The sequence below is a fragment of the Plectropomus leopardus genome, chromosome 13 (genome assembly GCF_008729295.1).
Source record: "Plectropomus leopardus isolate mb chromosome 13, YSFRI_Pleo_2.0, whole genome shotgun sequence".
Lineage (NCBI taxonomy): Eukaryota > Metazoa > Chordata > Actinopteri > Perciformes > Serranidae > Plectropomus > Plectropomus leopardus.
Genome location: NC_056475.1, coordinates 6,880,831 through 7,123,415, shown reverse-complemented (window position 1 = coordinate 7,123,415; position 242,585 = coordinate 6,880,831). Strand labels below are relative to the sequence as shown.

Here is a 242,585-nt window from a genome sequence, read left to right as displayed (position 1 = left end):
CTGACTTTGTCAGTGAGAAGTGGATGGTGTGACACCTGTGCGAGTGGCCTGCCAAGCTCTAGAGCGCTGTTTGAGACCAACGAACATCCCTCCAGTTGTGATTTGTGCGAGTTATTGCTGCATTTCCAGCAGCTTTATGCACGAAAAGTGGTTGTTTTTTACCACAACATTGTGACTTTTCCGCCAGGATTGTGCGATGAGACAAGGAAGAGGTACTAAGCCACAAAGCCAAAAACATTATCTTTTCCCAAACAGAGCCCAGTTATATTTGTGCCTAAACATAACCATAGGTGTAGATATTTAAGGCATTTTCTCTTCAGATAAAACTGCATTGTGAAGAGAGCAGATAGAGTCGTAAATACTGCAAACAGGGAGGTCTCCACACAGTTCAGTGAAAAGGTGTTCGACATGACGACCGAAGGCTCACTGTGAGGAAATAAATGAATAAATAAGTATGTGGCAGCACAGAAACAATGGATGGAGTGTGCATACAGGTAAGTATTTTTTCTGCAGGTTAATAACCTTTGAGGTGAGAGGTCGGGTGCTCACTGGATAGTCCTGCAGCATTAACCCACTTCCAGAGTTGCTCTAATCTGAGCAGAGTAGAGTAGATTATTGGTCCGTCACTTAAAGCACCTCTACTGCAATTTAAACTCTGTTTCTTCCAGATTGGGAAATGTGTTCACAATATCCGCTGCAGTATTTTTATGTCTAAGCAATTCTCTTAGCCTGAAGTTCCCAACCTTTTTTGATGAGAAATGCCATAAATAATGAGTTTAACATTTTGAGAAATACACTTATTTGCCTTCTTGCTCAGTAAGAAAATCAGTTAATTACAGCAATTTCTTTCAAACCAATGGAAATGCAAATGTCCACAGATGTCACTGTAGACAGTTTAATACCGTTTCTTCACTACTTATGTTGAATTTGAAATGTAATTTTCATGTTGTGAGCCTCACAAATTATATTATATTCACCTATAGACCTAAAAAACTGAAAGAAAACTACCTGACACTATCTGGATGGATACAGTAGATACGACATGAGATTTCCCTTTTTTTCTTCTTTTTAGAAAACTATAATTATAGCAGTAATCTGGGCAAACTGACCCTTTAAATAGCACAGGAGGAGAAAAGTCCATTCACAAAAAACCTTTCAAAATTAATATTAATGTCCCTAATTATGCTGTCTGTGTTGCTGACAAACTGTTTTTATCAGTTAATTTTATCATTTTTTAAACACTGACAAACAAGATTTTCTGCTTTTCCTTTTAAGATTTTTTTTTTTTCTAAATAATTTTAAATTTTGTACAAAAATATTGTGAATGTGTTACTTTCGGGTATTGGAACTACTTTCTTACATTTTTATTTTTTCTTACTATGATTATGATTATGATTGTGATGATGATGATTTTTATTTTAAAAAACAAACAATTAATAGATTTATGAAGAAAGTAATCAGTAGATTAATCCATAATATAATAATTATTAGTTCACAGTTCCACCTCAACCAAGTACAACAATAAAATCCTGTTTTTACATTAATGCATGAGTAATAATATTCTAATGATGTAATATAAAATAGTTTAACAGTTATAGAGATCAATTTTGTTCTGTACTTTATGTACATTTTACCAGTAACATACTTTTACTTGCAGCACTGTATTTTTCCGTGGTATCAGTACCTGTGTTACACACAGTAGTACAGTAGGTGGCGCAACGCTTCTTTAACATGACCGGAGTCTATAGAGTGGAACGAGAACCGTAGAAGAAGAAATACAGTTTCCTCTTCCCGGGTTAGCTAGCTTTTCTAAAGGTAAACAAACACGCGAAAATGACATTGAAATCAATAATTACAATTTCAGTTAGTTCTCATTACTTTCTATACAGCACAAGGTAGTTATTCAGCCCGTTAAAGAAATGATTTAGCCTCGGTTTCAACGGGAAGCAAAGGTAAGTTCACACGAGCTCAGCGGCTGCGGAGGAAAAGCGTTAAGAACACGCGGCGGAACTGCGTCCATATTACTCATAATTTAATACTCCTGTGAATATTATACAATTTCTACGTTTACTAAAACATTGGGTTTTATCTTAAACGAATCATTAGGAGCCGCTTTCTCATTCGGCGTTAATTAAGTCCACTTGACATATCTTATTTTAGGATAATTTTAACATAAATTGGAGTTCGTTAGCCAACGTTAACGGTTAACCGTTAAGGACCAGCTGGTGTTGATGTAGTTAAAATGGGACATTTGATTAAGATATAAAGCTGCTTTACAAAACAGACCAAAGCCGAATTTACCAGTACACCCTGACCATTCTTCAAAATATTCAAAGACTCCCAGTATCATATGTTTAATTTCCGACATGACTGAGGTAGCATTATATGTTGGAATAAGTTGCTGCTTATTCATCCTGGCTATTAACACATAAGCTTCATTTATGCAGGCTTAATTTTTTATTTTTATTAACTTGGCCTTTATTTAAAAGCACATAAAAACGGACACATATAATAAAATATGCGCTACATGGCACATATCAATATTAACCAGCATAATCAGATACCCAGATTTAGTCCATAGAGGTAAAACAGACACAAGCAACCATCACTATTGATATTTTGATGTTTTGATTGTTTATATTATAATTTTCATGTTTTCTGCATGTGTTTTTTATATAAGCCAATATAGGTTTCTGCAACACCCTCACATGTACTTTTTGTATTTTTTATCCTCATTGTCCTTTCTGTTATGCTAAACAAATAACCTAAACTATACTTTGACTGTATAAGCACAGTCACTCCTGTATGAGTTAAGTGCCTCAGTCTCACATTGCTCCAGAGGAATGCAGGCTCAATATTTTTAAACGTATATATATTATGGTGTGTTATTTTTGCAAAACTCTTTGCAAACATGTGTCCATTTTTCACATTTTATTGCACACTGATTTAATTCTATCTGATGAAAAACAACTCTGAAAGTACACAATAAGGAAGTTGATCAGTTAGTAGTATTTATTGCAAATTTTAAATTCAATCTCAAATCATGCAAATAATTATAAAACCTTTATATAATAAAGTGTTTAAAATGGGCTTCTCATGCCATTACTATCAAACCACTGATTACAGTTTTGTGTCCCTGTCTTGTCTCGTTTTACAGGATGGCTCTTTCATGCGTGCGACTGTGCACTCGACACGTGAGCACACAGCTTCAAGTCTGTGGCTATGCAACACTCAATAAAGCATCCAGACCTCGGGAGAAAACCAGCAGCGATCCAGTTTTTCAGTATGTCGGCCGGCACAAAAAGCCCACCCACAAAGTGTTTGTGTGGGGCTTCAGCTTCACCGGTGCTCTGGGTATCCCCAGCTTTGTGGTGCCGGACAGCGGCAGGAAAAATCCTCGCAAATATCAGCTGACTCCTTACAGACTGGAGACAGCAGAACAGGTGAAATTAACTTAATTGAAATAAACATATTGATGCATATTGGAGTTCTGGTTGAAATCTTATATTCTTGTGCAGAGGACAGTTAGTCCTCAAGGTGTGTGACGTATTTTTTAAGACTGAACTCAGTAGCTAGTCTTCTTCTTCTAGATCTCGTCTGCTGCTTGTGGTTACGGCTTCACTCTCATCGCCTCGCCAACCAAAGATGTGATCAAGCTGTGGGGCATGGGCCTTAACAAGGACTCTCAGCTGGGCTTCCAACGCACGCAACACAGCCGCCGTAAGTAAAAAAAAAAGAAAAAGAAATTCAGCTTCCCTCCACTCTTTTTAACTTACTTTTTCACAGAATCATCTCAGAAGTTAATGGCAGTGTTGGATGAAGTACCTGAAAACCACTCTTAAATAAAAGTACAGATATCTCACGAGAACATTACTTTGGTAGAAGGTAATGTCACCTACAGTAATAGAATATTACTTGAGTAAAAGTCTTAAAGTATCTGATATTTACTGTACTTGAGTATAAAAAGTAATTTAATTATAATAAATGTACTTAAGTATTGAAAGTGAAAGTGCAGGTTAATACTGGTAATAAAAAAGCACATCAGAATTTTGAGAATTATTAAGTTTATTTCCTTGAAACGTACACCACCTTAAAAAGGGAACGTAAACTACACTTGAAGAAAAATTAAGACTTTAATTTTTTTTTTACAACTTTAGTTCCTCCCTCCCTTCCTTTCCTATATTGTTAGTACTAAACAAAAATGCCTCGGGGAAATGTAGCGGAGTAAAAGAAGAAGAAATGTCCCGCAAATTATTTTTAAAAATCTGGGTAAAAGAATTTCTAGAAAACTTTATTTATAGTTAACATATTATATACATTTTTTGTTAAATCAAAGCACCTTTTTCAGCTAATTTTTTAAAACTTTGCTGTCCTTTGTCCTTTTTTTTTAGTAATTTCTTGATAATATTTGGGTCATTTCTCTTTCAGTGTTGTATTTCCTTTTTTCCTTTTTTCAAGTAATCATGCCAGTTTTATCAGGTTTCAAAAGGGTTAACTAACATGTTCATTGAACAGTTTCTGGAGCTAATAAGCAGCCAAACACTGTATATTTCAACTCAAGTATCTCTTATTGTCACATGCAAAACAAATAGAAGAATAACAGACAGACAAAGAAAAAGCACCACCTGTACAGAAGCAAAAACATCTATCATAGAAACCCAAAGCATTTCATGCTCTGTCTCTGTAGATAAAAGCTACGACTACGTGTTGGAGCCGTCCCCGGTGGCTCTGCCGCTCGTCGAGCCTCTGCAGACCAAAGTGCTTCAGGTTGCATGTGGCCGGGCTCACTCTCTGATCCTCACTGACCAGGAGGGAGGTAAGAGACTCACTTTTTACTGCAGCGACCCCACAGTTACATATTGTTCAACATCAAGCTAACCTTTGATAAAAATCACGTGAGGCTTAATTTTTATATATTTATATTTTATATACACATAGAGACAAATCAAACATTAAATCAGTGCAGGAAACACAACGTATATTATAGTCATCAGAATTGATAATAATAACTATGCATGTATAGACAGCACTTAGTATGTTCCAATTACAATGAAAACGGACTTAAAAAGAAACAATGAGTTCAAGCAGGCTCAGAAAACAAAGCATATAAAAAAGGAAATGAATCAAATTAAATAAATAAAATTCTTCCCCAGTACCCAAAGATATTTTGACAGTTTTCGGGGCTTTAATCCACCATTAAAGGGTTTAGTACCAAAGTCACAAGCCTTTTACCAGTATATCTAAAAAAAAGGGTGTCCAAGTTTTTAAAAAATCATCAACTTTACTCTTGAATCTGTGTAAGATACTCCTTTGGTATGAGGTCAAAGATCTGTTTATGCCATCCTAAGATTGAAGGTGCTGTGTACGCATACTTAACAACATTCTTCGAACGTGAGGCTTTTTCGAGGTGTTGCAGATGAGTGTTTGTCAGAGCTTGTGGGAAAAGACGAAACACCTGGTAAAGTGTTGATACCGACCACCTGTCACACTGTGCATCTTTCTTACGTCCTCCACCCACCACTCACTGTAAATGAATGATAATCAGGCAGCTGTTGAATCTTTTCGAAAACAGTTATATAGTTGCAAAAGTTAGTGTTGTTTGGTACATTCAGTAAATTAGCATACAGATGCTCTAACAAACACCATTTTAAGTCTCTGAAATTGCAGGATGTAAAATGGGTTTATGACTCTGTTTTGATGCCCTCGATGTAAATGTTTGTGGAGAATTCTAGTAAAAAAAGTTTCCATCATATTATTGATATTTGCCAAATTAAGGAGTTTTCCATTCCTGTGCTTTTACGGTCTTAACGGTCGTTTTTTCTGGCAAGTATTTTGCTGTTCGGCATTTGAATGCCAGAAGTTTGGCCTGACGAAGGAAAATAACAAGTGATGGCTCACCCACAGTGTGGTCTAGAGCAAAATCAATTAGTTGATTCACAAAAAAGTAATAATTGTCAAATGTAATAATTGTCTACTTAATTGATTTCAGTGGCTTTTTTTAGTCCCCCTTCATAGATTGTATATATTTGAATTTTGGACTGTAAACTGGGCATCTGGGAAAATGATGGGCATTTTTTACTGTTTCAATGCATAAAGACAAAAGGAGGTATAAGGTAGATTTATTAGTCATTTTTTAAACAAAGTTTTAAAAAACAAAGTAACGTTTGTCCTTGATCCTGCTACATCTTTGCATCATTCAATTCCTGCAGTGAATTTTTTGAATTTGCATCAGAGTCTTGTGTCCTTATGGCTTACAACAAGGTCCATCTATCCGGTGCAACAGCTTGATCCGGGATGTTAGGGGTTAATCATGTTTCTGTGAAGATGTGCACAGAGCGGTCTCTTGATTTCCCGTTGCTGAGTGAACCTCAATTACATCTCATCCACTTTATTCTCCTGCGACCGGACATTAGCCAGAAGAAGGCTTTGTAGAGGAGAAGCTCTCAGTCCAAGATGGGGCAGCCTCGCCCTGATACCGGCTCTCCTCTCTCTCTTCGTCCGGCGCTTTCAGTTTCATTTCTTTTCTTTGGTGTGACTGGCCGCTTGGCGTATGCCGTTGGTGGAGATCCTCTCACGGTCTGTGGCATTCAGTCCAAACCCCACACAACTTCTCCTGATGTTGATAAGTGCTTCTCTGTTGTAGAAAAGTCTTGCCTCAGCAGAAGGGGCCATAAAGTCGATTTTACACACGCTCGATATCTCTAATAAAGAATAATCATTAGTTGCAGCCCTAGTGTTATCCATTAAGTACTGTGTGATATATGTTCTTCCTCTTTGCCATGGAGCTCAACTGTTGTCGAAAAGCTATTAAAAACACATAAATGAGCCACAATATTCTCAGTATTGTGACATCTCCCTTTGTTTGTTGACATTAAGAAAAGTATGGAACGACTCCAGACTCGTCCTTTAAGGTGTTCGTGTTCTACCTGCCGTATTACCTTTGCTGTTATGCAGCAGTGTTTGATTACCACATTTGCCACTTTAGTTTTGTCTGGTGAAGGATAATCCTAATCTCTACTTTGACTTTCTCTTAAAAAGGAAAAGTCAGCTTTAGTCAGTGTGAAAACAGGACGTGACTCTTGCAAATGAAGCACTGCAGTTGTTTCTTATGTGACTCATTCATCAACTCTTTTCCTTTGGGGCTAAAACTTTCCTCCCACAACGAATGTTAACTGAAGGAGAATAAAACTAATAAAAATGTTATTGTGTTTTTCAATCTTTCAAAGGTTGCTTTGGGGCTTTAACTTTTTAATGCAGCCTTGCAGCTTGCATATGTGAATAAAACCTTTACATCTCACTTAAATTGATAAATGTTACATTGATGTGTTTAAATGGTGCTCGGCATGTTGGCATATTCAGGATTTTGAAAAAATCTGTTCCTCATCCCTCTTTTCTCTGTTTTCTCAATAGTTTTCAGTATGGGCAACAATGCGTACGGCCAGTGTGGAAGGCGGATAGTTGAAGATGAAGTTTACAGGTTTGTCTTGAAGCACTTTGCATGCACACAAACACAGCCTGCAAATATTTCAGGATCATTTTACTGTATTTTTATAGAGTGATGATGTGTTTTCATGTTACTGTGAAACATTTTTAGTCCGCCAAATGCTCCATCTTGAAGTAAAATATTGCATTTTGGCTTTTATTTTGGCAGCTCTAGTTCTCGCCATGATTTCTGTGGATTATGATATCATTCCTGAGATCTGGGAACTCGGCAACGTCACAAAAAAAGTCAGCAACTGACAAGAGAGCCAGATGATCAGAGGGGCTTAAAACCAGGCCTACAGTTTAATAAGATTATCTGAACCACTTTATTTGGAGATGAAACCGATAGACATTCAAAATGTGGGTAATAAACTCTTATTATGCAGGCGTGTGTGCAACTGAAGACAGCCTGCAGAGTCATGGGAGTCCTAAAAAGTACTGTGCATGCTCAGTAGGGCAGTATATCTATTAAATTAGCATTTGATCATCTTAAATACAGATTCTGGCTTGTGTTTGTTTGCTTTTTTGAGACACTTCATGATAGTTTAGCACCAAGTCAGATATGTGGGACCCAGATGTAATTTGAGCTCGACTCATCAGATAGGCATATGTCAGCCAATAATTAACAAAAAACATGCAGGACAGAAATGCTATAAAAAGACATGTGGACATTTGTCTTAAATTCCATTCGAATCTCAATCTAAAGGTAAAAAAATACCTCACTTTAGGGCAAAGGTTCATTCTTGACCTTGGGAACTCCTAAATATTGAACTTATATTTGTAAATTTACTCCATTGGCTGTTTGCATTAGATATATTTTCCATCTGAGAGTTGTGTTCTCGTAAATGCAATGCTCTTAAAGAAAGACTGAGACAGAAGGATGATGTGACCTCTCTCAAAGTTGCTGCTGTTCTCCACTGATGGATCGCTTATTTTTTTGTCCCGTGTCCAAACAGTGGCAGTCACATCATTCACAAGATAGAAGGCTTCAGCAGCAGGGTCACCCAGGTGAGTGCAGCCTTTGAATTTTAGCGATATGTCTCATCCCAAACTCTCCTGTAACAGACCTGCAGGTGCATTCAAACCAGATGGAGGCCAGATTTTTCCCAGAGCTCAGTTTCAGTCATTTTTTGTTCCATTTTCATCATATCAGTCCATTTTTAACAAGCGTGTTTGTTCAATTATCAATGAATTTAATACTGACACATCTAACTGTTTGTGATTTGATTTTAAATCTTGTGCGCTGTGTGCATTTGCTTATAGACACAATTTTTTTTAACACAAATGTGGTTTTATCCCTTAATATTTATTTATATCTTTTGTCTCCAGGTGGCATGTGGACAGGATCACAGCCTTTTCCTCAGTGAGACAGGGAAAGTCTTTGCATGTGGATGGGGCGCAGATGGACAGACAGGTGGGTCAGTGCGCTCACATTAAAAAAAAAAGAGACATTTTGTCAGGGATTGTCAGCCCTCTTAACCTTGAAAGCTGCATAATGAAGTGTTTTTTTCCTACTCTACAGTAGCCTTTTCTGCTACAGTGAGGTTGAACAGAGATGCAGTTAAATAAACACTAACAACAGTAAAATCGAGTAAATAAAGTCGAACAAGGCAGAACAAACATGCAATGAAATTTAACATAATAATAATAATGATAATCGTGATAAGAAATGATGATTATGATAATGATGCTTAATTGTAACTGCACTGTTCTGCAGACGGACTTGTATATATTAGCTAAAATTGTTTCATTAGGGCCTGTACATACGTAAAATTCTATTTTTCTGTTTTTATTTTTTCCCTTTTTTTTTAACATGCAGATGGGGTAATTTAACTACTATATAACTAAAGTACCCCTCTCTTCTGTTGGTGCAGTGCATCTTAAGTGTTTCTCCCTTTGGTTAAGGAGATAAGTAGTTTCTAAACTCTGTCAAATTCCTTGACAGAGTTTAGATTTCGGTCAGACATCTTTTTCCAAAACAAGAGAAAACGTTTCTTTGCACAAATAAGACTACAGGACAGGAGATGATGCTGTACGCTTTGCACGTGTATAGTTTTCAGAAGCACCAGAACAGCCAAAAGTGGATCTGGTTTTACTTGGAATTAAAAATCCTTGAAAAAAAAGGAATATATTGCAACCCAGAGTCCATGTAAATTTGGGCACAATGCATAGTTATGAAGCAATCTGCCTCTGCTCGGTCACATTTCTCAAAACTTGGTGAAATTTCTGCAGAGATTTAAAGCAGCTATATCTTTTAAGTTATGAAACGTGTAAAATGTTAATTCAAACAGTGTCTGGCAGTGAGGGAAAAGATATCAACATATTTCAGACTTTTGTCCCAGATGTCCTCTTCCAAGTCCTCAATATCTTATATATATTATATATTCTGTGAATAATATATAGCAGCAATTTCCATGTGAAACCAAAAACAATCTTGTGTAAAATAATTCTGCTGCTGGTAAACGTAAACATTAGAGGAGACATAAAATAAGACGTGTATGTGCAGTAAATGAAGATGCATGGAAAGTTATTGGAGAGAAATTAATTGCCATTATTTTAAACCTTTTTTTTTAATTTAATAGGTAGCTAGAAGATTTACAAAAAAGATCACAAGGTTACAGAAACATTTTATTTCAAGCCTGTTTTGGTGATAATGAATAAAAGCAAAATGAAGTGCTTAAAGTTAATAGATAAAAGTACAAGCCAGAAGACTAGTGAGCAGGTAAACAAGTGAAAGCACACAAAGATAGATACATTTTTTAAAAAAAAGTATATTAATAAAATAGAAAAATAAATGAATAAATAGTAAGAAGAAGAAAAAGGAAAAAAGAAAGGGGGAGAGAAAATATTATGGTTCCAGTCCATCTTCATAATGTGAAGGATATTTTAAATCAAAATTAAATTTCCATTTTGATTAATTTGATTCAAGGTAGATTCATTTATTTTTTAAATTTGTCCCTAAGCAGGAGTTTAGGATTCTCACAGTCCGGGGAAAGAAGCTGCTCCATAGTCTGGTGGTTCGGTGCCACAAGTCATTTGATCAACATTATGAGTTTAATCTTTAAGGATTCGTTTTTATTTAATCCAGGTCTTGGACATCACAAAATCAGCTCCCTTCCGACGGAGGTGGGCGGGGATCTGGCCGGGGTGGAGGTGCAGCAGATCAGCACGTACGGAGACTGCAGCTTGGCCGTGTCCAGAGAGGGACAGCTGTACGGGTGGGGCAACTCCGAATACCTGCAGCTGGCTTCAGTCACTGAGGCCACACAGGTGAGGAGGGCTAACATGTCGTCCAGCAGGTGGAAGAGCAGATACAAGCTGCCGATGCAGCCGACACACAGACAGGAACAGTACAGCAGAGTGGATTCATGCCCGCTGACATGTTTCGGTGTCTGTGCTGAGCTGCTGTGCGGCTGCTCGTGCAGCACAAAGAGTTGCCTGACGGCTCCGCTGGTTTCCGTTTCCACCTGTCAGTCATGTGTCCGCGCTGTCAGAAGGTTTAATCCAAACTGCTCCGCTCGCAGCAGTCACCCGTCAAACACACAAAATCTGATGTTTGAACATTTTGAACCATGATTTAAAAAACAAAAACAAAAAATTGGTGTGAACATAGAGAAACTAGAGCCAGTTGGCCTGATTTCTTGTAAAAACATGGAAAGAAGGAAAACAATTTGTAAGAAATTGGTAAAAAGTTACAAGACCCAAAATTGGCAACGATTTAGAAAAATAAAGGAAAATAACCTGGAAACAGGTACTTAAATAAAACAAAAATTAATATATATTATATATATACATTTCAATAACTTAATTTTAAATGTAGAATTATAATAATCACAAGATTTGTTTTTTTTCCACTCATTTGATAATTCTTTTAGTATTCTCTCTCTCCTTTTTAAAGGTAATTTTCAGGTCAATCAGTTGTCACCTTTTACAGTTTTTTTTGTAATTTGCGGCACGTTCCATGACAAGTTGCTGATTGCCTTTTGCCCATATTTTTTAAAAGAAACCAAACCAACTTGCTGACGTTTTTGAAAATGATAAATGCTTTTGAAAGGCGTCTGAAAGCTGATGTCGATTTAGGTTTCAGAGGGTTTTAGGGTAGTTTGGATTTTTGTTGTGGGGTAACATGAGGTGCTTTATTTGGATGAAACTGTCACGGAGGGAACAAAGATAAATACCAGATGAATAATTGTATTTGTAAATGCAGGAGAGACCAGCAGCAAATGCATGAACGAGTAATCATCACCACTGAGCTCTTGTTTATCCTCAATCTTTCAGATCAACTCTCCTCGACATCTCCCTCTGACAGGCTGCGGAAAAGTGGTTCAGGCCGCGTGTGGAGGCACACAAGTCGCCGTTCTCAACGGTCAGTTCACAAATAAAACCCCCAAAAACAACTCAAATGAGGACAGTGTTTGAATTACAAGCATCGAGTACAGAGTTACTAAAGACACATTTTCTGACCTGACAGCTTGGTTGGCAGTTTTTAAAGCTTTAAGCTGCAAAACTTTTCAGTTTGGTGTTACAGAATTGACTCCACATGTGGACTCTTGGTGGCCTCGCAGATCACAGTTTTGAGTGTCAGGCTTCTACAGACTTTTTTGGAAATGAGCTGTTTTTAGACTCTATGACAGTAATTGCACAAAGTGTTTGTTATAAACATGCTGTATGTTAAATATACGACTGGAGCTTTTACCTTTTTTTATTGATGTAGTATGAATGGCAGCTAAGTCAACTCTCAGTTGTTTTGAGGGTTAAAGGTTCAAAAAATTCTCAGATTGATTATTTGTGAGTTTTAGGGCTTAGAAGTAAAGACGTTTTATCAACTCTCTTAATTTAGGAAATCACTCATATATTGTCGTGTAATGTGGCCCTCTCTTCATAAAGTTACTAATTGTAGTTTAATTTACATGCAAAATTGAAAGTATTGTATCATGTCCTGTTAGTATAAAAATATATTTTAACTGCTAAAACAGCTTCTGTCCTTTGTTCCACCTGTCAGAGTGTAAACATCACTCTGTGTTTCTGTGTCTTTTTTTAGAGAAAGGAGAAGTGTTTGTGTGGGGCTTCGGCATCCTCGGAAAAGGCCCAAATTTATCCGAATCCTCGACCCCGGAGATGATTCCCTCCACACTGTTTGGGCGCTCAGAGTTTAACCCCTCGGTAGCCATCACCAAGATCAGGTGTGGCCTCAACCATTTTGCTGCAGTCACGGGTAAGTTTGTCTTGGCACTCGTAAAGTGTCTTAAAGGAATAGTTCACCAAAAAATAATATACATTCTATACAGTACTTACCTCCCTGGGCTTTGCCAGTTATTTTTGAATTTGTCGTGCACACGCACACAACGAATCATCTGGAAATGCATTGTTTAGAAATGTTTATATAGTGGTGAAAATAGATGTTTGGATTTCCATGAGTAAAAACAGTTTGGAAAATGATGCACAGGATTTTTGACGTTTTCCAGATGTTTTATAACCTTTTTGCTGTCCTTCGTTTTGACTGCATCAAAGTCAGTCTGCACTGATAAACTTTCATTTTTCACCTTTTCACTTAACGCCATTCGATAAACTTTTTCTGGGACCACAGAATGTCTACAGCAGTGGGCACTATGTACAATTTATATATTTTTTGGGGTGAGCTATCCCTTCAAAAGCGCACAAAAGCTGTCAGATCTCCGTGTCAGATCTGCATCACAGCGAGAAAAACAAGATTTACTGATGCTTCTTTACAAGATTTCTGCTTCAGCTCTTAAATGATCAGCTGTAGCCTCCTGAGCCTTTTTGTTTCCAGCGAGGATAAAAGATGAAAACATAAAACTCATAAACAGCAAAGTCATTCTGTGTCATCCAGTCTGAAAGTGAAGCACAAACGTCCGGGGGAGCAGTTTACTGTTGAGTCAGGTAATTTAGTGTTTATGGCACCGAACAGAAGAGTCTGCTGCTCGTCTTATTTTTATCTTTAACGCAGCAGCCTGAAAGAAGGCAAACAGTGAAAGAAAAAACCTTTAAGCCAGTTTTTATGAGTCTGATTCAAACCTCCAAAACCAGTAACAGCAGTAAAAGTACAACCAGAAGTATTCTGTAACCTTCAACTGCCATTTCCTAAAATCAGACTTTGTCTTTGGAGCGAGACAGTGATGGAAAGTAAGAACATTTAAGCCCAATTTTATGGTACTTAAATGCTTCAAATAACAGAGAATTTTATTATCACTAATTCAGGATTATATTTTCGATTTATCGTTTATTCTGTGAAATGTCAAAAAGTAGCGAATACATGCCAGTTAAGTGTAAGAAAATGTGTTGTTTTGTTCAACCAGTAGTCCAGAGCCCAAAGATATTCAGTTTAATGTGATAATTGACAAATAAAAGCAGCTTTTTAATGAGTTTCTGTTTTGTATTTACTATTTTTGTTTACTTAAGGACAGAAATATTAAATAAAATATCATAACTTGGATTCTGCTAACATTCCCAAATTAACTGATAGATCTTTTAGTACATGGAGGAAAACATTTCTAAAAGTTATTTATCAATGTTTAAATGTGCCACTTATCTAATTATTGTTACAGAAATTAGCTTTGTGTCACATAAGTTATTGTTTACACATAGTCTGACTAGAATATTCTGAATTCTGGTTGTTATTATTTTTATTATATTCTGCATGTGTCAAAAGATCTGACTTGTTCCAAACTGCAGCTGCCCCGCGTTGAGGCTCAGCGGGCGCGCGGCCTCACAGCGTGCTGATGTTTGATGGTTGTGTTGCAGATCGCGGCGAGCTCTTCGTCTGGGGGAAGAATGTGAGAGGTTGTTTGGGCATCGGGAAGAGAGACGACCAGTACTTCCCGTGGCGGGTAAGACAACACTGATTCAATATTAGTCATGCAAACAAAGAGTCAACCACGCAGCTGACGCACTGTAGAGCATGAGGCACACCAGTACGTGAGCTCAGAATAATAATAATAATTCTTGTTTCTTTTAATCAAAATTACCAGCGGAGACTACGTTTGACGTTGCTGTAATGGGTCATAATGCCAGGCGTGCTCGTTCACCCGACTGCAGCGGCAAAATCAGAAATCAACATAACTCTAGTTAGCACCTTCACACTGCTTATTGTTGCAGAGTATGTCACCTGTAGACGACCTTTTTTTCACTTTCAGGGTTAAAAAGAAAATATGCGTTTCAGAAAGTTCACTTTTTCCTCGTTTTTGTGATGGCAGTTAAGGTGTCGGTTAAGTGAACAAAACCAAAGAGCAGGGTCCCCGTGAATCCCGAAAAAGTCTTAAAAGGCACTGAATTAATCAATCTTAAAATAGGACATAATTGGTCTTAAAATGTCTTAAGTTAATTCTTCATAAGTCTTAAAAGTGTTAAGACATAAAAGGTACGATTCTATGAATCTCAAAATGATAGATGACTTAAAATGAAAAAATCACAAAATCCCACTTGCCTTGCTGTCACCCAAAAGTGTTTTAGATTAAAGTAAATATTTGGGCAAATTCTCCCTAATCCAAAGTATTTTGAGTCTGGTCTTTTTTTTTTTTTTTCAAAAATTTTTTCTCAAAATTTTCCACCCAGTTTTGGTTATCGTGAAATCACTCTTAAATGTCACTGAGAAAGTCTTAAAAGCTCTGACATTGCACTTCCTGTAAGCTGTAGGAACCCTGAAAGAGGTAAAAACATTCATCTTAATTTTACTAAAACTTCTCCGTGTGATTCTCCACCAGGTGACGGTGCCCGGTCAGGTGGTGGACGTAGCTTGCGGTGTCGACCACATGGTGGCGCTGGTGAAGTCCCTCCTGTGAGCTCCTGCGCTCCTCAGCAGTGGATGAAAGGCTGGATGTTTGGCTGAGCCTCCCGCTGACCCCCCGGCCGCCTCGGGGAGCCGATCGGGGGCCGCGCTGGAGTCTTGAAGCCAGCTGTTCTCCACAGGCGACGGACCCTCGTGTCCCTTCGCCCTGCGGTGACGTCAAGCCGAGCGCAGGGCGGTCGATTCAGCAGCAAACTGTCACTGACACAGCTCACTTTACCCTGCATGAAGGTCGTATGGGGAAGATATCAAAGGATAGTTTTGTTTTATTGCAACTTGAGCTGAAACAATTAATCGATTTAGCAAAACAGTGAAAAAATGTATATAATTCTACAGTTACAGCTTCTCGACTCACAGGATTTTCCCCTTTTTTCAGTTTTTAATGAATTACAAACTGAATATCTTTTGGTCGGTTGGACAAAACAAGACTTTTGAAGAAAACAGAGAGGCGTTTTTTCACCCTAAAATCTGCAATAGTTGCAGTTGCAGCTCTTATTACCTGGCATTTATTTTCATTGTTTTAGCTGTCATTTCTCATATAGTTTTTTTTTACTTTAAGTGAACCAAAATAATCAAAATAAGATCCAGGTTTCCCACCAAAACAGTCAGCTTTCAGGTTGGTAATACTGTAAATGTTATGCTTTGTTTTCTCTCACATGTTGTTTGTTTACAAGAAAATGACTGTGAGAGAAATGTGGTCAGTGAATGAAGTGGCTCACTGTGGAATCAACCCTCACGGGGTACGATGGGTTCAGGCACTCTGCAGGATAACGAAATGTTTGGAAATATTGCACCTTTTGGAAAACCAGATATGGCAAAACAGTCGTCCACAAAAAAAAAACCAACCAAAAAAAACTCACTTATCTCACTGCCAACTGCAAATAGAGGTGACGGCACTCTGCCAGGGAGAAAACATGTTTTGGCGAATCAATTTTGTTCATCAAAACTCATCAATAGTGCGTGCATGTTGTTTAATGGGATGTGCCGTTCTCCCAATCTGGATGTATTAGAGAATTAACCCACTTTACCCCACCGTGTTAGTTTGATGCCATTAAGTGCACAACACTGAGAGAATGATGGACTCTATATCAAAATTAATATATTTTCACCACATCATTTGCATTTTTATAAATACTAAAATAACATGTTAGAAGGATTGTGATGAGGCACTAATTTTAGAGAAGCAGTTTGATGCTACAAACATTTGAATGTGTTGTGTAGGGTAAGCCCCCTTTAGTGTTTTTACTTTTCAGCAACAAATAACTTTGGTGCACAAATTTACTTATAAAATTTGCAGTAAACTTCTGTCTATAAATCTATAAATGAATTGTGACATAAATCTTTTCAGTCCAAGAGTCCTCTGATCCCTGGCTTACAGAGGCTGCACAAATATTACAGAATACTTCATCAGAACGATCCTGGGTGAAGTAGTCCCACACCTTAGTACGTTAATGCGTGTGTTAATAATGTAGAGATTTTACTGCAGCAGCTAAAGGACAGTTTGATTCTTACAGTATGGCGAGTTTGGCTGAAGTCGGTACATTCACCCTGGTTCTGTTGTTGCTGCGCTGTCCCCGCTGAGCTCCTGCGTTCTGGGAACATTCATCATTGTGACAACTCGAGGCCCCTCAGAGAGTATGGAAATGTGTTTATGACAAAAGTACTGAGTGAGCATAAAACATACAACCTGTGATCAATCTGTGAGTCAGGATGTGAGATCACAGCGTTGGTACCAAACCTGATTTTAATCACAGTTTTGTCCAGCTGTGTGATCACATTCTGAGTGTTTGAGGGCACTTGCTAGACATGTTTTGGCTGATATACAAATGATCATTAAGGTGGTAAAGTCTTTCTTTAAAAGTATATCAATTACAGAACCTATGTTACATTGAATTCATGCAGAAACTTTGTTATTCTCGCGTGCCTCCACAGTGAATGAAGAATCCAAAAACTGAACGTTCTTGATGAATTAAAGTCACAGGGGTCCGTGTTTAATATCAGCAAAACTGTATCAAAACATCTGTTTACAAACAACTCGTGCAGTTTAATTCAAATCTCATTTATCCAGTTGTATGCTCTGTACTTCCCTCCCAAACAGGCAGCCCTTTCCGACGGGGAACTGAACTGAAAGTGAAACGTATGTATGCTTTCTTTAAAGCCAGATTTCACTGACAAAAAACACAACTTGTGTGGCTGTGGTGAGTTTTAAAGGGGATTCTTCAGGGTCATACTAACCGTAAAACTTTAAATATATGCCTGTTTCCAAGCAGATGCCCAGTTCTTTTAGTAGCCCGGTGTGGCTTTACATTTCGACAAATAAAGGCCTGTCTCAGTGGCTCGGTCTGGTTGCCATGAAGTTCACTTTTTAGTCATTTTTTTGGATATATAAAAACCAGGCTGTTGGCGTCCTGCTAGAGCTTAGTTAGCTGCTTAAATCACATAAAAATATAAAAGCCTGTCCCACTTATAAGGCTGTTGAGGTCAATGATTTAAGCAAATAATAGCCTGGGCTATTAATTGAAGTTTTCCGGTAACTCACAGTTGTGTCTGTGTCTGTAGAAAAAATGGCAACTTGTAGGTCAACCCCCCCAAAAATGACCGTATGCTATTTAATTTCTTTTAAAGAAAAGTAACTGCTCGTGCAGATCAGCAGATAAAATCTTCCCGAACACCCACAGGTCTGTTCATGCTCTCAAAACATATTCTTTCCTCATAGATCTGTCCAGTCGCTGCTGATTTACAATGTGAAGCACTAAAGTTTATGCTGATGATGCTGAACCAAAAGGTTTCTAAGATGACGAGTAGCGCTGTGGAGCTCGTGTGTTTTTACAGGTGGTTTCCTGTTTGGCATCGGCAGCATCGTGCATTCACACAAGGAGCAACTTCATCATTGGAGACGTACTTCTGGCCACCTGATGGATGGTAAGTCCAACTTTTACTCTCATTTAGCTCAGTTTTTGGTCTCTACCAAGTCCTGAGTGAAATATTCTTTAGCTGATAAATGCTCTACTATGTTGACCAGCTCACATCTAAGTGTCTCTGTCTGCTTCATGACAGCGGTGAGAATGAACCAAAACAAAATCTGCGGCACTGAACATCTGAACAATGAGCTGAACTTAATATAAAGCTCCTTAAAGGAGTAGGGGGCTTCAGATTTAGGTGATACTTCTCTGCAGGTCCAGCCACAGGGTCCAGATTTCTCCTTAGTCATTAGTTCCCAGTCTATGTATTCAAAACTTGCACATATTCAATATTATTTCACAAAATGTGAATACATCATTTGCAACATAAAAACATATCACAAGAATAAACAGAAATGGTACATCAAAATAAAAGCTCTGTGCCAGGGGGTCTCTATTGCTTCAAAATAAAGTGGGTTTTTTTTTTTTGCATTCACAAATCCTTTGCGATGCACTCAGAATAGACCTGCGGCTCACTTTTAAACTGCAACTCACCAGTTAGGAACCACTACCATAGAGGGCACTGTTGAAAGTGTTAATACTAAAATTTCCAGAGTTGGGGTCAGAGGTCACCTACAGGGTCATTTGGGGAGGACACTTGACAATGAGGTGAGAGGAGTTTTAGTGTTTTTCATGTCTTAATGTAAACATCCAGCTCTCTTACAAATAAAACAATAATCAACATTAAAAACTGTCAAGGGGGAGCTACAGTTACATTATCACAGCCACAACAGGCGGTTTGTTAGTTTAGTCGCTAGCAGTTTTTTTTTTAGGGAAAATAACTGAAAAGTTTGATTTCAACACTGAAAATCCCGTAAGGTGACACCAGTAAACTGTGTTTGCTAAAGGAAGGTGTGTCATTGTCGATTTCCATCTCTGCGTGAAGTGCTGACTCACTGCTGTTTACGTCTGACTGGTAAAGTTTTGATTCGTCGTGTCTGTGTGGGTGGAGATTTCCCACCGGTGACTCTGCAGCTCAACAGAATGTGAATCGATGGAGCAAAGTGGCAAAGTGGTGCATTTTAATCAGCGGTGATGAGATTTTCTTCTGTTTGCAGCCTCTCTTGACTGTTAACTTGTAACTTTAATTGCAGCGAGTGTTTGAACTGGTGAGGAATTTCTGCAAACATTTGATCTAACATAATTTATTCATCTTTTAATTTATTTTTGTCAAAATGAGTCAAGCTCTTCTGTGTGAAAGCAAAACGTTCTGATGTTAGAAATCTTCACTTTTACTGTATTCTTGCACATAGATGTTGTAAAAATGTATATTAATCAATCTCACTCTAATAACCATATTCTCATATAATACCTACCTCTGCATGACATCACATGCACACTACTATACTTAATACCGACCTGAAATGCTTGAATACAAAAAAGATGATTTGTTCCAAAATAAGTCAGAAATTCTATTTAAGAAGATCTTTAAAATGTCTTTCAGACAATAAATGAAAGATCTGATAGCTGTAGACCCTGCCTTACTCAAGTGCATGTAAAATTTCTTCTATATAGTCAAGTCAAAAGTCCTTAATTTAAATATTAAATAAATAAAATTACATAAGTATTATCAGAGAAATGTACTGCATCACAAGTAAAAATACTTATGATGCAGAACGGATCTTTTCTCAGTGTTATAGTACATTATATTCTCTTTTTATCACTAACAAACAACAAATGCATTTCAATGTTGTAATCTGTCAATGTGGAACTAATTTTAGATACTTGTATACTACAAGGTAGATAAAAAAGCATGTTTTTATGTTGTTTTTATTTGCAGCCAGAAGTTTTACAAGAAAGACATCTACAAAAACTTCGAGCCTGTTTTGGACAATAAATCACAACCAAGTCAACCAAAGCACAAACCAAAAGACTAGTTAGCAGGTAAACTAGCAAAAGCACACAAGGATAGATAAAGTTAAAAATGTATATTAATAAAATAATAATGATAAGAATAACAATAAAATGAAGGCAAAAAAAGGAAAAATGGGGGGGCATTGTGTTATGTGAAGGGCATAATTCAATATTAAAACTAATTAAAATCAAAATCAAACTCCTACTTTGATCAATTAGGTCCCAAATAAAAAGCATGTTTGCTTTTTTAAATGTAAAAAGTAAATGTAAGTGTCAAATAAATGTAGTGCGGTAAAAGTTAAATATTTTCCCCTGAATTGTGAAGAGTAAAAATAAAGTAGCATAAAAGAGAAACGGTATTAATCAAGATTAAAGTATGTCAAAATTATATATAAATTCATTCACAGTAACAGGAGTAAGTGTAATTAGTTACTTACGCCCCTGCAGGTGAGCACAAGTCTTTTCTGAGCTTTCAGTGAGCCGCAGAGTCGAGCTGTCGGGGATTATGTAAGGAGAAAGATGATCACGATGAGGGAAAACACTAACAGACCGTGTCCTCTCCTTTAACCCCGCTCTGCAGAGAGGGTTTCTACAGCTGGAACAGCCCTCCTCCTTCTCCTCCTTCATCACCTCCTCCTCCTCCTCCTGTGTGCTGAAGTGAGCTGATGCAGAGAAAAGGTGGCGTGTGGAGGCTACAAGGACCTGACTGTTCTCTGCTTTGTTTACTCAGGTCAAATAATACAGACAACTGATATCCCCGCGGTCCTCCCTGCTGTCGCCCATCAGCTGAGAGGAGGAAGGGAATCACTCGAGATAACGGCAGAAGGACAGGTGTGTGTACTGAGTGTGTTTTTTCATTAAAAATGTCCCTCCCGGGATGATGATCATCCGCAACAAATTTAATAAAAATCTGAATATTACTTTTAGGGCTGTTTGGAAGTTTGAACCAGATAATGCAACAAAAACAAATATCTTTGGTCACCTTAATTACTCGGATTCATCCTCAAGAGAGCATTTATTTAATTTTAAGAACTGAACATTTGTAGTTTCTTTTTCAGTAGGTATATATATATATATATACACACACACGTTGAACTGATGAAGTACTGATGTAACAGACATTGTCAGAGAAAATCTCGGCAACACACTGCTGCTATCAGCACGCCGACATTGTAGATCGATATTTCCCATGAAGAAACACCAGCTGTATTTTTCAGATGCTTATTTTCAAGCATGTGGCTGTCAGAGCTCAGAGAGCTTTTTAAAGTGTCTTTTCGCTCGGAGAAAACAAGCTGCTGTTGAACTGATGAAGTACTGATGTAACAGACATTGTCAGAGAAAATCTCGGCAACATACTGCTGCTGTTTGTACTCGGTGGTTTATTATAAGCACCCGATGACATCCTTCACTCAGAGTTTGTGCAGCGCTTGTTTTTCAGGTTGTGTCCCTGCTACATCTACTATTCTGTTCCCTTATTGTGCATTCAGTGCTCCTCATTAGTGAAGATATTAATACACGGTTCATGTTGTTGCATTTTATTATCTCAAAGATGAGTTTGTGTGTATTTATAGTGTTATTTTCCTGTTTTTTATATGTCAAAATACTCCAAAATTGGACAGACAAATCTGATTTATAGTGATTCTTGAGGCTCTGACGACCACTTTGTGCAGAGATGTCACGAGTTTATTGATTAAAGTACACATTGGGAGCAAATAACAGTGAGAGGACAATCCCTGTTGTTAACTAAAGACAGTAAAAATGACACATTGGTGAAAACTGAACACGCAACAAGCTCCAAAAAAAAAAAAAGCTTGTTTATTTTTTTTTTCACACAAGAAGCTCCAAATGAAAAGCTTTCAACTTTTGTCTTTGAAATGGAATCAGAAGAAATGTCACCTTCTTCCTGTTTTAACACTGATAAATACAGGGTTTCTACTAATCACATCTGATCAGAAGAGAGGTTGTTGTTAGGTGCAAGGTGGCGTGAAAACAAAAGAAAAGAAAGAAAAACATTATCACCAAATGTTTAAGACCAACAGAAATCTCCCCGTCTGGACAGGATCTCTACAGTAAATAGCCCTCCCCCGTTTTCACATCAGTACAGCAGGCCTGTGGGGGTGGGACCTGCGTTAAAGTGCAGACTGGGGCCGGGGAGGGGCAGCTTCAACACCGTGATGGACACCAGGGCTCCTTCCCTGTGTGAACCATAGCTTATGTTTATGTCATTATTTTTATATTACATTGTCAAAGTGGCTCAGTAATTTATTACTACTGTAGATGCAAACATTTTCATCATTGCATTTTTTTAGCAGGACTTATTGCGGCTTCACACTGTGAGCAACGTGACCGTCAAGTCATCGAAACCGACCAGAAAATGCAACCATTTCATATTTACAGTAAAGCTTGTTGGAGGAGTGTTTAGAGTATGTAACTCTCCATAACACTACAAAAAGTTGATTTGACTTGTCTGTTCAGATTTAACAAAAGAGACATATGCATTAATTATACCCCTTTTCCACCAAAATTAGTTTTTTAAACATGGGAAAACCCACTAAATAGGCTATAGACTATTTTCTTATTGCCAGTAGACAAGAGCTGTGTACACGGCTCTGCAGCAGAACAGTATGTTTTCTGTGAATGTGTGTATGTGTTTTTTGTTTATTTTTACTGGTGTGTCACATTCGACATCAAAAACAGGCCAGAAAACAGGTTAGCAAACAGTAGAAAGCAGCATGGAGGTCAGTGAAAATGTGGTGGTTACTTCTTTTTTTTTTGTATCTCTTGCTTAGTTTGTGCACTAATGTAAATGGAAGCCTATTATATTTTCAAATATGATGATGTTTTTAATATGGTGTCTAGATATGATGCTAAATTCTGAAATTTATCCTAGACGACATTTTGTATTGGACATGAATTGTTACTAAATGTCTGCTTTTTATTTAAAAAATATTAACTTTTTTAAATTGTTGTAATAGTAGTTGTTTTGCTGTGTAATGAAAAAATGTCGCTGTATCTATGACTGGCAACAGGTGTTATCACAATGACAAAGTTAACATGCTAATGTGCAGCAGTTTATGTTTACTGTGTTCACTTTAGTGGTATACTAAATTATTACTAAACACAAAGCTGAGCTGAGACTGATCAGAATCTCATTAGTTTCTAAAGTATTTTTTTTTAATAACCACAGTAATGGACAAGTTCAAATTTTGGCCTGACTCTGAAGCGCAACTCTGAAACCATTAATTTACACTACATAAATTGTCCTGCCAGCCAAATAATCTATTAATATAAATGTTGTATAAGTACATAAAATCTGCCCCTTTCAAACGACCATCGACCAGGTTGCTCACAGTGTGACTGCATGTAACTTTTTAAAACACAAAAACGATCATTTCCTCATCGAGATCATGGATTCACTTCATGTTCCACCAAATCAAGCATCTAAATTTAACAACGGACTGTCAGATCATTGCTCTAAATGAAAGATGTTCAACAGCTACTCGAAGCAAAACAAAAAACAAAACCTTATTACTCAACCAAGTGCTGCGTCACACCGCCAGCTGTCTCAAAGAATTGTCTCCTACAATTGCACACAAGTATAGTATTTTGACAAAGGCATCAGTTTAGGCATTCAAACATCTTGGCACTGAGAAATGACCTGTGGAAATGAATGGAGAGCTTATAATATATATTTCGTTTTTGAGAGTACATTCGTCATCCTTCCGCAAGAGGAATTATGTAACTAATACAGTATGGTGCTCGTGGGGGTCAGGGAGTGGGAAGAAGCAGCTTTAGAGAGGAAAAGAAACATATTCAGTCTGGTAAACTAAAGCAACAACTACCAGAGCAGGCAGTGGAGGGCCTCGAGTGTCGGGGGAAGGAAGGGGGCAAAGAAAATGATCGAGTAACACAGGCATCCCTAACACACCGTCACACTCCCCCCCTCCCCGGTACGCCACCCACGCTTCGTGGTTAGATCCCTTCCTTTCAGAGCCGATCCACAGTAGTTCGCTAAAATAAGCTCTTGGCACTTTTTGGACATGATAAACGTTTGAACGAAATGACTTTGAAAACGGTCATCGGTTTCTTCACTGTGCCGTGCTCTTGGTCCGCAGAGCTCCGATCACACTTTGGATGTTTTCTTCGGGAACCTGGAAGATACGAACGAGGTTTTCTGACAATCTGACAGCAGCGTATGACTCTAGGCCTCTTGAGTGAAAGTAGGCAAAGGCAGCGAAGACTTTTTTTCAGTTACTTGCAGGTTGGTGAAAACATAGACAACAATTTTATCTTGTTTTTGTCTCATTTCGAATCTTTGGTCTGAAATCGGCTCAACAAGCAAACTTGCAATCGATTATCTGATGGGACGTTGTGGAAACTTAAATATGCATTGGCTTGTTGTTAGAAAAATATGGGGCACCACTGTAACTTTTATAACTTGATTACTTCATGATTTAGCTCAATAGTTTTTCTAAATCGGTGCAGTAGAGAATCAGAATCTGCTGCCTTTGCATACTTCCACTCTCGTAAAGCTCAGCATGAAATCAAATGTCTCCAATTAAGTGATTATTCATTTTGTCTGCAAAACACTTGACGTGACATCCTTTAAATGTCCTGTTTGATCCGTCCAACAGTCCAAAATCCCAAAACATTAAATCTATCGTAACATAACAACAAAATCAGCTAATTCTAATATTTAAGAGTCTGAAACCTTCAAATATATGGTGTTTTGGCTTGAAAAATGATTCACATTTGGGATCAAAATAAGTATTTCCTGTTAATCAGCTATCAGATGAAATAACCTTCTCTTGTAGGTCTACAGCACATACACAACGTTTTGACTACAAAGCTTTGTGGTACATAGTGAGGTTCCCGTCTTACCAGGGCGTGGTCAAACTTGAAGGTACTAATGTAGTAAGCTGGAATGTCAGCCGTTGCCAAGGGTTCTGATATTTGAGCCACGATGCCGCACTCATCTGCAGAAAAAAAAAATCACACTGTGCATCATCATTTAAATGCGTGTTGAAGAAGCACAGCAGCGGTTCCCAATCTGAGCTCCACTTTATTAACACCACTCGTCTGATTTTCAGTGTTATTTAACACTATTAACTGAAAAACAGGGCGTTGTCATCATCTTTCTTGTGTTGGCTGCTTGTTTGGATCACGAAGACAGGCAGCACCAACAACACCAGGCGAACAGATTTCTCGACAGATGTTTTAAGATCATCTCTGATCCTGACAGCTGAAGAAATTGTTTTAATTTGTTGTTGACTGCTGCTGAGAGATGCAGTCATTGTAGGGTGTGAAATTCTCTGAAAAACAGGCGGTTTGAGAGGCTGCGCTTATATATAATTTGAGCACATCTTTGTGAGCGTTCACTGTAATACTGGTACTAATAATTTAACTATCATATTGGGTAGACACGCCAAACTGGCCTTTTAGCAATTAAAACTCACCAAATCCTAAAGGTTGTCCCCCGATGCGAACCATTTTCCAAAGCTCACCAGAAGCACTGGTGAAGAGGACGTTGTTTGGAAACCTTGAAGAAAACAAAGTGCAAAAAACATTCAGATGAGAGTTCAATATAAATGTTAAATTTGAATGTAATAGTATGTAGCGTAAATATCACAGTTTGGTTTATGGGGCAGAATATATCTTGAGCTTGTTCAACAAGTTGTGATGTTAACACAGTGAATGGATAACCATGGCATTTTATTGATTAATACACAGACGGGGTGTTATTATATAACCTACTAGAATCACCTTCAGCCACGAAAATGCAATCAGTTCGTTCTTGAGTCCAAGTGGACGTTTGTGCCACATTTGCATCATAATTGCATGTATTGACAGTAATCAAACAACTGCTTGGCCAATTTAGACATCATTGTGGTGGTTTTGGGGGTTATTGAGAACACTGAATCCATTTCTGGTAGTTTCCAAATTCAGAATGGATTATTTAAACCAGAAGTCTACATATTTAAACTGCAGTTAGGCTTATTTTTTATTAATTTAAATTCAACTAAGATGTTTAAGAGGTGCTGGATTTACTGAATTAGACAGTTAACTTTACTCTATCTGCTTTATGTTTTGAAATAACTTCAAATAAGTTTTAAACTGTACCATGTTTATAAAGACATGAATAGAATAATTGTATTTTTTAGACCATTACTGTCAAACTGACAATGCATTTGTGTAAATGCTGCAAACTATGCAAATTGCCCAGCATATGCAAGTTAGCATCCCAACTTTTCTTGATGTTGGGGACCCATATTTTACCTTCGGACTCTAAAACTTTGGGGTACTCAACATTTCGGGGTTCACAATAGGGGCTCTGTAGACTGGCAAAAAGACTATACTTAACAGAGCAGATCTATTTGCTTCCGTAAATGAAAGAATAATTTAGGTTGGACTTTAATTCTAAACTTTTAACATGTTAAATTATCTATTTTACATACATTTCTGAGCGCCTCACTTTCCTTTAAAGCATTTCTTTGTTTTGCTCTAGTTAACAATTGTCAGACACCTGGCACAGTGAGCGGATCCTGTGTGCAGCTGCAGCAGGAGAAGCTAACTATTAACCATTCAGGTGGACATCAGCAGGTGAGCTATGTTACCGCTGTTCAGCCGGCCGTACTGAATGAGAGAGCCATTGTAAAGTGGCGTAAAATGGGTGACCTATTCCTTTAAGGCAGCACATTAGGTCTTACATAAACGTGGGGACGAGGCTGACCTACATGCTGCAGGAGCAAAATATAAACTTTAAGAAACATAATAAAAGTTGGGTCCAATTATTATTTTACCTCCGCATGGCTTAAAGACATTGCCGACCCATATAAAGGACACCTCATTTATGAATGGACGATCTATGATCAGACGTAATAGAGGAGCCACCACATGGGATCTGCAGCTGCTCAGGTTTCTTTATGGCCTTTCTGCTTAATTAGAGAGTATTCTGTGAGAACGAGGGGGACGCAGCGGAGAATAAATGAGTCAGACTGAAACCCACTGTGACTTAAGTACATTGTATATGCTCAACTGCTCTGCTATTGCTTAGCAACAAACTAATCGCCCCCTCAAACAACAATCATAAATTCCTTCCCCCTGCGTAGACATAACGTCCCAGTGTGACTGACTAAAAGAAAACAACATCTTGGGCTTAATTTCGCAGCAGGAATAAAAATAATTGTTTGTTTTTTCCACCTTTGAGTTGTCTGTTCGTCCATGACCAGTGAGATGTAGCCCTCGATCAGGGAGAAGGAGAAGAAGCGGATGTGGTTGGAGTCCTCGCCAGATGCTCCGGCCTCCTTCGGCCTGGACACAGAGGGACACATCACTTAACGTGGTCGAACCGGTGACGCAGAAATCACATTCAGGTGATCTCACACCTTTAATGACCTCACACTTACAGTCATGTCCAGTTAGCTTTCACACATTTTCATTTGTGTGACTTTAAAACCAGCTGAGGCGTCGACAGGTAATGATGGAAATGTCTTTTATCCTGTTGTAACACTGAAAATGATCAGTTTGTGTGTAAGGTTTATGTATTTTGCATCATGGCAGGGAGAATTAATTTGTGTGTGATGGAGTTACAAAATCAGCAAGTTCTGTTTTGTTAACATGTTTAAGAATATGCAAATGTGACTGATTAATGTGATTAACAAATATTGGTAATTGTGATAAATGGAGCTCTGTTGAAAGCTTTAAGTAAAGTCAGAGAGAAACATTTATTCTGAATGCTCCAAATGGCATTTTGTGAATCCTGCCAACTAATCATTCTTTGTTTACACACTTTATTTATCTAAGGGAATCAGTTTCCTAAATTTTACTAAGAAGCCACAACTGTTCAGTTAAGCCGGATTTACCAGATTTACTTGCATTGCCAACTCTTAAAAAGCGATAGTTAATTTCACTTGTCACAAAATCTTTTTGCTTTCTTACCCTCCGGAGTAAAACATGACGTCCATGAGCAGGGTGGCTACAGAGGGCAGTGTGTCCGGGTCCAGGCTGGTCACACAGAACATGTTGCTGGGACTAGATAAGGGGTGAATGATGGGACGGGGCACTGGGGAAAAAAAAACAAAAAACAACAACAACAGTTTGATTATTTTTAATATTTATTTTTAATTATTAATTATTGAAGAGGGATCAGAGACAGAATATAGCCAAGAAGCAATTTAATAAAACATCTATATGGCAATAATGACCCTTAAATCTCATCACATTTTTGGAAACGTCTATGTCCAAGATAAAGAATGACCATTTAGGCTAAACCTCTAAACGAATATGTACAAGAAGTCTTAAAGTTGAGATAGTTTTGTCAAACTGCTTCCAGGGAAACATCATTCTCATATTGATATTTGTAAAATACGTTTAGTAAAATCTCTCAGCATGCATTATGATGTTTAAAAGACATAAACAAACTGCAGATATGTGTCGAGCAAAATGAGTCCAACAAACCTTTAACAACATTGTTTAATATGCATTTTTAATATGTTTTTTATCTGTGCAGCCTGTTTGTGTTGCTGTTAACTGCGGCCACTTTCTGCATGTCATCATTCTTAAACAGCTCGCTTCTGTAGAAAAATATTCATATTAATGTTTGTTTTTTTACTCTTACCAAGTTTAGGCTTTACGAAGCCATTGGTGACTCCCAGATCGTGAACAGCAACAGTCTCTCCGTTGACCACCCGAAGCAAAGTGAATTCGGAAGACAGCGTGTGCATGACCATCGGCAGGTCTCGCTCTCGAACCTGGGGACAAAAAAAAAAGAATGAGGTGAGCTAAAGAAGCGACTCACGTCTAAGGTAGATAACACACTGAAAAATCCTCATACTACTTCAGAAGATCCAAACTATCCCTTTAGGGTTAATCTTTGCGGGACAATAAACATCGATTGCTAAATTAATGGAAATTAAGTCATTAGTTTTTCAGACATCTTGTCTTAGAGAAAGACGTTGGTCAATGGAAAAGTTTGAAATATAATTTTATGTAGGGCATGTAGATACATTAATAGATTTTCAGTGATTTTTTTCCATCAAAAAACATAAAACATCAAAATTGTGTTTGCATGGCTTTGTATGCCATCAAATAACAGGAAAAAAATCCACTTTTTTGGCTGGGGTGGATCTTAGTTTTATTTTATTTTTATTTTATTGATGTTTTTAACATGGACATTTGAACAAAATAGTTTTAACACATAATCAAAAGACAGAAACAAACAAACACAACAAAGGAAGTGTCTTCACAGTAAAAATTACAGTTAATCTACCAATTCATTACAGCAGGTGCCGGTATCACATTAGTCAGACATTCCCGACATTAGTAGCAAACATTTATATTAGTTTAAGAGTTACTGTAAATTGCTTCGGCACAATATATACTATAAAGATGTTTTTCATTTGCTGTCATGAAAACCAGTTTCTAAACTAGAGGAAATAATGGAGCTGTATATTTTAATAGAACAATAAGCTCTTTTTTTGATACAAAGATGAACTTTGGTGAAAGAAAGAGTGCTTGCTTTCTTTACTGTGGGTGACAGCTATTACATCAGTTGAATTTTGTGTGTGTGTGTGTGTGTGAGAGAGAATCTGGTGTGTAGCTGGTTACCTCAGTCGGGATACTCATAGCTCGGTCTAAATGAGTGTATTGAACATTTGGGTCGGGTTTTACTGCTTTATTGCAACACAAAAGATCCTAACAGTGAAAGAAACACACACACACACACACACACACACACACACACACACACACACACACACACACACACACACACACACACACACACACACACACACACACACACACACACACACACACACACACACAGCCTAAGCTGGTCTGTCTTTTGGTCTGCTCAGAGATCCAGTAATGCAATCCGACACAGCGTGAGACAAGGACAGAGAGAGATGATGTTTGTTGGGTGTGGGCGACAGGGTGAACACAGCATGGTTTCTTTTTTTTTGCCTCTTTTGATCTGATATACCAATAATTAGGATTGTGGGCAGGAGCAGCCAGTATGGAGACAGGAAACAGGCCCGAGTATGATACCTGGAATTCCAGCAAGAGGCTGAGCCGCTGATCCACATTATGTAACAGATTTTCAACATCGACGCAGGTTTTTTTTTCTTTCATTTTCATAAACATGCCAGAGCTGTTCAGCAGACCTTGTTTTTCCACTAAAGAAGGCAATAAAAAAACATTCCCTGTGGCCAGAAAGGCTTTGGTATGAGAGAGGATTTCTTCCTAAATCAAAAGGAAGTGGGCCTATGAGAGGTACAACATATCCTAGGTTATTGCTTTTTCATGTCGTGCACTGGGGATGCAGACAATTGTGTTGCCAGTGGTTGCATAATAGACAAATAATGCATCTCTTGAAGCATCAAATCCTCATCAATAATGATCTTTTAAACATGTATGATCAGCTTAAGTATTGCATCTAAAGGCAAGTGGAAGTTCAGATCAAATGCATCCAAGTTTTTTTTGTTGTCAACTTTTTAATTTTTTAACATTGAGAACAAATAACAAACACATAAATACACAACAATAGCCCCCCAGCCCTGCCGGCACCCCAATAACGTTATAATAGGCCTTAGAGAATCTACTGAAGAAGAAAATAAAGAAATTATAAGAGAAAAAAAGAAATGCATCCAAGTTTATACTGTTAATGTTAAGGTTGTAATGTCTGAGCTATTTGTTATTTAACTTTTTTTTTCGGAATAACTGATCATTTGTCTCTTGTTAAGTACCAAATACATGTCAAAAAATTAGTGTATGAGTATTGTAACATCAAAATCCCAGTCTTTTGTGGACTTTATCTGCCACGATTCTTTCATTTGTCTATTTTGTATATTTCTATTTATATTGAAGCTGCTACATCTGACAGTTGCCGCCAAACTAAATTTTGTTGTGAAGTAATATACAATGACAACAAAAGATCTATGACAACGTTTCTGTTGACAGAATCCCATCAGTTGTTGACACAAGGCATTTTATTGTGAAACATTTGCAGGACCGTGTTGTTGACAATGCAGGAGCTTGCACGACTATAAAAATCAGCAGAATATGTTCTTATGAATGTGGAAATACAGTACTCATAGCAGCAGGCAGCTCTGCAAAAGCATCTCAGCAAAAACGCTGCCAGCGTGAACACCCTGAATGTAAAACACGCTGCAGTTCGGCGAGGTTGCCGTCATGTGTTGCTCATGCATGCAGTGTATTCCAATCCAGGCGAAACCTCTCGTTTACAGGGACTTTAAATTAAATCTGGGCTAAAAATCTGTCACCAAATAACTGAAGGGTAGAATTTGTCACTATTGAAAAGAGTTTCTGCTATTTTTGTTTGATAGTAATTTAGGCTGTTATTTTTTTCCACTAAGCCTTTGAGCAATTTAAATTCTATAATTGCTGCTCTATATAACAGTTTTCATTGTTAGTGGCAGGGTCTGCAGTTCCTGTGTAGGAATACCTTCACATGCACAAAGGATTCATAGGAAATACCTCGATTTACCAGTGTTACTGTTAAAATAGTACAACAGAAGTATCTTGAATGTTATTATGCACACTCACCAGAATAAAGTCCGTCTGATACGTCGACAGCATGAAAACAGAGATGTTGTGGTCGGCCAGCGGTGCAATAACCGATTTTGCGATTTTGGTGACTCCGATGGGTTGCGAGTTGGAGGCGTTGCCACCCCCTGACACCACATTGAGGGCCAACCATGTGGCGTCAGCAACACTGATGTGCTCCGACTGGGGCAACTCTGGGAAAAGAAAATAGTCAAAAATGGTCAAAAAAAAAAAAAAAAAAAAAAACAGAGAAGAGATTTAAACTGATTTAAGGCTCAATAAAAGTGGCTATGAGGCTTCACACCAGAACCCACAGTGTCAAAAGACTTATTTCTCTTTATAATATATACAGTATATAACAGTAATATATAATACAGTAATATATAATCACTGTTATAATATAACAGTGATTTAACCTGCAGCAACTTCATGAAACTCTTAAAACTTTTTATAGCTCTTTTCTGATAAACACAAGTGATAATATTTAGTAGTAAGTAGTAATATTTTTTTAACTCCAGTTTGGAATAAATAGAAAAGAAACTGGGAAGTTTGGGTGAGCAAAGAGCATGACTAATGATTGTTCCTAATTTTTTATGTGTTCAGGTTCCTGTTTTTCCATCTTTTATAAACATACTTTTTTGTTTTTTATACTGAGTGCTGTTTTATAATCTGAAGTTATACAATATTATTCTCAGACTCCACCCTCCACTCTTCTGTCAGTCACAGGCTGTGTAGCTGCTTTTCTGCCATCTTCCTGAATTCCTGTCTAGACAGTGGTACCGTTCCCTGTTTGGATTTTACATTTTGAAGTCATTTAAAAGAGCTCATTCAGAAAGAGTCAAGGAAATTTGAGATTTGAGTTAAACCTGCTCTTCATCTATATTATTAAGATAATGAGGCAAAAGCAGCACACTGTTCCTCTTACAAAGCATGAGCAATCAAACACACAATCTCTCAGTGCAACATGGTCAGAAATACTTTGTCTGGTATGACCAGTAGCTCATGGTGGCTAATTTTAGCTTATCTTAGACATTACTGAGTCCGTTTGCTGACTCGATGACTCTTCTTGTCTTCTTGAGCTTCTTTTGTCATGTTTGAAATTATGATCATAATACTGATTAAAGCTGTAACGATCTGAAGATTCATCAATGACTTTCTTGAAAGAAAATGTAGTGTTTGTCATTTTCCTCCTCCAAAATCCCCAAATATTAGGATTGAGGATTGACTGCTTTTTTAAAAATTAAATCATATATAAATAATATTTTTGGACTGTCGTAAAAAATAAGCAATTTAAGGACATTGTTCTCCTATTATTTTGATGTTTCACTAACAAAACTATTGGTAGATTAATCATTCATTAAAATAATAATTATTTATAATAGAGTATTTATAATACTGCCTTTTAAATTGCTTGTTGTCTCTTCCCCATGTTTTTGAAAGATATCAAACCAATTTGCTCAGTTTTAAAGGGGTTAAAAAATATCCTTTAATATGCAATAGATTAAGCAGGTTATTCAATAATATAAATATTATGACAAACATTTAATGTATGTGTGCTACAATAAGTTACCGTCAGCGGACTCAACTGTGTACTAACTCTCATACATCATTAGCGCTCAGGCTGAATCATCTCTTATTAAAATCCATAAAATACATACTCTGTCGACATAAAAGGTCAGCATCTTGCCAGTGTTCTCTAGAGGCTTTAAAAATGTTAAAAATCACAACTAAATCATCGCCTGGCTTTAGTTTCACAGTTAAGCTCAACAGAGAACAGGCACCTACACACTCGGAGACAGTCACCAGTCGAAAATACCTGCGCCAGTTATGCAACAAATAGCCTGTAGTCTCCAGGGTAACCAAGGAGGGTCACCCAGGGAAAGGGTGTGTAATGACATGAATTCACTCAATCAGCCAACCACAAAACACGGCGACTGGCAGCTTGGCCTCACATCCATAATGACAAAGTGTGCTCAAACACTGGCAGCCGAAGCTACGCGGTGCCGGTGAGAATCAGAGATTACACAATGTGATCTTTTCCTGCTGCCCGATCTATGGTTGCCACAGCGACTTTAAAGATCCACAAAGAAGAGGCCCACCTTTAAAGCCTTCCTCGTCGACGATTATGGTGTAGTCCTCCGGAGTCTCTGTCAAACTGAAAAACTTGCATCTGAATGGGAGAGGTGGAAAAAGAAAAGACGGATCAGACAATGGATATAGTGCGTGAAAAAATTTAAGAGGAAAAAGAAGCTGGATTAAGCTTCACTACATCAAGTCTGTCGAACGATTACCGTCTCCTTTAGCTCTGCTGCTCCCTGAAGCATTCATAACACACACATCAAACAGTCTGGAGAATTAAGGAGACAGTTTCATATGAAAGTATGCATTAGTGACATGTGCAGGGAGCTACACACGACTGCAGCTGTGCCTGTAAATGTCTTCTTTATCACTTTATATTGAATATGAGGCTCATAACTGAGCTATCAGTGCAGCACAGGGCTGCATATAAAACTCCCCAATACCAACTGCTGTGAGAGGAATCTCAATGATGGAGAGATGTTTTTGAATTCGCAAACGTAAGGCTAAAAACATGACCTAACAACTATAAAATAATATTTTTAGCCATGTAGCTGCATGACTTTGAGGACGGCGGTGTTGTTCTGTCAGGCAGTCTTTAGCTTTGGTCCAGACTGAAATATCTCAACATATGTTTGATGGATTTCTGTGAAATTTGGTACTGATGCTTGTGTTGCCCAGAGGATGAATAATAATGACTTTGGTGATGCCCTCACGTTTTATCTGGATACACCATCAGATCAAAGAATAAGAGGCTGATCAATATTGTTTTTCAGGGCCGATACCGATACTGATACCAATTATTAGCACTTAATGAGACCAATAACCGATATTTGGAACCAATATATATTTACAATAAAAATGAAAATATTTCTGTCGAAATTTAGAATTTGGATATATAACAAACTCCAACACTAAAATTTGTTTAAATTCCATTTAGCAAATGTTTTTATTAAAACTGAAACTTCCAATATCATATACAGCAAGTTCCCAGAAACTTGTTTTCATAAAGTTCAGTGAAAATTTAAAGAATAAAATTAATTAGTAAAGATAGCCCTCTGAGGTTTTACAAAGTAAAAGTTCCTCCCGTGCTAACATTTTCTTTGCATGTATTGCAGACTGCACTCCCTGGTGTTGGTTGGGTGTAATACGCACATTTTTTCATTAATTAATTTTATTAGCGATCATTAAAGATACAGATAATTTGCAAAATGCCAAAGAGCCAAAGATCGGCCCCGATATTCAGCCAGGCAGATAATCTGTTGACCCCTCCTGCAAGCATCTAATGTCTTGTCTGATTTGTAATTTTGTTTACTTTATCAGTTTTTTGTCATTTAAATCAAAATGTTGCTTTTTTTAATTTATTTGCCAACACATGCAAAAACTTCTGCACTCCTGTATGTGTCATCTTATTAAATGTCAATTTGTCAAAATCACCTTTCTCTGGAATATTTTTTTATTATGTTTCTGTCTAAAATCAATATTCAATGCACCAAAAGAAAAAAAGGTTCTGAGATAATGGAGGATATTGTTAAAATCAGCTCGTAATCATCCAGCAGACTTTTTCTTAACCATAAAATGAAAGTGGCACACTGGAAAAACACCATGCACAACACTTCTGTGATAATCACATCTTTACAGGCCAGCTACTGAAAGCTCACACGTCATATTTGGCTGAAAGGTGTGAAAAACAACAGGGGAATAACAGAAAAAACTCAACAATGCTTTCTGTGGGAACGCCAACATTTCCTCTTGGAATAAAATGAGCAGTCGAGTGTCACTTATTTGACTTGCAGTGTGTTTTTGCAGAGCCAGGACATTAGGATGATGAACACTGGAGTGTTTGTCTTGTGACTGAGTTGATAACACTCCTTTAATCATGATCATGACAATATGAACACTATTTAATGACTCGCTTTATTCTGTCATGACAGCTTTCCATGTAAATCAACAAGTGAAACAAAAAATCACTGCAGAGATCGAGCACATGGCCAAGTCTGCATAGTTAGCCTGCACATTCTGTGTGCATATAAGGAACTTCACAGGGAGTCTTTAAATTAGTTTAAACTGCAAAGCACTGCAAACCACCTGCTGCAGAGAAAAAGCACAACTAATGTGTTTGCAAAAACTAAAACACAAAATGTACTGCACCAGTTCATCTATTATTTTGTAAGTTGTTGATGTAAGTTAATGTGTTGAATATCTCTCAAGTGTTGTCATAATTAGGACATATCAATAAAATTTTTTGAAATAAAGTCATTTTAAATTGATTTTTGTGTACTTTTACTTTTGTATTATTACTTATTTAAAAAAATAAAATGTAATTAAATAATACTACATTTATTATTATTAAAGTTAAATAATGAAAATATAAATAAAGAAGAACTGCAACTTCAAAAAAGTTATTTTTCTTTTACTGATGCTTTTTTTTTAAATCATTTTTTAAAGTGATTTTTGTATACGTTTAATATTATTACTTACTTAAATAAAATAAAACATAAATAATATTAAATGTATCATTATTAAAATGTAATGATAAAAACATAATTAATAAAAAAAACTATGATTTCAAAAGAAGTTATTTTGCGTCTACTTATTTATTTCTTTATTTTTACGTCTAAGCTATTGTGCTTTGCTAAATTTTCAGGTAAATTATCTGCAGTCTTTTGCGTCTACCTGTATGTATCACTGGCATGCAAAAGGCACATTTCCACTTCATGGCTCTACTCTACTCTACTGTACTCTACTCGCTTTGGTATCGGGTACTTTTCTGGGGGACATTTTCCATTAGAAGATAGTACCGCCTCAGTGTAGCTGGTCGTTATAGCGACGCGGTGCGACACTGTCGTGATGTCAGTGTCGCGGCGACACACGTCACATTTCATGACGTGTATGGCAGCGCGCGGTAAATAACAGGGTCACTGCCAAAAAGATTTTACTAATACCACTGTAAGCAGTTAACAAATGTAAAGGATGGAAAACCAAAAAAGGCGAGTAGAAAAGAGTAGAGCCGGCACCATGTAGTGAAACGCCACAAAGGTGACCCAAATCAAACGCACCCACGTTTTTGCGTGCCCAGGTGCATGCCGGATGTAGCCACCGCGCCAATGCTAACAGGCTCGCGGTACATCCTCCTCTACATTTAACGTTTCTCGGTAACTTTCGGACTTTCTGCTCGACCTAATTTAAAAACTTTGAGGACCGCAGTGGGACAGAGAGGCTCAGTGGACTGGTTATACTGGGAAACAGAGAAGCTGGACCCAGGACACACTTTAGAAGACTTTCGCGGGGCTAAAGACTGACAGAGCCTGCAGACAGGTGAGTACAACAAACTGTGTTTCAGGAGGAGGGCGGCGCCATAGGTGTGTACGTTTTTGCTGTAATTTGTGTGTTTGTGAGTGCAGCTGCTGTGGAGTTACAGTTTGTGTTTTCTGCTTTGGTGATGTTTTCTTCTGCTGTTGATAGAAGAGGCGGGATGTTGAATTTCTGCTGCTGAGTCATGCTTTTGCACCCGCCATCGTGTCCGGTTGTGTATTGTCGGTTATTTTTGTTTAATTGCAGGAGTTTTGCCTCCTTCGTGGTTGTGTAGTTGATAGTTTTCTGCACAGGTTGCAGAGGCTATGGTTGGTTTAGTCACAAGGCCTCTGGTGTAATGAGTCTATGTTATGCTTATGCACTTCGTTATGTTGCCATATTTGATAGGTATATCATATAACCTCAGCGTTAAATTGTGACATTATTTGCTCAATTTTTGATGTTTTACAGATGGTTGATATACTAAAAAGCATTTTTGGGTGCAGTGAATTAGGGCTGCACGATATGAAAAAAAACCAACGCATTTTCGTGGGTATTGAGTCGCAGTTTTAATGGGCATGTTTTTGTTTTTTTTTACTGAAAAAAATATTTTAAAAAAGATAAAGACCTTTTTTCTGGGGTCTGTACCAAACGAGCATTTTTCCTAATTACTGGAATATGATTTGCAGGCTGGAGCATCTCACTAGCATTACAATGCTTCATTTTTAATGGTATGTTGTGACACATCTTACCTTTTATCAAAAAAAAGCAGCAACTGCGATTTGGATAGTGCACTTAACCCTACTGCAATTTTGGATATATTTGGTGCAGCACTCGGTAAAACTGAGATTTCTAATAATGTCAAAAAATGTGATAAGTCACATCCAAATATGACATCCAATACCAGATATGAAAAAGCATTCTTCTACGCTGCATACTACCAATAGGTTAAGTCCATATTCACATATACAGGACACAAATAGGCTGTGCAAGTGACAAACATATTGTGCAGTAAATGTGGATACAGTCCAGAACCAGTTCTTTGAATAAAAATCAACTGTAACTGGACCTCACATGCACGTCAAACTATTTTTCAAACTATCTTTGGCATTCTCGTTGCTTCTCATCAAAGTATTCACAATTGATATCAGAGTTCTGTGATGATAAGCCTGTAACAGTAGAGTGAGACTGTTTGCTCATGTAACGTGCAGCCAGTGACAAGTTGGCTGAAAGGCAAAACCACACTTATCATGTGTTCACTTCCTCACTGACATCGACACAGTGAGTTCTGCCTCTCCTGCTCCAGACTCTAAAAAATGTGGTTGCAACGAATGTCAATTAAACGCCCAATATGTTTGAGGCTTCTGCAGCGGCCCAGGCTCGAGTCCGACCTGTGGCCCTTTGCTGCGTGTCATTCTCCCCTCTCTCTCCCACCAGTCCTGTCTCTCTCTAACTGGCCTATGAATAACGGGAAAATGCCTTAAAAAACAGAATAAAAAAGAGAACCTGATAGAAACTGTTCAGATTAATGCATCAACAGATTATTGCAAATAAGCCAGTGGCAGCTGTCAGCCAATACGTAACAAAAAACTGCAGTACAGAAATGCTTAAGATATGTTTGGGGTATTATTATTATCAGTACTTTTTAAATTATTAGTATTTAGTACCGGCAGATAATATGCACAACACACATGCCAGCATGATGACATGACAATATACTCTCCCAAAATAGAAAAAATGTTGGATAATTTAAAAAAATGCAATGTAAATAACGTGAAAAACATAACATTTATTGGATTCAGTGATTCAAATAATTAAGTTGATAGTACTGGTTCACTTAGAAACTGAAATACACACATGGTAGCTTGAACGTAGTTTGATTCTGTCCCACTTTTCACTGAAGCAAATTTCTCCTATTTCATGTTGTTTGTTGCCGCTTTGCAATGATTTTTAGCAGTTGTTTTTTCCATAAGAAATTAACTTCTTACAATATTTCTCATGAGACTTAGTTTCAGATTTGAATGAATTAATTTGATAATAACCAAATCTAATGGACCTTATGTGATGCCTGTGATGTGTTTATGCAGCCTTAAAAAATGGACAATGTCTGATAAAATGGTTGTTGGAATTTTCTGACTATCAATAATAGGATCAGTCTTGAAAATCTAGTTCGGGTCACGCTGTACATTATTATGTTAATAAATGTGTCATGTAGTGTCATAAAGTTATGTCAGTACTTTTTAAAGTGATGGTGTGCAGTTTTTTATGTTGTATGCAGTCCAGTGTGCCTGAAATAAATAAAGACCTAAAGAATTAATCTTTAGGGAAAAAGAGCAGAGGCGCTCTTTTACACAATAAATGCCCTGAGTAATTTTTGAGCATGGCTATTGTTAAGGCCAGAATTCACTGTATGAATTGATTGTGGGACAAAGATTGTTGGACTCTATGTTAAGACATGAACGGCTTTGGACATTTGGACACAGCTGTATGACTGAGTTGGCTGTTTGAGGGTTAAAACACAGAGAACAGACCATACAGCAGTTTATTCATCAGGTTTGGGTTTGATTACCTTGTATGATGGACTTTGGCTGATGTGAGGCATTCATGTTTGTTTGGTTTTTGGGCACTTCCGTATTATTGAACAACAAGGTGATTTATCAGAGCTTTCAGAGAGGTTTCCAAGGCTTAAGTACGACTTAGATGTTGGTATTAACACTATTCACACGCCTGAAACTGAAAAATATGGCGACTAAGATATCACATGCATGAACCATCTCTGCAGACCTATTTTCTGTGGGAGACCCTGCAAGTGTGAATAAAAAATACCATATTAAAGAGCTATTGTGCTTATGTTTGTTTACCCCAAACCTGGGAGGGGAGGGCAATGAGCAACTTAAACTAGAAAAGGCCCAAAAATTTGGAAAAGTACAAGAAAAATAAGACTCAACCCCACCACCACCAAAAAAGTAGAGCAAAGTAAAAATTAAAGTTAAAAAAAATAAAAAAAATTTTCTTCGTTCTGCAACATTATTTTAAATATATTTTTTGAGAATATCTCATATTCCCCCTCACCTAATTTTCAGATCATTTCCTGGCCCCCTTTGACTATTTTTTTGGTCTGTGGGACATTTTTTGTCAAGTTGCTTATGTTTTTCCTGGTTTATTTATTTATTTTAAAAGAAACCAGACCAATTTTCTCATGATTCAGAGGTCTAAATAACTAGGAAAGGCGTTTGAATGCAGCACAAGTAAACTGATATTGATCTAGGCGTTAAAGGGTTAAGCTAATGTAACAACATGTAGCTCTGTAGCTTCTCTAAATGGACTTGTGCAATAGTTGTGGCAGCTGTGGCTTTTTTTTCCACCAGCAAAACAAATTGGTTCACACTTCAAAAGGTGGTGGGCAAAGCTGGGAAATCACAGAGAGCTTATGTGTTGATTAAACAGCTATTTTCTATACAGGAAATGCTGCAAACTACTTTCAAAAGCAACTGGATGGTGTAGTTTGATTGGAATAAAAAAAGGACTCTGACTTTATATGCAAATCCTGATGTGTGTATAATCAAAGGGCCAGCATATCCAATCAGGAGGAACTGACAGTGATGAGATTATGTTTTTGAGTTTAGAAATTTAACAGTTAATTGATTAATTACTTAGTTGGGATTTTGATAGTCAATTAGTTTTCTTTTTTAAGCAAAACCACAAAACATTCTCTAACTCCAGATTGTCCAATGTGTGGATTTGCTGCTGTTCACTTGTTTCTAAACATCGTTACCTAATTATATTTAGGTTTTTGGACTTTTGGTTGGACAAAAAAGACATTTGAAGACTTGGAATAAATTTGTGATGTACATTTTCCTCTGTTTTTGGATACTTGATGTTGACAGATCAATTGATAATGAAAATATTGGTTAGTGGTGTCAAAAATAACTATTTATACTAGAGGAGTGAGAAAATATCGATACACTTGAAAAAAAGAATCGTGCAAGCACCTTTATTTTATTCTATTTTTACTACAAAAAAAATTCTGCTATGATGATTGAGGTTACCGGGACTGTGATAATATAATTATAAATACTGAAGCCACTGATGGCATAAAAAAAAAACCCAAAAACAAACCTCCGGACATTTACCCCAGAGCAGTGTTTGTTTCTGTGCAACCAAAAGTCATTTGAGTTGTTTAATAACATAGTTTGCTAGTAGCATGCTAAATTTTTCTTACGATGATACATGACGTTGGTAACAACTGTACTAATTTTCAACCAAACCATGATTTCTTTTCCTAAATGTAACTGCTAACTGTAGCTGCCTAAACGTAAGGCAGTAAACCTAAAAATGAAGTGTTAAACCTATAAGTTTATTTTGAAAAAGACAGTATGCATGTAACCAGCAGAAACTGCAATTCCAGTGAACACGGAGGTGTATTTTGAAAAGATGTAATGAATTTAACAGCCGTAAATTGACACGCTGTCCCTAAACATCCAAAACTGACTCATGGTACTTGGTGCGTCATATTTTAACATGTAGATCCACTGACAAAGTGAAAGTATTTTACGAGTTGGGATGAGATTCTGTTTGTCATATTCTTGCCAATACATGTCTCTAATTGATGCATGCTAATTCTGAATATTTGAAACAGTTTCAATAGTCATTTACTGCAGTATTGTTACACCACTACTAGCTGCACTGTCTCGCTCTTTCTTATTCTTACTGAAGTCATTCTGGTCTTCTCTTTGTATAACCCAGAAAAGAAAAGTTATCATTACTACCTTGTTTTATTTATCTTTTAAAGGTAACATTTTATGTCCATAATGTCATTTTTTCCACGTGGTAGCACACATCAATATTTTTCAATGTACTGTGTTGAAGTTAAAAAATTCCAGTATCAATGCAACACTAGTTGCAGGCCTGTTACATTAAAATCCACTGAGTAATTAAAGTTACATCAGGTAATAAGTAATCTGCACGGACTGTGTTTGATCAGAAACTTCTATGAACAGAGGGAGCTGTGATTAGTTTAGCTCACTGCCACAGTGCTGACCAAATTTGCCTTTTGTACAGTAAGGGACGCCAGTGTGTCTGTAAAGTGAACTAATTTGCAAAGGCTATCATTAATATTAATATATGGTGGTAATAAAAGCTGCACAACAGAGTTTATGACAAGTGTGCAGGCCTGTTTTCATGTCACTGCAAGGGCTATTTCATCAAAGTTTCCTCAGGCCACTTCACAGGACAGGAAATACAGTAAATGCCCTCTGCTGCTTGGTGAAGTTTGGTTGAAAACATGTTATAAATGCCCGGAGAGAAGGAAAAACAGCCTGCACACACACATGCACACACAGACACACACACACCCCCGCTGGCGTCGACCCAGCTACAGATGGCACAAAGCTACAAAATGACACTACAGAACAAGGATAGGCCTGGAAACTGGTGGCAGAGACCAAACACACAAAATAACACGTAAAACTGCGTTGTGGAGCATTAACACAACTACAGGGCACACATTAACACCGCTGCCTTTTCACACGAGCATACAAGTGCACGCAGCCGCCGGCATTAGTTTGCTATAATGTTAACAACAGCTACAGTAAACACGTACAGCACCGTGGAGCATGTCAAAAACACAAATCACACTGTAATCTTCACGTTAGCTGTCGCGCTGAAGAAGTTACGTACCTTGTTTTGGAGGCCAAGAAAGCGAGTTTTATTAATCCGTGAGTGCAAATCTGGATCCCCTCTTTTTCTATACTCGCCACTTTCAAGCTGTGCTCTAAAATATGAAGCTCCATCTTTTACGTCTTCTCATTTGAAGGAGCGACTAAAATGTTAAAAAAAAACCCTAAAATACTTTCAAATAAGATGCATAAATAAATAAATACACACACACGGCAGGCTACAGGCGTATTAAATAGAGAAAGAAAGAGCGAGGCAGGGTGGAATAAAGAAAGCAAAGAGGTAAAAAACGGACCTGCTGTCAAAACCTGCAACGGGACCGAGCACACTTCCGGTCACAGCTTTTCAGAATAAAAGACTATAACACAAGCTAAGAGCACTGAAGGAAAGAGCTGTAGTTAAACCAATAGTATAATATTTTGGGTTTAATTGTTTCCTGGTAGAGAGTTAGACACCACTGTAATTTCTGTAAGCTAAATGTTAGGGATGCACAATATTGGATTTTTTGGCCAATATATAATAACTAGGGCAGGGCAATAAATAAAGATATTATATTGTGTTAAGATATTAGACAATACATCATTTGAAATAGTGGATATTTTTTTATTGTGATATGGAATCAATGGTGTGCCCCCCCCCTCCTGATTTTAAAGGTTGTATTACAGTAAAGTGATGTACATTTCTGTACTTATTAATCAGTTCTACTTGTTTTTATACTTACCTTTACCCACTTAGTCATTATACTTCATAACTAATGGTTATTGATCAAAAATGGAATTGTGTCAATATTTTTTCAAAGTACCAATTGCCATTCCTACAATATTGTCACATCAAAAAGGGAATTTGGTAAAATAAAAAATTGTAATGTTCGATTTAGTCTCCCAGTTCTAGCATTAATTAATTTCTTTTGAGGAGATTTAAAAATATCGAGATATATAGTGTATCAAGATATAACCTGAAAATATTGCCATATCATTTTCAGCTCACATTGCCCAGCCCTAGAACAACTCATCTGTCCAATAACCAATACCAGTATTGATAGATTCACTTTTTTTCTTCCACCTAATTTGAGTGATCATCAAGTCTTTTCTGTGGTAAAATCAACGTTATATTATGCATACTCTTATCGTGATGGCCCACCAGCAATGGAGACATAAATATAATGCTTTGCAGTAGGGATTGACAGATTATCGGCCTGGCTGATTATTGGGGCAGATATTTGGCATTTTGCTGATTATCTGTTTCGGCATTTTATTTTAATGAACAAAGAAAGTATCAGCATGGAAGAAACCATTACTTTTTAAATCCTAAGGGAGGTATTATTGTTTGTTCATTTTTTTATTAACATTTTCAGTTGACTTTATATGTGTTGGAGTTTTTTATATTCCAAATTCTAAATACTGACAGAAAGATTTAGATTTTTGTTGTAAATGCATATCGGTTCCAAATATTGGTTATCAGTCTCATTAACTACTAATAAACGATATCAGTATCAGCTCTTAAGAAAACTTTAAAAATCAGTCAACCACTATTTTTCAGTGTATATAATTTTCATTCACTGGGTAAAAAAGAAAAGTACTTCAACCTAGGGTTGATGTTTTGTACATATTCACTTTGTCAATAATAATAATATTTTTACATTATTTGTGATATCGACAAAAATCAGTTTGTATCTTTGACAACTCATGTCAAGAAGATTTTTTCAATGAATATTTAGTATTTTTTTTTACATTTAATAGACTAGTTGATTATTTAAAAAATAAAATAAGAACACATACATTAATAATAGATATTGTCAGTCTCAAATAACAGGTAAGGGACTAGGACTCATGACTTCAGTATTTTTAAAATCTTAGCTAAGGCCCTAAATTATGTTCATTAGGTCCCCTCACGGGAATGTGCTTAATAATTGTTTTATACCGCTTTAATTACGGTGCTTTTATTTTGACGCTAAAGCGAGAAAGCGGAAGTGCGTCCCTCACCGTCTTCCCGGAACTTGTCGGACCTGTTAAATGGAGAGCAGAGGACCGCTGGTCCCCATGTTTGCTCTCCGACTGGAATAGTTAGCAGCTGGTCGGACTGAAACAAACAACTTGCCATTCAAACGAAGGGGGCGGGTCGGCAGTGACGCGGGGCATCATGGGAAATGTTGTTCTGTAGCATGTCACAGGTAGATTTACACAGGTGAATAGAAAGAAAATTAGATTAGATAAAATAAGGTATGACTTTACATTGTTTAAGCAGCACCAGAGAACCTGGCTGAAACAAAAGAGAAAAAGACAAAGAGATTTAAGAAATTTGAGAAATTATGTTATTTAAATTATGTTATTTAGCCGACAAACAAACATATAAACAAACAAACAAAAAGCGTAACCTATATAAAAATATATCATGTTATGTATGCTAAATGTACTACACACACACACACACACACACACACACACACACACACATATTATATAGCCTAGTGGCATAAAAAAACATACTATGATCTAATATATCCTATGATATTGAGTACAAAAACTCAAAAACTGTAATAAGTAGTATAATTCAATATTGTGATAAATGGCAACAAATTTATTTCTACTTCTGGGTTTGTGTCTCTTCATAGCATAACGTATGATAATAATTGCAAATAAAGCTACAAGAGCAGCTATTGTGTTAATGTCACAATATAGCAAATAGAGATTTAAACAAACATAATAACTATTATTACAATGTAACTATGTTTTACTGTGTGCACCAAAGCTCTATTCATAGGGTAAATATTGTCGGGGGGAACAAAATCTGCGTCTGAGGGTCGTAGTTTTTACATCAGTGATGATTGATTGATAAGCACTTGTAAATTGGTTTGTTTTCGCCCAAAATGTAAATTTTCACTCCCTATATATACTGACACATTTTGGCAAAATATTTTTATCCCGCCATGACAGTTCTGGTGCAAAATGATGTATTGACTTTAATAGTATCTTTTCATGCCTGACTGAAGTGTGAAGTGACGTGTAATTGTTGGTTTGGTGTTACAATAATAAGTTTTCCATCAACAACTGATGGGAAAATTAATGGATACAAACTTTAGTGTGTAACACTTAAATTACATTGTACTTTTCAACCTTTAAATACATTTCACATTTATAAAACAGAAAGAAAGCTGACATTGCTTGTACCTACCCAGCAATGAAGCAGCGAACATACACTCTAATATAGTGATACTCAACTTACGGCCCACGGGCCAAATCTGGCCCCTGGCAGGGTGCAGGGTGGCTCTAATTTTCTAATTCACAATAGAAATTAAGTGATTCACACTGGGAATTGTTTTTGGACTCTTAGTATATACAGGGTGCCAGAGTGCATAAAACAGCATCAAAATAGAGCTTGTTTATCAAAAATAGTGTCAGTGGAGGATCTCCCGACTGGGGTTTTAGCTCAGCTTATTATTTTCTAAAATTCTAGAAATTTCCTATAATCTGAGAAACGTCTAAAAGAACCATAGAAATGTCCAAAAATCATAGAAACATGAGGCTGCTGCAACTGGCCCCTGGCCCTATGCCATTTTGCATTCATAAAGCATTCGTGCTGTAATACCAGAACAGGTAGTAATATGCAGATAGTAATAAAAATGGCAATTTGTTTAGTTTATTTATGATTACAATCACATTTGCTTATGGTTATTCAAAACGGGAGTTTCCTGTCGTTGCGAAGCAAAAAAATATTTATATTTAGTATCAATGTAATGGGGCAATGGGGCAGGGGGTGCATTTTGAGTATATTTGAATATTGCGTTGTACTACGTTGGAAAGCTGTTCACAGTGTTAACAGCTTTACCTTCATGTTGTTTGAAGTCCTTGGACGAAGGTGAGTGTAAAATATGAAACCAACAATGTTCTTCAATTTTATGAGGAAATCAATACAAACGTCATTGTCAGGCTATTTGCCAGGTGGTCTCTCTTGTGTTTCAGAGGACATCTGCATTAAATGAAACCTTTCTCAACGTAACCACGTCAAACGCTGGACAACGTTTGAGCGATGGCGTCGGGGCAGAAGCATGTTTTTAAATTCACAATAATTGGCGTCCTGTTGCGTCTCCGGTGTTTTAGTCCATGTGTGAGCGGCCGTCTCCTGCTGTGAGGCTGCACACGGCTTGTAGCAGCACGGTGAGATAAAGGCTGGGTGTGTGGAAAAATAGCCTTTGACACATTTCCACCCGCATCCTCCAACACTTTCTTTACATGAATGGTACTTCCTGTTCTTCTTTCATCCATGGCAGTTGTCTGCATTCAAAGTCAAGGAGCTCCTCGTTACGTGTTTGCTCGCTAACAGCACACACACATTTTGTTTCAGTTGCTCCTGCACTGCATTGTTTGACACTTCTTTGGTCCTCCTGTAGAGAAACTAAATGCAAATATCACACTGAGGCTGAATTACCAACTGGGCAAAAGTGGACAATTGCTCCATACCAGCGGATCATTTTATTGATTGCAAAATTGTGTGGTTATTTGGGTGGCTGCGGCTCAGAAATAGAATTTTTTATCCTCTAAGCAGAAGGTCGTCAGTTCGATACCCTGCTTCTCCAGTTAACACATGAAAGAAATATCTGAGCACTGTCATTGATGAGGAGCTGACCTTTGAGCATCATGTCAATGCTGTGTGCCGCTTTGTTTTGGTGAAAACACTCAGGTTTGGTGCCACAAACAATGGTAGAAATGCTGTGAGGGGTCGCCAAAAGACAGTTGATGTTTGTTTTTTTGGCATTTAACAGCGGTCTGCAGCTTGGCAGGTGTCTCATCTATGTCGCACTCCATCCACTTTCCTCTACACCTCACTAATGAGTCTGTTCATGTATTATGTCACTTTAGAAATGTTGTTATGCTACATGTGAAACTTGCAAATATGACATATGTGGTTAACTCTTTTGAGCAAATTGGCTTGACTTCTTTCAAAAACATTGGAAGATGGCAATTACCAATGAAAGGAAAACTTTGTAAAAACTACCAGAAAGTTACCTCAAAATTAGGTTTTAAAAAAAGACAAAAGAAAGTTTTTAAAAAATAGCAAAAAAGACTTGAAAAGTGTGCTTCAAAAATTAAAGTAATTCTGTAACATAACTTTAAATTTGTAATTATGATAATTATAAATAAATATTTCCCCAAACTTTTTTCTCTTTTTCCACAAGACATTATTTCCTAGAAATTTCCCCCTTGCTTTAAAAAAACACTTTCTACATATACTTATTTCTTGCAATTTGTGTAAAATATATGTATATATATTTTTTTACCAAGTTGCCCATTGACTTTTCCCCCCATATTTTTAAAATAAATTGCACCAATTTGCTCAGGGTTCGAAGGTTTAAATGTACAGTGCAAACATTTTTTGTTTTTCTGGCGACTGGACTCTAATATTGTTATAGAATTTGGGTTGAGGGCTTCAGGGTTCCAACGAGTTACTTCCTGTCCTCCGTTTATTGAGTGTTTTTGCCCAGAGGAAGAAGAAGTGGTACACCAACCTCAAATCCCTGCCTCTAAATCTCAAGCCTCCAAGCGAGCAATCTTGGAGTGCTTTTTAATCCTGATTTGAATTTCGACTTCCACACCACGAATATCACCAAAATTCTGTCTTCTTAGAAGTATTGCAGCATTTTCTCTCACAGATGGACACTCAAAATGTATTTTCGGTCCATTTTTATCACATAAACAGGCACAACTGCTCCCTCCCTCCTCTGTCCTCACCATACCTTTGCCCCGCGGGCTGCACCTCTGCATTTCATTTGAAAATCTTAAACCACTTCCCCGACGAGTTGTCTAATAAATCACGGGAGCAGCACCGCGGTGTTAATTGTTGCTGAGGGCCTCTGCCACTTTAGTATTTCCAGCCAACACTCTAATTGCAAGAACAATTAGCTATAACAGCCCACAACAAAGTATTAATTAAGCAAACAAAGACAGCTCTGCTACCACAACAGAGAGTGTCAACGTGTTTGAACTGGGTAAAAAAAGTATTTCCCCTGTGACAGACCACTATTGTACTGCTAATCTTCAGATGGGAGAGTAAATAGATCCCAGTACAAGTAAACACACAAATAATATTATAAAGACATTAAGTACTGTGTAGTAATGAGGCATTTAAAGCCCATTAAGGGATATAATAATAATTATTACAACATATAACCGGGTTGGTCTGGAGAGAAACACTGACATGATTTCCTTTCGTCGTATATACTGTTGGATGATAGTTAAACAGTGACATTTACATGCTTTTCATGACAGACACATCATACATTTTTATCACCTATTATTATTTATGAGCTCATTGCTGTTGTTTGGATATTTCTGTGAGGGCAAAAAAAACATTTTCCTATGTGAGAGACTGAAAATATTAAAGAAATAATATAGATTATAAATAATTCCTAAATAATACAGTGCCAGACCTAGCACATTCAGGGTCTTTACCCTTTCGTAAAAAAAAAAAAAATATCTTTAAGGATGCACTGATTTTAAAATTCTTTGCTGTTTCTGATTTTTTTGTTTTTGTTGCTGTTCTGACAAAATGTATATGGAAACCAGATCTGGTGAATGTAGCTCCACTTACTTTTCATGTATAATGGATACTATATTGATTACTTGGGAGTGGATCTTTTATTGTGTTGCGCCTGTAAGTAAATAATTATACCTGAACTGGACACAAGAGCTCTATCAAACTATTAATACACTCACTTAGATGGTGGTGCTTTTGGTGTTACATGTTGGTCATTAAGTTGCTTTTATCTATCAAGTTATGGATGTTTTTCAACACCACAGGAACCTTAAAGTTCTCTCAGCCGCTGGTATTAGCAAGTGCCTTCAGCTGTACAATTACAGCTGAAGGAAAAAGTGTTTATACCTTTTCCAAATGGCCACAATTGAAGGCAGGTTGAAAAGCCTGCCGTCCTAGAACGAGGAGGGGGTCTCGGTGTTCGGAACATGCAGTCTTTTCCTCCACAGCTGCTCCATTCAGCTTCCTTTTTTTAGCCTTGGCAAATTGATCGCGAAGCTCGTTCCATTTTGTGTCGGCCACCTCCTGGCTGCTTCCCACTGCTCTTCCGATGTGGTTCCTCTTGAAAACTTGGGTGTTTTTGTGAAATCAACGTGCTGAATTGTACAAATGGGCCCATTTCAGGGATAACAGCACACACTCTCCCCTAGAAGGCATCCTTAGTGTTTCACTCATGGGGGTGTAAACAAGAGAAGTGACGGCAGTAGTTGTTTGAAGAGTGAAAATTGAGAACTTAAGAGAGCAACTGTAATTTGGCATGGCAGGTCAAGTTTTGGAAGCTGGATGTGGAAGTTTTCAGCTGAAGCGATTTGCATTGATCTTTACTTGTTTTTTTAGCATTTTAAAAAAGCAGAAACACGAGAGTGCTAGTATGAGGAATGTATTACAGTATATTCATGTGCAACTATTAGTGTGTCTGGTGAACAAGCTTACTATAGTAGCAACCTAAACTGAGACCAATGTGTATTTCACTACTACTACTACTACTACGACTACTGCTACTACTACCAGGGCTGGGCAATTAATTGAAAATTATTCGAAACTGACATTCAGAACCTCGAACCGACGTAATCTTGCCCATGTTGGTTATTTCTGTTATTTAAAAATTCTGTTAATCCTTTCCCCACTTCGGTTGCCAACTCTCGCGCATCTGGCGTGTGTCTTATGCTTTTGGGCTCTGTCTCGTGTTCTTACAACACAGAGGAAAATCTCACAGCAAAATACCACAACAGTAGGGGTGTTGAACAATTACGTATTGCAGCGAACGACTTTGACTCTAGAATACAGCTGAGTATTTGACAATCTAGTCATATGTGCTTCCATAGTGTTTCATTATAGTGGTTCAAACAGCTGATGGTCCAACAGTAGCTCAGTGAGACAGACAAACAAAGAGGAACTTTCCTCCCAGCACCAAAGTGTCTGAATGAACAAACAGCCAAATATTCAGCAGTGGAAAGTGACTCCTTTAGACTGTTTTGTTTTAGTTTCAGGTTTAGTCAGACTTTGGATGGAATTGTTAAGAAACACCGGAGGGCATCGCTCTGTGTCTCCTCCAGCCACTCACGCTGAGCTCTTATTATTATTATCAGCGGCAGATGTAATGATTTGGGAGCCTGGGGACCAAAGTCACATTGCCTTATTTTCAACCTTTCTCTAACTGGGAATGCTGTTGGCAGCTATAGAAGAAGTAGGCTCAAAATTTTCTTTTCTCAAGCAAAATGTTTCATAGCACACAGCAGGAGGAGTCCTGCAGTCATAATATATTAATATAGAAAATTTTAAAGTATTTTTAAAAAATTTGACCCAAAAGCTTAGTTAGCTACCTAGTCGCAGATGATAAATCCACGACAGACTGTTTTAGAGACATTTAGCTGCATTTTTGCTTTTGTTATCCTGTGTCTAAAAGTAAGGACCCTGATACTTATGACTGATAAATCTGCCACTGGTGTATAATTGTGAGCTACATGTGCTTTGCAATAAGACAGATGTATCAATGGATATGGGGCAGTCTTGTCAAACACTTAATCGAATAAATAGAAACACAAAATAAACAGAAATGTTTTGCAATCAAATGTTAGGCAAAAAACAAGCACTAAAGTTCATTTAAGCACAAGTAGTATGAAATATCAGCCTCACACTTCACCTCTTACAGAAATGTCTCTCTCCAGGTAATCTAATATCACAAACTGCTGTCCCACTCCTCATAAACATCCTCCTGCACCAAGACACAAGTGGGACAGCTGACGCCAACGAACATCTGTGAGGGTTCAGTTCTTGGACCTTAAGGGGGACACTGGAGTTGGGCCACTTTCTCATGCCGTCTTATGTGTTCTTGTGTCCTCCATAAGACATTTGATATTGTCTCTAACTGCCAAGACACGGATTCACAACAAATGACGAGTCCCAGAGTGGAGGATGAATAAAAATCCTGCCAGTTTGATCACCAGCTGAGGTTTCATCTTAGGAGACGTGACAGTCAAGAAGAAAATAAGCCCCAACATTCAGTATTTGAAATAATGCATCACGTCTCTGTAGTCTGCAGTGGACAGACACTTGACGTTTGACACACAGACACTGTCTCAAAGTACAAAGAAAAGTCCCGGAGAGCGTGGCACATTAATGCCAAGACGACTTGGGAAGAGATTTCTCCACAAGGTCACAAGTATCAGCTTGGCCTCTGTGGAACTGTCAATCACCCGCTGTTTAACTTTCCAAAATAAAAAGATAAATTCATAGGCTGACTGCAAGAAAAGTTCTGCTACAGTAAAAATCAGCGCCAAGGATATTGTTGCGTTGTTTTGTTCTGCATTATGTGGCAGTGCATTGAACATTTCTGCAAACCACATGAACAAAACAAACCCAATGATCTGAAAAAATGTTGACATTGCGTGTTTTTGCAAAGCAAATGTATATGATTATTGAAACTCTTTATATTTTAACCGCATAGTGGTTAATGTGTGGTTAGGTTTAGACTCTGCTGTAGTTTTTTTTTGGAACTTTTTACAAAAAGGTTTCGGCTTAGAAGACTAAAACAGGGTGGCACAGACACAGCTGGAGAAGCTGTTTTTGTGGCACTATCCACAGTGGAAAAACAGGAATTTCTAAAAAACTTCCCACATTTGGTGGCTAAAAAACTGCTGGAAACACAGTGATGACTCTCTTAAAACACACATTGATATGATGCGTACAAAACATACAAATCTAATGTATGCATGGTTTGCAGATACTTATATTGGCAAAATTTTCCTCTCAGGAGTGGGCTCATGAAACCTATGTAAGATAAATATATAATATTTCCAAATAGATAAGATATTTAAAGCTCAAATAGTCCAGTCCTGGGCTGTGCAGCTAGGACCTGGACAAGCTGGAGAGTCAGGAAACCCTTGCGACTCAATGAAACTGAGCCTGAACCTGAGTAACAAAAACATATTTGCTATATTTGTGGAAACACTTCCAAAGCCCATGAGTGGCTTGTCACCACAGCACAATGCAAAGGACTACAGTGAAATTGCAGAGCTGTTCTGTCAAATAAAAAGACTCATGCTGGGACCAACTGAAAAATGTATGATTACACGAGTTTGATTCTGGCTGTAATGCTTAATCTCTGCCATCACTGTGTGGACGAGGCCAAGTGGTAGATGCCGTTGCTGCTGAGCAAAGAGGAGGCAAAGAGCTGACTTAGGCCTTTATAGTTCAAACTTGTAATGTAACACTTGGGGGAAAGTTGATATAGAGCTTTAGGAGTACGTGCAGTACCGTGCATATGCATGTGGTATTTAGAGCCCTGTTAATGTACATATCACTTAATGTTTCAGCTGGTAAAAGTGGATTAATTCATGTTCTGCTGTGAAGCCTCATCTATCTATCATATAATTTATATCAATAATCAATCATCATCATCAATAATCTGTGTTTGTAAAGTAGCTGAATTTATCAAATAAATGTAGTGGATTGAGAAGTACTAGTAGTAGTAATATTTGTGTATGACATGCAGTGGAGTAGAATTATGAAGTGAGATAAAGTACTAATAGTACTGAGTTAATACTTGAGTAAATGTACTTAGTTACCTTCCACCATATTTTTTGCAAAATTCATTACCAGTGTTTTTAAAATTATTTCCTTGTGGAGTCCTGTCTTTGCACATAGCAACATTATAGAAATACTGTGGTTACGGTAAATAAACTATGGTCGAAGTATGGTTAAATTTGCTCATCTGACACACTTGAATACAGGGTGTCGCAGGTCCTTAACACGTCTTCAGGGTCTTGGATTTTATTTTATAACATTAGGCTGTTTAAGTTTTATAATCTAGTTCCATTTTATCATTTATAACTTATTTTTGTCAAAATGAGTCAAACTCTTCTGTATAAGTCCACAAACCACAGAACCTAATAGTGTCTTTTCATTTCATACATTGCACCTACATGTACTCATTGTGAATAAGAAAACATGATTTGTCAAACATCTGTCTTAAGTGTAGGTAAAAAATAGTCTTTAAAAGGTCTTAAAAGCTAAATTTAAGTGTCTGATAGCTGTAGATGCCCTGGATTAATCTTTGGGAAAGGATTTAGTTTAAAAAAAAAGAAGAAGAAAAAAATGTTGCAGAACATGAACTCAGCACCTTCACACTCTTACTTTTTGCCTCCAATGCAATGAATGAAACCTGCTGAGTCAGCTAATATGAACGTAATTCATCGGGATACTGGACTTCTGGAACTATTCGGGGATGACTTTGATCTGTATTGGTTTTTAGTTGCTCTCTTTTGACACCTCCACTGCTTCTTACCAAAATTAATGAGGACAGAGCCAAACTATTACAGGAATAGAACAGGAAGTAAGGGGAGGAAAAGTCAGCATGAGTTCATTCGACTTCACAAATTTAGCATTTGGCAAAAAATGGATCTACTTTACTGGTGTATTCCATTCATTACAGTGTAACATCCTGTCTGTAGCTTATTATATCATATGCTTGTAAGGTACTCAGAGCCTGAGGACCTGATCACTCATGAGGTGTTTTTAGCAGCACACAGCAGCCTTTTCAACGTGAGTGGAGCTTTTTGCAGACTGTTTTTGGGTTGCTTTGTGCTTATCTGCTCCAGCTTCCTTCCATTTTGGAAGTCGGCCTTGAATGCTGCAACTTGAACAAAGTTAAACTCTGAGCGGAAAAGAGTCTCATGATGCTGTCAGTTTTCCCCCCAGTATTGTGTGAAGCATTAATAGAGAGAGAAAGTGAAAATCTTTGCTCTTTAACTCCAACATGCTGATGGTAACGGCAGTGTTTTTGAAGAGTATTTTCTTGTAGTTGCTCTGAAAATATCTTGAAGTGTGACGTCACATTATTCATAAAACTATAAACCCAAAGACCAAAGTGGAAATCCTGCCAGTGGACGCTCATTCCCAGACTTGGATCTGCCTCTGAGGAGCAGAATTAACACAGGAGGAGGTGGAGTGGAGCATAAAAGCACGCTGAGATGACAGCCAAAGGCAGCTGAGCGAGGGACCGTTTTTTAAATTCTGGCAGCAGTATGATGATTGCTTTACTGAGAAGTCTTAAAAGCAGATCGCAGACGCTGCAAATGACAGCTGTCTGTGTGAGGAGTTGACAGTGTGGGAAAATCTGTGTGGCTCAGGAGTGGTGCAGTTGATTCAGAGTCGGTGTACTCTGAGTTATATATTTTATGTCCCTTACCTGCAGTACAGCATAAGTATACATAAGGTGGCAGAGTGCATCAAAAAGCATAAAAAGAGAGCTTGTTTATCAAAAAAAGTGCCAGTGGAGGATCCTCCGCCCCCCGACAGAGCTCCTAGCTAAGCTAAAATCTTAGAACCAACCTAAAGTCCTAAAAATGTCAGAATCCAAGAAATGTCCTAAAATCCAATCAATGTGCTAAAATCATAGAAAGGTCCTAAAATCCAAGAAATGTCCTAAAATCCTATCAATGTGCTAAAATCATAGAAACGTCCTAAAATCCGAGAAATGTCCTAAAATTCCAGAAATGTGCAAAAAACATAGAAACATCCAAAAAAATCCTAAAAATGTCCTAAAATGCTAGACACATCATAAATCCTAGCAGTGTGCTAAAATCCTAGATATGTCCTAAAATCCTAGAATTGTCTAGTAATCATAGAAATGTGCAAAAATCCTAGAAATGTCCTGAAATCCTAAAAACATCTTAAAGTCCTTGAAATTTCTTAAATTGCTAAGTTCATCCTAAATTCCTACAAATGTCCAAACATCATACAATCCTAGATACATCCTAAAATCCTACAAACATGTGCAGGGCTGCTGCGACTGGCCCCTGTCCTTCTGTCATTTTGCAAAAGTGGTCCCCAAGCAAGGCAAATTGAGTCTCCGTGCTGTAGAAAATAAGGCATTACCCAACACAGAGGCGAAACATTTTCTGGAATCTGCATGAAAAGTGAACCATGTTTGGTCAGAAACTCTCTCTCACATTCGTTCCCGTCGGCCTCAGGCTCTAATCGATGCTTCCAGCAGACTGATTTCCTGCAGCTTCCAGACTCTGAGTCACCAGAGTTTCTGAGCACACTCAGCACTTTTCTAGATGCGGTTGTCCATAAAGGTGTACAAAACGACTTCACACATCAGTGGCCCCAAATGGCAGCAAGCGGTGGGGGGGGGGGGGGGATTCTGATTACTGCAGCTCACAAAAAAATACTGTAGTGTGGCACAGTGAACGGCACAGCTGCACACTATCAATCTACTCGGCTGTTATTAGGTGCTTTATACCAAAGGAGACCACAGTGACGAGAGGTGAAACTTGGATTACAAACTTTCATATTGAGCGCCCTACCAGTGACCATGCAACCGCCAAAATACAATGAAGAAAAGAGATTTGGGAGGTTCAGACAAAGCACATAAAGGGGGTAACACAGGTATAATCAGACCTGGTTTTAACTGCTGGACACATTTGGTCATGTGGATATACTTTGCTGCTGCCATTTTAGCTGTGGCCAAATAGTCACTGATTATAGCTCTGTGGAAGCTTTTTTCAATAAAAGCTGTCTACTTATGTTTGTTGAAATTACAATAATAGATCAAAAATTGACCTCAGCTTTGCGTCATGATCGTACCAGACAGATTATTGGACATTTGCATAAAGGAAAACACGTCACCCAGCATGTTATTCAGAGAAAAACTGTAACAGATCGCTAAAAAATAGCCGGGTTTGGTGGCTAAAAAGCAGCTTGTAATGCAGCGATAACTTGATGAACAACCAGTTCTGCTGTTTGTTTTTAGCAGTGGTTTGCAGCTTAGCAGGCATCTCGCAAAGGCGTCACAGCATCTACCACCCTCTCATCCTTCCAATGACAAAGTCAGCTCATATACTATCTCAATTCAGAAATGCTGATGTAATACAAATGAAATGTAAGTAATTATGGTTTTCAGAAACAATGCCATTATTTCCCTCTGGGGACTGGACTGACTTTGCTCTCAGCTCACCTGTAATATAAACTCATCACGCTGAGTTTATGCTGCCATCATGTTATTTCCTTTCAAAATTTATCACATTAACCACACATAAACATACTACAGTCCAAATTTAATGATGTAAGTAAAGCTTAAGTAAACATTTCTACCTGATGGAGATCACAAATACAGTTTCTAAAAGCAGCTTCGTACTAAACTGACTGTTTCCTGATTTAGACGAAATGAACCTCAGATGGATTTCTATTAAAGTATACAATGCATGTTTAAAAACGTCACTTGTCTTCAAACATTCATATCAATCAAACACTCGATTTTTCTTCTTCCGTCTGTCACCATGTCTGTGTGAGGTGTGATAGTGAGACCTATTGAATTTTCTCTCTTTTCAGTCATGTGTCTGTCAGTTTAATGGCAGTTTAATGACACTTTTAATAACCTATTGTCCTCGACTGGAGCATCTGTGCTACTGTATTTTGAGGGAGATTTTGGCTTGAATGCTCGATTCAAAGTGTTAGTCCATTCCACTAAATTTAACAACTGACCTTTGTGACTTCAATTGCAGTAGTTTCCAAAGTTTCTTGGTATTATTATGTGATCGCTGCCCAGTTGCCAGAAAATTGCTGGCATGGTATATTTCTGCAAACCACAAATGTGGTCTGTTTGTTCCATACCTATCATATAAACATTTTTTAGTGATATTCAGTATAAGCTGCCTTTGTCATCAGGAGAAGGAGGCATAGTGGATGGTGTGTCACCAAAGCAAGATACAGTAGTTGCCAAGCCGCAGTCATCTGCAGACCACTGTTCGATACCAACAACCCTTCATAGCATTTCCACCTGTGTTTGTGGCTTCATATTTTTCATTTGCCAGCGGTGTTTGTGACTCCAAACTTGGTTGTTTTTAATTACTGTTCGAGTACAACAAACAACAAAATTGCTGCAGATGGTGCCAAAAAGTTTTTTTTTTTTAATTTTTTTTTTTGTTCCAAAGAAATTTCTGCGTTTTCTGCCGAGATGGTGCCTTGAAAAGCTTTTTATTTTAACATACATATTTTAACACTACACTTCTAGGCAGAATAGTGCCACAAAAATGGTTGATTTTTACAGAGACACTGCTGTATTTACAGCCGGGATTGTGACACAGTTTGCCTAAACCTAACCACATGTTAACCACAGCATTGTTGACATGTAAAGAAATTTAAAGTTTCAACATATACACCAGATAACAAAACACAAATATAACATATTCACGGTTTACAGAAAGGTACATTGTTAACATTGTAGTGATTACGTGGCTGACCAGAACGCGTGTTCTGAGAAGATAAACCGTAAAGATAATTAAACATATAAAGGTTGTGTTACATTGAACACCTGTAGATTTTGAACAGCTGCTAATTAGCAGGAAGAGGAATTTGTTTGGTCGCTTAATGCCATTTATCCATAATGAATGTGATTCTACCTGGGTGTCTGAATCATCAGATATTTCCCAGAAATAATGTGATCAGGTGCTGAGAGTCAGACTTGGCCTTTGCTGAAGGATTATAGGAGCCATGTGTTTCAGTCTTTGATTTAATTACACTGATCTGTGGGTTTGAGCTTTTTTCATTGCTAAGTTATTAAAAAATGAGCAGGTTTTAGTGCTGAGTGACGTCTGAATGGATTCTGAATCCATGTTTAGAAGTTTGTGTTTTGCTGCTCTCTGTCATTTAAGAGGCAGCAGAGTCTCACACACAGGCATGTAAAGTGGAGGACAGGGGTAAGCCATAATCTCTTCCCCGTGACCCAGATGAAATCCTGAGAACAACCCGGGTGTTGGCAGGTCTCAGCCCACGTCTTAGAAGTACCTCCCTCCACCAGTACACACAACTGTGATCTGTGCAAACACCCTTCTCCATGGATGAATGGACTTTGTACACCCTCAAGAACACAACATACCAAAGCCTGTTACCTAAACTGAAAGGTTGTGTAAGTGTTCGCTGCAACTTTTAATCAGCCGTCACTGTATTCAAACTGTGTAAATATCAAAATTTTCATAACGTCCACAAAAAGAATGAGTGAACTACTTTATAATATTATTATATTTTATTTTGTAGTCTAAAGGAAGATTTAGGTTATTTGTAATTATTACATTTCAATATTATATATTCAGAATTACAGTAGCAGTTAGAATAGCATTTATAATATGCTGCAAGTGCTCAAAGTTGGGCTCAGTCTTCTAACTGCACAAACTTGCAGTTAATTGCTTGTTTCAGCCTCCTCTTGTTTTTTGAGGCGATGCTTCTTTGTGAGATTGTGTCATTAACCCTTTGAAACCTGAGCAAATTGGCTTAATTTTTTAAAAATACATGAGAAAAAAGCACTGAGAGATTAAAGAAGCAAATAACCAAAGATTTGCAAGAAATTAGCGAAAAGTTCAAGAAAATGACAAAAAGGACAAAAAGTTAAATAATAAGAATAATTAACTATTTTATCTATTTATCTGTCTTTGTTTTTTTTTTTTACCTCTTTTTATTTGATTGTATGTTTGTTGTTTTTTTTTAACCTTTTTTTCTACATTTCAAGTGATGTTCTTGTAACTTGGAATTTCTTCTCATGTTTTTGAAATAAATAATTTGCTCAGCTTTCAAAGGATTAAATACATTTTAGGTCGTTCTTAGGAATAAATCTGTTTGTATGAGAGGTTCTTGCATGAGGCCCATTGTTCTGCTGCATTTTAATAAAACCGTGGCTGGTGATGCCTACACTGCTCAGCTATTGTTCAATATGGATGTCAAGACCCTTTAAACACTTAACACCTTTAATATCTGCCAGGATTCTCCCCTTTCAGTGTATTTAAAAATGCAATGCGCTATGTAGTCAGTGATTTCTGTGGTTGCCATGGTCACCCCCGGCATACTGAAAACAGAAATCATGAGGTCAGATACTAACACTGTCATTAACTCACACTCAACAACGCCTGATAATGTTTCCCACGGAAATATCACACTCAACCTTTTAAGGGTATTATCAAGAAAATTACCTTATTAACCTCAGCTTCACTGTGACGCCTGTTGCATGTGTCTTGCGACGAGCTGTACTGCTCTCTTTCTGCATTTCACCTGCAGAGGCAGAGTCCTCAGAGTTCAGCTGCAGGATTCAATGAGCCACCAGAGCCACTCGTTCATCATTTCATGAATTCTCCATTTGTTAGATAGATGGCTGAAAGCTGAAATTTTCTCATTTCTGTTTTGCTCAAAGACATAAATCACAAGTTCAAAATATCCCCCAAATCCCTCTATTGACAGCAAAGTAAATGGGTTTCTTCCGCAGTTCTGTATACATCCCTAAAAAATATCCTTCAATTGTTGGCTGTCAGACAAAGTGCCAAGAATAATTGTGCATTTTTGCGTTCGTCAGTCAAGTTGGTTGCATTGTTTTCTTCACAGATGTCTCATCATTCAATAATTGTAGAGATATTGTGAATGTGTGTTTTATGATGAGATGGGCCTTGGATTTTTGCTAGGTGATTAAATGAATGAGGGGATGGACAGTCATCCTTCTTTCTAATGATGAAACATAGGAAGAACAACAAAAAGGACGAAAACTTTCTCTGCTGAAACTGTCTTTGTGGCATGTAGTGTACAGTGGGTTTATCAGTGAGTTTGTAGTTGGTGGTATTGTTGCTGAAAACAGCTGCCATGTTGCTGGAAAAAGGGCTTGTAATTGCACAGTATATGTAAAAAGAAACAAAAATCAACCCAGTTGCCAGGAAACATGTTGGTGGTGTACGTTTCTGCAAACCACAGATACGTTACATTTGTTCATTACTTTACAACACATACAATACAAATTAAATGTTTTAACAATGCTGGGTGGATAATTGATCTGCTGATCTGTTTAGAGCTAACTTCATTTTTCTAACCTTAAGTCTGTATGTCCCTTTTGCTCTGTCTCCTCTTTAAATTCTGAGTTGTTTGTGTGTCTGTGAACACAGTGCAGGTGGAGCTCTCCATATATTGTTTCCTCAGCAGTATTTGTGACTTGGGGGTTGAATAATTGATTAATCAACTGTACTGAGCTGATCAGAACAGAGTGATAGAAGAGAGCAACTTTCAATGCACCTGGTGTTCTGCTGCTCCGTCTGTGCCCAGCGTACACTCTGCACTGTGAGAGTGTAGAGCCAAATCTATTTGGCCGCCAGAAGTAAATGACTGTGTGGAGCGCCCTTCTTTTTTCATTTTTGAGAAAGACAGTTTTCACAGATGACTCCTGCATGAACAGTAGCCCATACATGACTATATTGTGTTTCGTAGTCCAAAAGCACCTGGGATCTATAACGGCTTATCCAGCATAGGGTCTGCTATTCTTGTTAAGACAATGTGACACCTAGTGGCAAAATAGGAATAGCAGTGCATTTACTTGAATAATTGGAATTAAAGAGTAACTAAACCACTCACTTTTGGCTTGAGTGCCTCCTCCCTGGAATGTGAAAAAAGTCTATAAATATAAAATATGAAAGTCCTCGCTGCACACACGAAGTAGTCGGTAAGAGGGCAGTAATGGGGCAGCGACAGGGAGGTCATTTGGTCACAAAAGGCTTCTGCTGCCACGATCAGCCAATAGCAAAATTCAATTGCAATAACCAGGTTTCAACTTTTAGAGGGCGGTCAGTATGCATATTTATACACAGTATGTGGAATTTTAACACTGTGCAGTAAAATGTCAAGAGCCCAACCTGACTTGATCAACAACACTACTAAATACCCATCTATATTGTTTTTCAACTGAAAAAAAGTCTTTTGGGCATTAACTTACTATTTAAAGACAATTCTGAAGTTATCACACTACAGTCATCCAGTGGGCCGGATTGGACATTCTAGTGGGTTGGGTCTGGCCCGCAGACCATGTGTTTGACATCCCTGTGTGAGAGGATTTTAGTGCCTGAATGTCACTGACAGAGAGTGTAGACTCTTTCACTATTGTACTGAAGTGGGCTGCATTAGGGGATGAGGGCATAAAGAAATAGGCAGTCACACAGCTAATTGATTTTCCTTTGTTACCTTCCTGAGAATCCGAACTGTGCAGCCTTCTGGGTTTCTGCAAGAGTAATCTGGCAAAAAAGGCACAAAAGGGAAATCTGTACCTTCTTGAATTGTCTTGTCCCATACGGGAAGACCCCTTGCCTGTCTTTTCAACAGACCTGTACAATGCAGCTGGGCTCTGAATAGGAATAGCTCTCAGTGTAAGACAGACTAGAAGGTAGAGCACTGTAATATATATAGAGAGTTTCCAGATTCAATGTGCCTGAATTTGTGCTTATACTGCAACATTAAAAGCTTTAGCAGCTTTAGCCATCTGGTTAAAAACTTTTTTTTTTTTTGCAAGATTTATTTTGTATAGTAATGACGAAAAATAAGGTTTGTTCAGCATCTTCAAGTTGCAAAGTTGTTTAAAGAGAAACTCTGTTGCAAATAAAGATCATTGTTCTTATCACAGGGAGCACTTGTCCCGTGCAATGTCTCAATAGCAAAGTTGTTAAGTCTGAGAAAATAACCACTGATGAAGTCAGTAGCTATTGGTATACCAACATAAACCCAGTCGCCAAAAAAAGTATTGGCACGGTATGTTCCTGCAAACCACAGATATGTTACAATTGCATGTTATTATGTAGCAGATATGTTGAAAATTTACAATCCAGCAACGCTGTGGTTAACCAGAAAATCATCTTGCCCTGTATGTGTCAGCAAAAAGAAATGTGTTTTTGTTTTTTTCTTTGCAGAATTTTTCTTAACTTCACTTATTGTCAGATTTATGAGGATGTTTTCTTAAATTTCCTATGCTTTGTCTGTTTGGATGTATTTTCTTAAGTTTAAAATTATTGCAACATACTGTATATAAACTATTTTTTGCAATAATCCAGTAGTTAGTTATTCCCCTAAAAGCATATGAGCAATAATACAGAAATAGAATCAAGGAAAGGCACAATAACCCGTCCAGTTGGCGTGGGACTAAAATATAATTGGTGACAATGCATTTATAGTCATACATTCAGCAAACCAGAAAAATGCAAACAAGTGCCTGAGTGTTAAAAAGGAAACAAAACAACAAAGGAGAGATTTTAATTCACATCAAGTCACGCTTCCAGATATTCAATACAGCAGCCAAACAGGCAATGCGATAGTGTTCAAAGGTACAAAATGTTGTCCAGAAGAAAGACTGACTTATAGCATAATCTTAGAGCATCCACAGTCATGTATTTTTTTTTATACAGAAAACAGTATCAAACATTAGGCAAAATCATCTCATGACAAAACCAAGAACATACGCATGCAGTTGTGTTTTTTTCCATAATATTGAGCTTGCATACAAAGGCAGACAGATTACAAAATCAAAATCACATGTTGGTTGTATTCATTACATATTCATCAGAGAGAGAGAGAGAGGGGATCACTGCTGTGTCAAGGATTATATTGAGATGCCAAAGAGGTTTCGCAGCCGGTTTGTGCATCACAAATCAATGTGGCTGAAGAGGCTGTTAACACTTTGAAAAAAAAAAAGGAGAAGTAAGGGCTGATGCGATGCATTAAACATTTAATTCCCCAGATTTGAAGGTGTGATACAATTTGTCAAAATCAAATTTTCTTCAGATTGAACAGAATGCAGTGTGAAAGCAATGTGATAACTCTCATAACACTATGTCAAAAATGAGGATTTGAAAGGGTCAAATAATATAACGAATGGACATTAGGGCAGTTCGTGATTATAAATAAAGATGTGATTATAAAAACAGTCACATTGAAAGGATCGACATGCTCCTAGAAACAAACATGCCCGGCCTATCACTTACAGTGACGTGAGGTAATGACAAAAAGCTGTTAGCTGAATTGCAAGCCTGACAGGAATCCTTAACGTTACGAGAGGACTATTTGTATGCCTTATTCTGTGTTGTGTTCTGTATTCATTGCACGGTGGGAGTTTACAAGAAAGGTGGGTGTTGGGGGGGGCATGCAGAAAAGGTCATACTGCTTTATCAACTCATAAAATCACAAATACATGGCATGCATCCCAGCCCACTGGTCCATGAGGGCAACTAAAGTTGGGAGTTTTCAGTCCTGGTAAGTTTCCAGGGCTGCACAGGGTCTCGGGGTATCTAACTGTAACATAAAATATTAAAATAAAGAGAAAAAACTTAAATAATTCAACAGGCTAGAGGGAGTAAAAGTAAAATTTGTTATCTGACTTGAGTGACAGAGCTCATGGGTTCAACCATCTCTATTCCCAGATATGTGTGCTCCAAATACAGAGCTTGAGATTTGACGTATGAACAAGATCAACAACACACGAAGCTGCACATTCTCTACTGTGGAATAGAAGGGGTTAAACATATACATTCTGTTTGATACATTTATAGTGGAGCTTCTTACATAAAAAAAACCCTCAACAGATACATAGTAACAATATACATACACGGCTAGTATATTAAAAAATCTGCCATTCTCATCCTGGTCCATCTCAGCAAAGCTTGCATTGCACAACTGAATAATCGCAGTGACTTTCGGAAGGGGCGTGTTTGCCCTCTCAGCAGCAAACTTGAACTTCAGCAACGATAGGCTGTTGTAAACAATACATGCTTTTGATATAATTTTTTTTTTTTATATTTGACGTAAACTTTCTGTTTTGAAAATTCGGCCCTTTTGATAAGCAGCAGGTGAGTCACTTGATAATTGGGGGTACATCTGACATACTGAAAGTACAGAAGTAATGTGCTTTGTCAATAAAAGACAATCATTTAAGTTGGAATATTCCCCTAACAAAGTGGCTCGGACCGAGCCACAAAACATATTGTAGCCATGGCAACAGGGAGCGTTCGTGCTCTTGCAAAGTACAGGGAAACACTCAAACTAGCTCAAAGTGTTTTCTGTATTTTGTTTTTTAAAGGATGCATTAACACTTTGAAACATGGATCAGTTTTCTCGTGCTGCGTTCACACGGCTTTCACACACCTTTCACACACTATTTATTTCCCAAGGATGTGGGAAAAGGGAAAGGCAGTTAGAGCGAGAAAGATGGTAAATCTTGCAGCACATGCTGAGGTGCTGAAATTTATTGAATGCTATCATGAAGGAGAGGTGGCTGAGAAAAAGCCACAGAGGTGAAGGTCAGAGACCCCAAAAATAAAAATAAAGGATGAATGATAATATCAGTGCAATGTCAGTATCAGCAGAAATTGGCTTTAAAATGAAATATCAGAATTGGCCAACATGCTGCTTTCTGCAGATATCACAAACCAATCCTTTTTTTATTGACAAAGTGAACATGTGCGAAACATCAGTCCTAAGTTAAATTATTTTTCATATTTTACACAATGAATGAATATTACATAGATTTAAAAGCTTTGTATTTCATGTCTTCATCTGCTGGTGGGCCATCACAATAAGAATATGCATAATATTAATATGCATAATATGTTAATTCCACTACAGAAGAAACTTGATGATTGATATTTGTATTATTGACCAATTAAATTATGTACTGGTATATTTGATATCGACCAAAACCTTCAATATCCTGCATCCCCAATAAAAATAAAGGGATGTGATGAGGCTAGGGTGAAAAGCTGCTAGGCAATGGAAACACTGATGTTTTACTTTTTGGTGATGAAAGGAGACATGGCGACATGGAGTTATTTTCCTAAAAAGACTTAAACTGTGCCAATATGACAACATTTTAGATTTGAAAGTCTCTGCTTAGGTAATTGACATTGCTAAAAACAAACAAAGATAACATCATTTGCTGTTGGCTATCTAGTATGTAGTTTCCAGAAAATATCAAATTATAAAACATGTTTTCTGATTTAAAATGTGACGTTACAAACATAGGAAGATAGCAAGTAGGCGACTCACCCATCTTTTAAGTGTTTACAATCTCCAGTCTGATCTCGAGTGCACAGCTGATAGCTATGTGGTTTGTTTATATTAAGTGACAGAGGTGTATATTGAATGGATTCAGTGTGGACAGAGAGCTCAGAGGTTACGTGATGCTGCTCGATAGTCAAAAGCCCGTTTCCTGTTAGGACACAGTGTCATTATGCACAACTCAGTAGTGGCTGCTGAATCATGTGGGGCACCTAGTGAATTTGATAAACTGGTCTGATCCAGTGTGTAGCTTAACATTAAAACTGTTTGAAAGTATTTTACCGAACCCTAGTAAATACATTTTTTTCTGTTACATCACTTTATGATAGCAATTCCATTGACCCTAGCGCAAGGGGTTTCTGTGTGCTGGTGGCAGCGGCAGCACTTAGTCTAACCAGCAACAGAAAATTGCTGGGTTGGCTCTTTAATGAACTGAGACATTTTTCTTTATTTTAAGGTAAAACTCACTTTTAAGAATTGCCAAGACCAATTAACGGACATTGTAAAAACAAAATAAAAACATAATGGAAATTTCAAGATAAATGAAACGTATAGTGTGCACAAGATGTTTGTCAGATTTTATAATAAATTTCTCCACAATCTGTAATATGAGATTTTTGAACCAAGTGGCAAGAAAGAATATCAGTAGCATCAATGGACATTAAATGAACCCCCAATTATGGAATGACTCAGGTACATTTTCAGCCACATTACAGTTGAAAATGCTGCAAGTTTTTTTTTTTTTGTCGAAAGTACTTTTTCTGTAAACAATAAGCAGCACACACACACACACACACACACACACACACACAAACACACACCATAGAGCTGCCCAATCATGTGGTGTTGTTGTGGTTCGACAAGTGATTTCCAGACCAGGCGGGTCGGCCACTGAACCTCATCCTGCTGTTGATTACAGCTGCTCTCTATCAAGTGGGCTCTCTACGTTCCACACAGGCTGTGTGATGTGATCGCAGTGTGCAGTGAAACTTTCCACCTCTGTGCTGAAATTATCCACAGATCATCTGAATCATCAGGTGCATATGAGACCTTCTTTTGTATTCATAACCCTCTCCAGCTCCGGAATAATCATACAGTCAATGCTGCTATAACACCATTATGCTCTTACTGCACTTGTTGGCACCGAGTGAGAGAAATTCCTCCTTGCCTTTGCAGTCTGAACTCCTGTTCTTTAAAGCATTCACTGCAAAAATCACTGTTGACCACAGGCGGACAGCCAGCTGATTAAAACCGGCACTGTGGCCTTGTACCCATGATTCACCTGCAGTTATACTTGAATTTCTAAATGCATATCTGATTTAGCTACCTGCTGCTTTAGAGCTTTAGATAAGAAGTCTGGATGAGATGACTGAATGGACAAACGCTTGTGAAGCCTTGACATCAGAAAACCACAAAACTAGGCAGCTCTATAGATGAGAGGTTGTATAAAATCAGTGAGTAATCCATGCAGGTGGTGCTGTGACGCCCAGCATTGTCTTGTATCATTTAGTCTACACAGAGACACACAGGGAGTCAGTGTTTGTAACGTCATGAATACTAGCTGTAAGCTGGCTTGAGGAGGCAAAGTTGCCAGAAGTAATTTTTACCTTCATACATTTATGCAAACCACAGATACATTACATTTGTACATTATGTATAATGTCAACGTTTCTAAAGTGATTTAGTATATGGGCTGACTTTGTCATTGGGAGGTAGAGGAGGATGGTGGATGGGAGTGTTGGGCACCACACTCTGTACTTTTAAGACTACTGACCAAATTACATTGGTAGCTACTACAGTTGGGTCGATATCTGGTCTTGCCAGTCCGGTCCGCTGCAGGAGTTTAAACCAGTATGACTGTTTGCAATGACCTTTTGGCAATTTTAAAAAGAGCTTAAGTCATTAGTTATAATAAGCAATATGACAACACGATAAGTCTAATAATAAGGCAGCGCATGCCCTGTTTGTTTACTTTTTGGGGTGATAATAAGAGACATGGCAGAGTTGGTCTCTTAAAAGGGCTAAAATTGCGCCAATACGACAACATTTTGGAGTGGAAACCAACAAAAGAACTCTCCTTGCTGGCTGCAAGCATGTGAACTGTTGTGAGATGATCTTCTGTCGGACACTGTGTCACCATTTAATCTTGTCACTTGCTTTGATTGCAGGGAAGCTGAAAGTTTCTGCTAAGGGAAATTACCATTGTTAAAAGCAATTTTGGCCAATGTTAGTTGTTGTTAGCTATCTTGTAATTTCCAGTAAATATCACAATATTTGAAAGGTAACATTACAGATGTAGAAAGATATTCCACCCGGAATAGTGCCACCAAAAGACATTGCTGCATTTTCAGTGGCATATTCGCCGCCATTTAGCATTTGGCATTTTAAGCCAAAATATAAACTTTTCCTAACCATAACCAAAGCTGACCACACAGTAACAACAGCTTTGCTGAAACGTAAAGTTTCAACATATCCGCTACATATTAACAGGCAAATGTAACGCATCTGTCGTTTACGTAAACATATAATTCAGACTCATATTCTTGTAACTGGGTTGCTTGAGGAGGCACAGTTGATTTCTGTATCACACTGGCCTAACAGTTTGTTTACTGGATAGATATTTGGTAACTTATCATCCTGTAGTTTATAGATAAGTGTCAGTCCTGAAATAAATCCCCCAAGCTGAACGTATGGCTCTCAACTGCAAACGTTCGTCTCCTTACCAGCGTTAACAACCAGATTTAGTGTTGTTTTGTGTTGTAGGTATGGTTATGGTACTTTCTGCTCTCCAAGAAACAGAATGGAGCTTACTGGGAAGATGACTGAAGGCCTCAGTATACTTCAAACAAGGTACTTATTGGTGCAACAGTGTCTCAATCTGACACAGCAATACCCACTGTAGGCCACCATCAGACAGACCACAGAGGAGGCCACTGCATTGTGGCAGTGGGTTGTCGACACAGAGGGCACCATCAGAAAAGTGTGATTTTTTTTACTTTTGTGTGCAAATGTTATAATTCAACGAAGCACAAAGCGTGCAAGGGCACATTCCCAAAATGGGAAAGCCGTATTTCTACTGTTTGTCTCACGATTGTTGTTACATTCTTCCTTGTAATGTTAAAAGCCGCTGTGTAGTGTTCCTGGTTTAATGAGCCTACAAATTCAAAGTGAAACTCCTAAATGTTACCATTTCACCAACATCTGAAACAACCCACACCAATGCAGCCTTGTGTCTTCCAGATAATAATATACACCCATGTTGTTTATTCTTCTATGCTATTCCCTAAAACAAATGTAATATAATTGAGTAAATGTTCTTCTGTTGGCCTAATATTCAATTCAGTTTTGAAGACCACATTTACATTGTTGGGGATCCTGTATTTGCAATTAGAGTAGCACAGATTGTTATGGCATGGATCCAGAGGTAGTAAATTTGTCAGCTAGACATTCATTCTGTGAAGCTGTTTGTGCCAAATTCTTACCATACCTACTGTATGTTATATAACTTAAAAAATAGTAACATCAGATGGTTTTTGCTTCTTTTTTTGATGTCAGGAGGGAAAATTAATTATTCTCGACTTTTGTTGTATTATGGTTTCAGAATGGTGAAGACAGTTAGAGAATAGTTAGATAGAAAATAAGCTGTCGGCATTAGATCTATAATTATTTCCTGAATGATGTAAACATTTTTACATATTCTATTATCTGAGATTGCCTGCAGTTTTTGCTTAAACCTCATAAAGTTTAAATGCAGGCGCTTGCCCAGGCTCGTCCGTGTGTGTGACTTGTTAATGCGGAAGTGTTGTATGTTTTTAGTAAAAATGCACGTCGTGACTGCATGATGTGAAGTACCAAGGAAATAAGGACCAACCAAAAGGAGACTTTTTGGTTTATACTGCACGAGTTATGTAAGAGTTTTGTAAACAGTTTGTTTTAAATATTTTTTGCTGTTGTGAAATGCGGCTCCTTTTTTACCTAAAATTATTAGGAATTTTCTTTGTTTTTGGATTCTTCGTTCACTGTTGGGGTGTGATGATCATTTTTAAGGGAGTAGTATTCCTTTAAGTTGTGTTTTTTGGAGCACAGTTTAGTTCAGAACACTATTGTATGTTCTAGTTTGTTTGAAGCATACTGAGACCATAACTTGTAGTGTATTTGAAGGAGGTAATCCCACCTGGTTGAAAGAGTCAATCTAAATGATAAATCCTTCAGATTTCTAAAACAAACTGCTTGCAGTTGACCCATGGTGTCAGAGACACTTATGTGGAGGGTGAACAACGACGGTACCTTTCTATAACCAGCAGCATTGCAATCATATTAAAGTGCAACATCTTCACTTATCCAAATGAGAACTATTCCACCAAACATTTTTGCAGACTCCAGCAGTACAAAATGTTGCTACATCCTTTGTGAGATCCTCCACTCTTTTACCACCAACATGACCGTATGCAGGCTTTGTTTGTGCTGTTTCCGGGACTGGTGAATCATTGGTAAATTACTGAGCTGCTGAAAAAGATCTCATCATATAGAAAGCATATGCTCCTTTTATCTACCCTGATCAAACAAGAAATAAGAATTATGACGCTTAAAATTCAACACTACAATCCTCATGATTCATTTTGTTGATTGAACTTCCAATTAAAGAAAAATAACTGAGCCGCCATGCAACCCCCTATTGTACATGTGAACACAAACATAAGGATATTTTTAACTGAGCCCTGTTGAGAGGAAATATATTCCCAAAGAGGTGTCACAGGTTACTGTGGCCAACATGAGGAAAATCCAGAGAAGAAGAGCTGGGAGGAGGCGTTAGGAAAATGAAGGCAGGAATCCTATCTGGTGCAGCCAAGGGAGGGACGGGAGCCGACAGATTGGACGACAGGATGAGGGTCTTCAGTCATTTAATGATCCGGGTAATTCATTGGTCAACGTGTGCCAGCGCTCTATTTTCTTGTCCTTGTTTTTAAGGCAGTCAAACCAGTGTTTGAGCCTCTCTCCATTTGCATTGATACCCAGAGATACACCACCTGAAAGAGGACAAAAGGAGAGTATCAGTCATTTACCTGACAACAGTCTCCACTCAAGGTTCATTTAGCAGCTGTTCTGATGTGTCTGCCGTGTTGCCTAGGGCAACCAATGTGATTTAAAATGATCATTAGTTGACACAATGACATATTGTGGAGTCCAGTTCTTGTTAATATTTTCAGATTTCGAATGGTTGAGGCCAGATCACCTAAGGATCTTTTGCTTTGAAGGAGCTTATCTTCTGCAATAATACAAAATCCAATGGAGAAATCCCAGTGGCTTTTTGTTGAGGGAACCAGGGTGATGTTAACTTCCGGGTCAGCAAAAGAACATCATTGCTGCACCACTCAATTGTGGCAAAACAATCTGCTGCTGATTTTTAATTGCTTTTCCAAAATGTTAATTAACTTGATTCTGAGGTTTTGAATTACTGCAACATGCTTAAAATGACATGAGTACATGATGGCAGACCAGCCAGTTGCCAGCACGGCTCAGTGCTTGTTTGTTTCCTAGCCTCCAGCCTTAGAGAGGGGCCGGGCAGATGGCAGACTCAGCTGGACAGAAGGCCAGCGGTGCTGCTGCTGCTGCTGATGCTGATGAATAACAGTCTAGCTATTTTAGTTCATCCCACGTTGTCGTCATGTCTGATGAAAGCAGAGCTGGCACGGTTCACCTGTGCTTACCTATGAAATCGTTGGATTTTCCGATGTCATAGTCCCACACTGTCACCTCCAAGGTCTTTTTGGTGAGGTCTGCATATTTAATGTCGTAACAGAACTCCTGCAGAAAATAGCAGAAAATAAGACTCTCCAGTATGATCACATGCAATTAAATATCACATCACAAAGTATAAAACCTAAAATGTGGGATTAAAGGCTCTGTACATGTGGAAAAATGATAACTAAACACTCTTATGCATGGTGATGGGTTTGCATAATATAATTACAAATTACTTGGTCAAATTGATTCACAGAATTGTGAGCACTTCATTGAGTTTTAATTTTCTTTGTTTGTGCCCAAACCAATATGTTGACGCAGTGTTGTGTTTTCTCACTTTAGGAGGGATTTACTACAGAATAAACATTAGTCAGAAACAAACTGACTCAATGTAGTACAAGTGCAAGAGGTATCTGGATTGGATCACAGAGGAATTAAATTTAAAACAGATATCAGGGCACTTTACCAGAACGACAGTGTAATCAATAAAGTAAATGAAACAACCATTTTCTAATATCAATTTGCAGCGTACGAAGCAAGGGAATTCATTCTGCATTTCAATCTGTAGTTCAATCAGGGTTGCTGCTCCACCTTAATGAAATCAATGCCTTGATACGGAGGAAGACCCCATTGCTCGCCTCTGACAGAAAGGCCAAGAGGTGATGGAGGGATATGGCTGCAAAAAATGTCAGAGGAAATGTCAAGCCGCTGGCCTGTGGGAGTGTTTGGCCAGGGCCGTCGTATACAGGCTGGTACTTCAGAGCTGAGCTGCCCTGTGCCATGACGCACCGAGAGGCCTTGAAAACATGTTTGGCTTCCCTCTGAAAAACATTGGTGCATCCTCAGGGAGTTCAGCAATGCATTTTTGATTTCAACAGTGTTTACAATCAGTGATTTTGGTTGCAAAAGAGATGCTCATTTGTGAGACTTAGCTGATGAAAATAAGGGCTAATGAGAGCAGCATTACAGCACAGTTCTGAAATTACAACCAAATTATCTTAAGGTCACCATTTCAGACCTGCTGTAATTGATTTTTCTGGCCACTTGGGGGTCTGGGGACATACCGGCAGACAAATTATCACCTTCTAATGATGATTTGATAATTGGAAACAGTTGCCTTTTAAAAAGCAAGCAGATGCGCAGCAATTTTAAATTTCAGTTGAATTTGTTTTTCTGGCTGCAAATATAAGTGTGATATCCAATATCCTTTTAGCCTTGTTTTAGTCTCCTCCACTAATTTTGGAGGATAATATCTGTCTCTTTAGCTGCAAATGCTTCACTATGTTCACCAAGTAGTCTTCATCTGTGTCTGTCTGCTGTTTGGTGCTGAGCACATAGAGCTTAGTGGCTTTTTAGAGCTTTTCCTCTGCTGCTACCTGAAACAGGGCTGCTTGAGAGTGGTGGAAATGAACCAAAACAAATAACAAAAAAAACATGAGCTCAAATCTGCTAAAACAATGGAGGGGGACTGGCCGCACAATTGGTGATAATCCTGGATGGATGAGTGGCACCTTTACATTGCATGAAGTCATTTTTTCTCTTTGTTAAAGCTGGGGAAGGCAGTTTAGATTTGGCTTCATTAGGCTACAGTCCTGTAATAATCGTTGAGCTTATTATTATGATTCATGTGGACTGAGAGAAAACTAGACTCTAGACTCCTCTTTGCTCTATTTTCAGACTTAAGAAAATTGATCCTTTTCCTGATCCATTTTCCCAGCCAGTTGTGTTTTTTCTTTATAATATTAAATATTCATAAATAAATAAGACACAATCAAAGTAACAGTCATTATTCAGTTAGAGTTTAACAAACCAAAAACACCCCTCAACTGTCATCACTTTTGGTTTCAAATTCCTTCAAAGCAATGATGGTGATGACAGCAGTGGATGACTGGAAGACATCATCTTAAGTTTCAGTCCGACTCTGTTTAAACGTGTTTTCAAGGCTGTTGCATCTCCTGATCTCAATCTGTGGTGGGCTACATCAAACATATATTTGTAAAAGGTTAGTGGAAGTATCAGTGCTGTCAGCTGAGCTATATGTCTCTGGCTGACTTCTGTGACATATTCTACCCACATCCACAGACAGTTCATCTGCTCTCTCAAAAAGTCATCTTGTGATGAATTTGGAAAAATGTGCGTCTTTTTCGATCTGACAGCCGTGGTGTCTCAGAGTGGCTTTTGTAGGTCCCGGGGTTATGGAGGTTGCTCAACACATAAAAGCAGCAGATAAACACTCAAGTTGGGTAAAAAGAAAAATAGGGAAAAACATAAATAAAGAAAACAAAATGTAAGGTTTTAGCACAATATCATGGATTATACCTCGTTAAACTCTGGATTGAGTGTCTTCTTTTTCACAGCAGTCTTGTGCTTTGACTTTTTGTTCTCGTCAGGCTTCAGGTACCTGTAGGAGAGCAGAGGGAGGCAAGACTTAATACCTCAGAGCTTTTTAGTGCGGCTTATTCTTGTGGATGGCACAGCAGAGAGACAAAATACTACTAATCCCTGCAGATTCAGTCATTAATGATGCCGATATATTATTTGAAACCCTCATCAACTATGTAAATCCTCATATACAATGTAAAAGCATCATTCAGCTGGTATTGTGTTCTGTCCTCCAGAGGGTGCTGTGGCACTGCTTCACATCCAAACACACAGCTGCATTACATTACACACACATTACATTGCATTATCTGACTTTAATAGACTCCACCTGTGCTTTTATTAAACTTATTCTTTTTTCATTGAGTGATACATAGATGCTGCTGTGTCATCACCTCTCAAGATTGATGTCCAATCCATGGTTGGTTTAACAACAAGATTTCATTTTACTGTCCTTTTGATGAGATTACAGAGGTGAAGACACATCGTCTCATAACAATAACACATCTCCAAAGCCAGTCGATACTCCCTCTGCAGCGTACCATTATGTAGTTTCTTTAAACCATAAATCTCAAGTCTTGTCAATATGAGGTTTTATGGGTTTGTTTTGCTGGGATTTTATAATATTTGCAGTTTTTAAAAGCTGTTTTGCTAGTGTTGTTCTGCTTTGGGAATGGTATAAAAAGACCGTCTTCAAGATCAATTTTTTTTGTAATTTTTGCGTATTTGGTATATCCAAATGGCAGAACTGCAAGGCCAAAATGCCCGTATGAAGCTTTATTTGAAAGAAAACACCTTCTAGTTTCTGAAAATGTGCATGTTTGACATGTGGCTAAACACAATCTAAACTGCATCATTTTTTGTTACAAGTGTATAATAAATCCTATTTGAATAATAATAACTAGGACATGCTTTATGTCAGACTATGCAGACTCCCTTCTCTAACCTCTACATCTAGTTAGCCACACGTTTGAAATTTCAGACCCTTGGATCTTACTTCATGTGAGCTGTGGTGTTTTTAGTTTGTAGTGTCACCGAGTGCCATTCTTTTTTACTCACTTCTGTGATGCTGAAAACATACTGAAGCCTTTTGATAACTATAAAAGGTATCACTATCTACTGATGCTCCACGGGAAATCAAAGTCCCTCTCACAAGTAGGTGCTTTAAACTGTGACGCATTGATTTAAATGAGCCCAACTACCCTTGCAGTGCACCTTTTGAAAGGAAATCTTATTGGCTATGATAGTGAGTGATTGCAGTGTTGAAAAGCCGAAAAGAGCGCAGTTTACCACAGCTGAAAGATACATAACAGAATCTACTGGCCTTCCAGTCTATTTTTTGTATTTGTGGGGTCGTCCCGGGGGTGAAAAACATACCCATCAACGTGGTGCAGGAGACCTAGAAAATATTTTTTATGTCAGTGTAACTGCGGTTGTAGTGTGACAAACTCTTGCATATACTGTAGTTTGCAATGGACTTCACTTGAAGAAGTTCACAACTTTGATTCATTTTGATAAAAAAACATTTTGATTCTTTGATAGGTGGACCCTTACAGACTAAAGGAATATCGAGGAATGGACACATATTCAGACTTACTGACCTCTACAAAGTTAGGGAGTCTTCGATTTATTTTGTCTCCCTTATTTACTATGCTGGAAAATCTGAATGAAGTATACTTTGTCACTCATGGTTTCTGTGAAATTTACTGAACATTTAAATTGTGGAGAATTTATAGACAAAGAGTTGGATGTCCATATTGACAAATGTTTAAACATTTGTATCCGCACTTCAGAGCTACTTAAAACATGCTCAGGCTGATTACCAGCGCTCCAGTGGGTTTTATAAGCATGCTGCCATCATTTGCTGGTTTATTAGTTTACACCACCTAAAATGAGCAATAAACTTGTAATTACAGTTTTATTTAGTTTTTATTTAAACTTTTTACGAGACTTTTCAGTTTGATTTGTGCTCATTTTGAAGGCTGCCAATCTGTTGAGTTGTATCGTGTTATTTATATGTAGTTTGCAGTGATCCATTTAAATGGGAGAGACGAAGCCCAGTCGCCAGAAGAAAATTTTGGCGGTATGCATTTCATTACATTTGACAGTTTTATTTGTATCACATGAACATGTCTAAAGTGATGTAGTATATGAGCTGACTTTTTCATGTGGAGGTGGAGGGGACGGTGGATGCCAAGCTGCAGACCACTGTTCAAGACCAACTAACAACAAAACCGACTGGAATTTAGTGAATCATAGCTGTGTCTCCAGCAGCCAAACTTGAGTGATTTGTTAAGACATGTCACTGTTTTTCCAGTGAGGATAGTACCATTAAAAGTGGTTGTTCTTAATTGAAACATCACTGATTTTCCTGCTGGGATAATGCCACAGAAGCAGTTGTTTTTTACCGAGACGTCGCTACATTTTCAACTGGAATCATGGCAGGTCACAGCGGCGTTTTCTACTGGCATAGCACCACAGAAAATGCTTGTTTCTCACAGAGACTTCACTTCAGTACCTGCTGGGAGAGTGCCATAAAAGTGTTTTTTTTTTACCTGGACATTGCTGCATTTCCTGCTGGCATTGTGCCACGAACGTTGGTTGTTTCTTACACAGACGTTGCTATGTCTCCTCCTGGGATGGTGCAACCAAAAACAGTTGTTTTTTATTGCTAGAGTCCCCCAAACTAGCTATTTTAAGGCAAAAAATGATCTCTTCCTAACCAACTGCCTTGTATAAATGTTAAGTTCAACATCTCCGTACGTTGACTTACAAATATAATGTATCAGTGCTTTGCCAACATTTTCCCAGGTGATTAGGGTTGTTGAGGTGTTGCTAGTGTTCTGAAAAGATGTAACATTGCGGTTACTTATAAGTTTCAGATTACATTCACAGCAGTCTATGAGTCAGTGGTGAAAAGAGATCATTAGTGCTATAGCACTGGGTGCAGGCATATAAATGTGTGTGTGTTTGGGTAAAGGCTGGACCCTTGCTCCTGTTCTGCCTTCATAAATGATGCAAAAGGCCGGTGGTGACCCTGCGTAGTGGATGTTGTGTATTACCTCTCTGTCTGTTCGGTAGAGAGCAGTTTTGGGGCAATAATGCTGATTCTGATGGAGGTGTATTTCAATCCTGTGAGCAATTACAGTAGCTCGTCACATTCCTCTTTTCCTTTTATGTGCTCACTGGACCCACACAGACTTCAATTTCCCAAGGTAACACAAAGACTTAAAGGGTGGGTAAGTGGGTTATTGCTCACATACTTACCCCAGGGGTGGGGCCTGAAATTGTTGTTGATGAGGATATTGCAGGGAACCTAATTTTTGTCATGTAATGGGACCACTAAGCCCCAGGCAATACAAGCTAAGAGGGAGAGTTAGGATGCAAACAATGCTATTGTTAGATGTTATTTCACTGTTTAAATTGCTGCAATTTTGCACTATAGTTTCAATTAGTATGCTTTTGATCAGCAGCTGTGCAATGAAACAGAATACTTAATCTTAAAAAATGTCTTTACCTTTAAAACAAACTACTTTTCACTCATTGACAGAAAAGCCATTATGGAGGTTTAAGTGCAGGGATTCTTAAACTAAGACCCGTGGGCCAAATGGCCCCCGAAAGGGTGTCGGGTGGCCCCCTAACCATTTTCTAATTCACATTTAAAAGATTCACCCTGGCACTGGGAATTGTTTTTGTGCCTTTAGTATACATAAGGTACCAGAGTGCATAAAACAGCATCAAAATAGAACTTGTTTCAAAAAACAAAACTAAATGTACCAATGGAGAATTCCCCACGCCCCTCGACGAAGGTCCTAGCTAAGCCCCAAATGTCATTAAAGTCCTAGAATTGTCCTGAAATCCTAGAAACATTTTAAAATGCTAGAAATGTCCAAAATTCCTAGAAACATCCTAAAATCCTACAAATGCCCCAAATCCTATAAATGTCTTAGATAATCTTAGAAATGTCCCAGTATCCTAGAAAATGTCCTAAAATCCTAGAAATGTCTTAAAATTCTAGAAATGTCCTCAAATCTTCGAAACATTCTAAAATCCTAGAATTGCCCTGAAATCCTGGAAAGGTCCCAAAACTGTAGATATGTCCTGAAGTCCTAGAAACGTCTAAAATCCAAGAAATCTGAGAAATATCCTCAAATGTTTGAAATGCCCCCTAAATCGTAGAAGCTATCGGGCCCAAAGTTGGATTGGGCCGACCTAAACAATGCCTGTGTGAAAACACCTTTAGTGTGTCATTTCTCATGCTGTTTACCAATTCCGTGTCGACTAATTTGCACTTTCCACATTCATGCTGCACATGCATTTTAGGAATGTTATCGTCACAATAGCACAAGCCATTTACTATTTGGTCCACAGCTGTAACTTGATGCATCAGATAGATGAACGAGGAGAGAAATCATGCAGCCACGTCTATCTGACAGAGTATACATTTCCTTTATTCCCTCTCACACGAGTCCCTCAGTAAATCTATTATCTGCCTGCGTGTCCTTCAGGCTCCAGGGAGATTTTCTCAACCCAAACTGTTGGAAAATTGTTGCCAGCCCCTCTCCTCCGATACGAGTCGCGCTTTTGTTCCTGAGGTGTGCACAGCAGAGTCGGAAATTAATTGCACTTTCATTGCTCAACCAGATGAAAGACTTGGGAAATGTTCAGGTGTGATAAATAGGACTCTCCTTCAAATTGCAGCCCCGCGGATGGCCTCTTGTGCTGTGTGTCTTTCATGCAGCTGATAATCACAGGTAGTCTGCCTCTTTTTCTGCTAAAACATCACCACTTTCGGCTAATCCATTTCAGCACTTCTGCACGGCATTGTACATAAACTAAAAATAGCATGGTAATGACGAGCATCCGCTGTGTTGCTGAGAAGTGTTTGTCAAGAGGAACGCATGTAATCCTTCTACAGGTGTCTTCACGTCAAGTCGGCCGATGTCTGTGTTTCTATAAATGTACAAGTTCTTGTTTCATGGTATATTAATTAGGATCTTTGGTAGCCTTAAGGGTAGTGATTACAATTTTTCTGACACTTGCACATATATCCTGACTGATAAAGTCAATTTTCTATTAAATTTGGTATCAATATTCATGAAGCTTAGAGGCCGGTTCTTAATGGTGTTGGTGACCCCCTGACTTTTCCCTCCAGTGCTAACAAAAGGTCAGCTTTTGTCCTTTACCTACACCTTGGTTAATGACACTAAATCCATTAAATTGCTTGTTGATACCGCAATGTTACATAACTTGGAGAATACAGTCGGCCAAATCTAGGAAAGCAAGATCCAAGTTGTTAATGATTCTTAATGATCCTTTATACCTTCCTTCACGCCGCAGAGACACCAGCGTCCTGACATTACTGTCTGTCAGAGGCTGTAGCAGACTGAGTGAAGTAAGAATAATTGCACTGTATGAAACTAGAAGACCTAAGGTATCCTTTGGTACCAACCATGTCATGCAAGCTTGCTGGGAACACTCCAAATTTAGGCTAAATTTTGGCAAAAGAAAAAACTGGCATGACCATTTTCACAGGGCACCTTGACCTCTCACCTCAAGATATCTTAATAAAAATGGGTTCCCTTGAGTCTCCCCTTTACAGAAAAATCTATTTTATGCCAATACCATGCAAAAAACATTCAGTTTTTCTCATTGAAGTACAAATGTGTTATTTCCCCCTAATGTATTTGAATATTTCTGCATACGGTTGTCCCTAAAGACTATTAGAATTGCATAAACTGGCTATGACTGGAAAGCGGAGCCTCTTGTGGATTCAGTGATCCCGGTTTTATTCATGTATGATGATGGTAGCTGAGCTCACACAGTAACCATTTGACAGTTTTTGGACCATTTAAAAAAAACAAAACAAAAACCTTTGTCATGTGGAGATTTGTGTAGGATTTGCACTTTTGGGGGGATTGGATGCTGAGAAACCACCTTATTGTCGATAAACCTATGAACTCGAAACACTGTCTGAATGCCCGAGGTGGTTATGAAGTTTCATGAGACTGTGATCATCCGAGAGCTCACAATAGACCATTTTATATAGTGAGGTGGCTTTTTTGTTTGTTTGTTTGTTTGTTTGATCCCAAATCACAGCATGGATTTTTTTATAGTGTTCCTTAAGGTTTTGGTGTTATATTGTTGTATTTTGGAGGATTTTTTTTCAGTCGTCAAAAATGCCCAAATTTTGCACCAAATCAGTGTAACAAATTTTATCAGCCCAAAAATTGCTGCAAAGACTTATGAGACACAACTGAGCATTGAATCACCGCCCCTATACACTCTAAACTTTTAAAGTTTAAATAGACACCTAACCAAAAAACAGTGTTAATAAGATATTTTTGACTAAAATACTTGACACATAGTGCTGAGCAGGTTCCCAGCTTTCAGATGACGTATACCACTTCTATGTTCCATATACTGTTGGCCTGCTATCTCCCCCTAAAGATCCCGTTTCCCCTAAAACAGGACAAAAACAGGGCTATGGTAGGGATGGTTGAGTAGCAGAGGTTCAGTGTTGTATGAAAAAAATTCTCCAGTTTCTATTTTGAGTGCATTTGCATACTGACGTTTTGACGTAGGGGTCGGAGAAGCCGTTGGCGTCCATGGCAGCGAGGTGAGCACAGCGTATGATGCCCACTACCAGGCAAGACTTCTGGGTATTGTACTTGAGGGAAATCATGATGCGTCCTCGTTCCTCCAGGGACTTGTCTTCTGTCTTGTTCACCTGCAGTGGTAAAAAAAAAAAACAAGATTTAGAAATAATAACCAGCTTTTGTTACAAAGTGGACCGCAGGCAGGTATAAATGCGACCGAGTGGCTGCCAGCCAGGTTCCCCCTCATGCCCTTCATCATTTGCAACTGATTCGTCTTATTTCTGGCATCATCATCAATTGAATTGGAATTGATTTAATTAATTTTCAAAATTGAAATATTTATTTATTTTTCGTCCTGTTTAGTAGTTTTGAAAGTAAGTCGATATTATAAAAAGTCTGCAGCATCTTCTTGATGGTTGTGTGTCCGGAAAATCAGCCAAACACTGATTGGCTGATTGATGTCACCTCCGCTGTAGAAGGTGAGCTAATAGCCTCATCAAAATTGATTTGCTGTGCTATTTAGAGACAAGATAAACATCTGAACAGACACATGACCTGTGTGCCTGTTTTCATTCCAAACACCACACAAGGCCAAAAATAACCAAACCTTCACAACCGGCCAAATGAATTCAAGCATTTATGTCTGATTCAATGAACTGACATTTCATTTAGTATTTATTTAGACTCGAAAATCATCAAGGGCGAGCCGTCATTTACAATGATGTCGAGCGGATAAAAATAATGAAATGCAAGATTAACAAAATAATAACAGATAAACTAGAAATACAATAAATCAATAATGTTAACCTCAAAATCAGCTAAAATCAAAGGAGATGCGGCCGAGGCTCACAATTTATAACAGTATATTTCTTGTACAATTTTTTTGTATTTTTTTTATTTTATAGCACTAAAAATAGATGACTGTAAAATGATAAAAAAATAGATGATTGTAAAATCGTATGTTATACATACATTTTGTAAAAAAAAGAAATAACTAAAATAGTACCGTGTTACCGTTATACCATTGCAACCCTTCTCCAAAGCAGATTGCGCCCACTCTAGACACATGTAAGACCAGCAGATGTGCACGTGTTTCAGAAGCATCCCACAAACTAACAAAAATACACACCTTGTCTATTTTTGACGTTGCACAGAGCAGATCAATTTCTTCTCCTAACAGGCAGTGTATTTGAAATATTGATAGCCTAGGAAGTTATTATGAGGATGAATGTATTTTTAAAAATCAAACCAGCCACAAACTTTGATCCGAGTCATACACAGTTAGACTTAAGCTGCAGTACACCAAAACAGAAAATAACAACAATAAGCATAATCAAAATAGACCAAAAAGAAAAAAATTAACAATGCAGTCTCCCTAATTATTTATGGTAGGAGCACAAATATCATGGAAAAATGTCCATATCAACAAACTCTTCAATTCAACAAAACTGAGCAGGCAAAATGGTCTGCTTCTGAAATGCTGCCTGCGCCCTGTGGAAATTTCCCTCCCAGCTCCCTTACAAGAAAGATGGCTGCAAAGACAACAAAAAATGGGCACAAATTCATTTCTTGTAATCCCTATTTTCAGCAAATCATAGCATATCTGGTATGGCATTAAAATGCGGATGCGCCGGTTCAAAATATGACCAAATTTTTCTGTGAATCACCGTTTTGGGCTATGATGAAAGCCAAAATATGGCCAGCAACAGATTATTTTTTTGCTGTCCAGCCGATTTCTGGAACACTTGTGGCCCCAACCAGCTGGTTATGAGGAGTGAGGAGTCAGCAGTCAATTATCGTAATAAACAGTGAATAAAAAAGGTTTTGCAACAACTGTTTATCACTGCAACCACAAGAGGTCCTTGAACATGCAGTCATAAATATGCACACAAAATATGAGGCTGATTGGTCCAGTAGTTTGCAAAACTAGCTGCAAACAGACAGGTACCCACACACACGCACACAGACATGCAAACACATGACCAAATGCCAGAGACCAATCATCTGATCACCCAGTCAGTCAACCGTCATTTCTACTCTCAATAGTGAGCACTCTGGGTTTTTTTGTTCACATTTTTTCAGTGCTCCACAGGATTCACAGCCCCCTGGAGAGAAAAATATATACTTGAGTGCATGATTTCTTACAGAACTGCAACCCAGGCCCCTAAAGAGCTGTTTAAGCTTTGTTTTTTTCCACTTTTATGCCCAGTGATTTAGAAATGCAATTTACCAGCTACAATCCCGCAGCTGCTGATTGCGTGAATATGCACCGGGCTTTCTCCTTACATCAGCATTTATTTTAACCACATATAGAGTATAAGACCATTTGTATCAGTAGAGCAAATGCATAGAGGCTTAACAGCTTCAGGCTTATCAAGAGCTACTTGAAAGTGCAGGGACCAGTGGAAATGTAGGCACTGTGGGACCGTGAGCTCTTTCAATTTGGTTTGTGCCATTTCAAACTGATATTCATTGGCAAGTTTTTTCATTCTCATTCTGCGTCTCTGTCTCCTTTATGACAAATTACATTTGAGCTATGCTATGACGTTTGAACTATAGAGACTTAGAAAAAGTAATTACTTTTTACTGTTTTTCTTGACATTATTATATATTATTACATTACTTTTTAATCACGGCTGTGGCTCAGAGGTAGAGTGGGTCGCCCTCTAATAGGTCAGCGGTCTGATCCCCAGCTCCTCCCAACAACATGTCTAAGTATCCTCGGGCAAGAAACTGGACCCCAAATTGCTCCTAATGCTGCGTCATTGTAGTCTGAGTGTGCGTGAATGATTATCGAGCAGCAGATGGCACCTTACATGGTAGCCTTGGCCACCGGTGTGTGAATGTGTGTGTGAATGGGTGAATGTGACATGTAGTGTGGAAGCGCTTTGAGTGGTCAAACAGACTAGAAAAGCGCTATACAAGTGCAGTCCATGTACCATTTTTGGAGCCAGAAGTGACCAAATGTAGATAAGAAGGTGGAGGAGTGGGCTGTGGGCCTGACTCATAGACTGTGGTGACGCCTGGCAGACAGCCTGTGTTTATGGGGATTGACTTGCTTTTGGAGTCAGCCTCAAGTGGCTATTAGAGGAGCTGCAGTTTTTGGCATTTTCGCATTGCTTCATTTTTTGCGGAGGGTGCTGCTTGTTTAAAACCCAATTTTCTACTGTTTGCTACCCCCCTGTTGGCATAAAGCAATAATGTCGCTGTGAGCACACCACTGTAACCCAAGGACTCCCTAAAAAAAGTCTCTAAAGTGGCTATAATCAATATTTTAATTATAGTATTGATGAATCTACAGAAAATTCTCAGCTGAATCTGCAGCTCGTCTCTCCTTTACTGAGCTTTATAGTGACTTTCAGCTGATCGTCTATCTGTCCAGACACAGATTTACTACTATTATTATTATTATTCACTCTCACAGCTTTAGTGGTGTGGGTGGCCACCTAAAAAGTCAGTTATTGCTGGTATTAAAAAGGTTTTGTAGCAGCTTTTACATCCTTGTTACAGCGTTAACAACCCAGATGAAACAATATATTTCTTTTTTACTATTTGCACAATATATGTCGAAAGTCTGAATTGACATGAATTTGACAATTATGTCCTACTGAAGCTGCTGAAGTTCCAAGCAGTGGTCTTTTGTTACAGCCGTCGTGGGCTCACTCACTCACTGCTACACACTGACCTCCGCCTCAACACTCAGAAACAGTGTGAGAATAATAAAATGAGAGGAATAACAGGCTGAAAGTCTCTGCAGACACAGACTTCTGTCTCCGCCACAGTCTTTGTGCTGTGTGGAGGAGACGGCGCTCAACAGTCTGTCCAGCAGTGTCCACAGCAGGATACTAATCAGATATCTCCAGGGATCTGACTCTCTCTGCACGAAACACAGATGACTTTTACAAGACGTCTCACTAGACTTGAGGACTCGGCATCCATTTCATGCGACATACCGACATGTCTCGGTTTGTTGCCAAATCCATTTAGTTTTAAATCTTCTCCTACTGTTTATGTGAGTTTAGGACATCCTGCTGGTTGTCTCTGGCCCTCTGTCTCCTCTAACAAGACGTACTTTGGGAGGGCTGTGACAAACCAAGAGGCTGACAGGAATGCGAAATTATGAAGACAGAAAGCGAGGGAGGACGAACAAACCTCAGGCTGCCTGGACGGTATCACTGTCGGCATACCTGACAAGTGCAGACATCTTTACAGCACTCAGTGTCTTCTTTCCTCTTTAACTAACCTTTTTATTTTAGCATCCGTGGCCATTCGAATTTCATTCCTGTTTATTTTATTTAATTGACTGTTGCTGTTCTGCTTGTATTTATGTCTTGCCACTAAACTAAACTTTAAACCTTCATTTATTCCACCCAGCCTTCCTACTCTAATAAATTACTTTAAGCTGGCATAGAAAGACCTGATGCTGCCTTTATGTGCTCCTCTGAAATATTGTACTTCTTAGTTGTACAGTTTTCATCACAGGAAAAAAAGCAAACATTGAAGTTAGAATGAAAAAGGTTGCTTTTTCGTAGCTGATATTTGACCAAAAGCAAGCATCACAGAGCTCCTTTGTGTTTCAGCAGCAGAATGAGGCACATAGAATATGCATCAGGAATTGCAGTTGACATTTTATTTGTTCATTAGCTTAAATAATATTAGAATTAGCTAATATTTGCTTAGCTAGCGAGCTTTGTGTTCCCGTTGTCTCGGTAAGGGCGTAAGATGTGGCAGAAGTAATTGCAATGAAAATCAGCTGTTGACAATGTTTCCATGCTGTCCGCCATCTCTGCTGCCACGAAACGTCACACAAAAGTCACATTTTGGTGTCAAGGGTATCAATGAAGTTTCTCAGTGTCCCACTCATAATTATGACTTTGGAGGATGTTCATGTGCTCACAATATGGAAATTTGGTAAATACTGTGTTTCTGAAAAGCACATGAAGGCAGCATTATACCCAGAAATAGAAACATTTAAAGCTAGCGTTGAAATGGCATGTGCTTGGCCAAGGTCTCCTGTCACGGACTAGATTTTCTAAAGCTTGAAAACAGAGGAGGTGCAGAAGTCTAGTGTTCTCTTGGTTAATTTTGAAGTACAGTATGGTCAAAGTTCATTATGGGATTTTTAAAACCGCCTATCCCAGCTTTAAAACTGACACTCAATTGATAACCATGTGAGGTCTATAATCACAAATTAAACATACAAATTGTGTGTCAATGGCCTCTGCTCTTTATAGACTCCGTCTGCTCTCCTTCCTTGCTTCTATGAGCCTCTTCTTCCTCTTTCCATCAATCTGCTCAAACATAAAATCTACTTACATAAACAAACATACTGCTGTGCGGTAGTGTTTGCTTAACATTTTCCAGCTAATTGTACCATAGCCTGGGGGAAAACTCGATTAAGATTGGCTAGAGGATGTCCATTAATTGAATTTAACGCACAGTATAACCGGACACCTCCGACGTGACTGTCTGAACATCGCTCTAAATGAATGTAGCTGCAGAGCTAAATAATGGAGTGAGATATACATCGCTCTCTCTCTGTCTCTCTGCCTGCTTCTTTGTATGCTGAACTCCACAGGCTGGCAACAAAGCAGCACAGAGGTAGCAACCCAACACAATAATATTGCAAGAGTATTGACTGGGTTCTAGGTATTATTCAGTCCCTTAGGGGTTACCAGGGAAACAGTGATATTACCAGGAAAAAGATCAGGTGATCTGAGGATAAAGGGGAGTTTTCCTTTGAGTGGTCACTGCTGCTGAGCCAGTAATCAATTCCAATTTCTTAACATACAGTTAGAAGTGAAAACCCCTTAATTAACTGCCACAATTGTCTCCCTCTTTGACTATCTCCTGACATGCTTAGAGTAGCACAGGTCTCCTGACACAATCAGAGGAGCGCAGGTCTTTTTTCTGTGCCACATGTCATTAGCAAACCTCTTTGAAACATTGTGTGGGTAGTCCAGGATATGAGTTGGTAAATGTGTGCAACAGGAAGCTGGGCCAAAACGTATCTCCTGCCAATGTCCTGGTAGGATCCTTCAGATCAACACCTCTCAGAGAACAGTGGGGCGCTGACTATTGTGCTGATGCAAGAGAAGAGACTGTGGCTTACAGGGCACTGGCATTCAGTCTGCACACTCACAAACATATTCCACGCAGAGAGTGTAGAGAAAGCAGCGCTGATAACAGAGGAGATAAAATCAGATAAGAGAATCTGGTGTGTAGAGGCTTAACAATTTTTGGCTCCCTGAAAGAATATTCCTCTGGTTATTTGTCTTTTTATTCAAGTAAAACAAGACTGAAAGTCTAAGTTTAAACCTCCTGGTAGCTGCAGTGTTTATTACAGCCCAAAATACAAATGCAGAACAAGGCAGACCAAATACAGTTTGGGGAATTTTTATTGAATTTTGCTTTTAAAGCCTCTAAAAACTTTTTTCCCCCCTGTATTAACCATTTATATCGACAACAAAAAAAGAAAAATATCAAGTTAAAATGAGGTAAGAAACCTCTTAAATTATTATCTATTAACAGTTTAACAGTAAAAAACATGCATCAGCTATCTATCAAAACAAACACAAAATATAGAAATCTCTCGTGAGAAAACCAAAGCGTTTCAAATAGGGCCGTCATTGTTAACACGTCAGTTGATTAAGGTTTGTAATTTAAACCACAAAACTGCTGTTTCATTTCACAATGCCAGATGAGTTCATCACCTTAAACTCAGTGAAGTGGGCTGATTCACAGTCCTGCAACCAGGCAAGCATCTACAGACAGACAACCGCTAACAAAGTTAACATTAAAAAATTTGGCTTTTCTCATTTCTGTATTTTGCTCCTCTACATCTCCTTGTCCTTCCTGTGACTTGGAAATTGATCTCAATGCGCCATTATGACAGATGTCTTCACTCCTGAAATGTGTCGTAAGGAGGGAGGAGCTAGGAGGCAGAAGAGTTATGAACGAGGATGCACAGGTGTGTCTTTTGTCATTTTGGCACCCTTGATGTAAAAAAAAAAAAAGGCATGACACACAGCCAAAGATGCAACAGCTACTGTACAACTGCTACTGCCTCTATACATGGCCAAATTAAACACTCAAAAAACAAAACATAAAAAACCCAACAGTTATTGCAGAGCTTCAGTTTACTGGTACGAGCCATAGAATCAAAAGCACTACTACAAAGGGACTGAACCTACGTTTTAAGAGAATATTTTGACCTGATGGGAATGTTAGACAGGAACTTAGAGGTCATGTTTATAAGGCGTCATCCTCTGGGGACCATGAATGTCTGTACGTTCACAGTTCACCCATAGACCCCACCAGTAATGAGCCGTAACATTTGTCTGCCCTCTCCAACAACTCAGCACACTAGCATCATTACTGCTGGTGCCGAGCTTCCAGCACAGACAAATAAACAACAGTGTTTTACATGCATTGTAATAACACAAACACCGTTCCAAAAACAGGGATTAAACTTGCTTTCTTTTTAAAATGGCAACAGGGTGAGCTACAAATGTGTGACCATCTCTTACAGCTAAGCCTTTCGTTGTCCAGCTGAACTGAGGGACTAGAGAAATGCATTGCCCAGAGACACTGATCCAAGATTCATTGCCAGATTAGGCTGCTGGCTGTGACACTGTTCAGGCCCTCTTGCTGTCTACTAGTGCCAGTGCTGTGGGCAGATCCAGAGTTGGATCTGGCAGACATATCCATTAGATAGAAATGGGTGAATGGTCACAATGTTTGCAAGGACACAGCTGCCCAGCATCCTTGAGATTACCAAAATGTACAAACAGCTCTTGTGTATTGCAAAGACCTTTATTTGAGCATGTTTCGACTTTATTCTTTTTTTTTATAACTATCTGTGGTGACAATGAAGGGGCTTTCCTGAATGTGTCTGAGCTGGATTCAGTGTAAATTTGAATAGTTGTGTTCCCTCAGGCAGCTGTTCTCTGCTCATTCATGGTTGCTTTAACTTGTACAAACTTTTGCAGCATTATATTTTTCCAGTGTTTGCAGTGATTTTGGATTTAGTGCTGGGTGGTATAGAGAAATCAAATGTCACAAACCCATTCTCATACCAAGGTTGCCAAATACTGACGCTTTGCACCAGGAACCCTTTTGCTTATCTATGTGATGCACAGCTGAAACTCATTATAACACGTGGTTGATGTTGTGAAACAGTGGTGGTTAGGCTTAGACAACGTATTTACTTGGTTAGAATAAGCAAAATATTAATTTTTTGGGCTAAAATAAGTATGTTTTCTTTTCTAGGGTAGGCTGTGGCTCAGGAGATAGTACAGGTCGTCCAAAACTGCAAGATTGGCAGTTTGATTCCTGGCTCCTCCAGTCCACATCAAGTATCTTTGGACAAGATCCAGAACCTTAAATTGCTTCTGATGGCTTTGCCAGGTGAGTAGGTGGCACCTTAATGTTAACCTCAGCCAACAGTGTGTAAATGTGTGCGTGAATAGGTGAATGTGGTGGGGTGAATATAATTTAGTTTGAAAGCGCTTTAAGTGGAAGACTAATTCACGTACTTTATATTAGGTCAATGTGTCATTAATATGTTATTATGTCAGTGTTACAGTCACTGTACACAAATTGTGCTACGTTAAAACAATATCAGCTACGTTTACTTATAAAAGATTTCAGGTCAACTGTTTGAATGGGATGTCCTCTACTATGATCTAGTGTTTACATGTGCCGAAGCATGTAAACGGAGCAGCTGCGTAACATGCGCAAAACTGATGAATACAGTAACTTGACAGGGCTGCCAACTCTCCATCAACCTCTTCTTCCTCCCACTCCCTACACAGACTTTCTCGCCCTTAATTTTACGTCACTTGATCTCGGCTTCCAGTACTGCCATGTATGGGTTTACACTGGAGTTAATTGAAAGCCCGCTGCGTCTCATAAAGATGCTAAAGGGCGAATGGGCTGATTTCACAATATATTTGACCAAATATCTCTATCAGTATTGTGATGGTGTTGGAGTATTGACCATGGTGCTTTCGTAAAATATTTAGACAATGGAATTTTTTTAGAAATAACCACCAGAAATGTGGATATAACCACTAAGTGGGTAAAGGCAAATAAAAGAATGGCTACAAAAATATAAGTTTAGAAAATTACGTCACTTTACTGTAATGCATCCTAAATAACCAGGAAAAAGACAACACTAAGGATATTACGATTTCCAAATCTAAGACTGTATCAAGTATCAATATAATGCAGAGTCCTAATTAGAGTAATATATTTAATATTCAGTATTCAGTACTTGGTTCAGCATGTATGTATATTTTGTGTCATTCCTGTTTTTTGGCTCATTCCACAAGGGATTACAAGACATTTTTTTAAATTATTTTATAACTGTTTTCTGGTCTTGCATGTACAAAACAAAATGTGGAAAAGGAACAGAAAAGAAACACAACAAACACAAAAGAAACAACCAAACATCCCAAATGAATTGCTCACACAAGAAACTACTAAACATTTACAAATTTTCTCAAGAGCCCTCTTTCTTTTCTTCCAGGCTTTCCCCACATAATTTGCTAATTTGTATGTTTCAGAAAAGACATTTCACACTTTGTGAATCTTCCAAATTTACAAAATCAATATCTATTTTTTTTTTTTTATCCCACTAAACAAAGCGTCACCCAGTTCATATCGACTTTGGTATAAATATGATAAAAAGGTTTTTCAACTTTCAGGCTACATTTCTACACCTTTTTCTGCATTTCATTTTCTATATCTCAACGTGTGACCGATCCACTCCACAAGTTTACATGCTGACTGACATGTTTAGCAGCTGGATCGTCAAAGCACTTCACTGTCAGCCAGAAACGCACCAATAAGACAGGCGCTGCTAGCTGCTGGATGTGATGATTAAATGCTCGGTGCTCTGTTCTCCCCAGCACAGCAAACAGCATCCTGTATAGAAACAGAACTTCTTATCCACCAAGAGCAAGCAGAGCAGAAAGCTTCCTGCCTTGAGCTCTTGTCTCTCTGTAACCGGCAGCGGTCATAGCTTCTCTTTGCCTTAAAGCATTTCTGTGGGAAAATGTCCAAACTGTGCTTTATACTTTCTGTTGCTAGGGTGAGACATACAGTATGACAGTGTGGTCCAAAATAGCAAAGGAACCTAACTGAGACAGAACAGACAAAAAAGAAATGTCAGTTACGGAGTTTAACACAACCATCTGCTCTAAAAGCCACTGCCTGTTGTGGGAGTCTGAGCTCCCAGATCTACTAAAACCTCCTTCATGGTTACGCTTACTGAAAGGAAGTGCTATATAAGAATGAAAGAATACGTATAGAGTGAATCCATCCATTCACAGATGTTAATAGATGTTAGAAAGCTATGGTTTCAGGCAGGTCTATGTTAAATTTCCTTTTCATTTTCACATTTAGTCATAGCCGGAAACCTCGTGTTGGGATGTGCTTTTTGTGGTGGAGGCTATGAATACATTTGTGAGTCAGACATCAGCACTGACAGCATCTATTGTCAGTTATTTGTCTTTTTTTTTTTTTTTTGCTGTCATCACCTTACATATATTCTGATTCATACCACAAAGATGTAGAGAGGTGATGTTGCAAATTTTAAAAACTAGTCGTGATTTATACTCAAATCTATTTACCCCCTTGCTTTTGTTTACCTTCAGAAACCAGTGAAGTTGCAGTTTAAGTTTACTTCTACATCTGTTGAGATCATATTTGGCCATGACAGTAGACAGTGCTTACGATATGGATGTTACACGTTCTAACACACGGATGCTTCACACACATCTTCAACCTGGCAGCACAGGAGATCTAAACAGGAAGGAAATTCCTCCAAGGCCGTCCTGAGATATTGTGTTCACGAGAATGAGCAGATGTAAGGGCACAGTGACCTTGACCTCTGATCTTTGACAACCCAAATCGAATCTGTTCTTTATTGGGACCAAGTGGTCATTTGTGCCAGATTTGAAGAAATTTCCTTCAGGCATTCTTGAGATATCACGTTTGCAAGCAGATCGACAGACAACCTAAAAACATGAAGCCTCTGGTCACAGCTATCGCCGGCGCAGAGGCATAAAAATCAAGATTTTTAATGCTAACACTGCATCTGCTGGTGCCATTACTCTGTAATCATTGTATGACAAATTACAACCACCCTACATATTTAAAATAGGGTTTTTTTTAAAGCGTAGCATGTACCTACATTAAATAAACCTTGACACAACCATGACGTAGAATGGTGAACACACCGTGGCTCTTTGAAAGCCGTTATACGCAAGCATATTTTGTATTTTTGGATGCTATTTCCAACTCCCACATAGACAACAAAACATATGAGAGGAGCAACAGGAAATTATCTCTCCAAACACAAGGATTACTCCAAATATGGACGATCCAATATTACACTTTTCTTCAGTTTTTTTTGTAGCCGTAAACTGTGTAGGCAATTTTGAAAAGGATATTCAATCACAGTTCAATGATACTCCACCGGACTCCCATGCTCTCATAACACATAATCCACTCCTGCACCCCACTCGTGGGCTCCAAACCCAATGCCCTCATCTGTCATGTAGTTAAAACTAAATCCTTATGGATACTTTTATTTGTACTGATGTTCTTCATGCAATCTCCTGCATGTACTCATTGCGATGTACAGCATCGTGGGGTAGATTTAAGCTTTTATCGGTGTTTGCAGAAAAGCACATAATGTATTCTAGTCTCAGTATAGTATGACTGGGTATTTCAATTAGTTTCCAATTACATGCTATTTCTGTTAAAATGATTTAATACAAAATGAGTGAGTCATGCTAACAGTCTAGCATGTTTTCTTTATTTACTCTCTGTAATAAGGGCTTAGACATATAGCTGTGATTTTCTTCCCCCTGAATATTGCTTAGGAAAACTGAGCCATATATTACCATTACCATTAGGGGTAAAAGGCAAAATATCTGTAACTCTGTTATAAATGTCATTTTAAAAGTAGTATCATTATAATAATCATTTGATAATCGTTTTAGCTTTGGCTTTTTCCTGTACTACTGGCCACATTTCTGGATTATTTCATTAACAGGAAGATAGAAAATACATTATTTACTAATTCATTTACAATCACATGGGACCATAGCTGCTGGAGAGGACAACTCGGCTATGTTAGAGGCTTGCTGCTTTATTGCAACCATCAGTGAAGAAAACAATATAGGCCCATAGGTCATATAAACCACCCTGCAGCTATGTCAATTTCAATCCAAGGTTTGACGTAATATGCTGTGATGAAATCTTGTTTTCATGAGAAATTATACAGTAATGCATTCTTACTTAGCAAATGCACAGAGCTATTCATCATGGCCACCCACATGCTTAAGTGCCTGCTCTGTTGTTCCCTTCCAGTGATTTCCTGATTGGTTTCTTGTTTAACCTTACTATAAATCTATACACACAGTACACACTTTAATGGTTTACCCATCATCTACTGTGTAACACGGTATTATTCATTACTATGCAACTACACAACTATACAACTACACAACAAAAACAACAGCCAGAGAAACAGTGTAGTTTACACTGATGTATAGTATATATTAATATTATATTATATTATATTATATTATATATATATATTATATATATATAGCCCTAATAGTACATGAGCATAGTATGGTGCAGTATAGTGTAACAGAAGTATAGTATAGTATAGTATAAATTAAGTATAGTATAAAAGAGTATTTTATAATAACGTGTATTATGTACTGGGATTCAGTACAGTATAGTCTAGTGCACTATGGAGTATATAGTATAATATGATACAGCAAAGAAAGTGAAAAACAGTATATATATTAGAGTAAATAATAGTACAAACAGTATGATATAGCACTGTATACTACTACAAATTGGAGTTTAGTATCATATAGTATACAGTGGAGTAGTAAGTGTAGTATACAGTCGATTATACACCGTACTTTATTATACACTATAGTGTAGTATGTTATACTCTTAAGTATATTATATGCTGAAGTATAGCAAAGTGGAGTATATAGTGTAGTATGTTATAGACCTGAGTGAAGTGTAGTGTAGTGTAGTGTTGTGTGTAATGCTATAGTCCAGTAATGTATACTGGACTATACATAGTATACACAGGAACAGGTAGCATAATAGACTGTATGCTGGAGTATAGTATACATTGGAGTATAGTACAGTATTGTACATACTAGAGTAAACTATAGCATAGCATAATATAGTATGGTACAGTAGAGTATACGCTAGAGTAAGTATAGTATACACTGGAGTGTAGTGTAGTGTAGTATAGTATATACATAGTAAATACTGTGCGGCTTGTTGTACTTACAGGTAACTGCTTCTCCAGACAGTTGTTGAAGTTTTTGATTTGGTTGGGCTTCAGCTTCTTGAGAGGGATTCGCGTTTCCCCGATGAACTCGTTGTGGCGGAATTTGTCCTCATCACACACTGAAATCCTGCGAGGGGAAGAAGAACAGAGCGAGTAGAGGAAAATGAGAATGAAGTGAAGCTCAGGTTGTTGCTGAAAGAAGGCTTAAGACAATAAGATACAGTCATTTTCCACCTGGAGCTCATCATCCTCCGTCACAGGGACTCAATTCTGACCAAAAATCTTCTCTTCACTCTAAAGCTGCTCCCGCTGACTCTCTGGGCCTTTTAGCGCTGAAGCAAAACCTTACAGTTCTGCAGTGGAGAGGTTCATAAGACTTTTGTCAGGCTCGATCAGCATGACAGACGATGACGCAGTAATTATGCATTAGGAAGCGTTCAGCCATGTATGTATCAAAAGACTCAAGTGAGAGGATGAAGATGTAGCAAGATGTTTCCGATGATAGGAAAATGACACTGTTCCTGCTCGTGTCAAAAGCATTCACAAACAAATCACGACTTCCACTTGAACTTATCTTTCTGTGCTCATCTTATTTACTCAATTAGTGCAGCTTGAATTGGATTGTGCCGCAGTGCATGGTACATTCAGTCTGTTTGTATAATATGCCCATTTTCTGTTTTTCCACCATGCACATAAACACAATACTTTTTTAATGCATAATAACATCCCTCTGAAAACACTAGTGTACATTTGCTAGTGTATTCCTCAATTAATAAAACATGAAATTCACCATCATGCACAGTATAACTGCTTTGAAAAGATATTGACTGATGGTGAACTGAAAGGCAGCTCTCTATTCAAACCACCAAGGACAAAGGCACACGTATACTCTGAGCTTCATTTTTACTTTCCAGACTGGAGATCTATATTCCTCTCTACCATTTCATTACATTTATAATGAATGTCAATTATTGGTGTGGGACAATGCTGCTCCCGGCGGATGTACAGTACGTCTTCAATAAATGCAGAAAGCAAGTCTATGTAAGCACTCACAGCCCTGACATGACATGACTCGCACTCATGACTGCATCAGGCCCATGTAGTGGGATACTGTTTGTTTCAAGTGTTTTTCCTTTGCATAATCAGCCACCATGTGGAAGGAAAACATGCAGCCTTTGTGCACCCAGCGGTATGAGTAATACGTGTCAGCACTGTAGCTTGTAGGAATCACAATGAAACACGATGGATAAAAAAAATAACTTATCTGCTACATGGACAGGTGGTGATGAATTCAAATTTCAATTTACAAAAAGAAATGAACAGTGTTGTGTGGGAATGTGTAGGCGTTTCACAGTATTGTTGGAAAATGGTTCATCAAGGCGCTGTTATGTGAATAGGTTTTTTTTTGGCTTGTGTACAGACGAGTGTCGATCAGATCACATCTGTGAGAAGTTGCTGATGTTACTGACATTCATTGTTGTTGTGGTGCTCAGTGCACTAACAACACAGTCATATTTTTCCTGCAGCACAAAATAACCATTATATAATTGCAGAGCATTGATAAGGTTGTCAGTTATTAACAGTAATTTAACAATTACTCACCAGCTGCGTGACACAGTACACATGCTTTTTAAAAAAATAAGTTATGAGGTTTGAAGATATAATAAATTATTAAAAAATATTGGTACCGAATTTTAATTACACAATAATCACAACATTTTATGATTCAGTGCACACTTGTGCATTCCTCAGCCATTAATCCAATAAAGTCTTTTATTCATAAATGGATAAACATCCAATTGAATGGCAGTTATAGTAAGAATGCTACTGGAGTCTCCATGCTGAAAAGTTCATTACATCCCATGATGCAGTAGTGTTGAATGCTTCTAAGAGGCTCAGGGGAAATGATGCTTCGGTCGCTATTTCCCATAATAATAGACACTGAATAGTTTAGCTCTACTGTATTTTGCTGTTTTGCATAATCACAGAGAAATGTTGCAAGAGGGGATATTAGCATTTTGTAGTGTCAATACATAATCAATGTAGATGTCAGGATATATACTGGCATCGAATATTTCTGCATGTGTCATTTATATGTTATTATATAGCAGATATTCTAAAAATGGAGGTAATTTTTAGGTGCAACAACCATTTGGCTTTGTTGAAAAAAGATGGTTTTATGGCTTGTAACATCTGGTTTTGGTGGTACAATCACAACTGTAAATGCCACCAGTGTCTTGCTAAAACCACTCTTTTTGGTGGCTAAAACACCCACTTTTAGTGGTTCAATCGCTAATATCTTACAATAGACACCTGCTTTTGGGAGAACAATTGCTGCTGGAAACGCTGCAAAGACACCCCACGGAAAAAACACCAAGTTTTGATGGAACAATCATGACTGGAACTGCCACCATTGCTCACTAAACAACTGCTTTTGGTAGTAAAGTCAGAGTTATAAACGCCACCGATGTCTCGTTATACACACTCACCTTTGGTGGCACAAGTGCAAGTGGAAATGATGCTCTCACCAAAAAACATCCAATTTTGGTGGCTATCAACAACAGTTTTTGTTGGAACAATCACGGCTGGAAATGCCAAAGTCTTGCTATAAACACCTGCTTGTGGTGGCACAATTATGGTTGGAAATGCTACCAATGTCTCGCAAAAAACACTTGCTTCTGATGGCACAATCATAAAATCCCACCAATGTTTTACTCTAAACACCCGCTTTTGGTGCTGTTGGAAACTCGATATACCAAAGTTGCTTAAAATTAGAAAGATTGATAAAATCAAACTTGTCATTTTTAAGGTACAAAAGTTGCAGCACCTTCACAAAATTAAATACATATAATTACATTTTAAGTAAACTTCACAATTAGATATAAAGTTAACAGAAATTAAGACTTCTAGTTATAGTTGCTTACAATTTTCATGCTGTCAATCTCCTTAATCTTTTTAAAAGTAAAATCAACTTGTCAGATTTTACAGTGTATGACAGACCAAAATACTGTACTGTAGTTCCTGAAATAATTACACATATGATTATATAACCTACTTCTACTACAGTGTTAACACTTTGGTAAAAATAAAGGAGCAAAGAACAGTGAAGTAACACTTCCATTGCGTAACAGTGTCATGTTTATCATGGGAAACTACGTTTCTGTTCCAGGTTTTAGTCTATTTTCAGGTGTTATAGTGAAATACAAATAACCAACAAAAACAGGAAGTTATCTCACCCAAACAAAAGTGCTGTTTGGAGAGTACACAAACAACGGATTTCCTGTCTGTCTAACTGATCAGGGACTATCACACGTTCAGGTTCGCTCTGGCACAGACAGGCATCATAAATTGTAGTGAAAAAGAATACACAGGATAAACAACGACACCAGTCATTTCTGGGTAAAATGGTTGTTGTCACAAGCGGGCTGTAATGCAGTGATTTACCTCAGGAGCCACGAAGAAGAGACATTGTCAAACTTCACTGCTCCCTGAAAATTATTCTCTAAAGCCTTTCAGAACAAAACAGCAGCAGCTGACACTAAAATATAACAACACACGGAGAGGCATTTCTCCTCTTTTTTCTTCCCTTTCTTTATTTTTCTTCCAGTTATTTCATTTTTCTTAATTTTTTTCCTCTTTTTGATTCACATCCTCTTATTTGCTTCCTTTTTTCTTTCATGTAATTTTGTTCATGTCTTTTCATCTTTCATTCTCCGACATTTGTCGAATTTCTGTCTTCCCTCCCTCCCTTCCTTTACTTCCCCCCATTACTTTCATTTTTGTCCTTCCATTCTCCTCTTACTTCCTTTCCTCCCCCTTAATTACATTTCTTTCTTTCTTTTTCTTTCTTTCTTTCTTTCTTTCTTTCTTTCTTTCTTTCTTTCTTTCTTTCTTTCTGTCTTTCTTTCTTTCTTTCTTTCCGTTCTTCCTTCCATTGCCTTCATTGCTTTCATTGCCTTCCCTCCATCCGCCCTTTTCTCCCCTTAAATTCCTCTTATTTCCTTTTGTCCTTTCCTCCCTTCTGTTCTCTCATTGACTTTCTTCCTTCCATCGTTTCCTCCCCTTTTGCTCTTTTCAATAGTTCAATATTCACGCTGCCTGTTCAAGGTGGGAGTATCACGCCATCGTGGTACTTTGCCGTTTTGTATATAAAGTCCAATCGTGGAAAGGGGGGACAAAGTGGTCTTGTTTCTTAGCAGGGACAGCAGGGAGTGACAGCACTGTAACAAGATCTGTGTTCAAGGCAAAGTTTTGAAGACGTGTTTATGTGTGCACTGCACCATGCGGGATCAAAAAAGCAGCTGTAGCAATTAGCGGCTAATTCAAAGAAAAAGAACAGCTGACGTAAATGTCTGCTTATAGTAAACATAATAAGGTTCAAGATTTCCTCACCATCCGAGCAGCGGACAAGATCAGCTGCCATTTAACAGAGGAGGTAAAATGATTGTGATTGACATGTTATTCCTTTGTTAAAGTTTAGAAAGTGCTACTGGTGCACATATTAGATGTCACATTACTCGCCAGCAGCACTAAGAAAAGAATCAGCCATCACAAGCTCTTTCCTTCTCCTCCATCAGTCTTCTCATTATCTAGTCTTTGTTCTGGGAGCAAAATGGGTATAATAAAGTTAAGGGTACCTGAGTGTTTTGCGGACCATATCCTCATCGGTGATGCCGTAGTAGGTCAACGTCTCGCTCCAGACAGGGTTGAGTGTGTTGTGCAGGGTCTTGGTTCTAAGTTTATTGGCCTGAAAGACAAACAGAGAAGTTGTGGTCATTTAACAGGATTGAACGTCGTCATTGATTAACTGCGGGTTCTCCTCCTTCAGCTCAAGAGAGCTCATCTCTCAGGTGGCAACTTTTATTGAAACGCTGCCAGAATTATATAAACACCCCTGAAAATGTACAAAGCCTCTCCGCCCTGGTGGACATTCGTCAATGCATTGACGTCTGGTGGCACACACGCAAACACAAACTCGCTGCTGCATATTGAACAGTGTCTGGAATGAAAAACAAACAGCACACTGCATTTACATGAAGTGACAGGCGTAATCAAAGCAATGCAGGGAGTGAATGATGTTGAATACACTGAAGTTCAAAGATAGTTACAATGGCTCATTTAATGCTCAGCCTGTTTCTCTTTCTGTCAGCGCCTTTTTTGGAAAACAATGTTCCAGTCATGGAGACAATAACTGTAATATATTAAACCATTGATGAATCAAATAGAAAGCTGAGAAAACTGATTTTAACTTAATTATTCAACATATTCTGCAAGTCTTTTAATGATTAGACAATTTCTGATTTATAGTCTAATTTGTGTGATGCCATGCCCATTTTTGCATTTGTAGCATCTGGTGGTTGGTTGATTTAAATGAAACTTTCAATATTTCATGGACATATGACCTATGTTGTTATATGTCAGACTATTAAAACTGCTTTGTAATGAGTCTAAGAAAACAACCCAGATTATGTACTGACTGTCATTTCTATGATTCAGGGTGAGATGTGATTAAAAACTGAGCCTAAAACCAAACAGACAATATCATGCTCAACCAGTTTTAAACAAATAACACAGACTATATTTGTGAGACACAGGAGTCAAACACAGTTTTGGGTCGGCAGCCTTAGAGTGGTTTAGTTAAAGATTTTTAAGGAGGACCTGTTGAGATTAAATTTGGGTCATTGAACTGTCTGACACTGCAGTGTGAGCACCCGCAGCTCAATGATTGACTGTGTTTCAGCCCCACTACCTCTCTGCTCATCTCCTCCAGGTACGAGGGGGCTTTTAAAAAAGTCTGCAGAGATCCAGGGGTCTATGCAAAAATACTGGAATAATTTGCTTGAGAGCAAAGACTGTGTAGCCTCAGCGTGCTGAAATGACTTGTGACGGTTGCTCATTTGTAGCCCTGAACTCCATCTGTGAGCAGGTGGTGGTGTTGAACTATTTCCTCTTTAATGCTGATCACATGTGTAGAAAAGAAAACTGCTGCAGGTTCACTTATCTATGTAGCTTTCATCACCCCAGTAAAACCAGCAGCTGCTTTTTTCACACTGACACTGGGCCTCATGCAAGTACCGATATACAAACAAATTTTCACTTGTTTTTGCTCGTATCCATGATAGGTTCTTATTTTGTTAGTACCCATTGATTTGGGGGATTCACCAATGTTTTCTTATTTTTGTTCCTCCCTTAGATAAGAGACATTCTTACGAGTGGTTAAGAGCACTTGTAACAGGATAAGAGTAAAACATGTTGCTTTCACAGTCCACAAATTGTTGTCTAGTGCAAAGAAAAATACTTTTTACATTTAAGGCACATTTTAAAATTGCATGAATGTCATATAATCAAATTTGGATGATGTTTTGGATTAATCATCAAGACTGGATTATTACATTTCTAGGCTAAAGAAATATACTATACTTTTTATTCGATCCCAATTACTGTAAATTCAGTTACTGTGCGTCCCTGTGCTGACCAGTGCTGGAATGTAGCTAAATGCATTTACTGAAGTACTTTACTTCAGTACAAATCTGAGGCACTTTTAGGTTACTTGAGTATTTTAATCTCATACCACTTTTCACTTCTACTCCACTATACATCAGAGGGAAATATTGTAGTTTTTATTCCACTAATATTATCACACAACTTCTTTCAGAATAAGACATTTTTAACACAAACCATGCGAAAGTCTACAAACGCAGCTGAACCAATTAGTCAATAAATTAGAAAATTATTTGGCAACTATTTTGATGATCGTGAAGGTCATTTTTCATGCAAAAAAAAAGTCATGGTTCCAGCTTCTCATACTGTATGCATGAGGATTTGATGCTTTTCCGTTTAATTTTTTTGATCATTTCGATTTTATTAAATGTATTCAAACATTTTTGCATGTGCACTTTTACCTTAATACTTCAATACATTTCTCTGAAATCACATTTTCTGTAACGTTATTTCGCAGTTGGCCGATGTCAGTTTCACTGCTGTAGAAGTTCTTCTTATTACAAACTTTTTTGGTGTGATGCCTCTCGTATTGGCCATATCTAAGTGTTAAAAAACATGGCCTTATATAGTGTTTGGGGGTGTTGTCAATGTTAATAGGTGACTGATGGTCAGGTGGGATTCATCGTTGAGCACACGTGGTCAGATCTGAACCATTCAGGGCGTCCTACTTATTGGGCCATAACTTCCGGTCAGCCAGCTTCATGATTTATTGACATCCCTGCCCATTACATCATAATTCAATTGATCACTTCTTCAGCTTCTTGCCGTCCTGCCAACAATCCACTTAGTAAATACCAAACAGGGCGGTTCCCCCCTTCAGTCAGAACACCTTGACCTTCATAGTGAACAGAGACATTGTTTTAGACACTGATGAAGGCTTTGAATGGACAGGTACAATATCACATATTAGATTTGATTGGAAATTGCATTACAAACAGCATTTTTATCTCATAGGTTTGGGTATATTTTATAAAATTATGATAGCAATAGAAATACTCTTAAAGTGATACTAATAGAGTACTTCATTGGGTACCAATCATTTGAATACCTTACTTGTGAATGCTTTGGTGGCATCCTTGATTTGACTTTGTGATTTGATTTTGGAAATTTATGTTGAACATGTAAGAAAGAAAAAAGAGAAATGATCATGCAAACAAGCAGACAGACAGAAAAAAAGTAGTATTTACGAACAATAAAAACCATAAAGCAAAAGAAACTTGATGAACTTGATGAAAACATGATTTTGTTTACATATTCCAATAGGAGTTGGCAGAAAAACACAGTCCCAGGGACAGTCCACAGTTACCCAAATAAATTGATCAATGCACTACTGTAAATGTTTTTTCAGAGATGTTTTGCTCTAAAAAGATTGAAAACTTTGAAGAACTTGTTATTTATTAAAAAGTAAGTACTGAGGGAAAAAAAATACTTAATGGAACCCACACAAGATTCAGATTTAATCATTAAAAAAGTTAAAAGATGTAAAAATATGGTATTAGCATTTTTATACAAAATGTGATAATCAGCCCTAAAAACATCATTTTGAAAGCTTTTGTGTGTGTGTGTGTGTGTGTGTGTGTGTGTGTGTGTGTGTGTGTGTGTGCGTGCGTGCGTGCGTGCGTGCGTGCGTGCGTGTGCGTGCCCTTCCTGTGGGAATCAGCCACTGATTGAGGGAGGGACAATCAGCGAGAGCCACATTACGTGGATCCCTGCCATCAGACTTGCAAATAATCACACACAGCTAATTGATTAAACTCCCCAGAATCACATGTCCTCACCCATGACTCACAACACAGACAGTGTCATCATATCGTCCTCACCCTGTCATCAGCGGCGTGCTCGGAGGATTTCCCCACACAATATCACACTAATACAGCCGTGTCGCTTGTCACAGTCATTTTCATCACCTCGCTAGATTGCAATTGATGCAACTCTGACAAAGTGAGTCAGTGGAAATGCTTTGCAACAGTCTGATGTCAGCTTTGGTATTTATGGATGCAACTCTTGATAATAAAGTGACTCAGTGGCTTTTTGTCTGATACACCCGTAAAAGATTTTTATACATACCAGAGGAATAAAACATCCATCTGGAAAGCAGTTGTGGAAAGTAGCCAAGTACATCTACTCAAGAACTGTACTGAGCAGTAGTGTTACAAGTAATAGTCCTGCATAAAAAATGTTACTTGAAAATATACTTAAAGTAGTACCCAATGCAGAAAGATATTTAAAAAACAAAACATACAAAAACTTTAAAATTCTAAAAAAAAATATACATATATATATGAAAAAACATATAAAAAAGATACCCCAAAACTCAAAATGTTAAAAATCACACAAAAAAACCCTCAAAATTATAAAAATTAGAACCCCCCCAAAACTCAAAATTAATAAAAAAAAAAAGAAAAAGAAAAAAAACCCGGAAAAACCAAGATCATTAAAAAACAAGAAAACAAAAATAAGTGGAAAAAAGGTTAAATGTATATCAAAACAAATAATTTTTTGCCAAACAACTCATTGATTGATCAAGTCATTGTTGCAGCTGTACTTGTATGAAGCTACAACTCATACAGTCTGTGGTGTGGTGAAGATAAGCACAGTGTATTTGTACACTTTTGGCTTTTTAGCTTTTTAGGCACAAGATGTGGGTGTTTTTTTGTACGCAACTTGTTAGGCATCAAACGAGGGTGTTTTTTGCAAGCAGCTTTTTATAATCATATATGACTTGTCTTGTAAGCCACTTTTTAGGCACCACACCTGCAGACGTGATGACCACTCTCTGCTTCTAAGGAGTTAAACCCAGTACAGAAACAGTCTGACATGTTGCTTGATGTCTTTTCAGTCTATTATTAGAATGATGAGGGGCGGCTGTAGATGAATTTAATTCTTTGACATTGTTTAAATGAGCTACGATGGGTTTAGGTCAATTTTATTTGCACAAACAAGACAACAGACATACAACAACAAAAGAAGAATAAGTTGCGTGGGTGAGATTTAAGAAACCCTGAGAGGCTAATAAGGAATCTCACCTCAATATGCATAGTAAGCAAATACCAAAGTCATGTCATCAAGAAAAGTCAACACAGAGGGGGTTGAACTTGTGGTCAACAAAGTTCCTTGAAGTCTGAGTTTTCAGGAGTACATACTGTATATTTTGTGCAGTTTCCTCGGGGCTGTAAATAGACCCACATGAGGAGAAGACTAATCGTATATTTTATGATTCAGGGGAGCACCACAGTGAGGGTATGTCAGTGCAAGGCTCCGTCAATGTAAACAACATTAACTGGCTGACCTAATGTACCCACTGACTAATGATGTGCCTCACTTGTGAAGGCCGCTTCTCTTATCATCACGCTATGAGCCAAGCTTTTGAAGACACATAACTTATGATCTGTTGTGTAAGGGCCATTAAAAGGTCTCACGGGTCTCCACATGTTAGCCCCCAAACACTGCTGTCCCACCACAAAAGCATGTTGCGTGTGTAAGACGAAAGTGTGTCTTCAACATAGAAAATGCCGCACTTTTTTATCTGTATTGAGACAGTGACTGCTTTAATTTGCTTGCGTCTGACAGGAGGCCTTGAGGTTGATATAATCCTTTCATTAAAGTCCTCAAATCTAATACAGATCCTGTGAATGAGTACACTCCACAAAAGCAGCTTATTGAAAGCTAAAGCTGTGATTATCCATCTACCTCTCCCACATCTCCCTTTCTTCTAATTCAGACTCATCTCATTTGTTCATATATGATCTGAACTTTCTGACTTTAGACTCTGTTATGTGTGTAGTGGCACCTGAAAGATACTGCATGTGAAAGGGGGATGAATAGCCATGCAACTGTTTGCTTCATTCATTTCTGTCAGTGTATAATATACTGTGGATTATTTTTTAAACTTTACCAGACAGGCTACTCATATTCTGAGAAAATTCACTGCGAACGCAGGACAAATTTAAAAGCAAAGTTCAATTAAGTGCATTAACTTGGTTGCGATAACAAATTACAAATCCATCCAGATAAAGACATTACAACAATGTCTTTATCTGTCACACAAATGAGGAAATATAAACTAATATCTTTTACTCAAACTTTCCTGCTTCCGTTTCAAAATAGAAGTCCCCCTACAATGTCTCTGTTTTTTGTGAAACATTTGCAGGAGCGTGCTACTGACAGTGCAGGAGCCTGCACGACTTTGTAAATGAGTGGAATATGTGCTTTTAAATGTGGAAATGCAGGACTCAGCAGCAGGCATCCCTGCAGAAGCGTCACAACCGTGAGCGTGAAACACGCCACAGTTCAGCAAGGTTGCCGTCACGTGCTGCTCATGCATGCGATTTATTCCAGGCGTAATGGAAACGCGAATCTTATGGTTTCTAACTTTTTGTGAGTTTCATAATTCATCCTGATCTGTGCCTTTACCATTGCAAGATCCCTGCCAAGCGTGAGATAACTATAGACCACTGTTTGAGAGCAAAATACAACAAAACAAACAACAAAAGTGATTTTTTTTTGTTTTTGTTTTAGCGACTGGTCATTAGTTTACAAGTATCTTTTATAGCAACAAACAAACAACAACCCATCACTGTTTTTCTACCATAGACAGTGCCATGAAAAGCAGTTGTTTTTACCGACACCTTGCTCGGTTTTCTCCGTTTTGATGGATGGTTTCACCAGGCTAAAATTTCACAGCAATACGTTCAGTAGTTGTTCAGGTGTTTAACTTGAGACCAAAGTGTTGGAACACTGACTCAAAGTTAAATGTTGTACCAGCCCAGAAAAGTTTTTAGTCCCTGGCAAATATGATAAGGAATAAACACCACAGCAACAAACCATTTAAAAATGTTGTGAATGATATAGAGGAGCCTGTCATGGGAAAATGATTTCTGTCGCAGCAGATTTCATGATACGGCTGAGAAACTCTGCTGCTGTTATTGTTGCAAACCTGATGATTTCAAACTCTCCGGATCAGCAGAGATACAGCGGCTCTGACAAACTGACTCCTCACTGTCATATAAGTGACAGATACATTATTACTTCTCTACAAGACTGAGGTTATTCTGAACTCTGAACTCCAATAAACTAAATGCATCTGTTAGATTTCTGCAGGCAGATGGAAACAGTCATAATGTCACCCTTTGTTGTTAGCAGTGCCACTTTGTTTGCTCAGCCTGACAATGTGCTGTGACTTTTATTGTGCAGTGTATGTACTAAAAACAGGGTCAGTAACGTTCTCAATCTCTTAAAATGTGACTGGAATAAATTACTGACTGCTGCGTGTGTGCAGACGCTGGGCTTTGTGCTTTTTTTGTAACACAACTTGTGATCTTGAAATTTAAAAATTGACTAATTAGGGAGAATGCACAGATAGAGTTGTGATTATCAGCACGAGGATATGTAATTAGCCATTCAGAAAGTGAGAAAGGCCCCGGGCCTGACGACGGCGATGAGACAGTAGCGTAATAATTGTCACACAACACATGGAAAAGGCCCATAAAACAAATCAACAGTCTGCCTGCTGTTGGTCTGCATTTGGACCGCTCCACCCCTTTAATCACCGGAGTTACGGGAGAAATCTGCCAACTGTAGATATCATCTGTGATAATATCCGTCCAACAGATTTAGTCCAGAGATTTCTCAACAACCGGTGACCAGATTGCCGTGTATATTCATCGCACCCTGAAGATGATTCAAATGATTTCTTGCCGTAAAGTGTATTTAAAGACTACAGTTTACACAGCCAACAAAAACCTAAAAGCCCTGATTATGACAGTCTGGCTTTAGAAAACATTTGTTTGCTCTCCATTCTGCAGAGACACACATGAAGAAAGGAAGAATTAGTTGCATATACTCAGTTGCTGTGGTTTGAGGCTAAACACACTTTAAACCTTTACGAGTAAATGACATATAATTACATCAGCACTGAATCATGACTTCATTTGTTCCAAATGGATATTTTAGTTAATTGCTCACAATAATGACTGCTATTCACAGTGTTAAGTGTGGTTTTTAACCCAGGTTTTAATTATAATTTATTCATCATTTTAGATTAGTGAATGAGATGTCATCATTCTGTGATAAAACATCAGAAACATCTGTCCGCAAAAAAGAAAACAACCCAACTGCCAGAAAAGAAACGTTGGCATTGTATTTTTCTGCAAACATACAGTATGTTGCATTTGTATGCTATGGTGTAGCAGAAACACTAACTTTACATTTTCTTATATACTTCAACAACACTAATTAATATTTGGTTTGGTGAAGGCACAAACCCCACAAAATTATTGTTGGAGTTTGGAGTTTAAAAAAAGCACTTTTGGTGGCACAGTTGCAGCTGGAGAAGCTGTGGATGTCTCAGTGATTAGTCCTGTGTGAATCGTTATGGCAGCAATTTTTTGGCCTTTTTTCTTTTAATGCTCTTTTTGTTTTCTCCAGATTATTCCCTCTAGTGATGTGGTGTCGGCATATTTGGAAAAGAAATTTTTCAACAAGGAAAAGTAACGAGAAAACACCCTCAAGGTGTGACAATATGTCAGAGAGTTGGCAAAAACTTTGGTCCGCGGGTTGCCAAGTTGACATCACGTGTGGAAAAATGGCAGACGAAAGTACATTTTCAGTTGATGCTCAGAAACTTTTTAGTAATTCATATATTGCATGTCAATTTTTTTGCTCACGTGTAATTTGTATCATGTAATTGGGTGGTAACCTCAGTTGCTGTCCACATAGTGACCTACATAAGTTAGAAAGGTTTTTTATTGGCATTTGTCAAGTAAAGCAGTATTTTAGTATTTTAGGGGATGTTATTGCTGCAGCAACAAGTCTTGGACATGTAATTTTGTACTATAAAGCTCCAAAATTTTATCAGTGTTATTTAAATGCTCTGAGCAATAAAATACAACACAATCTTCGTAGCTTTCCCGTTGTATCCACATAAAATCAGTGAAGTTAGAAGAATGATTTTCTCACTCAGGGAATGAGACCATCCAAGGAGCTTACAAATGCAGCTTTTTTTCCTTTTTCTTGTCATGGTGGAAAATTAAGGAGGCTGTGTTAGCAATCATAAACTAAAGTTTTGACAGCTTTTTTGGGGCGCAGAAGGTGAAGTGTAAAGCATAGAGACACATTTGCAGAAAGGGCGAGCTCAAATCCATCAGAGGAGTGAAATATCTAAAAGATTAGATGTAACAATGAGTGGCCGACTCGACTCTATAAGTTTAACCCACATTTACAAAAAGAAAAGAAGCAGGTTATCTGTATGCCTTGCTCGTGGTGCTGTTTAAAATGCACTCTCTAAGCTGATTTAAATATAGCTACTTTAAAAACTTTCTGAACAGCACACAAGTTATTTAGGGACAAAGTTTTTGCTCTTGAGGAAAGCCTGCTTTCTGCTCTGCAGTCAGCTGAGATCGTTTGTCACCCACACAGTGCGACAGGTGTATCGTTTTCCAATGATTGGTTTTAAGTGAAGGCTATTCCATTCTTTGTGTCCTGCGTTGCTGTATTTATATGTCATGGATTATTTGACTGGTGGATGAAATAAAAGTCCATGAGAGCATGTGGCGTCAAGGGATTTGTCTCCTGTCTCAGCAGGAGGCTTCACAAAGGCCTTTGAATATTCCTGTCGGTAAAACAAGGAGCCGTCACCTCCTCTCTGCTCTGATATTTCTCTCAGCTTGCTCTCAAAATAATCATTAGGCTCGGTCTAAGAGCCTCATTAAGGCCCGCTAAAGAGGTCATAAGTTCTGCCTGCTCTCTAATCAGAAGTGAAGTTTCACGCTCTGCTGCAAAGCCAGATCACAGTTTCATCTCCCACGAGACCACAATCAAACACACTGAAATGTCTGCAATTATTCCGGGTTTAAACTGTCGATGACTGACTGGGATTAGGTACTGTATTATGTTTTCAGGGGAACACAAGGAGGTTAACTGGTGCAGGTGAAACATTTGGTATACAGTAGCTATGAATAAAAGAGAGTCAGTGCAAAAACTTTATCGCACATTCACTCGCATGCAGAGGCAGCAAGAAACTTCTTTTTTTCAATAGCTTCGAAAAGAAGTCCATATCATTCAGATTTGGCAAATGAATCATGTTTCATGCCTCAGACAAATATTTCGAAGGTCGAGTAACAAAGGAGCAAAGTGTGTCTGGTTATTATGTCGTCCAGCGAGCTGTTGGTCACTATGATGGGTTGTCGGTCAACAGAGTGTGAATTTAACACTCAACAAGTGTTGAATGCTCCTGACAGCAAGGTCAGCTGCACTGTCTGTCAAATTTATAGTGATATAACCTCAGCTTTATATCGTGTTTGGAATTACAAAACTGCTCTATTATTTAAGTTAGTTCGCAAGTTTTAAAAAAAAATGTTGAATAGAGAAAACTGAGAAATTTTCAGCCTTTCTTTTTACAAATGTATATGATTATATCTGCCAGGAGAGAAGACTCATACAGCCAGGGGGATAGTGCTATTTGTGTAAGTACCGTAGGGTGCTGATGACATGAATGCAAGCGTTGGTTATGTTGTGGCTTGTTTTAAATATTATGTAACTGCTGTTCCTATGGTGGCAATTTTACATTATAGACTGTATGAATAATAGACGTAACTACGTGATTTCACTCACTGGTTTCTGAAGTGCCATTCTGAAGGCATAAATTTATTGGTATATCTGCCATCACCATTTTTTGGCATTTTTGGAGCCAGAAGTGAAAAAACTGTTTTTTGTACCAGGCTGTTTCTGCCGCAAAGTTGGACATTTAAAAATTTGTGTCTATGATATTGACTGGCTTCTTGTATTTTGGAACAGACTTTGCCAAAAAATGCAAATAAAGGAGTAAACAAACTGCTTTTAAACACAGGTTTTTAAACACATTTCTGTCATTCCAGCTGCAATTATGAAGTATTTTTATAAAAAATGGACATGGGCAGTGGGTGAATGAAACAAAGGGCTTCGTCAGTCTCTAGCTATGGCATTTTCTATTCTCAATGCCCAGGTGCAATTTCCGATTGAAAAAGCAACCCATCAAAGAGAAAGTGAATGTGGACGGACAGACAGAGTTTTCTTCATTTTATAGCGGGATGAATGACCACACAATCGTGTCGCTGTTAATCCATGCATGAGTTGACATTGTGAATTAATCATCATGAATCAATCAATACACCTAAAATGTCAGTAATGGAATATTGATCATTCCATTGATTACCTTAAAACTTTCCATTGGCTCTCTCTTGCATGGAAATCGCTTTAGCGATGAATGGATCTTCAAACAAATGGTAAAAATGTTTTGTTTTTAAAAAAATATGTGACCTTTGAGGTGCTGGTAGCCCATTACTCCCCTTGGGAATACCCATTGTTGGAAGGCCCGAAATTCTGAAGCAACGTTAAAAAAATATCCCATTGGATAGACAACCCATTTCTCTGACAGCCTGTTATTCCAATAACAAACACTCATTGCTCTGAAGTCCGATTTATCCCAAAATGTACACCCCCTGCTGTTAGACAATCCAATAGCCAAAAAAAAAGTTTGCATTATGTTTCTGTAAACCACATATGCATGATATTTCTCAAAAAATGCTGTGGGGAAGCTGTGGTTATGTTTAGGCACAAAAAATACTTGATTATAGTTGGGAAAGATCACGTTTTGACATGAAACGCCAACATTTAGTAGCACTTAAGTTGCTGGAAAAGCAGGGACTGTTCAGTAACAAAAACAGCCAGGTTCAATGGCTCAGACGCTACTGGGAAAGGCTGTAAAGAGTCAATAAAAACACTCACGGCTCAAACGTTGCTGAGAAGTACTGTGAAGGGATGATTAAAACACTTGGGATCAGTGGCTCAAACACTGCTAGGAAACTGAAACTAACTGCAAGGAGTGTGTATTTTTGGATGAAAAGGACTTTGGAGCAATAGGTGTTTCATTTTAGAATAAGAGTTGTCAGAGAATTGTGCTTACAGTTCAATGGGACATTTTTCACACTAATGGGACTTTGGACTTGGGCTGTTGCAACAGTGACATGGCACCACACTGGGGACAGAGCCAGGGTAGCTGTAGCTAGGTGGAATACCTCCAGTCTTTATGCTAAACTAGTCTGAACATGAAAAAGGCAAACTTGAGCTACAGTAAACCCTGGAAATGAGGCAACTACCTTCACTTTAATTGGGAATAACAGTCCAAAAACTGTCACAATGGTTAAATAAAAAAATGTAATCATGGAGAGTAAAAAAAATCCAGTCGAATCCAGTTTTTACTCACCTTGCTGGCTCCGGGCAGTAGGTGCAACTTGACATAGGGGTCAGAAAGCCCATTGTGGTCCATCGGCTTGAGCCCCTGTGAATTAAACATAGACAAGTCAAGTCATAGACAAGCTAGGAGGCTTTGATAGTGTGACCTACGCACTACAGGTTGTCCTGCCTCATATGATGGGAACAAAGTAAAATGTCAGGCCACTTAGTTTTGTTGCCTAAACCCAAAGTAGTCTTGGTTGTAAAACAGTCTTGTTGTCTTGTAACTGTCCTGTAGCAATGAAAGTTTGTTGAAAGACGTTGTTGCAGGCATTGATTAGAAATTGACATAGAAACTGACATGTCCACAACTGACTCTAGGGAGGCACCTATAGAGCGTAAAAGGTCCAAGCATAGAGCCTCTGACCAAGCTGCTGCATGTGACAAGTTGGATTGCGATACGACACTAATTTTGTCTAACAAAGTGTGAAAACCATGTGACAGCTATTAAAAATATCAGGAGCATACAGGTTTAAACTACTGTCTACTTTTCCTGAGCACCTTAATTCTTTTAACTTTACGCTCTACTTAGTCGTTTCTATGGATCATTAGATCCAATCTTTGTCTCTAACATGTATGAGACATTGAGTGCAGCGTCACTTCAGTTGGAAAGACCCTTGTCACCCTGAGAAACACTGAAGAGAATAGGGGAACTGACTAAAAGTAAGAGGTTTTACATTCCTTTGAAGAGCAAATCAATGAGACTCACACGGAAGGGAAAGGTCACTCATACATTGACCAAATAAAACAACGCCATGCGGGTGCCTGCTGAGAAAGAGAAAAGACCTGAAGGGTTTTTCAGAGTGACATGTAGAGAGAATTTAATGACGAAACTGAAACCTCAAGCAAAATATCTGGAGCTTTTATAAAGTAGTGTTTGTTTTCTTTTCTTTGACCTCGTGTGGTGTTGAGATTATTCAGGTCGCCGGCTCAATTGGAGGTAAAAGCTTAAATTGGAGCAGAGTTCATGAAAACACAGCTGAGGATCGTTTTGTCCATTATCATATCATCGCTGTCAGGTAACAGCATAAATGTCAACTTTAATTACTGTTGCTTTTAGCTTTATGAAAATTAGCCTTTTGACACTCTACCTGTACGTGTGAAGATTTCTCATAAACCTGAGTGAAACAATAATTCATGCGATCCTCTTTAACATCACTGAAACTGTAGTTTTAAGGCTCTAACAAGATACTTGTGATATGTGTTTACAGACATCAATATGACTGAAATGTCTCAAATGAGTATAAACCACAAATTAAAACAGTTAAGGTGTCTTAACTGTCTTAAGAAAGGACAGAAGACAAGTATTTTTGGTAAAAACAAGAATAACTAGAAGGGCATTCAGAGGGCTCAAACCTTTGCCAACACTAAATGTCCTCGCAATGTTAATGAAAGTGAAAAATAATTTGTGTATCCACTACGTGATTGGGATCTGCTCCAAAATGTAATAGCTTCTTCTTTGGCCCATGCTACACCCTTCCACCAAGTTTTAGAAAACTCAGGCCAGAAGTTTTTCCATAATCCTGGTGACAAATAAACAGAACCTTCTTGGCAGTAATAAAGAAACCACAATGTGTCCAAAATGACTAATTCAAAGGAAACTGGTTGTTGAGTCATTAAAGGGGTACTCCAGCTATTTTGTTCTGTAAATTTGGGGACTCAAAAGTGAAAGCAACAGAGGCCTTTTGGTCCCTGTTTGGGTCAAGCTCCAAAAACACCGGATCCCACATTTTCCATAATGCACCTAAGTGAAAATATATGTTACGTCCTGCCTGTATGGAAAAAAAGACTGATTTTCATAGGCCATCGGTATTAAAAACTGGGGAACTCAAATAAATAAAAAAAGAAGTCCTTAGTGAAGCAGCAGAGGCCAAGATACCCTGACTTTTAGACTCTTTTTAAGGAGGAAGTTTGTTTAAAAAAGCTTGAGCCTACAATTCCCACAATGCAACTCAGCAGTGTCTCATTCATATCTGAAACTAAAGATTATTTTCTTTGAATGTATTGATTATATTTGTGATTAATTATTTGTGAAGTCTATAAAATGTTGTAAAATGACAAACAGTGCTCGCCACAAAAGCCCAAATCTTCAAATATTTTGTTTTGTGCAACTCCCAAATCAAAAAAAAAAAATAAATAAAAATCAATTCATAGTGAAAATATCAATAATTTGTCTTTGGCAAAATGAACAGATTTTCAATAATCAAAAATGTTGACAATTATTTTTCTGTGGATCGACTAAGCGATTAATCAGCTGATTGTTTCAGTCCTTGTTTCATCGTTCATGCCCTTTAAAACTGTAACTTCTATCCACCCAGTTTGTAACACAAGCTTTCTTTTTTCACTACTGGTCTTTATTTAGTCAACAGAAACAGAACATACTGTATCACACAACAACAGACACTATACAGAACATATAGCGGAGCCGGAAGGAAAAGAAGTGTGAGTGTGTATGTGGGAGTGTGTGCTACAAGGTGTGGAGTGTAGATAGGTAGATGAGGTATATAGCGCATGTAAGGGGGAAGGGGAAGTGAAGAACTGGAGAGAGTGGCCAGTAATTTTAGATGCAGTTTAACTATTTTCTCTAATGCACATTTTTCCGTAGTAGTCTACTTAACCAAACTATGATGAAGAAATTTAGCACACTTTATGCATGACACTGGACTACAGCTGTCTTTAAAATGCCAAATTTCTTGCTATTTTTACTTTTTGTAAATCTTGCTATGTAGAGCATTTTATATTTGTTTAAACATGGATGTCCAAATCAACAAATGGTATGTTATCTGTGCTCGAAATGCTTTATTAAAATTTTACGTTATGTAGCAGAATGCAGTGTTGCGCTCTGCTCCCTTTGGTTGAGATTGTTCAGGATTTAGGAAAAATCACAGCCATGAAGGTGTTGCATTTTAAAACAGTGTCTATAAATGGTTGTAGAATTAACATTTGGTTTGAAATTATCACCAATCTTCTACAAAAATAAAAAGCAGTGGTTGTCAATCATTCTCTCTGTATTATTTTAGTAATTGGACAGAGAAGGTGACAGATGTGTCCTTGGCTGTATGCAAGCTGATTTTCATGGCTGTTCTGTATGGACCCTCTGGTCCATTGAGGCTAACATCAGAGAGAAATTGTTATCTGTGCCTCTTCTACAATTGATTTCTCGCGGTGTGATTGATGAACACTGGTGCAAAGTGTTGAGTCTTGATTCTTGGGGAAACCACAGCAGACCCAGGAATGTGGTATGCACTTTACAATTTGTTGCTGAACCGTCTAAAAATGTTGACTTTGCTTTTATTAATAATCCTTCTGAGTAGCCATTAGTGACCAAAAGGCATGTCAGGCAATATTTGCCTCCACTGACAGCACTGAAATCTAATTTGTCCACTGTGGTTTCAGATGTTTACGGCAATAGAATAAATATACGCTTATAAATCATACATATACATATAATAGAAATAGTATATTGTAAAATGATAAGTAGAAGTCCCTCTGTCTTTGGAAAAAAGGCAGTTCACTTGTTTCTGCAGTATACTCTATCCCACAGAAAGGAAAACAAACAGTAAAATTAACATCCTTAATAATAAACCTCTGTGCTTTAACATGTACATACAGTAGAATACACTGTACTCTGTAAATACACCGTGTATAATCTGCAACCCCCAGGTTGTCAAACACCGACGCTCTGTCATGCCCCTCAGCGTCTCATAGCAACGCACAGGGCTCCCTTAAAATATCCATGTGACACAAACACATTGTGTTTGGTTGCAGTTAGTTTAAGCAAAAAAAAAAACTTTTAACCCAAAAGATATTTTGAGTTAAAATAAGGACAGTTGTTACATAACAATAATATAGCATGACGAAAACACGTTACATGAGTGATGTCAGTGTGCAGTGACACAAGGTTACCATTAAACAATGTCAACGTTTGGTTTCACACAGGATGTAAGTGCGTGAGTGACGTGACGTTAAACCAACATTGACCTTTGATTTTGCAGGGGAAAAAACTGGGGTCTCCTTGGTGAAGGTCTTGTTTGTTTGATCCATTCACCTCCCCTCCCTCCCACCATACGTGCACTTTCTCACTCTTTATAGAGTTACAATCATTTGCTCAGCATCAAGTATTGACACAGACAGGTTTACATCAATGAATTCTCATACTAAGTTGTCAAATAGCGACGCATACTTGTTTGCGTGGGACACAAACAGCAGTGTCCTGGGTGAAAGTTTGTGTTTGTTTGACCAAGCCACCCTATATGAACTTTTTTAATCAAATCAAATATTGCTGTGGATGGGTTTATTTAAATTAGTTGGAAGCCCGCTGTGTCTCATAAAGATGCTAAAGGGTATCTTATGCTTCGTTATCACACACTGAGGGGTGTGACAAAGCATTGTTATTTGTCGATTTGGGAATAAGAATGAGCTGTTTGAAAGCCCAATGTGTCTCATAAAGACGCTAAAAGGATGCCTTTAGGTCAGATTTGGGCAGCTGTGGCTCAGAGGTAGAGCAGATCCTTCTCTTATCAAAAGATTGGTGGTTTGATCTCCAGGCTCCTCCAGTCCGTATGTCAAAGTATAGTTGGGCAAAATACTGAACCCCAAATTGCTCCTGATGCTGTGCCATTGGAGTTTGAGCGCACGTTAATGGTTACTGAGTAGCAGATTGTACCTTGTACGTTTGCCTCGGCCACCAGTGAGTGAATGTGTGTGTGGTGGGTGAATGTATCAAGTAGTGCAAAAGCGTTTTTAGAGGTCGAACAACTAGAAAAGTGCTATAAAAGTGCAGTCCATTTACCATTTACCATAACACACGCTGTGGGGCATGACTAAAATTAGGTTTTTAATGACCAAACTACCCATTTTATGTACATTACTTTACCTATTAAAGTGCCCATTTCATTCAACTATTCATCACCCACTTCTGTGTTCATAATGATCTTAACTATCTTTGTTCGGCTTCGTTCTCCTTGTCTTTAGGTGTATTTCTATTTTTGTGTATGTATATTGAGAGCCACAGTTCCTTGTATGTGGACACATACTTAGTCAATAAAGAGGATTCTGATATATTAGTACGCAGAATAAAGAATAATAAACCCTCTTGGTTTTATGATCTTGTCGAACAAAGATTTAATTTCTCATCTGCCAAACCATAAAAAGTCCACATCACTTGAAACAGCCAAAAATTGTTTATCATCAGCCCAGTGCCATTATTTTAATTGGTCCCTGTCTTTATGGTTCTTCCTTTTAATGGATCAAAAAGGGAAAAAGAAAACAAATATGACGTCTATTCACCCACAATTATCAGGCTTAACAGAGGAGCTGGGCTCAAAGCCCAGCACTCAGCAGGAATTACTGGCAGCAAAATGACACACTCAACTGTGTCTAATAAGGCAACACTACTGCTTCAGATCCTGTCTGCACAAAATAGGACCATGGTGACACTAATTTCTCTAGCTGACTCTGATAAACATGTCCACGTTATAACAGCACGTAGACAGTGTCAGATATACTTAGATCCCTGACATCTCAAGAAAGGATACTGAACGTCCAGACAGAAGAGACTACAGTATGAAAACAGGCAGTGAAATCGAGAGGAAATACTAACGACACGAGTGGGTCTTTCTCTGCGTCTTTTTGATTACATTTATGTTTGTCAGTCACGATTTCATACAATAAGATATTGCTTCAACAGGATTACAGTGGTTGTTAGAAAGGACAACTTCAGTCCTTCTAGGATTTTGTTTTGTGATTCTGGCTGATATTCTGTAAAGCATAATTTATTTATTTTTTTTGCTTTTACTTGTACCTAACTGTCATCCCTGCAACAGAGTTAAGAGCTACTTTTATTATTTATAGGCAAAGCAACAAATACACAGTTCATACTGTACAGCCTGCATTAAATTAATATATGATTTAGCCTTGGATAACACACACATACAGCAACAGGTTTGTGAATTAATGCTGCTCCACTGTATGTGCTGATGTACAGCAGCATCAGGACCTGTTACAAAGAAGCAGGCTTACTAATGATCTGAATTTGTAAATTTAGAGGTTACTGAATGCATGAGGAGAAAGTTGAATCCAGAAACACAAACTAATAATCTTAGATAATTAAAACAATAAATCATTTTCTTTCTTTGAAAAATTGAATTCTTGTTATGTAACAGCGAATAAGGTGTAGGTTTTGTTTCTGAAAAAAAAAGTTAATCCCATTTTCTGCACTTGTGTACATTCATGTTATTCCAGTTATGATTAAACTGATTTTACTGTTTCCCACCCATTATGATGCCAGAATAGAAACAACAATCACAAAAACAGAAATACTGTATATCTGCATCCTAAAATCATGTTCAGCTTCACTGGTAGAAGCCTGACATTTTATGATCAGTGATAATAAATTGATTAGATTAAATAGATTTCTCTAAACTCCAAAAATTTGCAAAGGGTGTGGGGGTATTTTTTAAGCCCTGAGTAGTGTCTGCAGGTTACGTCTGTATCTACATACAGCAAACCTTCCATTGATAAGGTAGGAGATACTGTCTGTAGCCTGAGAGGCAAAACCCAGGGCAATAAGGGCTGCAGACCAATTTCTGCACCGCTCATGGCTGCTCATTATATTTAATTGCTGTCAGTGGAGGTAATTAGGCGACCCACGTGAGTTTATCAAGATTTTCATCAACTCTCTTCTCTTATCTAGATTTTGGCCGCTGGACAGTCAGAGTTTGCCAGTTAGATTTTAAAACTGAAGCTGTAAAGATTGGAACAGGAATTAGATTATGCCAAAGTGCAGGATATGTGGGGAAGAGAGACTCGGAGTAGAAACATAGCCCCGGCTCCACGGTGGAGGTTACAAACACCTGTCCTCAAAGGGGCAACATAAAGCTAATCACAGTGTTTCCATGATCACAGCAGTAAACACACACGGCATTTTCTTTTGTGCACTGTTGATCTTACTGCACAGAAGAGAGAGAGAAGATGATGGGATGTGTATGAATGAAAAGGTGCTGAAGTGTCCGAAATATGCCGCCAGTTGCAAAGCGATCTTGCGTAGCTTGAAGTTTCTGCATTCTCGTACTTGCATGGACCACGTTTCTGCTCTTACTTTCTGTGGTAATAGTAGTCAATACACTTAATATATATCATCATTTGTCTAACATTGCCATAATGAATGAGAAAAACTATGAAATAACAACATTTTGACACTTGTATCAGGTGGGAGGTGGACTATAACATATAAAACTAACAAATAAAATTAGTATTTAGGTGAATGTATCTGTATTGTAGTACAATGTGTGACTGTATTTAATAACTTCAGTCAATCATTTGTCACATCATATAAGGCACAACTTCAGTGAAATGCAAATCCACCAGACCTTTTAACTTTTCTTTGTTATTTAGTCCTCTTTTTTACTCTCTTTTTACATTGTTAGCTGCTGCTTTATATTTGTCCATGTTTCTGGATGGTTCAGTTAATCTATTATTTCTTGTTGTGGATAGATTTAACCGTGGGTTTTGGTACATTTGCTTCTGTTGTTTTACAAATTTAATCCACCACAGACTGATAGTGTCCTTGAACATGCTCCAGACTCTGATTAGCTCCATCTCTTGTGTCACTGGATGGATACGTTGCAGTTTGTTTGCATATCTCATCTGTGATGAAAAATGCATATCAGTGATCCACTGTGTTTATTTCCTTTGTGGCTCAGGTTGAGCAGGAACAGGACAGCAACTCACATTTCCACTACTTTGTCAATTCGGCATATTGAAAAGAGTGTCTCTGGTCAGGATTAAGCCAACAAAACATATTACAGTTGCTGATATACATTGGAAACACCACCTTAAATTTAGCCCAAATTTTGCGGAGAGCTGACAGAGAAACGACCGTCAACATCTGCGCCTACGCACGTCCCTATCTTTCTTTTAGGATCATTAAATGTGCATTCAAATATTGCTCAAGGCCTTTATTTGTCTGCATTTTGAAATCGGTGGTTGAATGATGACCTCACAGTCAGATATGAAAGCCATGTGTGTCCAAATTTGTTTTGTTGGCCAAGTCGTGAATTGCCGGAGGGTAGAATTGTGCTTCTGGAAATTTATAAATTATTTTGAAAGTATAAAAGGTTGGCATTCTGTCTGTTTTTAAGTCGAAACATTTTTTTTTGTGCTGCACAGTACAGACACAATGAAAAGGACTAAGCGTGCCCCTAAACACAAAATTGGCGTCTATTTAAACAAATTCAGATTCATTCGTTTAGATTAGGCTTACTGAGAAGATAATGAGTACAGCCGTATTGCTAATGACATATTTTCAAAGATGCATGCAGTGACACATGTCTGCTGCCATTGTGAGGACTGCAAGATTCAACAGAAAAAGCCAGAAAGAGCTGAGAGGCAGAGGGGTCTGAAAATAATGCGATACAACACAGTCAACATTCACTTTTCAACTCCAATCTCTGTGCCAGCCGTGACCCTTTCTCCTCAATCTTGTTTCTTATTTTCTCCTCCCTTACCAAAGGAGCAGCCTGGGTGAACTAAAATGTTTGGCGATACAGTATACATATAACATGTTTGATATACAACACAATCGCTTTGAGCTCTTTTTTCCCCATTGTGCAAAAATAAATCAGCTCAAAGCTAAACATCCAACCCAGTCGCCAGAAAACTGTCGGCATTGTACGTCTCCACAGACCACGCATACCTTACATTTAAACGTTATTGTGTTGCGGTTGTGTCTTCAACAGAATTACTGCTTCAAAAGGCTTTTTACTATATATGAAAAACTGCATTCATTCAAATTTCTTGCAGAGAACACAAGATTACGTTATGCAACAAACATGCACATTCAATTTTTATTTTTACAGAATAAAACTTGAACGTGTCAAAATGTGTCTGTAATGCAACCTCTGTGAGCTCTGTTATTTTATTTCATTTTATTTTATTTATCTCCAAATACACTTCTCTGACGTCCACTTAACTTAGACTGTGTGTTTTTTAGACAGTGATGACTCACTTTTTTTCGGAGCATAATTTCGAACATACCCCTTGGAATGGCACCCTAGGCAGCCGCCTGTATCACCCATGGCAAGCGTCGTCTCTGTTTACATTTTAACAACGCTGAGGTTAACGTGTGGTTGGGTTAAGGCACAAAAATCACGTGGTTATGTTTAGGAGAAGATCCTGTTTTGTTATTTGTTGGTCTCAAACAGAGGTGTAACGCCATACACCATCTCCCCCAACTCACAATGACAAAGTCAGCTCATATTTTTTGTCACTTTAAAATTTCATGTTTGTATAAAACGTGCAAAAGTAATGTATTTGTTGTTTGCAGAAATGTACACACCAATGTTTTCCCCTGTCGACTGGGCGGTAACATCTCCTACGATTGCAACGTTACCTGCAACTTCTTGTTTATTGATTTTCGTTGTCTGCTATTATTTGCTCCTCCGTAATTTCTTGCTGATATTTGGTCGTACTTTTTGCCTGTTTTCCACACACAGTTACTGAGACGGCACTATGAGAGCTGATTGGAGGGGTTAATGTGCTGTCTTCATTTACCACTATTGTTGCCTTCAGCAAACACCTGAGCTATCATTTAAGCGGAGGCACATTATGAGGGGTTGGATTGGAGTGAACAGACAGCTGCGTCATGCTGCTGATTGCGAGAGCACACTGTGAATGCTCGGTTGATCATAATTACCGAGGGTTGGAGAAAAATGACCACTGCGAAAGGCAGATGGGTAACATGCATCAGTGTATCCACACACCTCCCATCTCACACATACTCATTCATAACAGTTCCTTTGAATAACAGCCTTTAAATGCTGTGAAATGAAGTTGAGCTCTCTTTGTTTGGGGAATGATGAGCTTCCTTGACATCTTTCAGAGGAAGTGTGGGGTGAAGTGGGGGTTTGGCGTGTGTAGTGGTGTCCGGTTTGGAACTGGAGTTGATTTGAAAACATCATAATGACCAGAGAGAGTATGTGCGCAGAGGCTACATTTAAATACTGCAAAGAGCATGTCTGCAGCTTTATTAACTTTAAATTAAGAAAGACAACATCTAACATATATCACAGAAGTTTAGATTAAATTTAAATCATATGAGCTACTGTAGAACATGGTTTCCGTTTCAGTATTTGGAGACATATTTACCTGCTTTACAGTTCATAATTTGCATCCATGTATGTACAGTCCTATACTGAAATTGCAACTCATTACTGAGGAGCTCCAGCTATAGGTGGAAATTACACTGATTTGAATCATTATGTTAAGTTTAGTACAAAGTTCCCGGACTTAGTAACTGCATCCTTTTTTGCATCAACAAAGCTGCACATGAGTACACTCATCAGCAACCGCTTATCCAACGTGTTCTCATCCCAACTCGTCACATAGTGCCACTTTGTCAGTGACCTTCCGCGTCTGCTTATGATGTTTTAGGTATCCTTCTTCATCAGCTGTTTATGCTCCAAGATTACTGTGATGTCAGCAAAAGCACGTGGTAGGATGATGCAGCACATTGTTATGTTTGCACAACATAAGAAAAGGGCAACCAACACAGACCGTCATGATGGTTAAGTTTAGGCAAAAGAGGCACACGATATAGTGTAGATTAGACAAATAACCTCACATCCACACGGTAACTTGAACATGCACTCTCACATGAAAGTCAGGTGTTTGTGGGACACAGCCTTAGAGTGTCATAGTTTGACATATTGGGCCCCCAACCAAGCATCAGTATTTGTCGGGTCAAGCAATTCTTGATGCTTAGAGCAATTAGCGTGGTACAAGAAGCGATCAGTCTGCATAGGCTGGGAGGGGAGGTGGATGGGTCAAATAAAACACTTTGAGGGTTACTTTGATAAGTACAGTGTGATCATAATTGATAGAAATGATGCCCAAAACTATGAAAATAAGACTCATATTCTAGGAAAGATTATTTTTTGAAACACAGTTATTGCATCATGATATTTTGTGCAGAATTTGCAAGTCCCTAGTGAGAGCACAGATGCAAAAACTGATTCCATCATTGACAGAAATAAGTCTGCACTACAATCAACGTGAGGATTAAAGCCTAATTAAGATTCATGTACCCCACATTTGTCAGACACAAACAACATAGCTTCCATATTTACAGGTCCGTGTTTTAGGTTTACGGTGCCTGTTATGTGCATTAATCTTTTATAAAGCCTCAGAACGTAGAGTTTATTTTAAGCTAATACTGTTCATGTGTGTTTTCAAAGCTGCATGTCCCTCATGGGTGCTTATTTTCCACTGCGCTATCGGCCTCTTGGTAAGCCAGGGCATATGTCTTCATTACCATATCTGACTGGCCTGCTAACAGGGAGGTGGGGGAGGCATCAATCACCAGGAGCAGCAGATAAGAGGATGGATGAGACGGAGCATTGATCTCATCCACAGGGAGCTGACACACAGTGGTGTTGAAGAAGGGGTTAATGCTTCACAAGCCACCTGGGATCAGTGGAGGTGCTCAGGGTCAAGGCGACTCGAGGCGATCGCGGAGTGATGGAAGTAGGCAATATGGAGAGCCAGCAGATGGGTCCCATTCATCACCAATGAATGTCAACGTTGATGATCGAGAGGCTTAAGGAGGAGAGGGGTGGAGGTGGGGGTTGTGTTGCAGGGTCACGCTGGGAAACGTTAGTTTTGATGTCAGTCATGCCATTGATAACGTGTCATTGATTTTGTGGAAAAACACAGCAGACAGGCTGATTTGTGGTTTTTGTCGCTGGGGAGCTCAACTGAAGTAGCATTTAAAGAGCTGTCGGGAGGTAACTTTCTCGTCACTGTTCATCACTGCTGATTGTTTTGTTTTTAATCTCATTTAGAAACAGCTAAACATAGAAGACATAGCAAGGGCAAACTCTGTTTTAATGCAGTTTTCCCTGGGTGCAAGTCTTCTTTTGCATCTTTGTCTGGCAATTTCCTGACGCCAAACAAAGGCGTTTGTGCTGAGGTCGGATAACATTAGGGCTGAGTATCAGCAGTCAATCCCTTTAAGGTATCGACTGAAATAACCCAGTACCAAGTAGTATCACAACTTCTCCAGTCAAATGATTCGTGCATTAGATACTTTTCTGACCCAGATCTAGAAAAAAGTGACTATTTGTATGGTTTTCCTTGCAGCTAATCACCTCAAGCTTCGACGTATGCGATGTGTGATTGTCCCACTCCCACGCTATGGATTTGACAGAGTTGGTAGTTTAGTGTGCTGAGATGCCAACAAAATGTTCAGTAAAGAATATTATACTGGACGACCTGATGTGGTGTCTGGTGGTATTTTAGGCAATGCTTCTATTCACATGATGGGTATTGAATGAAGTCAAAGTGCTCTGTTTATAAGGAAAAAATAAAGTTCTGCCTTGTGTTATCTGACTGTGTTAAAGCTGAGGAGGCAGCACAGGCTGAACAGAACAACTTTGGTGCTCATTTTGACAATATTTGCATTACAATCTGCTCAGACCACCTTTTTTCCAAATGCATACGCAGGGCAGTTTTCTTAGCTTTAGTTGGCAAGGTGTAAGCCAGTCCAATTCCCAGAAAAAAATGTTAGCACGTTATGGTTCTGCTAACCATAGATACATAAAATTTGCAAATTTTAACAACGCCATGGTTAATGTGTTGAGGCATAAAAACAACTTGGTCATGGTTAGAAAAAAAAACGTTTTGCTTTAAAATAACTAACTTTAGGGCAAAATCCTGGCAAAAAAACTCTAAAAATACAATGGCCTTTTTTGGCACCATCCTACGTTTGGTGTCTAAGAAGCTGTTGCAAACACAGCAATGACTTTCTACTTTTTTACACTTTTTTAAAAAAAATCTACTGCAGATTGAGATGTGCATCAAAAGACAATTTTAAATGTGCTAGAAATATTCAATTGATAACAATGTGATTAACACAGCTCTAGCTCTAGGCTCTTGTCGGTTTCTGGGTAAGACGGGCAACTTATAAATTGAGCAGTGGAAAAAGGGGATTTTGGGTCAGGGAATGCAGCAGTTCATCAAAAAATAGAAATTAAGGGGCGCCCAGTGGCTCAGTCGGTAGAGCAGCCACCCCATGCGCAGAGGCTGTGTCCTCACTGCAGCGGCCGCGGGTTCGAGTCTGGCTCCTGTCCTTTGTTGCATGTCATCCCATCTCTCTCTCCCCCTTTCATGCTATATCTGTCCTATCAAATAAAGGCATTGATATATATATATATATATTAGTGCTGGGCATAGATTAATTTTTTTAATCTAGATTAATCTCACTGCAATCCTGTAGTTAATCTAGATTAATCTAGATTAAAATTATAGATTTGAATTTTGCCAAAGACATTCAAAATAATATCTATCTATCTAAATGATGAAAATGCATCACAAACTGCTTGAGAAAGCTGTTCTACTATAATATTTGGTAAAGAAAAATAATGTTCCATAAGATTTACTTTGGTGTTTAACTTTTCTTTATTTTGTTAAACACAGACATTTAGGAACAGGTTCTGTCTCCATGTGGAAAAAGCTTTTTCCTGCTAACTGGAATGAACAGCAGAGGGCGCAGCCTCTGATAACATGACCCTAACTGAACTGTGGGCCTACATTAGAGGTCATGAAGAAGACCATTAACAGTCAGTCGCTTTGTGACACGGCTTGAGCCTAATCACTCCAGTCACTCAGGCAGACCAGCTTCCGCCTTCTTCACGCCCCCTCCGCGTAATTCGACCAGGTATACATCCGCGCTTAAACAACAAAGTGAAATTGGTGCCTTGCTCACTGTATAGACCCAACTTAGTGAATAGTTTATCGCGCGATAAGAATCCCGCGTTAACGCAGCACGTTAACGCCGTTAACGCAGCACGTTAACGCCGTTAACGGCCCAGCACTAATATATATATATAAAGTAAAATCAAGTAACTGAGCAACACTGATCCGTGATGTGGAACAGCAGTTTGTATATAAGGACGAGTTTACCTTTCATTAATCGGTAAATTGGTTGACCTTTTAGGCCGAGTGTAGTGAATCACTACATAGCTTTACACACTGTTGTCCCTATTCATTATCAAAGTGTTCACTTTAAATAAGTCGACTTGTCTTGGAGATTTACAGTGGACACGACTGTACATGCAGATAACAGTGGGACCAACAGAAAAACAGTGGAAGCATTAAACTGATGGAATCACGTTACACTGACAATGAGAGGGAGCTCAGAGGAGGTTAGCCAAGGGTTGGTGATGGTTTACTTCAGGGTTCACTGGGTCTGGATGTGGTTAGATAAGAGTATTGATTAGTAGGGACTGGTTGGGATTTGAGCTTATCTCAGCGGCTTACCTTCTTGTATCTGGGGACAGGAAGCTGTTTTTTCCAGCACACATAAAGCAGCAACACACAGAGACGATGCAAGCATGCAAAAGAGTAAAGGTGGAGGAGACAAAGAAAGATAACATTGATCATGTGAAATTAACGTAGAAGCAATTAAAATTAACATGCAAAGAAAAGAAGACAAAAGAAGTAGAAGCAGTTTATAAACTTTGTGAACTAGTAGTTTGTTGAACTGTAGAAACAATCTAAGTGTAAGAGCTAAAAAATGCAGTGTTTGTATGCTAATTACCTGTTTCTTGGCAGTGTGAGTGTTTGTAGCATCTTTAAAGGAACAGTTTACCCTTATGTTTTTCAAAAATACATACTTTGTGTGTCATTGTTGAAGATTTCTGCCTTCTCTCTGTTATAATAGAACAAGATGACACTCTGCTTGTGGTGCTCAAAGATAATCCACAGACCTTGTTGTGAGCAGTAAATAACTCACACCAGAACAATCTGGATTGATAAATAGTACTACGGTTAAGAAAAAAAAATGTGTATTTTTTATTTTGGATGAACCGTCCCTATTAGTGTTGTCATCATAGTTAGGTTGCCAGGTTTTGTACTATGATGCCCGAAACAAAAAACACACTTTACTGATAAAGAACAGATTAAAAACTGAATATAAAAATCATAGCAGTTGTTCATCTAGAAATAGTAAGACTATTTTGTCCTTTTAAAAAGCAAATGTCTGTTTTTGTTTTTCTGTTGGTGTTCAGATATAAAAAAAACAAGATACAACATGTTCATTAGTATTAGTATTAGAAGTGCAAGTCGGCACCCCAGCTGGCCACCAATGTCATTAGACATTGATAATTTAGGTTGTGACGTCAGATGACCAAAATTCATGGTCAGGACAAAGTCCAGTGCCAACACCAATTTGATGTAGTATACAGAGATGAAGATGGATGACAGTGGTACTTTCTTGGATTTTAGATACTGAAAACTCAAATTAAAACCAAATAATGTATGGAGAAAGAAATGTCTGCAAAATGTCATCATGTTAATGTACACACAGTTCTGTTCAGCATTTAAAATCTATTTTTTCACGTAGACTTCAATGTCTTTCTGACATCATTTTTACATCTTGTGCCACCTGGGATCTTTTTAAACCTTGTACAGAGCCAGGCTAGCTGTTTGCACCTGTTTTCAGTCTTTGTGCTAAGCTAGGCTAACTACCTCCTGACTCCAGCTCTGCAAAAGTCAATTTTTTCATCTGTCGTTTGTAAAGAAAAAGAGCATATCTCCAAAATGTTGAACTATTTCTATAAGCAGATGAAGCGCAAACTTAACAAAACATTTTTTAAACAAAAGCAAACAAACAAATGCCTTAGTCCAAGAATTGAAAGCAGCAGTGTTAACTGTTACGGCATGAATCACAATTGATTTTCATTGTGACCATGACATCGCAGCGCCTCGCTTCATCTTGACTGAATGGTCTTGCAGGAATGTGTATTTGACATTATATCAATATTTAGAGCTGAAATGTGACAAGTTAAACAATAGAAATAAATGATATCGCAGGCTTTTTTTTAAGATGTCCTTTATATACTGTGATGCAGGGATTACAAATGAAGACAAGTTGTTTTATGAAGCCCTTTTTATGTAAAACCAGCGACAGAAAACAGATACAAACAAGGATAATGAATACAAAAGAGCAAAAACATCTCCAAGAAACAGAGCCTGTGTGTGTGTGTGTGTGTGTGTGTGTGTGTGTGTGTGTGTGTGTGTATTTTTGCGCTCCCACACACGAGTGGGTGGGCGTACTGGGCAATGAAAGGGCAGTCTGCTGAAGAAGGAAGAGAATGAAAGACTGCAGTGGAGTGTTAAGGTAGGTTGTGATGTAGGCGGTGCTGAATAAACAGGTCTTGGATCTGCAATTGAATAGTGAGACAGTGTCTGATTCACTGATAAGGGCAGGAAACCTGTTTTTCTATGGAGGGAGGCGCTGTCCTCAGAGAAAGTCTTCACTCAGCTATTTACTTTAACAGAGTGGGATGGCGGGGAGGGATGAGACGAGGTATGACTACACTCGTAGAGAGAACGAAATCAGCAATATATCACAACATGAGGTCAACTAAAGCCTTGAAAAGGTCTAGTATGTGAATGTAATATACCCCTGACAGAACATCAACAAGTGTGTGCTGCCTGCTGATCACGCTAGATACAAAAACACAGATATTTAAAAAATTTTTTCATCTCTGTCAAGTATAAACAAATATACTATTGAAAGTTGTTACCTGGCATTGCCTCCCTAGATATCCAGCACAATCCCTCTTCTAATTTTTTCTAGTAGTGTTGTGAAAAACACTGATTTATTGGTACATATTGATTCTGAATATTTGAATATTGTGCCAATACTTATTTTCTGCATTATCAATACTATCAATATTACTTTGTCACCCTCTCTTCTCTCCAACAGCAAGTTGACACTCACGCCACTGCAGTGCCCACATCGCCCCGCCTCACTCACTCACAGTTGCTTTCTTCCAATTTCGTGACAACACTAATTTCTAGTTGTTCCAAATGGCTGCACACGAAGTTGGAGTGAAAAGCGAGCGATCATAGAGAAAGGAGAGAAGCTATATTATTTAAATACGGGGGATGAAAGCTCATATTGTCACACAGACTCTCCTGGAAGAAAGTCATCGTGTTGCACTTGGCTGTTCACATGAAAAGTGACAGACATAGAAATCAGTGACCTTCTTCAGGACACTGTAAATGTCCCTCCAGTTTGGCTGAAGGAGTCATTAACCCCGAAAAATTTCCGTGCTACCAAGGTAGTTCATTTTGTTTGGCCAGCCTGAGAGCTATTGAAAGTACATCACTGTTTAGTCAAAAACTAATACATATGCAGAATCTGTCTGCAGTTGTACAAGATTTAGGAGTTTGAATCACTCTGGTTTCTGTTTTTAGCACTCACGATCACATTTGCAGTGTAACAAAGTACATTTAATCAAAAACTGTACTTAAGTACAAATTGGGGTACTTGTACGTTAGATGAGTATTTCCATTTCATGGTACTTAATACTTCCACTCAAGTACATTTTAGAGGCAAATGTACTTTTTATTTCACTACATTTATTTGATAGTTTTAGTCACTTTGCAGATACAAATTATACAAAATATAATCAACTAAGGAATCATGATTATTTTTGATATTTTAAATTATTAAGATTAGCTCCATTCTTACCAGCATTAAAGTGATAAATAATTGTAATCCAGTTTTAAACATTATTCTGAAACGGGCCATTCTTTATAATGAGTATGTTTACTTTTTGATGCTAATACATTTGTACTTCTTACTTGTGGATGATTTTGAGTGCAGGACTATAACTTTTGCATGATAATTTTTACAGTGAAAGATCGAAATACTTTCTCGATCACTGCACATTTGAAAGGGCTCTGGTTACTTGCAGGTAAATACTCCATATGGAGAGCAAAATAGGCAGAATGCTTTGGCTGAAATGCAGTCTTGAAACACATCACCCGAAGACGATTTAGCTTTTTGTAAACTTTTTATCTGCATTCATATGCAGAAGTCTGTATTTTTTTAGATATAGCATTTGATATTTATAGATTTATTTAGTGTATTGATAAATACATTCGATGATTTGTTATTTTACAGATATTGTTAATCAAACTGTAAACAATGAGCAGTGCACAAAAGAGGAAGTCTTGAAATATCAGCCACGTCCCCCAGAGGCTGTATAGTTGTTACATGATAGCCAGTGGGTTTCAAGACTGTTTAAACACAAGCCTTATGTGGCGTTGACACTATGAGCGACACAGCAACAGGATACAACTCATTTTCAAAGGAAGCAGCCGACATTGTGCTACAAACCGACGCCTGACACTTGTCGCTGCTGGTGGGTATAATACTCGACAAATCAGAGATTTTTTCAGCACTCCAGCGGTGAGGCGTTAACCAATCATTTGTTTTGGTTGTAGCTGTGGTGCTGTGTTATACAGCTTAGTGAACTGATGCTATGCTGACTTTATGTCCGTTGTGGTGCACGTGGGGATGCAATTAGACATGTGACGTTAACATGGAACTCAGATACTGATCATTTGCAAACACATATTTTGACCAATGCAAACTTTTCACGTTATTGAGCAAAGGTGCTTTTTTGGAAGCAGCCGACACACTCAAGCCTGTGACAGGCGTTTAAGCAACACTTAAGGTGTGACTCAGCAAAAATTTACCCGGTCACGCTGTTGTGTTGTTGCTTATACAAGCTGTACTGCATGTGCAAAACTTTCATTCTGCAATCTGACCAGCAGTTGTTGAGATATTTTGTCGTGCACCAAACTTATAAATAAACAAGCTGACAGACTGGCTGGTATCACCACCCTCGGGTCCTGCCGCTACAAGGGCAACATGAGCAAAAAAGTGATCCATGTTTAAAATTTGAACGTGTGGTTTATGTTTTATGTCTGAGTGCATCAGAATCAAAATATATTCTATAGAGAAGCAGCGGGCAGCGAGGACAGAAGAACCTGCTGCACCTGAACACAAGGAGATGTAAAACAGAGCTCAGATCAGCTGTGACCTGCTTCTAGCCAAGATAACAAATTGAAAAAGTCAGGTGTGAGGGAAACCACTTAGGAGCGGTGTTTGTGGACGCCATCAAAGTGTTGTAAGCCTTCCAGGCTGCGGTGTCCGAGGTGCAGGAGATTGAAGGCTGATACAAAGCACTTGACAGGTCGTTTCTTATTTTCAATGAAGCTGGAGGGGGACCGTTGAGATTCAGAGTGAGTGAGCTACAACACTTGGCAGTTGTTTCTAACAGAGAGGTGTAGGATTGTAAATTGGCCTGTAATTTATCCGCTCATGAAGCAGACAATGGCATGGGAGCGAGGACTGCATCTCTCCATACAGACGTGCCTCCTACAGCGAGGAGTTCTTTGGATAATTTCACGGTTGTGTGGTGATGTGTTGAGGCATAACAAGCTGTAAGGATGCCTGCAGTAGAACCAAAGCACAATGACAAGTCACTATCTCATTTTACCTGATTTTCGATGCACTGTAATGCTGCTTCATGAGGAAGCGGAGAGTTCTTTATTCAGCTGGGTCGAGAGCCGCTAGAGAAAGTGGCGGGGTGTTACTTTGTGAAATCTGAAATGGTACCAAATAGGAATGCAGGGTTTATTTCATGTTCAGGCGAGCTAAAAGGTGAATAGCTGATGTTTGTTTGTAGCAGCAGGTGAAGCTGTCCTTCAAACAGAATTAATGGACTAGAAGCTTTACACCATTCATGCTTTTATTGTCAGAGTGTGTGTGTGTGTGAACTCTTGTAACGTCATTCGCATAGCTTGTAGTGGGTTATAAGTGTATGTCTGAAGAATACAGCCTTCTATCAAGTGTATTTACATTCACAGCGCTAGCTGTATAGGACTGCATAGCTTTGAAAAAAGCCTTCACTATTTTGTTCACTTTTCTAGGACATAAAGTTAACAACATTGGGTTTTATTCATACATCAGTTTATTTATGTTTTTAAAAGGGCTCTGCTGCCTAGTCAGTTGTGGTATGTTCAGTGCAAGAAATGTACTTAATAAGCATATAAAAGTCAGTGCACTGAAACAAATTTGAAAAGGACAAACATCTTATTTTACGAAACCAAAACCAGTGATAAGTCTGGCAAGACAAACTCCTCACTTGAAAATAAAGCATACAGACAGAAGTTTTCCTCAGGATGGTGTTTAAAGCATGAAGAGAATAATAGCAAAGAAAAAGCAGATGAACAGCCTTTCATTGTTGTACAAAAGAGGAGTCCTACTAGAGCGCTACCGACTCAGTGGGGATGATAAAAGTTTCCCCATTGTGAGACTACAGGTTGCTGTTCTGTCAAAGTAAAGGTAGTTTACATATATATGTAAAAAAAGTTACTCTCTGCTAAAGGTTGTGATAACTTTTTAGAATAGTTTTTCTGCACCATTTTTTTTTTGTTATTTATCCTTTAGTCTCAGTTTTCTTCTTATTTCTGTACATTTATGAAATGAATTCATTATACCTGCATGTATTGCCCATGTAGAAATCTACATTATGTTATATCTGCACATTTCATGTGCAACATTGACATTGCTTCGTTTCTAGTAGGGATTGTGCCACCAGAGTCTGGTATTTTAACCCAAACAGGATCTTTTCTTCACCCTAATTTAGCGTTTTTGGATTTTTTTTAATTACAATATGGCTGAAATGCAAAGAATGTAACAAAGTTTAAAACTATCCACTACATAATAATGTCAAAATGTAATGTAGCCATGGTTTGCAGAAATGTACAATGACAACATTTTTTTCTGGCAGTTGGTTTAGTATTGCTATCGTTTACCTTATAATTGTAAAATACAATATAGTTGCAGCCATGATAACTTTTGTCTGTGAGTTTCAAACTGTAGCAATAATCATTTTCTCAATATGTGCTTTCAGGATGCCATTGGTAACCCGTTTGGTGAACTGGTTAATTAAATGGGTGCGATTCCGACAAACCTCAAACCTCCAGCATTTTTTAAAGGTAAGCAATGACTTTTACCTTTAACATTTACATTTAACATTTAACATGTGGAAAAGCCTTTGCACCGTGTTTTGAAATACCAGTTATGATCAAGGTTGCTCCAGCTTAACTCTGCACATGCCATATATAAATAATTTTAACAAAAAATAAACACTCTCCTGTGGCAGAGCCTGCAGAGGATATGCGTCTTGATGTACATTGACATATTAATGATGGCGAGGACCCATTGTCATAACAGAATCTCAGTTTTTGGCTCAATTAATTATTGACTTTGTAGTTCTTGAGCCTTGCCCTCCCATTTACTCCTCTTTTTGTAGGATGAATGAGCTCTGTGAGATCTGGGCACAAATCAATGTGTTCATGTTGATTTGACTCGAGTATTGTATCTGTGTACAGCTAAGAAACCACAATATGAATCATCAGGTCCAGTGTGTCTCATCTCAACATCCTGCTTCAACTGGAAATGAAGTGTGACACAAAGAGCCGTTTACCTTGTAGCTTTAAAACTAGTGACATTATTGAGTCTCGAGCTGGTGTGATATCAGGGAAAACTCTATTGATGTCTGAGATGTTGGATCCAGGCCTGTGAGTCATTTGTACAATTCAATGAAGTCTCACCAGGAGCAGCTACTATGTGAAGGTAAAACACCCCAAAGGCTGAGATTTAAACCAAAACTCCTTTATATGAGTTTAATTCCAGACTGCTCCAGTCGGCAGAGACCATGTAGAGGAAGGGCTGCTAGCTCTGAGCTATCTCTGTCCCTCTGAATGTCTACATGCATGTGCGCCCTTTTAAATCAATTAAAGCCTATTTGAAGGGGCTTAATTGACTTATTTTCCATCATGTGAGCCATTACAATGGATGTGGCCTGATTCACTTACTGCAGCCAGCAGTAAGATGCTGGAGCTGTAGATGGAGCGATGTCAGTGAGGTTATTGTTATTTTTCAACCTGGACCCTATTTTCCCCTGTTTTTACTATAGGTCCACAATGCAGTCCCCTCTTTATACCAGCCCTTCACTTTTACACAGAACCAAACGAAGGCGGCATTATGCTGCTCCAGTGTGTGATTATACACTGCATCCTGACATCCCACAATCAAAAGAGGCACGTGACTTACATTTGCGTGACTTTAAACACACGAGCATATAAGAGATGCGTCGGCAACACTTTATAAACAATAACAGAGGTATAACATGTCAGTCACAATCATTTACCTTCTCTGTTATATGGCGACTAATCTCATCCTCTACTCGGAGGGTGAGGAGCTTTTGAGTCTCATTGTTTTGCCAATATGTTTTAGGTGGTGTAGCTTCTCATCCTCGGTTGTCAAAAACCAACACATACTCGTTTTGCACGGGACACAAACAGCAGTGTCCTGTGTGAAAGCTTACATATGTTTGACCAAGCCACCCTATATGAACTTTCTCACTTTTTATTCTGCATCAGTGATCACTGTGCCTGCTGTTCTGCTGCTCTGTGTGTGCCCAGAGTACTCTCTGCGCTCCGACACTGTTGTGCAATGCTGAGCTAAACAGTAAGGAAATTCCAGCAGCACTCCTAATGAATGGTCCAGCTCCAAAAAAAGAAAATCAGTTTGTGGCAGCAGATGTTTTGAAAGTGGCGGGCTGCCACGAATAAAGGAATGTGTGGGGAAACCCTGATGAAGCTTGCTACACTGAATGTGAGAAAATATTGAATAGGCTGATGTTGTCAGCTCAATGTAACAGATTATAGTGTGTTATCTTTGTAAATGCTTAAATATTTTGAAAACTGATGAAGAGAAATATAAAGTCTGACGTTTACTGGCTGCTTCAACCATATTCCACTCACTGTGAGTCATTAAAAGTCAGGAAAAATAAGCAGGAGCCAACTGTGGCAAACTGAGAGCTTCTGTATGCTGCACGTGATAGAATATTCCTTTATCATCTGTCAGCAGCTTTTTTTTAGACGGCAGCAAAGAGGCTAAATGTCTCTGAGGGTTTCATAATAATATACTTGTCTAAACAGACATGTGATGAGTAAATAGCCACTTACTGGTAACTATTTTCTTAATGGTTTTATATTTGATTGATAGATGCCAAGATTGTCATCAGTGCTCAAAGCTCCACCATTTGTGCCCACACCCCGAGCTTAATTGAAACACTATTTGATGTCACTGTAATGTCTTTGGATCAAACGAGCGCCATTTTTCCTCCTCCAGCAGTGATTTGTTTGGTGGGATGGATGTCAGTGTGGAAACTGACAAAGGAAATTACCCCTTTGAGAAAACATATGGTTTCATGCTATAGTGTAAAAATGTCCTACAGGATAATAATATTGATAATAATAATAATAATAATAATAATAATAATAATAATAATAATAATAATAATAAAAAATAAGGCTAAAGGATAAGGTGTCTGAGTTTGTTCTATGGTGTAAAGAAGAAAGGCAGTCATTTTACCCTGTAAGTGTAGCCCTCATTAAAAAATCAAAAGGTAATTATCAAATACTTCTGGCTCTCAAACTGTTGACATGTCAAGGTGAAAGCTTTAATTAAATGTTAACAGGAGAGTCTATGGGCTTTTTGTCCTACTACTTTCATCCTCATCGCATGGTTCAGAGCCACCCACAAATTAATTTAAAAGTAGATTACCAAGTGTGGTTAGTAAGAAACCTGCAGACTTCTTACTTTGTTATCCAAATTGCTCCACTATACTCTCAGAAATATCAGTATCCATAAGACCTTTACAAAAATATTACACAAACACTGAGCATAATGACTTAATTTTTTTTAGTGGTACAAAGAACACAAGTCAAACAGTGCCTTGCTATTGTGCCTTTGTTATTTTGGTGCGTGGAAATAAGAATGAGAGAGGTACAGTGAATTACTCATTCCATCCTTTTGAATTATATAAAGCACTAAAAAAGACGAACACAAAGTGACTGAAAATTATATATAATTCACTTTGTAATAATAGAGCAGAAAGAAAAATGAGAAAAGTGGAAATACAGAGCTGATGATTGGCAGCTTAATTGAAGGGCTATAATGCAGGTAGCATTTTGTCTGTTGTGCTGGGTGGGTGAATGAAGGGGCAGTGAAGGACAGTGGACACATTAAAATGTATAAGATGTGGGAAGGCCTTTCGCTGCAGAATTATAATATGATCTCAACTTACATACATCCAGCACATACCGGTCTATAGGCTCTCATTACACTGGAGAAAGTTACAAACTGCCCAACTTTTGAAGTCCTTCAGACAAACAAAAGAGATGTTCGATAAGTTTTTAGAGGAAAGGACTTAAGACAGATTTCTGAGGGACTTTACAAGTGATAGTAAGGACAATAAGAAGTGACTTATGTTGTCTGAGAAGTTCTGTCACAGGAACAAGGCTGTTAATCAGTGGATTTTTATTGTCAGTGGTCCCAGAAATTCCCCTTACATTGGACTATTGTGCAAAAAGTGGTAAACATCCAATGCCAGCATTCAGTGTCAATACAAAAAGTAATGTGCTCTTTATGTAGCAAGGCAGAGGAGAAGTGAATGGGAGTCTGGATGTTAGATGAGTGTGTGGTATGCTATGTTTCTAATGCTACAAACATGATGTCTTTCTAACCTAAGTAATTTTTACCTGATTTTAAACATCTGCATCTGTTTACATGTCAAATGACTCCAAGTCTTGGAGTCATTTGGTTGGTTGAAGACTGCAAGGTTGAATTAAAAAATAAAACAAAATCCAGGGACTAAAGGCTTGAAATCGAGTGGTAATGTTGTATTGTAGGTAATGTAGGCACCAGGTGCCAAGGAAGAAGCATACATGGAATAAAAATAACATTATCTTTAGTTCTGCTGCATTGATGTTGATAGTTTCTTGTCCATTGTGGGTCTGTTGTACAAGTTGGTCATGGTTTGCTGTGCCACTGCATGCTATAGATAGATGTTAGAAACCTAAGCGAGGAAACTGTTGCAAAGACAGATGGGCAAATTCACCAAAAGATCGCATGGCTTTTGCAGCTTTTGTGGCTTTTGTGGCTTTTTTGGCAGCTAAACCTGCACCAGTAAGACAAAAAGGATACTGTGTAATTATCAAAGTACCTGCGAAGAGGGATTTGCAACCCTAACTCTACTCCTAAGCAAATCGCATCTCGGTGCTCTTTTACTATATTTAAATGAGGTAATATGCATATATGTTTGCACCCTTTATATGCAAATGAGTGTCTCTGCAAAAACAGTCTAGTTCACAAAGATCAGTGCTTACAAACACATGCATTTACATTGAAATTGTAAGTGTTTTAGAGAGCCATGAAAGTGAATGAAGTGCACTGACAGACTGGGATAATATGGTTTCTCTCTGTCACGTGAATTAATTTTTTTTTCCAGAATTTTTGAGGAATGCATCTGACCCTCATTGGTCAGGACCTGTAGCTTGCAGTCTTAAGATTTCATTTTATTGCTCTCTCTGCCATTGTTCGGCCTACTGTGTTCTTGGGCCAAAGCCAACATCTATACTTTGCTACACGAATAATTGCAATCAGACACAAAAACCCGGCAAATTTATCTTATTGGCAAAACTTTAAAGCCATGTTTGCATGTTTTTATCATTAGCACAATATATTTGGCAAAGTGTCCACAGTATCATTAAATAAAACAACACAACACAAAACGCAAAAACATAACACAAAACAAAAGCAAAAAAAATCAAAGGGCATTAGACCCAGTTTTAATGTTGGGTCTTTCCTAACAAGAGACACGAGAGGGTCAGAGTGACTAAGTGTTATTGATCAGAGTTGTATAGGAATAATCCCCTGTGCATCCCCCACATTTGACATATTATTCTTTTTATGAAAATTCAATTCAGTGGCCTTTTGCATTCCCTTTTAACCTCTTTCATTTGCTCACATTTTGTTGTCTGGTGACCTTTTGTCCATTTCTGCAACACACAACGTTTACTTTTCTGTGATATATCACTGCTTCATAAATATAAAACTCTGTCCCCACTGCAGGCTGTCACTCTAACCAACTCAGCAGGCAAAAATATCAGAATTTAGTGTTTAACCTTCTCCCATTCTCCTATAAGCCAAGATCTATAAGATCTCATCAGAGGAAGCTTAGCTGGAGTACGCTGGTACAGTAGCTATCGAAGCGACTGCAGCTTTGGCACCAAACAAACAAAAAAAAAATAAATCTGTGGTTAGAAAGAGAAATAAGGGATTTAAGCAAACAAATTAAATTGTGGAAATGGGTACATACAGTATCTGAGAGAGAAAAATCATTTTCTCTGGTTGGCTAGGCAGCAGCCGAAGTCCAGAAGCAGAGCAGTATAGAAAATAACCACAATAAATCAAGATGGCCTGATGCCCACTCTGCTGTCCAACACTCCTGCCAAGACCGGCTCCTCTGATGCCCACTTTCCTCCGTACCAGATATTCAGCAGACAGATAGGAAGAGTTATAGCTGCTGACAGCAGCCATGGCTGTCAGAACCAACACTTCATCACATGGGAGAGGACGACACCCCCGGCTTATATTTATCATGTATTGGATCAAAACTGTCTTCTTTTTTTATTAAAAAATAGATAGGGTTTGGTTATTGCAGTCCTCCTCCAATGTGGTGGATATTTATGCATGTTTTGGATAATTCATCAGTGCTAATGTGGTTGCACATAGGAAGCCTGTGAGCAGTATTAATTTAGCTGTAATATTAATCCACTATTGCCCCACACAGCTCCTCAACTTTGCTTCTCTCACAAACAGAAATAAGTAAAAAACACATGAATAAAAAACTGAAAAAAAAATATGTTCTGGATATTATTTACCTCTTGCACTGTAATAGCTAATAACTTTAAAAAATGTGTTTGCATGGCACTTTTGCTATATAAGACATAATGAGTATTAGTATTCATAATTTAGCATTCTATTTAGGTGTGTATGTGAGCCCTAATGTGTTCAACATCAAATGAACAAAAATAACTTATGTGGTACGTAATTATGATACATTTCAAACAAATTGTGTGAAAACATTGTGTAGGTACACTGAGTATTTATGAGAATTACCACAAAATGAGGGGGAAAACAATGCACTCGCTACCATGCTGAAGAGTTTCTGTGTTGCTCTTTGCATGTGAAATGAACTAAAAATTCCAGACTCAAAGGGCATTTTTCAACCTGGGCCCTATTTTCACATGTTTGTTTGTGTCAAAGTAACTAATGGAAATAACATTCTTGGAAATTTTTCCAGTGCAGCGGCCAGGCTGCAATTTAACCACTTAGGGTGTTCACACCGTCAATCTATGTCCTCTAAAAGTGCCTGATTTTGCTGCTCTCCGACTCATAATGTTATTAAAAGTGTCTGACCTAGAATTAGACCTTTTGGTTTGAGAATGAGATCCTTTGTGTTTAACCAGAAACAGTCCCAAAACCGCTTTTGCCAAACTCACCAGACTCCATTTAAATAGACAGTAATTTTATCCCTGTAAAACGCACTTCATTCAAAGTTGACAAAAACAAAATAAAACTCACAGAAACCATACTTCATCTTTGCACTTTTCCAACAATAACCAACTCTGGTTTGGTTGAAATAAACTATTAATTCAGCGAGTTAGACATGAAAATATGCTGGCTATTTGTGCTATAAAATCAGTGTTTATTTATACAGAGTCTGGTAGGTTTGGTTATGGAGATTTCGGAGCACTTTCTTTTTAAAAACCTTATAACACATCTTTAAAACATAGGCCAGTTGTGCAGAGAAATGTTAGCACTGGTACACTGTCTCGAAACTAAAATGTGCTTGTCTTTTACATCATAGCATTAATGGCTGTAGAATATTAATATCATGAGTTTATTTGTATCTTTAATAAATGGTAGTGTCTCTTGTGTGTTTAAAAACTATGCTTTTCCAGGCTGGGGGAGCGCTGCCTTCACCATACCCCTTACCTTTAACTTTAACTAGACACAGAGTGTCCTTATGAAATGTATAAATAAATTCTAAACAATGTTGGTATCTCCCCCTCATATTTCAGCCAATCACATGTCCTAAAACCTTTGCTGAGCTTTACAGTAGGTAACTAAAACTCTCCCTTTGTTCAGTTTTACAAGGCGACACATAATAGCTTCATAACCTGCAAAGTAACTGGGCAAAGTTGAAAGCTTGGATTATTATTTTCAGACTGAAGACAGTGTTAACGTTAGCAGCTATATTTAAATCCTCTGCAGGAAGGCTTGAGTTTCACTGACAGCAGCTCAATACGAAGAGAAAGAAAGACAAAGGAGATCTGATTGGAATTAATTAGTGAGTGAGGAAAACACTTTCTGTTCAAAGGACAAACTCAACCAGCCCAAAGAACTGAGAGAATGGCAAGATTACTGCACGTTGTTGTACAAATGGAAATTATTTAAGACATCAAGCTCTGAATTCATCAGAAAAATAGTAAAACATGAAGGAAGAAAACAGCGGCACTGACAAATTAACACCTCAAACACAAGCTGATTTCAAAACAGATGGTCTTCTCACTGCAGTGTGATAAAATATACCTAAAAACAGACAACATTAAATATAAAGGTCTGCTCTGATAATTGCCTGTTTTTAATAACAGCATCTCTTCAGTTGAGGTAGCTCTGCTCAGTGTTGAAGTCACTACTTGACATTTTACATTTAGATCAGTATTCATTCTTGTTTTAGCTCTGTTTTGGTCTCCACCAATTCCATTAATACCAGACATTATTCACAATCACATCATTGTCAGCCCAGTCACCACAGGAAAAAATTTGGCACTGTAATGTTTCTGGAAATTCAGAATATGTTACATTTGCACATTTCTTATGTATCATATCAATGTTTCTAAGGTGACGTAGTATATGACCTGACTTTTTCATCAATAGGAAGAGGGGATGGTAGATGGTTTGTCACCTAACAAACGACAAAACCGGTTCCAACTTATCCGCTACATTATAAAGTGCAAACATAACATGTCTATGACTGAAAGGGATGTACACTACTGACAATTTTTCTGGCAATTGTGTCACACTGATGATATAAAAACTTCTGTTAAATGTTGCTTTAGGCTGAGAAACACAACTGGTTGGATGCACATTCTTGGTGTGCTTTTTTAGCAATATGCTTCATAAATAATGAATTCTTTCCAAGATGAAAATAGATGTAAATATCTCTTTCACAGAGAACTGTGGGACGTGTTAAGTCGCTTTTCCACAGCCTTTTTGCCAGTGCGTGTAGGCTGCTGCAAAAATATTCATGTCTGGTAGTCATCATATTGATTCTCAAAACATATTGAACAACTGTCATTTGGTTTACATAAATCTGGCTTTTATCACCAAGATTGAGACAGAGGTTTGTACTATAATGAGTTTAGCTGAGCTTAGAACCAACAGGCCTGAGCAGAGGCGCGTCAAGTGACACAGATATACTTAAATTGCAAGTTGACTGGGTTCACTAATGTTCAAGGAAAAATATAAATGTAGAGGCTGCAAAATAACGTCATGATTGGCATCGTCACGGCGGCTCACCTTGGCTTTGTTAATGGTGCAGTGTAGTGCATTGTTCTCCTGGTCGTACTGCAAACTGAAGTCCAAGGTCCCCAATGTAGCTGTAACGACAGAGAAAGAGAACAGAGGGAGAGAGAGGAAAATTAGTGGCACATCGACAGGCTCCTTGGGGAGAGAGAGGAACTAAAACGCATCTGCCTGCTTTTATCGCTTGAAAGAAAAGTCTTGATGGGAAATCTTGGCAGTGACATGTTATAATAGCCATAATAATCAGCATAGAAATAATCACACAAGAAACGGGCATTTACAAAATTGGCAAATTAAGTTTGAGTTTTGTGAATGCTTTTCTGTCTCAATTTGTTTGTATGGGCTTAATTAAAAGGAATGCCTCACCCTCCACTAAATGATAATTTGTGTATATTGTATTGCTAAATTAAATTCATAAGGAAAACTTATTTTTTTTCTTGCATGCCTCGGGTAAATGAAAAATCCCAAACCTGAGAAAATTCTTGATGTACTGAACTCACTGGTAACAACATTCAGCATCAAATCAACTGTTTACAAACTCTCACATAACTCCAGTCATGTGCTCAGTACTTCTCACACAAACAACTTTCGTTTCTATGCTTTCTTCAAAGCAAGAGTACATCGACCAAAACAGCAATTTTACTCCGCTGAATATGGGAGTTGTTACCGCTGCCTCAACAGCCCATTCTCACTTCAAATTCGCCGCTCTGTCAGTGTTTTCGGCATATGAGCGTGATGCCAAAAGCCATCATCTCTGTCCAACTGGAACGTGTCAGATGAGAACACACTCTGACAGAACTGGTGGCATTGTTATCATACACTATCAGACAGCCGGGCTGCACCTGACGCGTCCACTTACAATGCGCACGGGCAGCGTTACTTGAGAACACACTCAGACAGAAACCACCAAACAGTAACCATGTAATATAAGTGTGTTTAAGTGTAAGGCGAGTAGAGGGTTGCATGGATCCACCAAAACACTGACTTTCGTACAGGAGTCATTCCTGTGTGGATGTGTTTTTTTTCTCTACACCTTACCATGTGCCTCTTTTTCCCAAACTAATAGACTTTGTAGCCCAATCCTAACCATCGTGACGGTCCGCGCTGTTGTATAAACAGAAGGACCATGCTGCTTTATCGCACCATGTGCATTTGTTGACATCACAGTAACAGCGTCTCGGAGCGTAAACAGCTGATGCAGGAGGATACCTAAAACGTCATAAGTAGACATGGAAGGTTCCTGATCGAACAGCATTATGTGACGAGTTGTAATGTGAATGTGTTTGCCTCAATCAGTAGTTTGCGTTATTGTGTGAGTTTAGTGTTTTAAAGGGTTAATTCAGATTCACTAAAGTCACGACTGGATGAATGAGACTTGGATTATTCTGCAGTGAGAGTTGTGTGAAAGTTTGTGAGCAGGTGTTTTGATATAGTTTTGCTACTGTTAAAAAGGGTTGACTTTAATTCATGAAGAATTTACTTCTCCATTCACCAGAGGCATGAGAGAGAAACTGTCTCTTCTTTCTCAGATCATTTTGGGGCTGAAGTATTCCTGTAGCAAAGTGCAAGTGTACCTGCAATAATCAAGAAGATATCCCATGTGATGCCTTGGCCCCAAAAATACTTTTTCCCATAAACTTACATTGTGAAAGAGGCATTTGTAAATCAGTGGATAATAATTTTTAGTGTGCTCCATTAAAACTCCATTAAAATGCATCGCTCCAGTATTAATCCATACAGTCTAATGGAAATTCAACAATTTTGGCTTTTTGCAACTTTTCACAGTTGCTCATATAACTTGAGAATTAATTGCTCGCTTTCAACAATACTATACACAAGATAAAAAGAAAAGGGTAAAAGGAAAAGAGTGAGACATTATGTAAAAAAGAAATCCATCTTGCAGCATTATGCTGCCAAGTGCATTAAAAGAATGGCTTCATATTCTTTGTGAGTGGGCAGCACAAGTGCAAATGTTAATTAGTAAAAATTGGAAAAATTAATGGACATAATTCAATTGTTACATTTTTAAAGGGCTTAAGCCACTTCATCAGTAGTCAATCTTAGCTATCACACAAACTGATTAGATTCAGTATTTTATTTTGTTTTTAGTTGTTATTTTTTTTTGTTTTGTTTAAGTTTATGTGCCATAAAATATTAGCATTCACAAAGACCAGTGATAATGAAACAAGGCAGAAAAAAAGCAGACATAGATAAAATTTCTATTCTTTTTTTATGTTTTTTCCAACAGTTGTTCTTTCTCAGATTAGAAAGTCTAATTCACCAATTAGAGGTCTAATGGTCTCCTTGGCAGCCTTTCTCTGTTTGACGTGTGCCACTCTGCATTGTTAAACTCCCGGGCTGAATGTGAGGCCCACTTAACCCCTGCTGGTAATTAACCGGCTTTTCTTTAAGCTCAGAGGCTACTACATCTTATCGAAGCACTACAGTGTTAAGTAGTGAACTGAAACAATTTATGGCATGATCTCATCCTTTGTCCTTTTGAAATGCCAAGTGACGAGGGACTCTCATTTCCTGGATCACTGAAATGTTGTCAGGGTGAAAATTTCATCCACCACGTTATAAAAAAGATGTGTGTGGGCTTCGAAAGGCTGTGCAGGTTCTGAAGTATTGTGTTGTCGGTATTAACACCCACTTTTTCCTTCATTTACACTTTGATATTTACATGAGCAGTGAAAACAACATTAGTTTTATGAATTTGTAATTGTACTTATGGCTGATGGAATTACAGCCTCCTCCGTGCTTTGATTTTAATGTGGGACGATGCAGTAGTAGTAGTTTTTTTTTTGTCAGACAGTCCATCATTTCAGTCGAGAAATATCTCAACAACTATTGGACTGTCGTGAAATATCGTACAGACATTCATAGTGCCTCAGAGGATGAATTGTAATGACGCTGGTGATCAGTAGCGCTATCAGCAGGTTGACATTCGAGGTTCAGAGTGGAATATTTTAGCAGCTGTTGGGAGGTTTGCCATTTAGTTTGGTGCTGACATTCATTCTGAATGTCCATTCAGACATTTTTAAAGCGGTGTGCCTTGCATTACATCGTAGGAGATACAAACGCCACTCATCACTAGGTGGGTTTCCATTAACCCTAAAATTGCGCAAATTTATATTACAAATATCAAACACGCTTAATGGAAACACGGCAATCTAGAAAAAAAGGCCTGTTTATCACAAAAAAAGTTTTCAGTTGCTTAAAAAAAGCCGTATTTTGCAAAACTACAATGGGAACGCTTTTTTCACTTTAAAAGATCACATGATGCTTTGAGTATGTACTTGTCGGTAGGAACTGTCTCCCTCGGCCATGATGCAGCAGGTGCTACAAGACGTGTTATTGCATTGCAATAACAAAGTTGAATGGATCATCCAGAGGTTTTGAATACACAATTCCTTTGTGAAATTGTGGACTATCGCCTCCCAGAAATCCCTCCTTGTGGCCACTCCCATGTATTAGTGGCTTGCCTTTCAATTATCGCTCCCATAAAACATCCACATCGCCTTCGATTGGAAATAATGACGGCTAGTGTGGTGGCTGCAATAGAAATAAACCTACTAAAGTTTTGAACATCCATTGCCATGTTTCTTCGATGTTATCGTGAGAGGAGAAGTCGCTTAATGTTACTCAGTGGAAACGCACGTTTTATCGATATTTCGGAATTTTGCACAAATCTGTAATGGAAACCCGCCTACTGTACATTACTGCACATGATTCTCACCAGCATCAAGAAGAGAAGTAAGCATTAATATTTTTCAAAGCTGTATCACAATATTAGCCTGACATTTACAAGACCAAATCACAAATGCAAGTCAGTCTCAATTCTCTCAGTTACTTCTCGATTTCCAAGGGGCATTATCAACAGGTGAAGCTCAAAATGCCTTGTTGACAACCGAGAACCAATAAGAGCAGTGGTACCTGATGTAGCTTTGAGAGATGGAAACATTTACTATAGAATGCAGAGATAAACTAGGAAAGGGTAGCATCAATATCAATATGTAATCAATATGTCTGTGAACCAGAGTTGCTGTTTTTGCCATCAGAATTTGAAGACGTTTTTTTATACCCTTTACCTGAATACTGTATTTGAAACAACAGGAAAGGCCCAAACTGTTTATTATCAGCTACACAAACTGAACTCTCTTGAAAAATCTGTCCAGAGGAGTGAAGGACCAGATGCATTTGCCAAATTACATAAAACATGGACTTGCAGATTTTTTCTGGTTCCCGGACAATCAGTAGATGACATATCAGTTTAAACAGAGATCTTCACCAGACCAGGACTGGCAAAGCAAGCAGCAGCCTTCAGGGCTAAAAATGAAGCCAATGTAAAAATGCCAAAAGCTGCAGTTCATTGAATGGCCACTTGGGGCTGGCTTCAAGAGTGAGTTAACTCCCATAGACGACCATGATTAAAAACCTAATATACCAGCAGAAATAAACATCCTTACAGCCCGGAACAAGAACAGTTTTGGTCTCTAAAGCTTAATTCAACGTTCATGACATTATTTATCATCATTTATATTTGATCTGAACTGCCTAGTTTTACAGTTTGATCTGATTTTGGTCTTGATCAGCTGTGTACTCTTTGGTGGTAGCGGCATGATTTGCGGGCAATATGAAAATGTAGAAGTACAGCCTTTAGTTCCAGCAACAGCTGTGAGAGCCAGTGAAACAAAGCCAAATGACGTTATTTGGTGGTATTTCGCTGCGGGGAGAAGGGATATCTGGGCATGAAGGGAAGTTTACCACAGTTCATCTACACATACTACTCACATAGTTTTGAAACAAAGCTAGCTGGTGATGTATCCCTTTAACTATGTTACTTTACTTCTTCTGGCCCTGCGATGGTCTGGTCCAGGGTGTATCCCGCCTTCTGCCTGATGACAGCTGGGATTGGCTCCAGCCCCCCCGCGACCCTTACGAGGACAAGCGGTTACAGAAAATGACTGACTGACTTTACTTCTTCCTTTGCTCTTGCCATAAATAATATGACCACTAGAGGGCTTTGTCATATAAACATAAGTTGTTTTGAGACACTTGCTTAAACTGATAATGCTGTTGTTCTTGGGAGGACAGTTAGTCTCCAATATAACCACATAAATGTTTTAAATGTTGAGGTAAAACTGTGTGAGAAGAAAGCTCAGCTGTGTTACAGGTGTCTGAAGCAGTGGCTGCACCAGTGGGACCAGCAGCGTAGAAGAGGTTAGCACAGGGCCAGACAGGAGCTCTGATCCAGAAGAGAGGTTGGCTTTGGCGTCTCGCTCGTGAAAAGTTTGACAGCTGTGAGGAGTGAATTGCTTTTGGAAAGGAGCTTTGGTCTCTGAGTTGCAGTTTCCAAATTGCTTGTTCAGGTGCATGTGGTAGGTAATGTTCCCTTTAATGATTTTTAAGTTAAGAAAAGAGCTGAATGAATGAAATCTTTCTGTGTAACTGTTATATTGCAGGAGAGGGAGTTTCAGAGTTTGTAGTACATGTTTAGAGGAATAAAGAAAGTCATTTCATTACTATTTAATGAACCCAAAGTCTTCGCCCCCAAACTGATGACTTACAGGATAGTCGATTTAACCATCAGCTTGCATGTGGGGCCTAAAACTTGAATCTCCATCAATATAAGTACCCCTTAAATAGACTTGGTATCAATAATTGGTTAGCTTCCAAAAGCATTAAATTCCACTAGTGTGGAATAAAGTCTATGACCGTGATTAGAGCAGTCCCGAGTCTAAACAGCAGTGAATCAATGCTCCTCCGGAGAAAGCTGAGCTCATCTACAGTGAGTGGACCTCATTGCCACCTCCACCCCCAACTCACACTAAGACCAACAAGACATTTAGTGTGCTGCCCAGTCTGATGATGTCGTGATTTATGATTAATGGCTATTGTTTTACAGAGTTTAACACACTCTGTAGGCTGCAGTCACGGTTCGCTGCTACTTTGTGCAAAACTGCCCAGATCTAAGTGCTCTGAACAACCAGGTTTTATGCAGAATGTCCTGGAAATATTTGTGCTTGATTAGTATCCTGGTGTTATGGCAGACTTTTTTTCCCATCACTTCATGTCTAATTTCATGAAATATCCAAAGCACATTCATACTCCTCGGAGGATTTCTCTAGCTCTTTGCAGATCTAACATGGGGATTAATGCCAATTTTTGAGCATATTCATGCTCTCAAGAGAATACATTTGAGGAAGATCCACAGTTTTGTTTTAGGCTGATAAACAGACTGATTGTTGTGTTGTTTTCACTTTGTTATTAAGTCAGACTCTGTGTTCATGTTAGTTCTGTTGGGGCTGCACAGTAAGGGCCAGGATTGATTCTGGCTCTGGCACGGGGCATTGGTGTCCCTGTTCTCGACCCACAAAGCTCTAATTTGTCAATTGTTTCACTAATTGGGGAAATAGCAGTCAATGAGCACAACATGAGGCAGTGTTGAATTACTGACAGAAACTAGAGATGTGCAGCAACTTAGAACCTGCAAACAGGCTGTGTTTGTCTTTAAGAAGAGAAAAATGATGAATATACATATTAGTTTGCCCAACAAGGTTTTGAAAAAACATTTGTAATTTCGTTATTTAGTTTTTTAGAAATCCAGTACTGTTTAGATAACATGTTGTCATGCTAATGCAAGTATTTATGTCACTAATGCAATACTCATTCACCAAATTACTATTTAATTTACTGTAACATTGCCTGCGTTTATCTCTGTATTCAGGGCAACAGTAGGATTCTATAAAGGCGGTTTGTGGAGGAGCTGCTTGTAACAGCATTTTGCTCTGCAGATGCATGAGCCATCTGGACAGCTGTGGGGTACAGCCCAGTTAGATGCAACAGTGCTGTGAACTACAGGAGGATGATAAAGTGGAGTCAGTACTCCTACAGTGGAGACATATTTCAATCTTGCTGTGCATCCTAATTTCTGTGACCTTCAGAAAACAAGATGATTAAATTTTAAGTGGCTACTAAGCAGCATTGAAAGCAATAAATATCCAATATTCTGCAAAGGATTGTACATTACATTATTCCTGGCAAAAAAAAATAAATAGAAGAAGGTAATAATTGTTTGTACCCAGAAGGCTGTACTTTCTGCAGAAGCTACTGATTTACATTGAAAACTTTATTTTCTGCCATTTGTTTCTTTTCCATAAGAGACACTTGGGAGCATCAACAGAATAATTCAGAGTGCAGTATAGTGACCATAAGTACATACTTGCTAGAAGAAAATATTGTTTTTGCAAACCATGATTATGTTACCTTATAATATTATTGATATTATATATGTTACCGTGTCATATAAATGGTTTTAAATTAATAGTATTCTGATTTTTGGCGTGTCACCTAGGTGGGATATATCATCCAGTTATGCATCATTGTTGTTTTCAGCGCTTTTTTAGGGCACCAAATATGAGTGTTTTCTAAGTGACCTGTTGCTGTTTTTCCAGCAGGGATTTTGGCACGAAAGCAGTTGTTTTTCACCATGACATTGCTGTTTTTCCAGCAGGGATCGTTTCCCCAAAACAGGGTATTTTAAACCAAGACATGATCTTTTCTAACCATAACCAAGAGATATTTGTGCCTAAACATAACCTTTTGTATGACACTTGTTTTAGTAAGTATATTAAATCAATAAAATGTTGAAACACTGAGGTGAAGCTCCAGAGAGATTAATTAGGTGATTGTTTCCAGGGGAAAGAAGGATGATAAGTGAGATGAGAAAGTGTTAAAATGTTTACAGCGTCATCATTTATAGTACAAAACACTTTCCCGCTGTGTGTAATGATTCATGTGGCGAGGGAACTCTGCCTGTTGTCACAGTTATTGCCGGAAGCGTTGTCCTGAAGCCGACATATCAACTGTCTTTTTGTTTTTTTTTTTTTAATGATGGCTTTAGAGTGACATGGAAAATCTAAAGGGAGGACATTTGCTGTGCAGGACATTGATTTAAAAGTCAACTCAACACTTTTAAATAAACAGAAAACAAGTAATCTTGCTGAAGCCTGAAAGGCATAAAATCGACATTCTTCACACATGCATTGACTTTTGTTACCACTTTGTCACAAGTAAACAACTGTAAGTTCTATTTTTTTCCTCATCGTTTCACGTTTTAAATCCTTAAATATACCTAGTGTTGGCCAACAAATGTCTCCATTTAGGCTGTTTATAATGCTATAATGAGCAGCACAGTTGGTTCAGTCCTTTGGAAAGCTCTCTTTCCTCCATCTCTACGTCTCAGCCCATGAACTTACAGTTGGTAGCAGTGTCCATTGCTCAGAGAGCTTGTGTGGGCTAATGTCAAGGGACATTAACCAGAGCAAAGTCTTTGCGCGCATCAGACAATATAGAGGCGGATAGTCCTGATGATTTTGTGCATCAAGCAGTGGTGGAAGAAGAACTCAGATCCCTTACTTATGAAAAAGTACTAATACCATCTTTTGAAAATACTCTGTTACAAGTAAAAGTCCTACCTTGAAAATGTTACTTAAGTTAAAGAAAATAAGTATAATTAGCAAAATCTATTTAAAGAAACTTAAAAAATGGAAATTATAAGTACCCAATACCCTAAATACCTCAAATACACTGAAAAAGAATAAAAACACCCCAAACCTCACAATTATAAAAAAGACCCCCCCCCCCCCCCCCCCCCCCCCCAAAAAAAAAAAGAATATAAAAAGAAGTGGGGAAATAAATCTAACTCATGAAAAATGGGGGGAAAAAAAAAACCAAACTTCATATAAAAAAAAGAAAAAAAAAAAACCTCAAAAAGAACTAAAAAAATAACACCCCTAAAACTCAAAATTGTTTACAAAAAATTGAAAAAGAATTAAATGTTTATCAGTATAGTTGACTATTAATTCTCTGTGAATCGACTGATTTATTCCACAACTAATTTTTGCAGCACGGCTTGTATAAACTGTTTGGTAATTTAATTTGTAACAAAATCAGATTTTATAAACCCTTCAATTGTTTTTTAATGCAAGATGTAATGTAGCATGAAAATAATAAAATGCTAAATAAAAAAGTGAAGTACAAATACCTCTACTTGAGTTACATTCCACCACTGGCATGATGTGACATTTTACAGATCGCTCTTCAAGAGAACACCAAGAGGGTTTAGAAAAACTGGTAAAATGATGGAAACAGCCTCTGGCCTCCGCTGCCGCCATGAATTAGGAGGCAGAAAAAAGGTCTTAATTTGGGCATTCACACATTTTGTGCTTGATGTGACGGCACGCCAGAGCAGCTTGTTGCACATGTCAGAGAGCTTTTTATAGTAATGGTGCGCTTTTTCAGTCATAATAGTGTTCAAAGAGCTGATGAAAGAGACACAGCTGACGGGGACAGGGTTTTTTTTTTTTTTTTTTGGAGTGATGACTGCTGTCAAAGTGGCCACCACAATGCTCAGTTAAGAGGAGCACCACACTCGCTCCATCACTTCCCTCCAGGCAAAACTGCCGAGGCAATTCCCACTGAGTGAGGCTGACCGGGCACTCACCTCCCAGCTGAGAGCCAAGTTCATGATATGCAGCAATGCTGGATACACACACTAACGTTCTCTTCGGCAGAAACGCACACATTCAAAGGTATTTAATGATCCAAGGCAACTTTGCACATTTTAATGGCAGCTGGGCAAAATTGTAGTTTTCTTTCAGGCTTTGAATATCGATCAGCAGGCAGAAACGAGAGCCAGCTGTAACACAGGCATGAACACTCTGAAAGAATAATCAGCACACCCTGTGATCTCCAACGCAAATTGTTTTTGGGGGGCTTGTTCGGGTGAAATGGGTATGCAATAAGGATGCCATTAGCTCTGAATAGCTCAAAGTCAAATTGCATTAATTGAGTGCAAAGGAAAGGCATCTTGCAAAACTTGCTTAAACACGTTGTGATTTCCTCACACTGCTGTGCAGGGAATTAGTGGAAATGGATAAATCAAATTTGGGATCACTGATTCCATGTGCAAAATTCAGCCTGTTCTTTTTTTCATGTACATTGGGGAAACACTTTCTCAATACTTTCGCTTTAATTCTCTTTAACTAATTGTAGTTTTCCCATTTAATCTAACAGAGTATATAAGAGCTTGTAGTATGAATTTAAAATATTGCTTGTCATACTTGCATTTTCTAGCATTCAGCTTATCTTAAAGCTGCAGTAATCTTTCTTTTTTGTGGGGAAACTAAGACAGAGAAAGCCCAAAAAAAGCTTTCAGACAAACAAACCAAAATCACAATCTTTTCCTAAAGTTAAAAAAGTATGGTTTTGTTCTCTAAACCTAACCAATCTGCGACCGTTAATTTTTTTATGTTACCAGCAAGTAATTTTAACACATTTCGTGCCCCCCCCACCACGTAATGCATTGTTAGGAGGTTGTGTTTAATTCACTTATTTCTGTGAGACTGTGTTGCATTATCAAGATCCCTCGCTTAAATTTAGATGACAAATTTCTAAAACGAGACCAGCATGTGTAAACTGCTGAAATTTTACCATTATCAAAGTGTGGGAGAGTCTCACCGTACAAACTATATTACTGCAGTCTAAGGGACAAATTGTGTCAAGGGACAAAAGTGTTAATTTATCTGCTTAGGCAGTGCTTGAATGAACAATTAGATTGCATGCTCTGCTCCAGCATCCCATTATGTGCCTCTCATTAGAGTGGAAAATCCTCATGGGGGATGACAGGTTCTGTAAAAGACATTATTTGTTTGTGCTCTTAACCACAGAGCTGATTTAATGTCTGATGAGCGAAAAAGTGGGATTCTGCCCTCAGCTGTCACGAGACTTGAAAGTGTCAAACACTCGGATATCTGCGCACCTTACAATGTAATCAGTTTTTGACATCGGAGGTTACTTTGTGAAACATGATAGAAACGTCCCCACTTTGCCACCACAGCTTCCACCTACAGGGGAAATGATTAGATTTTGGAGCTCATGACTGCACACATTTGTATGCTAATGAGAAATAAAACTTAGCAAACGCTGTAACATTTTAATGCTTTTTAGATAGGGTTCACATTAATTTAGAGCTTCCCGTGTGTTCTGTGAGACAAGTATTTTGACATGGGAACATTTACTTTTTAGTAGTTTAATGATATAATCAGAGCACCCGGTTATGTTCAATATATCTCAATTATGGCAGCACACAAGGTACCTCTTGTTTAATATTGTAACAGGATGGTACTGTATAATCCACAAAACCCCCTCCAGACACACTGAAGGAGATCCTGAGTCAACAGACATAAAAGTATATTCTAAGTACCTTAATCTATATTAAATGCATGTCTCACCCTGTTAAGATGTGGCCTAGTTATAATTTCTTATGCACATTGAGATTATATTTGCCTACAAAGCTCTTTAAGAAAAATAGAGTAAATTTGCTAATTTTAAATTAAAAGATGAAACATGTTTCTCTGATCTTTTCATGTCAGGTCAATCTATTTTTAAAGATTTGTTGTTTTTACTTGCAGGCAACAAAGCAAAAAAACCAAAAAAAAGAACCCTTGGAAAATCCTATTTAACAGCTTACCTGCCAAGTCGATCTAAATTTTCACCTTTTATTTGTGTCAACAGGACGAAAATACAGCAAACTGTTTACCTACAGCATGTGAGCACACACACACACAAAAAAACTGTAGTGTATTGGACGCTGTCAATTTAAATAAAATAAACAGCTACATTCAATATGTCATCGCTAACAGGGTGTCAGAGGTGTTTTGGTTTTATATTTTTTATTCTCAACAGAAAGATATATCAGACACCCAAATATATACTGATACTATAGGCTTATGTTATGGCCATTAGTTTTTATCTCAATGTGTTTGGTACAGCAGATGGCTCAATCTATTGATATCCACGAGCCACTGCTTTGGAAAAGAAGCCAGTCAGAGGCTAAAATAAGAGCTGTAGGAAATTCAGAACACGTCATCCATGCAACAAGGACCAAAACACGGTGCCATGTTTGCTGAATTGATCCAAAATTGACCCAGAATCCAACAGGGAATTCACTTAAGCATCACGTTTAGCTGCCACTCAGTGTTAGAAGAATCTAAAGCTTGATGACAGGATGTTTCTTACCAAAATGCACATTATGAGTTGTTGCCAACTTCTTTACTTACATCCACAGGATTTTACATTTGACTTTTTTGCCTAAGAATCAGATATTTTTGTACAGTATGTTATTGTATTTTTGTGCTGGATGCTTGAATTGGAAGAATTTCATGACTCTCTGTGAGTCACCTAACATTGTTCATGCAGAAAATGAACAGGAGAGAGAATCGATAGGGAACATTTCCTCTTTGAAAGCTGAAAAGTCAGCACTTTTCAAACAAACATGACCAGAATAGTATGACAGAGGTTTAAGAAAGGCTGATCCTTTTTTTAAAAGAGATATTTCACCCATGTTACAATATTTAATAATATGAAATATGAGTTACATACAAAGAGACCAGGGAGGACTCTGTCACTAAATATTTTTCAAGGTACATGAAAAGGCCCAGAAAAACCAAACAAACATAAAAAAAAACTAGTGGCAAAGTAGCAAAGCTACTTTTTTCTTTTTTTTTCTATTTTTTCGACTCTATGGCCCCTTCTGCTGAAGTATAACTTTTCTACGATAGAGAAGCACTTATCATCATCATCAGGAAAAGTCATGCAGGGTTTGGACTGAATGCAGTCGGCCGGGAGAGGATCCCCACAAACGGCATACAGCAAGTGGCCAGTCAAACCAGAGGGGAGAAACGAAACCAAAGTGCCGGATGAAGAGAGAGAGGAGAGCTGGCATCAGGGCGAGGCTGACCCGACTTGGACCAAGAGCTGTTCCTATACCAAGCCTTGTTCTGGCGAATGTCCGATCGCAGGAGAATAAAATGGATCAGATGCGCTTGAGGCTCACTCAGCAACGGGAAATGAGGGACTGCTCTGCGCACATCTTCACAGAGACATGGTTAACCCCTAACATCCCGGATCAAGCTGTCTCACTGGATGGGCGGACCTTGGTCAGAGCTGACAGGACGCAAAACTCTGATGTAGATTCAAAGAAGCACTGCAGGAACTGTATGATGCCATCAGCAGAAACATCACCAAGCAACTGGATGGAATTTTTATAATAGCTGGTGAACTCCAAAGATGTAATTTTATTAACTCTATCTTGTACCTTGTACCTAGTAGAATTATTTCTCTCACCGACAGGTTCCACTGCTGATTCAACATGCTGCATTGTCAGAAAACAGCCAACAAGGGCCAACCAGTGGCAAAGTGCAGGACAAGTGGCAAAAACTAGGGTGACAGATGCTCACAGATGGCCCAACATTGACCAATGGCTGACAGTCGGCTTAGTATTTCAGGGCTCAGATAAATCATGCGCTGAATGTGTTATGGTATCCATTTCAAATACTGAACTGCAGTTTCAGGAGGCATTTCTACTGTCACTACACACACCCACTGCATCATAAATTCCCCAAACAACCTGAAAGTCTGCTGCTATCACTTCATATCCATTGCCAAATCTCTCATCATCTCCTCTTTTTACATTCTCACTGTGTACAAACCGTTAAAGCTCACAACCAAACTTAACTCAACTGGTCGTCACTATCACAAGCAAAAATAACATTCACATTATCTCCCAAAGTGTTTCAATGCAGTCTCTATTTGTGCCCAAATGCCAAAATCTTGGAAGATGTAGAAGACAATTTTCAAGAAACATACAAAGCATAGATGACATGATGTCATATCAAGACATTTCTAGTATAATTAGGAGGTTTTTAAAACAGTGTACGTCTATGAACCTGCAGCTACAGATTAGTGGAGCTGGTAGAGGCAGAGGTCAAACTGTTAATTACTGCAGCCAGTCAAGTGTGACATATTTTGTCTGCTTTGTTCACTCTCCAGGTCCTCCTCACTAGATACACGCCCATAAGATATTCTGTGTGTGTGCCCATGCTCATATGAATGTGCATCGCAATCTGAATGCACTGAAGTGTGCTACCGTGACAGTACACAGTAGGTGATAATAACATGCAGAAAGGTAAAGGGTGACAGAAGGCAACAGTCTCTGACAAGTCTGAAGTCTGTGCATCTTTTTCCTGTCAGATCACTGAACCGCGCTTGTTTAAGCTCAGAACACAAGCTGTGCTCACAACCTGTGACACACCAATGATGTTGCAGCCATATAATGAAGTCTCATCAGTGGTTGTATTTCATTGGATGTGGAGGTCTTACTCACTTGAAAAAAAACGCTGTGGGTCATGTGATCAAAGACGTTTAACAGTTATGTTTACGTTTTATTCACAAGCGACCTCTTGTAGCTGAATGTTTTTATGACTGAAAATTTCATACGGAGAAAGCTAAAATGAATAATTGGTCATACAATATGACTGACTTTGAATCTCGAGACTGCTGTCAAAGCCAAAGACAAACCAAGCAAGTCCCCTCACTAATTTTAGGACTAGGAAAGTCAGGGAAATCACCAAAGTCAGAGGGATTCAGCCTCTGGGTACCATGAAAACTTTGTGGTTGGACAGCAATCTGATCTCCAGAATATATGTTGGCACTATACTGTATGTTTATGCATACCATGTATATGTTACATTTGCACATTATTTTGTTATTTCTTTATGTTTAATTAACGCTGTGGTTAATGGAGGGTTAGATTTGAGTGATGCTTTGCAGATCTACCAGAAAATTTTAAGCATCAATCAATTTTCTGAATTCTGGTGAATTTTCAACACACCACTTTGTGCATTTTCTGCATCAATTTATGGTGCAAATGTCTTGAGTCCTTTGCTATTTTCCTATTTTTATTGAATGGACAAATGTTCCACATGTTGAGGGGACATGTCCCCTGCATCCCACCCGAAATCTACATCTATGCTGCATTTTTGCAGCCTGGCAGGTGTCAACTCAACTGTGATGCACCGTCCACCACATGATCCAACAAAGTCAGCTCCCATACTGCGTTACTTAAGAAAGTACACTCCACATTAAATGTAGTGTGTTAAGAAGTGTAATAGAGTTAAAAAGGTACCTTATTATTAAGATGAATTTCCAGTTAATATTCCCCTCCATCCCTCACAGTGCTGCATTGCCGAGGGAAATTTGTGTGGCAAAACACTCCTGTGTTATTTGATCATTTATGTTAAAAACAAAGTCATTTAGGATGTAAAATCTTGGTCTACATTGTTTACTGTAGTTAATATGATTTTACCTTGTGGTTTTGTGCTGTTAAAGACAGTAAAATATGAGTTTTGATGATGTTTTCATACGACTTTTTGGGTGTGTTTTGTTAGTTAGTTAAGCCGTCAGATGTCATGAGATGAATGTAGAGCTGGGGAGATTTTCCACTTTATTTATAAGTAAAATCTCTTATTTAGGAGGTGAGGTGCAGAAAGTGAGACCAGAAGACAATTTATGTGTCAATTTTGTCTTCTGCAGACCAAATTAAATGCTGGAAACCAGACCTTGTGTTTGTTACAGAAGTATCTTTGACAAAAGTGTATGGAGCTCGTCCTTTGTCTCTCTGCATGCACATTGTGCAAACTCCAGCATTAAGAACCTGAAATACAAGCTGAACTAGTGTAGATAATTTCCAGGACGCTCCCAAGGGGCACATCTGTATTATAGCTGAGACAGTGGGAGCACAGGTCATTGTAATACATGGGAGGTCTGTCTTCAAGGCCAAATGCTCCTCTGAATCCCTGCACATTGGGTGCAGGATGGAAAATAACTCAGCAGAATACATGTTTAGCAGTACTGACTGGTTTCCTTACATGTGCTGTCTCTGTTTTTATCACGTCACAAAGCTGCATCGCTCTGTGAAGACTTGTTCAATCGCCGTCTTTCTTCTTGATCGAATTGCTTTTCTGTTGTTTTGATAAAGCCGGAGCTGGCACCATCAATACTCCACATGGATTTTATCTGCAGGCTAATTTAGAATAAAGGTCAGCTGATGATGCGTTTGGATGAAGGCTAATATAAATTATTAGGAGAGGGGCTCCGTCCTGAAAATCGAGTTAGAATAAATCAGACAAGTGCAAAATAATCTCACTTTGATTGGAAACAGAATCCTTGTTCACCCCTGGATCCTTCAGTTTAATGACTCCGCTGATTTTACACAGAGATTGAACACTCGAAAAGAAAGCAAGTGAAAAACAGGAGACTTTTATTTTAATTGTCCTGTAATTATACTGTATTTTCTACATGTTATGTCTTACGTTTTCAGAAATGACCAGCTCCATTAGAGAAGATCTGTCCTCCCATTGACCTTGGCTGCCAGTAAAATTAAGTACTCAATTCAGGTTGAGGCGTTTACACAGAAATCTTACAGTCCTCTTTATTTGTAAAATAGATATCTGGCCACAGTCTGTCCCTCCGGCCCTGTAAATGAACTTAACAAGAGTCCAAATCTCTGTGTGGGAGGAGCGGACCGCTGTGAGTGTCTGAAAAGATGAGTGAGATCAGTGCAGCTCCAGAGGGCACAGGGAAGATAGCTGAGGAATTTGCACCAACCAAAGGCTCAAATAAGCTCAACAGAGAGTTACTGATGGATGTGCTGCTGGTCAAACAGCAGTTATTCCCTAATAGATGGCAGTAGTGTCATTTTACTAAAATATGTGCATACTGAAGAGAGATAAATTCTCTCTGTGCACTCAATGTGTCAATACAGCTCAAACAGTGAAGCCCGCCAACAGCATCAGTGAGTGCTGTTAATTACTTTGTTGAAGGTGTCTGATGTTGTTGAAGAATCCTGATAAGTTTTAGTTGTTTGGAGATAATATGTGGAGTTTTTAATTAGCTTTTTGATGTTTTTGTTTTGGCAAGATGGAAAGATTGGCAAGAGCTTGGCAGAAATAACAAGACAGTATACTCTGTATGTTTAGTTATAAGACATTTCTGTTGTAAATTGGATATTTTGAGACGCTGTCTTTTCTTGGTGGATGGAGCTGTACATCAGTCTCAATGCTGGATCAGGGATTGCAGAGTATACAGGGATCTGATACCATATAATTTATCGATGAACGTTCACCCTTTTCAACCTGGATTGACATCAGTTTTCCTATGCTTCCTAAAGCCTTTGACAAGCTATATAAGCCTTTGAAACCTGAACAATTCGATTTTTTTTTTTGCAAACATTGGGAAAAAAAGCAATGTGCAACTTGGAAAGAAATGCCCTTCAAATTATAAGAAATTACCAAAAGGCAACAAGAAAATGTTAAAACAAAAAAAAAAAAAAAAAAAAACTTTTCCAGAAAAGTATATAAAGTATACAAATTTGCTTTTTTTCCTCCAATTTTCAGCTCAGCTTTAAGACAGAATAGGCTAAATCAAAATGTAAAATCAAGAATTAATCAATCAAAGACAATATCGCGTCACCCATAAGTGTCTGTATGATTTTATTTTGGATGTTTTTTATTATTTCCTGTTCTGACAGTAGAGCCGACTTGAGCGGGGAGTCTGCACCAGAAGTGCCTTCATAGTGGAGGCTTGCAGGCAGACCTCTCTCCTTTTTTTTCAGGTCATTTTCTTTTCTTTTTTTTAACTTCTCTTTTCTCCACTTATTTTCCGGTAGTTTTCTTTGTACTTTTTAATTTCTTATTGATCTTTGGGCCATGTCTTATCAATTGCTCATTGCCTTCTTCCCATGTTTTTGACAGAAATCAAACCAATTTGCTCGGGTTTCGGAGGGTTAACCTCCAAGTGTTCTCAATGCTTTATACAACAACAAAGTTCGCAACTTAATATCTTTAAATATATCTCTGGAACACTGTGGTGTAGAAACGTACTTTAAATTGCCTCCACTTGATTTACATTGTAGCTTTCAAATGTGTTTTCAGGTGCGATCGTTTTTTCTTTCAGAGGTTTTGTGATCCAGTATGGAACAGCAGCATTTAGAGACTTCATAGAACTACTAAATCCAAGATGTATGTTTTCTATTACTTTTTTATACATGTTAAAGGAAGCTGTGGTTGTCGTCAGCCATTAACTGAAGCCTGTTGAGCACAAGATGCATCCTATGATGTCGAGTTTGTCAGTGAATCAGATCTCGACACGGAAAAGGGTTAGCAGTATACAGCTGTTGATTTTAGCGCAGTGGTATCGGACTGGTAGTCTTATTGATTGATACACAAGTTCAGGTATTGGAAATAGTATCAGCAAGGAAAATATGGTATTGGAACATCTCCACTGTATATTGTGAACTTTTGCACGTTGTTGTCGATTGTTTTTATTGAGTGTAATTCCATATAACCTGACACACCAGATGGTTTGCTACACAGGACCATCTGAGAAGCAGCCATTGGAAACTGCACTATCCAAACATACTTGGCAGGTGATTGGATGAACCATCTGTCTGTCGATGTCTGTCGTGGGTCAGTCAAGAAAAGAGCAAAAACATCTTTTCCACCAAGAAAAACCTTGTGATGTTATTTTCTCTTTAAATGGAGAAATGCTCTTCACGTCAGTAACTGATGCTATAGCGGCATCTACGCTAACCTTTTAGGAGACGCTATTGTTGTTTTGAGCGAACTGTCGCCTTTCAGTGTCATTGGATACACCGAAACCTCGCCTGTAACTGCCAGTAGCTCCTCACAGGGAGCTGATTGGTCTACTCCTTTTTTCGGATGTAAACACATTACCTAAAACCTTACAAAATGGATTTTATGTCATCTCTAGATTCTTTGATTCTCAAAAGATCTCATAATATCACCAGAATCCAGCTGCCATGCAAGGTAAAGTCCACTTGGACTGGGGACGATTGAGCGTAGGACACTGTAATCAATCATGCAATCTCTCTGTCTTCTTCATATTTTTTTTTTAAAAAAGGCATGTAGATCAGTGGTTCCCAACCAGTGGGTCGTGGTCCAAAAGTGGGTCCATTCTGAAAGGACATGTTAAGTTTGTAAAAAACAAACTTAATTTAGAGTTTCTGACACGGGGCTTTTATTTAAGTGTTTTTTCCCCCTGCTGTTAAGCTATTATGTTTTTTTTTCTGTTCTTGGTATTATTTGACCTTTAAAAATGCTGTTTCTTTGCATATATTTGATATCAAAATGACTTATTGACTTTGTTACACTGAAAAACTATTGAAGCAGTTATGTTTGGGACAAAAGTCCCCTGGTTGTGACAACACTTTAAAAATAGTAGAATGCTGTCTTTATATCAACATAACCAATGCTCATCAGAAGATACCAAGTATTTGTACTTTAACTTAGTATTTTACATGATTATTTTAACATATAATAGTAAAATTGAAGAACAATTACACTGAATGACAGGTTTTCAGGTTTTAGCATTATTTCAGCCATATTTTCACAATTTATCTTCCAAAAAGTTATCAATAATACTTTTATCAGTACTAGCAATAATGCAGATATGGTAGAGTGAAATTAAAACATTATTTTTGTATATTAAGAATTTTATTTTTAATTAACAACTTTTATTCTACATCCCTTCAGAAATTTGGTGCATTTAAAACTTACAAATGTATCGGTGGTTTGCAGGAAACATGCAGTACTAAAATTAGCTGGTAAATACACTGTTTGTTGTAGTTCCTTTTTGTTTCTTTTTTTAGCGTTTCACTCTTTCATCCAACAAAATGTAACTTCATCCATTCTTCTCAAGGATTAAGCTGTCATGTTATCTATTGGCTTACAGGAACAAAAGGTGACTTTGAAGACACTGGCCTGTATAACACCTCTATGATACTGTTGTCACACACAGCGCTAATCCACTTAATAGGGCGAGTAGAAAGTCCAGCATCCCTTTGGAGTTAAAAGTTCTATTTTAAGCTGCAACAGATAAAATGCTGTTCAGCTATTGGGTAAACTCTGACTGCATTTTTATTCATAAATTTAAAGGGGGGAACAAAGATGAAGGGAGGCGGTGATCAAGAGTTGCGCCTGGCAGCCTCCCCTGGGAGAAGTTATCTTTTCCACCCCGCTGTACATTCACTGTTGCAGCCCAGTGGATTAGACAGGGAGAGGAGTGCTTTTTGCCTCTTCTCCCCGCTGCGATATGAAATTCTGTCGACCGAGCTGACAACAGAATGAAGGGTAGAAAATGCTCCTCGATAAGAAACGACACCCTGCTCACACACATACAACTGTCACCTTTTTGTATATGAAGAAAATATGTTTGCGGAGCTCATTATAGCTCTGTATATTTTTTACAGCTTGTAATGACACGCAGATGAATCAGCCAGTTATATTGTAGGTAGAAATAAAGCCACAAGATGTTATATAGTCCATGCCGCATAAAACACAGACAATTTTTTATACATCAGCTGGTAAAATATGCCATCATATCAACATTATGATGAGCCGCTGGGCCTGTGCACTTTCCATCCTCTATTAAAGATGCATGCAATCACAACGCAGCAAGCATTTGGCAGACGGTAATATGCAACAGGAGGCCAAGTTCAACATTCTTTCCAACAGGGTATAAAATGTTCAGAAATTGATATTATAGCAAAGTGGAAACACTCAGTGAAACAGCTTCAGATGCCATCGAAAGACGTTTAGCTCCTGACTTCACGCAGCGATGCAGCAGGAAACGACGACGGATGACTTATGGACATCGTCCCCACTCCCATTTAAGCTGTGATGTGTTTCAGTACAGGCTGCGGGCTATTTTATGAGCAGCTATCGCATGTCAAAACGTTTGATGAGAAAAATAAGACCAAATTAACATGGAAAAACAGGCCAAAGGGCACAGAATCATATTCTACTTTTAAAATAATGCTGTCTAGGTTTGGCTAGTCATAGTGAAAATAATGAGAGATTGCTTTCCAGGGCTGAAGCTCATGTTTCACTTTGCTGTTCTGCTGCGTAGAATATATAAACATCAAAAAAAATCCCCAAATGTATACAGTAGGACACATTCTCATGATTTTATTTTTTGTTTTTTGTTTTTTTACAATGGATTAAGCAAGATTTGAACTTCAGCATTAACCCTTTGTGCTTTTAGACACCTTTTACAAGTATTTAAACCTTTGAACCTTAGGCAAACTAGTTTTTGTTATTTTTTTCCTTTGACAGTGTGGAAAAAAAGGCAACTTGGCAAAAACTGTACCCCAAATAGCAAGATTTAGTAGATTTACAAAGTTATTTTTTTTTTTAAAAAAAGCTAGGGGAAAATTTCCAGAAAACTATATTAATGATTATTATTATTTTTGTTATGAAATATTTTAAATGATAAAACAGAATGATAATACTTTTTAAGCACTTTTTTCCAGGAAATTTCCTTATTTTTGTTTTTTTGCTTTTCTTCTCTGTCTGTCTGTCGAGCGTTTACACTTAACCTCCATAGCTGAGAGTTATTCTGTTTTTAGGCTACGTCGTAGCTAACACTCCCCTCCTCAAGAATCTAACTACATTTTGCAGCTCCAACGTCTACAGAGACACTTGGAGACCACACAAACTGTGTTGGGTTGCTATGTGGAAAGTTCAGGGGGGTTAACAACATAAGGAAACATCTTTTTAAAACCATAAATATTTACAGCAAATTTAAACAAAATCAGGTCCTGAATCTTTGGCTTTAAAAGTGGTGTCAGAGATATACTACAATCCAAAACAGACAAGAGGGCAGCTTCATTTATCTGCTTCCTTTTGAGCATTAGAAAATCAGCTCTGTTTCTGTACAAATGCTCTTTTGTAGTTGTAGCTCGTTGACAAATATGTCAGTGTGAAATTTAACTTTTGATCCAGCCAGATTTGACATTTGGCATTTGAGGGTGGATGACGCAACACCAGGCCAATACCAAGCTGCAAACCATTGCACAAGGCCAACAATCAACAATGCTGGTTGTTTTTAGGTAACCCGTTGCTGCATTTCCAGCTCTGAGACCCTCTTAATACCATGTCCATTCAAAGTGGTATTATAAACCATTAGAAGGCATGGCCAGCTGTTTGCAGGCCATGAATCTTTCTAACTGCACTTACTGTGTATTTCCTGAGAAATGGACCATTGGAGTAATTGACGCTTGGATACGGGGCTGTCAGACAAATTAGCTTTTAGTCCAATGGGACTACTGAGGGCTTTAAAATAGTAAGACATCAAAACAATGGCATAGCACCTGCAAACTAAGCAAGGCCTTTGCCAAAGTCAACATGACAAGACAAGGTAAGCCACAGTCACTGTTTATGGGAAAGGGCGTATATATTCATTGGTATGTAAGATGCGAAATCTTGAGTGAGTTTCAGTTTTTCTGGTTGATTTCACAACCTTGAGTTAAGCTCTGATTGAGGAATATTGAGGCCGACATGGAGTTTGATTTCTTTAAAGCTCTTTCTGGTGATTCTAAGACAAGATTAGAGAGAAAACTTTCTCTGATTGGCCTTGAATTATGCCTTGGGTTGTCTTAAATGATACCACGACCATCATGCTATCTTAAAAAGTGATTAAAAGTAAACACGGGAACAATCAGTTTTCCCCCTCAAACACTCTTCTTTGTGATTGGTTAGGGCTGCAACTTTGACAGTCAAAGCTCACCAGAGTTGAACTCCGCACAATTCGAAGATGAGACTTTTGGCTTTGCCACCAGCAGTGAATCCTTAATTCTTCCCTTCGATTGCATTACATGGATACGAACAGGAGGTGAATATTCACTAATGTTTATTTTATGCATGTGTAGCCGTGTCCTAAATCACCTGCCCAACCCATGCAAAATAAGTAATCCACCCACTGATATGTCGGGTCTGATGGAACCACATTAATTGGGGTCTGCAAATAAAAAGCAAAGCTAGCAGTTCCTTCCATAAGAAAGATGTATATGTTGCATCAATTTATATAATGCAGACTGCCAGTGGTTCTTCCACTGAGCAGTGAAGACAGGTGGTGTGATGCAGCGCTGCTTGATTGATGCCGCGCTTAATCTTTGTGTTTGATCAGTGCTGAGCATCAACTGTGAAGCACCGGCCTGGATCCGTAGTGTGTCAGCACAGCCGAAGGCTTGCACCGATACAGGAGAACAAAAGCAACATCAAGTAACAGCAAAGGCTTAAAATAGACTATTAGAATAATGTATCGAAAATCATGAAACGATGAGTTTCTTGGTTTACGATTTCTTCTACTTTCTTATATTTTGTCCTCCAGCTGAAGACATAAAATGTTCTCCTCACACGTGTTTTGAAAAGCAGATGCTGAAGCAGGGATAACCAATTTTCTTTGCTTGGGGGCCAATTTTGCAAAATGACAAGAAGCCAGGGTCTTAGCAGCCCCATACATGTTTCTAGGATTTTAGGTAATTATTTGGATTTTAGGACATTTAGGGTTGTAGGACTTTTTTGGGGGGATTTTAGGATATTTCCAGGATTTTGGGATGTTTCTAGGATTTTTGGACATAGGATTTAAGGATATTTCTAAGACTGGGATGTTTCAAGGATTTGAGGACATTTCTTAGATTTAAAGACATTTCTGGGATTTAAGGACATTTCTAGAATTTTAGGACATTTGTGGACATTTCTGGGATTTAAAGATGTTTTCATGATTTTAGTATGTTTCTAGGATTTTGGGACAATTCTAGGTTTTTTTTGTCATTTTTTGGATTTTCGGACATTTCTAGGATTTTAAGACATTTCCAGGATTTTAGGAAATTTCTAGGATTTGGGGAAATTTCTAGGATTTTAGGACTTTAAGGGCTTAGCCAGGGTCTCTGTTGTGGGGTGTGGGGGATCCTCCACTGGCACTTTGTCTTTTATAAATAAGCTCTGTTTTAATGCTGTTTTATGCACTCTGGCACCTTATGTATGCAAAAAGCACACAAAGAAAACAAGTGTGAATCTATGTAATTTTATGTGAATTAGAAAATGGCTGGGGAGCCAAATCTGGCAACTGATAGGGTGCCAGATTTGGCCTTTGGGACGCAAGTTGAGTGTCACTGTGTTAAAGTTTCCATGAATGGCCTTTATAGGTTGAATCTTAACTGTATGGTAACTCCTGGCAACAGAGAACAGAGAGAGTCAAGTAACATCCAGCATAAAAATCTATTTTCAGAGGAACTTGTTCTCTCGATGTACGCTGTATGACGCTGGATATATCCACTTATAGTGTGTGAGGCTTCGTAAGCCTCTGCTTGTGTGTGTGCAGCTGTCTGTCTTTTCTCTGTCAGGCACCTGTCACATGCAGTGATTTTACCTAGCAGTGTATCAGCCTGTTTGACAGTAATCCCATCATTCTATCATCATGTTTCTTTTTTCTGCGTCTTGTTGTCTTATCTCACTATCACTGTCCGTGTTATCGTCCATAAGGCGGTCTCGTCCCTGCAGCTAGCTCAATTTCAGTTTCTTCATGTGTTAATGTCTCTGGTGCTGAGCCTGGATGTTCCTCCTGCGCTGCCCCATTGCACAAAATGATCCTTGATATACTGTATCTGTGAAGGGTTGATGGGACTGTTGATCAAAACCGATGACTCAACGCTCACTTGAACAGGTGGTGATTTCAGGTTCAACACCATTTACTTTTATAGCTGTTCGTCACAAACATGTCTTCAAGGACTTCACTAAGGCCACATCCGTCTAATCAACCATCAATCACAGAAGAAAATGAACGCAAACAGAATAGTGTGTTAGAGAGAAGCAACAAGTTTAACTAATCCACCTGCTTACCCTCGCTTACCTTCAGCAATCTGTTTGGGAAGATAAATTCTCACTGTCTTTGAAATGTAAGTCATTTTTTAACAGGATGCACAGCCATGAGAAACAGGGGTGCACATCCTTCAGATGGCTGAAGTTGGTTAAAATTTGCAATGCCACAAGATTTTTTTTTTTTCTGTCATGTTGCACCCTACCTCTGTTGCTGTCACTCACAACACCTTGTAGTCTTAATATAGTCTCTACAGGATTTTGCAGGCTTTCTTTCACAGCAGCTTTCCTAGAAAATGATAAAAATGGCTTTTTATTTCTCCTTTATTTGAAATGAATTTTTTGGAAGTGAATATTGCAAAAATAGTTGTTTGAATATGTTCCTTAATGCAACTTCAGGCTAGTGTTTGACCACACAACATTCTCATATGATTAAAATGTACATCTCTACTTTCCTTTTCTTTGGAGGTTTTTGCTTTTTCCTAACATTATGATGTGGTGGACTGATTTTTACCACAGAGCAAACACATGCAGAAATCGATCAGTCCATCATCACCTCCTGCTGAGCTGAATCAGACAGCTCATGACTCATTTCCTCTCCTGATCAATTCAGTTACAAACGATTGCCTCTGCTTTTTTCTCTGTGAAGGTTAATGTTTCATAAAATTGTAAATATTTCTTCTAATGTATAGCACAACATGGTGTCCTTGTACTGCACAGAAGCCGAGAGGTCGGGGTGAATGGTTGGCGCACTGAGGCTATGACAGTGGAAATGGTGGCTTCTGTCCTGCATCACGTTTGTGGTTGATTTACACCACAATAACACGGTTAAGGTAAGGGAAACATCATGCTTTTGGTTCTATAATGGTAAAAACATTTTGTCACATACTGTTCTTGCTTTTCCTTTCACATACTGAATCTTCAGCTTTGTATTAATTTAAGACAATATTGCAAATTCCATTTAAGTCACAACGTAGGAGGTGTGTTAAGGATGGAAATCTTTTTAACATAATAAAACCAATACAGAAATGTAAATTATGACATAAAGGCTCCAGTAGCAACAGTAATAATGCCATACATGCAAACTTTTTTTTTATCATATATATAGATCTCCTGCAATATATGAGGATATAAGTTTGTAACATAGGATATATGAAATATAGTATATAGCAAAATTTGTATAAATATATTAAAAATATCTATATGATCAATTTGCAACCATAAACGTTAATGATGCTTATCTGCTGGAGATATGTAAGTTAAAGAAAACAATATTTAGCCTGATTGGAAAATTTTATTTTTTTACTTTAGCACACATCTATCTTTGCCATTTACATATATTTATCAACATATATTGGCAGGCGTTGCGATGTATATATGTACCTGTGTCATATATTTGTGTAATTCATATCTGACATCAATGCAAAAATAGTTTGCATTTGTTATACATATACACAGTATTTTGATAGCTCATCACAGCATTAATGCTGTGTACACACTACAAGCAACAAAGCAACGGTGTGACCAGTTACATCATCGCTGAGTTGCTGCTGTTGAAGTGTTGTTCAAGCGCTTGTTAACGTAGTTACGTTGTCACAGACTTGTGTGTGCCTGACATGAAGCACCTCGACTGCACGTCATGTAAAGTTTGTTTTTGGTCAAAAAACTTTGTTCAATGTCTGAGCCCGATTTTAAACATCATATTTCACCGCTCGGTTGCATCCCTGTGCGCCGCAGTGTAATCAAAAGCTTAGCTAAAATAACACAGCACTACAGCTAGAAACAAAAAGATATTGATGCTTCAGGCCAGCTCAACATTAACTCGTAATGTGTCGTGCCCGTCAGCAGTGTAGCTCCATGCCACCAGCTTCCATTGAAAATTATTTTTAGCCTTTTTCTGTTATCGAGTTTTATCAATATATGTTCAACATCTATATGCACACCTTATTTTTGTTATAAATCAAAATTATGCATAAATGTATATGCCATACATGGCAGTAAATGTGTAATATAAGCATAGTTATTTGTATGAGCTAGATTTATATATGTTGATATATGACATTGGTCCAATGTCTAATAGGTTTTAAATATAGTTTGTAGGTATATATGTTTTTACTTTCTATTAAGTACAGATATTCAATATGTGGACATTCAGTTTCTGTGTATATATGCTCTTACTCCATCTTATGCACATATATTTAATATATGACAATTTAATTCATGTTGATCTATTAAATTTCTGTATGGGCAGGGACAGAGAGGAGTTTGGGACCTGATGGGACCTTTAATGGTTTATTTTAAAAGAATTGCATGCTCTTGTGACAGTAGAATCTAAAAAAGTATGTCAGCCTGTTGCAGCAGTTCAATTCTGTTTTACAAATAAAATGTGGAGTAAAGTGAACTGACACGGGTTTACCCTCGGTGACATTTTTTAGTGTTATAAGACAGGATGATTGCAGAATTTTCCTCTGTATCCACATCTTGTTTTGAATCACTGACTTATCAATTTTGTGTGTGAGTGTGTGGCTGCGTGTGCGTGCAGACACATATGTGTTTATCTGGTGTGCATGCATTAAGTCTGTAAAATGTGATTAGGGTATCTGCCTGCACTCTGGGTCTTTCCAAACCACTGAGAAACAGACAGTCTAATCTTGTTGGTTGCTAGGAACTGGGCAAGCTGGGGAATGGATGAGGCAGACAATTTTGTATCCCCATCAAATAGCTTACCACATTGGGCTAGACTTGATCTAATATCAAGGGGGGAAATAAATGGGTGGTTGTGGAAGGGGGATATGCATTTGGCTGGAAACAATCATATTAGAAAATGTACCGCGGCTGCATGTGGTCACTGTGTGGCCGCATGATTTGAGGCTGGCAGGGTTCAAGAGATGCGTGGAAATGAACAAAAGTATGGTTCTTTGTCCCTGACGGCAGCTTTCAGAGTGACAATTACGCTCATTCATTTCCATGGATATTTTCAGTGATTTCCATAAATATTTGTATGGATGGTTTTGTTGCATAAAGGTCTGCATGCAACAGACAGCAGCTCAGGAGTCTATGTACTGTTGCTATTATGTGAAATGACAAAAGATGCAATTCAGAGCTGGCACAAAGGAAATGTTTGGTGACAGTATGTTTAGTGCTCTGAGCAAGCGAATTATATTTTCTGTTTTTAATTGTTACGATTTTTTAAAATCTATACATGTAAAAACAAGCTATACATAGATAGAGAAACAATACAAATCGGCCTCACAGCAAACCTATATTCCTCATTTTAGAACAGGTGTTTACATTGAAGGCATACAAGCAATTGTCGATCTGGATTATGATGTAGTGTCGTACAAAAGCAATGCTGTCGGGAAACGTTATCTAATATCATTCCAAAAAGTCTTCATACTGAAGTGACAACATAAGTCAGCTGACCCATGACTGTCCCTGTGAAGTATTAAAAATGGTCTATCGTGAGACAGCTCACACCTGTAGGAGAGGATACATAGATTTTTTAAATAAATACAGAATCTTGAAAGATCATTTGGCCATGCTGGGCCACCGTAAGTCTCTAGTGCACCTGCTCCATGGGACACAAAATGTGGAAGTGGTGCCAATCATCTGTAAGGTAATTTTATATGCAGGAGCTGAACCATTTTTGCTTCATGTGTCACTGAACAACTTTCATCGGAATGAATGGCGCCCCACATTCAAACCTGTATCCTCTTCTCTTAATACATCCGTCCTAAAGGGCGCCTCGGTGAGTCAGCATTTGACACAGAGGGCCATTGACCAAACATTGTTATTTGACAAGTTGAGATTGAGTCCGGATTGGTTCCAACAAGATAATAAACTTGCGCACAAGTTAAAGAAATATCACTTTTTGGGACTTAAGGGACTCCATAAATAAACAAGCTGGGCTGTTGTTTTTCTGCTGTGAGCAATTTCATTATCCAGAATTTGAGAATAAAATGCATCAAAATCTGTTTGTTTTTGCTGCTGAATTTGGATAACATTGATAAAAAATGCAGTATTGTAACATTATTGTATCAAAGTTGGTTGCATCCTTTGAGAATTTAATTTAAAAACTGTGCAATCCTTTTTATGTCTGATCTGCACAGAATTTTTACATATTTTTTGGGTAGCTGCACGCTGGGTGCTGACTAAAAATCAGCACATTATTTTCCAAATCTAATGGGAGCCCTTATCTGCACTCACAGGATACTGAATGTTCTTCTTGGGTTTGATTATAGAGTCCTGGTAGAGGTTGTGGTCTAAAAGCATGCTGGCCTGACTGCAACCCTGTCCCCTTTTGAAATACGCTTTTATTCAAGTAATGTGCTGCCAAAGATATTCTGAGGGAAACGTAATTGCTGCCTGGAATATGCTCAGCATTAACATCTTTTGCAATGAAGACTTGTCTCTTATATATGCAGCCCGGGGAAGCCCGAGCCGATTTTCCGGCCATCAATCAGGTTTTCGACAGAGAATGCACTCTTACATTTTCAGGGCTACATGTCATTCAAGCTGCCTCTCTTTTCTCAGTCAATCACCACCTGCTCTTTACTCTCTCAGACATCTCGGGGGTTTCTAGGAAAGTGTTGCAGGGTTTTCCTCCTACCTGGTTGACTGGTTCCTTAGAGAAAGCCTGTTGTTCATCACACCTCATGCGTTCTTTCAGGCTCAGTGCTCCCCATCCACCAGTTCTCTCTCCACATCAGCTCTCACTGGTCCGTCATCATGCCTTAAATATTCCCCCGCTATGCAGACAGTTCTCTGCTGTGCCTCTCCTTCCACTCCACTGATACATCAGCCGTACAGTACATCTCTCAGCTTCGATTTCCAAGTGGATTTCCTCCCACCACAAACATATGAGGAACAAACTGAGCTGCTCTCAGTGACACTTATGGGTAAGAATCACTCTCAGGCCGCTGCACTGATCATCTCCTGGCTTAGTCACTGTACCACAGATACTCAGGGGCCAGTCGCAGCCTCATACATGTTTCTAGAATTTTAGGTTTTTTTCTAGGATTTTAGGACATTTATCACACTTCTGGAAGTTTCCTAGATTTTAGGATGTTTCGAGGATTTTATTACTAGGATTTTTTTTAGGGTGTTTCTGAGACACTAAGACATTTCTTGGATTTTATGACCTTTCTAGAATTTTGGGACATTTAAAGAGTGTTTCTGGGATATCAAGATGTTTCTGGGATTAAAGGACATGTATCACATTTTAGGGCATTTGTAGGATTTTAGGACATATCTAGGATTTTAGGATATGTCTAGGATTTTTGAAAGTTTCGAGGATTTTAAGGGTTTTTTTTTTGGATTTCAGGAATTTTCTCATATGTTAGGACGTTTCTAGGATTTTAGGACATTTCTGGGATTTTGGGACATTTCTATGATTTTAGGAAATTGCCAGCGTTTAAGGACATTTGTCAGATTTTAGCACATTTTTGGGGTTTTTATTATGTTTCTGCAATTTCAGGACATTTCCTGGGTTGTTTTTGGACATGGGGGGCTTAGCTAGGACTTCAGTTGCATTTTTTTGTCTACTAAACAAGCTCTATTTGATGCTGTTTTATGCACTCTGGCACCTTATCTATACTTAAAGTGCAAAAACAAGTCTCAGTGTGAATCACTTTATTTTTATCATGAATTTGAAAATGATTGAGGGGCCACCCAGCACACTATCAGGGGCCAGATCTGGCCTACGGACCATAAGTTGATGTCAGTGCATCATTGCACTATACAGTATTCCCTCCATGTTGGCCTCTCTGTCTCCTCTCACAGGTCAACTCATCTAGTCACTCCACTTGCTCTGAATCGTGACAGAGCCACACATCTGTAAACAGAACTCGACAGGGGATCCAGCAGGATAAGACTTGTTATAGAGACAGTCTTCCAATGACCAAAGAAAGTGATGTACTTCACATGCAGATCATGGTTTTATATATAGAGTAATTCAGCTAAGTATTGAAGAGAAAGGATGACGACCAATGTTGACGTCAGCACTGCTAATTAGCAAATATACAGCACGTATCACAAAGGACAATAAATGTGTGAAAATGAGAGGGATGTACAAGCAGAAATGTTCTGCATGATTGAAGCTCACAGCTACGAGATCTTCCTGATCTCCTCTTTTTTTATTCTCTAAGTGTTATCCGTCCCCTGGCTACAGCAGAGAAACATCTATTCTGGTGACGCACATCGTCATGCACAAATATAAACACAGCATTTAAGGACAATATAGAGACAAGGTAAGCGGGGGTGATTCGGTAGGCTTTGACAGGATTGGACACGTCATTGTGTAGTATTGGAATAAAAAAAGGGCTGTGTGATGTACCTAAAAGCAGTAAAACAAACAAACACAACAAGCTAAACCCCAGTGGGTTCTGAAAGGCTTAAGCTGACCATGTGGTTTGGTTTGTACTTAAAGGATGACAATTTCAGGACAAATTGCAGAAAAGTAGAGGTTATAATTTGCAGTCATCAAGTCAAGATGAAGATCACCTGCAGGCAGGTTACTGCATCAATGTGTTTTAACAGCTAGCAGCTAGCAGGCGTCAACAACACAACAACAACACTGTTGTTATAATTAGTAAAGCTGTCTTAACCAGCTGTGAGCGTCAGACGTGCCTTCTCTCACCAATCAGTGACAGACGCCCCTTCTCCGTTTTGGATGTCATCTGTTCTTGCCCTCACAAAGGACGAGGGAAGACTGCTTGTTAGGCCCCAGGTTTGTAGCATTTTGACTTGACATGAACTTGACAGTTTATTGCTGAGCAACACTTGGACGTGCAGAGGTTGTTTGGACAATATCTGTGTTTTATGTTTAAATGACCACACTCAGTTCAGAAAAGTACAGAGACCCTCATGTCCAAAAAGGTGATATTTTTTTGTCTTGTGAGTGAAAAATAAAAGATATCACCTTAAGGGGCCATTCCTATGTTCTTAGGCTCAGATTTTAGGACCCTATCAGGGGCCAGATTTGGCCCATGGGATGTAAGATGAGTATCAGTGTGTTAAAGTTTCCACAAATCACCTGTTTAGGTTGAATCTTAACTGTATGGTAACCCCTGGCAACAGAGAATAGACACACATAAATGCCACTAGAAAGGGCTAGATTCATGTTTATATTTTCATTATTCTCTGACTACTACAGCAGCGTAGATGAATGATGCATGCTGACAACATTTTGTTCTTGCGTATTGATGTCCATGGATGTGGGTCTTAGCGTGTGATTCAGTAAGTGTTGTAATCGTACAGTCTGTATACATCAAACATGACGCTGTAAGTAGCTCTTAAGATCCATGTTGCTCAGTGTAGCTTGCATTAAATTTTTAAAGGCTTGAATGTATTGGATCGGTGGCGATCAGTTCTTTGCTAGGCTGCCACATCTCAAACAGGCCTGTTGTAAGAGATTGGTTCATTGCAAAAGAATGAAATGATGTAGACATTTCAAACGCAGTTTGAATGGTAAAAATCTGCTCAGCTGCTGTGGAGATATCAATGTCTCAAGTCAAGAAAACTGCCTTGCCCACAAATTTGTAGGTGTTGAGTATAGCATCAGAAGGCTGTAAGGTGTAGGTGGGTAATTTCAACATATTAACCCCTGCCAACATAGATTGAACATTGGAAAAACATAGCTGAAAACATAAAACCCTGCAAAAGGTCTCCTTGATGAGTCATATTGAGAGGATATTAATCTTGGGAATGAAGAACCCCGGAAACAGAGAGATACGCCTCTGCTTTACATGCTCTATAGAAAATAAACCTTGATTAGCTGACTTCTCTCCATTATATATGGCCATGTGCATTTGAAGTCAGCAGAGACCCATATAGATTTATTGTAAATTATCTTGTACGTGCAAGATAAATAACGTGCACAGGATAATTAACTTCTTCGTACAAAAAATAATTCGTGAACACAAGATAGAAAATCCCCGTTTGGGACTTCAGGGGCTCTGTAGAAAAGTGCTTCACATGACACCAAATTACTAAATGTAAGGTCATGTGTGTATGTGCGGTAGATGTGTGTTCTTTGACTAGCAGCGGTGTAATTCACAGAGGCTCACCTCATAAAGTCGAGATTTATGAATAAATAAAGATATAGTGTATCAGCCCCGCAGCTGCAACGACAAATGGCAAACGCTGCGTTCACATCTCTGCTGCCCACGGCCGATCCGCCCACTGTCCACCAGATTAAAGATGTGCAGAGGCGATAGGATTTGGTCACACGGAGAATTAGAGGGGCCGTTCGTTTCTCCCAGATGCAGGAATAAAATTGCCTCCAGATCGATAACCTGCTGTCAGACATGACTTGAGTGATCTTGCTCTTATCCCCGAGTTGAATACCAAAACATGTCATGGTACACTGAGCCGGCCCAAAGATGCCTCCTCTCAAGAATGGAGGGAATTTTAAGGAGGGGGCGATATGTCTGAGGGAACTGTGTCATCCTTGTGTGACCTTGTGTTTCTCTTCCGAACGGTCGCTTGATCCGTGAAGAGTAATGTGTTGGAACACCAGCCAATGAAACGTTTTTCCTTGCTGTTAAAACTGGGGAATGCATGTTTCTGGTAATAGAATAAAAAAAGATATTACCCTATGTTAATACAATTACAGAAAATATATTTTAAGTCTAAATTAAATCAGAATTTGTCGTTACTTTTTGTTTTGTCAAAATATATTTGTTATTTGAAGATGCGTCAGGAAAATTCTGTTGGCCTCAGGTCAACTTCAGGTCTCACATGGCGAAAGACATTTTTGTTAGAGCTGCATACCGCATCAGTAAACCTGATAGTGGAATACAGTATCCAGATCTAATAATACATCCATGATTAGCATCAGTCAACTCTTAATGGCCGTGTCAGAAAACAGATCAACAGCAGGCGGGAGATCCTAGCTGCATTCAGATATTGTCTTATCTGTCATAGATCTTTACAACAATTCACAGAAAGAACAACACGGGTTAGCCTGATTGCACGATCCGAATTTTCATCTAACGTTGCCATTTTCAGTGTGCAAGTTATTATTTTGGAGGTTGTTGTTTCCCTTAATGGAGGGGATTTTAAAAATGGTAACCGTCCATCGGCAGGTTTATAGCAGCAGTTTACATCCGGTGAGTCAGATTAAAGCAGACCATCATTGCAGTATTTAATCTATTTAGTTGCAGCAGTTAACCAGCTAATTAGCCCTTTAACCTGCTAACTAACATTAGCAGTGCGGTTTTTATTGGATTTGGTAGCTTGTTGAACAAGCCACATGTCCATCCCAATGAGAAAGAGACATTAGCTACAAAGCTAATGGGGGTTGCAGTTCAAAGTCTGTGTCTCTTTTTTGTGAGTCGGGGCGCTGTCTGATTGTTCAGTGTCTCCGTCAGCCGATACAAAGTGAAAGCTTTTGATTGGCTTTGTGCAAAGACTTTCTCTTAAGGTTCGAGTTATTGTTATTCATGAGCACAGAAAGAAATCCTGCACCAAAAAAACCTTCAAAGAAATCATGATGCTCTGCCATAATGTGATCTGACCTGACACAGATGCTTCTTTGTGTTGCTGTGAAGAAACATTAAGGGGTTGGATGTAAAGTCAAATCCAACTTGGATCCAATTGTCAGGTTGTGGCATCAGTCTGTTATTTTTATTATTTTTATTATTCCTTCTGTTCGGTCTGGTTTTAATTGTGTAGGCGGCTTTTTTTGAGGCGTGCAATGGGCTGGTGATAATCAGCATAATTAAGATCCAGAATATATTTTAATAATAACTAAAATATGTGTTTTTCATTGTTGATGCTTTTTCTTTTGAAACATGCAGTTTTACAGATTTGTTAACAACCTCGAGGCTGTTGGTTGTTTTTAAGAACGTCTGCATGGTGGGTGGAATAAAGGTAAGTAGAAAAAGCAGACAATAAAGGAGAACACTGATGCCAAAAAATGTGCTTACAGTATATCAGCCATGCACAGGAAAATGAGAAATGTACAGTGGAGATTTTATGGATATAGATTTAATAAAAATCCGACCCTGGAAAAAACCTTAAGTCATTCCAATCATATCCCAGCTGTATTAGTTTTATTGTTGTTTATGTAATTCTTCAGTGATATGCAATCATACCTACAGATGGTGTATGATGCAATAATGTATACACACAGACGCAGTGGATCAGTGGGGCTGCTCACTGTGGTGAAAGGCCAACTAGATAATCATCTGAACATGTTGCACATCTTCATGATTTAATAGTACACAAACTGGGAATCACTACAAGGTTAAACTACTAAGCATGATACCAATGAGGCACTTCCCACAGCTGGTGCTGTCGTGTGGTGATCTAACACAACTCATTTACAGTTGGGGCCGGATGTATACAACTCTCGACTAAAACCTTTTGTAAACAGAGGTTTCGTTCAGACTGCAGGCAATTTGGGAAATTTGTTTCTCATACCAGATCTTGAAGACAGACAGTCTATACTATTATTTCAACACATTCTCTTCCCAAATTGTCAAATTGTCTTCTTCTGTATGCCAACAAAGTGTTTTGGGCTGGCAGCAAGTCCCCGGGAACTATGCCGGCTTCAAGCCAGTTTTATAGTGACCAAAAGTGGGATTAAACCATCGTTTGATGACATAAGTCCCTAAAAGACATTTTTCTCATAGACTTTCATGGCGAAAGAGACATCTGTAAATTGGTGGGTAAAATTTTTTTAGGTGTCAAAAACCTATATCTGAATTTGGTCCTTTTGGCCCGGTAACATTTCAAAAGCCTCAAAAAGCCGCAGGATCGATTCATTTTATCCTCGTTCAAGTTAAGAACCGGAAGTTAACCGTTCAGCCGCCTGAAATTACTCACCCAGTTGCACTCGGCCACGCTTGGTTGCTGTTATTTGCTAGTGCACTTGCTCTTTGGGCCCCAAAATGCAGAAGTTCAGGGTAATTTCTTTCATGGAAAATAAAACTTATTTGGTTTCACGCATCACTGTGCAACTTGCATTGGAATTAACCTGACCTCACCTCGAATACTGTATCCAGGTACGTCCATGGCTGGCAGCCTTTAGGACAGAAATATGCAAACAATCGTCAGATTTTAAAGACGTGCAAACACATGGTTGTATTATATTGCTATAAGTCTTTGTGGAAGTACGTGCACAAGCTCGATGTCCCCTCCCACAGTTAGTCATAAATTTAGGAACATTGTTCATCATGTGTCATTTATGAGTCAGCTTTACCTCTCATTAGCCCTGTCAATGAAAAGAACGGCAAATATACAGACTGTGTTGCATCGACGAGGTTCTCCACCAGCACAAGAGCAGCTGTAATTACACATGGCTGTGCTTATTTATAGCCACATACCATTAATTCATCACATGTACCTTTATACCATCGTCCACTGTGATATCCTCTTTATTAAATAGAGACGGAAAGATGATCAGTGATTCATTATAATGCTCATATTGAAACAGACTTCAAAGATGATGTAAATATAAAGTTACATCTGTAATTGCAATTTATTGTTGCGATTACAGATTGTGTGTAGACAGCAAAAGCAATAACACAATCAGTAAAATTGGCAACAACCTAACACATCTCTCATCAAATATTGAATTCCCCTCCTGTCCTATCATATCACCTGTCTCGTAAACATGTATGCTTGAGGTGTGCACGTTCTCATACCTTCTTTTTTCATGAGAAGCAGTTTATGTTAAATGGCATATGCATGACGTTTGAGCATACACATCAGTTATGCATTTATGCATCTGGACTTGTCTCACTACATTTTTTTACTCTGCAAGCCAAACAGCAGTTTCCTTCAGCTAGAGATGCTTCTGTGCTGCTATAGTGCATCATTCTCATACATTTTTATCAAGCCAGAGGTTGGTTACTGAGATGTGAAAGCCGAAGCAATGAAATTATGTTTTTTTTATTAATACAGTGACATGTTCACCAATATTCCACTATTTGCAGGTCATGCAAACAGCATAGTCCATTTTGGCATTTTCCAATTAAGACATGTAGGTTATGCCAATATTATTTTCGGAGCATTGTTTGGACATGTGCATTTAAAATATGCATCTCTTATGTATTTTTTTAAAATCACAGTTTGCATTACACTGCCTCTTGCATCTTTATGGTTAGCTCTTTGCATTGCACACAAACCAACTCCCCAACAGTTTGTGAAGCTTGAGGAGAAGATAATGCCAAAAAGAAAAGGCCACATTTCTGGTAGGAAGAAGAAACATATTCCCTTTTAAATAATATGAAAGACTTGGAACAATGAAACTCTTCTTTACAGGAGGGCAGTTGAGTCATTTAAAGGGCATGTCTGTAGCACCCACATAATGGGGTTGTTATACGTTATTTGGCTATGCACGACTGCAAGTGAGTGGGAATATAAGCAATATATTGATTTTCATTAGCCATGTAAACAGCCAATATCTTGTGCATCACTGATTGTTTTCTCTGTAATGAGACATGTCTATTCGAGGATATAAATTCAGGATTTTCTGCTGCACACATTTTTAGTTTGTCATTTTAAGGCCCTGGAACAGAAAAGTGTTGATGTCCTCATTTTCATCCTCCCCCTGATTGGGTCAGTTGTTTTTCATAGACTGTAAAAATAAAACACCTAGCCATAATGACATCACTGATTAGTGTGTCGACTCCTGTTTTGAAGCCTTGAGTTTGACATTTTGGCCGTTGCCAGAAGTGACCATATTTAGTGTAGAACTATGCAGGAGCAGGGCGGTGGATCTGAGGTGACGCCTCACAGATAGCTTGTTACTCAAAGTGGCCACACTCTTAATTATGCAGAGTTTGCCTTAATAGCATTTAAATGGGTGAGTTACATACAAATCCCTCCCAGAAAGTTTAACATATAGATATTGACTATAGAGTTTAAAATGGATGCCTTTCACCCTATATTGCAAACCAAATTTACCTACGGGTACAAATAAAGGCACCTCAACCTGACCCTGAATAGAGGCTAAAGCTGTTTTTTGTACCAGGCTGTAAACATGTTTATTTCTGTTGTAAGGTTGGGCATTTTAACATTGGGATCTATGGGAGTTGACTCACTTTTGGAGTCAGCCTGAAAATAGCCTTGAAGGAACAGCAGTTTCTGGCTCCTTTTTCAGCCCTGGAGGTTGCAGCTTGGTTGTTTTTCCTACTGGAGAAACAGTCGTATATAAGCATAACACCAGAACTGTTTCACTACTAAACATTGAGGATGTAGGCAGTGTGCCAGAGGAATCAGATTCCTAAAGAGGCCAAAACCAATAATGCGAATGCGCGAATTGAAATCGCAAATATAAAATATGCCTAATAAACAATTTGAAAAAACTCCTATTTATTGCAAAAAAAGTTTTTATGCTTGCATGAAGTGTTATTTCAGATGATTCACAAAAGCCATATTTCACAAAAACTGCAATGGAAACACTTTTTTGGCTTTAATAGGTCACATGATGCTATGGCTGTGCACTTGTTGGTAGGAACTGGCTCTCTCGGGCATCATGCAGCAGACGCTACAAGAGGCGTTAATGCATCGCATAACTTCAAAAGTTGGTCAGAAATCATCCGAATGTTTTAAATCCACCATTCCTGTGTGAAATTGTGGACTATCACCTCCCAGAAATCCTTCATATGTGGGCTTGCTTTTTCATTATTATTATAATGATATGTTGTAGCGACACAGCTAGTACTGTTTAGCAAGATTTAGCCAAAATTTTTTTGGATACTAAAAGATAAAATGCTTCATCTTCTTCCATCTATTTTCTGCTTCTTCTTTTGTTTTGTGGCTCACCAGCTGTGGTTTGTTGTCTTCCTGAGCCTCTGCACAAAGTAATTCAGAAAATAACAAGTAATCAGGGCTGTAGCTGCTTCTGTAGTCAACTTTGGACCCTGTTGTGAGCGAGACGCACAGAGTAACTGAATTGAAGCAGCTGATCAGTCAGGTTTGATCAGTATGAGAAAAATGACGGGAGCTTGGAGACGAGGTCAAAACCACAGTTAGGCCTTGATCGACTGTAAAACGGCAGGCTGTAAATAAATAATGTGACATAATAGCCATGTATGATGAAACATATGACCAAACACCACCACATCCTGTGTACGTACACTGACAGGCCGACCGCAACCCTCCATCGCTTCTCGGAGCTTTGAAAAGAAGCCATCAAACTGGATGAATCTGTCTCTCAAGGCCGCTGTTACAAAATGTGAAATTGCTCTTTCAGAAAGGCCCTCGTGTTGAAAAAGCAATAGCCCCACTCAGGTGTGATCCTTGGGCAAAATTAAAGTGCACAAGTGTCCTTCAGATTGATTATTTGATTGGTCCTTGCGCATCTAACTTTGACTTAGATAATTGGACAAATCTTTGAAAACGTCTGCTCACTGTGGACTTTGAAAGAAGTGGCATGCACTGCATGACTTTGAGCACAAAAAATGTCAGCCATGAAATATAGATAAATAATAGCAGTTATTCTTTGCAAATGAAAGTCACACTTGATAAGACTTGCAAAATTGAGACACACTTGTGATTATCCCCCGCTTTTAAATACTCACATTGTGGCTCCACTGAGCTGCTGCTGTTATTATGTGGCTAAATAAGCTTATCTTGTTGATCAGCGAAACATTTCCGAGGCTTACTGCAGGATTATTCCAAGATTAAATTTCCATTTCTTGCATCAATTATTCAGGTAAAACCTCCCCTGAAACAAAACCGATGTTATTCTACTATACTAGAAAATAAAAGGTTAATGAAGGGTTTCGTTTTCAGTCTGACACCCACGGCTTTAACAAAAAGAATCGGCTGCGTCATTGGCTTCTGACTGAACAGTGAAATGAACCCGCTGAAAATCAAGGCTAAACACCTTGATTTTTCTGCCCTGCCTCCTCTTTCAAGCATTGAACACCTGAAAACAGCAAGCTGTGTTTATTCCTGAAGACCACTGAAAATGTGAAGCAGTCCCTTCTTGTCTCGCAGTTTCCTATTACAAATCAAAACGCAGAAGTGCCCTCACCTCTGATCGTTTGATTGACCCTTGACCCCCTTTTTTTCTGAGGCGATGATTGGACTTTCGCTTTGCCAGTGCAATCTGAAAAAGGGAATTTGTTCCCCCTCCCCGGTTTGCATGCTCCTTTTTTGCAGCCACGGCAATTCCCCGAAGAAATGCCATTCCCTTTGCCCTCCCATCAAGCACACCACCACTGCCTCGATATCTACCAACATGGCTTTCATCTGCTCAGTAAACTGAAATCATGAGGCGAGAAGGATCAAAATCAAAGCATTTGGGGTTTTTTTTTTTTTTTCAAAATCTAAATCACCCCAGGAACACGTGGGAAGAGTTGCTAAATTAATGCAGCGTTCAGGTTGTATTAACTGCTGTGAATTGTGGGAACATAACACCAAAAGAAGCCTAATATGAAAAGGGCCTGGGTTTTTAATGTGACAACAACTGCAGGTAATCTGCTGTTTCTGACTGCGACTGGGATAATTTCCGAGGCTGCAGATGGATACAAAAGATTGAGTCTCATGAATCAAAGGACTTGGTTTTCTATTAAACTTGAAAAAGTATGTTTTATCAAAGGAGGGTTAACAGGGCTAAGTTCTGTCTGTCCTGCTTTGTTCTCTGGAACACTTTGAGCTTTTAAGAACCACATCAGTGGTTTTGCTAATCTGTTTTCCCATTTTTAAGCAGCAATTGGTTTCCATTAATCCCCATGTGTCATGAAAATTAATTAGTTGACAACAAAAACAATAATGTAGCTTGGACACACATGTATTGTTCAATTTGATGGATTACACATCTGTTAAAAGAGTCCAGATGGCAACAAGAACATGTTCAAAGACTGTCAGAATAAATTATAAGTTTCTATAATGTGTAGCTGAAGAGATAATATCTGTAATGTCCTGCAATGTGTTCTCATCCCGACTTGTCAAATATGGATGCTTTCAAACGGGGTATGATATCGATGCTGACACTCTTTGGCGTTACTCTGAGACATGTCCTTGTTCAGACAGCCCACAGGAAACGTAGCAATGTCTCACATTTGTTGTTTTAAATCTGTAAATGGCCATGGGTCGCTAAAAAACACTCATGTTTGGGGGCTGGGGAAAAAAAGGTCGATAGTTCTTTTCTTATGTGGCCAAAATTCATTTTGCTGCTTCTCCTGTCCACGGTCGCCAGAAACAGTCATTTTGCCCCACAGCACTCATGATACTCAAGTGTTTTTTTTGTTGCCCTAGCTAAGGTAACAAAACTACTTGATTAGGTTGAGAAAAAAAACAACATGTTTTAGGTTAAAATAAGTACGTAACAGGACAATGGTCTCCTGGGCAAAGTGTTTCTTTGACCTATCCACCACCCCTCCTGATCGCCCCACACTGACTTTCTTAGTCTTTATTTTATGTCACTTTCTCTGTGCGTCAAATATAGCCACGGATGGGTTTACATTGGAGTTAGTTGAAAGCCTGATGCATCTTATATAGACGCCAAAGGGTGCCTTTGGCGTTGCTATAAAATGTTGAGGAGTTTGACCAAGTGTCTATATTTGACAACCTGGGAATTAAAAACCAAATGTGCCCTCTCCGAGTGATAAATGTGTGACATTACCACTCTACATTGTAACATAAGGCTGGCAGATCTCACTTTGCTTTATATTCAGCTCAGGAGCTGCTACACTGATCAAACACTAAAGAGTTAATGGAACAGCTGTCTGGACTGAATCATGTGGCGCACAACGAACTCCTGCTCAGGTCACAGTTTGAGACACTTGATTGTACCAAAATTTGATGGTTTCTGCCCGCTCCGAAACAGCAGCGTATCATCACTGACGGCTTGAAACAGCTTCCTCTGGAGAAATCATGAAGTTAATTAGTTATCTAAATTCATAACCCAGAGAAATGGGTGTTCCTTTTTACCTGGAACGATCCATTATGCAGCCAGGATGCTGCTGAAGTAAGGAGAAAAAAGACCACAGAAACAAATGTTGGTTACAGTGGAATGAAACGTGATGATGTAGATCTATTTTTATCTTTTTTTTAGTAGTTTTTTTTATAATAGTGGGATACAGACATCATAATTGTGAAATCCTCACTGACAATTATGGAAACTTAATTTCAAAGTCTCAAATGCAAATAATTACTAAAGCTAACTTCTTATAATGATTTCAAACTTGTTTTTTTCTCAGTTCATTGCGTTTGATTAAATTCAGGCTCAGCTTCCCCCATCACACATCCAGCCACGAGGGACGTGAGCGAGGCACGGTGCCACATGGTTAGTGAAGAGAAGAGTGTTTACTGTGAACAGCTTTGGAGGAGGTGGCCGCCCTCTAGTCCACACCCAGGAAACACAAACTACTGGCATCCAGATGTGTGTATCTCAGGAACGTCAGTTGTGAACATTTGAAATAATCATTGCAAGATTGATGCAAAAATTCTCTTTGATCAAATGCAGTTTATTCTTATTCAAGTAGATGCTGCTGTCTGCATTCACCATCATGTGTGTTTGTGGCAAAGGACACCTACTGATGATCTGAGTATTTAAAAAAACTCATAAGCTACCACAGAATACATAAATGACCAAGTATAGAGTTTATTTTAAACCGAAACCTTGAAAACCTGTTGCTATACCAACCACCAGGCTGGAATTATGTTGATTATATTCATTGTTTTTTTAAGTATAGGTTGAAGGAAAAGAGAAAAAGGCGTGTGAATGTGCACTGTATGCGAGTGTGTGCAGTGATGTAAAAAAGACGCTGACTGCATCAGCGTCTTGCGATGAAATGGAAGGGGACAAAGCATTTGTGAGTCTTGGGAGTGTGGAGAGGAGGAGACAGACGGATTGCATTATGTTAGCCAGCAGGAGTCTATGGTCAGATACTGTGTTGTCGAAGCCAGCAGGAAAACGCCTGCTGAGTGCTTCTGCAGGGCTGTACCAGATTTTCACCACAGATACACCGACTGGATTCTGTTTTCTTACGTGTGCGTTTTCTCTCGTCTAAAGTTTCTCACATATGTGTTACAATAACTTGGTGTTATGCTCGTTTTTTTCAGTGCTTGTTTGTTTCCGCATGCTTGCTGCACATGCAAAGAAATGTGAATGAACTTTAAAGATTCAATGCTAAATGCGAACTTAACAACGTTTAGTAAAAATAACCATGTTTCACAATCTAGCTGTTAGTTTGGTTTACAGGGACAGTTCACCTAAAAATCAAAAAGATGTATTTTTCCTCTTACCTGTTGAGATATTTATCAGTCTTGATTGTGATTACTAGATTATTAAGTAGCAGTACATGTAAGATAAACAATATGTTTCTTCGATTTTGGGTTTAACTGTCCCTTTAAGGAGGTAAAAACAGCAGTTTGGTTCATCAGACCGGCTGCTGAGTGTTGGCTGAACATTAGCCCTAAAAATCTGGTGGCTGGTGGTGACAACACTGTGAGGGCAAAAAAGGGTGTGGTTGAAAGATCGGGGACATGACTCATGATTACTGACGCTTTTCACCTTACTTGTAATAAATGAAGCTATGGGATGCCCTTTATTGGCAGCAAACAGGCGTCAGAAAGGCTGCAAGTGGACAGTGTGGAAGAAAAGCAAAAATAATGGATCTTCTTTTTCTGACAGCCTGGGTGTGGGAGCCAATTACAGTGAGCCCCAGGATTAATTGGAAATGACCAGTTGGGCTAAATGTAAAAAGTGTTACAGCTCATGAAAAATGAGCACGAGAAACAAAATGTATGCAGGGGCTCATTAGGGTGTTGGGCATTTCAATTCCAATTAATAGCACAATTCATCTTCCAGAAAGTGAGAAATCAGGAAGGGATTTGAGAAACAAAAGATTATTCTTTCACTGTGAACAACAGAGTGGATGAGAGACAGCCATGAAGAGAGAAATAAGTAACCTCTGATTGCTTTTATCCTCTGGACCCATTTTGTAAATGTGTGTGAGCGGGCAAGCAGTGTGCTGTTTGACTGATGCCGCTGTTCACTAAGCCCACACTGGGAAGATGGAGCTGTCAGTGTGCCACACCTTATTGAATCTGCACTAAACAGGCACCATCCGCCTCAAGATACAATCTCTGACAACATGTAGAGGGCAAACAGTGGATACACCAGCTGACCCAGTCCTCACATCCTGCACTATAGCTGAGCCACATCGGTTACTACTGTTTTCATGTTGCAGTTCTTTACACTGTTACTCACTGTTTTAAATGTGTAGCATCAGGACAGTAAAAGTTACAAATGGGAGGATGGTAAGAAGATTCATCTTCCTTGTGGGTCTATTTTGATACTCAAATGCTGTCAAATGACTGCGCTAGTGGTCCTTTTTTGTCTGTACTCATCATAAAAAGTTTGATTGCCAGTAAATCTTTCCAATGTAAGTGATGGGGGACAAAATTTAATGTCTTATTTTTGTGCAAGAATGTATATATATCTATAAAAGGCCTTAGCAGTTTGAGTTAAAGGCGCTATACACTGTGTGATTTTGCGCTGTCCCAGACAAAAGATGACCATCTTAAAAGAATGAAAGAACCATGGTCGTGGATCTAAAAAGGTGGCCCTACGTTGCACAGTGAGAGAGGTTCAAGGACAGCCCTCGTCGCAGTCCTGCAGTCAAAGACAGCGTGGGATGAAATTCTGAGTGTCAGAACTTTGGGATGAGCATCTCACTGTGTGACTGCTGTTACAACATACGTCTACTAACCACCGATCAGTGTGACACTCGTAAATGCTATTAGATCCTAATAAACACTTATTTTGAGTTCTCGTTGCAAAATTGGCCAAGTTGGCCTCTTTTTCCCAACCATGACCCCATCCATATTCTTTTTTACACATAAATGCCACTATAAGCGACGGCTAGATGCATGTTCGTTTTCATTCTTCTTTTACAACTACAATGGCGTAGGTGGATGACACACGCTGATGTCGTTTTAAAGTACAACTGCTTTTCTTGGCTGATTTCCTGTGATGTCGTCTATCGACAGGAAGCTCAGCGATTTTTCTGTAAAATGCAACTGCTTTTGGTGGGACTATCCCAACAAAAAATCTCTCTCTCCAGTGGAAAAACAGTGAGGGGTTGCTAAAAAACACTTTTGTCTAGCGACTACAAAAACATTGATTTTGTTGTTTGTTTGTAGCAGACAGTGGTCTGCAGCTTGGCAGGAGTCTCGCCTATGTGTCAATCAGAATTCAGGCCTTGTCTGATACCACATCTTGTTATATATATTATACAGGTAGTACATTCATTTCTTGCATACGGACTCCTAATAAAGTGCAGTCAGCATTAGTGTACAGTATTCTCAATGATTTAGACTGTTTCAAATGATGTGTTGTTATGAACTTTGATGCTTTGTATTGATTATTAATGGGTGGAGTTGGGACTAAAGTAGTCTGATACTTTAAATTTGTAAGTGCTCACAATACTTTTACTACTACTTCCCCAATACTACTCATGTGTTTTCAGTGGACTTTTGATTCTGGCTGGTGGCATCCTGGTAGTCAAAGTCAGCTCTACTGGTACATTTTCTGGTGTGTAAACACATGCCCACACACACACACACAGATACACACACACCCTTCGCTGTGCTCCCCAGAGTGAGAGGAGACAAGTGATGTGGATGAGGAAGTCATTCTAAATCAGGGAGAGCAGCGAGGAGGAAGCAGACGAGGATGAGAGCAGAGGTAGTGCTTCTAGAGAGGAAGCAGAGAGTGATCGCTCACAAGCCTACAGGCGCACTGTCGTGACCTGATAAGAAACGTAAACAGACCCTGAAAATCCAATCAACTCTTGAACCGTTAATCTCCCCCTGATGTACAGAGTGTAGCATTAGTTGGTGAACATGTTGTTTCATACATGTACCTGCTGGTCAGTTTGACTTTGCTATCTTTAGAAACACTCTGGATTTTGACAAGAACTCTAACAAAGGTTCAGTGGGTTTGAACAATGCTTGACCCTGTGTTTGCGATGAAGGAGCCACATGTGGGTGCAGCAGCGTGGAAAAGGATATAACTGTTCCAAAAGTGAACTTATCAGCACACACTGGTTTTCTGAGAGCCACTGTGGAAAGCAACACCTCTACTGTAAGCTGAAGGGTGCTTAGGAAGAATTAAATGTCTATCTTTCCTCAGATAATACACCAAAATACACTCCAAGCATTAGACGAAGTTCTTCAGTCAGCCCTATGTGGAGCCATTGTTCGGTTTCAGCTCATTTTAAGGTTCCAAAACATGATTTTTATTTTCAGGTGATGAAACACTAAAAACAAGAATTTCTGCCACACAATTGCATGCCTCCACACACCAGTTACACTCACACATCCATGTCTGCGACAACATGGATATCATCTGGATAGTGAAACAAGTCATTTTGCTGGAGTTATGATGTTAAGAAAAGGTATTCAGATGTCTCTTTCTCAATTAAGGTCTCTGGGAAGAAAGTCTTTGTGGCCCCATGGGCCCCCATATTTATATTGTTTTATTCTATGTTTATTGATATTGGTTTATTCTTCATCTTTCTCATTATAGAAGAAGAGTTTTTATTTTTGTTTTTATTGAATATTAATGCTCGTATCGTCACTTGACAGCCTTGTTTTGTGTCTCGCATGAGCTGCTTCCACCTGGAACGAAATGTGCTGTATAGGTAAAGTTTTGCTTGTTTGCCTGGCATCACGTCACAGATCTGCAAGTTGTAGTTGTAGCTCCTGGGGGCCTGGGTGGTACACATACTTATTTCATGAGTAAAAGCTTGGACTTGCTGGTGATTCTGGATTAATAGTTAAAGGATCAATAGTCAATAGGCTTCATCCTCTGGGGACCATGAATTTCTGTTCAAAATTTCATGGAAATCTATCCGATAGTTGTTGAGATATTTCAGTCTAGACAAAACCTGTGCACTAACCAGCGACGCAGCAGAATGACAGTGGCATTCATGGAATAAAGATGTATTTTGATGTTTGACATGTGAGGGGTGTTGGCTTTAAACTTTACCATTATCCTTGTGGTGCGTCTTTGAAGGTTAAATGTGGCTCCAGACATTTTCTGACACTGGAAGCAGCCTGTGGTCAGACTACCACAAGGGGAGTCCAGGTTGTGTTTTTGAACTCGGAGGGCATCTTCATGCCTGAGGGGATGTAAACCTGACATCCTGGCTTTGTGTCCAGCCCAGGACCTTAGTACATGCCCTCCTCGTCTTACTCTTTTGTCTCTGTCTCATAATGTCCCCTGTCCCTCCACACTGTGAACTACAACAACAAAAAAAGCCAAAATGCCACAGACAGAAAAAAAATCTCAAACTCACTGAGGCCCAACCGAGAGCAGATTGGGTATAGATTGTAGAATGTGTAGTTTCTGCTTGAGAATCCACCCACCCAGGACATATCGACCATCAACTGTGCAACAGTGATGATGGGAAAAAACAGCCTTTGAGAGAGCGATGTCATTGATAAAAAGCCCTGAAACAAACACAGCACATAAGCAGCAAAACAAGAAAGACAGTGCACACGGCGTAAGACATTCATAGACACATGAACCCCGTGAAAGCATTTAGAGTTTGGGCTTCATCATGGAGTGCATTCAAGCACGACGAGTCAGCTGCACACTGTGAAACGTTCATTCAGTCTTTTCATGTTCCTGATCGAAGACACTGCCTTGATGCTAGAAGATAACATTTGTTCTGAGTTACACCTCGTTCATTACATCTTCAGTCGAGTCAGCACCACTGTAATTTAGTTTTATAAGTTGTATCTAATGGTTTAATTAATGATAAGTCATTTACTACTGACCTGTGGATCACTTATAAGGCATTAATTGGAGCAACGTTTGGGGGAGATATTGGAGATTGTAACACAAACCATTAATTCTACTGTTATAATTGTTAATATGACAATAATAAATGGCAATCTCACTTTCATAATGTGGTAGACCTGATGAATATATTAAATGCATTCTCTTCACCATAAAACAAATGCAAATTATTATTATTATTATTATTATTATCATTATCATTATTATTATTGTCATCCAGTCTTTAATTACAATATCAAAAAGACTGTTGAAAGGAAACTCTCTGAGTCTTAATCCTCTCATGGTGGAAAAGGATAAAGACTTTTCACAACCTGCTATCCCAAAACTTTTTCATGATTTAGTGTTGAAATTTCCACAAACCACAATATGTTTAATTTGCACATTAGCTTATAATAAAGAAAAGGTCATGTTTTGGCTTAAAATAGCTGGTTTTGGGGGCACAGTCCCTGTAAGAAACATGGTGATGTGTGTGAAATCCATTTATATTAATAAAACTACGTTTGTTTGTTATATTGTCATAATAAGGAGAGAATTATTGTTACCCTTTGGGTTTCTTAAACTCTCCTGCACAATTCTTGGTATAATTGTTATTGTTTTTTTCAAATTTAATTTAATTTAATTTAATTAAAACCTACAATAAAACCAACAATGCCCACATTTTCTTCTGGTAACTGGGCTGGGTGCAACATTAGCCATTAATGAAACCACTTTGTTAAAGGTGCCGATTTTAACAGAAAATTTTGCAAAAACAAACAAACAAAAAGATTCTGAAGCCCCATTAATACTAAAGTTATTAATTCAAATGTGGTCGGTTGCCAGAGCTTGCGTCTTGGCCAGTCTCTTATGGGACACAGACTCTCCGTCTGTGCCGGATGTCCAGGTGGCCGGGAAACACACAATATGAGATTTGATTCTAACTCCAGTTTGGTCAGAATAATTGGTTTTCTACAGCGTGGAGAGTCTGCACTGGTCTGTACGGAATAAGGCAGGTCAACATGGACAGTCAGCACATGATATCTCGTCCAGTGTGGGAGTCTATGATTCAAATCTGTCGCCTCCAGATTTCGTCTCAGAGCAGATGGAACTGCCACAACCATTCAGACCACATTTTGAGTCTTTTTCTTCATAAGTCCAATATGAACAAATCATACAGAAGTTCTGTAGTTAAAGCTGGTCAACAATGGAGACAATCATAGTGGCGGGACACCAAGGCAGGGGGTGCAAGTGAATAAGAATTACGCTGAAAACGACTGAACGTTTTAAGAAATGTTTTCTGAATTTAATCAGTAATAAAATGTGCAATATTAAGAAAAAGAGAAATGTCTGTCAAGAAAAGTCAACATGGACCATCATTAATATGCGTCCTATTGGAATAAAATTACTTACCTTTCCTGGCAGTCAATCTAACATTTATCAAACAAAGAGGAGCAGTGCTGTACTGCTGCAGAACGAGCTCACTTTGATTTTAAATGTCATACAGCCTGTAGGTGGCTTCACTCAGCTGGTAACCCTACTTGTACCTGAGCTCCCATAGTGAGGTGACTCTGTTATCAGGTTTGCTTGACCCTTGAATAGACTGGCTGACTGGAATACCAGAGGACTTAATGCGCAGATTTTACATTATCCTTCACTTTCTGGGTCAAAGAAGCCATGAAGGCCCCGAGGGCAGGTCAGCGAACATATATTGTGTAAAAAATTTAAACATCTATCTTTCTGTCAGTTTGTGGAGACGTAATTGTGACTGTCACTCTTCGTTACCTCGTTACTTCTGTGTGGCGACACACTTTACATCAGCAATTATGCTCATTAATTATTAATTAATCTAAAAATAGGGCCTTGTTTGGTATAAAATGTCTTAAATCAAGCTTTCAAAAGTCTTAAAATGCTAAGTAATGGAAAATAGGACTTTATTAAAAGTTTTTTGTGACTTGAAAATATCAAAATAATTAATAACTTTTTTTAATTATTTGTTTTTTATGATGTTTTCAATGTGTTCTACTTTAGAGGGTTAAAAAAATCTGCTTTTAAAGTATCTATTATATCTATCTATATCTATGTTATTCTGAATGGGATCAAAAAGTCTTAAAAAGTCTCAAATCTGACTTGCGTTAATAGGAACCCTGACTTAGTTACAAGTACTGATACAGCACTGTTGCAAGTAAAATTCTGAATTTAATGTATGAAACTGAAAAAAGTAAAATCAAGAATATACTATTACAATACAGTATAAGTATTAAAAGTAAAACAATGCAGAAAAATCTTTGAACAAAACAAAAAACCCTTAAAATTATTTAACATAAATTACAAAATGACTTCAATGTTGTTAAAAAAAGAAAAATCCTAATATTCCGTCAATTGGCTATTTGGTTAATCAACTAATCGTTTTAGCTTTTTATGTACAAACTGTGGGGCTGTTTAATTTAAACAAAATATATTTCATAAACTTCTCTTTGTGTTTTTATGCAAAGATATTTGCAAATTAACTAAAGCTGTCAAATAAATGTAGTGAAGTGAAAAGTACCACATGGAGCGCTCGCTAAAGTGGCTTAAAAGAAAATACTCAAGTACTTAAATACAGTACCTGAGTAAATGAACTTGGAAACATTCCACCACTGCAATTATGCTTAACATTTTCTCTAAACTAATTCAATCGAGTGATACTTGGCTGCTCTATCATGAATGAAAGCAAAACTAAAAGCCTGCACAGGACCCTGAAACCGCAGTCAAACAGCAGCGTGGCACCATTGTGCTACTTTTGGACCTTATTTGGTGTTTAGTGTAAAAGCATCTCTGGAGGGATCAACGGGCAGCTTACCAAGGTGTTGCCGACTCATTAGAGCCAGCAGGATCCGATCAAACTGCACTCAGATCTGCACAAATGGAGCTTTTCAGAGAAAACACAATCTCTGCAGCGGGAGAACAGGGGCGGGAGGGTTGACCTTGATGAGGAATGGTAAAATGGTGTTTTACAACAAAGCTACGCTGCAAAGCACACTGAATCTTTGAACTGACTATTAGAGTGCCATTTCACCATAACATGTTTTACAGGCAGGAAAAGGTTTCTGAATATGCTGGAGAACAACAAATTACAGTTAACACATCTGCTGAAACAAAACCACACATCAGTGCTGCTTGTTTTTTTCTCTTATTTCATCTTTCAGTTGACTGTCAAAGGCCTTGCTCCGTAGGGTTTCAGCCCTGTGTCCTATACACAATAAATAATTTCACTGTAAAATAACAGTAAACAGCAGGCAGCAAAGACGCCAGCAATGTACCATGATTTCACAGTATTCATACTGTCAAATTACTTCACAACCTATTACCGTAAAACAGAAATACAGTATATTTCTGTATTTCTACAATATGCAGTAAAATTCTGGCAGCACAGGCGCCAGCTGGCTGGCTTAGATTGACCTAAGATGTCTAAGCCATATAATTTAAAAATATATGAATAAATAATTATTTCTTTTTAATTAAAATACAGATATAATAATAATAATACATCTTATTCATAAAGCGCTTTTTAAAAGGAACTCAAAGACGCTGTACAGAAAGTAAAAAGCAATATAAACAAAATTACACACGCACACGTAAAATAAACAGTAAGCCCGTCTGTCCATCCATGCCCCTCTTGTGTAATCGTAACTATGTGCTTTTGTTGACATCATAGTAGCAGCATCATGGAGCGTCAATAGCGGACGCAGAAGGATACCGAAAGCGAAATTTGTGGAAGTCCACTGCAAAGCAGCAATATGTGACGACTTGGGATGAAAAAGTGTTGGACAGGCCAACCAGTGGCTTGAGAGTACTAAAGGGCATTGGAACTAACACCAAACAAAGGCAAGGACCACAGACACACACTTCAGTTCTGAGAGGCTCTCGGTTTTGCATCTGTTAGCAAAGGAAGACCCATTTGGTTATTGCAGAGTTGATTCAGTACTTTATTCTCGGTGAGAACTGATGGATGATTCAAACACCCAAGCAGCACTATTTATCACACTTCATGTTCTTGATATTGACTGCTTCCCCTGCGTCAGAGCACACCAGATCAAGCCAAAGTCTGATCCGCTTTGAAAGCAATCTCAGCTGGTCTGTATGAGCCGCGTGCACTTGTTTTGTGTTGTTCCTCCGTCATGGAGTCCACTGCACATTGTCACCAACTGGTCTTCATATTCTTCACACCACAAAGAGAGCTGCGCCTCAGTGTAATGAGGGTGGGACTTTGAGTGAGCTAGATGGGTACATTAGGAGATTAAAGAACTTCATTTCTCTGCTCAATTATACAATTAAATGTCTGCTGAAAGCTCGGAGGTCTGCATCTAATATCTGTGGGTTTTGATTCATTTTGATGGCATTTCAGAGGGTGGAGAACACTCTAGTGCTTGATATGTATTGATTCCTGCTAATGAGGCTGTTTTGCGGTATTCTGCCCTTTCCTCTATGTGTACATTTATTTTATCAATGGCTGGGCATGAAAAGAAATCCTTTGGCAGTTTCAGTTTAAAACATGTCACACAATTCTCTAATTCTGGTTTCTTGAATGAAGAGGTTTACATAAGAGAAAATGGGAGTTTGTGCAACAATGTTGGTATAGTACTCAGGCTGTTTGCCCTCCTGTTTGACACATTTTGTATACATATACTGAATGTATTTTTATCTTTCCGTCAGTTTCCCCGCCTACAGAATATGAGGCAGCATTCCCATTTCCACATTGGCTCTCTTTTCTGTAAATACTCATTCAGGGGAGTCAGACTCAGATATTTAAAGACTGCTATAAGAATTTGAGACCAGAGCAAACTGGCTTGATGTCTTTCAAACACATACAGGTAAAAGGCAATGAACATAATTACCAAATATTCAAATATTTTTAAAATAAATAAAATACAACAAACTACCTGAAAATAGACAAAAAAGAAAAAGAAAAAAAGCAAGAAAATGACCCGAAAAGGGTGCTTAAAAGTAATAACAATTTAGTAAAATAACTTTAAATATATAATTATGGTAATTCTAAATATAGTGTTTTCCACTAGCTTCTTAAAAGATAAAAAAGTAGATATGGAAAACTGTTTTTAATTTTTTTTTTGCAGTTTGAGGAACAGTTCTTGCAGGGTTGCCCATTGCCTTTTTCCCCATGTGTTCAAAGGAAAGCAGACTCATTTTCACCGATTTCAAAGGTTTAAATACTTGTGAGGGTGTCTGCACACAGCACGAGAAAACTGATGTCGACCCAGGTTTCAAAGGGATAAGAAGTGACATTTCTTTTACTTTTAGTCGCACAGACTTCCGAGAGCAGTCAGCCCATCATACCTAAAAAAAAACTGGTCACCACTGACCACTGAGGGTTTTTAGGCTCATTTGATCAATACCTTCTACAAGGTAAAACTGCTCGCCAAAGACAGGGTGAAATGCTCTGTGCTTTCTTAGTTCTGTTTGAGCAGGAAATTACTGTAGGTTTAAGACATTTAACAAACAATTCAAGAGAAACTTGCAGAGACATCATGAGTCAGAGCACACAGAAAGATAAGAACCTGCAGGGAGTCAAACCTTTGAAACTCGCAGCGTCAGTTCCTAAAAATGCTGTGATGACGCTGTCTCCCGTATTGTTGTTGTTTGGAGCATTGTGTGGGATTTCTGGTTCTGCTGCTTTCTTCAGTAAGATACACGTTTCTACCTGGTGGGATGAGAACAAATGCTGATGGAGTGGAGACGAGCGAGGGGCTGTGGGCTCTTTGTTCCAGTCTGTGCGTTCAAATTTAGTTTTAAACCAGCCATGTGGCCAGAAGAAAATGTTGGAATGATGTTTCTGCAAACTGGAATATGTTACATTTGTACTTTTCATATGTATCATATCAACATTGTTTAAGTGATGTAATAAATGAGCTAACTTTGTCACCTTGGAGAGATGCATGCCAAGCTGCCAACCACTGCAGACCACCGTTCAAGACCAACAAACAACAAAACCAGCTGTTTTTTAGGTACCAAGACATAGTTCCAACAACCCAAAAATCATATGTCCCTTTAAGGCCAAAAGAAATATCCCATTGGACTGAAGCCCATTTCTTCAACAGCCTCTTAGCCCAAAAAAATAAATGTTCATTTCTCCAAAGTCCTGTTTCTTTAAGAAAACACTTTCCCAGTGGTGTTTGAGACACTGATCTCTGGGTTTTTACCGACCCTTCACGGCATCTCCAAGCAGCATCTGAGCCTGAGTGTTTTTACTGACCCTCAGCAGCGTTTCTCAGCAGCACTTGAGCCAAAGAGACTGATGTTTTTACCGACCCTTTGTGGTGTTTCTCAGCAGCGTTTGAGCCACCATTCCTGGTGTTTTTACCAATCCTTGAGCGTTTCCCAGTGGCTTTTGAAGCACCTAACGTGTCTCAATGACGCCTCCCTGCTTTTTCATGGACTTTTGTGCCACCAAACATTTTTAAGCCAAAACATGACCTTTTCCAACAACAGCCAAGTGTTTTTTGTGCATAAACTAACCAGCACCTTCACCACAACTTTGTAAACAAATGTAACACGTCCCTGGTTTACATAGATGTACAGTAGGAGTATTTTTTCTGGAGACTGGGTGGTCTAACTGCAGGGAGTGTGTATTTTCTGAGAAATGTGACCATAGAAATGGGCTTTTGATCCAGTAGGACAAAATCCTGAACTATACCTTTAAAACAGAGCTGGAAAGTGGCATTTACTCAAGTGCAATTTTGAGATAGTGCTGTACTTGAGTGGATGGTCCTCTGAGAAGCTCGACTGTCTGATGTAACCCGCTTTGTTCTTTCGCTGCACTCCAAGACTTGGCCGATCCTGTATTGACAGTGCTTGGAATCACCAACTCACTTGTCTGGAGAACAATAGTGACATTGTAGCCGTATTTTCTCAGTGGTTCTCAGCACAAATAGAAAAACATCTCTGTGAAGCTGCACCTGGTTTCATGTTTGGTAGGGAGACCCTGCGGTGGCCTTTTACTGTAAAACGCTGTAAAGTCCTTTGAAATGATGGAAGCTATCAAAACGGTGTTCCTCAGGCACCTCATGTCCTGGATTGAGATCAAATACAGGGAATAATGATGATTGTCATGGCATTATCGCAAATGTTTTCACGAAGCACTTCCACACCAAACACTACGTTCCTTCAAACGTTCCCTTGTGTTTACACTCTAGGCTGGGGATTTGCATTTTAAAGCATTATTGATGTGTGTTTTTATGATGCACACTCAAGTTGACTGCTCCTGCTAATGCGCTGGAGAATAGTACAAGGGCTTACAGCACCGCGCTTCATTATCACGTTAAACCGCAGGGTGCATAAAGGAAGGCAACGCTGTTGCAGACACCTCAAAGTATCTATGGGAATCAAAGGGAGCAGTAAGTGTCGGTACAGAGCTTCTAGCCATCCTCACACTGAAACAGTTCAAGACAGAATATAAATCAAGATGAGTGATGGTCTGAATATGAAGCAGCACAGAGAACAGCTGGAACTAATAGAGTCCCATAGTCAAATATTTAATCTCAACAAGCTGAGAAGAATGCACTTAGTGGGATTTGAATGGATTTTACAAGAATGGATAGATAGTCCTGCTTTTTTTGGGACCACTCAACGCTAAGTGAATTTATCATTCAAGCCTAAAGAACGGAGTGTGTTGCAACTGGTCTTAGTGATTTCCCAGCATGCACATAAGGATTAAAAGGCAATTAAGTCAACATTTGCAGAGGACATTTGTGTCTGATTTTCAACTGCTTTTGGTCAACAATCTGTGAGCTAAAAGCTGCTGTAAATGGTTACATAACCTTTTTATTTTTTTTTATTTACTGATTTTTTTGATTGACATGGAAACATAAAGCACTGAACAAGTGACCAAAAATAGAGACCGTCATGAAAACAAACAGCACATGGTTATTTGTGCTGTTTGCAACCAACTGTCACTCAAAGTGGCCACGCCCCTAATTATGCATAATTTAAAGCCTCTAAAAATTGTAAATTGCTGAGTTATGTTAAAATCCATGCCCCATTTAGCTTTCATGAAAAAGTTAGCTACAGAGATCACAAACATTTTTTGTAGTAAACATTTCTGCTGTAAAATTTGGCATTTTATCATGGGGGTCCATGGGAGTTGATGTGCCCTTCATGCCAATCTCAAGTGGCCATTTGAGGAGATGCAGTTTTTTCACATCGGCTTCATTTTTCAGTCACGGAGGTTGCTGCTTGGTGCAAATAGTCATCCACACATGCACATGCCCAAGAATGGGAGAGATGCAGGTGTGAATGGATGTGACCGGCATGTTTCACCTAAACTGAGGCCTCAGAGCGTCCGGATCTAAAAGAAGTGAGCAGAAGTTAACAATCTTAGTGGACAAATGTAAAACTTATTTTTCCTTGTGATGGACAAACAGTTTGAGGACTGTTAAAACAAGATGTCTTTTTCTTATCTTGGTAAGAGTGTAAGAGTCTCAATCACTTCTAAAAATGTTCTCTTACTGAAGAGAAGAGCAAAAATGAGAGAACATTGGTGAATCCCAGAAATCAAGAAAAACAGAACAAATCTCAGATCTGAACAAAAATAAGAGGAAATTTGTTCATAAATCGCTTTCTGCACAAGGTCCAAGAACTCACTCAAAAGAAAAGCTGCATTCTGTATTTTCATTAAAATCAAAATACTGGACACTAGTTGTGAGACGTCATCATAATATAAGCATATATTTTTGTGAAGTTCTTCCACCAACCTTTTTCCTGTGATGTGAGGTACAGTTACAACTCCTCCTCATTTCCCTCCTCACCCAAAGTGGAGGTTTTAAAGTAACACCATGAAGAACGCCCCTGCATTTATTGATAAAAGTGGACTTTCATGGAAGAATGTCTCTTTTTTTTTTGCCCTTGTGAGTTTTCTCTGACCCGTAGCTTCCTAAAAAGATGACTCAAGCTCTGCTACTTTGTGGGGTTGCCAGCAGCGGACGAGTCATGGATCTTTATATAAGCCTCTCTGTGATGATATTTTGATGAATTTTATTGGAGACACAGCATGCATACTAAATATGGTATTAATGCTCAACATGACAATTAAATGTCACGCAATACGGTGAGAAGTGCTTGATTTGTAATGCTGTAGTATTAGCTTCACCTCATCTGCCAAATGAGGCAGGGATGTTGCTTATTGAATGTGGAGCAGCTGCCTGGGGCTTTTATTGTTGAATTTAACCCTTCCAAATCTGTCATCTGTCAAAATACACTATTATTCCAAATACCGAAATGTAAAATACATTCTCAATTTAAATCCTATTTATTTTACTTACTTGAAAATGCTGTGTAATTTTGCATGTAGCTGGATTAAGAGGTGGTTGATCCTAAACTTAAGTTCAGATAAAGGTCTCGTGACTGCTGTGGAAGTTGTTATAGACATTTCTATTACATAAAGAATATTTCCTTATCTTTTTAGTGACCCCCTTGTATCACTCCTGCAGCACCACCAAGAGAGCAGAATTTGCACTTACAAAAAAGAACTATCAAAAGCTGATGAGCATAAATCTAATTAGCACATTCATGCTCCCCATAGGATGAACACCATTTTCAACATTTCATGACCCACCCTCCGTCCTCAAGCCAAGATACTAACAGCACATAAAATATTTATATAATCTGGGGCGCCTGGTGGCTCAGTTGGTAGAGCAGGAGTTTAATCTTTTTAAAATTACCTCAACTTGTTTTAGTCAATTTCAAATTCAATTCAGTCAACTTCAAATTTTAAGTCAGCCCAGATACTAACTTTTTAAAGTTAAAACAGTTTCTTTCAGTTTCTTTTTACAGTTTTGTCTCATTTAGCCACTAGTCAGCAAATGTCTTTTTTAAGAGACGTAAAAGCTTCAGAATTTACAAGTGAGGTATTTACTGATGTACTGTATGTTGCAGAACAAATGTTGAAGTATCTTGAGCTTGTGTTAACCACAGACTTTATTTCAGGCATCAAATCAAAAACTCATTAAAAAAGCCCCATTGACTTCAAAACAAGTGAACTGGGAGAGCTAAAATGCTGACTCATTTCAGCATTTTAGCACTCAATCCTGCAGTACTCTATGATGTGATTAAAAGAGCACCTTGAGTGCCAAATAAATCATGTTTCATCTAAGTCTTATTTATTTGCTACATTGATTTCATTGCACCTTGTCACATTTTGTTTTTGTTGATACATCAACTTTTCCACCTCAGCCAAGCAAAAAAGCCTTTTCTGCAATATTTTGACTTATTGGCATAACCACTCAAATTTTTTAATGCCAAAATTTAAAATGCACATCAAAACAAGTAGGTTGGAAACAGACTTACTGCACAAATTTCCACTGGCATCATTTGCAAATCTCTGAGACTTCAGGGCAATCCAAACCAAAACATACAAATCCTATTAGGTACACAAAATCCACCACTTTGGGGCATAGCAGCAGCATTAAAAATTCAGTTATTGAATTTTCCTAGATGCAGACCCTGACATACAGTTATATACAGCACATTCATGCTCCCTTAGGGATAAACCCTTATAATTTCAATGACCGCACTGTCTTTCCACTTTGACTTCCTCCTATTCTTAAAGAAAATGTATCAAATTACCATGAAAATAAGTTTAATTTCTCTATAACATTAGTTGAGTGCGTGATTAGAGATTAGATACATAATCTTTAATCCTGCAGTTGTCTGGACACCATCTGGCAAGACAAGCAACCCCCTACTCCAAGGAAATCAAATCCACTTTAGCAGACAATGAAAGAAACACAATACACCTACACAAGGAAATCCTCCTGCCTGGTTGGTATTAGTCCAGGTGAGCTCAGCAAGGATTTCAAGCCCAGCACTCCTCTCAGAGGCCTGACATCGTGGTCTGCGGTCTTTCTACAGCAGAGCTGTATTGTACCATTCATTGAGTTTTCCCTCCTGTGGGAGCAGCAAGTGAAAGACTGAAATACTAAGATGTGGCTTCCAAGAGTCCAAAGACGCAGAGCTGAGACCTCTTATTGATCTAGCTGAGGTAGGATGCCAAAGTCTTGAAAGAACTTGAGTTCAGCTTCTTCTCAGGGGGTAATAAAAGAAACTCAGAGGAAAGAAACAGAAAGAGCGAGGGCCCCGATCAGACAGAACACTTTCTGCAGGATACAAAACACAAGGCGCGGCCAAAGACTGTAAAAAAATAAATAAATGTAGCCACCTAAACGTCACCCATCGGTTTGTGGACTCCTGTTTTGAAGCGTTGAGTTTGTCATTTTTGGCAGAAGTGACCATATTTGGATGAGAGGGTACTGGAGAGGAGCAAGGGGTGGATCTGACTCAGATTGTGGTGACGCCTCGCAGACAGCCTGTCACTTAAATGGGCCAAAATTATGCATAACTTTTAACACTAATAAAATTTAAACGGGTGAGTTATAAAATAAATTCACGTCCCGTACAGTTGTCATGAATGCTGAAATTAGCTATAGAGACCAAAACCGTTTGGCACTTTAGTTTGAGAGTCCCTGGGGATTGACTTGCCAGCTTCAAGTGGCCAAAAAGCAAACTGCAGTTGTACCTCCAGTAGCCCTGGAGGTTGCTGCTTGGGCGCTCCTGCAAAAAAGCGAAGTGCATGGAGTGGAAGATTGTGAGGTGCTTAGCAAAAACAGCGGGCCTAAGAAAAAAGAAGCGTTACAAAATTCTCCTCTGATTAAAGCTGAGCTCTCCCTTTGGGCTTTTGAGAAAATATAAAAAAAAAGAGCATTATTTATTTATATTTTATAGATATATCTGCAAGCACACACACAACTTAAATTTCAGATATTATTGAAGACAAAATCCTAAGCAGTAACAACGATCTCAGATTAGGTCGCCAACTACAAATCCCACTGTATTTCTTTTTCTAAATACAGAAGAAAATCAATTATATAAAGTGTTTTTCGGCACTGCTTTCCAATCAGGATGCTTTCCAGGATGCACAGCGTCTGTTTTCACATTAAGTGCTCCAGTTGAAAGCAGTGGACATGAGCTAGGCAGTATTCCCCACTCCATTAGTAGCACAATTTGTTTTAATGTTTTCACTGGATAAAACATGTCATGTGTGTTCCAAAACTGACATGTACAGAGTCTGCAGTTCTGTTTATATTAGAGTAACTGTTTGCATGCAGATGGAGTCGTTATACATTTTCTGCTAATTTAAAGACCTTCATAGCTACATGGACTCAAAAGGCAAAATTTGATTTAATACCATATACCATATAGCAGTACGGTTAACACTGGCTAAATGTGGTCACAGTGATGCCGCTACAGCAGGGCCTTACGCCACAGTTCCTCTAGTGACCACTAGGTGTTTTCCTTCAAAAATCAGTGTGTAGTATTAAGTCAAATACAAAAAAGAATAATTTTTCCATGATTATCATATCGCATCGTTGTTTCGTATCGTGTCGTACTATATAGCATTGTACTGTACTGCATCGTATTGCATTGCATCGCACCGTACCGTATCGTATTGCATTGCATCGTATCATATCACACTGAATCGCATCGCATCCTATCGTATCACATTGTATCATTTTGTACTATATCATATCCTGTCATAGCACTCCGTATAGTATCATATCATATCGTACTGTATTGTATCATATCGTGACATATTGTGTCGTGAAACTTGGATCATGTCATATCGTATCAGTACTATGAACCAAGTTCCTGCACATAAAACAATGAATTGTGATGAAGCCATAGATGTTTCTCTATGAATCTACATGTAGTTATTCTCATTGAGTCCACTGGGCAACTTTGCTCTTAACAGCAAATGACAATCATAAGTAACAATTTGAAAGTTTTGAACTTCAGTGCCCAGTTATCCTTTAAAGTTGCCTCCCATTAAACTGCACACTGATGCTTTACACCATTGTATAGCAAAAAGACCTGAGGCTGAAAATCTAAAACTGGTGAACTGAGCTCTCGGTGGACTGAGTGCCCACTCACTGTAGTGCTGGTTAAGTTAGTTAAGTTTTGATTCATCACTTGGCGTGGGCAGAGAAGTGATCAGACACAAGGATTTAATTTAGGCAAATGGAGTGACTTCTCAGTAAGGGGGATGGCACACTCCTCTTGCACTCACTCTGTGGTTTTAACTGATGAAAAAAAAAAAACAGGTTGAATTTGCATTTCAAAAAACCTATGCTTTTAAAAGCCCCTGTATCACCAGCAATATTTAAACACACTCCCTCAATGCGTGCGCGCAAAGTGTGACAAACTGGAGCCAAACAAAATTTCTCCCCACTGATGACAGCCCCAGACGCCAAATGGATCTGTGTAATAGCTGGCATTATCATTACATAATGTGCTTAGTGGGATGAAGGGAGGGCGGAGGCAGAGCTTGTATCTGATGAAGCAGTGCTGCTGCTAACTTAAAACACTCCACAGCTCCTGTTGAGAGACAGCAACAGTAATAATAACCCATAATGTGAACAGGCTGACAATCTGGGCCGCTTTGTTAGTGCTGGGTTATTCACAGGAAAACATGGGACACTACAGTGAGTCATTACTACTGCATGACAGCTTGCAGATAGACTCTTAATAGGATTCTACTGTGCTGGGCAAAGAAGCACTGAAATCACTCTTTACATTGAACTGAGCATTATGAGACTCGGGGGACGTTTTCAAGTGGATTGATGCCGCCCTCTGTTTTGCAAAGGTCTGGAAATGGCTTTTGGTCTGGTTGAGGCAACAGATGGCTTGACGCACACTTCCTCCTCCTCTGCCCTTAAAGGAATACACTGCGTTTTCAGGAGATTATCCCATTGATCAGATACCAAAAGCAATGACACATCATCCCTAAACTGCCAAGGAGCAGCTACTTTTGAGGATTGTTTCTGAACTAAAACAGCATTTGTATTCTCTTCGGAAAGTGCTAGTGCTTTTTACCTCATTAGATATGCTTAAAAGTTAGCATGGAGAATTGGTGCCTATGCAGCCCAGTTTCTGGAAGAAAATGTTGGCTTTGTATGTGTCTGCAAACCACAAGTACATAACATTTGCATGTTGATATGATATATACCAATGGTTTTTGATGGTTGAATCTAACTAATTACATTTACTCAAGTATTGTACTGAAGTACAAATTTAAAGTACTTATACTTTACTTGAGTATTTTCTTTTCATGTCCCTTTATACTTACTCCGCTATATTTCATAGGGAAATATTGTACTTTTTATTTCACTACAACATTTATGTTTTTGGTTTTTTATTTATTATAATTAAAGTTTTTGGGGGTGTTTTTTTAAAAATATTTTTGTCATTTTAATATAATTTTTGATATTTTATGTTTTTTTTCTTATTTCCATCATTTAAAATTTAGGATATTTTCTTTTCTATTTTTTTCTGATAATTTGAGTTTGGGGGTGTTTTTTTCTATTCAAAAAAATATATTTTTAGGGTTTTTCCTTTATCTTTGTTTTTTTTATGTTTGTTGTGTTTTTTTTTAATCTAATAATTTTAATGTTTGGGCGTGGTTTGTTTGTTGTTTTTCTGCAGTGGGTACTTTTACTTTTGATCCTTTAAGTATATTTTCCTGATTATGCTTACATACTTTTACTGAAGTAACATTTTCAGTGCAGGACTTTTACTTCTAAATGTATTTTCACTATGTGGTAGTAGTACTTTTTAAGTAAAAGATCTGAATACTTCATCCACCACTGAACGTTTCTAAAGTGTTGTAGTATATGAGCAGACTTTGTCAGGACGAGATGATGGATGGCTTATCACCTGGGCGAGATGCCAAACATGCTCCTTTCCTGACTACAACTAAATGTTGTTTGTGCCTAAACTTAACAACACCTTGACAACAGCATAGTCGAAATACAATAATAATGTACAAATGTAACATATCCATTGTTTGCAGACATGTGCAATGCTTTTTTGGCGATAAATTACACACATAAATTATTTTTACTTAACTTATCTTCTGATTTGTTTCTACAAGCTCTGCACTCATATTACTCAGAGAGGAAAATCATGGGAGAAATCCTCACATTCTGTCTGTAAATTGGGATGGTGCATGGGGACATATTTGAATTTTTCTTCATTTGCACCTGCCATCGTGACTGCCATTTCTTTTTCTGACGTCATCAGCTTTTTGTTGACAGGTGCTCTCACTGGACTACAGAATGAAAGGTTACTCAGTTTTAGCCTCATTAGACAGATTCCCAGTTTGTTTTACAATCAATTTTAGAAATTATTTTTAATTAACTAAAAGGACCACATGGCAGAACCCCAGAGTAACTTTTAATGAACTTTTAAAGAGCAACTAATTCACACTAAATCCTGTATGTAGGAGAGCACAGCTGCACTGACCTCAATGGTTTAAAGGGTTCAAGTCTGCAGCACAGCTGACCTCATTCATCACCAATGATGAGGTGTTAGATGTAGTTTGCTGCGTTTGAGAACACAACCAGCTGTGATGTGGCATTACACTTAAGTGGATTACAAAATGCTGTACTGCCACTGCTTTAGTAAGACATGCTTCTCTCAACAAAGCAGGGATGCACCCGTGCAACTTTTACCCTCTCAATATCAATTTGTTATTTCAGCTCAAAGAATCTGATTTTAGCAAAGTCTGATCCCATAGCAGAGCTTTTTTTTTCCCTCAAATTTTATTGTGTAGTGTGTAAAACTCATTAGGAAATCATGTCTCTGCAGTCCATTCTCATTCTCAGATTGTCAAATACAGCTGCCTTGTCAGGGGCCCTTGGCTACTGTTGCCAACCCACAAGGCACTTCAAAGTAACAGCACAAGAAGCTCCAGATTTTCAACAAATTCTGAAGTAATCCTGTCCACGGCAATAACATGAAAGGTGAAGAAACAGTAGGAGTAAGGGTAAAATAGATAGAAAAAGTATGACAAGAAGGGAAGAGGGCTGGTGGATGTGTCAAACACACATAGGACTTTCACCCAGAGGATCAGTGTTTGTGTCACATGTGAAACCAAAAGTAGACTTGAGTTTTTTCAACCACATAATGTAGTTTCTGGCATGTCAGGTGACATACTCATCAAATGGCATACTTGTTAAGTCACTGTAACAAACATAGTTATTTTAACCCAAACCATCAGTTTTTATAAACTAAACCAAGTCATTTAGTTGCCTATACCTAAAGTAGTTTTAGTTTGGTGTCAAAAACATTTCTTGTGAAGATGGAGGTTTATTTTGAAAGACACTGTAGCCTGTAAGAAGCGTACATTTACCAAGACACTAACATGTCCAGAACTGACCCTAGAGGGGCACCAAAAGTGTCATAGTTTGAAGCATAGGGCCACTGACCAAGTTTTGATCACTATGGAAAGGCTGTCTTCTAGAAACAACAGATGAACACGGACAAAATATTGTAGGAAACCATCAGGTAACTTGTGCCAAACAAATAGTTTTTGTATATTTCTGCGTAATGAGTGATTAGGTTTAGGCACAAAACCCACTTGGTTATGGTTAGAAAACATCATGTTTTTGCTTAAAATTATTGCTTTTGGGAAACAGTTCTGCAAGGAAAGGCAGCAATGTCTTGATAAAAAAACAACCGCCTTTCATTGTACTATCCCTAGTGGAAAGAAATCTTAAAGTAGCTACAAAACACCTTATGTTTGGGGCCTAAAACTTTGTTGGAAAAACAATGATGAATCACTAAAACTCAAGTGCTTTTCTTGTTCTTGTTGGTCTTATACAGTGGCCTACAGTTTGGCAGGTGTGCCCTCTAGGTTTCACGCCTGCCAACATCCCCTTCACCTTCTGAAGCCAAAACTAGTTCATATTCCATGTCAATTTAGAAAGGTTGATATGATATGTATGAAATGTGCAAATATTATGTATTTGCTGTTTGTTGAAACATATAATTCCAACATTTTCTTCTTTGGACTGTGCTAGGATGATTAAACAAAAATCATATTGCAGCTGACAGAAATGGTAAGAGGTGGGGTGTAAAGATCTTGCAGGCACCTGGAGATTGGGTCGCTGCACCACCCGCAATCGCACTTCCCTGTGGCTATGAAAGGAGACAGAGGCCCACACTCCAGCACAGCTTACAAAAGGACGTCTGATTCTGCAGAAAAACTCATTTCCTCCTGTCTCGATCTGTAGTTATTGCCCTCTTTACTTTTTTATCTAATATATATTCATATAAAAGTGCTAAACAAACTAAGCTAATCATATACTTGTAATATATATGGCAAATAAATCTGATAAATGACCCATATCAGGAAAGTTTGAGTCTGAAGAAGCTGCTTATGTTGAATAGTATGTCTCTCATGTCTTGTGTCAACATTTCTTTAGCCCCTTTTGCACTGCCGTTGAAGGCGGGAATTTCACGCTGTTGTGCCACCCTGTCGTTCTGTATACAAGGTAGGGTTGCAGAATGGGGGGACAGAGTGTGGAGAACTTTTTTTAATTTGCCGTCCATGTTAACCAGTTAGAGCGGCCACAGTCAGTGTGAGCAGCACTGCTCTGGGGCTGCTGAGCTGCAGCACATATAGATCTAGATCCTGACAGTTTTTACTGCATGACACGCGTTTTTCAGAAAAAATTCACAGTGAAAATGGTGTTTTGATAATTATATTCTACCATCTTTTACCACAGTTTCAGTATCTTCATGTATTACAGAAATTAAGCAATATGAATACATTGGTTTTACTCAACCTTTCCTGTTTCCATTTTTTTAAAAAGCCCTCTCACAACATTTCTGTGGACAGAATCCCTTCAGTTGTTTACACAAGGCATTTCATTGCAAAATATTTGCAGGACTGTGTTGTTGACAATTTGGGAGCTTGCTTCACAAATGAGTGTAGTATGTGCTTTTCATTGTAGAAATACAGTACTCGTCGCAGTAGGCAGCTCTGCAGCAGCATAACAGCAACACTGCTGTCAGTGTAGACACCACAAGCGTGGAAGCCGCGGCAGTTTGCCGAGGTTACTTCACGTATGATATAAGTCACACTTGAGGCCAATGCTGTTGTGTTACATGTCAAGCACATAACACCACTTTTGGTTCCACAATGCCAGCATGCTGTCTGAAAACACACTGGTGTTGCATGAAGCTGCCATCATTTGGTTCTTTGCAAAGGAAGCATAAAGAAGGGACTTTTTATGGGCTCCATAATGCGGTCATTGTGTAATAAGGGCTTTTGTCTAGGTCAAATCCCAAAGATGTCATGAAACACCTTTTCATGAGAATTTTTTTTCAAATTTGACAAATAAATCCCCATTATCCTCAAAAACAACAGAATTTAAAATCTATTTTCTTTTCCGTCAGATGATTTTCTTTTGTTTTAGACACTTTTCTCCCTCTGTGACTGCATCTCTCCTCACCAGTTGACAACTACAAGCAAACACTGTAGCTCAAGTCTTGTGCTGAGGAGACAGCAGTACTGCCAGAGCGAGACATCTCAGGGGAAACCTGTGTGTGCATACATTACTCCACCCCCCCACCCCCCTCAACCAACCTGCACTCGTCCTGTCAACACACATAGCTCTGAAGCTTATCTCTCAGAAACACAAGAGCTTGGCTCTGTCATGTGGGTCGCACCGGTCATTTCTCCTGGCCGCAGCGGGGATGCAGCCCTCTACGCCCACTACAAACAACCGTTAATTGATGTGGCAGAGATCCGAATGTCTAATTGGTTTTGATTTCTCCCTCTTCGCAGGGGAGCTGGGACACTTGGTGGGTGATGCACTTTTCTGTTTCAATTAAAATCAAGGTTGAGTCACAATGAATCAGAAAAATGCTACTGTTATGCAGATTAGCCAGCAGGTTCTTAGTGAGGATGGAGATATCCCTGTGTGATTTGGTACATAAGGGACGACACTGCCACACTGCTCCAACCCCCGCCCACCCGCCCCGCACGCCACCGGCACAGTCCCGCAGGACCGTGAAGAGCCAATTTGGGGCAGCGCTGCCTCTTTTAAAATCACAAACAACATGAAGAAGAAAGTTCCCTTCTCTCACATTTCATGAAGCAACAGGGTGAAAGTTAGTTTTTGAAAGACAATCAGACAAATTCAAACTGAAGCAGCTTTTTCATTCGCATCAGAGCGCCGCTTGAAGCACTGCCGGGAGGGAGAAATTAGTTTAAGTCAGAGTGTGACTCACATATATGAGATGAGATTGAGATGTGTTAAAACTTTACTAACCCTCCAAAACAAGATATGGTTGGAATCATACACAAGCTAAGCTGATAAGACAGGCGAAAGTGTTTATAAAGTCAATTTCATTGGTGTTTTTCTTATAAGCTTATTGCCAGGAGAAGCTGTTATATTTGCAGAACTGAAACGATGTGTTCCCGGTTTTAATAGTGAGCTTTCATCAAATAGCCTTGGTCTCAGCTGTCCTTCAGCAGTCTTTTAATACTGCCTGAAACTTAAAGGAGAAATCTTTTCACAGGGTTGCGCAACATCAACTTGTGAGTTTTGTTGCATATTCCAGGACTTCTCATTACATTTTTGATTATATTTATTAATGCTCGTTCATTTGTTTACTTTACGTAGTCTTGATGTCAGACAAAACGTATTTAATGCTCACTGAAACGAGGCCTGAACGACCTATTTAATATTCTGCAACCCCACTGTCCAGGCAGATCTGAGGAAATATACTCCAGCAAATATACTCCAGCAGATCATTTTTTAAGAAATTTAACAGCCCATTTTAGAGCATTTTAAAATCAGATTTAAGGTCTTGGATCAGGGCTGCACCTGCAATAGCTGTGGCTGGAGTTATTTCGAGTTGTCTGTCCATCAGTAGAGGCAATATTTCAAGAATGCATTGAGCAAACTTCTTCAAATTTGGCACAAACATCCACTTGAACTCAACAATGAAATGACTAGAATTTGGTGGCAAGAAGTTAAGATCACTATATCAATATAACAGAAGTGGGGTACTGAAATATTAAATTTAGCTTTTTAGAAGTAGACATAGAATAACAATGGAAGCTCTCTTTTCAGTCCAAGCTTTTCCTCCTGAATCTGAAGCACATACAGACACGTGTGTTAAGCTGCAGTTTGTTTCGGTCTGTTGAGGATACAATTCCTCACTGAATGTTGAGCTCTGGTGAAAAATAATGAGTCCTGAAAAGTGAATTTGACTGACACCAAAAGCTGACAATGAGCCAGGCACATCACCTGTCATGTTAAAATGTTTTGCGACTATGAAATGTACAGTTGGTCTTGCTTACTGAGTGTATGGTGCTGTGCCTTACAGCAGACTGGTGTTGCTGCAGTAGTATTTTGTTTATACGCCTTATGTGTCTCCTCTCAGAATCCCTTGGCAGCGGCAGCAGCAGCAGCCTGGGATTATTTGGGACGTTGCATCAGACCCAAACAGCCACTTGTTATTCGTTTTTTATTTATTCATTTTAAATGCCTGCCTTCATTAGACACATCAACACTGTAGGTGAGGCTTATGATAAGCATGCAGATGACTCAGACTTTGGATAACACATCCAATATTTTTATTTACAGTTAATTGCTACCATAGTTACTCTGATGCTCCTTCCTCTTTTGGCCTTGATTTTTTTCTTCTTTCTGGGAAGTGAAGTTGACATCGTAATTATCTTGCATCACTGATGACTCTTCAGGTGATTGTAAAATCATTAAGATGATGCTCCGGCAGATGTTTGTGTCTAATTGCCTTATTAGCAGTGAGGGTGGAGAGGAGCTGTGGTTTTGACGTTTGTATAAGCCTGCAGTGTAACTGATCTTTAACTGTCACTTTAAAAACAAGTAACTGTGCATCAGCATCATAGTTACAGTAACTGGATGCACAAAACAGCTTCCCAACAAACAATGCAGAAAGAACTGGATACAGAGTTGGAGTCGGGGCCCAGATTGACACATGGAGCCAAAAAAACGTTGACTTTCGGACCAACTTACTTTGACTTTGAATTATTTGGATCTTCCACACTGCCCATAAAGGAGGGACACTGTGTCTCCAAACCACTCAGTCTTGGACTCGCTCACATGAATAACAAGAGGAAAATAACTATAGATTTGGCCATTTAGTACATTTTACAACTTTTAGGACATAATGATTTAAATAAAGGGTAGTAAGTGTTATAAATAGAAAGTTCATGTACCTCCAAAAAAAAAAAAAAGAGCAGACATACAGTCGTCTCTTTTTCAATTTGTTTCTATAGAAAAGGGTATTTTGCCATCACATATGGCCCAAAAATACCAGATCAGTCACCAGAACAAAAGACTGGCATTGAAGGTTTCTCTAAACCATGAATAACAAACAACAAAACCAGTTGTATTTTAGCAAGTTATCGCTTTTTTCCAGCAGGTTTGTAGCAACCGATGTTTCTTTTTAGCTACCCGCAGTGATGGACTTAGTATTCAGATCCTTTACTTAAGTATAAATACTAATACTATCTTGTGAAAATACTCTGTTACAAGTAAAGGTCCTCCATTGAAATTGTTACTCAAATAAAAATCTTTAGAAAAAAAAAATTACAGCAGAACCTTAAAATTATAAGAAAAAAACAAAACAAAAAACAGGAAAAATATATCAAAATTATTTAAATTTTCTAATCTAAATCTAGAACTACTCACAATTATTAGGTAATTATTATTAAAAGCTCCGTTCGGATTGATCCCAGCACCTGTTGCATATGTTAAACCACATTTTCACATAGCTGTATCATGTAAGACACGTAATGCAGATGACTGGATAGCTGCTGTTATCAAGAAGTGTAAATGAAACCAAGAGCCAGTAGAGACACTTCTTTTCAGATGTTTTAAGACTGTAAATATATCTGTCTTTTCAAGTTGCATACATAAAGTTCAAAACCTGAGGACGTTTCACTGTAGCTCGCCACCACCACCACGTCTAAATGCAAAAGTTTTTTTGACCTTTTCTGAATCAAAGGTTCCTGAATGCATTCCCTAATTTCTCTCCAAGAACTTTGCCTTTGCATGTCTTTGTTGTCTCTGCACAATAAACTGTACAAATGAGGATAATTGTGCACACTTTTAGTAAGTCTCTCATAGTGTTGTGCTTGGTTGTACAACAAAAAGTAAACATATGAATCAAAAGCAGAACGTGAGAGAAAACTACCTACTTTCACACCTCCACACACCTGGCCGCTCACTGTGCAGAGCAGGAGAGGTTGTCTGATTGTCTGATTTGGAAAGTTGGTACAATGGAGGTTTCAGACGCTGTTAGAGGATCTGACAAACACTTTGAAGAACATTGAGCCCTTTACCCCAAATAAACAGAGCTCAAGTAGCCTCTTTTAGGGTCTTGGTCTCATGATAACAGCAGGCTGTTGTAAATGGACAGCTCTTATAGCACTTTCTTACCTTAACAGATAAAGCACTTTACTTTATTTGCCTCTCATTCACACACACACTGGCCGAACCGTTGAGAACAATTTGCCGACAGTTTGGCATGTAGACTGAGGAGCCAGGGATCGAACTGCCAGCCCTGCAGATATTGGAAAACCTGCTCTCTCTCCTCAATCACAGGCTGAATTATCCTCTAAATGTTTTCCTGGCTGCACTTTAGAGCAACAGGTAGGATGCAGCTCATGGTTGCGTGTGCTCTGTCACCTTGTGGTGTCCCACCAAGATTTGCATGCCAATGCAAGGGGCACATAATCAGAGAGAATGGGCCCCTGGGCACAGATATTAAAAGGCTTTGTGGTTATTTTGCCCCTTTTTGGAGTTATTTTGTGTTTGCAGTTCTGTAGTATCTCTTTGTAGTCGTAATGCATCATTTGCAGTTTTGTTTCTCTTTGCATTCATTTTGTGTCTCTTTGGAGTTATTTTAAATGTCTTGTTTTGTCATTTAGTGTCTTTTATGGTTGTTTTGCATTTCTTTGTGGTAGTATTACATCTCTCTGGTTTTTTGCAGTTATTTGGGGTCTCCTTGAGGTAATTTAGTGCCTTTTTTGGTCACTTTGTGTGTCTTTGTGGTTATATTGCCCTTTTTGTAGTTTGTGTCTATTCACAGTTCCTTTGCATCTCTTTGTTGTCATTTTGAATCTTTTCCTGGTCAGTACATGCTTATTTGAAAGTCAGGGGACGTCCCTTATACTTTGGGCCCCTGGGCCTGTACCCGGCTGTTTATTAATCCGTACATGTAGCTCTGCAAAATATGTTGTATATTATATGTTAATATTTTTTTATCTGGCTTACAGATACACATATTGTATCTTAACAGTAAGTAACCTGGGGGTATGACATATGGATTTTGATCGTGTAAATGGGGCCATAGAAAAATCTCACCACATAACAAATAGTTCAACAGTTTGAAAGGCTACAAAAATAGCTTCTGTTTGTGGATTTCGAGTGAGCGGTGTGCTATTAGACTGAGAGGGACCAAAAGTATCACTTTGCAGCTGATAATATAAATTCCCACACACTTCACATTGCACCAACACAGACATCTCTAAACGGCAAACAAAAAAGGCTGCAGAGGTCAAGTCTCTCACTAATCGAGGACTGCTCTCACAAATTAGGAGAATGCATCTCTATGTCTCTTTTCCCCCACTGAGTGAATTTCTGGTCGCCTGGCAGAGGTTAGAGAGCAACATCTGCCAGGCCCGACCCGCCTCTCCTCCCTACCATCCCCCCTCCTGTCCAGTTCTGGATTAGAGATGGCCTAAGCCCCCCTGCATGCTGCTCTGCATGGATTAACTCTAAGGGAAGCTGCACTGCTGTCACACATTAACCTGCAATCACAAGTCTCTTGTGTAGAGGACACCCATGACAAAGCTCTGGAAAGAGTCTGATACAAATGCACCGTGAAGCAATTTTACGCACCGTGAGAGCAACATGTTATTCAAGGCAAGCTGTAGCCGGGCAAAGTTCAGAGGCAGTCAAATGCTAAAACAGAGACTCTTTCACTGTTTCATTGATTTATCAGTGAGATCACAAGCTTTGTAAAGAATGATGCAGGCAGGAGCAGCTTTCATTTTGGCACTACATTTAATACAGCACTGCTGCGGAGTGTCATCTCATCTCTCTGTGAAGATGTTTGCTGGAAGCAAAAATGCTTTTGCAGGATGTAGAAATCTTGTTCTATCTATTTGACTTGTTACAGCTCCAATAGCTGTGCTGCATGTTATTATTCATCCACTCAAACCTGTTAGATTAAAGGAATGACATTCAGCAATGGCTTTCTCAAAGGAGCCTCCCCTCTGTGATGGAGACAGATATGGACACACGCACACGTACGTGTGCGCGCACACATTCACATACACATACACACACAGACACACACACACACACACACACACCTCTATGCTTTTGAAATTAACACAAAAAAGGACCGTGCAACTAATATGCTCACACAATCAACTTGCCTGTCTTGCCACCAGCCAACACATGAGCTTACAGATGCAGTCAGACTCTGCTGAGCGCAAAACTGCGACTAATGTGAAGCTTCACCAAGAAGCCATGAATCATTCAGCCCGGTGAGACTGATCGACAGTACAGACCGAGCACCCTGTAGACAATATGAAAAAATGCACACACTGTTCGACACACACATGAAATCATTTGCTCCAATAAAATAGCACATATCATCCTTTCAGCTGGAGGAGAGCAGAGGAGGAGAGAGGGGAGCTTTATTCTTTGCAGCAGCAACAGTTGGCTGTCTAGTCGACTGAGAGGGAAAGAGTTAGCTGCGGCACAGAGACACACACACAGGGACACACAACACGCATGCAGCAGGTGATTGGAGATAGAAGGAGATGAACGAGGGAGTCGAGAGAAGAAAAGGTGACAGATAAAGCCACAAAGCCACACGGCTGGAGGGATGCCTGGCAACCGGTGGCAAAAAAATGGAGATGCAGTAATAAGAGAAAGGGAGAGGGAGAACTAAAAGGGATAGACGCACACATGAGGACATGTTGGTGGTAAACAGCAGGATGGAGACAACAAGAGGGGGTACTCACTGGAGTCATCTGAGTCGTATCCCTCCACATCGGGCTCCTCGTCCCTCTTGGTGGCCTGTATGGAGGCGGAGGCTCCGGCACAAGCCCGGTCCGGTTTATCCTCATTGGCGCGGTCACTTTCGGCAGCGGTGGTGGCGGAGGTGGTGGAGAGGGCAGAGGCCACCACTTGGTGGGCCGCAACAGGGGGGAGGCCCCGCGGGTAACGGGGGAAGTAATCAGAGATCTGCTTGATGGGCTGGATGGGGCCAGGGCAGACGTCAATGGCCATGTGCTCCTGGATGCTGATGGTGGGTTTCTCGCCTTTGCGTTGTGTCATGCATGCGGTCCAGCCCGGAGCCTACTCCCAAAACCAAAAAACTGAGAAAAGAAAAAAAAAAGAAGATAAACAGACCCACCCCCCTCGTCCTCCTCCTCCTCCTCCTCTTGTTTCTCAGAAAGAGGTGGGTGTTGTCCTGGGTGGGTGCTGCTGGGTGGACAGGTCCAGGTGATCTGTGGATCTCACCACACTGGTCTACATGGAGATCTGGAGGCTGTTGCTGCTGCGTCTTCCAGTGCTGTCCTCAGACCCAGACCATGCTGTCTGACAGCCTCACACACACTACTACCTACCCTCCCGCTCTCTCCTCTTCCTATACCCCCACACTCTGCCCACGTCGCGCTGCCTATCTGAGAGAGAGAGAGAGAGCAGGGAGAGTGGTGTGTGTGTGTGTGTGTGTGTGTGTGTGTGTGTGTGAGGGAGAGAGAGGGAAGGGATTAGAGAAGAAGGAGGGGAGGGATCAGCTGATGTCACTGCCTAGCAACCGAGCGGTAAACAGGAACCGTCGGCCGAGGTGCTTAATTATGATATTAACCCCATCCATCTGTCAGTGGGAGGGAAGATCCAGCACCATGCCAGACGCATGTCGTGTGTGCATGTGTGTTTCCTTAAGTGCGTGGGTGTGTGTGTACCTCTGGTGTTATGTTAACCTGCACAATGAGCCATGAATTGATGCTTTGTGATTCACATGCAGGATGTTTTTGTAATTGAGTACTTATCAATTACAGACATGCAAATTGACAGTTTGACTTTTGCTCAGCGTTATTCAAGGTTTGAAGAGTTTCCATGCATTTTTTTTTTAAATCTGCATATCAGTCATATTGTAAAAGTTAGAGCTTTGACACTTGATGAACCTGCATAGTTTTCGTCCAAGCCCAACCCAAGCTCAAACTACAGTAGCAGTTTTGTTCCTGTGCTGTACATTGTGAACTTTTTTCTTTCAATATTTTAAAACATTTATTAGTTTTGTCTCCGTGGTAACAGACATTTATGACATGACATGCAGTCATAGATGGCCACTCTGAGTACCACAGCACGCTCTCACACAAACTCAACCATGTTGTTGGTATGGTTTGATTCAGAGCGGCTGAGCACCAAGCACAGTGAAAAGTAAAACTTTCGTTAATTCATACAAAGAACTATTATTCTGGCATCCAGAAATTGGTGAGAACTAGACCAAATTCAAACCCTGTGGAAATGTTCACAAATTATGGACTGACTTGGACGAACTTGTCAGACCAGGTCAGGTCCAATCGGGCTGGGGTAGAGAACCAAAGCCAGTATTTCCAACAGAATAATAATTTATGTATGGCGGTAGCTGATATGTCTGTGTGTGTGTGTGTGTGTGTGTGTGTGTGTGTGTGTGTCCCTAAATTCAGACAGTTTTGTGGGTCCATAAACACAGTCCTGGAGAAATTGCATGTGTCATAAATCCTTTTTTTGCCTCAGCAGCAGTTTGAGGAGTTTGACTCGTGGGTGGATAATTGATCCGACCATTCGGTCAGACCCATGTTTCATATCTATAGATTAGGCACATGAGAGCAAAATTTTAGATCCAGTGCAATAAACAATTAAGTTTCACTTTCACTGCGCCTGCACAGACTATAGTTAGCGTTCTGAGAGTGTGGTAAAATGAATAACTGAATCTTATACATATATATTTTCCAATAGTGCTCCTAATGATGGTCCAGCTGCAAAAATATAAATTCAATACGCAGTGGCAGATGTTTTCATCATTGCAAGCTGCCACAAAGAAACTAATATGTGGGAAACCCTGAAAGCTCTAGTAAAAGTCATTCTAGACGAGGACAGTTAAGCCAGTATCTGCCCTCAGGCCCCGAAATGGCTAATGGCGCCCCTGACTGCTCCCTCCTTTCTGCAATCACACCCTGATTTTTCTTTTTTAACTTGGATTTTACACACATTAACAAGCAGTGAAACCAGGTATGGCTGTTAGGAAGTACAAAAGGTTGTCACCTAACTGAAACATGTGCGGTTTGATCCCTGGCTACCCCAGTCCGCACGTCTATCCTTGTATCCTTGGGCAAGATACTGAACCCCAAACTGCTCCTGATTGATGTTCCGTATGTGTGTGAATGTTTAAACTGAGTAGCAAGTGGCACCTTATACAGCAGCCTCAGCCACCAGTGTGTGAATGTTTATGTGAATGGGTGGACGTGGCATGTTGTTTAACAGTGCTTTGAATTGTTGGAAGACTAGAAAGGCGATTTAAGTGTCCATTTACCATCCATTTAATCATCCTTGCATTCATGCACACTTGTCTGTTTAAATGCACAGAAATATCCACTTCACTGTGCACCGATTGCATCCTGATGTTATCACACGATTCTTAATTGCTTACCATCTGCTGCAATTTAGTGGGTATCTGTGGAAATTTGTTGTACACTTTCACACTTGTTTAATGCACATATTACCACATTTCACCACTGGTTGGTACTGAAACTGCTATAATTAACTGTGACATGATCTAGTCTTATTAAAACTACATGACAGGTGAGACCTTTATGTATAATTACACCTGTCTTCTCGCTGTACATCAGTGTCACCTGATCCATTAAATATCCAATAGAAATTTGTACATGCAAAGAAGAATAACAAGGATTTCTGGTTGGCAAAGTCCTTTTGTTTTTTGAAATCCTCTGCTGCCAAAGACGCACATGCAGCTTCAAATCCAAAATCCTAAGTCATTTGTTTCTATTCACAAAATGCCAAACTTGATTCCCCCTCTAACATACAAGCAAGTGCTCAACACTTTCCCTGTGACTCACATTGCATAACAAAAAGACTCACAGTCTCTCAGGAGAGGCTCTCCCTTCAGATTTACCAGGAACTCTAACCTCACAGAGCAAACATGTCAGCAGAGAACAGATGATGCAGCACCCTCTTGTGTTAGCTGCCAGCAACAGATTACAGCTTTGAGAAACTGAAATTCAAAAGGCTGCACCCGAGCTAACAGGTGGTTTTATTAGTTTCATATGCTAATTTGACACAAGATGAAGAGATCTGATGAGCTTATGCTGGAGGTGCTCCCTTTCTATTCAAATGATTTCTACCTACATATTTTCTTCCATATATTCCAAACAAACAGGATTGCACAAATCACATCCTCACCTGTAATCAACCAGCAAAGGATGCTCAACATGACTGCTGTGGAAAATATTCAACTCCCAGAAAATGACTCTTTTGGTGAATTTTGAACAGGAGGCTTTAATTAAATCCTCCTCTACTACAAGGCATGGATTCCCCTCAGGATACATGCTTAGGATTTCCTGCTCATTATTACAAGCTGAAGCAGTCATTGGCTGTTTCCAAAATAATTCATTCATTTACTAATCTCTACTCACTATACTGGGGCTTCTGTGCAGAGGACTATACAGTGAGCTCACTGTGAAAAAAATGAAAAAAAAAATGAAAAAAACACTTTCAGGCACTACCCAGGTCATTATCTCTGCACTGTTAATTATCATAATTACTTTGGTACAATTAAAACATGGCATATCAACAGCAACTGGAGGACCGTATAACAAAGAAAATATAATAAATGCAACAAATACCAGAATGCATATTTGTGATAAATACTTGATAATATAGAGCATATTTTCCCAGAATTAATAAATAATATTACAAAGTGGTTTCTGGCCATTTTTGTTGTGTTGCGCCGCACATAAAAAAAAAAGTTATATATTGTCAGACGGACAATTAGTAGTAGTAGTAGTATTAGTAGCAATCAGTCCTACAAATGTTGTTTTAAAGGCTCGAGTTTGTCGTTTGTTTGGCATCTTGTTTTATTGGAGCCAGGAGTGACCATATTTGGAAATGTGTCCCAAAGATGACACTGATGGTAGTTCTCATCACCCTGTTTGTTCAAGTGATTGTTTTTATGATAAGTTTGGTTTTTAATGAGTTATTAAATTCTACAAAAAGGGTATTTTTTTTTACCATGATTGACAGCTGTGACAGCAAATTTTGACAAATCAAGAATTTCCTGTTAAATTCAGAGACTTTTTGTACTGTTTGTGCTTTGGACATAGTTAGAGGAAATGCATTCTTTGTTTGTGTATCAAACAAGAGACATATTCATTCCTCTTTCCTAAAATTTCATTATGTAAAAAGGGTTTTTTGGTAAGTCTGAAGATAAATGACTTGCGTGTGAGTGTGTATAATCACATATACACAATAGTGGCTTTAGAGAGATACAGTGAAACCATGGCTGTCTGCGAACAATGCATTCAGAGAAAGCAGTGTGGGACTCTGGGGTATTTAAAGTAGCCCTCTCTCAATGCCCAGCCACTCAGAGGCAATTATCTCGAATAAGCGGAGAGAAGTCAACAGTAAACGTAAATGGAGCACCAGGTATCCCTTTATATGAAAACACAAAGACTAAGGGATCCCCAGGCATCGCTGCTTAGAAATAGCATCAGCCCTGTGACGATTTAGGTGCAGAACGAAGACACAAAGCTCCTGAAATTACATTTTAATTCTTCTTTGGCAGACTTGATAGTTTATTCATTTACAATTTTGACTTTTCAACAAAGCTTTAATGATTTATCACCAAAGGACTCCCAACGCTGCTAGATATCGCAAACAAATGTGAGATAACGACTCCTTTTCCCCCTGGCATCATACTGTAAGTATCCTGTTGTCTCTTCAGTATGCAGTATAAACCCTCAGGCTGTTTTGAATACTCTGTTTCTGATGTTTTTTGCCCCGTCTTTACTTTCGGGACAAGCTGATGTCATCTTGTGCTCCAGGCATGTTGCTGCAAGTGTTTACATTACATACACGGCTACATGTAGCTACATGCTAACATCAGGGAAATGTGTAGTCTTGTTGATGTTAATTTCATCCCAATTTCAGGTCGTATTCCTGCTGGCGTAAAGACATTGTCCCATTAATTATGATAGCTATTGTTCAAATTATATTAATTTGTATTTTTGAGGGTGCTTTTTCTATTTTTTTCATAATGTTGAGTTTTTGGGGGTGTTTTTTGTTTCATCATTTTTGGGGAGGGGGTTCTGTTTTCTTTGTAATCATTTTAAAGTTACTTTGTACTGGGTACTTTCAATACTTTAAGTACCTTTTCCTGATTATATTTTACTTAAGTAACATTTTCAATGCAGGAGTTTTACTTGTAACAGAGTATTGTAGCAGTGTGGTATAGTACCTCTACTTCAGTACCGAAAGTGAATACTTTTTCCGCCACTGCAAACATGCAATACATGCAGGGCAGTATGAGGCAGTGGCAGTATAGGGCAGTATATTTACTTGAGTAAGGGTCATTAATTCGTCATAATTTTGATTTTGAACTCAGAGTCGGCTTTTAAATTTTACACCCTGACTTATTTACTGCGTGTTCATGAGTGTTGAATCTCCACCACAGTGTCTTGACAAAAGTCACTCTTGTGTTTCATTTCTATCTGCTTCTGCAACAGATTTATGTGACTCTGAACCCAAAGATGAGCTGTTTTTAAAACGGCTCTGTAAAGCCTCCAGTCTCCTTTAAAAGCAGGGCACTTCCCGCAGTGACTCATTGACAGTTTCATCATGGAGCGACCAGCCCGATCTTTCCCAAAAGGAAATTAATGTGCTCGGGGTCCCAGTGGCTCCAATATAAAGCACCTCAAATATGAATACATTGCACACTAAATGTGGCTCCCAGGGCACATGACTTCCCCTCCGATGTTGACTCTATGTTTCTGGAAGACAAACAGCCTAGTGACCATGTTTTCTGGGGGTAATGATGCACACCGATACAATTTCATTTTGGATATTGATGGCATGTCATCACCTCATTGTAGTTGTTGAATGACAGCAATGTCTTTGTTAGAAATAATGAGGTGTTCACAGTTTTGCACAGAGAGTTTTGTTCATTTTACTGAAGCGACTGAATAGGTTGCGCTCAGTTATGCATTTATATTCACACGATGATGGCCTTATTACCAATGCTGCGAGACAGCGGTTTGTGTCTGGATGATGTTACAAACTGAATTCTCCACAATAATTCTGATTACGTGACAGGATTACTGTCTGCTGACGGCTGTTTCTGAACTTCTGAGAATCTTGTTGAAAATTATTGAAATTGCAGTTTATTGTATTTGCAAAACACACGCTACTAACTTTTCAGGCTTTTTACAAAAAAGAAGACATGCCATGTCCCGACAAAATAATTATTTTCACCAGATCATCCCCAGGATCATGTCTCAGGCCATGGACAGATTATGGGACAATAGGCAAAGACATGCGAAAAGCCTAATCTCCTCCACCAGCACTTAGCTGTAAGACACGGACTGTTAAGCCTCCATTTGTTGTCATTTTGCATCTTTTTGTAGTCGTTATGCACCTCTCTGTAGTTTTGTGTCTTTTTTATAGCTTTTTGTGTCTGTAGTAATTTTGCGCCTTCTCGTAGTCATTTTGAATCTCTTTTGTGGTCATTTAGTGTCGTAATGACCATTTTATGTCGCTTTGTGGTTATTTTTAATCTCGTAGGAGCTTTGCATCTCTTTATCGTCATTTTATGTAACATTATGGTTGTTTTGCCCCTTTTCGTAGTTCTTGAAAGTTTCTGTGTCTGCAACTATTTTGCCTTTCTTTGTAATAATTTTTAGTCTGTGTTTATTGTGTCTTTTTTGGTCATTTTGTATCAAAATAACAATTTTTCTTGTGTCTTTTATGTTGTTAGTTGCTTTGTGTCTCTGCAGCTGCTTTACAACGCTTCTTGCTGTTTTGTGTCTCTTCATAGTTGTTTTATGTTTCTTTGTTGTCATTTTGAGTTTAATTGTAGTTATTTTAAATCTCTTTGTAGTTGCTTTGCATCTCTTCAGTACTTTTGTATCTATTTGTGGTTATTTTGCCCCTTTTCATAGTCACTGTGAGTCTTTTTGCTGCTGTTTTACATCTCTTTTTTTTTTTCTTTTTGTGTCTCTTTGAAAACATTTTATGTTCCTTTGTGGTCATTTTGAGTCTCCTCTCAGTCAGCAAATGTTAATTTGAGTGACATTGTGCAGGTAAAAATCAGGGGGCCCCTGACACTTTGGGCCTCTGAGCCTGTGCCAAGTCTGCCGGTTCATTTATCCATCCATGGGTACGGCTGATGAACTGCTCTGTAAACTTGGGTGCTGTATGTAAAATACCAGGCACCAGCCCATCAGTTGATAATTTAGGCTTTAGCCTGTTGATGCGCTTTGAAAAACATCTTTCAGATCAGAGTTTGCTGGTGGAGTCAGTCATGCCACCTTTAGATAACTGCATGAACTTAATCTGCAAGGAAAATGACTTTACACCCTAAAAGCTGCTGTGGTGTGGCAGATATGAAGGAAAATCACACACTGTACCTTCTTAGCATTGTGACTTTAATCGTATCAAAATAGTATTTTTGATGTGCATGTGGAGATGTGTATGTATGTGTCTCTCTGCCAAGTTAAACCACCAAAAATGTACTGAATACCTGCATCCTGACTAAAAGATAATCTAAAAGGGACTTCCAAAATTATGTTGCATTTCCCATCAATTGTTCATTTTAGTGCAAGCAGGTACAAGATGTACCATGAATTTACGGAAAGGCAAAATCCTGTTGTGCCTGCAAAAATATCACCATGTTAGCAGTTAAGGGTCACAGCACGTGTTCTGCGATTGTTGGTCTGTGCTCACTGCACTGTTGAAAGCATTTACTCCTGCATATCGATGTGACAGAACCAAACTGCTTCAGTTGTGTTTAGTCTTGCACATTCTGCTGCTCTATCCCTTCCTTCAGACACATTTTCACTTCCACAGGCACTTTACCAAGTGGCCAAGTCACCTGACTCTCACATCCAGCTACTCAGTCTTGCCCTGTAGTGACCCCTTTCCTGCCATTCCCATCACCTGACATCCCTGCCCACCTGCTACCCATTTCACTGTTCGACCTCACCTCACAGTGTATTTTTTTTTATTTGTTTATTTTATTTAGAAGGGGCCAAGTACAGTTTAAAATATAAATGTCACCATTTGATGCCCCATCTCACATTATAGCTTTAAGCTAATCTGTAGCTCCGTGGCAAAGAGACAGTGCAACAAAAAACATACTATGCAGAGGTCACATGACTTGAACTCAGATCAGACTCGAGCCACATATTCAGTGACTAAAGACTCAAATTGAGAAAATCAAAAAAGACTTGAGACTTAACTTGGACTTTACCAATGACTTGGGACTGCTTTTTGACTTCAGCCTTTTGACTTGAAAATCCATAAACCCAAAGATTAAGTTCACATAGAAAATCTAAACAACACCGTCTGCTACACCGTGATACAACAAAAAGAACACACAAGACTCTTAATACAAACCACACGCAGCAGCACATCACAAGTTAATGCTTGTGAAATAAAGGCCATGAAAAGTCAAGTCAAAGTCAAAAGGACCATAAAGCAGAACTTAAGGTCAGTGATATCATCCTCACTCATTTCCTGCCAGATCGTCTAGCATCCACCATTTGTATCAGTCATAATAACAATGTACTCGCCAACTTAATTGCTGAGATGTGGTACGTGGCGGCATTGCTAAAAAGAAGTAAGCGGGGAAACACAAGCAGCCAGGCAATCAGACAGATGTTAGTTATTTGGCAGAGAAAACCGAGCACTAAAATGATTACCGTGACTTCCTGGTTCAACTTTGACCTTTGTACTTGCAGCACGCACACATTTTTTTTGTGCAAAGAGGGATCAGTTCAAACATTTTCAGTTTTACCACAAAATAAAAAGCATTAGATCATCCGGTTAAACCGCCGGCTTTTTCACAACACGTCTGATGATCTGAGTTTTTCCTGCCTCGTCTGACTTCATCTTTTCAGATCTCACCAATTACTTCAATGAGTACAATATGATCAAAACTGATAAAAAAAAGATGGTAATAAAGTGGAATTATGCTTTAAGTGATCACTTGTACATCAGTACTATTTGAAAGATTAGCACTTCTTTTTTTTTCTTTTCAATTAAAAGTAGCCGAACTGGTGTAAGGGAATAAGGGATTATAATTTGATGAATAAGCAGTATAAAAAATAAATTAGCACTAGAGTATATTGTGGTTTCATCTAGGACACGCTCTCTGCACTATGAAAAAATAACATAAAATAAATAAACTGCTGCCAAATTTAAACCTTAAAATTAAAGTAAAATATTGTAGATCAGCTGGAAAAAAATACATTTATAAACAAACAAAAAAGACAGAAACACTGTAATTTTTTAAAATAGATTTTTCCTATATTTTTATTAGGACAAAAGCAAGAAAAGGTTTTTCTTTTTAGTTTCTGTTTATGTAGTGATTTTGGTCAGATTCAGTAAACAGTTCCCCACACAAGCAGACCTCCCTCTTCTGCAAGGCTATTATTTTTCATTATGAGTTTCATTTTCAATATATTCAGCCCATATTGCACTCTGATGTCAGTGACAGACTATCTGTTGGTGAATGAGCTGCTCCTCCTTATTACCGGCTGCGTCTTTGATCATTAGCTTCTGGAAAAAAAAGAAAGAATCTGCAGAGTGAAAGTAAATTTGTGTTGAACTGTCTTAACTCAAACTTCCTCCTAGCTGCCGTTTCCCTCCTCTAAATTACAGTTAGCTATCTATTGGACACTAACAAGCAACTTTGTACACAACTGGGTCCTAAAGCAGTCTTTGTTTACACCGCTATTCAGAGCAGCAGCGTAAATGGAAAAAAAAGGATAAACAATCTCTGAAATTGCATGCCATGTCTGGAAAAATCTGATTAATGGTCTCCTAACAAGTGCTCCAAGGAGGCTCCACCACTCCCATCGCCCAGGAATTCAGCGTAAATGAGGGAGTCGAGGGGAGGCGTGACCTTTTCAAATATGCTTGTTCATAATGGCCCTTACTGACGCCTGAAATTCTGCACTCAATTTCAGCTGCACACAGAACTTCTGGCACACTGAACTAACTTTTCTCACACATCGCCAGGCTCGTGCATTTAGCTCTGCGATACTGCTCGGAGGAGGACGGCTCTAATGACTTAAACAAGTTGGCAGGAACCAGCTGCACCCATGGGTGTTATGGCTAAATCTGCCAAGATTGTCGGGAGTGTTAAATGAAGGCCCCAAAACTTTAGTATTTTGGGTTTCCTCTCGTTGCTTGTCCTAACATGAGCCTAAAAACTGATTTTTTTATTCTCCCTGAGTCCTGTACAGTAAAACAGCTCAACATTATGTCAAACACTGAAGGACAGAGTTTGAAAAGTGGAGACACTGGTGCTCAGACTCCTTTGTTCCTTTATAAATGGCTTTCAGGGACAAACTGTGTCCTTCCTGAGCTGTTAGAGACTGAGTGCGTCAATCTGGAGACAACAGGTGCAGTCTTCTGCTTATGTCTAACCATGAAAGTAAAGTAAAGTAAATAAAACTGACTTGACTTGACTTGACTTAAAGTTCTCTTTAACCAAGATGTTTAACTGTCTGAATAGCTTTTACTGGACTTAAAGGCGAACAACACCCTAAATTAAAAAGCCCAATATGTTATTCTCAAGGTCAAACCCTTAGAAACTGTTTGATGCATTTTATGTGCTTTTCATTCTTCATTTTTTGATAATTTTGGCTGTGTTCATGCATATGGCATACATTTGGCAAGATTGTGTATTTTTGTTTAATCTTGGAATTTCCAGGTAAAATACAATGTGCAGATAAATCTGTCGCATTCATACCGTTAAATGCAAAAAACTGCACCATTGAAACCCATTCAAACTGCATTTTTTGATCCCAAAGCCATCAAAGCATGAATGCATTGTATTATTTCTGGGTGTCATTTTGGGTTTTTGCCTTGAAATTTGTTATTTTCTACCAACCTGCTTTATTCTACTTTGCATGTAGTATATTGAAAGTAGTTTATTTTTGGTGGGTTTTTTTTCATCTAAAACCAAAGTGACATGACAAAAACCTGGCATTTGAACAGTTGAAATTCTGAAAATTAATTAATATTTGATATTTATGATTAGGACTGATATTAATGTGTTATATGTTTTTTTATAGCCTGATTTTGAAAAGCGCATTTTGTGTGCAGAGCGTTACAAGAGTGAGTATTTTTACACTACACAAAAAAATAATGTATGAAAATCAGTGTTGTTGTTAATCACCCACATATCCTAGACTGTGATTATAACAATAATGATCTACTTAGCATTTTTGTATTATTGTTTTATCTAATAACAAAATGCTGACATTTAAAGGATTAAAATTCAGGTCATTTTCTTCAAGGTTTTATAAATTTCTTGCAAATTTTTGGGTCATTTTTATTTAAAGTTGCTCATTACATTCTTTACATGTTTTTGATATAAATCAAGCTAAATTTTCTCTGGTTTTAAAGGGTAAAAAAACTCAATAGCCCTCCTGTGCAGAGGAGTTTTGTTGTTATTCAAGTCTTTCAGGATGTTTAAAAGTAGATTTAAAAGCGTTTTTGCTTTTTGACCACAAATTTTGGCTTTTCTTTTGGGTGTGCGTCTCTGTGCATCTCATGCAAACTGCTGGAGAGTTGGTTTGTGTACAACACACAGAGCTGACCATAAAGAGGCTGGCGACCGGTCCAGGGTGTTCCCCACCTCTCTCCCAATGTCAGCTGGGATTGGCTCCAGCGACCCTCATTAAGGGAATAAGTGGTTACAGAAAATGGACGGACATCTCTGCCCTGCAGACATCCAGTAACAGCTGTGTCATCTGCTTTCAGTAATGTCTACAGCCATTTATAAGCAAATCTTTAAAAGAAAAAGAACAGTGAGGAAATCAATAAACAGAGGCCGACTCTCATCTATATGTCTGCTAACCCTGCCCTCTGCTGGGCACAACACAGAGCCTCTGCTTCAGCAAAGAAATTCAATTTTAGTATCCATGATGAATCTACGCCAAAAAAAAAAAAAAAAAAAAAACAAGAAATGAAATGAATGTGGAAGACAGTGTCCTGTGTCCGGCCTAATTGATGCAACTGAACAATCAGCCGGCACACCTGCTTTTTATTAGCGGTGGTGTCTGCCTTTGTTGAAAAGGAAAATGTGAAACAGCAACTATGCCATCTTTTAGACTCTAAAAAAAGGGACAACTTTACTTTAATACTAAACATCAGTGTCTTTTTAAAGTCTTTTTAAATAAAGTCAATGCAGTATCATGTACAGTAGTACATTGCTGAAGCATCCACACTACTACTACTACTACTACTACTACTACTACTACATCTACTACTAAGACCACTAATAATAATCTTTATTTGTATAGCACCTTTCATACATAAAATACAGCTTTAAGTGCTTTACATGTGAGAAAGCTAAAAATGTATTGTTATTATAATTTGTGGGTATATTATTTGGTTCATTTGAAAGAAGAGTCCCGTCTGTGTTGATAAATGAGAATAGTGTAGGAAGGTTTTGGTATGAACACTTGAGGTGTTGTGGCTGCACATCTTAGTGTGTTTTGGAGCATTTTTCATCTGTGGGTTTAAAAAGGTTACTTATTGGAGAGGTAATTTGGGATATAATTGACCCATACAACATTAAATAGTTGATTACTTTTGTATTTTCTTACTTATTGTGGTCTGTGGTATATCTGAAACGCCGCTGCTCCCAAATATCACTTGTTCATTGCAGGAGTAGAGATAACATGTTTGTCTCCTACACAAATCTGGCTTAGTCTCTCTGTCCTTTGTGGTAATTATAAGAATTTCCATCAGGATGTGATTTTTTTTAAAAATATATTAATCACTCCTATTCTCTGCTGGCTTCCACAAAACATTTCTGAGCCACATGGAGATTTTAAAAACAACATTCAAAAGCTAATGACAAGCAGTGGGTTTTACTGAGCAATCTTGGTCCAATATTAGAAGCAAACAGATGACAGATAATGACCGCATCCTGATGTCCTCCCTCACTGTCTTCTTCCTCTCTTCCTCCTCCCACACAACCTCCAACAGACTGTATTGTCGGTGCTGCTAAGTGGTTGATTTGTAGTCGGGTGCCTTCCTCTGAAATTACACTTTATTTCACCCCATTACGTGTGTTTTAAACATTACCATTCAGTACATACAGTACACTGTGTTTAACCCTTTGAAACCTAGAGATATTTCACTTTTCTTGTCTTGAAATGTTAGACAAATTGTAAAAAAAAAAACAACAAAATGCAGATTTAGATTTTTTTTTAAAAACTAGGGTAAAATGTTTAGGGGAAAAAGAAAATAAATAGGGAAAAACTGCAATTATAATTATCATGATTACATATTTAAAATTATGTTTCAGAGTTATTAGAGTTTTTTATTTCTTTATCTTTTTTTGTTTTTTTTCAGTTTTTTTTGTTTGTTTAGACTATGTTTCAGATAATTTTTTGTACTTTTTCCTAATTTCTTGCTGAATTTGGGGGCATTTTTTTCTTTCCTTGCTCATTACCTTCCTCCCATGTTTTTGGAAGAAATCAAACCAGTTCACTCAGGTTTCAAAGGGTTAAATACTCTCTGGCTCCCCAAAGGATTCATGTGTGTCTTTTTAATGACTGCTAAATTATTTATTATTATAGACTGTGTGTGCTGTGCTTGAAGATTAGGTGCTTTGTCCATACATACGCAGTCGGTTCTTTCTGTTTGTTAACTGTTTTCATGTATTTGCTGTTGCTTATAATATATACAGTTTCCCTAGAACTTTATGAAAAGTAAACAGATTGTGCCGTGAATTTAAAGTCTGTCTGCTTGTCCTTGTCTTAAAGGATAATTACGATGTTGTTGTGCATTAGTCTGTCTCTCAAATCAAGCCTATTTGCCGCTACTGAAGATGTAAATCTTTAAAAATGGCTCGCAAATACGTAGGGAATTAATCAAACAAAGTGTTCTGGTACACTGTGCTCAACAGTTGTTTATCCTCTCTTCCAGACTCCTGGACGCAAGTACAAAGGAGGAGGAGCAGCACATGCAGCGCTGCACAACACACAACCTCGCCTAAATCTTAAAGGACCAAACCAGTGGTAAGCAGCAGGCTTCAAATGTCTTTGAATCCATTTTAATGAAATAACTATAAGCCAGTATGCCAGTTTATCAGTTTGAAAGATGCTTTAATCATCTTCGACTGTAAAAATCCACAGTCAAGCTAGCAGCTCTGTGAAATTTGGTTTGTGGTTTGGTCCAACTACCAACCCAGAGCATTTGGATTAGACCTGGAAATGAGACTCAACAATGACCTAAAAGTTGCATAATGTTGCTTTAATTGATTTAACAGTTTTGTCTGTGTAGCTCAAGACTCAGCAACCTTTACTGTCAGAAGAACCTTTTTTTTAGTTAGTTCCATAATGATGCTTTAATTTTACGCATGGGAGGGTTAAATTTTAGATGTTTTTCGATGGCAGGGCTGTTACCAGAACTCTTACAAGAGCACAGAGCGGTGATATTAGTTGCTCAAAACTCTATTCTACCGTCCCACGGTTCTTGCATTGTTATAATCCTAAGTTTTCCTTCATTTGAGGTTTGACATGTTCTCTTTTAAGCCTTTGAAACCTGGATAGACATCTTGTCCTGCATTCAGACACCTTTGACAAGCTATTTTCACTCTTTCAAACATAACCAAATTACTTCAAATTTCTTTTGAAAACATGGGGGTAAAATCAAAACTACAAAAAACCCTAAATTTAAATTATGTTACAGAAAAATATTATAAAATATGTAAAATAAATACAATTTTCATTACTTTGAAGGGTTAGGGTTTTTGCTTTTTATGTTTTTATATATAATTGCTTTAGATTTTTTGGCTCATTTTCAGGTAATTTTCTTTGAGGTTTTTCACTAATTTCTTGCTAATGCCCATGTCTTTTGCCCAGGTTTCAAAGGGTTAATAATGTCATTTGTTGGGCCCTCTTCTGCAGTGGCACCTGTATGGAGACTTAGTGCCCCCTACTGCTTACCTTGATTAATCAACTCCTAATATTTGCATAACAGTAGTGTAAAAAAAACATAACTTCTAATTTTCTTTTGCAGATTTACTTAAAATTGCAAATAAAACTTGCACAACATTTGGATGGAAACCCAACACTCGTTGGTTTTGGTCTCTTCATGGGATTTGTTGACAATAACAGAACTATACCATACTGCAGTGTCATCGTTTAGCTCCTACACAGACAGCCTGAGCCCTCGGCTTGCAGCATTTATTATCGCCGTGGCATTTTACTCTCAGTACCAGCAAATTAGTTTAATTAATTTCCTCTGGCAGATCATTAATCTCCCTGTGGAAACAGTGATGTGTGGTGGAGAGAAAGAGGGTCAGGGACAAAGTGATGTTGAACTTTAGAGACAGTTTATTTAAACTTGAATTCATTTACAGCAGTTCCACTGGAGAGGAAAAAGGATTTGAATGACGTCCTAGCCACATTAAACCTATGGTCCTATCTACTGTATGTACAGGGAGGAGGATGCAGCTCGGTAGTGCAGAAGGCACAGAGTTGGCTTAATACTTGCCTGTAAGCGCTGCGAACATGACAGAAAGGATAACAAGGTGAAATGGCAGCCTTATATCGGAGACTCGTGTGTTTTGCTTTATGCCAAGCCGAGAGCACTGTGAGATGACGCAACCTAGGAGAACATGGCTCCTCTGTTTTTACTCCACTCCTCAGTGATATAGTGGAGTAGTTTAAACACTACAACAGCAAGCATCTGCTCCTTTTTAAAACCCTCTAAATGTACACTTAACAAGCACGGTTATGTGAGCCTCATGTAGCTCAGAAGTGATAAAATGAGCATTGCTTGGATTTTCTGTAAAGCTGGTGTGTTTTACAATATATGATATGTGAAAGAAAGAAAACTTAAATGAAACTGTACAATGTTAAGGCATTTTGCAATTACAGAGATGCAATTTTAACCAAAGATGAACAACGTAAGGAGGGATAAGAAGCAGGTAAATGCAAGTCACCAACATTAACTGATGGTTTGGCAAAAATATGGCAAGCTTCGTTCACTCACAAACACTCTGCCAAACCTCCCCCACTTCCCATCCAACATAACCGTCCAATAAGAGCTGCCAGATCTTCCAAAAAAGAAAAAGCATGAGTCCCACCATGAAATCACAGGAGATAGTGATGAGAGTAGAAGCAGCAGATCCATGCTCAAATATGATACACATCAGAATTAGGAAGACTTATCCTATAGCATCATTCAATATGGAAAGAAAAAGGTATCACACCTTCCACTCGTTCGCCAACACACACAAAATCAAACAGTAAATGTACAAAGTGTTTGATACAATAACGTGACAAGAGATTCATTTCTGCCACAAAAGGATAAACCTTATTATATATGAATACCACTCGAAACAAAAAACACAATTCAAGTAAAGCCTTTAAAACTGAAAAAAAAAAACTACATCATAGATTAAAATCACTTGGAATTCTTGCATCTCAGATTTCGATTATGCTGCTTATATAAAAAAGTACATTCAACAGGTACATCAATTATGGAACAAAATTATAACAGAGGTAAGTAAAATGTATCAGTAATTGCTATTGAAGAAAAGTCGTACATAACAGACATTAAAGGCGGACTTAGACTGTGTTTCATTCTCTGGGAAGGTTTGGATTTAACACCGCAACTTCTCGAAGCAAAGATCGGACACATTTGGTAACTAATAGATTTCATATTTGTGTCCAAACAACACAATAGATAGTTGTTGGTGGCTCAAAATTTTTAACATAAACAACAATCTTCACCTAATCTAATGAGAGCAGTTTGCAAACCAAATATGTGTTCAGTACAATTAAAAAAAATGATTGTCAAAGTCAGCCATGCCCTCAGAACCTTAAAGAGCATGAATTTCATCCTTAAAGCTACAGTCGGTTTCAGCACAACACAATGAGTCACAACAATTTAAATGAAAATGTACAAAAACTTGCAGTAAGTCAGGGGAGGTGCGCTTGTTTTATTCATGTTCCCAAACCGACACATTCTCACTCCTAGTATGTCTAATACCGACACTTTGTCAGTGGCCTGTCTTATCAAAATATAATGTGCTCAGTACCCCTCCAGCATCAGTTCTGGACATTCAGGGACAGCGTGTCCATTTACGCGTGTTACATGCATTGTGCCTTTTCAAAATAAACTTCCGTTATCACACGAAATTTGCAGTTTCTCCTTGTTAGGTGCACACTGTCCAGTGTTTCCCACATAATTAGAAATCTGTGAGGCGGTAGCTGAATGAGGCAAAAATTCTGATGTTTTTGTGGGTCCGTGAACGCAGCTCAGGCGGAACTCCTGAGCAGCAGTTTGAGGAGTTGGGGGATGGATATTGATCTGCTTATCATGCCAGAGCTGATCATACTGATGGATGAGAGAAGAAAGCTAAAGCAAAGTTTTAGTAAAAGTGGGTAAACGATCATGTTTTACTTTAACTACACTTGACTTTCTGCTGCTCCATCTGTGCCCAGAGTATGCTCTGAGTCTGTGGTTCGATGAATAACCGCACAGTTTATATATTCTAATAGTGCTCCTAATGTAAGATTCAGCTCCAAAAATTAAAAATCAGTATGTGGCAGCAGATGTTTTAAACGTTTACTTCCTTTGGTTTAAGTAACAACAGGTTAAAATAAAAATGTCATGTTTTTTTTAAATAGTAGACTATTTACTAACTACCTTGTTACTAACGTGATATAATGTCACGCAGCATTAGCCAATTGCATAGGAGCTTCTCATACTAGCACTCTTCACTCTTATTAAAGAAACTATTAACTTTTGGTTTCACACAAGATATTAACAGCAGACTTCCACATTAAAGTCCAGAGTTTGTTTGACCAATCCAGACTGCAGACTTTCTCTCTCTTTACACCACGTTAGTCGCCCGGAAAGTCAACAAATGCCACCATCCACCTTGTCTCATACTGTTACTAAAGCATCAATGCCATTGATCAAGTGTAGGTAGTTGACAAGTTTGGAGTGAAACCAGGTTGCCTAAACAAGTCAATATAGACTTGTGCACTTCAGAAATGTCATTAAATTTCATGCTTTAATACCCAACCCCTTTAGAGAATCACGGTCTAAATCCGCCTTTTTTTATCTAAACATTTCCCAAACTCACTTAAACACATTCGCACACCAAGCAAGTTTTTGCACGTTTTTGTTGAACTACAAAATAATCAAAATTAAATGATTTAATTATAAATATATTATCAGAGTTATGCAAATATAATTATATACTAATATAGAATTATATTTGTTTTTAGAAGGAGTCCAACTGAAACAAGGTTTATATAGTTCAATATCAGACTGTTTACATGTGACCTTGGACAAAAAAAAGAAGGAAAAAAGGAGAAAAATGATCACAGGAGCAAATAAACAAAATGTGCAAGAAATCTAAAAGGTGCTCTAGCTATGCAAACACTTGAACACGTGCAACTGATAATGATTTGCTTAAAATTAAAGCACAAGTAAATCAAAAGCATCCTAAAATATAATGACTCCAGGGCAACTTGACATTTACATTAATAGGACAAAAATCACAAGTTTGATTTCAAACCACAGGCTCATCATACTGGAAGAAACAAACAGAGAAGCATGGCTGTGGAAGAAGGGACCGGCAAGTTAATGTTTGAAGGAGAGAAGATGATCTCCCCGTCTGTTTTCAAGCAAGCAAGTCCACCATAGGTAAGGCAAGATAATGTTTCGCTTCATCCAGGTGCAACAAAGAAGTATTGAACATTTAGTCTAGAAGCCAAAACTACAAAACTGCTGCAGAGCTACAAGCAGCAAACAAAAAAAAAATCATGAGGCAGGTGAGTGATGAAGCCACGGAGGAAGGAAAACAAAAGGCAGAAAAATCACATTTTTTAAGTGTGACGTCTACTTGTCTTAAAGTAAAAAAAACAAAAACAATTTTCAACACAGACCACAGGAAGTGCCACAGCTTATTTAACTGCCATTAATATGGACTTACTGATAAGCCTAATTGGAAACAAGCTGAGACAATGGGGCTCATTAACTTTACTGTTGGGGTTGTATTCTGTTCATATATTAATGTGCACAGTGCAATCATCTAAATACTTGACTCCACGTTTACTGACATTGCAGACAAACAGGGAAACAATCATTAATCTGGAGAAGACCTAATACAATTAGGGAGTTCAATTAAAGGTCCAATGTGTAAGATTTAGAGGGATTTAGGGACATCCAGTGGTGAGGATTGCAGGTTGCAACCAGCTGACACTTCACTCAGTTCAGTGTTTATTGTTCAAGAGGTTTTTGCCAGAGGCCAAATTATCTGCAGAGGTCTCTTCCTCTTCGAAACAAACAGACTTGGTGATTTATACCGGTACAAACACTAAATATAGTAGTTTCACTTTGAAAAATCTGTATCTGTCCCACATTTTCATTGCAGAAGGCCTGCTAACTACGCTGGCTGACTTGAAAATACAAAAGCATGAATGGCCCTATCTAGAGCCAGTATTTTGTTTGTCCTGTCTGGGCTACGGTACAAACAACATGGCAGACTCTGTGGACGAGGACCTGCTCCGCACATAGATATAAACAGCTCTTTCTAAGGTAACAAAAAGATGCTGATACTTATTTTCAGGTCATTATACCCTAAAGAAAACATGCATATTATATTTTATTCCTGCTAATACACCCCTCTAAATCTTACGCACTGGACCTTTAAGTTAACTAAATGCTACTTTTAAAAAGACTTTATGCAATATCGAATTGTGATCAAACATATGATTACACTGGTGCAGAAAAAAGTGCTTATTCATTCCCTTCCCCGTTGAAGCTGCAGTGACAAGTGCATACTCAAGAATAAATGTCTTACAAGCGTCTCATCCTCAAGCAATTATCTCGACCTGAGTATTCAAGCACATTTAGTCGACTTTAACATATTACAAGTTACCAAACATGTTTTGTCATTAGGGGAGATAACACTACATTGTGTACAGATGGTTCTGAGATATCCAAACATTTGCAGCAAAAACTCATAGCTGAGATCTGCGATAAATGCCAATGTTTTGTGTAACACACTTCTCTTTTTTTTTTCTATCTTTTCTGGTAAATGAGACCAAATGACTGCTAGAAAAATGGCTGTGTAGCTCTTGGATCTGGCCTTCTGCTTTGTTTATGTACTGCATGTTCTGACATGGCACAAGGGGACTCAGGCAAAATAATAATTATAATAAACCAAAAAAAAAAGGTTTTGCACAGAATATCAGAGTTCCTACAAATATTTACACGACAGATACAGGCACTTGTATATCTTTGGTTGGAAAAACCCAACATTGCAAGAGTAATGCATTCACAGAGCTTTTGTGTCCCTTATTGTATTTCCAGGGTTCACTAGGCAACTGGTATGTTTATTTATATTTCTTCTGTTTCTTTGAGTCTGTCCATGTTACAGGTAAGTTCTGACATAGCTTTCTGATGTCTTTTTAACCCTCTGACAACGCCACCTGCAACAGAAGAAATGGGTTTTAGTGCAGCTTACAAAATCATAGCAGGGGTTACTGCGTGCAGGAAAATTAAATAGGAAAGTTACAAATTACAATTACAATTAAACACAAAAAGCGGTGAAATGGACAGGAGCAGTTAAATTAGATGAATACAAGTTTTATCCAATGTCTTAACATAATTTTGACGTAAGTAGCTACTGTGTATGTAGCAGCATGCATTGCTGTCTGCCAAAGTATCATTCTTGATATTTCTATCAGCTGGTGCCAAAATATGACATTTTTTAAATCTTAAAACTAAGCGGCTTTAAAATCAATGCCAATAATAACATCAAATCTCTTAACTCAGCAGTGAAGAAGCCACTGCTACGAGAAAATCATTAAAAATATTTTTTTGTAATCAACTGGAGAATGACACATCTAAAATGTCACTATTAATGTGAAGGGCATCTCCATTCAGACTGGAATTTCCCTTCAAAGTGCCCCAAATTCAGGTCTGTGCAGCTGGTACCACAGTTCTGCAAATTTATATTTTAAATCTGCATTTCCAATTTTTTTTAGTCCGCTGTACTCACTAAGTTAAGATACTGCTGCTGCATCACATTAAAAGTTTACTATAAACGAGGGTTGGGCTAGTTTACACATTTTCAAATCGCTTCAGTATTAGGCCAAACACTGGACCAGTATATCAAATTTTAATGCTAGGTGTCGCACTTGACCCTTCAGCTGCCCACAAGTAGAACATACTGAGACTGAGAGAGGCCACGATGATCTAAGCAGGTTTTCCAGTCGTTAATAAACACGACATAACGAGGAAGCAGAGAAAAGCAGCAGGACATACTTCCCTTATCTGTTTTTTCCACTCACCTCTTTATTCAGCTTTAAATCCAAAATTTTGCCGTAATGGCAGTTTAATTTTCTTTACGCCTAACCGCAATATCTCGTCACAAGCTGGATTTACAACTGCTGTCAAGTACAGTTTGCTGATGTAGGCTACTTTTCAATTTCCCATATTGTACCATCATGAAAATTCTGGTTTAGCCAGCTTGCATAAAGTCAAACGTCTTTAAGCACATACACCCAACTGTAGCAGCAAAACCAGAAATCAACCAAACTCTACCATCCAGCAAGAAAGCAGCGGGCTTTTACTGTGAAACAGCTACAGAAAATGAGATGTGTTTATCACTGAGTGAGCAGAGCTTAATTTGTGGAACTATTTTGTAAGATAAACTGCAGAGCTTTAGCTTAGCCTGATCCCCATCTACCTGCCTGTAGTGAAAATTGTATAATTCCCTCTGTTGTTTCTGCAGCACAGCACCCAAAACTCTTAGTTGGGCCTGACTCAGACAATGAGTCACAGCTTGCTGACCTATCTTAAAATTGTTAGTTCATGTACCAGTGCGAGCTGGCTCCTCCACAGTGGCTGTGATAATAAGTGACACACATGGGTTACGGTGTTATGTGTACTGTCAAGCATTAAGACCCAAGAGGACAATCTTCCATTACCTCTGGGACTGAGCTGTAACTACGCATGAATCAGCCACATCAGAGGACCACGTAAGAATGTGCTGCCAGGTTTCAGGCTTTTGTTTGGAGATGCTAACAACACAAAGCCTATAATCACTTCAAACATAACTCGTCGAAACAAAATAGCGTTTATTCTAATAAGGGCAGTATTAATATGTGCTTAAATTCTTAAGAAATAAGGAATCAGTGTGTCAAAGAAAATCAACAGTTGCACAAAGATGTCCATGTATTTGGACAATTAGCAGAGAATCAGCAGTGTGATTGGATCATGTCTTTGACCAATCACTGGTCAAGCAATGCTTTGCTGGAGCTACCTGTTCTCGTCATATAGCACTGCTGGTGTCTGATGTACCTTCTCAGGACAGAAGTCAGGGTTGGTTTGTCGTACTTTGCCAGGTCGCCCCTTGATGACTGCATAGCAGAACATAGTAATGACCATGACAAACAGGAAGTAGCTTGTGTGCATCAGGTGCAGGTTGATGAGGGAACGGTCATCCTAATAAGAAAGAGTTAAGAAGACAGAATCAAATATCTGCAGGTTTTATTATAATTAAGGCTGTCAGTGTTCCGTACTTAATCATGTTTATCACCAGCTGATATTCCTGTCTTTAACCCTTTGAAACCTGGATTGACATCACTTTTCTTATGCTGCATTCAGACGCCTTTCACAAGTATTCATACTTTTGAATCCAGAGCAAATTGGTTCAATCTCTTTAAAAAAAAAGGCAATGAGCAACTTGGCAAAAAATGTCAGCCCTAATTATAATCAAAAAGTCAATCTGCATAATTTTGAGCTCACTATCAAAATGCCCCTATTGAAGCAAGTGCTTACTATAATCATACTTAGAATATGTGAGGGGGTATTTACATTCCCACTGCCAGATCAGTTATTGATTTTTTTGTCAAAAACATATCACAGGGATCATCTGTATAATGTGCAGTTAATTCCTGTCTTGGGTCCAACTTGACTCACAAAATGACCATTTGTTTGTATATAAATTACTCAACGCATAATACCTTGAATTTGTGAAGAAAACTTTGTTTTTCTTGCATGTTTCCACGGTAAGAATCCAAAAAGGTGAACATTCTTTATGACTTGAAGTCACTGGTGTCCTTGTTTATAGATTTGCCGTTGTTCAATGCATTTACTTCAATTCATCAATAATTTTTTGCCTATTTTGGATTCTCTGTTCAACATGGAGGCATGCAGGAAAAAGTTTCTTTCACAAAAATTCAAAGTAACAGAGTAACTTATTGATATACAAATGGTTGTTTTGCAGTTGAAGTATTCCTTTAATGCTTACATCAATAGGAGTCTTTCAAAAATAACTAACTACTGAAAACTATAACCCGATGCCAGCTGATATGAAAGACTTTTAAAAGTGCTAAATACATTAAAGATTTTAATTACACAGAAAGTCTGAGGAGTGAAGAAATAAAACATAGCTAAACTTTTGCTTTAAGTTTAGCTATGTTTTATGTCTTCACATTCTACAGACATTTAAATGTAGGAATGAAACAGGGATGTCAAGTGTCACTCTATTTCTCTGTTGTTTTGATAACAGACGGTGACGCTGATGGAAAAAGCTTTCTCAAGCTCCGCTCCCTTAATCCTCTGTGTTGAAGTGGACTGACATCAGGTAACTGCACAGGCACAACACATATTTTCAAAATGTTTTCAGGCTCACTGGCTCATTCAGCTGACAGCTGAAGCCTGTCAATAGGGCTATTGTATTCCTGGAACAATCTACCGCCATCAGTATACAACTACGACTAACTGGCTTTCACAATGTGTTCAACCACATTTATTTTGTCTTATAATGGGAATAGTGAGTGATCCTTTAACCTGCCATCATCTCAATATATCCCCTACACAATCACTCTGTCATATTTGGGTTTTACTTTTTTTTTTTTAATTGTTGTGCTGCCACAACTTTATACCTATAACTTTCCAGCAAAGATGTGATACAATAGCAAAGATGTGATACAATATAAACATAATCTTCTCAACAAAAGCTTCTTATCATCTCATATAATTTCTTATCCGATCAAGTGGTTTTTAACTTTAAGTAAATAATGTTCTGTATCTTTACTAACCCAGCCAAGAGGCTACAATACAGAAAATTAATTCAACAATCTTGTTTGTAAAGTAACTTTTTAAAATTTACACAAAGGAAATATACAAAAAAAATTAAAAGTTAAGGATATATGAAGATGCAGTACAAGGTAAATGAGTGAGACATTCACCTGAGAGACGAGGATGATTAAAAACTTCCGACTTGCAAATTTCTTCTAATACGGTTCCTGGAAACTACATTCAAATCTGAGGGAAATCTTGTTATTTAAAGTAGATTTTCTTTGCCTAAAGTACAGTCTAAGTCATAGTTTTGTTTACTCAGTTACTTTAATGCAAGTTAACTGAGACACAGAAATAACAACATTAGAAAATCAAACCAGAAACTCTGTAAAATAAAAACTGTGTCTGATAATGTTTACCGCCAGAAAAAAAAGGAGGCTGTGACTTACATCAGGAACGATGACAGTAAGCTTTGGGTTGAGTGCGTGGTACACTTTGCCGATGGCTCCTTTGTAACACCAGAAGGGGTTGTAGTCCTGACTGTACTTGGTATCTGAGTCGCGGACTGTGGTGAACACTTTGTACCAAGATGTGGCATTGGTGTACGTCTCCGGCACGCAGTGTGGCGGCTGCCTGCAAACCAAAACAAAAAGTGACATCTATTGACTGTTGTAGTGGAACGATTTACATTATGTTGCAGAGATTGGAGAAAAGTTGTAGATGTCATTTAAGAATTTTTGGCTTATTTATATTATTCCTTGTATTTGATTATTTGTTTCATATTTCTTATTATTCAAGATTGTCCTTTTCCATATAATATTGGCAGTGCCATTTAAGGCATTACCCATCCAAACACATAAGGACATAAAAAGGTTGTAATGTGGATATATCAGCAGGTAGGAAGGGACCATATCAATCAGAAATTAATATGGCTAGACTACGTATCATAATAAAGCAAAAATCAATATACTGGGGCAACATTAGAATTGCCCCAGTATAGAAGTCATGCAATTTAAAGCAAAGCAGTGTCGATAACGGTTTCCAAAATGCTTCCTATTTAAGTAAGATACAGTGACATTCAAAGCAGTTGTCTACTCTGAAAGCAAAGACAAACGACCAACAACTAAGTCACGCCTGACATTAGATGAAACTACATCTGACTGACTCTAAATGACACTGCTGAAAGCTCTCAGTCTCCACTTTGGCTGCAGTTTTAATGTTATAGTTTCAGAGACTGATAGGACATGCTACTGCTCATCTCTAAAGACTCCAGATATGCTCGTACTCGCTCCTGCTAATTTGTAACATGCACATGCACATTTATTCACCCTCATTTTGACATGTTTCACTAATCAAAACAAATGGCACACTTGCACCCCGTGAATGATCATGCAGGAGCACTGTAGGCCTTGCAGATTCATATGAAATTTGCTAGCAACAATTATATGAGAAATGTGACGCTGTTGCGATATGCAGCACCCACAATCGCGTTAGACCAAGGGTCTATATGTTTTTCAGGCCAAGGACCCTTTAGCAGAAAGAGCAACAGAGCAGGGACCCCCTATTATATATGAAAAACATAAACATACCTTTTATAGTGCATACAATATTAACCTTTTAAAAGAATAATTACTAACAGATTCATATATGTATACATTCATCCACTGACAAGGATTCATAGGTGACAGTCAGCCTGACACTAATGTTGTGTGCTGTAAATTAAATTGGTAGATTTTCTAATGAATAAGCTGATTTAATTTAAAAAATATATTGTTTTTGGTGCGCCCCTGCAGTAACTGTGAGGACCTCCTGGAGGTCCCAGACCCTAGTTTGAAGACCCAGGCTTTAGATTAAGAACTACTGAAGTGCAGCAATGCCGTCTTCCACTGCTGTTATTCTCTGCTTGCTTCACCTAATTTTACTATCCAGCTCTCGTCCACTAAAATGTTATCAGGTTTGCGGTCCATGTGAACACAGTATCACAATATGAGAGCTATGAACAAAGCTAAAGAGCCAACAGAGCTGATTGGTGTTTTCCGCTCTTTAAAAAAATGTAGCTGACTGAGTTTGTTACAGACAACAGCTAGACAAAGCCAGTTTAACATTATCAGACAACAACAGACCGTTTTGTTTTGTGATTCGGCCAACTCATTGAATGAACATTTATTGTTTACAACTGATGAAATCTGTTGGAAACATTTGTCATTCCAGTTGATAGCTGCCAGCTTCAAATAAAAAGCCTGGAAAATGCAACCTTCTTTGGTTATATTACACGCAGCAAAAACAACTGCTATCCGACCCCAAGGAAAATAACACTGAAAGTCATTTTGAAATTTAAAAAAAAAAAGCTAAAATATTCATTTATTTATGTGCTTACAAAAATAGCAATGAGACTGCAAAGTGGTGCACAAAGCATCTCAGTCTTAACAACTACCACTCCATCATGCAGATGATAGGAGCTAAAAAAATGCTACTTTGGATTTGGAATCTAGTATCTGACTAAACTGAAAACATTTTGTTTTCTCAAATGATATCACCAACTCACTTCTGTAACTACACATTGTATGAAAGCACAAAATATTGTCTGAAATAACACAAAGTTATTGAGAAAAACTTTGGGATACTGTAATTCAGTTTGTCAGTCTCACTCAGCTCTGGGCAGAGAGATAGTGTGTCCCTGTGAGTCAGGGAGGCAGTCCAACTCACACTGTGACTGGGAAGATATTGCTGGCCGCTGTGATGGTCATGCAAGTGCTGAACACCACCTGCTCGCAGTGGCCGTGCAGCACACACTCGTCGGAGTTCCAGGATACAGGCAGGGTGAAAGTGATGTTTATTTCTTCATGGGCTTCCCGGCCTACACACAGAAACGTGAAAATACAATGAGAGCATTTCAGAGGAAATCTCACTGTCAGTTTGTTGTTTTTAAGCAGCCTCATATTTCTATAAAACCCATCTATGAGCACAACTCATGGGCCTCTAACCTGCACATCTACATTCCCTTCATTGTTGTGTTGACATGGGAGTAATTGCTTTTGACCAGCCATGATCACGCAAAAACAAAATGCAGGCCTGAAGAGAGGCGCCTCTTCGCTCTGAGGCAATTATTAAAGCCTGGAACAAGCTAAACAGCATGCGTACAACTCCCACAGCAGGAAAGCAGGGAGAGCCACGGCAGCAGTATTTGATGTCATCCAAAGCTACTCCCCTGATAACGAATGACGGGGCTGATTTTGTAGGCTTATGCAATATTTATCAAACTGCAGAGGGGATTAGAAGATTATCAGTCAAACTGAGTGGACGCTGGGGTGTGATGAAGGATAGATGTGGTTGTGTCAATACAAGTGCAAATTCTTAGGGGACAAACACGGACAATGAGCCTCCAGTTCTCGCAAGCAAAAACAACTGGCGAAGATATGAAATTTGTTGAACTTTTCGGGTCATCATGTACCTGTTCATTTTCTCTCAAACTTTACATCTGAAGACGAATTAGAAAGGTAAATGTGTTTGAAAACGCCCCTGTTAACATCCTATCCTAGAACTTCTTTTTTGATTTTTGTGACCGTCTTACACAATATTAAGTAAAATGTCTGTGTCAATTCTGACAAATTAGGAGGTACTGGTTTACTACCAAATCGTAACATGAAGGATATAGGCTTTAAAAAAATTCAGATTAAGTAGAGAAGCATGATCCAAGATGAGCATTTGTACAGAAAACTTATGCTGATGTCAGAATAATAGAGATGCACCAATCCAAAACTAATATCGGGCCAATTCGATTCAATTTCAATTTAATTTTATGTTTATGGTTTTAGCTGGAACTCAATTTCCTATTAACACTACTTTTTACAAGTTATTTTGTATTTCTTTTTATTATGAATGATTAGAAATGATCAAGTTTGTTTCACTAGTTTGTGACTTAACTGCATCTAATGTTCATATCTAGTTCTCATTTTATTCAGTTGTATTGTTTTATACTGGAACTTAAATTCCTGTTCAACCAGTTTGTAGCAGCATTTGCAAAGTTAACAGTTGGATTGTAATTCAGTACCAAAGTTAGGAAAGAGGTGTTTAAATTGACGCTGCTATTACCTGACACATAAAAGAAAATTTAGATCACTTTAACACACACAGAAGGGTGTACACAGCTTAGTAATTAAACTGGTATTGGGATGGTACTTGTTAATGGCTGATGTCCAAAACTCAGGTATTTGTATCGTAATGGGCGTTAAAAAGTCTGATCGCTACAGTTAATGCTGATCTATTTACAAAAGATTTGTATACATATTTAATATCAAATGCTTTTCTAAAATATATTTTTAATATATGTACTATAAATTAAAGAAAAAAGGTTTCTGAACAATTTATTGATTTTGCAAGGCTCCTCGAAAAGAGGAAGTTGACATCACCTTGTACGCTCTGTTTACCTCTTGCGTATTTAGACAGGACTGTTTGTTCAGCGTGACAAAACATTTGCATAACTCCTTATTGACTTTGCTCATCCAGTCTAGTGGCTTTGACATTTAGGATGAGGGCACATGTTGTTGGCCAGCTGCTAATCCTGTAACAACAACACAACAGCACCCTAAAGTAGAAGACAAACAAAGGCCTAAAACACCGGAACAATTGACTTTGGAAAATTGAGTAACTTAAAGTATCGTACATTCAGTAACAATATCAACATATTGATTTGCAAAGGGGTGAGATTATCAGAGCTAAAAGGAGTTAGTTAAGACAGAGCAGGTGTTTTGAGCTGGAATGTCCTCAAAGGAAGAACGCTAAAAAAACACAAAGATAAACCCAGTGGGATTAATATTAGTGTGAAGGCCTACTAGTGCTATGGTGAATAAAATTACCTGGAGGATCTGTGTAAAGACAGAGATGTACATTTTTTCCCTGTTATTAGGTGGTCATATAACATGTTGAAATGAACCATTTTACTTGATGTCCTCATGTCCAACATCACAGAATCAATGAACATAAAAGTACACCAAAGTGCAGTCGATTTTGTTTAAGCTGTAAGGACTGTTTGGCGCTTTTCATTCTTCGCGTTTTGATAATTTTGGCTGTGTATATGCATATACATAAATGTTGGCAAGATTGTGTATTTTTGTTATTTTTGTTTAATCCTGGAATTTCCAGCTCAGCTCCTACAATAACTCTGAAATACACAGTGTAAACAAAACTTACATTCATACTGTTAAGAGCAAAAAAATGTGCCACTGAAACCCATTCAAACTGCAATTTTTGAACCCACAGCCATCAAAGCATAAAAACATGCAATGTGTTATGTCTTAGTGTCATTTTGGGCTTTTGCCGTGGAATTTGTAACTTTTACTATTTTTCCCCTGATTAAATCATCTTTTACCATATTTGGCATATGGAGAAAATACATGCTATTTTCACTAGACGCACTGTCACAGTCAGTGTCTGCAAATCATTGACATATCCCAGGCTGTGATAATCAAAAAAATCTACTTAGCATTTAGTATAGTGAAAATAATTCATTTTTGTTTGTTTGTTTTTTCATCTAAAAAGATAGTGGCATCATGACATCCTGACATAAATTCAAAATTCTGAAATTTAATGAATATTTGATATTTATGATTAAGAAGGATGTTGGTAAAAAAAAAAAAAAAATAACTCAGTGAAAGTAGAAAATAATATTAATGTATAATGTATTTTTTGATTTTAAAAAGCGTATTTTGTGCACAGAGTGATATGCATGTGTGTAGTATTAAAGTGTGCCCTATGAGTTAAGTACTAAATCATTGACTATGTCATTTGTTTATTTCAAAGATGACATTTGATTTTAGTATTAACTTATTTTTTTCTGCTTAAAATAGGTGCAGAACTTGACCATCTAGCTGGCTTATGCTTCAGGTAACACCCCCGCCTCTGTCACATGAAAGTGCTCCTGGCTGGAAAGGAAAACCCAGAGTTGACTGATAACCAGCTGTGACACTGTTTATCCAGACGGCCAATGTCAGGGTAAGTGTAGCCCGATAACGAAAGGATATCCTGGTTATGTTGACTTTGTTTCGCAGTCCAGGCCTCAAGTTTAATGTTGCATTAATTTCTTAAATCCTCCTTAATTACAGCCAACATGCATCAAAGGTGAGGGGCAAAAAAACACACATGCCCCTTGAGTATGTCTCATCATAGGGGACAAAAGTAAAAGTCCTGAAACACAAATCTAA

General features: G+C 38.4%; 4 protein-coding genes across 6 annotated transcripts in view; 1 reads left to right on the top strand and 3 right to left on the bottom strand.

Annotated features, from left to right (window-relative positions):
* Window positions 1-1,788: 1,788 nt before the first annotated feature.
* rcc1l (RCC1 like) lies at window positions 1,789-15,607 on the top strand. Its single transcript, XM_042499721.1, has 12 exons — window positions 1,789-1,952; window positions 3,158-3,443; window positions 3,591-3,720; window positions 4,688-4,816; window positions 7,411-7,477; window positions 8,439-8,490; window positions 8,812-8,896; window positions 10,571-10,752; window positions 11,761-11,848; window positions 12,524-12,697; window positions 14,245-14,330; window positions 15,204-15,607. Exons 2-12 carry the CDS (start codon window positions 3,159-3,161, stop codon window positions 15,279-15,281), a joined length of 1,356 nt encoding a protein of 451 aa, XP_042355655.1. The 5' UTR covers window positions 1,789-1,952; window position 3,158; the 3' UTR covers window positions 15,282-15,607.
* Window positions 15,608-21,624: 6,017 nt separating this feature from the next.
* castor2 (cytosolic arginine sensor for mTORC1 subunit 2) lies at window positions 21,625-43,025 on the bottom strand. The gene is made up of 9 exons (XM_042499042.1): window positions 42,715-43,025; window positions 33,765-33,835; window positions 31,666-31,859; window positions 28,718-28,850; window positions 28,039-28,162; window positions 27,301-27,411; window positions 25,557-25,639; window positions 24,982-25,076; window positions 21,625-24,251 (listed from the first exon to the last, which is right to left on the bottom strand). Exons 1-9 carry the CDS (start codon window positions 42,825-42,827, stop codon window positions 24,189-24,191), a joined length of 987 nt encoding a protein of 328 aa, XP_042354976.1. The 5' UTR covers window positions 42,828-43,025; the 3' UTR covers window positions 21,625-24,188.
* Window positions 43,026-70,056: 27,031 nt separating this feature from the next.
* On the bottom strand, window positions 70,057-212,681 carry doc2b (double C2-like domains, beta). The gene is made up of 9 exons (XM_042499800.1): window positions 212,040-212,681; window positions 139,775-139,854; window positions 110,381-110,455; window positions 98,277-98,386; window positions 93,640-93,766; window positions 80,274-80,431; window positions 73,642-73,723; window positions 71,289-71,385; window positions 70,057-70,607 (listed from the first exon to the last, which is right to left on the bottom strand). Exons 1-9 carry the CDS (start codon window positions 212,353-212,355, stop codon window positions 70,474-70,476), a joined length of 1,179 nt encoding a protein of 392 aa, XP_042355734.1. The 5' UTR covers window positions 212,356-212,681; the 3' UTR covers window positions 70,057-70,473.
* Window positions 212,682-227,645: 14,964 nt separating this feature from the next.
* Window positions 227,646-242,585, bottom strand: part of tmem248 (transmembrane protein 248) — a 19,966-nt gene continuing 5,026 nt past the window's right edge. Inside the window, exons 4-7 of one of the 3 annotated variants that reach the window (XM_042498609.1) lie at window positions 239,092-239,242; window positions 236,835-237,018; window positions 234,623-234,804; window positions 227,646-232,784 (exon numbers count right to left, since the gene is read on the bottom strand). In XM_042498609.1, coding sequence (XP_042354543.1) covers window positions 232,727-232,784; window positions 234,623-234,804; window positions 236,835-237,018; window positions 239,092-239,242 — 575 coding nt within the window. In that variant the 3' untranslated portion in view covers window positions 227,646-232,726. Of the gene's footprint in view, window positions 232,785-233,938; window positions 234,805-236,834; window positions 237,019-239,091; window positions 239,243-242,585 lie in introns of those variants that run through there. The other 2 variants (XM_042498611.1, XM_042498610.1) reach the window with 2 other exon arrangements.

What these genes read in the sequence shown, in the direction of transcription:
- rcc1l (XM_042499721.1), top strand. Translation starts at nt 3,159, where the DNA reads ATGGCTCTTTCATGCGTGCGACTGTGCACTCGACACGTGAGCACACAG. An exon ending in GGGCGCAGATGGACAGACAG is followed by an intron (nt 8,897 to 10,570) that starts GTGGGTCAGTGC and finishes TATTTAATCCAG; the next exon opens with GTCTTGGACATCACAAAATC. An exon ending in ACCAGTACTTCCCGTGGCGG is followed by an intron (nt 14,331 to 15,203) that starts GTAAGACAACAC and finishes ATTCTCCACCAG; the next exon opens with GTGACGGTGCCCGGTCAGGT.
- castor2 (XM_042499042.1), bottom strand. Translation starts at nt 42,827, where the DNA reads ATGGAGCTTCATATTTTAGAGCACAGCTTGAAAGTGGCGAGTATAGAA. An exon ending in GGGACAACCTTTAGGATTTG is followed by an intron (nt 25,077 to 25,556) that starts GTGAGTTTTAAT and finishes TTTTTTCTGCAG; the next exon opens with ATGAGTGCGGCATCGTGGCT. An exon ending in TCAAGTTTGACCACGCCCTG is followed by an intron (nt 24,252 to 24,981) that starts GTAAGACGGGAA and finishes CGTATCTTCCAG; the next exon opens with GTTCCCGAAGAAAACATCCA.
- doc2b (XM_042499800.1), bottom strand. Translation starts at nt 212,355, where the DNA reads ATGACACAACGCAAAGGCGAGAAACCCACCATCAGCATCCAGGAGCAC. An exon ending in TACTGCCCGGAGCCAGCAAG is followed by an intron (nt 98,387 to 110,380) that starts GTGAGTAAAAAC and finishes TTTGTCTTTCAG; the next exon opens with GCCAATAAACTTAGAACCAA. An exon ending in TCAATCCAGAGTTTAACGAG is followed by an intron (nt 71,386 to 73,641) that starts GTATAATCCATG and finishes TATTTTCTGCAG; the next exon opens with GAGTTCTGTTACGACATTAA.